At 49.5% G+C, this 241,199-nt stretch overlaps 4 protein-coding genes and 1 pseudogene across 5 annotated transcripts; 3 read left to right on the top strand and 2 right to left on the bottom strand.

The window, feature by feature from the left end:
• Positions 1-12,899: 12,899 nt before the first annotated feature.
• Positions 12,900-28,394, bottom strand: UBR7 (ubiquitin protein ligase E3 component n-recognin 7). The gene is made up of 11 exons (XM_006208220.4): positions 28,044-28,394; positions 26,013-26,146; positions 25,483-25,543; positions 24,510-24,605; positions 20,899-20,952; positions 20,582-20,687; positions 19,123-19,331; positions 18,790-18,939; positions 18,103-18,265; positions 17,010-17,071; positions 12,900-13,069 (listed from the first exon to the last, which is right to left on the bottom strand). The coding sequence occupies exons 1-11, from the start codon at positions 28,191-28,193 to the stop codon at positions 12,977-12,979; spliced, it is 1,278 nt and encodes a 425-aa protein (XP_006208282.1). The 5' UTR covers positions 28,194-28,394; the 3' UTR covers positions 12,900-12,976.
• Positions 28,395-28,434: 40 nt separating this feature from the next.
• Positions 28,435-31,416, top strand: GON7 (GON7 subunit of KEOPS complex). Its single transcript, XM_006208248.4, has 2 exons — positions 28,435-28,655; positions 31,075-31,416. Exons 1-2 carry the CDS (start codon positions 28,448-28,450, stop codon positions 31,167-31,169), a joined length of 303 nt encoding a protein of 100 aa, XP_006208310.2. The 5' UTR covers positions 28,435-28,447; the 3' UTR covers positions 31,170-31,416.
• Positions 31,417-37,379: 5,963 nt separating this feature from the next.
• On the top strand, positions 37,380-37,585 carry LOC116281024 (cytochrome c oxidase subunit 8A, mitochondrial-like; annotated as a pseudogene).
• A 3,646-nt stretch (positions 37,586-41,231) lies between these two features.
• LYSET (lysosomal enzyme trafficking factor) lies at positions 41,232-43,030 on the bottom strand. 2 transcript variants are annotated; one of them, XM_031679350.2, is made up of 2 exons: positions 42,955-43,030; positions 41,232-42,053 (listed from the first exon to the last, which is right to left on the bottom strand). In XM_031679350.2, exon 2 carries the CDS (start codon positions 42,035-42,037, stop codon positions 41,642-41,644), a length of 396 nt encoding a protein of 131 aa, XP_031535210.1. In that variant the 5' UTR covers positions 42,038-42,053; positions 42,955-43,030; the 3' UTR covers positions 41,232-41,641. The 2 variants fall into 2 exon arrangements, with proteins under 2 accessions (XP_031535210.1, XP_072819727.1); XM_072963626.1 differs by having other exon boundaries at positions 42,500-42,993.
• A 43,361-nt stretch (positions 43,031-86,391) lies between these two features.
• ITPK1 (inositol-tetrakisphosphate 1-kinase) lies at positions 86,392-237,630 on the top strand. Its single transcript, XM_072963625.1, has 11 exons — positions 86,392-86,529; positions 87,000-87,231; positions 119,143-119,167; positions 167,246-167,371; positions 188,788-188,905; positions 219,812-219,910; positions 220,191-220,231; positions 222,749-222,914; positions 228,145-228,212; positions 232,866-233,028; positions 237,176-237,630. The coding sequence occupies exons 2-11, from the start codon at positions 87,137-87,139 to the stop codon at positions 237,523-237,525; spliced, it is 1,251 nt and encodes a 416-aa protein (XP_072819726.1). The 5' UTR covers positions 86,392-86,529; positions 87,000-87,136; the 3' UTR covers positions 237,526-237,630.
• Positions 237,631-241,199: the final 3,569 nt, after the last annotated feature.

The following is a 241,199-nucleotide window of genomic DNA, read 5'->3' as shown; positions in this document are numbered from 1 at the left end:
CTCCCTCACATGAAGGGTGTTTGGGAGCCTCTTTTCTGTGTATGTATATATATATATAAACTACGAATCACTCACACTCACTCTAAAACTATGCAGGGCTCGGGAGCCTTTACAAGCTACCATATAAATGAATTACATGCACTTTTAAGTAAATAGGTTTCTATTTGAGTGTCAACAACTCTGATTTCTCCTGAAACTGTAGTTTCTCTTACAGTCTTTTCCTACTTTACCCTGTGGATGTACACTCAGGAATAATCTGACATTAAAAAAAAATACTAACAGTAGATAGTCTCAAAGATGGGAACACGTCAGTTTATCTGTACACACCGGCAGACGCTGCCGCTCGCTCTGCTGCCTGGCTAGCTCGCTGCTGCTCGTGCGTCCCTCGATGTCCGCCCAGCTGCACACCGCGCTCCGGATCTCCCAGAGTCAACCCCAGGCCCCTGCAAGGTCGACTACACATCGTCGCCCTGGAGGCTCCTTTTTCTTAAAGAAAAGCATAGGACTCTGGTCTCATTTTTAGGAGGTTTGACTCTTTATAATAGATGATGGTGTCTTTTGAAGCCAATCTCAGTCTGTCTCTCTTCAGAAACAAAAAGTGTTAATTCTATCATACCCCTTAATGTGGATTTATATACATGTGTTGACATGAATTCTTTTGATACAGTTTCAGATTTCTGTTATGAATTCAGACAATACTGCGCTGGTACTGCAAATAGGAGTGAGTAGGGCTAATTGGTGGTGAAAAAATCTTTTTCATCTCTTACCTGTTTTTTTTAAATGTTAGAGAAAGAGCTATTGATGCCACACATTGATTTTTCTGAAAATTTATTAAATATTCTTTCATATTTCTAAATATAATTATAACAAAAGTGGCCATTGTTTATAGTTTTATTTAACTTATAAAGTTTGCTTTTAATAATTGAGTAGCATACCTTGCTAAACTATATGTATAGAGAGAATTGTGGTGGGATTGTGGACTGCTGTGACTTGCAGAAAGTAAAACAGGTGTGGTCTTGTGTGTGTTAGGGAAAGTGTTAATGGATGTTTAATGTCTCTTGTGAAGTATGGTCAGTTGGGTAGGTTGGATATCTCTGTGCTTCTGACTTTTGAACCCCTCTATTCAATCTTTTTTATTGCTTACTAAGCATTAAAATCTTTTAATGCTGTACTAAGATAAATGTGAAGTCTGAGTAAGATTGCTGTCAGGAAAAAAGTATGTATAATATAAAATTTAGGCCCCAGGAGCTAGCATTTTACTCAGTGTAGAAATTCCATGAGAACCAAACCTCAGAAAACAGATCTCCTCCTGAGGCCACGGACAATCAGGCCGTCAGACAATCGCCACCTTTTGTGCCCGCGTTGTTGAGGTTAGAAGATACCTGTGAGACCCTGGAGCGGAAGGAGAAGATCCCCATTTCTTCAAGATGCTGTTGGTCTTTTTTCTTATGTTTTTGTTTTAGTTTTGTGATTGTGGTTAATAATTTCAGCTCAAAGTCACCTGTGACTCCTAAGGAAAAAAGATACCAGCGTGAAAGGCAAAAATGATTCCTGAAAAAGTCATCGTTTGAATTTTCCATGTACCAGCCATACCCTCTCTCGCCCCTTTAGCTTCTTGTAGGCACGTGCCTGGACCTAAGCGCTTCTGACGTTTTGATAACCAGATAGATTTTAAGGATTGTAAATGGGTTCTTTATATTTGAGGGTTTTTCTTTCTTTTTTCTTGAACTCTTGATGAAACTTCACCTAATTCTTGTTTTTGCTTCTTTAAAAACCTGTTCTTTACTGGGTTTTCTTTGGATTTGTCATTCAGGTTTTAGTGTCAGTGGACAGCACTGGTGCATTTGAGTTTAGGTGATGGAGGGGGAGCAGCACATGCAGCAGCAGCAGTGGGCACAGAGATGTCCCCGTGCATCAGTCTCTGGAGGTGACAGGTGAACACTTTTCAGTAGCTACTCAGCAAAATATGTATTTTCATAATGTTTAATCTGCCTCTGAGGGGAAAATATGTTTCATGAAACACTTGTAAAATACTTGTTTTACAATTCTAAGGCATTTATCTTAGGACTGAACTCAAAGGGAAATGTTTATCTCACTTTTTTTAATTGTTTGGCTGACTTTCAGCTTACTGTTGAAAGTTACTATTAAAGCAGCAGTGATGGGTGCTATTCCCCGTTCTGCAGTGGTTTACTTTGTCTACTAAGGAATTTACTTTCAAACCTCATTACAGATAACCTTACTAAAAGAATTACCATCACATGCTAAAAAATATTTTACTATTTTCCATTAACACTGTTGTATGAACAATGTTTTATGAATTGTTAAGTTGTCTTTTTGTCCTATAGATTGCAATAGTTGTTATGTAATTGTTCTACTGGCAAGTCTTTTGATTTTTTTTTTCCTCTAAAAAACTCTCAGACCGTGAGTCAATCTTCCATATTCGGAATATTATAACGCTGTGGCCGTTTCTATAGAAAGATGACTTCAAGTGTGTGTCTTGAAAATAACCTCTTGTGTTTGTGTGTTTACGTGGGTTCTGTCTTAGAGATGAGATGAGCTCTGGAAGCTTCATCGTGTACCTGCACGTGGCTGTTTCTGGGTTCCATGGGCAGGTAGGACAGAATCCTGCTCTGAGGTGGGGTGGCTGAAAGCTAAAGATTCCTGATCTCCACTTGCTGTTCAGGTACCACGTCTGTACTTCAGAGAGGCGGTATCTTCTACAACACTGCATTTCTTGTGGTTGTGCTGTTACTGGTATTAAGTCAAGTGCCTTCAATGCTAAAGGCTCAGAAATTTTTCTTAAACTGATTTCATGTCCTATGCAAGTGTTTTCTACAACCTGCATAACCAGTACTTTGTAAAACTTGTTTACGCTTCAATTGTACATAGTGTTTTTTAAAGAAATATATAGTATTTTTATTTAGGTACCTCCAAACTTGAATTCGTCTGTGTGAAGCATTGTAAAACGATACATTTCTCTTTTGAGTATCATCACAGTTGTACAAAGGTTTTCACTGGTTCTATTTTTCTACTGTTCCTGATAAGCATGTAACACTGACTTTATCCTACATATAGTTGGCGTTTCAAATAAATGGCTTGGATAGAACCTGCTGAGTTGGATATAGTCTGTTTTGGCAGGCAGCACACAGCCCCCAATTACAGAAGCGATCTTGTCCCCGCCACCAGGGTAGAAGAGGGAGGTTTTCTAGGGGAACTTCTCCTCTGTCTCTAGGATTTCAGTTATTCAGAGGCTTTTTTTAAAGTATTAAAATTTTCATTTGAATCAAGGTCAAATTTTTCTGTGATTTCATTGGGGGCATTTCTGAGAGATTTCATTTTACAGTTTGACCCAAACATTACTTGCTCAGGGATCTCCAGAGGAAGTTGCGCATTTTGTCCATGTGGCCCCCGCACCTGGAATGGGTCAGCACCTGAAAGGGCTGTGGCCGGACAGTGAGAGACCCAGATGTGCCCCAAGATTCAGAGGCCTCTGAGTGTCAGAGGCCTGGCTTAGAGTCAAACTCTGGCACGTTAGTATTTCTCAATTTGACAGGGAAATGCAGTCACGATCTGGAGTCCAGGTTTCTGAAAAAAACATGCAAAATAGTCGTCCAGTTTCCTTATTTCAAAAATCACTCTTTAAAATGTTTACTTTAATCTTTTCGCTAAGTTCCATCCTATCACTTCACCCTTGTGCCTCACTATGGCAATCCTCTTTATGTCTGTAACCATCTTAGGTTTAACTGTGGAGCGTCAAGATAAAAATCTAAGGTTTCTGTGGGTGAGCTTAAAAATCTAAAAAAGGAAACTGAATTATTCAACTTTCACTTCCAAACTTATGGATTCCCCTGGAAAAGTGAGTTCAGGCCACCTCCCCTGGCCACTTTCGGCCTTACCTCTCCTCAGCACATTAAAGAGTATTTCTTGAGTCCTCTCTTCCCAGAGTCTGGGAATATGGAATAGCAGCCCAGACAGGATACCTAATCTCAGAAGCTTTAAATTAGCTGGAAATGACTTTTGTCAGAGAGACAATCAGAACAGTCCATAGCAGTAGGAGGTTATTATGTCTGGCTTAACGTGGCCCAGGAAGGAGAGGAGAAACATGCTGGATTCAGTGCAGAGTACTTTATTTTACTTTTTTCCCCTAATCAATGAATTAGGTGTTGTTTTCTTTAACCCTCTATGAATCACATACTATTACTAGTGCATTTTACAAATGAGAAAACCAAAGCACAGAGATACTGAGTGACTTGTCCAAGGTCACACAGCTAGTAAGTTGTCACAGCCTGAATTCAGACTCAGGCATTGTGGCTCTACAGCCCAGGTTCTCAACCATGGTGGTGTACTGCATGCCAGAAATTGTGGTGGCCTGGACAGGGGGACCATAATGTGCAGGAAGTGGAGGCAGGTGTAAGCATGGCATTTATTTATTCACTCATTCCTCCAACAAGTAAGCAACTTCTACCCTCCAGACACTGCCAAGTCCTGAGGTGACAGTAATGAACAAGTTAGTCACTGTCCCACCCATAACAATTTTAGGGTCTCAAGGAAGAAAGGATATTGAATAATTGCAGAGGTTAGGCCAGGGTCTAACTGGTCCCAGGGTTGGGAAGACTTCCATGTGGAAGTGACAGAATTTCTAAGTGCAGGTGAAGGAAGAGTCAGGACCATGGGGCAGGGAGGGGCAGGTTCTGAGGAGGGTTTCCAGGACGAGGCAGGGCCTGAGGCCAAAAGGACTGAACACTGGGGAAACTGGTATGGGCTGAGAGGTGGGTTGGGCCCATGTTGCCAGCCCTATAGAACAGGCCAAGGATTGTTAGGCTGATCCTAACAGCAAGGGGAAGCTGCTGCAGGGTGTTAGGCAGGGGTATAGATGTAATCAGATTTGCAGGTTCAGTGTCTCTGGGTTGAAGAGCAGGAAGGGATCAGGGAGCCGGGCAGAAGGCTGGTGCAGCCATCCTGGAGAGATTTTCTCCAACAGAGAAAATCCCCAGTATGGTTAGGGTGTAGATCTACAGGACTTGGTGTTTGGGTGTGGGGAGAGAGTAGGAGGAGGCAGATCTAGGGGACAGACCATGAGTTTAATGTTAGCCGTGTTCACTTGGTAATTCAGTGTAGGCTGGGAACTCAGAGACGAGGGGCCAAGCTGGACGTGCCTGGTGGGAATTGTCCACATACATGGGTGGCATCTAATGCCCCAGGGGTAGATGGGGTGACTTACGGGGAAGGTTTAAAGATGAAAAGAGGGCCCGGGAGTAAACGTGAGGAACTCTGACCTGTACAGGTCAGCCTGAGGGGGTTGCTGGCCAACAGCAGCCTAGGTAGGAAGAAAACCAGTGTGGTCAGAGGCCAGACAGGGACGTTTAAAAAGGCGGGAATGGGATCTTCAGAATTTATAAAGAGAAAGAAGTAAAAGACAAAACAGTGCACATGCACACTTCCATGTGTGGAGAAGATGAGAAAATGGACTTGTAAAAACGTCTGCAAAGACCCATAAGGATGTTTGCAGGACTGCCTCTGGAGAGGGGCATTGTAATCAGGTCAGGGAAACTTAACTGCATACGTTTTGTACTGGTTGGATTTTTAAATTACGTGCATGTATTACTTTTTCAAATTAAAGGTAAGAGATTAAGGATCAATTCCATTCCTCGTCGAAAGTTAACTCAGTGGCTGCTGCTCAGAGATTTTTGGAAAATCAGGCCCAAAAGATGCTTTGGGTCAGCATCGTAGAGAGGTGAGTGAATCTGGCAAGAGCGATTTGGTGACGGGATAGGGAGAGAAGCAGGTGGGGTGGGTGGCACGGTCTACATGGGAGACGAGAAAGTGGAGGCGTGCAGATAGCCTTGGTGATAGCTCAGCGGTGGAGGTGTGCAGCACGCAGAGGGATGGAGGGGTGATGGTAAGGTAATGGCCAACCCCATTTCTTTATCTCCACAAAACTGTCATGTGCTCACTGCACTCCCTAGCTGGGGTTTAACCCCCATGGAGGAGGAGGCTGGCTCAGCATATTAAAAAGCTCTTAGTTCCTAATCACAGCTACCTTCTCCAAGTGTCAGAAATCATTTTCTACGGCAGCAGAATCCTCCAGGGAACACCTGCGAAGGTCCCAGTCTTTAGTTGCCAGAACATACCATCCATTCCCCACATAACAGGATGAATTGAGACATTTGGTCATATCTAGTATTGGTCATCTGTATAGTTGACAGAAACATGATGGTTCTCCAGAAAGGACCCTGAGGCTCCCCAGACCCTCCAGACCCTTGCCTCCGTGTTTGCTTACTTGCGCCGGTTTGAGGGATGCACCTGCTGACAGAAAGGATGGTAATGAGTTCATGTGTCTCCTTCTGTCACCTGCTAAGCTCACACTGACTGTCCCTGCTCCAAATGCAGCTTTACACATGACAGTAATGATGGCATTGGGACCACGGGCCTCACCTCTGTGACTCACCGACACCTCCCTTGTCAGCATACCTCTTGCCCATGGACTCCTTTTGATTTGGTCTCTAAAATTCCTGGAGCTCACCATTCTGAATAGCCTCCCGAGTTGTTTGCACAGCGCTCTGGATTCCTCCTGTGACCCAGCCCCTCCGGATTCCCACAGCCCTCTTGCCTTAGCTGAGAGGCCGCCCTGCCGGCCTCTCCTGAGAACTGAGCTCCTTCTTGCACTTTCCACACCTAAGGGTCAGGGTGGGCTGTGTATGACAGCCTCCCTGTCACCCCCTTAGCACCTCTGCAGCTCCCACATCTGGCTGTCCCGCTGTCAGCCTCGTGACTCTCCCCTGTCACTCCTTTCATACCCTGAAACGTTGGCTCAGCCTCACTGTTGTCCTCTTCTTTCCAGGCCCGGCCATCATCCTGGGTAGCAGCTGGGACCATCTCCATCTAGCAACCTGCTCTTCCATTCTGGCCACTCACTCCATGACCCATCCCCTTGTCCCCAGAAGGGCTCCACCTTTGAAACCTTAACTCCCTTCTTGCTCTCAGGCCACCACTTCCTGAAAGCCCTCCTGTGTTTCCTCTTACTCCTCTTTCCAGGAGAGCCCAGCCTCGCAGGTGTCAGCCTCCTCAACATGCTCACCTTTCTACCAGTTTTCTAGCCAAACTCAGCTCATAAACAATGGATATGTCCATCTATCTCCTGGGCCGGACCCAGCTGTGGGTGACAACTGAAGACAGTTACACAGCCACAGTTCCCACGGTCCCCTCTGTCCCCAGGCAGAGCCCAGGCCCTCTGAGTCAGCCCTCACCGAGCTCCCAGCCACTCTCCACTCTCAAGTCTTCTCACCGGAGCCACCCTCCTGCTCACTCCTCACCCCTCGACCTCACAGACAAAACAGGCTGCCACCATTTCCCTCACCCTCTCCCGCTGGCGTCACCATCCATTCCCAGCCTCTTGCCTGAGGACACTGCACTGGGTTGTATTTCTTGGAAGGCTTAGGAAAACCTCCCTGGAGTCATTTAGAAGACGGTGCAATTCTGTCACGTAAGGGTAAGTGAATTTACCAAAACAGACAAAACCAAGAAAAGAGTCCCTGTCCCTCCTACCTCGGGGCAAAATAGGACACCTTGTGATTTAGGCAAAGTTACCAGCATCTTCCATCATTTCTGCCCCAAGATTCTTAACTGCTCCCGGCGCGCACCTGAGTGAGGTCAGCCTGTAGAGTGAAATGAGCCGGGAGTCACCACTGACGAGCTGTGGAAACCCAGCTTCTCAGAGCCTCAGTTTCCATGTCCGTAAAATGGGGACTGACAGTAATTCAGGCCACTGTGGGTGGGGGATGTGAGATCACACACACAAACGCTTGCAGCCCACAGTCCTGCTCAGCAAGCTGTTGGCACGTGAGTGCCAGCTCCCCTTCACGTTGTCACCCAATAACGGAGAGGCAGGCAGCCGGCCAGGTTCCAGCACTTAAATAATCAGCTGAAGGGCAGTCCCTGACCTCGCAGAATTTACCCCTTAGTGAGGAGGACAGATACTAAGCGAATAAACTCACAAATACACCATTACTGACTAGGCTAAGTGCTGTGGCAAAGTGATACGACTAGCTGAGTATTAGCCACAGCACAAAGTCTCCCATCCATAATTAAGAGGTCGCTGGGGAAGAGGGGAGGCCAGACAGGAAAAAAGGAGCAGCAGGGCCTCGGTCCGCAGCATCTGACCCGCATGTGGGCTGAGGAGAGGACCTGGGGATTGAAATTGGTGGCTGAGTCTGTGCCTTTGTGAACAAACTGGTGGGGAAGGCGCATCCAGCATTCTCAGCAGCTCCTTTGTTCTCAGCTGCTGCCCCGTTGTATTCATAGCTCCAGGCCTGCCCACCTGGCTGAGCTTTCCTAAGGGAGCAAAGAGCCCCTTCCCTGCAGGTGGGCACTGTGACCCTGACATGGTCACTCCACCACTGTGAGCCTCAGTTGGCCTCTGACAGTGGGAACAGTCCCAGTGGCACCTGGGGCACGAGGGAGCATAACAATGGCCAGGGCACAGCCCGTGGCTCATCCCATGGCTCATTCCTCCACACCCCAGGGGGCCTCCCTGACTGCACAAGCACTGCTTGAGGTGGAACGAGAGAAGTGAGTGGGTTGGTGGATGCGATGGCTAATTTTATGTGTCAGCCTGCCTGGGCCATGGGTGCCCAGGTATTTGGCTAAATATTATCCAGTGTGTCTACGAGAGCATTTCTGAGTTAGGTTAGCATTGGCATCTGTAGACTGAGTAAAGCAGGTGGCCCTCCCAGTGTGCTGGGCATCATTCAGTCCCTTAAGGGCCTGAATAGAACAAAAAAGTGGAGGGAGAACTTACTCTCTGCCTGTTTGAGCTCAGACACCGGTCTTCTCTGGCACCGGGACTGACACATCAGCTCCCCTGGTTCCTGGACCTTCAGGCTTGGACTGGAACCACCCCACTGTCTTTCTGGATCTCCAGCTTGTAGATGGCAGGTTGTGGGACTTCTCAGCCTCCATAATCACATGGATCAATTCCTTATCTTATAGACATGGATTGATAGATAGATGATTAGATAGATAGATAGATAGATGATAGATAGATAGATAGATAGATAGATAGATAGATAGATAGATAGATGATAGATCGATCAATCTCTTAATTGGTTCTGTTTTTCTGGAGAATCTAATACCGCTGTAGAACTTTCCAGTTTGGCTCACAGATCAATTCAATTAACTCCAGGTCAGCTGCATCTAGGAGCATTGAGGCCTGAGGCAGAAGCAAAAGAGGGAAGCCAAGAGACGGGGACATGATGCAGGGAAACAGTAGCGTGAGCTACGGGGCCTCCAGGAGGAAAGATGGCTGAGGAGAAACCCAGGTGGGAGTCTCTTGGTGGAGGAGTTGAGGCAAAGCTAAGCAGGGGCTGGAGAACAGAGCAGGGATTTGGATGGGAGACAACTGGAAAAGTCCGAAAGTGTCTGGCCTTTTCCCATAGGAAACGACACCAAGACAGAGGAACAGGGGACGAGTGCAGTGTGTGGAGGCGAGCGCTCTGGCACTAGACGTGCTCAGAAGCAGAAGCTAGCGGACCGTGCGAGTGTTCTCTGCTACAGAAAAGCCTACGAGCTGCAGGAGCTTCAGGCAAGACTAAGCCGGTGGCTCAAAGTCCAAATCACCAAAGGCCTGCTTCCCTTCTCTCTTCTTTGGCTTCCAGGGTGTTGGCTTCCTCCTAAACCTGCCTCCCCAGAGCTCACAGGACTTATGCCGGCGGCTGGAAGAGGGGGAAGACCAAGACCCACAAGTCACCTGGCAGGGGAGGGGAGGCATTGCCACCAAGAGCATGAAGGTTTGGAAGCCAAGTGGCCAAGACCAACCTGGGGCCCCTGTGAGGATCATCTGTGAGGGAGGGACTCTGTCCGAAGAGGCGAGGCTGGGTGACTTCCCAGGTCCCTTCCGACCTAGGGATCCCATGACTGTAAGTAAGGAGCACACATCTGTCTAGTGCCCAGTGGTTCAGGGGCACAAGTGAGGCCTGGTGCCAAACGCCAGTTGCCCCCTCAGACCAAGGCTCACATCTGGCAGCCACTTCAAGGTGACCTGACTGTGCTTCCCACATTCCCCAGAACACACTCATCCTCCAAGGGGAGCTGAGCCAGTTCACTGCCAAGGCTGGTTGTCACTTGGATTGCTTTCAATTTTCTTCTGCTCCACTAGGGTCCTTTAGAGAAGCTGAGAGATACGCACTTTTCCTGGCATTGACGGCTATAGAATCCTGAGTTTTCAGATATAAGGGCAGCTCCAGGGCGACAGAGAGCACTTACTCACCTGAGCTTATTTAGCTCATCACAAGCAATGACCACAAGTTTGAATAATTTCCAAAGAAGCAAGAGCTGGGGGGAGGCCAAAGATGGGCCTCTACACTGGCTTCTTGGCTCATTCTCACATTTACTTTTGAAACAATGGCTACCATCTAGGTGGACCGCAACTGTTCCCTCTCCTGCACATGGCAGGACCTGAATACATTGTGACAGGTCACACCCCGCGCCCATTTCTTTGTTCTCCGTTCATCTAAGCCCAATGGGGTTCCTGGACCCTCCCTCCTCGGAGGTGCTGTAAAGTGGGGGGGGGGGTGAGGGGGGGATGAAGGAGCTCTGCTGGTGGGTCCCCAGATCAGGCCACATTGTCTAAAACAGCAGGACAGGAACCAATCCCTCTGCTGTAGCAGGGCCCCAGGGCAGGAACAGCTGTTGCAGTGCCTTCATGTTGTACTCAGTTTCACCTGCAAAGGAAGGCTGTATACATTTAAATGTGACTCAAAATGATCTGAAAAGCCACCATTTTGAATAGGTTTTATTTAAATTTTACAGAAACCTGATTAGAGTTAAGTATGTAATTATAAGTCCAGTAACAATTCTACAAAAATGCACATACAATGCCAGAATTCCTTAAAAGCAACTAATATCAGATTCTTGTTTTGCATAAAACATGCATTAATATCAACTGCCACATGTTGGCCAAAATCAGTCTCTACAAGAAGAGACGGTCCAATACAGTCAATAAGAAAACTAGTTGTGAACAACAGGTTAAAAAAAGAGGTTTTCTGGTTAATGTAAAAGGAACAGTACCTTTCCTAAAACAAGCCCTTCAGCACTGGGTGACGTGTGTTACTGTGCTGCACAGTAATGCATCGCCTCCAAGACTTGGTCCTGACCTGTCATGAGTGAGGAATTTTCTGGTCGTCAAATCCAATGTTTGAGAAGATATAACCTCTCAGGCCACAACAATGCACAACCAGTACCACCGTGCAGAGGCGGTTCAAAACTACTCAGACCTGAAACAGAGTTCCCAAACTGCGGGTGTAAACCATCTCGAAGATGCTGTGAGCTCTCGCCTGGCCTTTTCACCCTTTTCTAAAAGGCCAGCTCAGCGCACACAGGCACCTCCTATGGCCCCAGGACCTTCCGGCTCCACACATCACTCTTCATGAGGATCTGTAATTAGGAGGTTTGATGCAGAAAAACATGAGTTGTACCATTTTTCTGAGGCCTTGACTTTCTGTAGGCCTAGTTCACCTCATCCAGGGATCAGTGGGCACTAGTATACGTGACTGCTGGACACACAGAGAATATTAATATACACTTGCGGCCCCAAAGCCTCAAACGCTTACAGTTATACGCCTCAAAGTGTGTTGTCTATTGTCAGGAAAGATCACATTCCTCCAGAGGGAGAGAGCAACCGAGGGATCTCTGCTCATCAAAAGGTGTTTTCCACATAGACTAAGGGGCTTTAAAGGGATTTCAAACCAACTGAAAGGACTTCCCCTCAAATACAGGGTTTTATACAACATCCCAAGAGGTTCTTCAAAAGAAGACCTCATAGTCACAAGGGACTCAGCTGTGGACATTAACATTTATATACATAAAGCTCATCATTTGCGCAGCCTAGGGCCTTGTTTGGAATCCCTTCCACACAGTCTGCCTCTCCCAACACAGGGCACTCACTGCCCTGCTCGCTACAAGTAAGCTAAGCCAGTATCTCTTTTCTTCAGCACAGATTTAATGGGGAAAAAATAATAATTTATTGAGGTTCTAATAACATTTTCTTAACAGAACAATATCAAAATAGGTCTGTTTTTAATATATGCTTATGAATATCCCTGATAATATAAAGAAACCCAGAGGACTTTGTAAACCACCAAGATGTCACAGGGTAGTACCCGGTCTGTTTTCTAGGCAGCAGCAGAAGGGCGGATATCCTGGCAGGTTTTCTCCAGGAAGCCCTGTGAGCACTACAGCACTGGAATTCTAATATTCTAGTGCCAGTAGATTTGTGAAAGCAATTTTCACTTTAAATTTACTAGTAAAATGCGTAACAAAGGTTGGCTTCCTCAATCCTGTCATCAGCCAATCTCCCTGCCTGTGACAGACATCTGGGCCAGAAAACCATCAGTCCTGGCTACTCTGGGGGTTAGGCCCAGAGGAAGCAAGCTCTGAGGTCAGTTCTAAGCTGTAAGCAAACCTCAGAAAGCAGGGATGTGGGACAAGGGAAAGACCAGGCTTGAGGAAGCTTTGACCCAAGGCACCACGATCATAGGGGGAGGGGTCCTGGAGGGTCCAGCTGACTGGAAGAGAACCTCTGAGGTGCTCCAGAGCAGGGCCTGGAGACAGCAGCTCTGCAGCAGAGGGGACACACTTGGGAGTTAAAGAACCGATAATCAGGAAAGAAAATAGTTTACTTTGTCAAAACCAAATCAAACTTCTTGAAACTTATGAGCAAAGAACCCTGGGTAGACTGGGGTGGGGGCTGAAGTCTGTGTAACGAGATGCATTTAGCTGAGTCAGAAAGAACGCTGGTTGTGAAATCAGCATAAACACGGTGGCTACTGTATCAAGGAGAGTGAAGGAAGCTCAAGGCTGGAGGAGGAGGCCTCTCCGAAGAGAGGACGGAAGAGGACCAAATGTGAAACATGCCTCTTTTATTCCTGGAACAGTAGGCGGCATTGTCATTGGCCTGGAGGAGAAGGCATCACACCTCACTCTAGCTGCAATAATACTGCATCCCATCCACTCGTCTTCTCTTTTTTGACTGAAATTCTTCAAAGAACTGCTGGATGTCCTCTCTCTTAACCACCTGTTGATGGAAAGCAAAGATTAGGAAAGGAAACATTACAGAGCAGCCATAGCTGGTGGAAACATGCACAGTCAAGTGCAGTGATGTTGCTGATGAGGGTTTTTTCAAGAGTAATTCATTATCCTATGTCCACTTCCTAGCTGAGCTCAGCTGAGCTTCGCAGAGCGCGGACTGGTCGGAGTCAGGCAGCAGCAAGAACAGCTGCTGGCGCGGAGCGGAGGCCCCACCACCAGCCCCAGTTCCCGACTCCCAGCGAGGTTAAAGCAGCGCGTATCTAACTGGGCCATTTGAAGGGCAGGTGAGAGGCAGCGCTTGTGGAACGCTGCCCGGCACGGAGCAAGCTGTCAGTGGGCGTGAGCAGATGAGAAGAGTGGCAGAGCCACACGGACACTGAGGGGCCTACAGGTCTCCTGAGGCCACTGTTCCCCGCATCACTCAGCTGTCTTGTGAACGTCCTTCAGCTCTGCATAAGCACCCACAGCAAACAAAGTCTGCCTTTTTGTTTTTTGTTTTTTTTCCTCTCAGATTTGTGCTTTCTCCTTTACTGAAAAAAAGGAACCCCAAACTCTTCCCTCTTAAAGAGTCCAAAATTAAAGGTGTTTGCTACACAAACAGAAAAATTGGCAAAAATTATAGACACACTGCTCTCAGTAAATGAAATATCTATGTTATGCACTAAAAATGAGAAAGTTATCTTCTATTTTATTGGAAAAAGGATTGAGCATCACACAAAAGTGTTTATGATGTTAGCAAAATAAAACATCAAAAATAAGAAAATAAGATGAAGGGGAAATACTGATGAAAAAGTAAACCAGGATGACCCAAAAGGAGTCCTGCTCATCCCAACAGTGACTCTGCACTACAACTGACAGGGCTGTAACAGGTAACATTCTTATTATTATAAAAGAATAAAGGTGAGGCAGGGAGAGGGAGGGAAAGAGGAAAAAAAAGAAAGCACTGGAATGCAGTGAGCAAGAGGGAGAAAGAAAGTAAGAAAGAGAGCAAGTACTTGTGTGTAAAGTGAAACTCTCCCTCCCACCGCCCAGAAGTAAGTGCCGCCCACACCCCCAAGCGGCAAGGCTGCCGCGAGTAACTGACTGGGAGTGAGATACGATACTTACTGATCCTCTAAGTGACAGGACTTTGCATTTTGTCAGTAACTCTACCAGACTGGTAGCTGACACACCACTTTCACAGGCACCAGGAGAAAGCTGCTGCTCAACAAGTGAGGAATCAGAACCCCTCACAGGCTCAAGGTGGAGAAGGCCAACACACTGAGATGGCTGCAGCTCAGAGCTCTGAGGCTCTGGGCTTAGAAATGTATGCTTGTAACGCGAACAAACAGGATTCTTAAGAGTTCCAGCATGAAGGATCTGTCCCTAGCTCGGATCACAAACAAGCTCTGAAAGGCATTAAAAGGAAATCACTTCTCTAACAAGGACATAACAGTAGGAGACCTACAGTGTGTAATTTTTAGCTTTAAGACATCCTCAAACGGTCACAGCCATCATGCAGAGCAGAAATGTTAAAGATGAACTACTTGGGTCCAGCAATATATCATTTTATTGGTTTGTCTCAGAAAATGTGTAGTTTCTAAGTGTTATTTTTTTTCAGTCAGACACAGACATTAAATAAAAGGCAGTTCATTGTTTGACAACATCTAGGCCTTATTAGCATTATCTTCTATGGACAAATACAACCAAAGCAGACAGGCTTTATGACAAGGTAAGGTGTTTGTTTGTAAAGATCTAGTTAGTAATGTCAAAAATAAACAATAAAAAAATGTTTTTCTGTCCTTTTAAATCATCACATCAGATGAAAAAATTATCTCAGACTCATAAAGAATGGCTCCTGTGATAACAAAGATCCATACACGGAAGATACATGTGAAGACTCCGGATGAAACTGTTTCAAATGTGAATAGAAAAAGACAACATATCTACTTTTTTAAATGTGATTTTAAGAGCGTGCATAATAAAATCCACAAACAGCATGGCAACCAGCTACACAAGAACAGAGGCAAGAGCACGTGTTTTGACACAGCTGAAGGACCCTGAACAGCCACCAACAGTGCCGAGGTTAAAACAGTTACACCCGGGGACATTCTTCGTTCTAGTGAGAGAAGCCGGAGGGCGCATCAAGCAGAGGAGGATGGCCTTGGCAACAGTAATGAGAGTAACTGTGGGTTAAGAACTGCTGGGAAATGGGAAGACGTCCATGGTGACAGTGAGAAAGAGACTCTAAAAAAGGAGAAGAACATTTAGGAAGGCTCGTTTAATGCCTGACTTCACAATTCATCTTGCAGAGAGGCAGCACTGTGACCCGCTCAGATATCCAGGCAGCTACAAGTTCTTCCCTCATTTATGAGAAAGCAGTCGGCTGGCACAGAGCTCTTCGAAGAAAGCAAGTCTCAGGGCATGTCCTGAGTGTCTGTCAGACCCATGGCTGACTTCATTTGTACATCTGGCTATAGCAGAGCAAAACACTTACTGTCCATAAGGACAACTGTAGGACATGAAAAGAAACATTAAATTTTGTTTTATACCTGCCTCTGGAAGATAAAAAAGTATTTTAGAAGAAAATTCCATCACAAACGTATGAGTAGTAAAGGACTAGGAAGTACTGGCAAATTCACCTGGAAGATTATTTTAAAAGAGTACACACTAGAGTTAGTGTCGCCCTTCACAGTATACAGACTTTCCTTACCAGCAAGAGAAATGTTTTAGCCCTCAAGCATAAAGTTATTTTAATATGAAAATGAATATATGCATGTATATGTATGACTGAAACATTACGCTATCCACCAGAAATTGACACAACACTGTAAACTCATTATACTTCAGTAAGCTGAATGCATGATCAAAAAAAAATTCTTTTATTCTAAACTATAAAGCTCAAAATGACAGAAAAGGGGTCTGGCTTTAATTTTTTTCCTGCCTGGTCATTTTCTCCTTCCCTTCCTTTCCTTCCAAGGATCCCTGCTTGAAGGTCAGGACCAGGAGAATCGGCATGGTTGATCCAATGGCCCTCTCCTAAGCTACTACTACTCTCTCCACGTCCCGGGTGACTGCTCCGTCCCTCACTCAGAGGGTTGGGAAGGACTCCTGATGTGACTGGTCCACTGGTGTTCCACTGCCCCTTACTGATTTCTCTTCCCTCTGCCTGCATTAAGCTCTCAGTCATCTTTTTCATCAAAGAAAATGAACATGGAATACAGTATGGAGGGGCCTCAAAATACTAAAAATAGAACTACTATAGGATCCAGCAATTCCACTTCTGGGTGTATGTCCAAAGAAAATGGAAACACTAATTTGAAAAGATAAATGTACCCCAATGTTCATAGCAGCATTATTTATAATAGTCAAGATATGGAAGCAACCTAAGTGTCCAACAACAGATGAATTGACAAAGAAGATGGTACATACACACACACACACATCCTCTATGGAACATTAGCTATAAAAACGAATGAAATTCTGCCATTTGCAACATGGATGGACCTAGAGAGAATTATTATGTTTGGTGAAATAAGTCAGAGAAACAAACACTGTATGTTATCACTTACATGTGGAATCTAAAAAGTAAAACAAACAAATGAATATAACAATACAGCAACAGACTCAGATACAGAGATCAAACTAGTGGTTACCAGTGGCGAGAGAGAAGGGGGGAGGGAAAAGTTAGGGGCAGGGGATTAAAAGGCATAGACGACTATGTATAAAATAAATAAGTTACAAGGTTATATTGTGCAGCACAAGGAATATAGCCAATATTTTATAATAACTTTAAATGGAGTACAATCTATAAAAATATTAAATCACTATGTTGTATACCCAAAACTAATACAATACTGTAAGTCAACTATACATCAATAAAAAAAAGAAAAGAAATTTTACTCAAACATACAGGGCTATGATTAAAATTATTTAACTCAACTTACTGTGCCTTCATCAGCAAATCTTTTGAGATAGTCTTTAAGTTCGGTCTTCAAGTCATTGTATTCTAAATCAAAACAACCAAAAAAGGACATAAACTTTAGATAAGCCATTTGCATTTAGAAACAAAGTATTTCTTGACCACTGACATTTAAGTACGTTAATAGTTTAAACTCTATTTTTCTTTACGTGAAATCTGTGTAGAAACTTGTTCTCAATTTCTCCTAAATTCCTTCATTTTGACATCTGGGACCCTTCTTCATTTAAAAAAAAAAAAAAAAACCTCCAAAAGCAGAGTTACCTCCACTCCAAAAAAGATTAGCTAAGAATTTTTTAAAAGGTTTCCCATCTCTTTGGAATTCTAGTGCTTGAAATACCTTGGACTTGTCAAATACTAAGTTTTGAAACTCGTACACTCACTCAACAGTTTATGTTATGTACAAGGCACCTTGAGGACTACAAAAATCTTTTAGATGCAGCCTCTGTCCTTGAAAAGCTTTTAGCCTAATAAAGGCAAAAGGAAGTTAAATAGTTAACAAATACAAGACAGAAATAATCAATGTCCATAAAGGGGCACAAAGGTGGCATCTGAGTAGAAACTGGCTAGGATAGAAATCGGTAAAATAAGTTGGGCAGGGGGTAAAAAATGTAAAAGCCTGCTATTAAGGATTTGGGAGAATTTTCCCCTCTAGTGGTTTCCTGTGAACCACTGACGCATCCTCAAGAACTGTCAGAAATATGGTATGCTTTTCTCAAAAAGATGACATGCAATGTTCAAGGAAAACTATTTCAATGGATGGGGAAAGAAATTGATTTCCCATTACTCTTTACTCATACATCTACCCTTAATCAAAATAGCATGTTATCGTTTCTCAAGCAAGTAACTGCTCTAGCATGTAATCCTGATTCAACAGTAACAGTAGCTAAGTACCCAGCAATATGAGAATTAAGCACATGTAGCTGAAGCCTGCTATGCAATTCCAAATTGAAACATCTTTGTGTTAAAACAATGGAATTAGCTGTCCTCTTTATTCATTTTTTTAATAGTGAAGGAAATGTCATCAACTTCCTGAATTTTCACACTCAAATAGTATTTACCACAAATAAGTTCCACTTGTTGGACTCTGTTCATGCTGTTAAGGGTGTCCATTAACGGGTCTCTCCTGTCAGCTGCCTGGTCAACCTTGCCTTTGTTTTCGTAAGCCAGAACTGTGTCATGTTCATCTGTCAGGAACAGGACATCTAGATCGCCATACATTTTCTTTAAAAAAAAAAAAACCAGTTTCCCCATTAGAACTGTATGTCATCCTCAGAAAGTCAACATCATGAGAATCACTAAAAATTTATTTAATTTTTTAAAGTTAATATCCAGAAAAACCCGAGCCTTTTAGCACAGAGTTGCTCAAACAATTTATTCTTTTTGCCCACATCTCTTTTAGAAATGTCCCAACTTCCCAGTAGACTTATGATTAAAGAGATCTTTATTTAAAACCACTGACTTACTGTAACTTTCAAATAATCTGTGTTTCCAAGAAAGTCTAATATAAAAAAGATAAGCTATTTTCCACTGAAATGAAGATAAGTAAATAAAAAGTATTGCATAATTCTTAATGTCTTCTATAAGCAATCAGATTGCAAATACTATTTCATAAATTTGCCTAATATAAAAAAATTTCTAAGTTATGTATACTCTAATATCAATTTCATAAACATACTTTCCAGGTGTTCTTATTTTAGACATCAGCCCACAAAACATACTAATAGTGACCTTGATCAGGTACTTACCATACAGTCTTCACAGGTACATAACTTGCTACGCCAGTTCACCGGCCAATAGGTGGCAGTGTCTTTCTTTATAAATTGCTTAGCTTTAAGCTCCTGAAGTTTGCAGCCAGACTGTGATTCTGTGCTGAGATGTTGATTCTTAAATGCTATCTGAAATTAAAATAACTTTTGAAGTGTGTTTTTTAAACTATCATAGTTTTCATAGTTTAGATTTTGTCACAGGATTTCTTTAGGCAAAGGGTACAAATGAAATCCAAAGCTATACAGGTTATTAATACTTAGAATTAGTTTTGCTTTAGTTTTATTTCTTTTATAGCTCAGATTTCATGTTACCTGGAGATCAGATTCAGAACTCGAGCTGGTACATGGTTCGTTAGTCTGCTCGGCTTTAACTTCCTTCACAGCGTCCTTTCCATGTTCTGGAACATCCTCTTTGAGGGCACTATCTTGATGAGTTCCATTTTCAGATTTGATTACTTCCTGATCACCTATTCCATCAACATTCAGCACCAATCCATCATCCTCAGCAGTTACTTTGGTTACTGTGGGTTCAATGAAACACACACACACACACACACATCCACAGACTATTAGACAGTGAAATCACTTAGTCTGATTACAAAATACATCAGAATCTGGAAAGAAGAAATCAACCTTAATCCATGCAATAATGAGAAAGGAGAGAATACTTTTTTAGATTATATCTGCCTACTCCAGAGTCAAATATCTAAACAGGTTGTTTAAATATATCACTAGTTAAGCACTTTATATGTAAAAAGAAAGGAAAATACTATAGATATTAAAAACAGAGGGACACCTCAAGCAAGGAAAGCAAGAAAGAAGGCAAAAGCTAATCTCTCTAAATACAAAAAACACTTAAGAAGCAAAAAGCAGTAGAAAGAGATTTAACTGCAAACCCAGGTAGAAAGGTAGTTTTGCAAAAACAGTAGCTTTTCTTTATGAGAAGAGGAAATTGAAAAGGATTCGTGTGGAGAGAAATATTATGAAGGAGAGAAGAGAAATGATAAGGGAACTCATGCAGCATAGTGGCACTTCAGTTTCATAGGAAATGAGGCCATCTGCTGACTGGGAAGGAAATGAACGAGGGGCGGAGGGGAACAGCTAAGAACACCCAGTGAATGGGAACTAGATTCAGGTTCAGAGGAAAGTGAGATGTGATTGGAACAAGGGCACACCAAATTTAAGAACTTCAAGACAAGTCAAAAATGTAGGATGCTGCTTGTGGTTTGTATGGTGAAGTGTTCCCAAAAGGTGACAAAGGCAAGAAATTATGAGGCCAGAGCAGCAAGTACTAGGAGTAACAACCACTTAAAAAATAAATTAAGTAACACATATAGCATTACCAGTAAAATAAAATATTTAATGCCTCAAGACCATTCATTGCTGATTAGTTGTTTTAGTCAATTTCTTAGAGTAAAATAGAAACACTAGACGACAAACTGTGCCACCACCCTCCCCAACCAATAGCACGTCTTACATTTTAAGAACAACTCATTTTGGTTCTGTTTATCTTTCAAAATCCCATTCAAAACTGCGTCCTCCATTTGCTCTAATTCTGGTCTCATCCATACTCTGCATCATACCATTTAAGAACAAATTTTGCCTTGGTAGTCTCCCAGTCAATCTATAAGCACCTCATGAAGAAGGAATAGATCTTATACTTTTTTCTGTACCTCAAAGTCCAGTTAAAAATAGTTGCTAAAAATTCCGTACTGAACATACACATTTGACAAGCACAAGCTGGTGGCACACCAACTCCACAGACACCTACCTGCCAATTGTGCAGCGTAAGCCCACAAGAAAGAACAGCGTTTCATGCACGCTTGGCACACCATCTCTTGGAAATCCCCGCTCTCAGGGGGAATGGCACCGAGATGCTGTGAACACAGAAAACCAAGTATTTTCCTCTGGATTACCAAATGGCCCCAAAACCTCATTATTTTATAAAATATTGCAATCGGACACTGGTATCTTTATAGTATATTTTAGAAGAGTAATTATAATGTAAAATATAATACAATTCCAAAAGACAAGCTCTTTTCTCTTTTTGTGAAGACAATGGCTTTAAAAGGTAAAAGCTCTCCTTACCCTTCCATGAAACCAGTCTTCACAGACTACACACTGGATCATCTCATCTGGAATCTAACATGGAAAAACAGTTCATCTGTTAATGATGATAGCAAATTCTGGGACACAAAAGTCATTAGAACTAGATGTTAAATAATTCTCTACCGATTCTGTTAGACCACTACCACCTGCCAGAAGTCGAGGGTACAGGGAGAAACAGCAATTCAAGAGGCCAAGGAAGTTCATTCTCACCAACTGGTGTTACAGGATTGCACTCAGATGAGAGCTTTGTGAGCGGTCATCAAAGCTTTCATGTCAGTTACTTAAGAACTGATTCTCACAAAACTTTATAAATAAGTAATATATTCTTATTTCATACATAAATCTAGGCCAGGGAGGTAACGCAATTGACCACTGTAGAAAAGACAGCTGGGCTTTTTCCCACACTGTGCTGCCACGTAACTTTGAAAAGTAAACGTTACAACTTCTTGACAACAGGGACAGCAACAGTTCTCTGATTTAAACAAATTAAATAATTAAATAATTAAATTCTGGCCCTAGGAAAATTATATACCGAAGGGCATAGACTATTTTTGCAATGATTTTCCCTTTATTCCTAGGTTTTCATATCTACTGATTAACATTCTAATGTTGTTCTGTCCTTTCTCTGTCATGATTTCTTAAAGGGGAAAAAAAAATGTATGTATATATAATGCAGTTTTATTCTTTCTTCTGCTTTGATCAATTTATTCATCATCTTATTTTCTGTCTTATGATTCAACAATGTTATAACACTTTACCCCATAACTTAAAATATCATTTTAAAGTTTTATCTTTGTTAACTAAAGACATCTTCAATTTGTTTCTCTATATAATATAATTTAATTATATAGTTCAATAATTATAGTTACAACTAGAAAGCAAGGAAGAAGGCAGAAAGCTAATTTTTCTAAATAAAAAAAACACTCCTTCATCAACTAATCTTTGACAAAGGAGGCAAGAATATACAATGGAATAAAGACAGTCTCTTCAGCAAGTGGTGTTGGGAAAACTGGACAGCAGCATGTAAAACAATGAAGCTAGAACACTCCCTTACACCATATACAAAAATCAACTCAAAATGGATCAAAGACTTAAACATAAGACAAGATACAATAAACCTCCTAGAGGAAAACATAGGCAAAACATTATCTGACATACATTTCAAAAATTTTCTCTTAGAAGAAATAAAAGCAAGAATAAACAAATGGGACCTAATGAAACTTACAAGCTTCTGCACAGCAAAGGAAACCAGAAGTAAAACAAGAAGACACCCTACGGAATGGGAGAAAATTTTTGCAAATGAAACTGACAAAGGCTTGATCTCCAGAATATATAAGCAGCTCATACGACTCAATAAGAAAAAAATAAACAACCCAATCCAAAAATGGCCAGAAGACCTAAACAAGCAACTCTCCAAGGAAGACATACAAATGATCAAAAGGCACATGAAAATAATGCTCAATATCACTAGTTACCAGATAAATCCAAATCAAAGCTACAATGAGGTATCACCTCACACCAGTCAGAATGGCCGTCATTCAAAAATCCACAAATGACAAATGCTGGAGAGGCTGTGGAGAAAGGGGAACCCTCCTACACTGCTGGTGGGAGTGCAGTTTGGTGCAGCCACTATGGAAAATAGTGTGGAGATTCCTCAAAAGACTAGGAATAGACTTACCATATGACCCAGGAATCCCACTCTGGGGCTTGTATCCAGAAAGAACCCTACTTCGGGATGACACCTGCACCCCAATGTTCATAGCAGCACTATTTACAATAGCCAAAACATGGAAACAGCCTAAATGTCCATCAACAGGTGACTGGATAAAGAAGATGTGGTATATTTATACAATGGAATACTACTCAGCCATAAAAACCGACAACATAACGCCATTTGCAGCAACATGGATGCTCCTGGAGAATGTCATTCTAAGTGAAGTAAGCCAGAAAGAGAAAGAAAAATACCATATGAGATTGCTCATATGTGGAATCTAAAAAACAAAAACAAACAAAAAAACAAAAACAAAGCATAAATACAGGACAGAAATAGACTCATAGACAGAGAATACAGACTTGTGGTTGCCAGGGGGGTGGAGGGTGGGAAGGGATAGACTGGGATTTCAAAATTGTAGAACAGATAAACAAGATTACACTGTATAGCACAGGGAAATATACACAAAATGTTATGATAACTCACAGAGAAAAAAAATGTGACAATGAGTGTGTATATGTCCATGAATGACTGAAAAATTGTGCTGAACACTGGAATTTGACACAACATTGTAAAATGATTATAAATCAATAAAAAATGTTTAAAAAAAAAACACTCCTTCAAATAGATACATATACAAAAAAAAAAAAACAACCCAATATAAATATGGACCAAGGATATGAAAGGACAATTCAGAGAGAAGGTTATTACAAATGTTTGATAAACTCATGAAAAGATGCATAAATCACTCATGATCAGACAAAGGAAAAATTGTAAAGATACTGTACTTCATCAGAATGGCAACATTTTAAAAGATCAGTAAAATGCTGAGTTGACAGTACTAGGGGAAAAAACACTATCACATACTATTGGTGTTTGAATCTTTTGGCAGACATGATCACAATTTTAAAAACAAATATCCTTTGACCTATCAATTTTACCTCAAGGTATCCATCTACATAAACATTTGCAGGAGTTTCTTCAGTTATATTACTGTATAAGAATGTTTACTGCAGCTTTCTTTATAATGCTGAAAAATTAGACAATACCATTCTGCTATAGAACACCTAGGTAACTAACTTATGGCATGTCAAATTATGATGTGATCAGAACAAAATAGATTTGTATTGTTTGACCTGAAAGGATGTCTATGATATACTGATAAGTGAAAAAAGCAAGCTGCAGAAGTGAATGTATAGAATTTTCACTTTTCTCCAAAAAAAAAAAACTAGAAGTTAAAACCCATATTCACTCACATGTAGAAAAAGGTCTACATATATATGTAACAAAAAGTGTTGGAGGGGAGGCATAGCTCAGTGATAGAGCACATGCCTACCAAGGTTCTGGGTTGAATCCCCAGTACAGCCACTAAAATAAATAAATAAACCTAGTTACCTCCCCCCAAGACAAAAAAAAAGTGTTAACAGTGGTTGTGTCTGGGAGGTAAGAAGGTACAGGAGTGAGGAAGAAGAAAAACTCTTTCTAAATTTTGTGTATACTTCTAACTGAAATCTTTAAGAGGATCTAGTTAGTTTGTACATCCCATTTCTTTCCTTCTAGGGATGCAAGAAGTTGAAGGTCATTTTTTGGAAAGTGTTCAGGGGAATGAAGCAAACAGGCAGGCAAAGGGGGGAGGAAGAAAAGATGTTCTGGCCTTGAGAAAGTCCTAACCAATATCATTCTCACAATACAAGAATGAGAATAGTTGAGATCTGTACTAGTTGTAGCTCCAGCCCAGATTCATAAGAAGGGATAAACCTAGAATCCTTTTACAATCCCCAAATCCTTCCTGAACAGTTAGAGGCCCAGATATGACAAGAGGCTGAGGAGTGAAGGCTAAAGATGACACAGTCCTGGTGTTAACCTCCAGGTCTCTTACCTCATCTTCAGGATCAGGATAAGGTCTCTTGCAAATGCAATACAGTCCAAAAAAGTTGTCATTGTACTTATTGCCTGAATTTATCTTTGCTTTGTCCTGAAAGATATTAATTTCAATATATATGATCTAATTTTAACTAAATATCATGCATCATGAAATTTATGCAGTCAACAAATTTGTGCATTAAATGTCTTCCTCCCAGAAACTGATCTTTAACTTTCAAAGTACAAAAGAATAGTATTCATTCCTATTAAAGGAATACTTTTTCCAGGATACTGGGAAAAAATAGAATTTATTTTCTACACCTTCTTTGTAGCAACTGGGGGAAAACAAATCATAAATATTAATTATCAACTTATGTAAGCTGATATTCACCTAGAATTTCAAAATACTTCTTAGTGTCCAGCTGTGATAGCCAAAACCCCCAGGTAACTAGGAGGTAAAAAGCTGGCAAGGAAACTCTAAAAATAATCCTTGAAGGTGGGAAAAAGCATGACAGTTCTAGCAATGACAATTGAACAATGTAAAATCTCTCATTTTTCTCTTTCATTTCTGTTATTTCACTGAAAGTTATTGTAGAAAGATAGTTTTTATTAGCCAAAAGCAGTGAAAAACTCCTGAGTGCACATAACCCATGCTCACTGTTACCAAGTTTTATTTATTCAGTTCTGAAAATGATACCCTTTACTTTAAAAGCCTTAAAGGATGAGCACAATCAACATAGTTAAACCCAAATCACTTTAGAACATACCCCCAAAACCTTTCATATTAATTACAATCTATACTGTAGGCTCTAAACAGGTTACTTAGTTTTCCAGGAAGTAAAACCTGGAATAGAGTCTAATATTGATTTGCCCATTTGCAAAGAATAAGCAAAAGAACTTCATTTTTGGAAAATACTTGGTTTTGTCCACTCAGACAAATATCAATCGCAGCTACTTTTCACACTTTTATAGTTACAGTGCTTACTTACAGGAAATAATTTGCATTCCAAATTTTTAAACTTGTTGTTTCCACAATCACAACGAAAATTTCTGAAACAAAGGAGGAAGAGTCAAGTTTAATTTTTCTTTTAAATCTAATGACTTACTCTTTAAATTCACATCATAGCGTCTTCCCTTTCAACAGGTTCTAGGATCTAAAAAGTGGCCTTGGTTGTTGTTCATATGTCCAATCCAGAATTTCCCCAAGCACATAACAATAAAAGATTTAATAACTCTAGAAATTAACATTAGAAACAAATATCTGTATCACACCCCCCACATTTCCAAACACAAATAAAATAATGGCAGAGCAGCATGAGGAGAGTTTGTACAATAATTATATTTTAAAAGGTCCTCTGGAAAAATTATTCTCTTCAATTATATTATATAAATCAGTTACATTAAATTTTACCAGTGCATGACTGCTTTGAATGCAAAAACAAAATTAAGAAAAAAAGTGCAGCTAGGAAAGAATCTAAACATTTGAAAAGCATTCAGCACCAATCTCTGACTGTTTTACCTTTTTGTGTATAGTTCAAATAGTTTATGACTCCCATGACATTCATAACTGCAAGCTAGGCAAATTCCTGCTGGTTCTTCTCCCTCTGGGGTGCAGGTACTACAGGCATATAGTGCTTGTCTCTTTACCGAGCCCTAGAAGACAGCCCCAAAATGGAAAGAGAGAATAAACTGATGAAAAATGGCAGAGTTACCTAGTACCCACACTAAGATCTGATAAATAATTGAAATCAGATTATCTGCAGTTAAGAGCTTCCTGTAAAAACCAGAGACTAATAATAATAAAAAAAAAAAGCTTATATAAAAGAGTACCAAAACACTGTTGCAAGTTTCACATACTAGTGCTTATTTTCATATAATTTTTTCTTAAAGTGATAGAAGTTTAATATTTCCAGTCAGCTGTGAATAAGCTGGTCTGCTTAATCATTTTAACACATGAAAATGTAGGAGAAAGTGTGTAGGTTTATGTAAGTGATAATCATACTTCAGCTTTGGAAAATGCTTGTGATTCCACCAAAGAGAAAATCAATGCATCAAAGGAATCCCTTTGATTTTTCAGATGTGTGCCGAAGTATTTCGAGGTTAAGTGTCATGGTCTGCAACTTTTTTCCAAATGGTTCAGAAAAAAGAAAGAAAGTATGTTATAACGAAGGGGAAGAAGATAAAACGAATGTGGTAAAATGTTAAAAAGTGAATACATGTAAAGGTACACAGGTGTTCATAATATTATTCTTTCAACTTGTAGGCTTAAAATGTTTCAAAATAAAAAGTTGAAAGAAAAACAAGCAGAACTTTTCGAAATTTTTGATAATGTTTACCCTCTTCTGGGAAGGAAGAAGATACAGGGAAGCTTCTGGGATGCTGGTAATATTCTATTTCTTGGGCTGGGTAGTATGTACTTGCGTGTGTTTTTATTTTTGTTTTCCCAAGACTTATTTATGGTTTGTGCACTTTTCCATATATTTTACTACAACAAAAAATTTTAAGGAAGTCTGTTTTATAAACCTAACTACATTTCAAAAATAACCTACATACAGACTTTGTGAGGGAAAAAAAAAGGAAAGCCAAGAAAAGGCTGTTTCCGTGCTGACCAAATGTTTTAAAATACCAGCTAACATTTAATACATCTAATACCACGTGTATGAAAAAATCTAACCCCTTGCAGCGGTGGTAACTGGTATTTGATCACAGTCCATAACACATAATGACCACAAGTATCTCGTATTCCTCCAATGTTCCATTCCACCCCCTTGGAAGGTAACCTTCTTCCTCCTACCAATTCTCACCTCTTATTAGTTTTCTTCTACCCACCTTTCTCTATTTTTGTACCTAAAAACATAGGATGAGTCACAAAACACTACATCACACCCCCTCAAATCCCTGTTCACAACATCTTCCAAATGCCTTCTCTCCTCCCCTCCGCTCCCCTCCTTTGCCAGTGCTACCTGCTGTTCGAGTTCCGTTTATCCCCCGGGGGGGGGGGGCAGACTGCAGACAGACACGGTACTTGCTTCGTGTAGCCAAAAAACCAGCTAACACTTGTCAAACTAAATTGCAAAGGAACCAGATGTCCAGAAGCCCAGCCCACAAGGGGAAATTTTCAAATCCAGAGCTCTCTCTTAACTCCGCTTTGACTCTCCCATTCCTTTCCTGATAAATACTCTTAGAATGGGAAGAGTAGGGACAATGTCTGGATTTGAGAGGTCACGGGGATGATTTCGGGGCACCGAGAAGAGACGGAAGAGTAAGGAAGGAGCAGCTGCTCCAGGGGCAAAGTCTGGAGAATCCTGGGGGGCCGGACAGAGGAAGACCGAGGGAGGAGGAGGGCTCTCCTGCATGCAGGCTGAGGAAGGGGCCCGGGAGACTAAAGGTAAAAGCGCAGCTGGGCCTGGGATGGGAAAGTCTACGACGAACAGAGGCCCCGGGCCACCACGGGGGCTCTGGCTGCGCTAGGCGGGAATAGGGTAAGTCTGGCGGGGAAGAGGAGGTTCAGGGGAACCCAGAAGAGGCGAGGCCCCGGCCGCGCGCCCACCTGTGAGTAGGAGCACTTCTCAGAGTCGCTGCCGCCCAGTACAGCGCACGCTTCATTCTCCAGCTCCTCGTCCTCCTCAAGTACATCGACCAACGATACCACTGGCTCCAGCTCTGAGTGCCGCCCAGCTGGATCCTCGGCTCCGGCCATCCTCAACTGTCACCTGGACCGCCGCTCGGCCCCGGCGGAGGCGGGAAAAGCGGCCGCGGGGGGCGGGGCCGGAGGAGGCGGGGCCGGAGTGTCAGGAACCAATCCAAAAGACGGGGAGCGAAGGAAGGGGGAGGAGCGACTTCCGACAAACGGAAGTTACTCCTCTCTCTTCTCCCGCCTGCGCCCGCGGCGGGCTGGTTTCCGTTTCCGGGTGGCGTTTTTCTGTGGCGCGCTCTTGAAGGTTAGTGGTCGTCATGGAGCTGTTGGGCGAGTATGTCGGGCAGGATGGGCAGCTGCAGCGGCTACGGGTGCCCTGTGACGCTCCGGGCGACGCCGACCCTTTCCAGGGCTTGTTGTCGGCCGTGGCCCAGATGAGGGGGCTGGTAGCCGAACTCTTCGGCTCCCTGGTACAGCCGGAAGCGCAGGACCGGATGGCTGCGGCTCCAGACGAGGCCTTGGACGGTGAGCTTTGAGACGGTACTGGAGCGAGAGGAGGGCGGGCTGGGTTTCCCGGGAAAAATCTGCTCAGAGAGCCCATGTAGATTGGCAGACTTGAAGAAATTGAGCCTCAGGGGAAGAAGAATTCCAACTAAAAATTGTTAGCACCTTCCACCGTATATGGGCTGAACCTGGGCTCATTTATCAGGGAGGTTTTTTACAACTCTTTTTTCATTTATGTCAAAAAAAAAAAAGTGCTGAACGCCTGCTACTCTATGCCAGCCATTGGGCTGAGTTCTGGAGAAAAAATGAGGTGAATGCGACTCAGTTCCAGTTCTTGTGGAACTCCGGTGAGGGGTTAGACAGGCAAACACTCTTATTAAAGAGTAGAGGGATGACCCAAGGGTCTTCTGTAACTATTGAAAACCGATAGAACCCAGGAAGACCTCAGAGAGGGCATGCCTTTTACGTTGGGTTGAAGGATGAAAAGGAACTTTTCCCAGGTGTGAAATTACAAACATGTTTGGAAGACTGCCACCTATCGCCCAATAGGAACATGTTCCAAAGGTTGGAACAGATTTCAGATGAACAGGTCTTTTAACTCTCAGGGATTGCTTTCCTTTCCCAGATTTGTAGGTGTAGTTTGAAAGTAGAAATGAGAAATTTAACTGCATTCGTTTTTTTTTTAATCTTGAATAGCTAGGTACATTTTGAATACCCTGAGCTGAAGAACCTAAGAACTAAATATTGGAATCAGGACTTAACCCCTCTGTAGAGTAGCTTAAACTGTACCATACTCTACTGTACTTCTCTTGTTTACTTCTTGTTAGTGCCAGATAATGTGAAGAAGCCAATTCTGAACATTACACGAATGTCAGACAATAGATTGTTTCCATGAGAGTGAAGTCTTGTTTCTTAGCTCCAAAAGTTCTCTTCTAATCTGTTGAAAATATTATCATTTGAGTAAGGACAGGTATAGATAGAGCTGTTTTTTTAAAAAGTGTGTGTATGTATGTGTATATATATATATATATGTATTTATATGTATATATATATATATATACTTACTAGAAAAATAATTGATGCCTGTTCTATTGGTAGTGAGTCAGTAATATCTTCATACAGGAGGACATGTTTTTGTAAGTTCAAGGAAGTCCCCCAAAAGCTTCAGTTTGAATTTCCTTTGTTAAAAGTGATAGAGGTTAAAATGACAATTTTTATCATATATGAATTATATCTCAGTTAACAAATACAAATTTTCAAAAATGTAATAATTATGAAAGAAAAGTGACAGAACTGAACACTAAAAAGACAAATAGCAGTGATCATTTTGTAACATACAGAAATATCGAGCACTGTGTTGTGCACCTGGAACTAAGTGTTGTAGGTCAATTACACTTCAGGTGAAAAAAAAAATCCTGATGACAAAAAAAAAAAGATAATCCAGTTACCAGATGTCCAGAAGACTTGAATAGATAGTTCTCCAAATAAGATATGCAAATGACCAAGAAGCACAAGAAAAGATGTTCAACATCATTGTCTTTCAGAGAGGCAAATCAGAGCTACAGTGAGATACCAATGTCATGCCCACTAGGACGGCTATAATGAAAAAGAACAGTAACAAGTGTTGACTAGGATGTAAAGAAATTGGAGCCTTCATATGTGGCTGGTGGAAATGTAAAATGGTGTACCTTCTTTGGAAAACAGTTTGGCAGTTCCTCAAAAAGTTAAACATAAAGTTACCATATGACCCAGCAATTCCACTCCTAGAGATTCCTAGTTTCACTCCTAGTTCTCCCAAGAGAACTGGAAACATGTTCCCATAAAAACAAATGCATGAGTGTTTGTAGCAACATTATTTATAATAGCTAAAAAGTGGAAAAAACACAAATGCCCATCAGCTCATGAGTGGATAAACAATGTTTGTAAAATGGAGTATTATTCATCAACAAAAAGAAATGAAGTGCTGATCGATGCTACACAACATGAATGAACTTTGAAAACGTAAGTGAAAGAAAGCGGACACAAAAGGCCACAAGTTTATGATTCATTTGTATGAAATGTTCAGAATAGACAAATCTACAAGATAGGAAAAGAGGTTAGTGGTTGCCAAGAGCTGAGGGGAATGGTAAGTGACTGCTAATTGGTATAGGATTTCTTTCTGGAATTAGTGGTGATGGCTGCACAACCTAGTGCCATCTAAATCAGTAACCTGGACACTTTAAAAGTGAATTTTATGATGTATGAATTATATCTTTTAAAAAAGTGATAGAAAAGTTATAAACACCAAAAGCTCTTTTTAAGCATACATATTTCTAATTTGATGTATGCATTGTTTTATTAATCCCTAAAGTGAAATGGTCTACTTATCAACCTTTTTATCTGTCTATATTTCTTTCAACCACTGAACCTATTGTCATACAACAAATATTTATTTTAAAAGGTGATGACGAAGATGATGCAGAAGATGAAAATAACGTTGATAACAGAACTAACTCAGAGGGACCATCTGCAAAACGGCCAAAACCACAATCTTAGCAATAGCTTTTTCGAAATTTAAAAGATTGCTCCTATGTCTTATCACAGAGTGACATTTAAGGAAGACTTGTGCTCTGATTTGGAAAGCATTTGTTTTGTTTCCCTGGGGCAGTTTTGTCAAAGAAGAAACTTTTCTGTTTCCATCAAAGAAAGATGTAATAAGTGTTTAAAAATGAATCTCTTTTTCTTGAGAAGTTTCAGACTACATAAATAAAATAGACACTTAATAGTGTTTGAAATCTGCTAAGTTGGCAACTGAATTCTTACTGTTTTCTACTTCTTAAATAACCATTGAATTAAATTGTGTGATGTCTACATCTTTTAGCTTCTGCTTCTGTTGTAAAAAATATATGTCATGGTTCATGGACAGTAGCATTTCAAAGAACTGACATGAGCGAGTGGTGAAAATTGGATATTAAATTTAAGAATGGCAGTTCTGTATAAGGAGAAGGAAAACGGGAATATACTGAAGAGAAAGGAGAGCCCTTGAGAGAGACCCAGAGAAACCTTGAATCCACACTTACATCCAATATACAGTCATCTGGAGACAATACCACTCAACAAATATATATTTAACTTGTAGTTAGGAGTCAAATGGGGTGTGCTTTTATGCTGGGACTGCTATCTAGATGAACACAACTATAAGCCCTTAAGTAAGCAATTTATATTGACTTTATCTTAGATATTTCCTCTCATCCTGTAGCCAGTCTTTGATTTTGCATGACAAAGGACCGTTAAATCCTTTATATATACATATATATATATATATATATATATATATGTATATATATATATATATATATTCCTAAAATGTATGTGTGTGTATTTCTTTTCTGCTTGTCAGTGGGACTAAGGCATTTTTTATTTACTGTATATGTTTCTTGAATCATTTAGATAGATGAACTGCAAAGAAATCAAGTAGCATGTACCTATTGAAAGAAATAGTCATAGAATTTTAGAGGTGGAAGTAACCTTACAGATTATATGATTTATTTCAGAAATAAGTCGAGTCTTATTTTGTTTGCCCTGAGTTACAGAGCTTACTGGCAGAGTTGGGTTATACACATAGCCTTTAAAAGATTACTGTGGTACTTTCCCAGTTACACATTCTGAAATCTATAGCTTATAAAGTTCATGCTATTAAGGAAACAGAATTTACACACCTTTTCATATCTTTAAAGTGTTGTTTTACTTGGAACATCAGACTTGTGCTAAGTTCTCTTATGTAATTAATACAAACTAGAAAAAGTTTTATAAATGGTCAGAAATCACCTTGTTTGTTTAGTTTGTGATAATGTCTCCAGTATTAGGACTTCAGCTCAGTTATTGACTTATAATAATCTTTTATTTTCATACAGTCCTTAAAAAAACTTACCTGTATAATTAAAATAGTTTATATTTTTAAAGTAATAGCTGAACTTTGCTCCTGAACATTTTGTTTCCTTCTTTGTTTAGCAAATATGTTTATAAAGAAGAAATGTCAAGATATTTATGCTTGTGGTCCAGTGTTTGGAGGTCTGGGTTATAGGTCTGATTGATCTTTTTCTTAATTTTAATATTGATTCTTATTTTGGTACCGTCTTCATAAGTGAGCCAGCCACATGTGTGACAAAAAAGATTCTGAAGGTTTGAAGGTCCAGTCTGAAGAACCAGCAGAAAAATGCCTTGCCTGGTTTTCTAATCTGCCTTCTAAAGGTAACATTAGTCACAGGCATTCAGGGCTCAGTTAATCTCTGAAACAGCTACAACTTTACTTTTATACAGGAAAGTCAACTCCACAGTCCTACCTAACAATAAGCTTGACGCTGTACTTAGATCGATCTTTTAAAATGTGAAACATATGGATTTTTATATGTGAAATATATGGACATATGCAAATAAATGTCTTTTCTACAAGTAAGTGCTTTTGTATCACATTAAGAAATACTTATTTTAATAGAGTTCTCTGGCCAAGGACAGGAACTTTTACTCTTTTATAAGAGGTTACTGTTGCTTGGATGTAATATTAGTTACGAAGTTTGAACAGTTTTAAAAGAATCACTTGGGGAAAAAAATTTACTTTGAAACAAGGTATGGGGGGAAAGTATGGGAAGAAATCATTTTTTCCTTCCTGAATTAGAGAGTGTTCGTACTGAGAGGATTTATGCTTCTGTATCTACTTGCCTTTCAGATCCTGGGCCAGGTGACCTCCTTTGCTTGTCTACCTCTTCTCACCCTTTAGGTTTCAATTTTAAACATTTCCTCCAGCAGAACTTCCCTGGCCTCAAAGACAATGTTAGGTCCCCATGCTGTGTGTTTCTGTGGTACCTAGCCCCCTGTGCTTCCCCCCATGTTATGAAATGTACTTTATTATAATTATTTTTTCAGCTACTCAGTTTTTAAAAAAACTTCTATTGAGGAAGGCTTGTATTTTTAAGGAAATAAAGTTTGTTTTCTTCCAAATGGGAAAATTAGTCGGAGACATCTGTGGCCCTCAGTTTATTATGTAGAACTTTTATCTAGATCCTATTTAGCATATTAAAGATATACCTTTTTCTCAGTAGAATTGTTCAATCTGTACAAATATAAAGTATTATTTCTTACATAACATACTGTAATAAGATTCTTACATAAGACACTGAAAATGTAGGCTTTTAAACTCAACTGTCAATCACTGTGTTGTAATAAAATGATTACAAGAAATTCCTATTTGAACTTACCCTCGTCAGTAGCTGAGCACCAGAGAGTTAAAAACTGTATTACAGGTTTGGAATGTAAAATTATTATGGAAATTGAGGATATTTGTAAAATAACACTTTCAGTTTTAATAAATGATAAACAAGTTTGTTAGTTTTTGTGATGAAGTTGTGTTCTTTTCTCTCTACTTAGAACATAATAAATTGCAGGTAGTTGACAGTACTTCAGTTTTTTAAAAAAATGTTTAGTGTTTTTTTAAAAACAAAAGCCATGAAAGTACTAAAAGAAAATGGACTCAATTTTTATAGTCTCAGAGTGAGGAAGTTTTCCTAAACAAGATTTTTAGGAATCCAGAAACCAGGATAGAAAGGATTAGTAAATGCAGTTATGTAATAAAGTTTCTGAACATTCTGCAAATGAGGTTAAAATGACAGAGGGGGAAAGTATTTAGTATTTTCAACAGAAATGACTAAGAACTGTTAATCCTTTTATAGCTCTTATATGTACCAGTCAGAAAAACGATAGAAAATTTCACTTCAAAGAAAAAAATTAAAACCACAATATAGTACCCCGTTTTTTTGGTTTTTTTTACTTCTCAGACTAAAAGGTCAAAAGTTTTGATGCAATATTGAGCTGGAAAGGGTGTGAACTCTATAATACATTGATGATGAGAGTGTAAAATGTTAAATATACATGCTCTTTGACCCAGCAATTTCACTTACAGAAATTTAACCAACGGCTAATAGCACACATGTGCACAGATCTGTATACAAAATTATCCATTGGAGCATTATTCTTGGTAACAAAAGATTGTAAACAACCTAAATGTTCATCTGCAGAAGACCCTAGTTAATTAAATAAAAATAGAAGCACATTAGTACAGTAATTCTGTGCAGCCATTAAAAAGACCAAGGTATAGCCCTCCATGTTGTTAAGGATCAGTCTTGAGGATATGATGTTAAATGAAAACTAGCAAGCTGTAGAAGAGTGTGTAGAGTGCTGCTAGTGGAGAATATTAGCTAGATATGCATATAATATCTGAAAGGAAAGTCAAACTGCATCTGGAAAGAGGGAATTGGGTTGGGAATGAGAGGGAGGCTTTTCATTGTATACTCTTGTTCTCTTTGCATTTTAAGAAAGCATATGTTACATATTTTTCTACACAAGCAGAAAAATTTATTGTGAAACTTCCACTTTTTAATTTTAAAAAGTCATGCTTTTTTAGCAAAGGCAGACTAGCCATATTAACAGTTTAAAACATAGTTATGTAAGTAATTCAGGGCGAAATGTAATGAATCCAGACTTGAAAAACAAAAGATCGACTTTTCCCATCTGACTACTACTTTGTTAGAAGAGGGAGTGGCATGCAACTTCTAAAGAGGTTAGGAGAGCCAAGCTAAATATGAGGTGGGCTACCGTTCACAAAAGGGAGGAGATGTTTCTAAAACTGATGGTCCTAGCCTTAACCTTCTAGCCAGTGCATTATTCTCAAAGTATGAAAAGAATTTCACAGTGCTACTGTTAACTATTCAAATTCTCGGGTGACCTTTGTGATCAGAATTGCTCTCCTTAAAGACATGGCCCAGGGAAAGTAAATGCTAGGCAGTAAGCCTCTATTTAAATCTTTTAAAAAGCAGCAGCTCACGTTGAGGCAGCAACAAGGCCTTTTTGGTTAGTTTTAAGTTGAAATTTACTCTCATGCCAAAAGCTCTCTTGGGGATAGAAGTAACTTCTAGAAACACATGACTGGTTTAAATGAGTGCTTTATAGGGCCAGAGTACCGCCCCTTGATGGCAGAGTACTGAAGTTGCGTGCAACGGCTCTACGATGTCGGCATGATACTTGCTGCATCTGTTAGGTGGCTTAGGAAACCATTATCTTCATGATTGTAACTTGAGAATTTCTCAAGGCTCTAACTACCACTTAAAACCTTGTTTGTGAATGTGGTATATGTTTTTCTTGCATCAATAAGGAAAATCCCAAGAGAGCCAGGATCACAAGAAATTTTGGCAAAAATAAATCAAGAGACTCCTTTTAAATCTTGGCCTTGAAAAGAAAATAGCCCTACTTGCTAAAAACTGGGAGAGCTTAAGAACCAAACTTACCTAAAACGTGACAAATTATGTTCTGCACTTAATAACTTTAATCTTTATTTTCTCTGGCACGTAACTAGCTTGTTTTGCAGCCTAGTGAGAAAGTTGTTGAATGGCAATAAAAATCATTCATGCAGTAAATACTGAGCACCTACTGTGTGCCAGGCACTGTTCTAGGCATTGGACACGTGGCACAAAAAATCCCTACTCTCATGGAGTTTAGATTCTGACAAAATATATAATATGTCATATGATGATAAATTCTGTCAAGAAAAATGGAGGCAGATGATGCTTAATTTTAAAAGGGGTGGTCAGAGGCAGCCTCACTGCACTGACAATTGAGCAAAGGTCTGAAGAAGGTGATGGAGCTGGTCAGGGCTAAGCATCCAGGCAGAAGTTACACTGAGCCTGGAGTCCCTGAAACACATTTTTCTGGCATGTTGCTAGAATCAGCAAGAAGACCAGTGTGGCTGGAGTGGAGCAAGGGTTGGAGGGGTTACTAGAAAATGAAGTATAACTCAAGGGCCACTTACTTAGAACTTTATATGCCATGTTAAGGACCAGTATTTATACCAAGACAGGATGCTTTTGGAGCATTTTTGAGAGGAATAATAACATTTTAAAAGCGACCCCTCACCATTTGATGGTGGACTTGGGGACTTGAACAGATTTTGCTGGGTGGAGAGAGCAGCAGCTTGGCTTTAGACAGGTTAAATTTCAGGTGTCTGGTAAGATAGCTTAGTAAATATCAAGTAGGCTGTTCGATATTCAAGTCTGGTGCTCAGGAGAGAGGTAAGGGTAGTTCTAGAAATTTGGGTACTTAAAGCCGTGCGCCCAGTTGAGATGGCAAGGGAGTAAGCGTAGAAAAAGAGAAGTAGGGCATGCCAACATTTAGAAATTGGACAGATCTGCAAGGAGGAACCAGTGAAGAGGATAGGAGAAGCTGGTGAGGGCGAAGGCAAACCAGGAAAGTATCTAAAATTGGGTTAATACATGGTAGCTGCTAGCCACATGTGATTGTTTAAATTTAAATTAAAACTCAAAATTCAGTTCTTTGGTCATGCTAGCCACATCTCAAGGGCTCATTTCATGTGGCTCATGACTACTGATTTAAGACAGCACAGATATAGAACATTTCCGTCATCACTAAAGTTCTCTTGAGCAGTACTGATCCAGAAGCCAGCCAAAGAAACGATCTCAAAGACAAGGGAGTGTGTCAAAAAGGCATTTGAGGACTGAGACTTGATCACTGAGTTTAGTTGTGTGTAAATGACTGGTGACTTCTTGATAAGAGCAGTTTTGATACAGTGGGAGGCAAAAGTCTGATATAAGTGTATTCAGGATTATTTGGACAGTTGGGCTCAGAATCTGAAAATACAGACATCTCATTCCCGACCTTGGGCTCTGGCTGGCAGCTGTCTGCGGTCTGCTCGGGGTGGTCATGTCTGCAAGGACACCGCTGCTGCTGAGGGGCCTGACTGGCAGGGCCTGCCATTCCCGTGCTGCATGCCCAGATCCATTCCAGACCACCACAGGAGCCGCTCAGGGCTGCAGATGTTGCCATTGGGCTCACCTCCTGCTTCCTGTTTCCTCCTGCCCTGAGGCTGGGTCTTGGCACACCTGGAGAGCTACAAAAAGCAAGAGTAAAGAGAGCTGTCCTCTCCCTCACCTGTGACCTGGCCACCCCTAGTCTGTCCTGATCATGTCTGCTGCATTCCTGTCTGACCTTCCCTAGAGCATAGCCTTCAGTTACAGTGACCTGCAATCAGGACCTCTCAGTTTCTCCGTGTTGACATCTTGGGGCCACATACTTAAAGTCTATTTAAACCTTGGAAAAAAAAAAAAGAATATAGACACCTCTTTAAAGATGTGCAATCCAAACGGCTGGGGTGAGCCTACCACAAAATATTTGCTCGGTGCTGTTACAAAGACAAACACAGCCCCCATGACTAACAGTTGAACCTTTACAGTGCACAAAAACCCATGGCCCAGTGACTCTCATCCCTAATAGACTTGTTTGAAGAGCTCCAAAAACATGATGGCCTCAGCCTCTCCCCCCAGGGATTGATACAATTGGTTGGGAAGGGATGCTGGCATTTTTATGTGAGTTTTGCTTTGCGTTTTGTTTATTTCCTTGAGTGATTCTAATACTCATCCACAGTTCGACCCACTCATGGCCTTAAACCAAAACAAAAACATCAATGCAGGATTCCCAACCATGGTCCAGAATTATATGGAACTTTATGAATATGTCGGAGAATTTATAAAGTGATGGCACATATTTGATGCAAAAATGAGTCATGTGGTATTCTAAGATTTTCTGCCAGCGTTTTGGAGATTGAGGATGTTAAATCCATCAAGAAGGAAATCAACACCAGATAATCTTAATATAGGACTTTAACACCACCCACTGTGAACAGACATACAGGTTAGATTATTTTATGGGTGCTATTACTCAAGTAGGAGCACTTGATCTGATGATTCCACTTCCCCAAAGAAAAGCTTATTAGTTATAAAAGCTTTATTTGAAATATAGTCAAATTCTAAATTTAGGGAATCATGTTTTTTACTTTAAAATTGGTGCTATCTTTAAAACCAGAAAATGTACATGGTGATTAAAGCTCCAAGAATTAAACATTTGTTTCTGGAGTTCAGTGATCTGTTTCCTATCCTGGCACTTTTAAAAAATATCAGTTTTGAGCTGTTTGGGAAAAACACTCAAGGTATTCTTCATTTGAGGTGCAGTTGCAAATGAAATGTCTCATTAAACCAGTAGGGCATATAACTGTTTTTCTCATATCTGGAAGCAAATATCATTGACTAGCTGTATATCCTAGGATGCTTGTCCCTTCCTTAAAATTCCTGAAGCACTTTCTATATTTACCATTGTCACTGCCTAAGTATTTACAGCTTTTTGTATTGTGATGTGAATATGAAGTAAGTGATGGTCTGCTATAATACACAACTTTCCTGTCCATCTGTTTCAAGCTTCACCTCAATCTAATAAAGCTAGGAGATTAATTTCACCTTTCTCTCTTTACCAGAAGAGCACTTTGAACTATTAAACAGCCATATACAAAATAGGAAAAATCCACAACTTGGATAATTAATTCCAAAATAATTAAAGGGGGGAGGGTATAGCTCAAACAGTAAAGTGCATGCTTGGTATGCATGAGGTCCTGGATTCAATTCCCAGAACCTCCTCTATAAATAAAGCAAACCTAATTAAGTCCCCCCCCTCAAAAAATGTCTAAATTAAAAAAACAGATTAACCCTGCAGTCTAAACCTTTGCGATTACATCCGGAAATACTGTATTACTCCTACTCTAATTATTTTAATATTTCTACTACCAAGGCAATATAATCTTGAAAGAAAAAGGTGGACTGAGCGTTTACTTACCAAATCCCAAAATACTAGAATTTGAAGTATAAGAAAGTCTACTTCATTAACAAGGAGTTACTGCTTTACAAGACAAATAGCAAACTTACAAGCCTTGCATTATATCAAGCATTTATAAAATGAAATAATTGAAGTGGTTTTCTTAAATCATTTCCAAACTATCACTGCACCAAGACAAAGCAGATAAAACAAGAAATTGCTCAGATATGAGAAAAACAGAGCCTCTCCCCCAGGGGTTGTTACAGTTGGTTGAGAAGGGACCCTGGCATTTTTATGTGAGGAGTTTTGCTTTGCTTTTTGTTTATTTCCTTGAGTGATTCTAATACTCATCCACAGTTCGACCCACTCATGGCCTTAAACCAAAACAAAAACACCAATGCATGATTCCCAAAATTATCCTGTTTTTGAGAAGCAGTATAGTGGAATGATAGAGCTAGAGATCTGAAGCCAGACATCCTAGGTTCAAATTCTGGCCTTTCCACTTGCTGTTTGACCATTGGGCAAGTTATTAATTCCTACTAATGCTTCAGGTTTTCATTATTTCTCTCTTCTGTAAATTGGCACTAGTACCAGTACATACCTGCCTCTTAGGACTCTAGTGCAGAAGGAATGTGTATCACTCATAAAACAGTGTCTGCAGCATGCATACTTTTACTAAGTACTCAAAAGATAACAAGTCATTTGGTTATCTGACCCTTGCAGAAACACAGATTTCAAACTCCTGCTTAATTTGGAGATTCAGTATATTTTAGCAAAAACTGTATCATTTCAGTAACTAGACCTCTGGAAGTAGTAAAGGAGAGAAATGAGATTAATTGCAGAAGGATCTGATTGTGCCACTTTTGAGTTACAAGGGTACCTGCTTTACCTTTCCAGTAAAATCTTGCTGTGGAATGATCAGCCTTCCATTCTGGTCAAACTTAAAGTAAAGGTTGAGGTTGCTGGAAAACTTTTAGATTTTCAGTAGCTCATACAAACTGAGAAAAACCTTTCTTAATTCTTTTCCATTCTTTAGCATGGTTAGGCAGACAATACCCAGTGCTGAAACATTTGTCGTTTGTGAGCAGCACTCCAGCTCAGTGATTTAGGAACAAAGGCATCAGATGCCAGGTTATAACTCTGACTATAACTTCTTAGCTGTGTGACCTTTGGCAAGTAATTTAACTTCTTCACCATATGCTCCTTAACTGTAAAATCTAGATAACAATAACTTATCTCATAGAGTTGCTGGGAGGATTAAATGAGTTAATTCATGTAAAACTCTTAAGAACAGGGCCCAACAGAGTAAGCATCAAAAATGTTATGATTATTAAAATTGGTCAGTGTAAAACATTTCCCTAGTATTAAAGACATAACTGTATAAAAATATATCTTGCCCTCACCCAGAAAAAAAAGAAAAAAAATCCTAAAATCTAATATTTCCATTTTTTAGTTATTTGTTTTGTTACCAGACATGAGGTAGTAAGTACAAATGCAAAGGAGGCAGTACAAGGATCATGCAGCCTATCACCTGAAGACCAGACCTCAGGCAGAAAAGAAAACCAGAAGGATGATGACTGGACAGCATCTTTTAGGGGGGTATCACACATGTGCCAGGGGATGGACTAAATGTACCCATCTTCTTCCATGTGTTAGACTTCTCAGCTTTCAAACGTTTAGTCTCTTCCCAAGTAGTTTTTTTTAAAAAACAGTTGCATTAATAATGCAAGGTAATTAATAATGCCAGTAGCATTGCCAAAAGGAAGAACACATTTGCTTATCAAGACAGCCATCACCTCAATAATTTTATACCAATTTCTCACAAGCTGATAGCAAGCAAGCATACATAGATGGCTTAACTACAACAGGATGAATTGGTGTTTTAGTTGAAGAATTTTAAAGCAAGCCAAGTAATTGTATAAAATTTAAATTTTATGACCATGTTTGGACCTCTTTACATTAAACACAATGGAAATGTTCATATTCATTTTTTCCCCAAAGGAAAAATTTCTGAATCATCACTATGTTGCACAGTAGAATAAAAATATGAGTCCAGGTACTTACTCAAGTTTCTAAAGAATGCAAATAACAGGTAAAATTTTACTTCCAAAATCTGAAGTCATCAACATGATTTTGTAGTACTGTATCTCAGGCTTTACCTAAAAATTCCTTATTGTTCAGATAAAGACAGCCCCCAATCACATTTTTTAAAAAACATCTGTCCCACCACAACTTCCTGAGATCTGTGAAGAAACTGCAGTCTTGTGATCAGGCTCCATATAGTACTGGCAGTTTTGTACTTGTAAGGAAAAAAGTGAGCGATTTTACGTGTCAATCAGTTGTAGTCTGCTGATCTGATTAGAAGCCTTGACAAATGCCTGGTGGCGATTGCAGATAATTGCCAAGCATATGGGAATAATACAGTAGCCCACTGTTTTGGGGTCAGCTCTTGTACAAGAATAAAGGAACAAAAACATCTGTAGGTAAGGTATCAGAAAAATAACTGTCCAAAACCAAAAAGGCAGGGAGAGCAACCGAGATTTCAAGGAGTGTGTCCATGTGGTTCCTTCAAGGGGCTCCTCTGGGTGCTGTTGAATGTGTTCCAAGGCCAGCCTGTTGTAAGTCTCATTGATTTCAAAAACATAGTAAAATGCTGCTGCACTTGCTAAAAGATACAATCCCACTCCAATCCATCCCATCCGCTGACGGAAGTTCATCATTCTCCATGCTCTGTGCCTTCGAGTTAAAAAAGAAAAACTATGGTTAGTGTCTAGTAATCCTGTCAGTGGCAGCTACTCCAAATGTACTTACTTTTTTTCCAATGAACTCTAAAATGCCCTCCAACACATTTGAGGTTTAAAATAACTAAATTAAATTTACATTTATTAAACGTAAACAACTTACAGGTTGTTTCATGTAATAGTTATGAGGAAGTAAAGTTTTAGTATATATTGAATGTGCTTTTTATGTGACTCCCACAGACAAATAAATCACTGTATCTGCCTTAAATAGGTCCAGCACACCTTCCCTTAAGCTGTAACTGAAATAGTTTCGCATGGAACATTTCAGTTTTACAGTTCAGATACTTTCAGACCTAACAGTATTGCTTCAGACATGAACATTTGGCTCTACAAGTCAAACTAATGTTGGAGCCCCCAAGACAGTAACTCTTAAACACTTACAGTGGTCCCGAAAATCTTCCTGTTCCTACGGCAAGCGTTAAAGAGTCACTCAGTTCTGAATAATCGGGTGGCTTTGGCATTTCAGAGAAAGCCACCATAAGAGAAATCTCCGGGGTCACCGGCTGGGAGAATGGGGAACACGAGCAGCCAGGAGCAAAAGCTAATTGTGATTAAGCACAGCGTGACTGCAGCCGGTCACGCGGCGGCCCGGCCCTTGACGCGACTGCCGGAGACCCAGCCCTGTGTCACCCGGCCCAGCCCGGAGGCTCCCCAGCCAACCGGGACTCCCCTGCAGCCGGCCCCGCCCCCTGTCGCGCTGCAGCGCCTGCCGGCCGCGACCAGGGCCGCGCGGACGGCGCCAGACCCAGGCCTCTCCGCCTTGCAGCGCCAGGAGCCCAGCGCCGGGCAGCGGCCACCGGCCGAGCCTGTAGAGTTGAGCAGGTCCCGGATCTCACCTCCTCTCCGGGTTGGCCCGCCCAAGCGCCGTCCCGGATGAAGCCACAGTCGGGGCTTCCGGCTCAGGCCGGAAGCGTGCATGCCCCGCCCCCTCAGACCCCGCCCCCTCGCGACGTCAGCGCGCCTCAGCCCTGTGGTGCCACTTTTACCAGTGCGCCCCGAACATCTCTAGTTAGGGTGCGGCTGGAGACTGCGGAGGCACTGGTGTTGAGGCGACGCTTCAGGTGGGCCGGCGCCTGGGCCTGGTCGCTTCAGCCGTCCTCAAAGCCTCGCCCCCGGTGCTTCGCCCTCCGCTCTGAACGCCCAGTCGTTCCTCAAAGAGCGCCGCAGCGATCAGCCGACCGCCATCCCCCGCGCGCCTCTGCGCAGCCCCGGTATCCCTCTCGACTGTCCCCATCCGAGCGGAGGAGAGGCCACCCTCTCGCTCCTTGGCCTGGCCTCCCGGGAAGAATCGGGAGCGGACCCTGGCGCCTCGGCCGCCGGCGATGGACACAGACGCGGACAATTAGATGACGGCGGGGGGAAGCGGGACCCCGCCGTCCGCTGCGGGGCGCCCGAGGCGGAGAGAGGAGGGTAAGACTGCTGCTTGCCGCAGTGGGGCCGGCCGTCTGCCCGCGTGCGTGGGGCTTCTCTGGGCTTGGGTTATTCATTGACACCTTAAACTAACTTGACTGCTTGGTTCTCACAGCCCTTCTGAACTCCGGATGTTGACGAGACTTAACTAGGGTACCACGGAGGAGTACTGTGAACTGCGGTGGCATCAGTGGCCTGGAGAAATTGGCATTTAAATCTGTTGTTTTGGGCACCATGACGCTGAGGCTCTTGGAAGACTGGTGTAAAGGGATGGATATGAACCCTCGGAAAGCTCCGTTGATTGCCGACATCCCCCAGACCCGTAACGTGGCGGAAATCGAGGAGGCCCTACTAGCTGGTTTAGCTCCCTTGGGCGAGTACCGACTGCTCGGGAGGACGTTCCGGAGGGACAAGAACAGGAAGGTAGCCTTAATAGGGCTTACTGAGGAGACTAGTCATGCTCTGGTCCCCAAGGAAAAAGGGGGTGCCTGAAGAGTGATCTTTAAGCCCCCTGACCCAGATAATGAATTTTTAAGCAGATTAAATGAATTCTTAGAGGGAGAGGGCATGACACTGTGTGAGTTTACCAGAGCTCTGGGATATGGAAACGACACTTTTGGCCTAGACCAGGACATGATCCCAGAAATGCGGGCCCCTGTGTTGGCACAGGCATTAGGTGAGGCCCTTCAGCCTGCTCTGCAATACTTGGAATACAAAAAGCTGAGAGTATTCTCAGGCAGTGATCCTCCGGAACCAGAGGAAGAAGAATTTGAATCCTGGCTGTTTCATACCACTCAAATGATGAAGACATGGTAGGTATCAGATGCCGAGAAGAGAAGGAGACGGCTAGAGAGCCTTAGAGGCCCAGCATCTGATATTATTCGTGTCCTCAAGATAAACAATCCGTTAATTACAGTTCCTGAATGCTTGCAGGCTCTTGAGCAGGTGTTTGGGGTTATCGATAATCCTAGGGAGTTGCAGGTCAAATATCTGACTACTTACCAAAAGGATGAAGAAAAATTGTCTGCTTACGTGCCAAGGCTGGAGCCTTTATTACAGAAACTGGTAGAGAGAGGTGTAATTGAGCGAGAAGTTGTGAATCAGGCCCACCTAGACCAAATCATTGCTGGAGCAGTCCCCAGAACCCCGCGTGGGAAGTTTGCTCTGTCAGAGGATGGCTCAGCCCCTGGCTTATTGCAGTTACTGACACTGATAAAGGATGAAGAGGCAGCTGAGGAGGAGGACCTTCTCCAGGCAGGATTAGAGGGCCTTTTCACCTGAATCTTGGAATCAGGAAGGGCTCCCTGGCAATGAGCAGAGCATGAAGGTAGAACAGTCCATATACCCAGTGATAGACATTAACCAATCCCTGCCTTGTGCTGCCAAGTAACTCATTTTTGTGCAGTTCTCAGTATAATCCTTCGTCATTTCTGTGCCTATTTAATGTCTCCTAAATGTGTCATTGACTAGGAGGATATAGTTCTGCACTGGTATTTATATATTTAAATTCACCCTGTGAATTTTTTTTTATCACGCACAGCTGTACAGAAAGTGTAAGCACTACACGTGTGTAGTACTTTGAGAGAACAGGTAAGGCTCAGGTACACATGCTGGCCAGATCTCCTTGAGCTGTCAGCTTGGGGGATAATAGGTGCAAGTGTAGCTGTCAGATGTGATAATGTATCGTAGTTTCTCTTTTTTTGTTTATTTGTTTATGTTAACATAGTTTACAATGTGTTAGATTCTGGTGAATAGCAAAGTGATTCAGTTATGTATAGATTCTTTTCCATTATAAATTATTACAAGACATTGAATATAGTGCCCTGTGTTATATAGTAGGTCCTTGGTTATTTTATATATGACACTGTGTATCTGTTAATGCCAAACTTCTAATTTACTCCTCCCTCCCTGCTCTGTCCCCTTTGATAACCATAAGTTTGTTTTCTATGTCTGTGAGTCTATTTCTGTTTTGTAAATAAGTTCATTTGTATCATTTTTTAGATTACACATATTATTATATGATGTTTATCTTTGTCTGACTTAGTATGATCATTTCTGTGTCCATCCATGTTGCTGCAAATGGCATTATTACATTCTTTTTATGGCTGAGTGATACTCCATTGTGTATGTATATACCACAACTTCTTTATCCAGTCACCTGCCAATGGACATTTAGGTTACTTCCATGTCTTGGCTACAGTAAATAGTGCTGCTACACATATAGTTTTTAGGTATGTATTGCTCTACATTAATCTGGAAGATCATGAGCAGTGGATAAGATATTATTTTATGTGTAAATCGGAATTTTATTGCTTCTGTGCCGTCAAAACAGGCAGAATTAAGTGCTGAAGTTGCTAAGTTTGCAGCTGCCATCTCTAACCTCAGATTTCTGATATGTGTCATCAAAACATCTAGTTCTAGATATTTTAATAGGATATAAAATTATAGTTGTGCACTTATAAACGAATGTGAATAAAATGACCTTTTTTTATCTGTTTTGTTTATATCAAGGTTCCAAGAGAGGCTTCACTTGAACAAAGGGTTCCAAAAGCATAAATCTGAAAACCACTGAATTTGCACAGGCTTATTCCATTGGACGCTTTATTCCTGGTGCCCAGGGGTTAGGGAGTAGTTTTCTAAGTGAGAGTCCAGGTGGGACCTTCTACGAAGCACAGTGGACTGAAACGAGACAGCACACAAGTTAGTGCGGGTAAAGCAGTTTCTGAATCTGGAGGGTGAAAGGAAAGACAGGAACACTGCATACCTCTACCTGGTAGCCTGAACTATGTACTTTCTCACTTAGTTCTCTTAAAAATTCTGCAATATAGGAAAACTCAGTTTCACATTTGTGGGAATGGGCAGGGAAATGTTAAGGAAGACCTGCTCACAGTGAAACAGCTAGTTTCAGAATCCTGTTCTCCACCTTAACTGCCAGGTCTGTGTTCCTTCCACTGCCAAGAAAGAGAAGCAATCATAAGGGTATCAACCACAGATTGTTAACCACATTTCATAAATGAACTGTCAGTATGCGTTAGTGTGGACTAACGCATTCTTAATCACTACTGCAAATTAGACACTGTAAGAAGTGGGGTGTGTGAGAACCTGTAAGACCCAGGGGTTAGCCAGGAGGGTGGACATGGGTTAGTGATTTGGTCTTTAAAAAAAAAGAGTGAAAGTCATAGCATGAAGAAAATGGAAAATTGCTGAAAGATCAGTCTTTTATAACTAGTAACAATACCCCAAAGGATCAGTTTTGGGATGTACACTTTTGGTTTAGATTCAAGGGCATAGTATAATGTTTCTGCTTTGACTAAATGTCGTGGTTTCATCCTTTGTAAGTTCTCATAAGTTCTCCCACTATGGAAGGTAAAATATGTGTATCAAGCCATCATGTTGTACCCCTCATATGTAATTTTAACTTGTCAATTATACCTCAGTAAAGGTGAGGAAAAAGAAGCTAAATACCAGATGACATATGGACTCTGGATAAATTCAAAGGTGTAATTCTGATCTTGTTTATATGCCTACAGTCATTTATTTGCCATCTCAGTAGCAGGAAATGTCATTAGCTGCATTTTGCTGATACACAGATACAGTGTATATGTGCACACAAAGGTGTTAATAAATGTTGCACCTCTCCTGTGTGTGAGGCACTGAGTGGGGAGGGGGGTTAGATTGTATAATTAAATTTAGGGTATAATCCCTACCGTGGAGGTCTATCCAGAGTCAGTAATAGCTGACACTGAACACTTGCTATTGACTAAGCGCTGAGCACTGTTGAACACATTTGATCCTCCAACAATACTGAGAAGTAAGGCCTTTCATTTTCCTATTTTATAGGTGAAACTGAGGCACAGAGAAGTTAGTAACTTGCCCAGGGTTTCCTAACTAATAAGTGGCAGGGTCAGGATTTACACTCTGGCCATCTATTTCCAGAGTCCTTGCTCTTAATCTACTTACTCTGTGTTGCCTTGTTAACTCCTCACAGAAACCTGTGTAAAGCACCATCATTTCCTGTCTTATGGATGAGAGGCTTGAGGCTTAAAGATTCAGTATTGCGGGGGGGAGGGGAGCAAATAGCCTGACTCCAGAGAGCTTTTCTTAAGGTGTTCTGACATGCATCTGGTAAACACCACAGAACTGTAAAAAAAAAAAAAAATGTCAGTTGTGAGTATGAAATCATGTGAAGTCATGAAATATATGTTCTTTAAAAGCTATGTTCCAAAAACAAATGAACACTAAAAAACTACCTAGTTCTGTTGGGATGATGGAAATATAAGGGTAATTGAATTTTCTTTTGTTTCCTAAATGTGTTGTTTCTTTTAATGAAAAATAAATATGCAAAAGAAGTGCTCATAAAGCAAAATATCAGGTGGCATGTCAAAGGAACAGAAGCCAGCCTGAAAGAGAACCCACTGGCGAAAGCTGCAATTTGAGGGGAAAGAATGAATAGTATTGGGTTATAACCCAAAGTATAAAATAAATATCCATGAGTTCATGCTGATGTAAGTAAATGTGGGAGAAGAGTCCACTTTTCCTTAGAGAAGAACTTCAAGTCATTTGTATGGATGTTCCCCACTTTAGGAGGTGAGGGTTTATTCCCATCCCCCTTTAAGTGTGGACTGAATTTAGGAATAGAGTATGAGGTGGGAAAATAGTAACTTTATAGTGGAGAAACCTGGCAAGGACTAGCTTGCTGAGTCAAAGTTAACAACAGTGTTCAGTCACATTGATGGTATGTGTCCCTGATACGGTGCAATGACATGGGCACTTCACGCCCTCAGAATCCATAACCCAGCCTACTCAGGAGAAAACCACCAGACGAACCCACACTGACAGACATTCTGCAAAGTTCCTGACCAACACTCCTCAAAAATGTCAAGACGGTAAAAAACAAGAAAAGACTGAGAAACTGTCACAGACCAGAGAAAAGAGACCTGATAACTAAATGTAAATGTATTCTGGAAGGGATTTTGGAACAGAAAGGACCTTAGTGGAAAAGTGAAGTCTAAAGTTTAGTTAATAGTAACAGCCCAATATTGGTTTCTTGGGGGTGACAAATATACTATGGTAATGAAAGTTACCAGGTTAATAAGGGGAAACTACACGAGCATACACAAACTCTACTATTTTTGTAACTTTTCTGTAAATCTAAAACTATTCTAAACTAGGACAGTCATTGAAAAAGATACATAGATACTTACACACATACATGCGCAAGCAGATAGCAAACGACCTGGGAAGCCAGCCAGTGAAATGAGTCAATGGGGGTAACAGGAGTGCCTGCCATTCCTAAAAATTGTTATTCATCTAAACACCACCAGGTGGCAGTAAGCACTCAGGTTAGGCCTCAGCCAGGCCAAAGTCGGGAAACATTCTCTCTTACGTATGTGGCATCGTACCTGCCCCTCTCAAAGACTGGAAAATTTCTCAAGACTTTATGTGGAAAAAAATATTCAAATAATCTGGGACAGTGACTTCCTCGATCCATGTTCCTTCTAGAATCTTCTGACTACCTTGTCGGAGAGCCCTGACCTTAGCCATACAAGTGAGAACATCCTTAGTGATTCCGCTTCACTCCCAGCCAGAGCATTTCACAAAATTGGAAACTAGATGGTTTTAGAGATCAACTTCTGAAAGCCTCTTATTTTAAAGAGAACGACGTTTAGGTCAAGAGTAGTCATCCTTAACTATCGTAGCTTTCCCACACGATCAGTCTCCTGCCTCTGCTACCAGCAAGCCTAACTCTGCTTTCAGAGGTGTCAGTTTTCTTATGTACACGTGGATTACCACATGACCGGTATAGTAAGTAATTCAGTGTAAAGAAGGGTTGTAAAGCTCTTAGTCACCACCCTGGTTCGGGGAGAGGGTTAGGAGTCAGAAGGCTTTGGTCTGAAATAATAGAATATTGCCCATATGCCAAGTGCAGCTCAGAGATGGTGACTGGCTTGCTCAAGGACACACAGCTAGTTAGAGGCAGAACCCAAACCTGAACCCAAATCTGAGCCTGGCTTTGGCTTACTCTATGACCTGCTGTAAAAGCACTTAATTCCCCTTGGACTTCAGTTTACTTACCTACAAAATCTATGATCCCTTATAACTCTAAAACTGTGTAACTCAAAACGTCTTCTAATTATCTTTATATGAATATCCTTAATGTAAAAACTGACTCTAAATTCTTAACATGCCTAATATTTGTCACTTAACATGTGTTTCCAAATATCGGGATATCTTTTGACGAGTGTGCTTTCTAACACCCCAACTAGATTCTGTTTCCCCTGCTATCATGGTGTATTATATCCCCCTATAAGCCCAACATGGTGTTTCATACTTGGAAGGTAATAAATATTTCTTAACTAATCAGTAGTGCTCTGATGTAATAATATATATAATGACAATTATATGTATATATATAATAGACACTGATATACAATATGATGTATAATAATAATCATGGCTATCTTTTATTAAGCTCTTCCTATGTGCCAGGCATGGTGCTAAATGCTTTACATATGTTACCTCTTTGAACTCTGACAATTCTACTTATATCCCTAATTTCAAATAAGGAGACAGACCTTTGGATAAGTAAAGTGGCTTGCCCAGAGTCACACAGCCAGAAGCTACCAAGATCTGTCTGTTCTAGAGCCAGGACACTAACCCACTGTGCCAGAACTAAACTAGCGCCACTTCAAGAGTGGGTATGACTTCATGAGTAAAATCATTGGTGAACCAGGTTCTGACCATATAACCTGAAGCCCTATCCATCACCACTCCCCACTCTCTTCCTCCAAAATAAATAACAATACAATCTGGCTTAGTCTGCAGAGGAAAGAATTTTTAGCTACTACCCAGCAACCATTAGTCCCCTTCCTCTTTTGGATCTAAAGCCAGATCTGTTTGCCCACTTTACAGAACTATGAATTTCAGGGGAAACCCAGCCTTTCCCCAGCCCCTGTAGGAAGTGGAGGCAGTAAATCTTGATTAGTTTAATATGATTCCGTACCCTTTGCCAAACTGCATGTTTTAGGCATGGGCAAATTATGCATTTCTATCCAATGAAAGGTGAGCAGCTGTTTTAAAATCTTTATTTATGTGAGCGTGGCTCTGGGACCAGAATACCTCAGTTCAGATTCTAGCTTCACCATTTTCTAACTCTATGACCTTGGGCACGTTTATTAATCCTTCTTGGATTTCAGTTTCTTCAGCTGAAAAATGGAGATAGTAATGGCACTTCCTTATAGGGTCTTTGTGAAGACCAAACAAATGCATACTGTAAAGCGCTGGGAGCTACTACACTGTTCTCTATTGCTGCACAGCAAATTGCCCCCAAATGTAGGGGCTAAAAACAGTTGATCTGTGGATCGAGAACCTGGGAGCGACTTAAGTGGGAGGTTCTGGCTCTCTGACAGAGGTGTCGGCCAAGGCTGTGGCCAGCTCTTGGGAGCCCAAGCTGTCCCACGGGGGCCGCTCAACACAGCTGCCTCTGACACGGTGGCTCATTTCCACCATTTCCACCAGGAATAGGCAATCCAAGACAGAATGAGAGAACACCTACGACGGAAGCCGCAGTCTTTTTATAATGTTATCTCCAAAGTGGCATCCACTACTTCCGCCATATTCTGTTCATTAGAAGCAAGTCAATAGGTCCAGCCCACACTCAAGGAGAGGAGATTGCACACAAGTGTGAATTCCAGGAGGTGAGAATACTTAGGGCCAATGTAGAGGCTATGACAGCTGCTGAGGTGTTTTGTTTATTTTTTATAAAAAAAGTCTATACTTTTGTTACTTCTACTTTATATTTTGCCTTTAAATGATAAAATTCCTCGACTAAATCCTGGTTAAAAGGAAAAAATCCTCCATTTCACTCCTTGTCTCTAATTTAACTCTTTCACTTATCAGAGCAATAAACACAGATTCGTTCTTCGTCCCTTCTCAAGGCTGCCATGGGCCCTCTTAGGTTTTACAACCAGCATGTGTTCAGCTTTTTAGAGGCACGATTACCTCCTCAATCTCTCTCTGCTCCAAGCAGTGAATGCCCAGCTGTTTCTCAGCTTCCGATTCCCTTCTGATCTCACCTCCTTCCCTTTTGACTGCCCTTTAAGGAGAAGCAATAACCCCTGGGCCCCTGGCACTCCACCTTCCTGGGAGAAGGGAGAAGACTTACCTTGTCCAACCAACTCCGGCTTCTCAGAAACTATACCTTCAATAGGAAATAAAAGCTTTTAACATGTGTATTCCTTTAATCTAATGTACTCCGTTTATAAAAATGTACCCCGAGATACTAAGTAAGAATGGTCACAAAGAATGGGCTGAAAGAGTTTTCCATTGCAATATTTTTTAGCATTGTGAAAAAATTGGAAACTATATAAATGCCCAATAATAAGTGATAGGTTGAGTAAATTATGCCATGCCCAAAGGGCTTTAAAACTGCAGTAGCTGAAACAGAATTGTACTGTGTGGAACCATAAGCAGTTGCTGTTTTCGTACTTCAAAATTGGTTGAATCTTGTTATTTCGTATGGTTCAGCCTAACAGAAGGATTTGTTTTTGTATACAGATAGCTTTACAACCTACTATTAAGTGAAAATAGCCCAGAATAACAGTGTTTATGGAACAAACTCATTTTTATGTTGATAAACACACATAAATATATTTGTAAAGAAAAACCAGGCAAAGTACACATCAAAATGTTAACAGTAGTTATCTTTGGGTGTCAGAATTATGTGCAATTTTATCCTTTTTTAAAAAGTGAAGTTTCTGCTTTTTTTCCTATATATTCCTATCGGTGTAATGTTTACAGATTCTTAAGTAAGTAAAATAAAACAAAAAAAAAGCATAAAAGATAAATTCTAAGAGGCCAACTCTATTCTCTCATTTTTTAGAGTAATTTATAATGCATTAAGCAGAGCAAGGGCTCAGCTGCTTTTCCATAGGGGGCAGATGTGCCAGTCCCAGCCAGCTGGAGGCGGCTCCTCCTGTGTTCGGAGAATGGCCTTGCCTGGGGTGCTCAAAAGACAGGCTTTTTCTCTAAGTGGCTTATCCCAGTTTGGGTCCAGCTGAGAGCAGAGCGACTGAAGAAATATACACATTCCCCAGGACCTCTGTACTAAACACTGTGTTTACTCTCTCTTCTTCCAGAAATAGCCCCGGCTTTGTCTGGGGATTCCCTCTGCCATAGCTTAGCCGTAATTTTGATATGGGGACGTGACCCAGACTTAAACTGATCTTTGAGTCACATTCGTGCAAGGTGAGCATGTGACCGGAGCCAAGCCACTTCCTCAGCACCCTCTACTGGCCTTTCTGTTGAATTTAAATTCAGTTACTGCGTTCCGTTCTCCCTCATCCATCCTGGGCTTATTCCACTTTTATTCCTTTTCTATTCTTATTTTATGTCTGTATTACCAATACTACCAATGATATGCTATGGTTTTATTTTTGCCTAACTAACCTCAAAAGTTAACAGCCTAAACCAATAATGATCACTTATTATGTCTCAGTTCCTTTGTATCAGGAATTCAGACAGGGCTGAGAGGGGATGACCTGTCTCTGTTGCATGCTATCTGGGCCTCAGCGAGAAGACTCTGAGGCAGGGGACTTAGGGTCATCTGAAGTCTCTTCGCTCCCGTGTCTGGCCATTGATGCCCAGGTCAGCTCAGGGCCTAGCTGGGGTGGTGCTGTCTGCCACAACACAGGGTTTTGTCTACCAGGCCTTTCCACGTGGCCTGGGCTTCCTCACAGCACTGTGGTCGGGTCCCCAGGGCCAACATCCCAAGTGTCAGGCAGAAGCTGTACCCTCTCTATGACCCAGCCTCTGGAGACCTATAGCATCACTTCTGCTGCACTCGCTGGTTACTGGTTGGGCAGTCAAGGCTCCTCCCCCACCCAGATTTAAGGATTTAAGGAAAGAGCACAGACCCCACTGTTGTGAGAAGAACATGTGGAATGGGATATATACAAATTGGAAAATGCCATCTGTCTCAATAGCTCATTATCCTTTATTATCACTCAGGATATTGATCCCAGTTTGTTGGTTTTAGTCAGAGGGTTTTTTTAGTCTCCTACCTTGCTCCTGTTTCCCCCAAACAGACCCACCCCTTGGATAAGGATCCAGGAACGTCTGTCCTGAGCCCCTCACTGGGCTGGAAGCCATGGGGGCTGCATCTTATGATATTTATGTTCCATTTACGGGTACCCCTGAGTCCAAGTTTCTTTTCTCTGTTTGTTTTGTTCTCTTCCACATTGGGAGCTTTTCTCAAATGAGTCTGGAAAATGTGTGGTATGTTCTCAAATATGTGATACTCCTTAGCTGTCAATTCTCATCTGAAAGTGAAGCACTGAATACCTGATTGTAAGCGCTGTTTTCATGGATGGAGCTCGAGGATTCACCACAGGGTGATAGGACAGCAGGTCAGCTTTTTGGGTGACCCCAAATTTCGGCAGCTGAAGGTCTTTTCTGTCAGGCTTTTCAGTTTCTCCAGGGAACAGCCCTTTCATCTTCTGCCCAAGGGGAATAAGCCTGAATACTTACATTGCAGGAGCCGGATGGGAAGCCAAGGCCCTGGGTCTCCCTGTGGGGAATGTGGACCCTCATTACTCTTCTGATTTCCCATCAGGAGCCTCCCCTTAACCCACACTGTGTCTGACATCCCTGAGTCAGAAGCATCTCTGACTTAAGTTTACATTGTCCAGAGAATAACCTTCTATCTCCTGCCACGGTGCGGGGGGCTGGGGGGCAGCACAGCGTAAGGTCAGGCTCCCGGTGTCCTGTTCCTTTACATGACTTTCAGCCAAACTCTTTGTATGTTTCCTGTGGCTGCTATAACAAATTACTTCAACAAACTTGCTGGCGGAAAACAACAGAAATTTATTCTCTCACAAGTCTGGAGGCCAGAAGCCCAAACTCAGTTTCACTGATTCAGAACCAAAGTGTCAGCAGGCTACCCTCCCTCCGAAGGCTCTAGATTAGAATCCATTTCTTGCCTCCTAAGCTTTGGTGGCTGCTGGAATTCCTTGGCTTGTGGTCACATCACTCCAGTCTTTAAGGACACCATCTTTAAACCTCTCTCTGCCCCATCTTCACACGGCCTTCTCCTCTGTGTCTGTCAAATCCCTCTCTGCTTCCTCTCATAATTACACTTGTGATTACATTTCAGGCCGCCTGGATAATCCAGGATAATCTCTCTGACCCCAAGTTCTTAACTTGATCATATCTGCAAAGGCTCCTTTTTCCAAGGCATTATTCACAGGTTCCAGGGATGAGGACCTACTTTCTTTAGAGGCCATTATTCAACCTGTTACACCCTTTGGCAGCCAATGCACCTCCTTCTCCTCGTTCTGTAGGCTTATCCTTGGATGAGTTTCAGGTAGAAATAGAGATAAACACATGTGTTTAACATACAGTGTTTAACCAAATGTCTCTCCAATGGTTTTAAGTATTTTTTCAAATAGCTTTATTGCTTCTTCCCTTTGTTACAATATTATATGCTTGTTTTCAAAACAGTCTCAGACTCAGAGCAGGTAGACAGGCTGCTAGAAATCATTACCTAAAAGCAATGGTAAAATTTCAGTCTATTATATAATGTTTTTAAAGCATATTCCAAACATGATGGTATTTTGTCTCTACAAACTTCAATGTGTACTTCTGAAAAAAAACAAAGCTTTTCTTATAATGCCAGTATCACCTGACAAAAGTTTCCCTAATGACTTGGTACCATCTAATACCCAGTTCATATTCAAATTTCCCTGATTATGTCCAAAAGATCTTATAGTTGATTTATTGGAATCAGGATCCAAACAAAGACCACACATGACCCTCGGTTGTTATGCCTCTCAGGTCTCTTAATTAAAGCGGCCCCTCCCTTTTCTCCACACCATAGCCTTGTTGAAACTCCAGTGTTAAAAAAGACACGTAAGAAACACCTTTATATTCCCTACACTATTTCACAATGGCTTCGAGAGGGTCCAATAGGTAGTACCAGCCTTTGCTAGAAAGGCTGCGGATGTGACCTGGAGTCTAACAGAATCAGCTCAGGTCAACCAGACTCCAGCCCTAGGCGTTCTGTCCCTACAGCAGCCCTTGTTCTCTGAAATTCAGACTTTTTGAAGAGGCATCTTTTTTTGCACCCAAGGGTCTTGAGTAACCCTATCCAGGCAAAATTGTCTTTGAACCACATGGGATCCAGGAAAAGGCAGGGACCCAAAATACCAAATTCCTTGTGCAGGGGCCACAGGGCCCAGGGGACGCCCTTACTGCACTCCCTTAAGCTGATGTTCAAACTGCTTTTAAAGAAGAAACATTGGAGAATTCTCCCCTTGAATTATTGTTTCAGAATATTGCTGAAATGAGTATGAGAAAAGGGAATTTACTTTCCCTGTTGGAGGCGGGTAGTTTTCATCTCGCCTTCCTATAGCTGAGGATCTGCCCGCTGCCTCAGTCCCCTAGGGCTGCTGCAACCATGTACCACCGCTCGGTAGCTTAAAATATCAGTAATGTATCCTCTCACAGTCCTGGAGGCTCAAAGTACAAAAGCGTGGTGTCGGCAGTGCCGTGCTCTCTCTGAAGGCCCCAGGGAAGGGTGAGTTCCATGCCTCCTCCCCGCTTCCGGTGGTGGCCAGCCATTCTCCACCTTCCTTGGCTTGTAGACACATCACCCAACCTCTGCCTCTGCGGTCACATGGACTTGACCCTGTGTTATTGCTCTAAGTCTCAGTTTTCACTTCTTATAAGGACACCAGTCACTGGACTAAGGCTCACCCTAACCCAGTCCTCGTGACCTTATCCTAACCAATTACCTCTGCAAAGGCCCTGTGTCAAATAAGATCACGTTCTGGGGTTCCAGATGGACATGACTTCTCGGAGGATATTACTCAACCCAGAGCACCCACCCTGAGTCTGACTGGGGTACAAAGGATATGGAGTCCACCTACTTCTATAGAAAATGAAAACACCTGAAAGACACTTCCCCCGTATCCCTGTCAGGTACACACAGGTGTGTGAGCTGGGCTTCGCCAATGGACACCCCACATAGGATTTTGTATCTGGAGTTGCAGCCCTTTTGTAAAGAAGCAGGGGAGGAGAGATTCTTCTGGCTGGTCATATGTATTTGTCAGCTTCTACTGTAGTAACAAGTGCCCCCAAATCTCCATGACTTGCAACAGCAAACGTGCATTTCTCACTGACAATTCTGTGGCTGGGTTGTTGGTGGATTGCGCTCCGGCTGGTTTCCTCTGTGCTCCCACAGGATGGGCTCCAGGCTGCTGGCCGGGTTCAGGAGTGCTCCCGGTCTTCCCAGAGCTGGGGTGGAGGAACAGCTGCTCCCTAGAGGACGCTCTTCTCAGGCCAGATGGCAGGAGCACAAGAGCTGGGCAGAAACACTGCTCAGAAAGGGCACACGGGCTCTTTGCCCATATTCCGTGGGTCAGTGCAGGTCACATGGCCAAGTTCAAAGTCAGCAGGGCAGGGAGGCATGGGCCGGAAGAGCAGAGAGGGAATCCTTCCTGGAAAGTAACAGACTCTCTCACATCTCGGCAGCATAATCAGGTGATAGACAGCAGCACTGTCCTTTCTGGTCTGGTTCTGGACTGTGTTTCTGGCCCCATTTCTAATCTCAGTTCTCAAGCCAGTTCCGTGAGCCTTTGGTCAGTTCCTTTTCAGTTTCAATAAGCCAGAGTGACTTCGGTGGCTTGCAACTCAGACTCCGGAATGAAAAACAGGATGTTAATTAACTCTTCTCTGGCCTTAAACGTGGCTTGGTGGCCTCTGGCCCAGTGTCTCTCAGTCCCAAGCCCACACATCTACCTGCTCTGGGGCTGGGACTCTGAAAACCACTTTCCAGACCTTGACCAGCTGGCTTTCTGTCAGGTCCAGCCCCTCTAAAGAAAGACTGGCAGGGAGGAAGGGAGAAGGGACATCTTTTCTGCTCCTGGAAGCTCTTGTCTGTGTTGTCTTGGAACCACGGTTGGTCCCAGCCCCCAGATTCCTCAGCACCCCCAGGCGTTCTGCCGCGTGCCCTCTTGTGTACCAGCAGTGGTGGGGCAGCGCCCTTCCTCAGGAGTGTTTTCCTGCTGTGTTTATTGGTGACTGGATTGCTGTCAATCACTGTCCCAAGTTGGGGGCTTCCAGCTCAAGTATGTCATTTCCCAACTAAGTACGGCCCTGGGACCTCCTCCCATCCCTGCCTCTGGGTGGCCAGGTGTGCCCTTTGGGCCTCAGGGGTCCTGGAGCATTTCAAAGACGCGTCTGCAGTGCATAGTCATATGGAAACAGAGCACAGTCTTGTGACATCGCTGGGAGTTGTCCCTGCCCAGAACCTGATCCTTCCTGTGTGTAGACAACAGAGGCGTCTGTATCCAGAGCCTCCCGGTGGAAGCTGGTGAGGTTCCAGCACGGCCCGCGGGCCCTCAGCAGTGCTTCACACGCAGTCCTTCCTGCTCAGTCCCTTCTCACAAAAGCCCTACTCTCTTTTCCCTGGTGGACTCTTAGTGTCCAATGAAACTGAACACTAAATTGTTACCCATTGAAAAACTGGTTTCTCTCACCCTGAGGATTGGAAGGACTCATTCTTCATCTACTACTGGAAAGGGAAAGGAAATATTCAGAAATATTTGCCCTGGGGTTATGTGCTGGGGGAGGCGGGGACTCCCTTCCTAGGTTGTGTTGAATCTTTTCAAGGCAGGGAAAAAAAGGAAGAAAAACAAAATTGTTACATTTTCCCCATTAGAAAATTTATATGCTGCCCAGCTTTTAAACAAAAATAAATTAAGAATACAAACAAAAAGTCATGAACTTCAAATTAACATTAAATCAACGTGATGAATAGTGTTTTACTGAAACTGAATCACTGTGAATCACTGGTATGTTGTTTCATGGGAGAAAGATGTATTTTCAACTTGAATTTTTTTTTTTGCATAATGGGCCATTATTTGAGTCACTGACATTATCGCTGTCAATTTTTTTTTTTGGTTTTGAATTATAAACTCCTTCTAACCACTTATCCATTATTTTAATGGGCTAATCAATTTAATTGTGCACACCCCCAAGTATAACACAGAAAATATTTTTAAAGGATTTGATGAATTCTTTTATTGTTTATTTATACCACACTTAATGCTCATGTATATTGTCGGAAGTTGGAATGGAAAGGAGATGAGAGGACACATCCATCATCTCGCAGGACCACACAACTCTCCTGCCTTCTTCCTCTCTTTGAACTCTGGTGAAATATTTGCCTTCAGTGATACTGCACACTGATTCATCTGCCATGAACATGACCGTAATCCAAATGGAAAGGCAGGCTTAAAATCATGAAGCAGCACTTGATTCTGGGGTGGTCATCCAGATGATCTGAAAAGGAAAACACAATATTCAAAACTTTTGGTAGAACCCATAGACGCCCAGGAATATGCCGACAGTCCCCAAGTTGAAAAGCACCACCCAGAGTTTCGTGGGGAGATTAGGATGAAAAGAGAGATTGCTCAGTGACCACATGCATGTCCACTGCTGACCGGCAGTAACAGCTTGGGGAGCCTCCACTAGATGGAAGGAAGTGGGAGTGAGTTTCCAAAGGCAAGTGCAGACACCTCCTATACATTCAAGGAGGAGGTGGCCTCCTGCAGGAAGCCTGATGTAATCCTGGCCAGAGTGAGGCTCTTTCTGGAAGTAAACAACATAGGATTATGGTTATCTTTCCATTGTGCTTCCTTAAAACTTGAGCTGCAAATTTCCCCAAAAAGACTGAAATGAGTACTGTCTGAAAAAAATTTTTTGAAAATCAACAGTTAACAATGTTTATCTCTGGAAAGTAGGAAGGAGATGGTCAAGGAACATCCTTTCTGTCGTACTATACTTTATGCATTTTTCACATAAACATGTACAATTTATTTTAAAATTTATTTTATTAAATAAAGAGAGCCTCAACTCTCTAAGACCAATGCTGTGCAGAGTGACAGGCAACCAGATATCTTGGATTTTCTGGCCCAGCACCAGTCTGTTCTTTTTTCGGTAAAATGTCCTCTCTTTGATCATGAAAATCAAGGAAACTTGGAAAACCATGTAAAGTGAGTAGGAACCAGACAAATTCCTACAACTCAGAGACAATCACCACTAAGTTTTGAAAGTCTGTTCCTCCACTTCTTTGTGGTATAAATTTCCTTTCCTTGAATGTAGTCGTAATCACACTGGGAGTGAAATTCAATCATTTTTTTTTCAAGCAACATTATGACACAAGCATTTCCCCTGTGGTTAGGTAAAGACCAGGAGAACAACAACATTTGAAAAGATATTTTGGAAATGCTGTCTTTATCAATTCATTACCTAAATTCAAAAAACGTTTTCATTTAAAAGTAATCGTAGTCTCATAGATAAACAACAAGGTCCTACTATAGAGCACAGGGAACTAAGTATATTCAATATCTTGTAATAGCCTGTAATGAAAAAGAACATGGAAAGAATATATATGTATAACTGAATCACTATGCTGTATACCAGAAATTAACACAACATTGTAAATCAATTATAAATAAATAAATAAATAAATAACTTAGAAAAAAAAAATCCTAGTCTCACAGGAAGTTGAAAATGGTACAGAGAGTCCCATGTACTCTTAGCCAGCTTCCCATAATGGTGACATCTTACATAACTATGGTGCAATATCAAAACGAGGAAACTTGACATTGGCAGAATCTACAGACCTTACTCAGATTTCACCAGTTTTTTCATTCGCTCGTGTGTGTGTGTGTGTGTGTGCGTTTAACTCAATTTTATTTGTAAAGGCAGAGAAACCTAAGGCTCAGATTGGCTTAGCATCCTCCCAAGCTGCACTGCTGGTGAAGCCGGCGTGTAAGTTAGGACTGTCTGACTTGAAGCCTACACATTTCTCACTTATTTTGAGGGTTGGAAGGAGCAGAAGGAGACAACAATTTTAAAAAGACAGCTGACACATTGTAACTGCAAACGTAAATGTGCTCTGAGGATTGGTTTTAGTAACCAGGAGATCCAGGCTTGGTTCTACCACTAATAGTAAGATGCTGGGGAAACTTACACATTTCTGTCAGCTTCAGGGTCCTGGTCATAAAATGGGAGTGACAGCCACAGTGCGCTCCTCCTAGAGCTGTTGTGATATAGACACAGTGCCTGCAGAAAGACAAGTGCACTACACACACACACACACACAGAGTTATTTTAATTCCCCAGTTTAGTAGTCCTTCTAAAAATGTTCTGGGTGGGAAAACTTTAATAGAAACTCCTGAATCTGGAGTTAAAAAATTTAAGTGAATCAGTTATTGTGCAGTTACATTTGATGTGAATTTGAATTGTGGACACCTGAAATAATGTAAAGATACAAATAAAGCCTTATATTATGTCCCCTAATTGAAATACAGAATCCTACTCAAATAAACATTCAGCAAGAATCCCTTCATTTCAAAACTGGCGGGCCAGAAAGAGAAAGAAAAATACCATATGGTATCACTTATATGCAGAATCTTAAAAAAAGACAAACAAACTTATTTACAAAACAGAAACAGGCTCACAGACATAGAAAACAAACTTACAGTTACCAGGAGAAGGGGTGGGAAGGGATAAATTGGGAGTTCAAGATTTGCAGTATTTACTATATATAAAATAGATAAATAACAAGTTTATACTATATAGCACAGGGAACTATATTCAATATCTTATAGTAACTTATGGTTAAAAAGAATATGAAAATGAATATATGTATGTTCCTATATGACTGAAGTATTGTACTGTACACCAGAAATTGACACAACATTATAAACTTCAATTAAAAAATTTTAAAAAAAACTGGTGGGACTGGGGATTGTGCACTATTCATACCACAGGGTGGCGCCACTTCAACAGATAACCTGAAATACATTTTCCTGAGTCAGCAGTATGGGAACCACAGAGATTTGTGGGTGTCCTGGGGCTTCTGAGTTCAAGCAGTCTTGGAAGTGCTGAGGCTGAACAATGCATCAATGTTGTAATCACTTCTGCAGAAAGGTTAGCTGAGATAAAGTGCTATGAAGAAGGCCAGTCATAGCTCATGCCATTAATTTCCGTGTGAGCTTTTTGCAAAATAATAGAGCTGGTGCAGGGAGCAAAAGTTCAACGGAAGCACAAGAGCACAATGGTTGTAAAATCTGTGCTCTGAGGATCATGCCCCCAACTTTAGAGTTATTCGTATGGGGAAATTAGTCTTAGACTTTCGAGTTTTAAATTCTCACGAAATGTGATTGATCAGATTGTGATCCTTCAGAGTAGTTCAGCTCAGCTGCAAAGGAAGTTCTGCCCTCCCAGCCTGTTCCAGAAAACCCAATTCCCTCCAGGATACAAGAGAAGAAACAAACAGTGTTTAGCTCCATTTCCATTTTGTGCTTATCCCCCTTCTCTTCTTTAATACCTAGTTCTATTTTCCACCTGTCTAGCCCCACTGATCTTCTGTCAGTCTTTTCCTTCCTTCGGTAATGAGGAAACAGAGGCTCAGAGAGGTTAAGTAACTTTCCCAAGACCCCACAGCTGGCAATCAGTAGAGCTGGAATCTGAATCTAGGTCAGCTTGATACCAAAGCCCACTTTGTCCCTGTAAACAGAGTGCCTCTAAGCTATGTTTGTGCTCAGAAATTCAGCAGGAATAAACAGGAGTTTGTGATAAAGGCAGAGAGAAGGTATTTCTCAATAGCATTGCTCTTTCCTAACTGTTTCAATGTTTGAAGCATCCTTGGACAGGATGATTTTGAAGATTGCTTAGGTGGAGGCAGTCACGTCTCTTTTCCAGACTTAAGGCCACCATCTGTGGGTAACATAACGATGGTATGTCTACCAGCAAACTTCTCAATCAGTGATCCACGTGCGAGATTTTATTTTAGTTGAGTCAGCAGCCTTTTAATTTCATGGACTTATGGAGAGGTTGATATAGGCAGGCAGAAAGAGTAAAAAATTCTGACATAGCAGCAAGGGCAGAAACTATAAATGCTCCCCAGTTCTTTGGGAAATTGTAATGTTATTTATCCATCCACTCACCAAATCCAGATGAGGAAATAGCATGAGACCCTGGATAATTCACTCATTGCCAGATAACAGATCGTCACCTGCCTTGTAAAAACAGCATCATTTTGAAAGTGGGGTGGCTGTGTTCTTGAACTGCAAGTAGAAATGAAATTGAATCTCCTAAGTATGATTATAGGGCATGTACATAGCGCGTTTTTCTTTTCCAAATGCTTTCACATCTGTTATCTTAATTTACCTCTGCATAACCTCCCTGCCTTGAACAAACTTTTATTATAGCACTTATTGCCCTGTAGTTAATGTTTAGTGTATATGTCGGTTTCTCTCGCTGGTTTATGATCTTCTGTCAGGGCAGAGACCCTGCCGTGTTCAGGTGTCTACAAAGCCCGAGCATTTGGCACAGTGTTAGTTTGCTGGTTTCACTGCAAAAGACAGAAACCCACTGGATGCAATTTCAGCAAAAAGGGAGCTTTGTTTCAAGGCATGTCAGGGTAGGGGTGCAGCCCCTGCTTGGCAGAACGGGAACCAGGTTCTCTGGCGATAACTCATCGCTTGCATGCCTCATTAACATCTTCTCTCTGCAGAAGTATCTTTCACTCCTTTCTGGTCCCCTCGGCTGAGAACCTGGCTGTCGGCATTTCCTGAGTGGAGGTGCAGCTTGCCCAGCCCTGTACAGAGAGCTTCATCACTTTCTCTGTCCCAGTCTGCAGGGATCAAGATTCTGATTGGTCCAGCCTCAGTGAGGTGTTCACCTCTAGCCCAATCAACTGCGCCAGGGGGGTGTGGTCCGATCGTAGGACCGCGGGTGTTCCTATGGTAACCACGTGGCAGTGGGGTTGGGGGGCAAGAAGGAGCAAGGCACATTTCTGTGGAAAGGGGGTAAGGGGCAGGGCAGCCCAAACAATAGGGGCCCAAGTCTTCGTATATTCTTGGCGCTCTAAATGCTTACTGATCCGCCCAGCTCTAAATGCTGCAGAAGGCTGGCTTTCTTTTAGTTTCCCAAACCCACTGAGCTCTGGACTTAGGGCTTCGAGATGGCTCTTCCTCACCATCACCCCATGGCCTGGCTAACCCCAGCTCCTCCTTTGGACCTACATTTGGATTCACCACCTCTTCAGATGATCTTTCCTGACTCTGCCCCAGAATATCCTGCTTTATTTCTCCAAATCACTCACCATCTTGCAGTTTCTAGTTTAGTTACTGCCTCCCTCCAAAGAGTGTAAGTTCCAGTGTTCCCAGAGGCCCCAGTAGCTCTCCGCTCAAAGGACAGTCCTGCAACTTGGGGGTAGGGACAGCAGGTGCGTCAATGATGTTAGGCAAGACTTTGACCAGTGGGAGATGGGAGAAGTGGATAAATGCCTAACCTTTTCTCCTCAGTGGACTGTCCTGAGATGAAATGTATATAGCTTTTGAGAGGATGGTCCTGCAAGCTGAAGCATCCTCACATTGGCAGTGCCTTCTCCTTGAAGGAGAATTAATGAAGTGGCTGCGCTTAGGCTAACAGTGTGCTTATTCTTATGCTTGCCCTTAAAACAGTCAACTAACCTGACTGACCGGTTGCTACTCACAGCTCCAGGCCTGTTGTTAAAATAAAGCTATTAATTTTTACTGCTCCTACTTTATTCCAGTAATTGAAAGTAATAATCATGCTTGGTCTCTGAGTCATTCTCCAGGGAGAAGTTCACGGAACTGTAACCTTACAAAATAGCCTGAATTACCAAAAAGACCACGCCTTGGGCACTTATATGATAAAGAGATTGTAGGGGAGGGTACAGCTCAAGTGGTAGAGCACATGCTTAGCATGCATGAGGTCCTGGGTTCAATCCCCAGTACCCCCTCTAAGAATGAATAAATAAATCTGATTACCTCCCTCCACCAAATTTAAAAAAAAGAAAAGAAAAGCAAAGAAAGAGATTGAAGAAGTGACAACAACTAGCCTCTATAGGATTGGTTACCTGGAGACACAGTGATGCCACTCTGAGTCTTATGAGAAGAAAATGGTTCTGTTGATTGCTGTCGATGCTTTATTGCTTGAGCTATAGCTGTATAACCACCCTGCCCATCCCCAAGGTGGGTTCCCAGTTTTGAAGGCACCAGCCTGCTGTGAGTCCCCTTTGCCTGGCAAAGTAATAAAGCTTCTATGCTCTAAGACCCTGTCTCTGAGTTTCAGTTTGGCTCCTCAGGGCGGGAGGCTGATCTTTCGACAACATTCTCACCCCCGCCTCCCTTGTCCCTCATCCTTGCTCTTGGAATTGCTCTCCCTTATAAACTAGTAGCAAAAGCCTTTGCCCCAGGCTCTGCTTTCTGGGAAACCCAGGCCAAGGTACTAACTCTAGCTGGCACACATAAAATATTAAATGCACTGGCTTTTGCTTAGCACGGTGCTTCAACAGTGTGTCAGAAACCCCACTCTCTCCATCACTAGGCTCTGCTTTTCTCCACTTTGGTTTTCTTCTTATTCAGGCAAGGTTGCCACCTGCAGCTCCAGCTTTTCTCATGTGCAAAGAATGCTTCTTACCTGGTGGTTTCAGCCTGAGTCTGGAAGTGACCCTCATGGTCTCTGATTGGCCCAGGTAAGGTCGCGTGTTTTCCTCTGACTTCGTCGCTGTGGGCAGGTGAGAACCAAGCTCTGTCTCCAGGTATTCTCTCTTTCCAAGTTTCTGGAACGGTGGTAACCTGGGAGGAGGGGCCAGATGAGGCCCAGGAAACGCCAGATTGGGAGGGGAGCAACACAGATGGAGAAGCCATGGATTCTGTGACCCTCCTCTCCCCACATCCAGTACAGACCCAGGGGGCAGGAGGAGTGATCTTGGTGGCCAGATCTCCAAGCCGTCAAGGTGAGAAGCCAGAGCTGGGGCTGGCCAGGCTCACCTCCACAACCGGCTGTCCCCAGAGCGGGCTCTGTGGCCCAAGCCCTAGAGCAAAGCTCAGACCCCTGTGGTCCTGAGGTCCGAGCTGGCGCTGGCCATCTCTAGTCCACAGTGCCATCAGGGAATCCTGAAAATCTCAGATGCAGAGCCTGCCCAGACACATCTCTGCCAAGTGCTGGGTTCACGCAGAGCCAGGGACCCTGGTGTAAGCAGCCTGGAGGCTCCTCATTCACCCTCCCCCTGGGGAGACACCGTCCTGGGGAAGTCACCTTCTAGAGGTCAGCCAGGACTCACCCAGAGGCCCAGGCCAGAGGGTCCCCTCTGGGCCATCTGCTCAGTCATGGGGTCATCACCCCTCACCATGTGGGCCTTCTGGTCCTCAGTCCTGCTTCTCTTGACACCTTATCATTTCCGCTGTGATAATGGTGTGTCTGCAGCTCGTGCGTCCCGGGACCTGCGGAGTTAGCGCTCAGCCCCCAGTGCCAAGGAAGAGTTAACACTCGCAGAGCGCTGACCACACCAGGAATGGTCTGAGCACTTCACGATATAGATTCATTTCACCCTTATGGCAAAGACCCTGAGAGCAGTGTATTGACCTTAACTGGAATCCAATTTGGAAAAAAGAAACCAGTAACAGACATTTTGGTGACCTTTAGACAAATCTGAATATGGACTGAGGATTAGATGATATAAAGAATTATTATTATTACTTTTGTTAGGTATGATAATAATGACTGTAGGAAAAAAATGTCATTTTTTAAACAATGAATCTTTTAGAGGTAAAATTTGATAATGTCTGTGCTTTAAAGTATTCAATTAACATGACAACTAAATTAAGCTAATATGGCAAAATGTTAAAAACTGTTAAATCTGGGAAAGTGGTATATGTGTGTTCACTATAATTCTCTCTACGTTTCTGTACATTTAACATTTATATAATAAAAAGCAAAATAAAAAATTTTAATAGGAGGTAATTCATAATCCCATTTTACAGACGAGAAAGCTGAGGCAGGGAGAGGTCAGGTAGAGGGCAGCAGAGCTGGAATTGACCCCGCCTCATGCACTCCTGCCTCTCTCCACACAGTGCATGCTCGTGCTTGGTAAATATTTGTTGACTGATCAACAGCGGTCTTTAGGGTTTGGTCCATTCCACCTCAGATGTGTCCCTGGAATACATGCTCTACTCTGGGCCCCAGTTCACACATCCAGAACCTTCCAAGTGGCTCCTGCCTCACCCTTAGGCTCCCAACAGTTCTCCACAGGGCTGGAACTGCCCTGCTTAAAAACCTTCATGGGGAGGAGGGTACAGCTCAGTGGTAGAGTGCACACTTAGCATGCACGAGGTCTTCGGTTCAATCCCTGGTACCTCCTCTAAAATAGATAAATAAATAAACAAACACAATACTCCCCCCCAAAAAAACCCCAAAACAAACAAACAAAAAACCTTCCTGAGTTTTCCACCTGGGGTGATTTTGTTATTGTTGTTGCTTTATCTTTAACTTTATTTACCTCTTTTTTACTACTCTGAATATATAATAATATACACAATTAAAAATTCAAAAAAATGCAGAAGAAAATGTAATAAAAAGTGATTCTCCCTACCATTCAGCCACCAAGTCCCCCTCCTGGAGGCCACCACTCTGGTGGAGACCTCCTGGAGGCCACCACTCAGTGTCCTGTGTGTCCTTCTAGAGCTGGTCTCTGTGGATGGAAGCAAATGGGGAGGGGCGAAGGGCAAGACCCTCTTCCGTTCCATCCCCCAACCTACCTGCCTCTTGTATAAGATTTTATTTGAAGAAGGGATTCCTAGTGCCAAGAAAAGTTGGAAGCCACCAACTAAACTGATAACAGCATCCACAGCCCTTCCCCTGCCTGGCCCAACTTTACAGCCTAGGCTGTCCCCTCCCCACCAGCTCAAGTTCTGTTCACACCAAGCTAAGTTTCCCATTCACGTCCTGCACCTTCTTGTCTGCAGCTTTGCACGTGGCATTGCTAGAATGACTTGCTTTGTTTGCCTTTCTTTGTCCCTGCTTGGTTGAGTTTATCCTTTAAGATCCACCTCAAATATCACCTCCTGTATTAGTCATCCATTGCTGTATAACAAATCATCCCAAAACTTTGTAGCTTAAACAACAAATATTTATTACTTCCTATCATGTGTTAGGGTCAAGGATCTGAGAGTGGGTTCACTCGGTGGTTCTGACTCAGGGTCTTTCATGAGGTTGCAGTCAAGGCTGTGGTCTCCTCTGAATGTTTGACTAGGGCAGGAGGCTTCGCTTCCTGCCACATTCACATGGCTGCTGGTAGAAGGCTTCAGTTCTTGACCACGTGGGCCTTTTCCGTAAGACTGCTCATAATGTGGCAGCTGGCTTCCTCCAGAGTGACTCAAGAGACCAAGGCAGAGGGCACCCAAGATGGAAGCCATAGTCTTTCATAAGCTATTCTCAGATGTTTCCTACCATCACTTCTACTTTATTCTATTGGACACACAGACCTCCCTGGTGCAGTGTGGGAAGGAGCTACACAGGGGTGTGAGTGCCAGGAGGCCCCCGATGCCGTCCTCATGCAACACGCTCCTGGGAAGCTCTTTCCTTGTTGTGTTATGGCTACTTCATCTCACTCCCAGATGGCAAACTCTTGGATGGCAGTTACTAAATCTTATTCCTCTTCCCCCCAGTCTTAGCCCCACATATCCTCTCATATAAAGTATATATTCAAAAAATGTCAAATTAATGTTGACTACATGAATGAATGAAATAAACAAATGAATGAATTAGTGACCCTCTGAGTAGATAGTTCAAAAGACTATTAGAAGTCAGCATGAACTATTATATGATTAGTTTCCCCCGTTTCTGCCTCAAGATGCTGAAGGAGTTGACTGCTCTGAACTTGCTTCCCTTTCCTCTGGCTACTTCTCCTTCCCCAACCCTCCTGGTTGCAGCATCAGAGGGCTTGGTCGCCATCTTGGGGTAATGCATCCAGCCCCCTCATCACAGCTGACTGGACCAGGACCGAGCACCTGACCCGAGCTGGGCCCATGGACTCCAAGGAGTTTGAAATTCGGACTAAGAGAGGCCAAGCTTCTGTCTGGCTGTCTTCTTGTCAAGAGGGACAGGAACAACTGGAAACTGCCTGCAAGAACAATTCCTTGATGTATGGACTGGCGGGCAGGGAAAGCCAGGCTGCAGCCCAGCCAGGGAGAACAGGGCAAACAGAAGAATGGGAACGGAGAGGCAGGGGAAGGCGAGCCTAGGTTGCAAAAGGGCTCAGTCCGCTCTGGAACCCAGCTGCAGCTCCAGCTTGGTCCCCATGAGACACACTTATATTCTTCTGAGAGATGGGTTTAAGCAATGGTGAGCTGGAGCTGGCGCCCACTGGCTCCTGAGAGCTAACTGTACATATCTCCTCAGTGACATCACACTGGGAGCATAGCATAGGCCACAGCACAGTGTTTACACCACAGAAACTGGCAAATGTGACAAATTAGGATCCCCCCTCTAAGAGCTGGTTATTAAACATTTACAATCACATCCCTGGGTTTAAGACGATTCCAGGAGGTTTCTGTAACTTACAGCCGAACAGTCTTTCTGAAGAAAATGTCTGCTGGGCAAACTCCTACTCATGCTTCGTGACCCAGTGCATCTCCCTTAAGAAGCCTCCCCTGGTGTATGTGGGAAGCTGGTTCTCTGTGTACCCACAATGCCTGGGAGACAGTCCAGAACTCTGAGGGCTGTGTGACATAGGCCAGGCGTGAAGCAGCCACCCCACATAGGTAATAATCGCCTATTGCCCTTAAAGTGAAGTCCAGGCTCTTTAGCATGGCAGGCTGGCCCCCTGAGCATTGACCCTTGGCCTCCTCGCATCTCCAGGCTCTTTCCTGCCCACCCCATCCCCACTCCATCGCCACACCCTGGCCTCCTCTGCCTTTCCAACCTCTAGCCCAGAGTCTCTCGACCCCATGAGTTGTAGATCATTTGGAGACTATGATAAAGCTCGTGGACCTTTGCCCTGGAGGCAACACTCATAGAGACACACAAAGATTTGCGTGTAGTTTCAGGGGATTCTTGGGCCAAATAGCTTCTTTTCTCTGAAGTCCTTCCTGACTCCCCCATCCCATGTGTCCCCTTTACCCCGAATAAACCTCTATCTCAGCATATTCAGGGCTTTTAAACTTTTTTGTTTTGTTTTGTCTTTTGCTACACTGGGAGCTCCTCAGGGAAGCATGTCGTTGTCTTTTTTAGAGTACATGGGGGACTGAGGGATGCCTGAGGTGTGTCCTGACACCCAAGTTCTGATCAGGAGATCAGGGCGTGGCTGCAGACACAGCCCACAGTCTAAGTACAAGTGTGCGTCATTGAAAGTGGCGTCAACATTGCTGAAGCAAGACGATGCCACCCAAAGGCAGGCCGCGACACTCGCAGAAAGTGAGGAGGAGCCATAGCTACGGCCAGTACACTCCCAGCACCCCCAGGCCCTTGGGCAAATAAGGAGGAGCACCCCAAGTGTGGTGCCAGGGGAGGAGGCTGAACTATGGGTCCCAGGACTCTAGTTTCAAATTCTAGCTCTGTCACCCATGGCTTGTGACTGAGCAAATCACTTTGTTTCTCTTAGCCTCAGTTTTCTTATCTGTCAAACCCTTTTATTGTCATTGCTAAGATTAAAAGAGATGATCTGTATGATATGCCTGGGACACAGGAGATGGTCAATAAAAGTTAATGTCCCCTTTTCCTGTATTTCTGTCATGTTGGTCATATGCAGGAGAAACCAACTCTCTTTAACTAAATCAAAACAAGGGATTTATTTGTAAGAGTGGCAGAAACTGCTGTCCACCAATTTCTGTTGTCCCTTTCTTACATAGTAAAGTAATTTTTAGGTAGGTACATGGTTGCTCAGCTAAGTATTAAGTTTTTTTTTTACCAGCCTCCCTTGCAGATTGGTACAACCTGCTAACAAGGTTCCGGAGGGTATGATGTGACTAGAAGTGACATGTCCAGCTTCCTGATCATGTCCCTAAAGGGAGAACCCGTACTAACCTCTTCCCTCTTTTCTTCTGTCCTCCGGCTGGAACAGTGATGTGCTGGCAGGAGGTGGAGCAGCCATATTGATCCATGAGGTAGAAGCTGAGTGTTGAGGATGCAGAGAAACAAGACAGTAGGAGCCTGGGCATCATACCAGCTCAAACTTCAAAGTGCAAGAGAATTAAACTTCTATTTGTTCAGCCATTGTCAATCTTTGGGTTTTGTTACAGCAGACAAACCTATACTCAATCTACTTATTCAGTGTTACAGACTGTGCTGGAGGCTTTGTATATATTATTTCTTTTTAGTCCTCACAGCAGTATTATAAGGAGGCTCTATGATGGTCCTTATTTTACAGATGAGGCTCCTGGGTCTTAAAGAAGTGAGTGAAACTGCCCAGGGTCACGTGACAAACATCAAGGCCAGAACTGGAGCCCTCACAGTCCAGCTCCACCATCCTCCTCTATGCCCTTGACCTCTCACTTCAGTGTTCTCTTGACCTCTACCTGTCGACCTGACGCTGCCCGCACTCTGGTTAGTTCTGGCTTTGTCCAGGAAATAGAGTCCTGGGCTCACCAGGTGCCAAGCTTTTTAAAAATACTGTCATGTGATGTTTAACACATACAAAAGAAAATCTATAACACACATATGTAAGTTATAAAGCACAGTAACAAGACAACCCCATGCCCCTAAATCTGCTTCCAAACTGAAACACACACCAAGTGCTTTTTATTTTTTTAATTTTTTTATTGTATGATTCCATTTTTTATTTTTAATTGAATTATAGTTGATTTAAAGGGCTTTTAAAACAGGCTTAATCTTTTATATTTTTATAGCGATCCTCTGTGTTTTCAAAATGTGAAAACTTGCTCAATTTAATCTCCTAACTGGAAAGCTGAATATCCCCTGTGGATTAGCCAGCTCCCTCCATCTGTCATCCTTTCTCTGAGGGGCGAGTTCTTGACTACTGTGTGGGTGTTTTTTTCCATCACACTTCCATCAACAAATCTTGTAGGTTTTATCTTCAAAATACATCACCAGTCTGACCACCTGTTGCCTCTTCCCCTAAGCCAAGCCACTGGCAAGGCTGGACCCCTGCAGTGGCCTCCTAGCTACCCTCCCATCAGGCAACCACAGTGAGCTTTAAATAAACAAAAAAAGAATCAGATTATGTCCGTTCCCTGCTTGGGCCTGGCCCCTGGGACATGCTTGTCCTGACAGCTCAATCCTGACTCCTCAGTGCTGACCAAGGGGCAGGCCCGGAGACCACGGTCTTTGCCATGACTGACAAGGTTCCCTTCCATGGGTCTCCTCTCCACCATCCTCCCCCCTCCCCAGCCCCCTCCTCCTCCCCCCAGGTCTTCACACTCCCTGTTCCTTCTACCCGGAACACTCTTCCCCAGATAGGCTCATGGCTCCCTCCTTCCCCATGAAGGCCCCTGCTCATTAGCACATCTGCCCAAATGTCCCTTTTTATCACATTTCACAAGCATAAAATAAATTCACAGATAATAAAACTTACCTAAGTACAGACTTTAAAAAAATAGGATATACTAGAATCTAAGCGAGAAATAAAAGGAAATTAATGTTTAATAATTTAACACATACTTTAACAAATAGATGTTCTGGCTGTGCTTATGCCTTGAGTTCTTAGAAATGTGACAAAAAATGCAACATGTTGACTCAAATTCCACAGAGATGTGATTTCCTAAAACAGGGACAACTCTTGGTGGAGTCCCAAAGAAAACAAAGTGTAACCTTCCCTCTGTATACATAATTCTTGAATTCCTGAAGATACAGTGAGTGATAAATCTGTATACAAAATACTTTGTGCTTAATTATAAAACAAAGTTAGGTTCTAGGCTCATATAACTATAAGCAGACTTTTCACCTACAGGAATGTCCGATGGGACATTCCAGAGTTGCACGAAGGAAGCCAGTATGCAAGTTCTCATCCCTTCAGCTGTTTTGTACGTTGCAGGATCTGGTGTTCCTGTACCCAAGTAAATATCCAGGGTGCCCCCTAACCAATGTGACAACCAGAAAAAGCCCCGGAATTGTCAAAGTGTCCACTAGGCGGCGTTACAGCCCAGGGTAAGAACCATAGCTGGGCATCGTTTTCATTTTAACTCTCCGCGCTTACCACTCCCTACCTTTGTGCAGCAGTCTACATTTTTTTGTTTCTGCGTTGCTTGTTTCTGAGACTAGAATGTGAGCTGCGAGAGTGGTTTTTTTTTTTTTGACGCTGCATCCTCAGCGCCCAGAACAGTGCCTAGCACATTGAGGATGCCGCCTGAGGGAGTGGATACTGGGTGATGTCCAGGATCCCTCCAATTTCCATCCCTAGAACTTGACATTGAAGTGTGTGCAGAATCATCTCAGTGGAGCAGCTGGGAAAGGTTCTCAAGGTCATGCATCCACCAAATGCAAGGCCTGGGTTTTGAACACCAGACACTCACTGTCCACACGCAGATCCACCAGGCTGTATACCCCTTTGATACACACCAACCAGGACAGTGTGCGATTGCAGAAAGAAGTCTGGCTTAGGAGCCAGAGACGGGAGTTCAGAGTGTTCTTCTGCCACCCCCTTGCTGTGTGACACTGGGCAGGCCATTTGGTCTTAGTCTCCTTATCTTTGAAGTGGTAAAACCAGTCAAAAAAGCTCATTGACCCAAATCTGCATAAATACACGTGTTGTTGTCTACCTCAAGGGAAGAGATTTGGACCCAGGGGGGCTCAGGTGGGCCTGGAACAGGCTCAGAAGAGGAACATCTGGAGGCAGGGTAGAGCTCAGTGGTAGAGCTCATGCTTAGCATTCACGAGGGCCTGGGTTCAATCCCTACTAGCTCCATTAAAAGAAATAAAGCAAACAAACACACACAAAAAAGAATAACCAGCTGGAAGAAATGGGGCCCTTCTGGCCTGGAGAGAGAAGACCAGCAGGTGGGTGAGGGTGGGATGGCTGTCTGCTCCTCTTTGAAGGGAGATCAGAGGGCAGAAAGTTTTGCTGGGTGTCCCAGTGATGCCTGGTACTCCTGGCCGATGGTCAGGGTCCAGGAGGGAGGCTAGTGTTCACATTGCAGAGCTGGGGAGAGAAGGACTCCTCAGGGTGACCCTCGTCTTAGGTTAGAAGATGAAAAGTTCTAAGGGAGGGAGAGACAGAAGGACTTTCTGAAATTCGGGGTGTGGATGCAAAGCGGGCTGCCTGGTGGAGGAGAGCGCTCTGGGTGAGCAGAGGCCGGTCAGGAGAGTGGTCCAGAGAAGCTTCCAGCAGATGTTCAGATTTCTTTCACACCAACGTGTTGAGAAGGTGGTCCCTGATGCCTCTTTAAGCCTGAACACTCCCCCCAACATTATCCCGCGGCCCCCCGAGTAATGCCTAGGGTTTGCTTCTTGAGGCTAAGAAGCTCCTTTCTCTTCCTACTGGGCCTTGAAAATCTGTGAGGGGCTTTCCTCAGGGACGACAGGGGAGAAGCTGCTCTGACCTATTCCATCATCCCTTCCGGGACCAGGCTGCCTGGATATTTCTGGCTCTCCCAAAAGAAAACAAACCTTTACCCATTAATATAAGCAGGCAAAAATCTTTACCCAACAAAACAAACAAGCCCAGCTCCTCTGGGCCATGCCCTGTCTTCCTAATATGGCACCAGGGACTGGACCCTTGGCATCCAGTCAACATGGACAGCCCCACTCCCAGGAGAAAAGAAGGAGCTAATCCCAGGTGGCAGATAAAGGTCACATTCACATTGAGGTGGCTTCAGAGGTTGGATGGGCTCTTCAGGGTGGGGTTAAATGCACCTGGATAAAATACAGGAAAAATACAGGAGGCCTAGTTAAATCTGAATCTCAAGAACAAATACTTTTTTAAAGTGTATCTCACAACCCCTTTGAGACTTGTTTATACTAAAAAATTATTCATTGTTTATCAGATATTCAAATTTAACTGGCCCCAGGATTTTTATTTGCTCAATCTGACAACCTTTGCGGGGTGAGGGGGGTGATGCATGTAAATATGGTAAACAAGTGGGATCTGATGTTTGTCTTTAAAGGGAGTGAGCACCTGTCAGAGGAGGACTTTGTGCAGGTAGTTCAAAGCTACAGAACACGACTTCATTTACATATGAAAACTCAACCCATTTGCACTAAAAACAGCTGAAAACCTGAGAAGGCTGCTGCTGAGTAGGTATCACCATTTTAAAAGCTACCCAGGAAGTTGCAGACAGTTTCAGCCTTTGGGAAATACCTTTGACTTTGTTACTGAAGGAGTTGGAACCCGTCATTCTTCCCTGAGGAGTCATTTCCAAGGACAAAATCCTGAGTGAACTTGAGGGATGAAGACAGTCATCCAGCACTATCTATAATAATTGCTGTAGTACGTAAACGAATTGCTAAATCCTTACGATAAGACTGACAACCACTCTGTCCAGTATCGGGGACTAGTTATGTGAACTGATGGGCATAATCTCTAGGTAGACTATTAAGCAGGCATTAAAACCAATGATTGTTAAGGCTGTTACAACATAGAGGGTATTTAAGGTCTCATGGTGAGACGGGTAAAAGCAGGACACAAAATTAAAATAAAAACTTGCCACCTGTTAATAGAAAAGACACTGGAAGGAAATGCTCACTGTGATTATTAGGTAATTTTTTCTTCCATAGTCTCTTTTCCCCAAACATCCTTCAATGAGTGTATATTAATTTTATCATTAAAAAACAAAAACAAAATAAAACTGAAAATACTTCCAGAATCCTCCCTTTCTTCCCAGCAAGCCAGGCAGAATCTTCCCAAGGTTATCTCACAGAGGACTACACTGTGATTCTCTCCTCTTTCCTCCCTACCTTCCAATGAATTGAGAATATTTAAGAAATGCCTCAAGGTGCCTGAGCAGTTGGAATATGGAGCTGAGAACCACACAAAGCCTGCCCTCAAGGGTCTTACAGCTGCACCACTTTTATGTAGCACCTGCTAATAAACCATTCTAGACTCACCTCCTCCGGGATGCCCTCCAGGATTCCCCCTTCTCATGCTCTCATACAGCTCCATACGTACTTACCTGATTTTCCCACTAGTTCATGAGTTTCTTGAGCCCCAAAGACTGTGTCTCTTTCCTTTGACACCCCAGAGGATGTCATTGGCCTCAAGAGATGTTTGCTAAACGAATACTTCATAAATTCTACAAACGCTTGGAAATAACTTGGAGGGTACCTCACCCTCGTTAGTCTGTAATTTTTTTAAATTTTATTTCATTGAGTTATAGTCAGTTTACAATGTTGTGTCAATTTCCAGTGTAGAGCACAATTTTTCAGTCATACATGAACATACATATATTCATTGTCACATTCTTTTTCACTGTGAGCAACCACAAGAACTTGTATATATTTCCCTGTGCTATACAGTATAAGCTTGTTTATCTATTCTATATATACCCAACAGTATCTACAAATTTCAAAATCCCAGTCTGTCTCTTCCCACCCTCCTCCCCCTTGGCAACCACAAGTTTGTATTCTATGTCTATGAGTCTGTTTTGGTTTTATATTTAAGTTCATTTTTCTTCTTCTTCTTCTTCTTCTTTTTTTCAGATTCCACATATGAGCAATATTATATGGTATTTTTCTTTCTCTTTCTGGCTTACTTCACTTAGAATGACATTCTCTAGGGACATCCATGTTGCTGCAAATGGTGTTATGTTTTCATTTTTATGGCTGAATAGTATTCCATTGTATAAATATGCCACAGCTTCTTTATCCAGTCATCTGTCAATGGACATTTATGTTATTTCCATGTCTTGGCTATTGTAAATAGTGCTGCTACGAACATTGGGGTGCAAGTGTCTTTTTGAAGTAGGGTTCCTTCTGGATATATGCCCAGGAGTGGGATTCCTGGTTCATATGGTAAGTCTATTCCTAGTCTTTTGAGGAATCTCCATACTGTTTTCCACAGTGGTTGCACCAAACTGCATTCCCACCAGCAGTGTAGGAGGGTTCCCTTTTCTCCACAGCCTCTCCAGCATTTGTCATTTGTGGTTTAGTCTGTCATTTTGATTTTCTTCATCAGCTGCTTGCCTTGTCCAGGCCTGATCTAGCCTCCAGGAGGACTGACAGTTGCTACATCTATGAGAAATGTTAAGATTTCCTTCTGTTGCAAATGTTCTTAGAGCCTCACACATCTGAACACTCAGTATACTTGCATTCCTGGGCTTGAACTGATCCACTAGAAATCTTGGACGAGCAATGACTGGTTTATTGTTATATGACCCTATAAAAGCAACTTTAGACGTGCTCATGGGTAGCAGCGTTGGGGTAAAAACAGTGCTAATTTAAGTATAAAAAAAGAAAACTGGAGAATTTACAACGTGTAACCATTTAGAGCAGGGGTCAGCAAACCTTTTCTGGAAAAGGCCAGGTGTAACCATTTCAGGCTTCGCTGGCTGTAAAGTCCCGGTCACAGTCACTCAGCTTTGTGTGGCAGCAGGAGAGCAGCTGTGGACGAGACAGCGTGTGGCTTTGTATACTAAACCTTGATTTGTGGATGCTGAAATCTGAATTTTGTTTAATTTTCGGATGTCATGAGTTCTTCTTCTTCTTTGAATTCCCCCTCACCCAACCATTTAAAGATTGAAGAACCACTCTCAGCCGACAGGCTATGCAAAAACCAGTGGTGGGTTTACACCATGAGTTTGGGGTTGGCTGGCCCCGAGTTCAGCCCAGCCTCACCAGTCACTTACACTGACCTTGGGGGAATTCCTTAACCTCTCAGCTCCTCAGTTTCGTTGGGTGTAAAATGGTAGGAAATAAGTGTGGCCCCAGCATAGGTCGTTATGAGGACTGACTGTGACCCTGAGTGCACACTGTAGGAGCCTTATAAATGCATGCATGAAGAAGAAAAAAATAAAATACAAATAAATAAACATATGCATAGTAGCTACTATTCTTTTAAACTGTAAAGCATATTGGGTACCTGTTGATAAGTGATGATAATGATGATAATTAAAGCAAATCTTTTTTGGTATGCTGGGATTTGCCATTAAAAACTATAATAATGACAATTTTATGATTCATTTCTCTCCCTATCTTGGTATAATGCTTAAACCCCATGTGTATCCAAATATCTTGGGGAAGACTTTTATTTCTGGCATTTCTTTATGTTGGTCTCAGCAGCAGACAGTTTTATCAATTGATTTGTTGTTGTTGTTTTATGTTTGTGTGTATGGGGATAATTAGGTTTATTTATTTTTAATGGAGGTGCCGGGGATTGAACCCAAGACCTTGTGCACGCTAGGCATGCACTCTACCACTGAGCTACACCCTCCCCGACAGAGGGTTTTTAAATTGTGCTCTTCGTTTTACTGCACATCATCGTGGTCCGTGCAAGGTGCCACTTGTTTATTTTCTCAATCTGACTCCCTGTGTTCCTTTCCCCTCCATCAAGGATTCTGATCCACTGGTCTGAGGTGGGGCACAGACAGAAGTATTTATTTTAAAAAGCTCTTCATGAATTCTGGTGCACAGCCAGGGAACCACTGATTTGTGTTTTCTTACAGTTTCTAGTGCCTCGCTGCCCCAAGCGGCTCATGGACCAGCAGCAGCAGCAACACTGGCTAGAAATGCCGGGTCTCAGGCCCCGCCCCAGGCCAGCGAAATCAGAACATGCATGTGAACAAGAGTCCAAGTGACGGTGTGTTCTTTTAAGATGGAGAAGCACACAGCTCTCGTGTCGTGTGTGTGTGTGTGTGTGTGTGTGTGTGGTGCATGCGCACGCATCCCTTTCTGCAATCGGTGAGTGCTTAAAAGTGGCATTTGAGACACACCGCTGTAGCTAGAATCATGTCCTAGATCCAAGGCAGGTGGCTGGGAGAGCGCCGACTGCTGAGGCATATATGTTGTGAGCTTGTTTATTTTTTTCCTTTTTAAATCTCGGGTTCTCGTAAAGCGAGGTCTCTTTGCAGTTTTCTGTCTGGCTGAGCGCAGAGGGCGGGACTGTGCCAGGAAAAGCAATTTAGGACCTGAGAGGCCACCAGGGGCCTCTTTCCCCATGACCCCAGAGGGTGGACGTCACTGGGGCTCATGGGGCCACCAGGGGTGGGCTGCGGATGGCATTTCTTAATATAGTTAGTCAATAGCTATATTTTCTAAGTGCCACAGAGGACTAAAGGAATGTCGCTTAATCTTTGGCATGGAGGGAACTGATGGCTTTGAGAGGACATTTCCCAGGCCTTAGAAGGCAAGCAGATGTCATAGAAGGGGGCTATCATGGAGACAAACACCCATGCACAGGCCTGGTCACTGCTTCTTAACCACCTTGGCTTTGGGCATGAATATCATGGTGTGAGCAGAGAACTGGCATTGCCCAAGGAGACTCTTGCCTTGTAATCCTTGGAACTTGGCCTTGCTCAGGCCACAGGCAGAGCTGAATGCTGCTGGCTTCCTCCCTCTGCCTTGGTTTATTGGCCTGTACAAAGGACACTTTGCTGCATTGCAAAACTCGATTGCACCACCTTGCCTCTCTGAGAGTTTCCTTCCTTCTTTCCCCAGGAGGTCTTGAGAACAGGGCTCCTGTCCTAGGCCTCTCTGCCTCCTCCCCCGGTAACGGGGAGTGGTGGGGAAAGACCAGCAGGAGGCAGCAGGTCCCACTCTGCCATCACTGTGTGACCTTCAGCTGGTCACTTCGCCCATCAGGGTCCCCATTCAGTTTTACGGGGGAGAACACGCCCTACTTTGCAGGTGCCTGTAGAAGTCCCTAAAGCAATGTATTCAGAGTTCTTTGAAAACTAGGTTTATGGTCTCAGTAGCTGTGTGTACTCTAAATGAACATCTCTTGAATTGAATTATCTCCCATTAGATCTGTGATGTCAGTTTAAAATCTCTCCCATTCCACTTTTTTTCTGGGAGTAACTGCTCACTTTAGAGTCTGATCAGTTCTGTAGTCTTCAAGGAAATCATTAATTCAGGCAAGATTATTGGTGTTAAAACTGCTAGGAGGTCTATCAGCAAGGGAATAGACAGCAAACTTGTGGCATATTCATCCAATGAAATAAGACAACAACAACACAGTAAGTGTGCATCTCAAATAATGTTGAGCAAAAGAGCTCATATTACAAAATTCTACTTATATGAGGTATAGAAGTAGGCAAAACCCATCTGTGAAGAAAGTCAGACTAGAGGTTTCCTTTGTGTGGGGGCTATTATCTGGGAGGGGGCATGAGAGGGAGCCAGCTGGGGAGCTGGGAACATTCTCTGTCTTGACTTGGGCTGTGGTTATGTGGGTGGATGTGTATGTGAAAATCTTAGTGCAGCAGGACCTTATGCATTTTCCGGTATACATACCACCATCTATAATGTATCTCAGCCAAAAGCTTTTAACTTGAATCTAATCAAGACTTTAGTTCTAACATCTGGTTTCCAGGAACTGTAGGGATAGACGAACAAGCTAAAACGGCATTACAAGAAAGCAACTGGACAAATCCAGAAGGTCGGCCCTTCTGCAGGACAATCAAAGCAGTGTCTTTCATGAGGGAAACTGGTCGAGGTCGGAAGAGCTCAGGAGACGTCACAACCAAAGGCAACACAAGGCTTTGAACTGGATCCTGGTTTGGACAAACCAGTTCTAAAGGACACTTTGAGAGGCACTTCAGGATATTTAAATATAGGTGGAATTTTAGATGACAGTAAGGAATTGTTTTTCATGGTTTTGTTTTGTTTTGTTTTGCTGTTTTTCATGTTTTAAAGTACATGGGGGAGGGTATAGCTCAAGTGGTAGGGCACGTGCTTAGCATGCACAAGGTCCTGGGTTCAATCCCCAGTACATCCATCAAAAAACAACCTCACCCCCCAAAGAAAATGAGGGGAAAAAAAGGTAAGATGATGCTAATCCGGCTCTATTGGAAAATACTATTTTAAAAAAGATGCATACTGGAAAAAAATTCTGTTTCATTTTCAGCTTAGTGAGGACAAGCCAACCCACAGGGCTGCCTTGGAAATTTCCCTTTCTGCAAATGATCCTTTCAACAGGAAGTGGACACTTACTGGACTTCTTTTACTTGCCAGCACTTTATATATTTTTCTCATTCCGTAATAGCCATGTGTTTTTCCTTTTTAGAACTATTTTCAATTGAAAAAGTAAAACATATTTGATGAAAAACATTTTAATCACCTGACAAATATGCAATGAAATATGACTCCTGTCACTGCAGGGATCTCCTTTTCCCAGTCCCTCTCCTGAAAGGCAGTCACTATTAATGGTTTCTTGCGTATGTTTTCAAAACGAGACAGTCTCTGTCTACACAAGCATATATATGGATATGTGGTCCCCTACGTCTTTTACTCAGTGGCAGCCTATCATCCACACTGCGTTACACCTGGCCATTTTGACTTAACATATCCGAGAGACTCTTCCATATTTGCTCTTATGAAGGCTACTGATGGTCTCCCCGTTGTCAGATCCAAGGCCACCTGTCAGTCTTCCCCTCGCTCCACCAGCTGACCACTCCTTCCCCGAGGCACACATCCCGCGTGGCTTCCAGGGTAGTCCTCTCCTGGGTTTCTCCCATCTCTTCAGCTCTTCTGCTGGCTCATCCACTCCTCCCTGACCTCTGAACATTGTCACGCCCCTGGCCCCATCCTTGAACTTTTCTCTGCCTAAACTCACACCCTCGGTGATCTCATCCCTGCTTTATACCCCCTCTGTACTGACAACAACTGATTTTATATCTCTAGCCTGAGCCATGCCCTTGAACTCTAGATTCTTTTATCAAATTGCCTACATGACATCTCCAGCAGATGTTCAGCAAGTGTCTCAAGCCGAAACTGTCCAAAACAGAACTCCTGACTTAAGCACCTATTCCTTCACCTCCCGCTGTCTTCCCATTTTAATTGTTGACAACTCTATTTTCCCAGTTGCTCAGGCCCCAAACCTCAAGACACCATGACGTCTCTCTTGCTCTCAAACCCCATATCCCACTCACCAGCAAATCCCATTGACTCTTTCTTCAAACGATATCCAGAATCTGACTCTCACCACCTTCACTGCTACCTGGGTCTGGGTTACCATCATTTTTAACCTAGATTATTGCAACAGAATCCTAACTGGTCTCTCTCCTCCATCCTTGCTCCCCTACCCAGTCTCTCCTCCACAGAGTAGCAGAGTGGTCCTGGTTAAACAAGACATGGTCCTGTATTCCTCCAAGAAATCCTGTCTCGCTGGGAGTCAAAGGCAATGTCCTTGCAGTGGCCCATGAGCCTGGCGTGATCTCATCGCGGACTCACCTCCTATTCCTCCTCCTTTGCTCATTCTGTTCCAGTCCGTCTAACCTCCTGTCTCTTGTCAACACCGAGGCTATCTAGGAGCATCTGCTGTGCTTCCATCTGAGAGCTCTTACTGCAGATGTCTGCATGACTTGCCTTGCTCAGCGTTGTTACATTTTTGCTAAGTGTCATCTCCCAGTGGGATTTACCCTGACTCCTTGATTAAGGTGGCCACTCACCATTTCCCATCTCTCTTGTATGCTTTATTATTATTCTTGTAGCATGTATCATTACTAATATACTTGGCCAATTATTTACTTATTTTGTGTATCCTTTGTCCACCCCATGGGAATATAAGAGCCACAAGACAGGCGGGGGCGGGGCATCTACCTCCTGATTTTGCACTGTTTTCATTGCTGCAGTATCGCCAGTGCCTACAATAGTGCCTGACACATAGTCAATGCTTAGTAAATATTTACTGAATGAATGAACGAACAGATATTATCCTCTTTGCTTGTTTGACTGGCTGTCGGGGCCACTGTATGGATGGTGGAATAACAGCACAGTGGTGGCTAACACTCACAAGGCATGTCTGCTATGGTTCTATATGAATTTTGGCTCAGCTAAACTTCTCAACGACCTTATGAGCTAGGTTTGATAATTACTCCCATTTAATAGATTATAAAACTGAAGTTTAGACAGATTTATTTATTTGCCCACAGTCACACAGATAATAAATGGTCATGCCAGTCTGGCTGTCTGAAACTAGCACATTTAACTTCTGTGCCAGACTGTTGCCAAATGGGTTTATTTAACCAGTCTCCTACCAATGGACACCACCTTATGGTTGTCAGATGAGGCAAGCAAGGCTCAGAGAGGTTAAGAAGCTTGTACAAGGTCACACAGCTAGAATTCAAGTCCATCAGCTGAAGCCTAGGTCTGAATTCTCAGTCACTACATTGTCTCACCTCCCAAAGCCTCCTTTTCCTCCACGATGATTGGGATTAGGAGGGCTTCCCCGGTGGCCAACTTCTGCTTCTTGGCAGTGCCCTTCCTCCCCAAGGCCCTCTCTACAGCAGTTCCTCTCCCAGCTCTGGAACCTTCTCCCAGATGGCCCCAGGCCAGGGACACACACTAGCCCATTTAATCCCTCAGTGGTCCATCTGTCTCCCAGAGGAAATGTCTCCAGCTCCTGTTCTGGAGTTTCCCAACTTTGTCTCTCCCACCTCAGAGAGGTGAGGGACCACCTTGGGGGACTTACCTGACATTCATTTGTTCAGTCACTTAAAATTTTTTTTTTTATTTAGGGGAGGAGGTAGTTAGGTTTAATGGTTTTTTCAATGGAGGTACGAACTAGGGACTGAACCCAGGGCCTTGAGCATGCTAGGCATGCATCTGTCACTAAGCTATACCCTCCCCCTATTCAGTCACTTCCATTGAGCACTTCTGCCTGGAGGGTACTGTGAGAGGCAGTCTGACTTCCTCTAGGATCCAGACAGCACCCAGACTGTGACATCGGTCAGCATTATCTGCATGGGAGCAGAGAGAAGCGCAGTCCCTGCCCTCAAGGGGCTTACAGTCTAGTGGTGGGACAACCATTTGTCCAGTATTCCACCCAAAAGGGCAAGTGGGAGTGCCATTGTCATTGGAGGTGCAGAGACGCCAGGAGGGAACACCTAGGCTGAGAGCTGGTGGATGAGTTATGAGCAAAGAGAGGGAAGAATATTCCAGAAAAAAGGACTGCATGTCTAAGGGCTCTAGGGACAGCAGGGACCGTGAGAGGCCAGGACGGCAGGGACCGGGTGAGGGGAATGTGACAGGGGTGTGGGTGGGGGGCCTTGTCCTTGGCAGGGAGTTTGGACTTGTCCCGAGCGCAGGAGGAAGCCATTTCAGCCACGTGGGGTGAGGGGAGGGTAACGGTGCAGCCTGATTGGCCTGGTCACATCTGATTTGCGTTCTGAAGATTGTTCTGGCTGAAGGGTAGAGACAGACTAGCTGAACTAGAGGGAACAAACAAGTGGGGAAGGGTTGATGGAATTGTGGTGCTGAAAGGGGGAGGAATCTGAGACGCATTTGGCCCAAGGTCAGCCTTGGGCCCCTCTCTTGGGTCAGCCCATATTCAAAGCCTGATTGATTGAAGGGGGTGGGGGTGGCAGGCAGAAAGGCCTACTCCCTAGCTCAAGGTAGGGCAGCTCTGAAGAATGGTTCTAGCCCTGGGGATGACCAAGATCTTAAAATAGAAGTTAAAAACGTACAATTTCTCATTCTCAAGGGAGAGAGGGCGTGAAGCCAGGACTGCCCAGGGTTCCAGAGAAGTGTGGGTGGGTCCCTGGCACTACCAGTGTTTGAGAGGATCCTGACTGGCCCTGGGCAGGGGTCCCAGCCCTCAGGACCTGCTCCTCTCCTCTCACATCCCTCCCCCCTCCAGAAGGAGGGTGGGCCATGGGGAGGCCTCTTAACCCTGGGATGCTGGTCCTAGCTTCCCTACTTACTTGCTCTGTGACCTTGGGCAAATCCCTTTCCCTCTCTGGGTCCATTTCTCCATTGGTAAGACAGGAAGTTGGAGTAATCAGTGACTTTTTTTCCCCCCAATTTTTATTTATTTATTTATTTTGAGGGGGGAGGTAAATAGGTTCATTTATTTCTTTGTTTTTAGGGAAGGTACTGGGGATTGAACACAGGACATTGTGCACACTAAGCATGTGCTAACCACTGAGCTCTACCCTCACCCTAGTGACTCAGTTTGGGAGATCAGGAGACTCTGAGTTTGTTGAAAGCTGTGATCATTATGCATATAATTTCTGGCAGATGCAGGGGTTCCTGAAGCCCTGGTGGGGAGGGAACTTAACTGGGCTGCCTCAAATTAAGAATCCTTGTATGGAAGCAACCTAAGAATCTTTCTACAGATGAACAGATAAAAATGTGGTAACACACATACAGGACTATCATTCCAGCCGTAATGAATCTTACCATTTGTGACCACACGGATGGACCTAGAGGTTATTATGCTAAATGAAGTAAGTCAGACAAAGAAAGGCAAACACCATATGATTTTACTTATATGTTGAATCTAAAAAAGAAAACAAATGAACAAACATAATAAAATACAGATTCAGAGATACAGAGAACAAACTTCTGGTTACCAGAGGCGGTGGGGGGGAAGGGGGAATGGGCAAAATAGGTGAGGGAGATTAAGAGGGACAAACTTCTAGGTATAAAATAAATAAGTAACAGGGTTATAATGAACAGCATGGGAACTATAGTCAATAATACTGTAATAACTTTGTATGGTGACAGATGGTAACCAGACTTATCGCGGTGATCATTTCATAATGCACTGAATCATTATGTTATACACCTGAAGCTAATGTAATATTGTAAGTCAATTATACTTCAATTAAAAAGAAGAACCCTTGGATGAGACAGTAACAAGCCCCATTTCTGATGGCCTGCTGAGGACTCAGTCTAATATCCTGTCCTCGTCCTCTCCACAATCCTTTAAGGCAAGCATTACTTTCTCCACCTGGAGCTCAGAGGCAGAACTTAAGTGACTTGTCCAAGCTGGGAGGAACTGAACTAGGACCCCCGAGCCAGGTTTTTCCGGAAGCAAAGACTGTTCTTCCATAACAGTGAGAGACATCTCATCTCTTCTTCTGTCCCCACTGGGCACCACAACCCCCTATAACACCGAAAATTTTAGACCTCATAGCCACTGCTCTTTTGCAGTTTGAAGTGCTCTCATGAGGGAGGGCTTACCTCCCAAGGTAAGATGGAGGACCCAAGGCTCAGAAGAAGGATGGGGGAAATTGGAATTAGGGGAAGATGCAGGCCCCTAGGGCTGGGCCTTAAAGGATGAGCTAGAAGTTTGGTCCAGGAAAGTCTGTCATCCCTAACGACTTGGATCTTTGATTTTTCCCTGCTTCTATTCAAGCTATTCCCCCTTCTCAGGCCCGTCAAAATCCTCCTTATGTTGCAAGGTCAGCTTAAATGTCTTACCTGAAAATCTGAGACCCTCTCCCACTCCTCATTCATTTTTCCTGCCTGGGCCTGGGGAGAGATGCCCTCTTCTCCCAAACTCGGAGCTCTTTGAAGGCAGGATGCTTCCCTACTGCCCCACAGGGCTTGGCCAGGCAGGGCGGGGTTCGTGAATCAAGGGTGGTGGGACTGCGGCCGCCCTGCACCCTGGAAGGAAAAGTGTATTCTGGGAGTGTCCCATCCTGATCCTTGCTGCTTCTAGAATCTCCCCTTCCCTCTCCATTTTTGGGGACCCAGAGTGTGATTGGTGGTCAACTTCCTAAGCCTGAGGAGGCCCCTGAGAGTCACCCCGCCAACCAGGGGGCCACATCCCGGTCCTGGGTCTGTTTCCTCCAGAGAAGACAGTTGATCTCATTAAGTGTCTGTACCTGTCGCTACCCCCCACTCCCCCATCTGCTGCAGTTGGGGCTGAATACTGCTAGGGGTGCAGAAACGCTTTTGATGAATGAAACTCAGTGGCTCGATCACTCCCAACGGACAGGCAGAAAATGCCTACACAACTCCTCTAGCTCCTTTAAAAAGTAAAAGCAATTGGCAAGGGCCCCCCTAAATCCAGTCCTGCGCCCTCGGTCCCCAAGCTAAACAGTCTGAGCCTCAACACAAACAGGCACCGAAGAACGAGGCGGGGGAAGGCGCGGCGCCTTTAAGACGCGGAGGGCAGCACTGCCCCCTGGCGGCCGGCGCGGCCGCGCTTCCTCCGCCCCGGCGGGGTCCAGCGGGCCGGCCGGCCGGGGTCAGCGCGGTGGCGGTGGCGGGGCCGGGCTCGGCGAGGGCGGGGGCTGCGCGCGAGGGCGAAGACAGGGACTAGGAGGAAGTGGCGGCGGCGGCGGCGGGTGAGGACGGCGGGGCGGGGCGGGGGGCGCGGGCGGCCGCGTGCTCCCCGGTGGGGTCCGAGATCGCGGGGAAGGGCACGCGCCCGGCTCAGATCGGCCGAACGCGCTGCCCGGGGATCAGTGCGGGGACCGCGAGCGAGAGGGGAGGAGGGACTTGGGGGCGGCGCGCAGCCGGAGCGCGGGGGCTGATCCTCCGTGGTCGCCGCTGGAGGGCGTGTGGCTCGATCCAGAGCTCCGGGAGGGCGGCGGGCCGGGCGGCGCCGGCAGGGTAGGGCCTCCCTCTTCTCCTCGCGGGCCCGGCCCGGCGCTCGCGAACTTGCGCGCCTGGAGCCCCGCGGGCGGCGGGGGCGGGGGCGTGGGCGGCGGCGGCGCGGGCGGCCCCGGCGCGGCTGCAGCCAGTGGAATGCCGCGCTGAGCGCCGCTCCCTCCGCCCGGGCGGCCGCCCCGCCCCGGCCCGCCCCTCCCGCCAGGACTGCGCGCCCGGAGCCCCGTTCCGCGTCCCCGCCGCCGGGAGGAGGTGCCCGCACGCTCACGGCGCGCGCCGTGCCGCCAGACTCGGCCTGTGGGCGATTTCCTCCGGACCCGAGCTCCCAGCCCGAAGAGGAAGATGCAGACCTTTCTGAAAGGGAAGAGAGTTGGCTACTGGCTGAGCGAGAAGAAAATCAAGAAGCTGAATTTCCAGGCCTTCGCCGAGCTGTGCAGGTAAGGAGGGACGTGGTTCCGGCGCCCGGGGACCCCCCGGCTTGAGCCCGATTTTGCCTTAGCGGCCGTTTGGGGGAGGTTGGAGCAAAACGGGAAGGAGCGGTGTTCAGGGACACTGAGTCCGAGTAGCCAGGTGGCTGTGGTGGCCCCCGGCTGTGTTAGAGGGAAGCAGTTGCCAGTATGTGCGGTGTGGCACGGACCAGGGCTCTCAGGTGCACTGGAACCCCAGGTGGGGAGACCCCTGGCTGCCCAGGGCGCAGTGGGAACGCTGCTAAAGGTGACAGAGGGACCTGGGAAATCGAGGGATCCAAGCTGTCCGCCTGTGGCTGGTGGTTACTTTTGGAGTGTTTGTCTTCCTTGGTCCCCTTCCCTTCGTGGAGAAGAGCACCAATGTTTGTACATTTGCGGACCACCTACTGTGTGGCCCCGCCTGTGCAGCTCTCTTTGCAAGAAGCTATCATTGCATGCCACTGGGTTAAGCCTCTTTGAAGCGAGTAGCAATACTTGGCATATATGTGATTTGCTGTCTCATTAGAGCCTCGCACCAGCCTTGAGAATTGGCTGGGTTGGTGATTCCGGGCCACGTGTCTGAGAAGGGGATCCATCCGCAGAGAGGTGGGGTACCTTGTCCGGGGTCACACAGCTAGGGAGTGGCTGGTGCAGAGGAGGTGCTGGGTAACTGCTTGTGGTGTAGCACGGCCTTCCTCCCTCTGCTCCCCGCCCCCCCACCGTGCTGGTCCTCAGTGGTGGAGGCTCTCAGTGTTTTAATAAGATCACATTCTTAGTCCATTACAGATGCATCTGGTCTTGGGTCAGGTATGCCTCTCCTTGCTCCACCACAGTGGCTTTGCTTCTGAGAAGCTGTTAGTTAAATCCTGTTCTCAATGAAAGCCTGAGAGAATCAGGCTCCCCAAGCCTTTTGCAAACTCTAGATGGAAAACCTTTTGTTATACAGTGTCTCCACTTGGTAGATTTAATTTTCGAAAATGGGCCCCACTTGCGTGTTTGTCCCTTTTGGGTCACCAAACATAATGAAGAATTGAACAATTGGGTTTCCTTATCTCCATGCAGGGAGCAAGTGGCCAGTCTGAGCTGGCGTGCACCAGCCGGCCTGGCAGCACCTCTGTGGCCCTCATGCCTGTCCCCAGGGCTTGCTGCTCCTTTGGCTTATTTCAGCCCCACAGGCATTCTTCTCCCTACAGCCAGAGGGGCGGGCGCACCTTGTGTAAAACAGCTCCTGGTTCTGCATCCCTTCCTTGGTTTGGGGATGGAGTTGGCTGCCTTCTCTCAGGCTGGCTTCCCCGGAAGAAAGCAAGCTTTTCATGGTCAGTAGGGCATGCCAAGTGGCAAGGGAATTCACAAGGAAACCAGGAGGAACTTACAGCCAGAGCTTTGAAAGTGGGACTGAGGACATTTAGAACGTTAGAAAAGGGCATGTGAATGTTGTACCACAGATACACACACTTGGGGAGAATGTGCCCTAGATGCTGAAGAAATGTGGAGAAGCCCCTTTGACATGTTCTTGAAATCTGGTGCTGGTGTTAGGTGCCCAAGGTACCCCTGCAGCCATCTAGGACTTGGGAAATCCCCACTGATACCTTGCACCCTTTTTCCTGAGGTCCGTCTGTATTTGTGTCATCTTGTGTCTGCAGCTAAAGCATGAGGCTTGTCATCTGGTTGGTATGTTTTGCTTGATAATTAGGAGGCTCTTGCAAAGCAGTTCTAGCCGAGACTCGTGGCTGAGTCCTCAGGCTGGACTCGCAGATTGTCTTTCCCTCTCTGTGGACCCTCCTACCTTTAAATAGAGGGGTTCAGGGCAAGTTATGACGTCAGCCATTCTGGGGGAAATCCAGCACAGCGTCGTGTCAATGACTCTGAAGGGGTTGTTGATTCAAAGTCTAGTTGCCTTCTGGCCAAAATACTGGCTTCAAAGAAAAGAATAAAAACATCTGGGTCACTCTAGAACCTCAGGAAGCCCATTTTTTGTTTTCAGTAGGGGAGCTTTAGATATTTTGTCACTTAAGCTTAAGAAGGAAAACACCAAGAATTTTTTTCTTGTCTCCTTCATTGTTTCCAGGGCAGCGCCCCCTGGTGGCGGCATTTCTGTACTGGGTGCAAAATAACTCCCATCCTTGAGAGGGCGGCCAGACCCTTCTGCTCTTGTGTTTGGTGTGAGTGCTGATGCGATTCCAGTGGGTGAGAGGGGATGCAGATGGACATTGTCGTGTTTTTGATTTTCACAATCTGGGGGTGCCACTGCTCCCATTTGGATGGATGATGAATTGTCTGTGATTTCCATAATGAAAAAGTCCAGAGATGTTGAAAATGGCTCGAGGCTCTGCTCTGAATGTTTGGGGCAGTGTCAGCGGCAGAGAGGATGACCTGAATGGACCGGGATGAGCTGTTTAGTTGAATGTCAGTCAGGCCTTGTAAAAGTCTTAGAGCAGGAAGGGATGTGGGAGATCGAGATGATCTAGCCTCTTCATTTTACAGATGCAGAAACAGGCATGGGGGGGCAGCCTCCATACTTGTGTTGCTTGTGTTCAGCTTCTGAAATGAGTCCAACCTGGGCACCTTGAGACCCACCTGGAAAGCAAGCCCTTTCTCCCAGGACACTTTCGATAGTTAGGTGGACCCCCTTGTCATCCTCACTGGGGTCCAGCTGCTGCCATTTTGCCTGTGAGACAATTAACTTGCCCTCCGCAAGTGTGATGTCTGTTCTCCAAGGAGCATCGTGTGCCGTGGGCACCAGTGAGCCGTCGGAGCAGGTCCTGCTGGGGTACCTTAGCAGGCTTGAGGGCCAGGCCTTCAAACCCCAAAGCCCCTTGATGGGACAGGCCCTCTGGCTCAACAACACATAGGCCTTGACTCAGCTTGTGTTTTCCTGGTACTGTCTGTTCCTGTCACTCTCCTCTGTTAGTTGGAAATGTTGGGTGATTTTTTAATTTTTTATTTTTTAGTTCTGCACAGTGCCCCCTGTGGAAATGCTGGCTGACCCTGGTTCCCTTTGTCCATGTTTTCTGTGTCCATCCTCCACGTCCTTGCCTCCCAACTCTCTTTCCTGCGGCTGAACCTGTGTGGCAGGAGGTGGTGAGAAGGCGCACGACGTCCAGGAGCATTTGGGTGTAACACGTGGGTGAACCCTGTTTGCCTTTACTGTCATGTTAGCTGGTTTTTTAATGCTGGCTTACTGGGTACCTCATCTTACATCATCCTCCCAGCAGCCCAGGGATGGCAGGACGGGGAAACTGAGGCTCAGGGAGTTTGAGGGACTTGCTCTCAGAGTTGGGGGCTTCCCTGAGCCCAGCCTGAGGCCTCTACACCTGAGGATGCGGCTGTCTTGTTTATTAATAAGTCCTTTGCTTAGGTTAGACTGGGGCTCTTGGAGGCTGCAGGAATAGAAGTCAGCCAGTGGGCCCACCTAAGCCTGCAGAAGATGGGCTTACAGGGCAAACTCAGGCCATGTTATCATTGCAGACTTTCCCACCAGGGACCCTCTGTGCGGTTCCTCCAGAAGGAACTAGGCCTCCAGTCCACTAAGGCTCCTGTTGACCGAATGCCTTCTGGAGCCTGGGCCTGTTCAGGGGTGGGTTGGTGTCCAGCAGGGAGGAGCCAGGGCCCTCAGAGAGCTGAGAATTTGGTGTTAACAGTAACCTGGCCTGTAGGATGCCCCCAGGCCGCCTCTTCCCCTCCGGGCCCCTTAGGGCCTACATACCTTTCTTTAAAGGAGGAATCTGGAGAGTCCATTTTTGCTGGGATGGTTTAGCATAATTCTGTGCTGGGATTCTTTTGGGAGATTCTAGATGGGGAGGAAGGAGGATCTTTCCCAGGGTGAGGGGATGCTGGTCTGTGGGTGGGTATTTTTCAGTTTGTTTTGATGTCTGGGTCTGGCGCCATTGTGGGGGTGTGTGGGGGGGAAACACTGAGTTAGGGTTCCCTTGCAGCTGTGCATGGAGGCTCTCCACAGCCAGCCTTGCAAACAGACGCTTTCCACCAGCCTCCGAGGGAGTAAACTGGGCTTCCCTCCAGAGAAGACGTCCATCTGGGCACTACTGTGCGTTGATGAGCATGCCTGGGTCCCAGGCCTGGCTCCACAGCAGGCTACCCGTGTGGCCCTGGGCACATGCCTCCTTGTCCTCATCTGTAAAGCGAGGATAATGACAGTATTAGCTCAGGGTTTATGCACATTAAAGACGTCAGTGCACAGAACACATGCCTGGAACTCTCTAAATGGTGGTTACTGCTGTTACTTTTTGGTTGCTGTCCTTGGGGAGTGGTTGAGTGGGCTTCTGCTCACGGATGCCTGGGTGTGGGATGTGTGCAGCTGGTAGGCACGGCTGAGGAGGGGTCTCCCCTGCCTGGCACTCTCCCAGCATCTCCCTTAACACCCGGCCTATGGGGGATCTTACAGCCCCCAGGGAGGCAGGGCTGCTGTCTTCACCTGCTTTACGGATGGGGAGCCCGAGAAGATATGTTAATGCAAGGTGATACTTTCTTTTCTTTCTTTCTTTTTTTTTTTTGAGTTTGGAGATTCAAGAAGAGTTTATGCTGGGTTTCCAGAAAATGCCAAGAGTCTCCATGAGCAATCATGATACTATTATTAGCTAACATTTATTGTTTTCTCTGTCTTTTAGAATATTAAATACATGCATATGTTAAAGTAAAACCCAGAGGACTCAAAGTACACAATGAAAAGGACTCAAAGTACACAATGAAAAGTCAGTCCATTTCCTCCTTATTCTCAAGTTCTGGTTACTCGGGGACACGTGCTGTTGGCAGTCTCTCTCTTGAGATGTTTTGTGCAAAACACAGGGCACACGCGTGTGCTGGTGTCTTCCATAGATACCGTTCTGCCCTCGGCTCCTTTCATGAACACCGTATCGTAGGGAAATTGCGCATCCCTGCTTCATTTGGAGACAGTTCTGTATTAGTTGTTAGGTTTCTTCAACAGCTGTGGGGCCCAGGTCTTAAAAGCGATGGACTGTGTTTCTTGCCCTGTGATTGGCTTCTGCCGGTGTAGATGGTGGGGCAGTGAGTGCTCTGCCCCATCGCCTGAGAGCTCATTGCTAGGTGAGTTAGTCCCGGGTCAAAAGGCACAGGCATTTTACTTTTTCATGGCAGATCTGAAACGACTCACAAGGACAGGGCACTGCTTACCGATGACAGCGAATGGGAGGGCCACCCATACCCACCCCACTGCCGCATGTAGACGGGCATTTTTGATCTTGGCCAACACGGGGGGTGAGAATCGGCACGTTGGGCTTGCATTTCTCTTATGTCAGTGAGATTGAGTTCATGTTGTTGGGAGTTGACTGGGCATTGGGCAGGGATGGGGCAGAGCTAGGCCCACCTGCGTGTCGGGCTGAGGCCTTCCTTCATTCCTAAACCCTGGGCTGTCCTGCCTCCGCTGGTGATTTCGGCCACATGGTTTCGCAGGCTTGGGACATTCAGTCAGTGCTTAGCGAAGTGCTGCATGAGTGCGGCTCTCGAGCAGTTGATCATAAGTAGGGTTTCTGTTCCTATTCGTGCTTTGAGTTCAGCTGGTAAGCTAGCTTTCTGAGGGAATGTTCTGGTACCTCCTTTTTAAAAAGTAAGATTCATTTGGAAAGGAAACTGTTGTTCAGGAGCTGTGCACCTACTCCTTCCCTGCCAAAGTCACGGCCTTAGACACCTTCCGTCTTTGTGCATGAATCCGGCCGCCCCAGCCTTTCCCCCTCTGCCTGCCCTTGGCCTGGGTGTGTGGCCTTGCTTTGGGGAGATTGTCGGCTCCCAAGGGACGCCAGGGCAGGGTTGGGTGGCTTGTGGATACCTAGTAAGGATGTGAAGGGAATTCAGCACCCAGATGAGTTTAAAATGCTGCAAGGTGAAACTAGAGCCAGGAAGCCTGCAGACAGGGAGAGTCTTGGCAGGGGTGGCTGCAGCCACTTCAGCACCATGTGGTCAGAGAATGCCTCTCTGAAGAGGTGACATTTAATGAGAGGTGAGTTCCCCTTCCTCTAGAAGCTAAAGAGCTACAGGGCAAGTGGGGTCTGGTGCCTGGAGGCCACACACCCTGACCTGCCTCTGCCTCTGCCATGGCCCTGGGTTCCCCGAGGTTGGAGGGCAGTCATCTAGGGAAGAGCAGTCTGGTTTCCACCTCAGATAGGTGGTGGTCTGGTTGTCAGAGGAGGCAGCAGGGTGTCCTTTGGTAGCCTTGCTCTCTGACAGTGTGAAAAAGAACCAGGTGGGTGGCCCTGGGACCTTCTACCTGAGGCTGCAAATGTGCTCTGGGGCCCTGACAAGGGGACAGGTGCTCCCCTCTGGCCTGGTTCAGCCTACCCTTTGTGTTCAGGAGTGAGCAGTTCTGGGACTTGGGGGACTGGGGTAGGGGATGGGTGGGGGACCCTATGGTCCTGGTAGGCCCTAGGGCAGCTGACCATTCACAAAGCTCAAGTTAGGCCTCAAGTTCCCAGAGTTGGGGGGGGCAGGGGAGGATGCTTTGGTCATTTACCTTCCTCCAGGTCATTGTTGGCTGAATTTGTTCAACCAAAGAAGCACCTGGGGCACCAGTGAAAAATACATCCTTGATTGCTCTCCCTCCTCTGTAAAATTCTCCAGAAAAGGGGCCTGAACCCTCCTCTTAACAAGTGCCCTGATGATTTTTCTGAGAAACTGACACTGTCATTTCCCAAAGAGTGTTACTAAGCCTCTCCCCAAAACCATCAGGCACATTTGGCACTGAGGTAAAACAGGCTAGAGCAGTCTCTTTGCTGGGGGGCTTCTCTGGTGTCTGAGATGTAAAGGTTCCCAGGCTGGTTGGTCCTGGAGCCCCTGTGTGGAACTCACGTTCCCGGGGCACGCCTGGGAAACTCCAGTGTGGTTCCCGCCGTCACTGCCTCAGTTGGGCCTCATCACGGTGGGAGTGGGCAGGGGCACCAGGTTGCCTGCCTGCTAGTTGCTACCTTTTGGGCAGTCCTGTCTCCCCCTTTGAAAATGTCTTGCCTCTGGCTGCTGGTTTGCATTGGAGTTTCTTAGCGGTGGATCCTGAGCCTGGGCAGGAGCATGCTGATTACCAGGCCTGGACCGGGGGCAGCGGTGGCAGCAACAGCACATGGTGCCTGCCTGCCATTTACTCTGCAGACCCACTGGCTCCTCATCAGCCGTCTGCCTGCTCAGGTCTTGGAGCCTGAGCCGTGAAACCAGGACTAGGGGCTTGTCCGGACGACCCTCCGTTCTTCAGAAGGCCTGTGTTGCAGTTTACCTCAGCTCCCTCCTAGATCAATGGCTTGAGCCAGATTTCAGAGCATAGGGAGAACCTCCCATGGCCTGGACACTATTGCAGATTGGAAATCAACCCTCCGAAATGGGTGGCTTGTCTTCACTTGCTGGATGAGAACACCAGGGCTCAGGGAGAGGGGGGGTGACTTGCCTGTTCACACAGCTGTGAGTGGCAGAGCTGGGATTCACCCCTGGGGCTCACTGACTGCTGAACCCATGCTGTTTCCACCCTGCCAGGTGGTCTTCGTCTCCATCTTGAGTGTAGCGTCCAGGGACCATTGGCCTGATACCCAGTTATAGAAGAAAATCAAGGTGTTCTTTTCTGTTTTTGTTTTTTAGTTAATGAAGGCACTGGGGATTGAACCCAGGACCTTGTGCAGGTTAAGCATACGCTTTACCACTGAGCTATACCTGCCCCTCCAAGGCATTCTTTTCAGAGCATCCTCTGTGTGCAGTTGTTGGGCCCAGAGAGGTGGTGGGTGGTGAGATGGCAGTAAACTCGGAGCACAAGTCTTGTCCAATTGGCTGTAGATGACTGGGCAAGCCATTCCGCATCTCTGAGCCTCTGCTCCTCCACCTGTAAAGTGGGCACAGTACACCTGCCTCTAGGCCTGCTCAGCATGTGACAGGACTCTGCCTCCCCGCAGGCCACCTCCCAGCGCCCTCTTAACTGACCAGGCCAGGGTCTGGGGCCTTTGACATGTCTCTGGTGGGAGTCTCCTGCCCCCTCCCCTATCCTTTTCTGGTGTGGAGGGTCTCCAGCATCAGTGACCTGGACGTGCCCCCCGCCTCTCAGCTCACTGCTTCCTGGGAGGCTCTGAGGATGGTAAGTGGGTGCAGAGTAGATGCCCCTGTGTGAGTTTTGCTTTCATTTCTGCCTCACACCTATATCCATTCAACGGGGCCGGGGTGTGGAAACCTTGGGGCCCCTCCGTGGGGCGCTCGTTTTAGTGCGGGTTCCTAGGCCTCCCCTTCCCGGTGGAGTGAGTCTGGGGTGGGCCCAGCCATTTTCTTTTTTACCGAGCACCCTGTTCATTCCTTCGTGCAATCACATGGTCTGTATTTACTGAGTGCCTGCTGAATGCCAGGCACTCTTGGTTCTGGGGATCCATGCAGTGGTGAGCACCCCAGGGGCAGCCTGAGGCTGCTGAAGGTTCCTCCTTGCAGTGCACTGGGCTGGGTCCCCTGGAGGGGAGGGCAGCAGCAGGGGGTGCAGGTTGTGTGGGGTTCTCTTCTCGTCTTCCAGGGAGGTTGGGGGAACCCTTGGAGAGGAAAGAAGGGGAACATGTTGGCATGTGTAGGGGCATTTGTGAGTCTCCAGGCACCATCAGGCTGGCTCGATTGGCTGTAGATGACTGGGCAGGTTGCTCTGCCTCCCTGAGCCCCTGTAAAGCGGCGCAGTGCACCCACCTCCAGGTCCTCCCAGGATCCTGGGCTTGTGCACGTCTTTCTGGGGAATGCTCAGTGCTGTGGGACTGCTGGTTTCTCTCTGGATGGAGTTTCCACCTTGCACCCTCGTCCGTGTTACGAAAGCCCAGAAAGGAGACGCAGAGTGAGCCCCAAGTTGTAGAGCCGGGAGGTGGGGCCGCTTGATTGAACCTGGTCTTGCAGACACTTATTTTCTTTAAGACTTTATTCTTAAAGTCCTAACATTCATTATGGGATCCTTGAAGAGAAAAGGAATCCTGGCCGTTCCGTCAGAGATCTTTTCCAGCCTCCTCGTGGGCACGTTTGGGCAGGGGCTCCAGGGTCCTGTCGGAAAGGAGTTCTGTTTCCTGTGGGATCAGCCTGTAAGCTGATCTCCCCTCCCCCCAGCCCCCGGCCCCTTGACCTGGGCACAGCCACGCTAGAGGTTTGGGTGCTCAGACCCTCACTGCCTGAGCCTCTAGGCCTCACCGAGGCCTCTGTCTGTAAATCGGGCAGTGCCACTAGTAAGGAATGCGCTTTGTTCCTTGGGCAGCTGATGTGGCTGCTCCGGCATGGAGTGGGCAGCGAGGTCCTTTTCATGAGGCTGCAGACTTGGTGGCATAATTTCCAGTGTTACAGGAACAGCCAAGCCCCTGGAATAACATAGCTCCTGTTTCTGGGGCTCCCGCTACGGGCCTGACCCTGTGCTTTAAGGCTCCCAGTACACAGGCAGAAACAGGCTCAGGGAGGATAAGTGACCTTCCCGGGGCTTCACAGCTGGGCTCTCCTGGGGGTGAGATTTGAACAGCACTTTCTGTGAATCCAAAGCCCAGACCCTTGACCATCAGTTTTTTTCCTTTGTCAGAATGAAGGCCGAGAACCAGAGGATGGCTTTCCTCTCATGTGAGCCTTCAACAACCCATCTGCAGTGCCCCTTAGTGTTTAACTTTCCTCCTTTTCCTTTTCAATTTCGGTTGGATGCATTGCTTGCCTGGAGTCAGGAAATTTAGGTGCCAGCTCAGTTGATGCCCACTCAGGCTGGGTACCACCGAGTCATCTTTCAGAGCATTGCCGTCCGTCTTGTGGGTGCCGAGTTTGGATGCTGAATTTGGGCCGCCCAGTTTGTGAAGTGCTCTGTCCAGCAGCGACACTCAGATTCCCAGGGTCCTGCCATTCCCGCCTCACACACTCCTTCCCTGAAATGCTGTGAGCCTATTATGGATGAGGCCCCATGGCCCACTATTCTATTTAAATTGCCGCGTGTGTCCCTTTCTGGGGGTCACCTTGGTGCTTTTTCTGTGGAGGCTAAAGGGTTTAAGAAGCACCTTGGAAGGCCCCCAGGAGCCTGGGAGGCTCTTGGGAGTATTCTCATTGGAGCTGACTGTCGGCTTCAGAAGAGGGGATGCTTGTGAAAGAGCTTGAAGATCTGAAGCAGGAACTTGGAGGCAGGGGTGCTGAGTTCTGGCTGTGTGACTTTGGGCCAAGCCACTTAACCTCTCTGAGCTTTTAGTTTCTATCCCTGAAATGGACATTTTAATACCAGCCTGCAGCAGGACAGTTTCGCAGCTTGAGTCCGTAGCACAGAACCTGGCCCTTGGTAGGCAAATGATAACTTTATTGATGTTTGGAGTCAGCCATTAAAGGTTGATGGAGCTGTTTACCAGGAGCTCATGTTTGAGCATCTGTCATATCTGGGAAGAAGATGGGCGAACCGAGGAATGGAGTTGCAGAAGCCTCTTAGGTTGGGCCTGTGCTGGATTCCATGTGATGTCCTGGGGACAGTGTGTGTCTTGGCCAGTGGTGAAATGTGAACGCTGACTCAGCCTTTTACTGGATGGGTGACCCTGGCTGTGTTTTGGCCCCTCTCTGGGCCTTAATTTCCTCCTTGATAAGAGTCAGCCTCGTGCCTGTGCACAGGAGGGGCTCAGCACACAGACTTCCTCCTTTCTTGTTTGGGCCAAAGCCATCTCTGATGGAAGCAGAGGAGGGCTACCCTTCGTTCCCCTAACTTGTAGTCATGCTATCTGTGTTGGCAGGTGGTGGAGGGTAAGCCTCCCTCCGGGTGAGCTGCAGAGCTCCACTGTAGAGGAGTAATTTTCCAAAACCTTTGAGCCAGAAGGGGTCTTTGCAGGTGGGGATTTGCAGCTCAGAGTGCCTGGCCCTGCAGGTTCATGCACACAGTGAGCCAGCCCAATGTGCTGGGCCTCAGCCCCAGAGCCCACAAGTGCTCCTCCTTTGACCTCCAGGGAACTGCAGGTCAAGTGCAAAGCCAGGGTCTGTTCTGTTCTGGGCCGTTGTTGGCTAACCCAGCCTCATCCAGGTGAGTTATTTTTGTCCATGGGTGCAGGTGTTTGGTGTCCTCCTGCCCCTATCCTGGTGGTCTTTCCTTTCTTTCCTCCAACCTTGTTGGAAATGCCAAAGGAACAAGCTCTTTGGATTTGGGATGCTCCCCTGGGAAGGGTGGGGGAGTGGGTCGGTGCCCCCTTCCCCATGGTAGCCATCTGGGACATGGACAGGTTGGAGGTGGGGTGGGGGACAGGGACTCTCTTGGGAGTGAGACCTATGGGCAGTGTGCCTGCAAATCTGTCTTCATCGCTGGAGGATACCACGGGGCAGCCATGTCCTCCAGGCCTCTCTCCATCAACCAACAGACGAGGAGAGTTGTTGGGATGAAGTTAATGATCTGAGGAGAAATTTGATTGTATAACTGATTCCTACAAGTTGCAGTAGTGTCTTGGTTTCAATAGAAACCTCGGTGACAACTGGGTTCAGTCATAAAGGGGCTCTTGTAAGTTAATTTCATGGGGAGGTCTGGCTTCAGGTATAGGTGGATTCAGGGGTTCTTACGGTATCCTTGGAACCTGGTCTCTCATGTGGCTTCATTCTCAGGCCCATGTGATACAAGTGAGTCTCACAGCTGACCTTTATTCTGAGCGCTGAGTTCCTTGGGTGTTGTCTCATTTGATCTGCATTACAACCCTTGAGGGTCTGGGCTTTTAGTACCCCTGCTTCCTAACAAAAGGAATGGAGGCACAGAGAGGTTAAATAACTAGCCCAGGGTCACACAGCTAATGGGTGGCAGAGCTGGGGTTTTGACCTGGGCAGGTGGCTTCAGGGCCTCTGTCCTCCTCGAACGTAGGTCAGCCTGAATCACAGGCCTGTCCCTGAACTAGTTGCTGGGGCCAGGGCCGGGGAGTGCCCCATTCCCTATCACATGGTTTGGGTATGGGCAGGGTGGACCCCACGCAGGAAGTTGGGGACTTCCCTGAAGACAGTGGGCGTGGCTGTTGGGCAACCGGGGGGACGAGGGGGTACTCCCTGGTTCTGGGCTCCAGGGCCGGCTGGGGTGAGATTAGGGCTGCTTTCTGCCAGCCTGAGAGTTTGCACAGGGTCCCGGGGCCGGGGTGCTGTTCCCAAGCTGGGAGCGGAAAGTATCCCTCCAAGTGAGCCTGAGGCTGGACCCCTGGCTTCCTCTTTTTCCCCAAATAAACCAGAGCCTGTTTTTTTCCCATGCCTGTTGGACACAGGCAGATTCTGAGGGCCCTGGGCCCAGCGGTCACGCAGAGGGGCATCCTGGAGGAAGGGTTTATATACCCCTGCCTTGAGGGATGGGGTTTGGGGCCTTGGGCAAAGGCTGCCTGGAGTCCAGAGTGAAGGCTGCTGTCTTCCCTGCCCTGCAGTTTGGAACCCTGGGGTTTTGACACAGAGTGTTTGGAGTGAAACAGCCTTGTGTTATTTAAACGTGCCATCACCCTATTGGTGTTTGGCCCTGTCTCATGTGCTGGGGCTGGGGGGTGGGGGTTAGGTGTCTTTCCTCTGAGAGCCTACAGGATTTTGCAGCAGGGAATTATTGCGTTGAAGGGCTCAGTCCTGCAGAGGGGAGCGTTAGTTCAGGACGCTGGGCTCTCCTGTGCTGGCCCTCCCACACCTGAGCAGCCCTGGTGGGAGTAGTTCCACGTGGAAGGGGAAGAGGTGACTGGCGAACGGCTGGTGGCCACATACTCAGGCCCTGCACACCTCAGGGCCCCAGTCCTGAGGGCCCCTGGCGAAGGGGCTAGGCTGGAGGGTGGGAAAAGGCTCATGGTGGTTGGGCCTGATTAGGGGTTTAGGTCCTTCATGGTTCCCCTCTGGAACCAGTAGGGAAGCAAGGACCCCTGAGAAGCCAGTGGCCGCCCTGCTCAGAGCCTCTTGCCCTGCCTGCTGGGTGCCTCTACTTGGGTGCTCCAGAATTCTCATAGGCCAGTGGTTCTTACTCATGGCATGGCCTTTGGTGGCAGCTAGCTGGAGGTAGTGCTGGTGGGACAGTCACAGCAGGGAGCGCTGCCCAGGCCCTCCCCTTTGCTATGGCCATCATGGACTGCTGGCCTAGCCTGACTTGTCAGCCCCAGCGTGGCTTCTTGGGGCCTCTTGGGGCTGTTTGATGAGGTGGCGGGAGGGGATCAGGGAGCTCAGATCTCATTCTGCTGTTGAGTTTCGTGGCCTTTATCAGAGTCCCGGTTTGAGGGCCCCCAACTCAGAGGCCCTGGGAGCGAATTTGTGACCCGCAGCTTCCGGTTTAGCTAGTGGGGCTGCTGTCTGGACCTGAGCTGTCAGCTTATCAGGTCTGTTACGTGATGCTGCGAGGTCATTTCATTTTATCAGCTGATGAAAACAGCACTTGAAAACAGGAACTGAGCTCTAGAAGGTCGGTGACTTGTCTGCATGAAGTTCCATAGTCTCTCTTGGGCAGGTTCACATCTGACTTGTGAACGCCACTGGAAAACCTTTGTTAAAAAGGAATAATGTACGTGATCAGAAATCCAACTATACCAAAGAGCGTTCCGTGAAAAGTGAGTCTCCCTTACACTTCCCCCAGGCCCCGGAGGCAGCCACGTTGGCCTGTTCCTGCCTGTTCTCTCAGACACGGGTTGTGTCTGTACAAGCCCGCGTGGACACGCACACGCACATGTGTGCAGCCCCCCTTGTTTGTTTCTGCACCAGTGACGGCCCGTTATCCATGCTCCCCTACACTTTTTTTTTTCATTTAATAAAGCTTATGGGTGATTCTTTAGCTGTACTACAAACTGTCATTATCTAGGAAATAATTCATGAATGTGGCTTTACTCGTCTGTTCTGGTACAACCTCAGGCTCGAAAAAGACCCCTCGTCAGTCTCTTAGGGGTTCTAGGCTTTCTCCGGGGCTCATGGCTTACCCTTTCCCTTAGACTGCTTGGGCTCCCATTACAAATAAATACTCCAGACTGGGTGGCTTGAACAACAGGCATTTATTTCTCATGGTTCTCGAGGCTGGAAGTCCAAGATCAAAGTGCCAGCAATTCATTTCCTGGTGACGGCCCACTTACTGGTCCATAGACGGCCACCTTCTCCCTGTGTCCTCACATAGTGGGGAGAGAGCGCTGGTCTTTTTATCTTACAAGGGCACTAGTCCCACTGGGGGGGGAGGGGTGTCTCTGCTCTTATGATCTCGTCTAACCCTAATTACCTCCCAAAAACCTCACCTCCAAATACCACTAAACTGGGGGTTAGGACTTCAACATGAATTTTGGGGGGACAAAAACCTCCCATCAGTAACATCCCTCCTGGCAGGGGTTGTACAGCAGGAGCTCCCATCCCCCTAAGGCTGGGAGGGGCTTCAGGGTGCACAGGTCTCTACCTCCTGTCCCGAGTGCACGTGGCCCTTAGTGTAGGTGCTGCCTGGGGAGGAGGCCCGCGGGTGTGCTGGCCCAAGCCCGCCAGCTGGCTTCTGCACCCAGCCCCAGCGCCCAGGCCATGACTGACCTGGGGCAGGTGAGGGGCCTCCCTTTCCTCATCTGTAAAATGGGGGCGTTAACACCCATATGGGCAGTTAGGGGGCTCAGAGGAGATGATGGCTGAATTGGTGGAGGTGGTCTCTTGGTGTATGACAGGGGACCTCATTATAACTTTTCCTCATCCCCAAATGTTTTTTCTGCATGTAGATAAATATTTAGAGAGCTGAATATGATCTCTGATCTCAAAACTGGTCAAAAGAAGGGGTATCTGGTGTGGCCCCTTAAACTGGGAAAGGACCCGTCTTGGTTCATATCCCCCAACCCAGCACTCGTGCCTGCCTTCTGGCCGGCTAGGGTGGGAGCTGGGGTCCGTTGAGGGCAGGTGAGGGTCCTCTCCACAGCCCTGGCTGGGCCGAATCTGTCTGGATTTCCTCAGCTGCCTCCGGTGGCTTCCAGCAGAGTCCGCCCCTTCCTTGCCCCCCGTGCTTCTGGGAGGGGTGCCCCCACCAGCTAGCCCCTCACTCTTGCTGAGCCCCAGCTAAAGAAAATGAGAGGATGGCATCTTTTTTCTTGAAATTTCTGGTCCTCTGTAAAGACAGTTTTACTTCATGAAAGCAGAATTTGAAGAGACGAACCATTCCTCTACTCCCCTAAGCGCCTCTAGTTACTTTTTGTACCTAATAGTCACAGAGTTAAAATCATTGTATGGGTAGCATTTTGATTTTTGCCTTCTGCACACAGCATTGTAGTGTAAACAAGTTGCATATTTCCACAGTCTTCAGAGTGATCTTTTGTGAACTTTCAATATGAACATTTCTAACATGTACAAAAGAAAGAGTGATAAAATGAACATCCCTCCCCCCTCCTCGGTACCAAGTATTAACCATTATTAACTTACAGCTTGTTTTGGTTTATTTATTTCCCCATGTTATTTTGAAGAAAATCCCAGGTATATATAAAATATATAGTATATAATTATAATAATTATAATAATAATAGAATAAGCTCAATGCCTGAAAATGATACCTGAAAATGAAGTGCAATAGAGGGTGGTCCTTTTTAATTGCTACAGAAGAGTTCTGTTGGGTATCTGTGCTGAGATATATTGAGCTGTAATCTTATGATTCCATATTTAGATTGTTTCCAATTTTCTTGCTGGTGGAGATAATGCTGCATTGGATATCTCTGTGAACATAGTTGTCTTCCTTCCCTTTCTGATTCCATTACGTGTAAGTAAGAGTTTATCGATATGCTTGAGTAACAAACCCTCCCCAACGTAGTGTCTTTAAGCAGTAACCACTTGTCAGCTCACAGCTCTGTGGCCAGGCTCCCTCGGGTATCTGCAGTCAGCAGCTGGTCACTCAGGGTCTCTGCTTCTGGGGCTTGGCCAGGGCGATGGGGATGAGTGGGCCCCTATGTCTGGTCTCCCAGCAGGCTGCCTGGGAGTGCAGTATCCAGGAGGTAGGGGTCCTAGACAGTGGGCCTTTCCAAGGCCTCTGGAGGCCTCTTCTCTCCACCACAGCCCGTCAGCCAAAACAAGGCCCAAGGCCCACTCAGATTCAAAGGATAAGAAAACAAACTTCACCTCTTTTTTTTTTTTTTAGCACATAAATGAATTTCCTGAAGGAAATGTGAAGGCTTTCACATGAGTGACTTGTTTCTGCAGAACAGTGCTTCCTACCCTTTCTTGGAGGCTGTGGAAACCTTTGAGATTCTGAGGAAAGCTGTAGATACTATTCCGAAGAAATTACACATAATAATATACATACACCAAAATATCTAGGATGCCACAGATTCTCTGAAGCAAAGATTCTGTGGATAAGCATTCTTCAGAACATGATTTCTGCAAGATAATCTGCCCAAGAAGAATCCCATGGTCACTTCTAGTTTGGGGAGCAACGCATACTTGGAGATTGAAAACACGCAATAGCATACTAGAAACCCTAAGAAGATCTTGCCGGAAAGAAACCTTTTTATCTTTGTTTACCTTTGCGTTTTGCATTTGACATGCAAGCATCTCATACAAGACATTTCAGGGGATGTTGGCAGACACAACTTGGTCCAGTACCTACTCTGTAACTTGCTAGCTTGTGACCTTTGGCAAAAAATTTAAGTGTGTGAGCCTTGATTTTTCCCGTCTGTGAAATTGAGACTGTGATGCTAGTGCCACGTTATTGGCTTGGTTGGAGCAGCAAAGTCATTGCCAAGGGTGCAGATACCGGGAGGGGTCATGGCTGCACATGAATGTGTGATCTGGCCCTGGCGTCAGCCAGACAAGCCCTGGACCCTTCTTCTCTAGGACCCCACAGGTGCCAGCTGGGCTGGGCTGGGCATGGTGAGGGGTGGGGAGCTCAGGTGCTAGCTTGGAGGCCCTTGGGGTGCTCCTTCTGGAGTGGACTCCTGGAAGAGAGAAAATCCATCCATCCTTCAGAAAGCTTTTCTCAGTGCCCACTGTGTGCCCAGCTCAAGCTGGGTGTCCTAAGGCCAGAGCCTTCAGGGCGTCTCAGGCCACTGTGTGCATTTTGAGTTTGAGCTTACGTGAGAGGGGTGGGCAAAGGCTCCCATCGAATTATCCCACAAAATAGTCCTTGGACATCGATGACCCCTTTAAAAGCTTTGGGGAGTGCTCACTAACGATGGGGCAGTTTTCTGGAGCTCCAGGCTTGGGTGTCCAGGCTGTCTTGCATATGTTCCTTGAGGATGTTAAATGTCACCTGAAAAGCCTCGCTCCCAGCATCCCTGGGGCCATGCTCAGTCCTCAGGTGGGTGATGACTTGCTTGTGTGACTGTGCCTTGGAGCGGGCTGTCCTCCTGGCCGAGTGGTCACAGGGACACCTCTGTAGACTCGGGGCAGCCTGGGCTCCCCTCCCTCCAGTTGAATAACAAAATGCCCAGAGCTACTCAGAAGGAGGGACCTGGGTTTCAGCCTTGCTTCTGCCACTGTCCAGCTCTGTGGTTCGGGGCAAGTTGCTGAGCTTCTCTGAGCCTCAGTTTCTACACCTGTAGGATAAACAAAGCATCTGGTGTTGGGGAGAGGGGGATAATGGAGGTCAGCCGTGCAGCCAGAGCCTGTGGCCTTTTAAAACCTAGAGTCCCAAAGAGGAGGTTATGTGCCAAGGCCGGGGCAGGGGCAGGGTCAGGCTGCAGGCTGAGGTCAGAGTGCACACTGGCCTGCCAGCTCTGCCAGGAGGGGCCTGCTGAGAAGCTCAGAGCGGCCCCTTCTCCATCCCCCGAGCCCAGCTGCCACCCAGGGTGTTGAGTGTGTGGAGTTTGGACTCAGGCTGAGCTGGGTTTGCATCCCTGCTACTCACCCACTAGCCGTTTGGCTCATGTAGCCTTTCTGAGCCTCAGGTTTCACGTCTGCTGGAGCTCTGCCAGTGCTGTCCCAAGGCTCAGATGGGAGGGGGACGCTTGTGGCGACAATGACTGCCTGCCCGCCCAGGCATCATTCAGTCCTCCAACATGCTGTGAATTACACTCCACTGTCGTGCCCAATTTACAGATGGGAAAACTGAGGCACAGAGTATTGTAGTGCCTGGCCATAGAAGGCAGACAGAAAGGGAAGATGTCCTTATTAACTGGCTGCTCTTAGGATTTGAGTCTGACATCAAAGGCCCTAAAGATAGAGAAAGAAAGAAGAAAGATGTGCCTCTTGCCTCCTTGGGAAAGGCCCTGAGCCAGAAGTGGAGGGGAGCCGCGCTGGGTTTCTTGGACTGGTGCTTCCCCTGGGCAGCTGGAAGTGCTTCTTGGGGAGCTGTCTGGCTGTGATGTCTTTGTTGGTTTCCTTGTGTTTTTGCCTGCAAGGGCGTGACTGATCCGTGCTGGTGATAAAATGTTCATGGCGCTGACGCTGTAATCACACTTCAAGGGACACTTGAAATTATATTTGCATTTGGGAAGCTAATTTTGAAGAACATTTTCCCTTCATAATTATATGCAATCAGCCCGCCAGTAGTGTTATTGGAAGTTCTCTTTCCCTCAGCCGAGAGACCATCTGCTTTTCTCTTCCTGCCCCTCCTTCTAGCATGCAGTAGGCCGCCTCCCTGGGAGAGGGACCACCAGCCTAGAGGCCCAAATGAAACCTTTCTTTGTGGACTGATGGGGCAGGAGGTGACAGAAAGAAGTGGAGGTGGTGTGGACATCTGGAAGGATGTGATGTTTGCTTTCAAGATTGAGGCACAGGTTGGTGGAGAAGGTGATAGTGTATGATGCTTTGGCATGGATGTTGTAGGAGCCAGAATTCTTGTGGATGTAAGTGACAGAAAACCCAATTCAGGTGATCTTAAGCAGAAGAAAATTTCTTGGCCCAGGTAACCAAATAGCCAAAGAACAGCCCCTCATGGCCTCAGACATGATTCCTGCCCTTCTTGCTCCTCACTGTGGCTCAGACTCCATGATCTTTTCTGAGTTCTTCAGCTGCTCTAAACTCCCTCCTACCTCAGGACCTTTGCATATGCTGTTCCTGCTGTTTTGCAGGGTCTTCTACACCTCACACCACTCACTGGCTCCTTTTCAGCCTTTCGCTCTCAGCACAGTTCCCCCTTCTGTCAGTCCCTCTAGTGTTCCTTTCAGAACTTATCACATCTTGTACTTATTTCAGCTGTTCGCTTGTTCACCTCCCCTCCCTGCCTGCACAGTAAGCTCCATGAGGACAGGAGCCCTTTCTGGTGCCTTCACTGTTGTGTGCCCACCACGCTGGGCACAGAGTAGGTGCTCAGGAAATAGGCATGAAAAAATGAATGAGTAAAAGAATGCCTTGGATGGAAAGGCTGTTCTTGAGAAAGCAAGTCATCAGGGGGAATTTAGTTTTAAGAAAACCTTGGGGAAAAAAAACAACAAACTCCCCCTCTCCCCACCTCCTGCAGATTGGGCTCATTTCTCTCTGTCTTTAGTTCTTATCCTGGCAATTAAGGTCATTCCTACAGAGTCGTCCAGCAGATTAGCATCCTGAATCAGGGATGTGGCCACAGACATTTAGACACACACACACACACACACACAACACAACAAGGGTTGGGACAGAGTGGGCTGTGTGCATGGTCCTTGGGTCAGGAGGCACCCAGTTCAGGAGGAGGTACCTTGTGTTGGCCCTCCTGGTGGGCAGTCTGGATTTCTTCCGCTGCCTCTTGTGGCTTCCAGCAGAGTCCTCCTTTCCCAGCCCTTGCGCTTCCAGAAAGGGCCCCCTACCAGCCAGCCCCTCACTCATGCTGATCCCCAGCTGAAGGAAATGGAAGGATGTCATCTTTTTTCTTGAAATTTCTGGCCCTCTGTAAAGATGGCTTAACATCAGGCTCCTCGGGTGCCTTCCCCTTGGGCTGTGCCAGGAAGAGGCCTCCAGTGCTGTGGGGGGTGGGCATGGGGTGGGGGTGTCCCAGGTGGAGGGCTGACAGTGTGGGCAGGTGGGGGGCACGGAGCCAGGTGTGCTGGGAGCACATGGGGTGCCGATGGCTGGAGGGGAGGTGGGCACCTGCCGCCCAGGTCTTGAATGCCAGGGGGAGCATGGGAAGCCCTGGGAGGGCTGGGGGTGCTGTCGTTGAGAGGATGAAGCATGTCTTAGATGTAGGGGGTCACAGGCCAGACCCCTGGGGGTGGGCAGGGACAGCAGGATGGTGGCCTGTGATCCTGGTGGCCTTTGGGTTGGAGGCCTGTGTCTCTCTGGGGGTGGGGACACTGCCCTTTGACGGCACTGGAGCGTTCTTCCCCTCTGGCTGGAATCGAGGTTCCTCTTTTTGGTGTTTCTCACTTCTGCCCAGGGCCCCGGCTCTTGGCTTTGAGTTGGCGGCTGCTGTGACACCCTGCGTGGGGCTCTCTGAGGGATTTCTCTAGCTGTTTTGGGCCGGTTGCCATGGCTCCCAGCTGCAGAGCCTGGCAGGGTGGGAGGCCGGCAGGAAGGAGGTGGGGGCATGTGCCCGCTTGCTGGGAGCAGGCCCTGGGGCTTTAGCTTTCTGGAGGAGGGGCCCTCTGAGGCCCCAGGCTCCTTCTCTCCACCTTGGGAGGCCCAGATGGCCGATTGCTGCTTCTCACAGGGGAGTCGGGAATCTTTAGAGATGGGGAGGGCCTCCTAAAACGGTAGCGCTATCACCTCCTCCACGTACCAGTCTCCCCTCTATGACTCGGGCAGCCAGCCTCTGCTTGAATCCCTCCCACCACGGGACAGTCACCGCCTGCACGGAAGCCTTCCTTTGGGAGCTGGCAACCACTTCTACAGTTGAGCAGAAATCTGCTTCCTTGTCCCTTTGATTTGTAGGAAGGGTTCCTCCAGCTTGGAATGTGTGGATTTGAGGTGACATTGTGACAGAAGGAGCTGTCAGCCCTGTGGAGAGGGGAGAAATAGGCATGTCAGCTCCCCTTGCTTCTGGGCCTGGGGTGACCCAGGCGTGTCCTGTCCCCACTCCACAGTGGTCTCGGGACAGCTGAGGCCAGTCACGGCTTCCCAGGAAGCGCCTTCTGGTCTGTTCCCCGGCAGGTCTTCCAGGGGCAGCAGCACCCTCCTCCAGCCTCCTGGGGGCCAAGGATCTGAGGAGGGATTTCAGCCCCAACGTGGGGCAGCGCCTAGGTGGAGGGGGGAGAGGCAAGTCTGTCCAGAACAATTCTTCCTCCAGAAATCCCAGAAGCCTCACCCCCACCAGACCTGGCTGGACCCTCACCCTCACAGGTCATGGGACGAGGATGGGCTTTGCTGACAGATAGTCTGGACTTTCAATTGTGGTTCTGCTGTGGCTTGTTTGCTGTGAGTCTGGGTAAGTTTCATTTCATTTCTTCCTTTCTTCCTGTCTTCCTTTCTTAATACATATGTATTTTTTCCATCTTTATTGAGGTATAGCTGACAAATAAAATTGTAATTATTTACAATGTGATGATTTGATATATGTGCACATTGTGAAAGGAGTCTGACAATCAAGCTAATTAACACCTCTTACCCCAGATTTACTCTCCCCTCAGCCCCTGTTCTTTTCTTGGTGAGAACAGTTGAGTTCGACTGTCAGCAAATTTCAGTGATACAGCACAGTCCTGTCAGCCGTAGTCACCGTGTTACACCTTAGATCCTCAGACCATGTTCTTCCCCCTCCCCCTCCTCTTCCTCCTCCCCTCCCCCTCTTCCTCCTCCTCCTCCACCCCCTCCTTCTTCTTCTAACTGAAAGTTTGTCCTTTTACCAGTCTCTCCCCATTTCTTTCTGCCCCCCAGCCCCTGGCAACCACTATTCTCTCTGTTTCTTATGAATTTAACTTAACTTTTTTGAAGACTCCACTTAGAAGTGATACCAAGCAGAATTTGTCTTTCTCTCTCTGGCGTTCTTCACTTAGCATACTGTTTGGTTGAGTTTCTTAACCTCTCTAAATGTCCTCACTTGAAAATATAAGACAGTCGCATCCCCTAATGCAGCCTTTGAAATTCATGCTGAATGTCTGCTGCAGCACATCTCATAGGCCCTCCTGCCCCCACCTCCAACCCCCACCTCTTCCCCATCCCCTCTCTCCCTGAGTGAGGAGTGAGGGGCCCAGGAATTACTGGTGTTGCCAGCCGTTCGTCTGGGTTGTGTCCTGGCCTTTGGAATCTTCCCTGAAATGTGAGGGTCTCAGGGGCACCAGAAGAAGCCACTGCCTGTTTCTAGAGTTGGGTGCTCAGTGCATCTGAAGGGGGCACCCCTGGGCCTGTACATGACAGCTTGGTGTGCTTAGGTGCTGGCTCAGGCTCCAAATGCCTCTGGGGAATGTCTGTTGCTGCTCTGGGCAACTTGGCAGGGTCTGAGGGCTGTGGGCTTCAGTAGGGCCAAGGGGCCTTGGAGTGGACTGGGAAGGCCTGGGTAGTCTGGGCATCTCATAGGCGGTGAGATGGACCGAGGGGTCAGGAATATCATCCCTCCCCATAATTTACAGCCAAGACTTCTGGGCCTGGGGTCTTAGGTCTCTACCATGCAGGCCCTGTGTGTCTCTTCCCATCAGGGACCCCTGTGTTGGTTTTGGTTATACCTAGCACCCCTTGGGAATCCTGGGGGCACCTTGGGGGCTGAGCTCCAGCCTCCTCCTTCCTCGGTGATTGTTGAGGTCCCCGATGAACCTGTGGATAAATTTTGATCTGTCACCAGCCCACATGTGGACACTTCAGGGGAGTGTCTGAGAGCCCTGGAATGGCAGAGCTGCAAGAGCCTTGGTGTGGGAATGAACAGAATGATGTTCCCCCTCCCCCCGGGTGTCCTCAGAACCTGTGCATATTGTACCTTACACAGTGAAGGGACTTTGCAGGGTGACTAAGTTTAAGGATCTTGAGATGGGAGCCTATCCTGGATTTTCTGGGAGGGGCCAGTGTAATCACAAGGGTCCTTATAAGAGGGAGACAGGAGGGTCACAGGGGGATGTGGCAGCAGAAGCAGAGGTCAGAGTGATGTGGTCACCAGCCAAGGAATGCAGGCAGCCTCTCAAACTGGAAACAGCAAAGGCACGGCGTCTTCCCAGAGGAGGGATTGTAGCCCTGCCGACCCATTTTGGACGCCTGAGCTCTGGAGCTGGAAGGAAGATACATTTGTGTCGTTTCAGCCCACTTTGTGGTGATGTTACAACAGCAGTAGGAAAGGAATACAGTGTTCATCCACACGGCCTTTCTAGGACCTGACAGGCGAGGGACTGGGTCAAGGTCAGAGCCAGGCTCTGCCTCCCTTCCCTTAATCACAGAGCCGTGGATAAGGCTGTTACTTGGCTCCCTGGACCTATGTTCCCACTCTGCATCCAGCAAGTGATTGGGGGTTGGGGAAATACTCGAATAAGGTGCTTTGTGGCTTAAGTTTTCAGAGATTGGGGGTGAGTCTAACCTCACCTTTCCTTTGATGTGACAGCAGCCGTGGTGCTTGCGGCAGAGGGACCCAGGGAACCTCAGTGCCCAGAGGTCCTGGCGTTGCCCCAGCTGCAGCTGCTGCTTGGCAGGCCTTCTCCGCTGCACGCCCTGGCAGCCTTCTTCTTGGCCACCCCCAGGGCTCAGCTCAAGCAGCAGTCTTCAGTAACCTTCCTGTGCTCACTGCTATCCCCTGGTTGTTTGCTGTATTCAGGGGCCCCGTGGCTGCCAGCATCCCTAGGCAGGGCTTGGGGCTTGGGGGGTCCATTCCTCTGTTCCCCAGCCAGCCCAGAGCTGGATGGAGAAGCCCAGCCAACATTTGATGGCATTCAGATGGGGACTCTGCGCTCCTGTGGTCGGAAGCTCAGCACAGCAGTGGGGCAGAGACCCCGCCCTCAACCACTGCACTCAGAGAACCCTTCTCTTGGTCTTGGATTCCAGCCCTCGGGCCAGGAGGGAGCTTTCAGTTGTAAGGGAGTGCTAGCAGCAGGATCTGGGTGGATGGAGATGTTTAATCTTCCCTGGAATGCAACCTTTAAAAGAGTGTCAACATCCCAGCAGCAGGCCCGGGACACACACTTGTGCAGTTATTTTAAGTGCTTATGGTACCTTGAGAATAGGTGCTAAAAACAACGCAGACCTGCTTGGGCGGGCTTCTGTCTCCCGCAGTGGGGAAGTGTTGGCACAGGGATTCCTGTCTCCCTTCGTGCTATAATTTACCTTGCTCCTTGGGCTGATATTAAAATGACTTTGTATTCTTGGGAATAAGAAACTGCTGTGAAGAGAACTGACTGAGTCATTAGCCCTGAGGCAGGCTGGCTGACAGCTCTGCGGGGTTGTGTTTGTGTGTGTGGGGTGCTGGAACCAGCCCTTCCTGATGCCCCTGTGGGTCTTCTGCTTCTAGTAACACTCTCCCCCCTGCAATTTAGGGTGCATCCCTAATTATGAGAAGGAAAAATCATAGCACCTGCAAGGGGGTAGTAAAAGACCTAAAGAGAATTTCAAGTGGAGAATTTTTATATTGAAAAGTGGAGGCTTGTCAAGTGGCATTAAGGGAATTCCAACATTTGTTTTCAGATGAAAAGTCGAGGTGATTTCCAGTGTGAAATGGTGACACTTTGGATACAGCAGAACACATTTTTGGGTAGTCCCCCCTCCCCAACCTGAAAGCTGAGGGGTGGGGTTTTAAAGTGCCTTGGTAGAGGTAGCGAAGGCCTTTCAGCCCTGGTGGTTCTGCTTTCTTCCTGGAGGGGCCGGGAAGGTGAGTCACTAGCTCGGCTTCTCACCCACATCCTGGGTTCATGAGGAACAGCCACTTCCAGGGACCCTGTGGGCTTGTTCTAGGTCTGAAGGAACACGCTGACTCATGCCACTGCGTCTGCATGGCGGGGACCCTCTGGCTTGCCTGCCTCCTCCAGGCAGGCCACCTAGTATGGGGGAAGGTCTTTAGTTACCGGAGTTGGTGACTGTCCAATTAGGGGAAGGGTTTTATTAGCTGCCCCTACCACTCAAAAAAGGACATATGGCAGCTTCCAGTTTATTTAGTTCTTTCTTGGAGCTGTCTAAATGATTCAAATGTTTGTACTGGCTTTAAAATTTTCTTCGTATGTTGCCTTTGTATTGGGCCATTTCGGTTTCTGGCATTGTTAAGAGGAGGAATATCCAAATTACGAAACCATCAGCAAGGGGACCAGGCTGCTGAGGAAGCAGACAGGCAGGGATGCTCAGGGATGGAGCCCTGGCCCCAGGAGGCTGGTGCACTTATTCAGGAAGTGCTCGGGGAGCACCTACCCGGTGAGGGGGTCTGTGGTGGGCAGGGGGCACAGAAATAGAGAACATACTCTCAGCCCTCAGGGGCTCGTGGCCCAAAACTGAGCACAGAGCTGTCTTAGGTGTCCGATGGCTCTGTGGCTAATCATTTCCGCCCAGGAAAGGGGTAGAGAGCAGCCTCTTGGTGAGTATGATGTTTGAGCTGCTCTGGATGAATGAGCAGGAGTTTGCCAAGGGAGGAGGGGCATTCCAGCAGAGGGAACAGCTCTGCAAAGGCACAGAGGTAGGTCAGGCCTGGATGTTGTTCTAGCACAGGGTTTCTCTTGGGAGAGTTTGATGAAGTGAGGGACTGGTGCTACTTCGCCGGCCCCTGACGCCTTGTAGGCTGCATCTCCAAATGCCGTGTGCTAGGTGTTGTGCTAAGAATTTGGGGTGTAGGCAGAGGGCACAGCCTTGTTTTCTCAAGGACTGTTTATCAGTCAGGATAGGCCTGGCTAAGCTGTGATAACAAGCATCCCTGAGAGGTTCGCAACAAGAGGTTTATTTATAGCTCATTCAGGGTCCACTCTGGACCTGGGTTACTCTCCAGGGCTGGTGTCCTCCTGTGGTAGCTCAGCACTGGTCCTCTGCATCCTGGCATTTCTCATATTCTTGGCACTGTGGACAGATGATTCTTTGTTTTAGAAGCATTGTAGGATCTCTGTCTTCTGGATGCTAGAAGCACTCCCCCTAGTTGTGACAATCAAAAATGTCTTCAAGTACTTCGAAATGTCCCCTGGGGGCAAAAGTACCCCAACTGAGAACCACTGCTAAGCTGAAGGTCCTCTTAATGTTTTTTTTCTGGTTCCCAGCCTGGCTTTATTTATATCCCAGCCAGGTTTCTTTCCAGGAGTGGGTCTGGGCTGGCTTTGGGGGCTGTCTGTGCTTCCACAGCTGCTGAGGACCAGGAGGACTGGCTGGAGGCTGGGCCACTGGCAGCTGAATGCTTCTGCTTGGAATAGACATGGGTCATTTCTGTGCGCATTTCCTTGGCCAAAGCTAATGGCTGTGCCTAACTGGAGTGTGTGTGTGTCCAGGGGAGTGCCCAGTAGGAAAAGTGCCACATTGATGGCCACCATTAATGTCCACTTTACTAGCTCTTAGCCTCATAGGGGTCAGCAGTGTGGAGCCAGGCAACTTCCATATCTGTGCTCTGTTCTGGGGTGCAGGGTGCTGAGGAGGGTGGGAGCCAAGGAGGCCTCCTGAGGAGCTGACCTCGAGCTTGGGTTAGGTGGAGATGCTGGCCTGGCATTTGGGGTGGTAGGGACAGCGTGTCCCTCTGCACACCCGGGTGAGAGGGGAGGCCCAGCTGCCTGTTTAGGGAACCCTGAGTCCTCGGGAGACATGGCGGGGGCCCTTCCTTCTGCAGGCCAGGGAGAGGCAGCAGAGTAGGGTGGGGTTTGCCTGCAGGCCTCGTGGTGCTAAAGGGCCTGTTATTCTGGGCTCCTGATATCTGGTAATTACCACGCTGTGCTACAAATGACTGGGATGCGAGCGAACGGGCCTGGCTTCCCGCTTACATAATCACACACTTCCCGGCCCTGAGTGGTTTTTAGCTCTGGTGCAGGTGCAGCTTCTTTCTCTCTCTGCCCGTTGGTGGGGGGCGCCGGGTTTCCGGGTCATCCCCTCTACTTGAAATTGCTCCGAGGGAGCCTGGCCGGCCTCCCTGTGCCACTGGCTTGCCTGGCAGGCCCTTTCTGCAGCAGCTTGCCCCCTCCCCCCCCGCTGTGGCCATCCCTCCGCTGTGCCTGGGAGGGAGGCATGTGGCTGTGGCTTTGCATTTTGTGGGAAAGCAGTTCTTGATGAACCCCAGGGCCCCCGTTTTGGCAAACATCACTCTTCTTTGCTGCGCTGCTCTCTTGGATGCCTGGAATTCGCCCAGCTCTCACGGGACTTTCTCTCCTTGTTGGCCAGAGGTACCATCATCCTCTCTCTCCTGCTGATTCACCATGTCCTGTGCTTCACTTGCCTGCAGCCCTTGTGTCTCATACCTGCCCTGGGAGATCCCATTAGGCTGCAAAATTCAGACCCATTTAATGGATGTGGAAGCTGAGACCCGGGGAGCTCAGCAACACGTCCTGTGCCTGCTGCTGGTTTTTGCTGGCCCCGCTCTGCTGTGAGGCAGGCCTGCCGGTTGTCCCAAGGTGTCCCGCGTTAACGTTCCTGATGCCACATCCAGTGGCTGGGCCTCAGGCCTTATGTGGCCTCCCAGTGGTTTGGGCTGGTGCCTCCTGGTGGTCCTGCCTCCCAGTCTTCCGAGACCTCACTCTTTCCTGCTCCTCTTTCTTTTGGCCTCTTTGCTGGACTATTTTCTTGTCCCTTCTTAACACCGGGTCATTCAGGGTAACTTTTGTCATTTGCAGGAAGTGAGTGCCCCTGTCACTCAGCACCTGCTGTAGTTAGGCAGGACAACGGCCAGTGACAGAAACTCAGAAACTGAACGTCCAGAGAGGGCATGCTCTAGGCCGGCTGGACTGGGGCCTTGACCTCTGGCATGAGCATGCTGGCCATTTCTCCTGCTGTGGCCTCCTTCTGGAGAGTCTGGCTACACAGAGGCCATGATGTCCACTTTGTGCTGCTGACAGTCCCCCAGGACCTGTCCTGGAAAGGACCAGGGCTGGCCTGGCTTGGGTCTCACGCCCATCCCACAACTAAGTGAGGTGCCAGGCCACGTACCCACTCCTGGAGGGGCTGCAGCCCCCCAGTTGTTTGTTTGTCCATCAGAATCGCGTGGCGTGGAAGAGAGGCAGTCCCGGGAGGCAGGTGGGCAGGGCGAGCAGAATTAACAGGCCCGCAGCCCCCCGCGTGGGCGCAGCGGCCCTGCTGAGTGGGTTCCAGGATTCTCCTCACTTGACGGGTCCCTTTGAGTCTGGTTCCATGTTCTCCTCTTGGGGACGCCCCCCGCCTCCTCTACTTGTGCCTGCCTCCAGACGGTTCCTGAATGGTCTGCTCAGCTCAGTCCTGGGCTTCTAACCTCCTGGCACCACCGCCATAAAAAAAATAGTTACCATATTCCTGTGATGCACCCTCCTGTCCTCTCCTGGTGCTGGGGTGGGGCCTCGGCCTGCTGCGCCCAGACAGGGAGCATCACAGCCAGTTCTGCTTCTTTTGTGACCTTTACTCCTGTCCCCGAGACCTGGAGCGGCTGCTCCTGAACGAACAAGCCGTGCCTCTCCCTGGACACATATGGTCCTGCTGCTTCTCAGTCAACAGGGGTTGCTCCTTGTGGATGAGCAGCTGTTCCACACCTGAGGACACCTCCTCCTGGGAGCTCGATGAGTGTCGAATCCCTCCCAGGCCCTGCCCGTCACCTCCTGAACCAGAGTCTTCGGGGCCCAGCCTTGAATTAGTACTTTTGATGAGCTCCAGGGATGATTCTCTGTCATCCCTCCTGGCATTTGCGACCCATGATCCACAGGGTAAAGGCCAGGCTGGAACACTCTGAGCCCCCGGGGCATGCCCAGCTTCTGTCCATGTCTCATTGCCCCCACCTGCCCTTTTGGTGGGGCTTATGCTCCCACACCCCCAGACGTCTTTTGGAAAGCAGGACACTCATGTTATTCCTCTTGAACTTCTCCCCAGTGTCTGTCTGTAGTTTCCCTTCAGTTTTTGTTCAAATAGCAAATGCGGCCTCCTCCCTGAAGCCTTCTTTGATTGCTCTCTCTTTTCCCCTGAAAAATTTAAATTCCCGCAGTATGCTCCCCTTGGGTGTCTGGGGAAGGTGGCGGGTGGGGAGGGGTAGTTCCGTTGGCGAAGTGGATCCCCTCTTCATCAGATAGCCAGCTTTTGGAAAAGCAAGTTTATACTATGAGTTGTGAGGTCGACCTCTGTCCAAAACTCATTAATCCAAGATTTATTAAGAAAGCAACAATTTTGGAGCCTGTATTTTCTTGAGGTGCAGGTTTTAAGTAAAATTCTTTAATTATTTAACTTTTATTGTTAACTGTTTCTGTAAGTTTGGAAGTAATATCTGTGCTTATTGTAGAAAAGCTAGAAACCTCAAGAAAATAGAAGGAACCACACATCACTTTACTGCTGCAGCCACAGTTAACACCGCAGTGTGTTCCCTCCTGATCTGTTTCCCAGGTACCTGAGGATTTAAATGGGCCGAGAATCCTAACTGGACGCTCCGATGGGTGACAGTCCAGTGTTGCCGGAATGGGTGTCATTTCAGCTCCTCTTTGAGCGGAACTGGGAAACTTTTCTAGATAGACCCCGAGTTCCTCTGTTTCACTTCATCAGTTGGTCGACTGGCCTATGCCTTGATGAGGCGTCTACCTTAGGCCAGACTCTGTGAATGCCGGCAACTATTAATTTAAAAATGTATTTTCTTAGTTTTGGGGCATGTTAGAGGCACATGGCACAAAATTCAAGAGGTGCGTGAGGGCGAGAAAGAAGTCTCCTCACCCCACCTCCCGGCCGCACTCTCCTTTCCCTTGACCAGAGGCCAGGCCACAGCTATTTTCTGGTCGTACTTTCAGATTCGCTCTGCAAGCTCGCTCTTTTTCCTGGTTTTTTTTTTTTTTTGACCCAAATAACTGTGTACAGCCCACGGGGTTTGCACCTTGCACACACGGAGATTAACGAATGCCTCATGGGCGCCTGGAGCCCTTCCTCGTTCTTCCTAACTGCTGCATAGTATTCCTTTGACCACACGTGGTTCGTTAGTGGCCCCTCTTGGGGGGTTCAGGTGCTGCCGGGCTCCTGCTGTCACAGGCAGTGAGTGTGGCAGTGATCGTCCACAGCCTGAGATGCTTTGCCCAGTCGTGTGTCTGTGGGGTAGGATCCTGGAGTTCGGGTTTTCAGGAGGAGCAGTTTAATCACTCGCCGAGTTCTCTGGTTTCTCTTCCCTTCTCCCACTCCTGTCTCCCTCCCTCGTTCGTCCCCTTCTCTCGCTTCCCCTTTGGTATCATGACTCAATTTCTGAAGTTTCTGACTAGGGCCGGATTTCAGGAGCCTGCTGCTTGGGAAATGAAGGCTGTTGGTACCTTTGTTCTGCCAAAGTTCCAGATGCAGAAGGGAGCCCTGGCAGGCTGACACCTTATTTTCCTGATGGGTGGCAGTGCCGTGCGTGGGATCCCAACACGACAGGAAATGTGGTTTTCCACCTGCCTCCCCAGGCTCCCCGCTGCACCAAGGCCCTGGAGCACGGAGACCAGGCTTGCCCTTCTCGGTGCCTCCTGAGCCAGCTGTGCTGGGACCGTGTGGCCAGCCCGGCTCCAGAGCCAGCGCCCGTGCTCCTAAGGCTGCTGGACCTCAGCTTGCTGGTCAGAGCAGTGGGTGATCACTGCAGAAGGTGCTGTGAGCACTCACGGGGCCTTAGCTCCTCTTACCACACGAGTATCTGGTGTACATGTGGGCTGATGTGCATGGAAAGGGGCGCCGAGCCCTCTCTTTTCTGCCAGAGACGTAATCAATCCTGTACTTAGAGCTCCAGGCGGCAGAGAAACTGCGCTGGGTCCTGGGAGCTCAGCCCCACTTGAGGTTTTCAGTCTGTCCTCAAGATCACTTTCTTTTGTTTCTCTTATTTTACGGGTTCCATCTGTCTTCAGCGTTAGAGTCCTATTTTTGTTTTAGGACAGACAGGGGGAAGGAGAGTGGGAGCTTCCTGGGCTGGTGTCTGATGTGGACAGATTAGAAGTGACCGCAGCTGGCTTCCTAAGGACGTGAGAGCCACACACAGGGATAATCTGGATGCCGAGAGAATTAACTTGGAGGGAAAAACCAGGCGGGGCCTGGCGCCTGGCAGAAGCCCTCTCCACCTGGTGTGGGTCACGTATACACACGCCTCAGGCTATCTCCTTCTGTCTGTCTGTCTGTCATGTGAGATTTCCCCCTCAGCTGTTGAAGATCTCCATCCCAGAGCTGGGGCAGAGGTTGGGCAGGGTGAGGAGACACGTTGGACCTAACCTGGCTGGTTGCAGTCACGTCAAGTGACTGTGGCAGGTTATTGCCACCAGTGCTCCCCTGGGGCCAGGATGGTCTGGGAATGAGGCAGGGGCTCTGAGGTGTCCACGGGGCTCAGAGATGAATGATGTGGGTTATGAGCTGGTTCCTGGCAACGCACTCTGTCCCCCTGCTGTGGGCTCTGGTGGCTCAGGGCTCAGCTGTGGTGTTCAGCCCGTCCCCTCATGAGGTCAGGGAAGCTGATGGATATTGGCTGCCATTCCTTCCAGAACTGCAGAGAAGCTGATTGATGGCGAGGACGCTGAAAGCATCGACCACTGTGGCTTTCAGATTGGGCTCCTCGGGGCCTGGGGTCCTGTGAGGTGTTAGGGGTAGAGGGGAGGGTGGCGAGGCATGTCCCACAGTGTGACCTGGTCACCTCTTTGCTGTGTCTTGCTGTCTCACATAGTGGCCTCCTTAAGAGTTCTGCTTACTGCCTGGTGGTCAGGAGGTGCTGGGGGAATGCTAGTTGAAGGAGCTAAAGGACAGATGTGAGAACTGGTAGGTGTCACCTCCGCTGTGTTATGTGGGGTGACGTGCCTGCTCACCATCGCTGAGAGGTTTCCCCCAGGCTTTGTGTGTCCCCTCCCTGAGACCGTGAGCCCTGGCTGTTTTGTTGGCGTGGTCCAAGCTGGAGCTGCGCCCACGAGGGCCATGCCCCGGGATTGGAATGGGAGACCGCTGGCCATGAGGAAGATGAGCAGACTCCAGCCAGGTTCCTCTGGGCAGCCAGCCCGCTCTTTCAGCCCGAAGCGGGCATTGAGGACTGGCTGGGGGTTCCTAAACCTCTCCCTTGAAACTGAGGCCAGGTCCGGTCTCCTCACCATCCTGCCTTTAGCTGGCTGTAGTGAAGGTTCTGGAAGGATGCTTCCTGCCCTCTGGAGTAACCAGTGTTTTCTTTGTTTTTCTCCACAGGAAGCGAGGGATAGAAGTCGTGCAGGTGAGTACAGACCATGCCCTGGCCATTGTTCGGGTGGACGGCCTGCAGCGCTCACCTTCCCCCTCCCCGAGGAGTCTGGCGCTCTGCCCTCCCCACCTGCTCTTACTCCTCCCCCCATGGAGTGGACATGATTGCCACCCCGCAGGACACCAGTTGGGGCTGGTGATCCCTCGGGTTTGTGGAGTTGCTGTGCTTTGTCGGTGGAAGGAGCTGACTGGGGGAGCGGTGGGGCCCTTGGTGGGGGTGGAGGTGGGCAGGGTGAGCCAGGCACCCACGGCCCATGGTTCTGGCTGCCGCCATGGCCGTCTGGGCCTGTCCTTGGCTCTGCTGATGGAGCTCAAGCCTCCCCCGGGCTCAGCCCTGGCTGTTAGCCTCCTGCGGATGTACCTTCTCCCACTTGGACCGTCCTTGTGTTAGGCCGACATGGTGTCATCTCCTCCACCTCCCCGTCATGACCCCTTTTCTGCTCTCAGTGACCATATCTGATCTTCCCTATGGGCCCCTGGCTCCTGGAGGGTGGACTGAGTCAGTGGGGCTCCTGACCCCTGTGTTGCCTCACTCTGGGTTGGACTTGGGTCAGATGCTCATTGGTGGGAGGAAGGAGGGAAGGAAGAATGGAGAAAGAAGCTTTACCAGGGCATGGGGCTGGCTCTGTGGGCCCCAAATAGATGTCCAGGCTCGGACAGCAGCAGTAATGCCACACGGTTTGCTCTGAGAGTGGAGGGTGGGGGACGGGTCTCAAAGGGGAGCCCTCTGGTCAGCTCCACGAGTCCTGGCTGTTACGGCTCATGAGGGATGGGAAGCGGGGCATTTCCGTGTAGACATGAAGATACGCTCAGACCCTTTGTGAGGGGCAGGCTGTGACATCTGCACCAGAGGTTATGCCTGGTACCTAACGGGTACTTGTAAGACCCGAGAGTGGCCTGGTTGTGTTCACTGCCTTCCTTGCTCTCCCTGTCCAGGATGAATCTGTATGTCCATGCAGCTCAGCTGGTGGCCCTTCTCCTGGCCTGGCAGGCCTCTTCCAGCTGTAACCGCAGAGGCTCACTCAGGTGGGGGCTAGATCAGGGCTGGTGGGGAGCCTGGCCCCATGCTAGAATATCTGTGGGAGATATTCTGAGAAGCTCTCAGAGCCCTCCTTGTTAACTCCGGCCCAGTCTCCTCCCCCCCGGCCGGGAGGCCCCTCCTCAGCACCGCAGGAGAGGCTCCCCACACCTGGCAGGTTCAGCAGGCGGTGGTCTCAAGCCTCTGCTCCTGGGACCAGGGTGGGGGCGGTTCCTAGGGCGAGGCTGGGCATCTGTTTGGCTGCCATGGTGGAGGACTGCTGAAGTCTTCCTTCTGACCTCCCTCATCAGAGCCTGTGGTTGAACTTGTTCCTTGGAGGCTGAGGTTTGTTTTGGGAGAGGAGGTAGTTTTTGGAAGCCTCTCAGCGGCCGTGGATTTTTTCATCCTACCTCACGTAGGCTCTGCAGAGTGGCAAGATCTGCACTGAGCTTTTTTGTGGACCTCAGTTCCTCCAGCCATCAAGAGGGGGAAGTCAGAATTCAAGAAGGGCTAAGAAGTGTGCTTTCGGGGCCAATTCTGATTGATCTGTAGTGGGTGCCTGGAAGATTCTAAATCTGTGAGTGGCTGAGGACAGGGATTGACTGATAATGCATGCTGGGGTCCAGCAGTGGGCAGAGGAGGTACCGTTGTATGTGTGTCACTCTGGAGCTAGGTGTCTCACACCTTTCCTGCTCCAGGCTGCTTCAGCTTAGTTTTGTTCCTTAGTCCTTTTGATGGTTACCTTGGAAGCCCCCAGATCCTTTGTAGATGCCACTGTCCCCACCACCAAGGCCCAGACCCATAGTTGGAGCTAGAGTTGCAGGTCACATGTGAGGGCCGGGTGCTTCCCTGAGGTTAGCTAATCCTCTCATCAGGGTCCACGAGGAAATTTCTGTTGGGAGGCATTTTTAGAGGAGATGAATTCACATGCTCACCAACAAACACTGCTTTTAAAGGAGGAAGAAATAATGCCCTTCCACCAATACCTGATTTCTGTTCACACGAGATCCCAGACTGTAACACAGTGGGAAGCCACCCCTACCATGAGAGAGGAGGGGAGCTTCAGGATGTGAGGGACAACCCAGGGGTCAGTGTGTTCACTTTACGTGGGTTCCCGGGAGGACTCAAGCCTTTAATCTGCTTAGTCTGTGGTGGAACGGGAAACTGGAGCCATTGTTTTAGAACGTACCAGGCAGAAGAAGAGTTATGAAATCTTCTTGATGTGTCTGCTGTTCAGTTTGGCGATGGCTTGGGGGAGGAAGTGGTGGCTAGGGCCAGAGTGAAGGCAAGCTGGATGCTTTCCACATCAGCATCTAAAAATAAAACCCACTGCGACGCCTCTCTGTTCACCTCCTCCTGGCATCCCCGAATGTTTGGAGAACTTGAAATTTCAAGATGTAGAGAAAAGGCTCTTTGCAAAAATTGGAAACCAAGCCACTTGGCTGGTTTTTCAAAGTCAGCCGAGCCTCTGTGCACCACGATCCCAGGCTGGTGGGCCAATGGATGCTGGAGCTGGGGCGCTTGCCAGTCCCTAGGTGTCAGTGATTAAAGAGGATGAGAATAAGCCTGCTGCCAGCCACCACCCAGGGTTTCCTGTCTCAAATGCGCTGAAGGGCATTGCCCCATTTTGTGCAGCCACCTGGTGATGTGAGTGGTGTTTTCATGTCCATTTTAGGGATTAGGAAACTGAGGCTCAGAATGCTGTGATTTCCCTTGGGGAGCTCAGCTGGGTTTGAGTGCAGTTGGTTTGTCTCTAAAGCCCATGGCTCTTCTGATACCTGGGTCTCCTCTGCATGTTAATAGACTCTTCCATTTACTAAACTCTTCCATTTACTTTGGCTGCTGTTTTAAAAAAGGATGTTGGGGCCTAGGGTCAGGAACCAAGACTGTTAAATGGTAGTGAGACCTGCAGTGTTTGTCCTGGTCATGGGAGTTGTTCTTCCTGCTACTTAATGGCAGTAGTAACACTCCTGAGTGTTAGCATTTATCGGGTACTGCTGTATACCAGGCAGTGATGCCGTTTACTTGAAGGAAGTATTTGTGTGTCACCTCTCCAAGGCTGAGGGGAAGCACGTTTAAGAAAGTAAATCTTGCAGCTCCTCAGCTTCCTTATGTGCCGACCTGCTTGGGAAGGAGCTTGGAAACTCACGCTGGCCCTCCTCCCGTCTCTGCAGAGGCAGTAGTGCATGTATTGGGGGGGCAAGACCACATGGGTTCATGTTTCTGGCCGTGTGACCTTGGGCCAGCTACTTAACCGCTAGGTGCCTCAGGCTTCCTGTCTGTAAAATGGGGATAATAGTGGTGCCTGTCCCCTGGGATCTAGTGAGGACTGAGTTAATTTGGGTACTGTAGTTGGCACACAGGATGCTGGTCGTCTACAGGAGAACCCCATACTCATCACCCACAGGCAGATGTGAACCTGCTGGGCGCCCCTGGGGCATGCAGCCTTCCTGGGTGCCGTGTGGCTGCGTGATCCTGGGCAGGTGAGGTAGTTTCAGATCTTTGCTTGCAATAAAACTGAAAGAGGGCTTGAGTGAGTTGTCTGCTGCTCAAACATTAAAAATGAGTTTTAGTAATAAATTACTGTGATCTTGCCATATAATTCTAAAGGAATTCAGAGAATTTGCTATGGCAAATCTCTTTGCATTCTGTCTTTTTATTTATTTGAATAGGTGCTTTCAGCCCTATAAAAATTGAAAAATGGAGATAGAATTGATAATAAACTCTGCTTTATTATAGCAATAGGTAATAGTCATCAGTGGATACATGAAGTACTTCTAAAAATTACCATATATTTCTTCTGAGATGTGTTTCTAATAAGGTTTAATTTTTATGATTATTACTTATATACTTTCGTGATATATTTCTGTTGTATCGATCAATTATGTACTAGTAGTAATTATAATAGGAATGCAGTCCAGAAGAAAGATTTTGACACTAACAGCTTTATGGTCAAATGAAATTGAAAAATTAAAACATTTATATACATATTTTTTTTTGTCTCATGGTAGGATAGACTAATCAACGAAAGGCCTTCAAACATAAAATACCCTAGTGGTAGAAACATGTCTGAGGGACGTGGATTGGAAATTGGGAGTTTGAGGAGGCAGAAAGAGCGTTGCTAGCTTTCTAAATAAATGTTTAAGAAGAATCTGATTCCGTAATTTTAAGATGAATGACGTTGCATCTCAAATTGCTGTGGTATTTAGATTCCACTGGATCCATTTAAAAGAGAAATAGTAACAGTCTTATTTTGAAATGTTAATATTTACAACATGTTGGAAATTACGTCCTCTACAAGCATTTAAACTTACTTAAACTTACGTTGAGAAATTTTAGATGTCAACTTGGGAATGTGCAAATAGATACCTAGTTTTAAACATTCATTTTGGGGGGGTTGGTTTGAAGGCCACTGCTTCAGAGCATTACCCCATTTACTCCTCAGAATGAGGCTCTGGGTGGGTACCACCTTGGGGAAGGGGCAGCAGCTGGGCTCTCAGGCCATCCAGAGGCCCTGCTGGGGCTGGACCTGTGCCTCTGCTGAGACCCAGAAGGCCTTGGCAGTGGGCTTGTCTGTAGGCCAGCTGACCCCCTCTAACTGGGTCTGTTAGGCCAAGTGATGCTGGCTAATAAGGAACACCTGCCGTTACCTGCGTGGGTAACCATGAGAAGCCCCAGGTGAACCCAAATCCGGCAGGGCTGGAGGAGTGGAAGTCCCGCTCTGTGATCAGTGAAGGGGCTTAGGTGGGAGCACAAGGGGAGAGTGGGACAAGATGCCTTCCACTCTGTGTCCTGAGGGCCTACCTGGCATGACGGTAGTGGTCGCAGGTACCAGTGTGCCTCAGTTTTCTCCTCTGTGCTGTTGTAATGAGGGTGCTGGACACACAGGCCCCCTTGACTCCTCCATTTCAGGTGTTAACAGTTGGCCTTGCTGAGCCGATGAGGTGAGTACCCCTCGTAGCCAGCAGGTGCAGATTGGGAAGACTGGGCTGTCCTTGCAGCAGTGTTCAGCAGACGTTTCCTGGGTGCCTGCTAGGTACTGGGCTGCAGGTGCTGGGGACTCACAGAGGCCAAGGCCAGATCCCTTCGGCTATCAGAAGTCTGCAGTCAGCAGCCAGAGGCCAGCGTGGGTGGGGCTTATGGGCACAGGCAATTAGGAGGGTCCTTACCCAGTCTGGTAAGTCAGGAGGGCTTCCTGGAGGAGGGCAGGGTGAGCCTGGCTAGCAGTGATGAGCCTTGTCCACCTGAGAGAGCCTGGCTGAGAGGTAGATTCAAGCCCACATCCCCAGCCAGGGCTGGACCCACTCCCTGGGCCCTTCTGCTCCCAGAACAACTAGGTGCTAAACTGAGTGCTGAGCCCAGCCCAGCCATCACTGCCCCTCCACCCAGTGAACCTTTGTGGGAAGAAAACATCCCTTGGACGCTTGGGTCATCTGTGGCCTGGGGCTCTGCTGAGGGCCGGGCAGGACGCCTTCGCCTAGGAACATTTTCCACTCTGACCTGATCTGTGCGGAGGGCTTGGGAGAGAAGCCTTTGAGTTCTCTGTCCCTGGACCCCATCGCCCCTTTCTAGGGCAGCCCTGAATTTAGTGGAAGAAGAGAGAACAACGTGCCTGTTGCCCTGCCTGTCTGCAGCCTCGGCATCCTCAGGGAGATGTGTTTTGCAGCCCACCCCCTGCCCCGCCATGGTCCGTGGGTTCTCTTTCACCAGTTATTTTCAAAGCGTAGGGGGGAGGAGATGACTGTTAGCACAAGAGGGGTTGGAGGCTTATTTTAAAATGCAAATGAGCAAGCTGTAAGTGTGAGAAGTACAGTCGCTGATTCTAGATTCATTGTCCTCCTTCCAAATTCCTTGAGAATTCAGACATTACGAAAACCAGTCTCTGGAGCAGCCGCTGTTTCTCAAGTGGGCGAGTGAGTTAATACGTTTCCCCAGCTTGCAAGAGAGTGACGGGCGGGCTGCAGGCCTTGCCTGGGAGCTTCTCCAGAGCTGTTGCCTGCTTGAGACATTGGAGTTCTTTGTGGATACGTTTGCCCCCTTTCTGCACAAACCATTCAGGGCAGGAGGCTGGGTAGTGGATGATCAAGCAGAAAAGGAAAGGCTAAGAGAGAGAGACAGACGCCGAGAGCAGGCCACGTGCCCCTCGCTGAGCGCTGGAGTTGAAGGGGCATGGTGACAGCGGTCCCAAGCCCATGGGCAAGCCTGGAGGGTGGGAGGGCTTGTCCGTGCTGCAGTGGGGGCTTGTGAGGACCTGGGGGCAGTGGGCAAGTGAAGGGAGGGTGGGCAGTGGGTGGGGAAGGCCTTGTAGGGAAGTTGATGGCTCTTGATACAGAATAAACCAGACATAGGGATGGGTGGGGAGGTGAGGTATTTGATTGTCATTTCAGACAGGGAGCACAGTGTGTACAAGGGCCTGGAGGCTGGGAAAAGGGGTCTGCTGACTGCCAGTGGAGTGATTTGGAAGCACTGAGGCCTTGGCCGTGAGGGAGTCGGCAAGTAGCCAGTCTGGAGAGGGCAGCAGGGCCAGACCACAAGAGGGCCGGGTGAGCTGTTCACAGGGCGCTGGGCATGGGGCATCAAAGTGCTTCTCTGTGGGAGAGGTGTGTGCCCCAGTTAGATGGGGAAGAGCCCACCAGGAGGGTACGTGGTGGGTGACTCGACAAAGCTGGATGGAGGGTGAAGAGCTGAGTCTTCCAGTTGGAGGCTGGGGCCATGGCCTCACGGGGGCACTGGGGTCTGGCTGGAATGAAGGCAGCAGTGGATGGCAGGGGAGACAGTGATGCCTGAGTGGGGGGTGGTGTTGGGAGGGAGAGTGAGGGGTCAATTCTCAGACTGCAGGTGCAGCAGGAGGAGCCGCTGGGGAGGGAGTGCCGGCTCGGACAGGTGTGCTGAATGCAGGAGCGAACGTTCCGTAGCTGGACTGGCTTCCTCATTTAGAGCCGAAAGGAGAGTCACGTGGCTGAGTAAGTCGTGTCCTTCTCTCCAAGGATTATAGATGCTGAATTCTCCAGTTTTAAAAAATGTATGTTCTTTAGGTAATATTTTCACATGATTCAGAGATTGTTTTTAAAAAGTACACAGTTAAAGATGTCAAATGATTAATGCCCAGCTGGGTTCCCTCTGCCACCCACACCCTCTCCAGGGTGACCCAGCTGGCCCACCTTGGTGCCTCCTGGATTTTATTTCCAGGTAGTTGGGGCCCAGGTATGGTCAGACACCTGTGAGCATTCTTCCTTCCATCTGCTCCCTGTGCTGGGTGCTCTGGAGCCCAGTATAAGGGGCTTGGGGAATATTGGTTGCCTTGGTGTTTCCTGGGGCCCTGGCATCCTTGCAGCCAGAAGAACCCCTGGCAGGCATCTGGCCACTTCCTTGCGGGCAGAGGCTTTCTTAAGGACACCTGAGTGCGACGCTGACCCCGCCCTCCGGGGGGGTGGATGTGGGGTTGGGAAGTGGGCTCTGCACAGAGTGTTTCCATGTGGTCGTTTGGGCCCATTGTTGGGGTATAGACTGTTCTTGGCCGTGCTTGAGCTCCCCGTGGAACCCAGAGGGCTGGGTTTGAAGTTTCCATTAGTCTGTTTTCAGACTCTGTGTGATCTCACTTTCCTCATCTCTGAAATGGGATTGCTCTTACCACACGGGACCTGAGCCGCCTTATAGAAGCTCAGGGATTGTGGGTTTGTTTTCTCTCATCCTTTGTTATGAATGGTGTGCCTTTTGTGTGTGTGGCGGGGGATACAGTATAGGTGAAACTGCTGCTTAGAGAAGTATGTTGTCTTGTGTGAAGAATGTCATCTTTTTGTCCCCCCCACTGAAGTAACTCTTTTGGATGTCTAACTAGTGTGGATTTTAGCTTGGTTCCTTTTCAAAAGATAGATTTTATTTTTCAGAATTTGAAGTGCAGCTATTTTGTATTTTTTCAAACCATTAAAAATTATTTTTATTTTCATTTACTTAACATACATTTAATGAATGGAGTTAGACACATGTGTAAGCGTGATCCTCAAAGTTTTTTTTTTCAATAATAACGATACATGGGGCTGGGGAAGCGTTACATGTTGGGGTCTGACCGTTTCAAATGTTTTAAGTAACCTTTAAGAAACGATCACATTTTGGAGAACAGCGTGGGAAAATGCTCACAAGACGATGCAAGGGCTGGCGACATCTGCTGAGTGGTTTCAGTTCTGTCAGGTTTATTTTTGTTCTTGAGCTTTTCAGGCTTGCTGTTACAAATAGAAACCATCTCGGGCGTCAGTGCAGTCCCGCGTGGCGTCAGAGGGCTGCAAGCCTCTGGGTTTGTCCTGGGGTTCCTGGCCTTTGACTTGCTGAGTCAGTGTGAATAAGTCCTTAATACAGAAAGCAGTCGGCCAGGGAAGCTGGGCACCAGGGTGCCTGGGTGTGTTCTGCCGGAGCCAGGCCCCTCCGCTCCATTCCACTGATTCAGGGCTTCATCTCCTGGCCCCCTCCATCATTGGTTGGCCCTCCAATTTTTGGTGGCCTCAGTGGGGTACAGCAAGTAGGCACTTCACACAAAAGCAAAGAGAGGAAAGGAGGAATGTGGAGAAATAAAAAGGCATAAAAAGGGCAACTGAAAGAGCCAGAAGCAAAGATTCCAAAAGTAGCCACCTGTTTTGAGATTCTTCTGCCGTGAAGTTGTCTAGAACATTGCTACTCAAAGTGTGGTCAGCCAGCCATCGCCATCGCCTGGAAACTGGTTAGAGTCCAGCCCAGTGCTGCTGGGTCCACATCCCCAGGTGAGCAGGGTGCACTTTACAGTTGCAGAAGCTCCAGTGCGAACGGTTGGTGCCCACTTGAGTTGGGGAGGGGGCACCTCCTGGGGCTGAGACTCTGAATGAGGTGGCAAATTGATGAGAAGGCCCAGGGTGCACAGCTGGCACTGGGAAAGCAGGAGAGGGGTGGGCATCGTCTGCTGCCCAGTTTCGCGGACTATGAAGCTTCCTTGAATCTCTCGGTGACAAAGAAGCTGGCATCTCCCTCTCCAGCCCCTCCCTGCTCTCATGTTTTTATTTGTCTGTTAGACCTGTTCAGATGTCACCTTCTGGTGACAGCTTCCCTGCTTCCCCAGCAGACACCCTCCCCCTCCCTGGCACTGCCTATGGACATGTACTCCTGGGCCAGAACTCTCCCATCTCCAGGGAGTGCAGCACCCAGCCCTGTGCGCGCTCTGTGTTTGCTGGGTGAGTGAGTGAGGTACTGAGCTGAGAACTTTCTATTATGGGAAACTCACAGATTAGCGGAGTGGAAAGTGGTTCTTATCATTTTATTTTGGGGGGAAGGTAATTAGGTTTGCTCACTTATTTATTTATAATGGAGGTACTGGGGATTGAACCCAAGATCTTGTGCATGCTAAGCATGCACTCTACCACTGAACTATACCCTCCTCCTGGAAGCAGAGTATAATACATCCTGTGTACCCGTCACTCATCTTGGTGTGCGTGGACACGTGGCCAGTGTCACTTCCTGGAGACCTTGTTCCCCACTGGACAGTCTGAGGCCAGTCTCACCGTTCTGTCTGTTCATCCGTAAATGTGTTACTACATGTCTCTGCAAGGTAAGGACTGTTCCTCATTCCTGCCTGTGAATGACCCACCCAGAAGTTGGGTTAGGGTGCTGCCAGGTGATGGACCCCGTCTCCTGGGTCCACCGTCTGCATTGTGGCAGTTCCTGGCCTCTGGGAGGTGAGAGACAGGTGACACTGTCTTCCTGCCAACCTCTGGGCCTTGGGTGGCTGTTAGAGACCCGGGACATGTTTGAGTTGATTGGGCACCGAGGAATTGTTCATATTGGTGTCCTGCTAGGGGTGTTCATTATAACGGTGTGGGGGAGTTGATCCAAGTAGATGTGAACACAGCCTCACTGTGTTCTGGGAACTTCTCTAAACATTTACGTATGTTAACTAATTTAATCACCATAAGAATCCAGAGAAAAATTCCCTGTCATTGTGTTCTCCAGAAATAACCACTGCTAACATTTCCAGCTTTTTTCTATGCCTATACTAACATACTCTCCCACCCCTTTTGGTTTTCTAATACCTATTTAAAAATCTTTTGATACTTTTGAAATTGAGATGGGAATATTTAGTGTGCCTTTGAATGGAAGAGATAGAGTAATGACATGTTTGTACACTGAACGGTTCCTAACCTGTGCTTGACGGTGTGTGAAGGCAGGGGGCAGGTGAGAGGTCTTGGCATTTCTTTTTCAGCAACAGATTGCTGTGTCATGTAGCACCAGTGTGAAAAGTAAGAAAGTATATGTAAACTGGAGTATTTTCCTTATACTTATGAAATGCTACCTTATTAATTTGCCATTTTAACCATTCCTAGGAAGAAAAACCTGAGTTACGTTTCATTAATTTCATAGTCTAGGAATGTTCCTGCCTTTGAGCCTTCTTTACATTTACATTTCTGAAGGAAAGGCTAATAAGAGAGAAGGAAATCAGGGCTGAGAAACAGAGGATTAATGTTAACTGTCAGGCCTGCTGCTGTGAGGGCGCATCCGGATAGCTCTGAGCTTCCTGGTAGCCAAAGTGGGCAGGGAAATGAGATTAGCTACCACGGAAGAGAAGCACCCTAAGTCCCCAGGAGGGGGAGTAAAAACCATGGAGAGTTTTGAACCTTCCTTCCTAAAATGTTGAACCTTGTCAGTGTCACAAATGGGGAATTTCTGTCTTGACCTGGACAAAAGGGAGAATTATAGGAGAAGCAGACGTATGGTGGCCTGAGTACATCCTCCATGAGTCTCTGGCTCAGGGGCATTGTGCTTTTGGTGGGGGCAGAGGGGAGCTCTCCTGGACCCCACCCGCCAGCCCCCTCTGCCTGGCCAGCTCCTATTCTCCAGCACCCTGTCCGCCTGTGGCTTCACTCTGGAGCCGTCAGGATTTGCATGCAGCTGCCAGTGGCAATTTAGAAACAACAGTGGCTTAAATAAAATCTTAATGTTTATTTCTCTCTGTGACCCTACAAGTGATCTCCGGAGCAGGAAAACCAGTGGGCTGCTGAGAGACCACCCCACAGCCTGGCCTCAGACTACTCATAGCTCCCCTTCGGGAAGGCCTTCTCACCTGCCCTTGCGTCCTCTCCTTCATCAGTCTTGTCACTACCTGGTCCACGAGCCTCCGAGAGATTCTGCCACTTGCATAGGGTTGCACAGCTACAAAGGGGAGGAGCTGGAACCAGGGCCAGTCACTGGGTTCTCAGTCCAGGGGGAGGCAGGGAGGAGCAGAAAAGGCACTGGCTTTGCTTCTGCACAGCACTGGAATCATTCTGGGCGGCATAGGGCAAAGACACCCACCTGCCTGAACCTCAGTGCTCTCGTCTGGCAAATGGGAATGTGATCAAGGCACAGACTACCAGTGCTGCTGCCGGGGCTGGTTCACAGAATCCCAGCACTATGGAATCGTTACATGGGCATTTCAGGTCTCCGAAACAATCTTACGAGGTGATCACTGCTCAGGCTCCCAGGCTGGTCACCTTCTCTTGAGAACTTGAGGAGCCCTAAATGTTCCCCCAGCACACCTGATAAGAGACCCCCACCCCGCCATTCCCATCAGACCGCTGAGCATCTTCCAAGTGGCTTCTGTGGAAGTGATGAGTGAGCCCTGCTCCACGCCAAGTTCCTGGGACACAGCGTGAGCTGGGATCTCCTTATAGGGTATGCTCTGAGGCCATTACAGAAAATTCAGAAAGAGACTCAGATGAAGAGTTGTGCTGGAAAACTGGCCTGCGGGGAAGGGGGACAAGGCAACCAGACTGACAGGTTCCCCGAAAGGGCTGCCCCTGCCTGCCACTCATACAGGACATCAGAGAACTTGGGAGTAAGTTGAGGGGGGCGTGCTGGGGTTCCCGGGGGAGTTCTCAAGGTCAGGATGGCTGTAGGTGAACTAAGTTATAGCTCTGGGTCCACAAACATTTGGAAAAGCTGTGAAATCTCAGCTGTGCATGGACTTCCTGGGACCCCCTCCCCAGCCAATGGTGAGTTAGCACACCGGGTTGGGGAGAGGGGCTTAGGTGGCCAGGGTCGGAGGTCAGCACCTCTCAGAGGTGATGCCTTCAGCCCCTTATGGCTAGACCCAGGGAGATCCAGAAAGAGAGGAAGTAAATCAACCTGTGTCCCCAAAGGCACCCAGGCAGGGCAGACTCTGCTCCCATCCCAGAGGCCACTGCAAACCAGGCTGCCCACATCCCAGCGCCTGGGAGAGGCCTTGGGCTGCCATGTGCAGGAGGGGAGCCCCTGAGCTTGGACCTCATGGGACCACAGCAGGGAAACCATCCCTGTCAGCTCTGCTCTGAGCAAAGCGGAAAGACGTAACTTACACTGCAGACAATTCTGACTTTACTTTTTCTTTCCTCGTGATAACAAATCAAACAAGAAAAATCCTCATTTTGGCTCATCCATCCAGCCAGCCCTTCACCTGCATAGCACCTCATTCAGACGCATATTAATTTCCGTGGACCCCTAAGGGTGATGGCGATGGTACTGGTAAATAACAGCAAACAGCTGAGGATGGGCTACGTGCCAGCTGTTCCTTAGCTGCCTCGTCTCCATCTCACAGCAACCCTATGGGCTGCTTCCAGTATCACTGCCTTTTTGTCAGTGGCTCTCTGGGGGATCACTTGTCCAGTTCTAAGTCCAGAGCCCGAGTGTGCGGGCACAGCTAGCTGCAGCCCAACACCCATGCCCCGTTCTCTTCTCCAAGTTCATGTGAGGTGACAGCGTGCCCAGCAAGAAGACCACACTTCCCAGCCTGCTGGCCGCTGAGCGTTAGAACCCTCGATTCTGTCCAGGGCGATGCAGGCAGCTGTGGAATGCGGGACTTCTAGGGAGGCCACCTAATGAGAACAGACCCAGGTGTGAGGTGGGGGTGCCCTGCTCCCTGACCACTTTTCTATGACCTGGAACGGAAACCCAATGCCTGAAGTCTCGGCGTCCGCCTTGAGCAAGGAGGTGACCTTGAGTCTAGAAGTCAGAGCAGGGAATGTAGTGGTACAGAGAGACAAGTAGCACAGAGAGAAAAGCCCATCCTTTTGTCTAATGGGGCAGAAATTTGGCTTCGAGTCTCTCCTGTCCTAGTGGGTGGGGCCCCTGGGCAGGCAGGGTGTGGGTTTCCTGGCTTGGAAGCAGCTCTTGGCTTACTCCCTTCTCCCAGCCTGGGCAATATTTTTGCTACAGGCCCTGCCAAGTGGAAATACGTTATTTACAGGGTTTTGACAGGAGCATCAAAAGCCTGGATGAGAAAGGATGCCTTTGGGACTGAGCTAATGGCCTCGGAGTGTGGCCTGAGTGGGGAAGGGGGAGCCTGGCTGGCCGAGGAGGATTCACACTGTGGGGTAGGGGCACATATTTACTGAACTGGGTAGATGTGGAAACCAGCCCTCCCCTAAGCCCAGGGTTTGATCAGATTGTGTGCTGAGTGAGTGTTCCTGGCCGCCCATTCCCAGCTCCCACTTCATTAAGGACAAGGGTGTCCCCAGCCAGCTCTGTGCCTCAGCCTCCTTATTTTGCTGTCTGAGGCCTCTGTGCTGTCATTTGTCAGATGGGGACAAGGACCCCCCGATAGGGAGAAGACACAGCACCCTGTGGTGTGATGGGGCCAGTCTGTCCCTGACACATCCCAGGGACCTTCCAGCCAGGCCGTTCTGGACCCGTTTGCTGCCTCACATAGCACGGAGCTGCCGTGGGACCCGGGCCACTTGCCAGAGCCACATCTCTATCCTGTGTGATTCTCTGACCCTCCAGAAGTGGTTTGAAAATGTCCTTCCAAAAGGTCCAGAAGAGCCTCCTTTGTGGCTGGAAGGAGCAAAATGTATTTACCCATGGCCCAGAGAGAACCAGCATCACCCTTCCTGGATGTCCTTTGAGTTTTTTCTCTCTGTGTAGAAATGGAACGTGTCCATATATTTTAAACAAAATTGTCTTGTGTTTGTGTTTGCTCCCCACAAACACACTGAACATATTGTTGATGTTCTCCCTCTTGTTAAATGTTCTTCTCAGGCTTGTTTTCTTAATGGCTGTGTAATATTCTCTCTATAAGCGAAGGTACTGAATTCTCTTGGTGGCTGTTGGCTGTGATTCTGGTTTGTCACTCTTATAAATAGTGCTGTGATGAACATCTGTTTCTGATATTGTTGGGGCAAGTCAGTGATTATTTCTGTGGGCTGTATAAATAATAAATCACATTTATTGTTTTTACAGTTTATGAAAAGTAGTGTGTACTCCTTGGGAAAACATATTACAGGGATTTGTAGCAAAGGACCGCAGTTCTTGGAGTTTGTCCTCCTGGATGTTTGGATGCACTCAGATATTCTGCATCTGTTTCTCTCTCATGTGCCCTCTCTCTTCTCTTTCCATTCTCACCCATGCCCCAGAGGCTCCCTCTTCCCGTTGCGACTGGAGGCCGGGACTGGGCTGCAGCCCTGCCACAGGCATTTTGCCGTGCATGTATTCCTGACCTAGGGAAAGGAATGGAAAGTTTGGACTGACATGGAGGTGGTTGGTCCCTGGGTGGTTTCCGGCACCACCGGGCTTCCCTGGGCTGGTCCGTCTGCATTTTGGTCCTCTTGCCGCCTCTGCAGCCCCTCCTGCTCTCAGGTGCTTTGCACATACCTGCGGTTTGCCAGCCAAGGGGAAGTGCAGACCATTTCAGAGAGTGGAGAGCTCCCATGTCCCCAACCCCACCCCAGTTGGGGGCAGTGAGCATCACATAGTGGTCAAGGGACCAGTCCTAATTCACACAAGTGCTGGTGGCCCCTTTCCCAGCCGGGCCGTGGGCAGGCCGTTTGCCCTCTGGCCCCAGCCTCCTTGCGTAGAAGGGGTTTTTCATGGCTCCTCCCTCTGAGGTCAAGACGACTAACTGAGATGGAGCATCAGAGCATCTCCTACAAAGCCTGACACTCAAGCCATGTTCAGAGGTCTGCGGCTCGTGGTGGTGTGTCAGGATTCATCCCTGTCCTTCCCGTAGCAGTTTGTTTTCAGGGAACTGAGGACTGGTTTTTGAAAAAGGGTATCAAATACCAGCTTGCTTGTCAGGTTCCCTTCGGGGTGGGAGACTTGGGTGCAGCCCTGAGTCGAACCCTGCAGTGCTTTCCTGGTGCAATGGGCCCAGCCCAGGCTTTGGAGGAGGATTTCCAGTGTGGATGTGGGTCACTGTCCTAGGGAATTCTGACCACATGACTTTGAACCAGTTCCTTGTCATTGCTGAGTCTGGGTCCTCTTCTTTCTTGGACAGTTTTTACCTTAGTCTTGGTAGTTCTGTGAGGTGGGATCTAGTTATCATTCTCCCCATTTTGCAGATGAGGAAACTGACATGTCACTTGCTTAAGGACATATCTAAGGTCACAGAGCTAGCAAGTATCAACCACTGCAGTCTCTGAACCCAGGTGGGCCTGACCCCTGTAGCCTGGGCTCCTGCTACTCTAACCACAACCCCCACCCCTGCCCCAGTGCTAACTGGACCTCCCTGGTTTCCCATAAAAACTACCCTTCCTGAATTTTCCTAGGTGAATGTCTTGTACAGCCCCCAATGTCTTGCGTGGGCCTTTGTAGTAGAGCAGAGTCACCCTGATTCCCAAGCTTGGTCCCCTGTCCACCATGCTGATGCTTGCCTGTCCCGGGCTGTGACACCTTCCGCCTGCCCTCCCTCCTTCCCAGTGAGGAGGCCCACACCTGCCTTCCCTGCTCGCTGGCTCTGTGCTCATCTCTCCCACTCAGGTCCTTTCCTGCTGTTCTAATCCTGTAATGTTTGGTGACCCGGGGAGCCTCACAAGGCGAGCACCTGCGGGCGTCCCTGAGTTGTGTGATGCATTAAATCCAGGCGGCTGGTGCTGGAGGCCCCAGGCTCCATGCCCTCGTGCAGCTGGGCCGGCTTCGGCTCCTTCTCTGTGAAATGGGCTGCTCGTCCTTGGGTTCTCTGGGGTCCCATCTCACTTTCCCTTCCTTTGAACTTCTGACTCTTCAGAAAGAGTGGTGGAGAACCTCCCCGGCCTCTCTGTCCCCGTCTCCTTATTTCTTAGCCTTTCATCTGGAAGACAGGCTGCAGAGTCGGGGATGTGAGCCCCCGGCCCTCTCGGGTGGTGAGTGAGGATAGGATGTGTTGATCTGTTTGAAGCAGGCCCCTCTGATGCTCTTTAAATAGGGCAGATTTCTAGAGAATCAGCCAGCTGCCCACATCAGACCTCACTCGGGTGCAGTTACTGTGCATGTAGCGGATGCGCCTGTGGCTGCCTCTGTGTGCACAGTGGTGTGGAGTCAGCTGACCCGGGTTTGCATCGTCTCTGACTTTGCCCAGCTGTGTGACCTGGGGCTCGTCACTGTGCTTCAGGCTCTGTGTTGACTGCAAGGCTCACGATCATCGTGGTGTTAATCAGACTCGCCGCACCATCTCTAGGGCGGCATTCGGAAGGACTAGGTGGGCGACCACAGGCCAGGTGCTGTACAAACTGTAAAGGGCTCTGTGAGGTGAGCGGACGTGCGCGTGGCTCTCCCCAGCAGCACCCAGCTTCGGAGCGCGGAAGCATTCCTAGCAAAGCCCCGTTTTCAGCTTTGCAGCATCATGCTTGAAAAATGCTCCCATATGGTTTATTCATCTTTAAGTGGGGGCAAATTCTGAAATGGGTTGTTTATTGTCCAAGTTGAATTTTTAATTTCTCATAAATTCCCCACAAATTGCTGTAGTTCATCTATATTTATTGAATCTGTCAGGGTTGTTTATGGCGCTGAGGCCTGGGCTCCCGTGTTTGTGGCCTGTTGTCATGGCGACGCCAGGGTCTGAGGCTCTGGAGGGGAGGCCCTGTCCTGAGGCGGGAGGAAGGTTCTGGAAGGGCTGCCATGTGAAGTAGAGCTATGGCTGCTGCACCAAAGTCTGGCCTTGGGTCCGGCAAGTTGTTCAAGACTGCAGATTCCATGCCAACCTTACCTCACCCCTGCTGGTCCCTCTTCCCAGGGGTGGTGCACCACCCCAGCCTCCTATTTCTGCCCCTCCGAGCCCTCGCTGCTCCGAGTGTGGTCTGGGAACGAGGAGCCCTGCACCGCGCGGCACCTGTGGGAAGTGCGCACACTCCCCAGACTGGCTGGGTCGCAGCCTGCAGTTCAGCAACATGGCATGTTCCCTCTCACCTGCACCTGCCACACTGCCATCAGGTGACCTCTTTGGGACACTCCTGGGGCTCCCAGTCATCCTCAGGACAGAGCCCAGAGGCCTTGGCCTGGCAGCTCTTTGTCTCCACCACTGTGCTACCCTGTGATGTTTTTAACTCCATCTCCCCCATTCCCCTCTACCCTTCCAGGAGTGAGCATTGCCCCTCAGCCCTGCTGCGTCTACCCTCATCGTCCCAGCTTTGCACATGCCAGTCTCTGCTTGCTGTGCCTGCCCCAGCCTTCTCTCTCTGGGAAATTATAGGCATCTCGGAAGAGGCAGCTCCTGAGACACCTCCTCCTTGAAGCCCCCTTGGCTTTCTCTGGAATGAGTCAGATCCAGCTTCCCTGGAGCTGTGATCCAAAGGCCTCACCTGCCGCAGTGCTGTGGGGCTGCTTGACCGGCTTTCCTGGCTCTCTCCCCTCACTGCTGGGTGCTCCAACTGTCCCTCCTGCCTCCTGGGGGCTTGGCCTGCAGCGGGCACTCAGGAGTGCTCTGCAGTCAGCCGGCCTTCACAGGGCCAAGACTTGAGGCTGGACTTTTCATGGGAGCCTGGACACTCCGTCCTGGAGAAGGGATATGACATGGCAGGAATTGCCAGGGGCTCTCAGATTGACATCTGGGGCTGGGGACTGGATGAGAATAGAAAGGCACCTGTGGGAGGAAGGACAGAAGGGACAGCTAAGCAGCGTCCTGACTCCTGCATGCAGGTGAGAAAGCAGAAGCTCAAAGGTTGGCCTGCAGATGCTCCTTGAGTATCTGCTCTGGGTCCGGCAGTTTCAAGGCTCTGCGGACTCAGCAAGGAACAAAAATTCCTACCCTCGTGGGGCGTCCACGTCTAGAAGGACAAGAGACTAAAAGCAGGTAAATGTGTGAAGTGAGGGAGATGGTGGAGAGTGAAATAAAGCAGGATTTTAATGAGGGGCTGGAGGTTGGTGTGGGGTTTTGGAACATGGCTTGATTACAGCTGAGTGTATGCAATTCCACCCGGGGGTATACCCACGTGAAAGGAGTGCCGTGTCCACTGAAAGACAGGTATGGAGCATTCAGAGCAGCAGAGGGCATGACAGCCCCAAAGTGGCAACAACCTGGATGTGCATCAGCTGGAGAAGGGACACATAAGGTGTGTCATAGTCACATAACGGAATCTATGCAGCGGTGATGGTGAAGCAGCGGCCACCACACGCAGAACACGGATCAGTCCCCCAGATGGGATGTTCAGACCCGGGAGAGCACTTAGCGTGCAGTTCCCTTTCCAGTGAAGTTCTTGGACAGGTGAAACCACGCTGTGGGGTTAGAAGGCAGGCACGTGGTTGCCTCTGGGGACAGGAACTGGGTGGGGACCTGACAGAGCCTGCTGGGGTCCCGCAGATGTTCTCTTCTCAGTCTCAATCTTGGGCGTCATTTTGTGGCTGTTCATCAGGCTGCCCACTTACGATACACGCACATTTTTCTCTTATCATATGCCATACTTCAGTAAGAGGCTTAGAAGACATAAAAGGCAATGCCGACGGGAGGCAGAGGGTGTGCTGTTTTCTGTAATGTGTACCCTTGAGTTCTCTTTAGAACATTAGTTCTTAAACGGCAGTGCTTGCCGGGACCTGGGCGTCCCTCCTGAGGCTCTCCCTGGGGAAGAAACTCCCCTTGCCATGGGTGACAGGCTCCAAGGAGAGGCCACCTGGTGGGAAGCCAGCAGCCTAGGGATGTCCTTTCAGCCTTCATGCCACTCGAGCCTCCCTGTGGTCAAAGGTGCGCAAATTCTGTACCCGCAGCCTCCAGCCCAGAGCAGGCGCCAGTGAGCACTTGTGGACTGAAGGGTGTTTCTGTCCCAGTGGTTTCAGTCCGTCTTTGGGGACGTGGGCATCGAGGCACCAGATTCCCTCATGCTCTGTTCTCTAATGCTGGCCTCCAGGCCAGAGAGGTGGTGCTGGCAGGAGACGAGAACATCCATCGTGTGGAGGCTGTTTTCTGCGTAACAGACGTGGGGTCCAGGCTGCGTCGGCTGCTCTGACAACTCGCATTCATGGTGCTATGTGTCTACTCTGTGCCCCGTGCTGCGTCCCACCGCAGCCTCCCATACCCTCCGTTTCAGAGGAGGAAACGGAGGTCAGAGCAGCTACATGCAGTGACTCGCTCAAGGTCACCCCTAGAAAGTGGGAACTGTGGCTGACTCTAGGTGGGGTGACTCTTGGGCCAGCATTTGATGTGCTGACTACACCAGAGGGAGGGGTTAGGGCGGACACGGGGAAGGAAGATGGTGACAGCATGGTTGGAATGAATGAGCCATTGGAGGAGCTACAAGAAAGTGCTTTCAGGAAATCCTTTCCCTCCCACCCACCTTTCCATCTTTCAGTCACGACCATAATGGCCCTCCTCCCGGCTCTTCCCTGAGCTGCAGAGCTGTGTGGTCTTACCTGCTGACTCTGAAACCCACTGTCTTGCCCGCCTCTTGAGCATCACCCCAGGCTCTGTAGGTCACCTGAAGATTTTATTATTTAGAGTGGTTTTAAGTTCACAGCAAAAGTAAGTGGAGGGCACAGAGTTGCTGTCTACTCCCTGTCCTCACACACACACACACACACACACACACACACACACCCTACTCCGTTATCATCCCCCACCAGAGGGGTGCATTTGTTACAACTGATGAACCTACCCAGACACGACATCGTCACCCAAAGCCCACAGTTGACATTGGGGTTCACTCTTGATGTTGCGGTTCTGTGGGTTTTGACAAAAGTATAATGACACGTATCCACCATTATAGTATTACTTCACAGTGTCACACGTGTATGGTGTCATGTAGTTTCACTGCCCTAAGAACTCTCTGTGCTCCTCGTATTCTTTTTAAACCATAAGGAAAACACATACATGCACACAAGCACGCATGCACGCACACGGGGCAGTATTAATTAAATCAAGATCTCTGGGATTGGGTCCTGAGCATTGGTTTCTGTTCAAGTTCCCCGGGCAGTTCTTACATACTGCCAGGGTGAAGCTTGTTGGATTAAAGCCATGGTTCTCAAACTTGAGTGTCACCAGAATCCCCAGGAGAACGTCTTCTACCAGGTGGCTGGCTTCACTCCAGAGTCTTTGAACCAGCAGGTGTGAGGGAGGCTGAGAATTTGCATCTCTGACAAGTTTCCTGGTGGTGGTGATGCTGTTGGTCTGAGGACCCCCGTCTGAGAACCACTGGTTTTAAACAATGGTGGCAAAGGATGTGGTCGGGCATAGAGGCACTCTCCGAGTCGCTTTGGGGCACCTGGGGTCTTGTGCCCAGGCCCCTTTCCTAGACTGCACTGCCTGCTCTCAGTGGGGACTGAATCTGGGAGGGGAGATCCAGTATATTTCCTCTGTGCCTGAGCTCACATGCTCCAGGCATCACCCCCTGGGGATCCTGGGTTTGGAAGGAGAGTGGTGGTACAGGCAGGTGTTACACTGAATGCAGGGTGGACCAGGGAAAGGGGTGGGTTGGTCACGAGCTGGGAGGCTAGTGACTCCCTCCTGGATCACTCTCAGGCAGTCTCTGGGGGTTTATTTTTGCACTCCCACCAGGACAAAGGGGATCTCCAGGGTGAGGACAACCCAGACCAAGCCCCCCGGGTGGGGGTGTCAGCCAGAGCCTGACATCAAGTCACAGACTTTGTACAGAGTCCAGGATCCTAGGATCCTGGTGGGAGAAGCAGGCTGCCATTAATCTGCCTGGCATCTGTAATAAAAGGCCTTCAGGAGAAACGCAGTCTGCTCTGCTTGGCCTCCTAGAAGCCCAGCAATAAAATCAGTGTAAATATAGCTAACATTTGGGAGTGGCTTATAAAGTCCTTGAAAAAAATCCCTAACATAAACTCCAGGACAGACCTCCGAGCTGTGGAAATGATTAATTATCCTGTCTTTCAGATGCGGAAACTTAAGGGTCACAGAGCTACTAACTGGCAGAGCTGGGATTTGAACCCACGGTGCTTTCTGCTCTCTCCACCCTCCCCTGCCCCTGTGTGAACCCCCAGGCAGAGATTAAGGCTTCTCCCAAGTAAGCTCTGGTGACCGACAGGGTGAACTGAAGGCGCTGGTGCTCTCAGGAGTGGCATGTGCTACAATTTTTCAGAACAGAGTTGTTCTTGAACTGGTTGATTGTTCTTGACACTCTTCAGTCAAAAGGTGTAGAAATGACCACCCTGTATCTGTTCCAGTGTCAGGAATTAGTGAGTTAACTCAACGTTCAGACTGAAAGACTTCTCATCTGCTCTTTTCCATTTCCCACCCTAAGGAATTGTGAGGCACAGGGTTTCCCAAACTCATTGGATTAGGGCTGGCAAGGCAGGATAGCACAACAGTTTCCAAACTGGGTTCCATGTGGAACCTAGGGGTTCCTTGAGGGGGGAGCACCTGCTTTTTGAGGGTGGTGTGGCTGACCCCCACAAACAACTGACTCCCTTCAACTGTTGCTACATGTTTTTGATTTGGGGAGGGGGATGTTCTCTGCATTAGATTTCCTTTCAAGTAAGACATCACAGATCAGAGGTTTGGAGATCACTGGTGTTGGGGAGCAGAGCCAGGAGATGGCAGCCCACTTCCCTAGGCCTCGGATATTCAAGTGCTGTGTGCACTGCTGTTGATGGCCAGGTAAGAGGGATGGCCAGGGTGATGAGACCCTGGGATTGGAGTCTGGCCATCTTTGGCTTGATTGATTCATTACACATTCATTCATCTGTGTTCTGATCAGCTGGATGTTGGAACATTGTTGAGAGTGAATAGTCCCAGTCCCTGAGGAGCTTCCTGTCCATAGGAAGACAGAGCCTGGCTTTGGTGGACTATGAATATCTTAACAGCACCCTCTGAGCACTCCAGTCTCCTGAGCAGGTACTTGGCAGGTCTTGTCTGCTGACTGGTCAGCATCACTCACTTCCTCCCGAGACCTCGTGGTAGTGCCGCCTACCGGACGCTGCTGGTCACGGCGGGCTTTGCAGCGGGTCGGTTGTGGGTCTCTAACCTGTCCCTCCTTGACCCCATTTTTCAAGAATTACGCTTGCCAAACCTCTCCAGAACTTTGATTTGCTGCCTTTTTGAGTGGGTGAAAGAATAAAAGGAAGAAGTGTTACTCATGCACAGAGGGGCACGGGACTCTAGTAGGACCTCGCAGCTTGGATGGGTGGGATGCTTCCAGAGACCAGCCGTAGGGGATGCCCACTTGCGACCCCTGACCTGTGGTGCCAGCCTTTGTTCCTTCCTTTTGCGGTGGACCTGGCCGAAGTTGCTACTCTGGAATGTTGGAGAATGATCTGCAATGCATGGTGCTCTAGAGCACAGGGCTTTTGTGTGCAGGACAGGGACCTGGTGGATTACAGGGCAAGCCCAAGTGGAAGACCTGCCCCCCCGCCCCAGATGTGGTCAAGATAAGAGGGGCCGTATCCTGCCTGCTCTAGGCTCTTGGGAGACAAAACTTTTCAAGTGCAAGTTCAGTTTTGGTTTTACAGGCTGGCAGCACAGATGGGAGAACCAGCATAACCACTGGGCTTTCTTTAAAATGTGCTTTGTGGGGGCCCTCAGTGCAACCCTCCCCTCCTTGTATAAACTTGCAGACCAGCCAGAGCAGTTTGCTTCTATTTAAGGCAGTGAGAAGCTCTCCTCCAGCTGCTCCCCTGGCTTTTGCTTTTCCCCAGGAAGGCCGATCACCACATAGCCTTTTGCACCCGGATGAAGCTGATTGGGGGTACATGTGTCTGCTCCCACCCCCAACAGGCCTAGAATGTTTGGGAAACACCTCCACCTGGAGGCACCGTCTTCTGTGTCTTGACTTGCCACCATCCCCTCCAAACCTGCTTCCTCTCCTGTTTTCTTGGATCTTAAAGAAGGTAGCTTCCCATCTCCCACCCAGGCAGCCAGCCCAGGTCCCTCTGCCCTCCACACCCATGGCTCATCAGTTTCAGGCCTGTTGATTCTCCCTTTGGATGTTTCCTGGCCCATTCCCAGTTCCATCCTTTGGTCATAAGTCCCCATCACCCCTTACCCAGTATTGCCATACCGCTGACTGGCACCCCTGCCTCCTGGCCCAGCCCACACCTTGTGGAGTTGTCTCTCATCAAAACTGTTTGAGTCACTCCTGCTATTCCCTTTGTCTTCAAGTGAAAGTCTGGCTCTTGAGAACCACTTACCACACTCTTCCCAGTTCTGCCTTGCCAGCCTGGCCACCTTGCCTGTGCCACTCCCCAAGTCAAACACAGCCAACCCTTAACTGTCCCATCTCTGTGCCTGCACATGCCCATCATGACCCACCTTGGCACACCTGTTTTCATCCTTCAGAAGCAGGTCAGATGTCGCTTCCTACTGGCAGCCTTCCCTGACTTCCCACATGCCCCTCCCCCCAAAGAAGCCAAGCACTCCTAGGGGCTGGCCTGGCCCAGGCTCCCCACTCTCCCTCTGGATTCCCAGCCATCTAAGGTTTTCCAGGCCCCATGCCCACCTCCCGTTACACATGAGGTCCTTTAGGGCACTCACTTCAGTACTGAGTAAAGAACCTGGCACATGGGCAGGCCCTTTGATAAATGATTCTTGCCTGTTTGTTAACTTTACCCTAGCGGTCACTTAGAAGCCACAGAAGTGTTTTAGGACTTGTAAGGGCCATGTGGATTTCATTGCTCTTTATCATCTGGGAAGTTGCCTTCCCAGCACATCTTCACGCTCCATCTTCCACACACTTTCTGTTTTGCTCCAGGTGGCGTTGGTGGTTGGCCTAGGCCTATCATGATAACACAGGTCCCTTGGCCTAAGACTTGCATCCAAGCCTCCCTTGCAGCTAGAGGCACTCACGTCTTCAGTTCTGACCAGTGAGATGTAAGGGGGAAGAGTATTTCCTGTCTTACAAAAGAGTAGCCGTTTGATCTTTGTCCCCCTTTTTCCTGCCTTCCAGGTACCATTGGGGGACAGGGTAACCTGGAGCTCTGGCAGCTGTTTTGTGACCATGAGGCGATAGCCACGGGGACTAAAATCTATCATAGGAAGCATGGCAGAATAAAAACTTAAAGGGAGCCTGGATTCTTGTTAATATCAAGTTGTTGAAACCCCCTAGAGATTTACCTCCCTCCAAAAACTTTCTGTCCTTAGAATTCAAGCCATTTCCAATCAGCATTTCTTAAAATCAAGCACATCTTCACAGATTATTCTTAACTTGGCTGAACTGTTTTTTGTTATCAAAGATCAAGTGCACCTTTGGGATAACTGCTGGCCATCACAGAAACAAAACTTTGAAGACTAAAGGCTTGAGCCAAGGAGAAGGACACCAGTGCCGTTAACTGTTGAAAGTTTACATGCCCAGGGGGTTGACTTGGGGATCATGTTCATCTGGACATATATTATGTTAAAAAGCCAAATTGTACCTTGTATGTGATAAAACTTAAAATTTCTTTAGGTTGTTAAGCAAGAGATTTTCAACATGAAAGGAAATGTGAACGAATAGAATTTATTAGCATTTATGTCTCAAAAAGCCCAGAGGCAGGTGTGACAGGTTTTAGGCCATCAAGGGCTCAGTTTTATGTCACCAGAAGTATTTCTTCACTTTTCAGGCTCCTCGTGTAGGTTCTGTTGCCAAGTCGTGTGAAAAAGGTTGCCAGCAGCTCCGTTTCATCAGCTTCACAGGCTCATAGGCAGCAAGTATGACTTTCCTTTTCTCCGAGTTCCAGTGAAAGTCCCAGGGCTGGCTGATGTTTGCTGGTTCTGACTGGTCTGACTTGGGTTACATACCTAGTATGTCAGTTACCGGGGCTGCAGTAGCAAATAAAAGCAGCAGAATTTTATTCTCTGTTCTGGGGGCTGGGAGCTGGAATTAACCTGTGGACAGAGCCACGCTCCCTGTGACTCCTCCTTGCCTTTCCCAGGTTCTGGTGACTCCGGGAGATCCCCCCAGTCTCTACCTCCATCTTCACATGGCCGCCTTCTCCCTATGTGTTTGCGTCCTCATGTGGCATTTTTCCCTTTCTCATAAAAATATTATCCTGTTGAATCGAGGCCCACCCCAGTGACCTCGTCTCAACTTGATTCCATCTACAAAGACCCTATTTCCAAATAAGGCCACATTCACAGATAACCTGTCTTGTTGGGAGACACAGTTCAAGCCGTAACACCTGTTCTTGAATCAGACATGTAGGTCTGGATGATGTGATGTTCTAATTGGCCAGGCCTGAGTCACGTGTGCATCCTGAGTAGCGGTCAGCCGCTTGCAATTATGTGGCTTAAATATGGGAAGGAGAGGTTCTCCACTGGGACTATATGAGGGGGGCCACGGATGCAAGTCTGGCAAAAGCAGTGGTGGTGATGGTGATTCATCAACGACCTTCCTGCCCCGAGGCCCAGTCTTTTGGGTTTGTAAGTGTCTTTTTGCCCACTTCAGTACTGCCCTCCACCCCTTGTTCCATTTTCTGACTTTGAGGAGGGGGCAGTTAGTTTGCTTGGGAGGTGGATGGGGAGAGAAGGCAGAGCGACAGCACAGAGGCCTTAGTGATTTCGCTGCTCGCTCTTCACCCTGGACCGAGGCTGACAGTGACATACAAAGGCATTGGGTGACTCCATGCTGGGCTGTGTGTACCACTTGCCCGGCCACCCTTTGGGTCGGGTGGCTCTGCTGACAGGAGTTCCTGACGAGAGGACCTGCGTAGGTTACTAAGCAGTCAAGCCTTGATGGTAACAAATGATCCATTCGCTGTTTTGTTTGTTGGAGAGTTCCCAGCTGCTTGGTAGGGCAGTGTCACAGGGCAGGAGAAGGTGGTTGGAGTGTTCCGTCCATGGAGAAATGGAAAAGTACTGATTCCCTGATTCTGCCCCTCGCTTTCCAGGTGACCACTCACTTGGAGATATTTGTTTTTTGTACTGTTCCCGTCCCCCCCCCCACCCCACCCCCGAGTCTGTTGGGCCGTCCCTCCCTGGCCCTTCCCCGAAGGTCCTGAAGCTGCAGGGCACCTGGGAGCCTCCGGGCACTAAATCGTGACCTGCCGTCTCACCACTTCCTGTATGCTGGCCTTATCTCTTTTATGACAGGGACATGGTTCATGGTTTTCTTTTTATCTAGAGCACCCGGTGGGGGACACGTTGGGGAGGAGCCAGGCCAACCCAGCACAGATCCTGGTGCCCCCAACTCAGGGCCCTAGGGTAGCACTATTCCTCCAGGCCTCAGTTTCCTCCTCTACAGACTAGGAGAGGGACCAGCCCTTGGCCTGTTCAGTGGTCGTGGCTTTCCTGGAAGCGACTTCCTGGAAGCGAGTTTGTGCGTGTCTGGGACGCTGAGAACAGCCCACAACAAAGTCTTAAGTTGATCTTATGACTGGCCTAGGAGGTGAGATCTAGATGCTCTGAGAGTTAAGATAGAGTTGTGTTTAGACCACACAGAGGCAGAAAAGAACCTGGTGGGCGGTGGGGTCAGAGGCTGTGTGTGCAGGCCAGGGCTTGGGGCCAGGTTCAAGGACCAGGAGTGGGCCAGTCCAGCCAGAGTAGTGACTGCTTTGGGCTGTGAGCTGGGAGTGTGGAAGGGAAGTTGGAGGCAGTGTGGGTCTTTGTTTAGGGGCGCTGGGGAGCCATGGGAGGTTTTTGAATGGGCGAGGAGAGCAGTTTCCGGAAGGGTACTCGGACAGTTCTGGCTGAGGGTGGATTGGGTTTCTCCCAGGCTTGAGCTTCAGAACTCAGAAATTAGTTCTGAAGCAGTAAAAGTCTTAAGTCAGAGAGTTTAACATAGTGAAAATATAATTTAATTTTAATTTAATTTTAATTACTGATCCTTGTTAATCAGTGCCCTGATTTGCCTGTAACCAGCGTGTCTAATTGACTCTTTAATGCTGTAATACCTTTGAAGTAAACACAGCATCTCTTCTTTGCTAACCTCCCCTCTGTTCTGGTGACTGTGGGAGAGCTTTTGTTACGAGGGAGGCACAGCATACTTTAGGCCTCATGGTCTGCAGCAGTGGTCTTTGGGATCATTAGAAGCATTGTTGACTTAAAAGACTGCACTCCTCCCTGCCTCCCCTCCCTAAAACACACACACAGACACTGTTTCTTTTGCTTGGTTGGCCAAGTTGGTCCAGCCCCGTACAGAACTGCGAAGGCAGATACCGGCCGGCAAGGACAGAGGAGCCTGAGGGTTTGCCCAGAGAGCTAACTGGCCCCTCTGCTTATTTCTGAGAGGCAAGCCTTGAAGATTTGATCTGATCTTGAGCCATGTGTGCGGGCGAGGACCGGGCGCCTGGTGAGTCATCACCATCAGACCTGGAACTTCAGACGCAGACTTTCATCTCAGGCTGAAAGGCCACATGGCATGAGCTGTGAAGTCAGAGTTCTTTAGGTACAACTTAACAGGGATGGGGGACTCAAATGCCCCTTCCTCCCACCTCCCTGGCTCCGTAGCTGGACGACTTCTGGCCCTCGGGCCCTGGAGCCTGCCGCGGCTGGGGTCCCTGGGGCTGGACCCAGTTGTCACAGTGTGGATTTTCTTCCTTCTTCCTCCTTAACCAACTGGGTGCCTGAGGTAGCCCTTCCAACTGGTGTGAGACCATACCCCTCTTCCCACCCTGCAGTGCTGTGCCTCCCCCCGCCCCTACCAACTGCCTTTCCCTCCTCCAAACCTGAGATTATTGCATTTGAGGAACACTGGGCCCTGTGTGGGCAGCTTTCAGTCCTTTACCTGGAGCCCCTGTGGACCATTCACGTCCCAGTGTTTCCATGTGCAGTCGGCCTCAGGTAACATCACTCACCGGGGCCACAGCTCAGCCGGTGGGGGAAGGTAGTTAATAGCACGACCTTCATCCTGTTCCCTTTCCTTGTGGCTGGGCCTTAGCCTCCCCATCTGTGCAGGGCGGGGTGGTGGACATGGTGACTTGGACAGTATCTGGCCTGCAGGTGACTGGCTGGCCGGCCCAGCACTTTTACATTCTTTTTTTGAGTTTGTTGCCATTATTTATACCAATTACCCGCAGTCGCCACCACTTCCCATTGTCCCACACCAGCCACCTTGTTCTTCTATTGGGCATTTCGTCCGTGCTCCTCTGTTTGCTCCGAGACCTGTCCCTGCTGGAATTCCCCTGCAGCTGCTGGCTCTGGTCTCCCCGTGTGACGGGGCCAAAGAGGAGTGAGCCGAGAGGCTTGTTGTTCACAAGCCAGATTCCAGAATGATGGAGGTAGACTAACCCTGGGGAAGGGGAGAAGATTCTCCGTGGTCTTAGAGCTACGGGTGGGGATGGTATCTGAATACGAGACTTCCAGGCAGTGAATGTCTCAGGAACAAAGTTGAAGGCAGAGCTGTGAGAAGGCGTGGATGGGGCTGCAGGGCGTGGGCAGCTTCCTGTAGGATCCTGGGCAGATGCCAGGCCTGCCCCTGACAGGTCGAGAAGAGACTGTGGTTTGAGCGTGACCCCAGAACCCTGATATGCTCCAGGAAGAGGTGCCTGATTACAGTACCCCTTAGGGCTCAAAGGTCTTGGTAATTCAGTCTGGCTTTAATCAGCCTACAGATAAGAACTGGCCTTCTCCCATCCCGGCTGGGGCTGGCCCAGGCCTGGGCGCACATTCCAGATGGCAGTACGCTTGTACTTTGTCCTTGCAGGCGGGTGGGGCCAGGCGGGTGGGGCCACCCTGCTGGGGTGCACCCAGGAAGGCATTTCTCCTTCTTGACAGGGTCTCGGGGAATTTCCTGCTGGTTATAGCCCCAAAGGGAAGAATGGCCCGTAGGTTGGCCACACGTGTGCTGCGTTTCCTGCAGTGACCCCTGAGAGCATGTGGGCTTTTGTAACCTCCATCCTCTGCTTTCCTGCTGGTATTCCTGCCTTGAGGAAGCCACTGGCCTGCTTTTTACCTGCCCCCTTCTCCCCGGGAACCCTTTCTTACCTCTCCCTCGCCTCTCTGCACACACTGGCGGGGATTTCAGTCCCATCCTCTCTTAGCTGTGTGATCTCAGGCAAGTCATTTTATCTCTCGGAGCCCCAGCTTCACACCTGTGTGTGCTATGAACTCACCCGTGTTCCAGGTGGCCAGCCTGGGTCAGGATTTTGTGCCAATACTGAGACGTTTTCAAGACTTTACTCAAAAGTGTGGACCTCAGTGGGCAGCCTGATTTTCTTATCCTGGCAGTAGCTGGGTGGGGAAGGTTTTAGGGAAAGGGTTGAAACTTTAATTTTCTCCTTGTCTGAGGACCTTTGCTTTTCTCTGCCCATCAACACCTTCCTCTGTTCCTGAAATCCCCAACATCCTTAGGCCAGGACCTGGGTCACCCCATTAGCCCCAGTTCCCCACTGGAAACACAGACAGGGTGCAGGCCGAGTTTCAGAACTTTTTTCCAAAGCCCAGTTAGGGCCCAGCTCTACCTGGCCTAGTTCCAGCCCTGTCTGTGGTCAGGGTGTTTGATCAACACCTTCAAAACAGTGAGATCGTGGCCTCAAACAAATCCTTTTGCCAAGTGTCTACAGGTCAGGGGTGTTGGTGACCTGAAAAAGTATCAGGTGTTTTCCAAAACCTCCAGCATCAAGGCCCACCTAGGAGCTAGGACCAAAGCTGCTTGGCCAAGAGGCCAAGCTGTTCTTGTTCTTAGCCACACTTTCTGTTCATGTATGGCTGTCATTCATTCAGTGGATATTTATTAGAATATCGGGGCAGCAGTATGGGAAAAACATGTTTTGAGTCTGTTAGATCTGTGTTTGAGTCTTGGATCTGTTACTGTGGGTCTGGGACGTTGATGTTATTTGTACTGTAGGTTAGCGTCCTTAAAAAAATGACATTAGCTGCCCCACTGCAGTGGGTGTCCTGAGGATTGAGATGAGGTGATGGCAGGTGCACGCAGGCAGCCACTCTGTTGTCCTTTTGTAGGTGGCATGCAGTATTAGACACCGTGGGGGACACAGGCTGGGTGACATGGGGTTCTTGCTACCAGAGCTCATGGTCAGAAAGGGCCACAGTAGAGGATTGTTGTGTTTTGGGGGAGGCTCTATCATCTGAACCTCCCATTTTATATCTGAAGATTCTCTTCCTGTGGGTCGTGGAGGCCAGGCCATCCTGCACATGGACGTGGACACTTGCTAAGTGTGGGTACCTGCCTGGGGACCCACCAGCCAGACCCCCTCCTGGCCCTGGTGGGCTTCTGGGTGCAGACTCCCTTGCTGGGGTCTGGTTTCAGGCATGGCTCTCCTGGCTTCCCATGGACACTGAGCTGCATGCTGGCCTTTTCAGTGCTGCCCTGTTCGTGGCAGCCCTGGGTCAGTTCCACACTCACACCTGGGAACCCTCTAGTCTCTGGGACTCAGTAACACATGCTGAGAGCAGGGAGGGAGAGGATTGCCATCTCTCCTACAAGGAAAAGTCAAGGAAGACTTCCTGGAGGAAGGGGCATTCAGAAGGAACTTTGTGGCCTGAAGGGTAGGAAAGGTTTGGGCAAAGTGTGACTGTGATGAGAGAACATGGAATCCAGTTATGCAGGGGCCCCTTCCTTCCTTCCTTCCCTCTTTCCCACCCTCCTTCCCTCTCTTCTTTTCATGGAGATTATGGAGTGGATCAGCCTGCCTCATTCAAATCCCAGTGCTGCCGCTGGCCTATACAGCCTGGCCCTGTCCTCATAGCCTCTTTGACTCTCTTTCCTCATGGATAAAATGTAAGTAACAGTAGCGCTTGCCTGGTAGGGCTTTGGGGAGTGAAGACTAGAAGACAGTGCCTGGCCGGAAGTAAGTAGTGTGAGTCATGCTCACCACGTGCTGGAAGCGGAACTGTTGGTAAGCAGATAACCCTGCCTCAGGCCTGCAGTCGAGGTGGTAAGAAACAGTGCCCCTCAGGTTCCTGCCCAGGGCTCGTTCTTGGCAGCGGTGTGAGATCCGCCGTCTCCTCCTGCCCAAACTCCATGTTGACGGGGGAGGAGAGGTGCATTGTGGAGCGTCTGCCCCGAGCTCAGTGCAGCACATTTCCTGTCTTGTTTCACCCACATGACGCCTGGGGAAGTACGTACGATCCTTCTTCTGGAGCAGGTGAGGAGCCGGCTGTGGTGAGGTTAAGTGACTCACCCTGGTCCCAAGGCCGTCCAGTCCGTGGGCCAGGCCTTGGCATCTCATCCCTCTGCCTCGCAAGCTTGGCTGTTTCCGTGACCCCAGACGGCCCCACCAGGGGAGGCAGGCGTGGCAGAGGGGAGGGGCATCAGGCCAGGGTGGGCATAGAGCCACGGCCTGCTAGGGCCACAGGGTGGCCTCCTGAGGATGGAGCGTTGGAACAGTTGGAAGGCTTGGGACTCACCAGGTAGACGACAGGGAGGGATGAGTCCCTGAGGCCTGACTCAGCTCTGACTTTTGGGCTGTGCATTTTTTTTTGTTTTTTGTGGTTTGTTTTGTTTTGTTTTGTTTTGACAGGGGGCCACGAACAGTGTGACAGGGACCCTGTATTCTCTGACCAGGAGCTTGGGCCTTATAAGCTCTGTCCTTGGCGGGAGCAGGTGCAGGTGGGGAGTGGCATGGTGGGCCGGGACCTGCCTCCTCCCTTTCCCCTGCTCTGTCCTTGTACCTCGGGGCCATGGCAGGGACCCTGGGTACAGGCCCTGCTCGTAGCAGGAGGCAGACCTCGTTTTGTGAAGCCCGGAGAATAACCCCAGGCTCACCCTTCTGCCCTCACACAGACCCGCAGAGTCTTCAGTTCTCCGATCTGTAAAATGGAATCGCCTGACCGTAAGACAGTTTTACCCCAAAGGAGCGAAACGTTTCCTGAGTCAATGAAAGGTGCATCCGGCGTTCTTTGGTTAGCCTGCATCAGAGGTGGGGTGCCTCCTAGCGTGGTTGGGGCAGGGGGACACCAGTGTGTACTCTGGCCCCATCCAGAGGGTGTTCAGCGTGGGGTCTGTGGAGCTGGGTGGAGAGGTGGTGGGTCTGAGGGCAGGGGAGGTCCTGGAGGAGAAGTGAAAGCCCCTTTCCCTCCCGGCCCCGGCTTTGTGGGTGGTGACGGTGCCGGCCAAGGGCTGGGGTTACCTCATCCAGCGGTACTGAGGTCACACACCAGCCCGGGCACTGCCAGCAGCTGGAGGTGCCAGGTTGGGGAGGGCAGGGTTGGTCCCCAAGAAGTTGCCAAATGTCAGGAGCAGCTTCAGCCTTTCAAGGGTCAGTGCCTCTTCTCTCCCTGTTCAGTGGTAGCTGAAGCACAGTGGGGTTAAGTGGCCGCCCTGGAGGGGTCTGTGGGTCTTAGGTGAGTAAGGAAGTAGGCACAAGGAGAAGGAGGAGGATTCTTATGGAAGTTGGTGGATCGATTGAGAAAAGCTTATATGAAGTGAGGAGGTGGCGGGGTGCGTGGTTTTTCTGGGAGCAGCGAGCAGGAGTCTTGCTTGGCCAACAGGTATATGGAGTCGGGGTGTGGTGAAGGCGAGTTGGGCTCTGGATCCCAGCTGGGAGGTGGCTTCATTAGGTAGGACAGAGGGGGTCGTTGGTGGCCTTTTGTCATGGAGCTTTCCCCATGGGACCTGGGTGTGGGAAGATGCTGTAGCTGCTGAGGTGGGTGGGCATGGACCCGTGGCACAGGGAACTTATTGCAGAACTTGGGGAGCCTCTTTTGAGGTTCAGTTCAGAGAAGAGTTGAGCAAGAAATAGATCGAAAGTGTCAGGAATAATTGCCACACATCTTACTTTCTGGAAGGACCAGGAAATGAGATTTTTTCCACTGAATGCATTTTTTAGGTCATTGCTTGGAGTTTACCTCTTTGTCTTCTGAAAAGTGGTTTTGCAGATTTAAACATCTATCCCACTCCTCTTTCTCTTTTGAAAAAAGAGTATGTGGGATGCAATTTAATCCTTTTCTTATGTTATTACTGTATAGTTTGAAACAACCAAATGTCAAATTGTAGGGAGTTGGTGAAATAAATTATGTTTTATTGGTCTTTAAATGACAATGATTTAGAAGAATATGTAATGCCACAGAAAATGCTCATTATAGCATGCTTAATTAAAAAGTGGGATCCAAATCTTTTTATGTAGTATGATTCCAGTTTGGGGAGAGTATATCTAAAAATTAGAGGCATGCATTACAAAATATTACTGGTTACCTCTGAGATCAAGGAAGAATTGTCTGGTGTGAACAAGTAACTTGGAATTTAAACATCTCCTACAATGAGCAGATATTAATTTGATCAGGAAGTTGCATTACTTTATAACCACATCTGGTGTCTTCCCAGTCGGCCTGACTTGTTCACCGCCTCCAGTGTGGGACACTAGCATCTGAGCTCCTGGCAGGCAGAGGCAACCTGTGTCCCATTTGGGCTTTAGGGGGCGCCAAGTGGCACTGCTGTCTTGGGCTTTCCGACCGCACCCTTTGGGAATCTGTGTTTGTGTTCCAGCCCTACCATCTCTAGTTGTGTGTCCTTGAGTCCCAGCCCGGCTCCCCGTTGTGCAGGGACTTGAGCCTGCAGGGGGCCGCGAAAGTTCAGGCTGCTCCCTCCTGGGGTTGGGTCGCAGCCTGGCTGGGCTTTCGTCTGTGGTTGCCATTTCGTTAGAACAGCGAGACCCAAGCTTCACACTTCTTGAAGTATCTTAAAGAACCCTTGCTAAATTTTGAATTTTCGTTAGGAGTCAGTGTGAGTTTGATACTTGGCCATGTTTGAAATAAAGGCGGACGTCCCCTCCCTGCCCTTGCAAGCACTGGGGTCTGATCTCCTGGGTGAAAAAGTCCTCTTCATCTCTTTTCTTGCCATTCTTGCCCTGATGACCATGCCAGGGAGGTGGCTTTGCCCTGGGGCCAGGGGTTTGGCAGGGAGGTGTACTCTGGTCAGGGGGTTCCATTGTGGCCCCCAGGGGTTGGGACTGACTCAGCCTGGCTCTGCCCCAGAGCAGGGAGCCACCCGGGGAGCAGGGAACAGCCCTCAGGGCCGGCCTTGTCCGAGAAGAGCCCTGACAAGTGGGGTCACTGAGAAAAAAGGAGCATTGTTGAGTGGGCGGGGGTGGGGAGAATGGCGGGGTTATCACTGGCCCGGAGGCTCTGTTCTGGGGTTTTCCCAGCTCCCCAACAATCCCCACTGTGGTCTGGGTTGCACCCCTGGCATGTGGGGCCTTTTTCTTCCTTCGTGGTAGCCTTGCTGGTCTCTCCCAGCCCCTCCTGGCTCTGCTCTAGGGAGATTTTTCTTAGTGTTTCCCACTAAGTGCTGAGAGCTGTCCTCCTCCTGCCCCCAGTATTGAGATGAGTGGGAGAGAAGACAGCTCAAGTTTTTGGTCCTGATCCCAGAGCAGGGAGAATAGTGTCAGTGTTCCCAGGCGATGGATCTGAGTCTGGGGGGTGGGGTGGGGGTGGGGGGAATATGGAGCCAGACAGGGGAACTCTCCGCCCTGGGCCAGGGCTGAACCTCATGAGTCACACCTCTCTTTCTCCAGGCGGTGGGGACTCAGAGGCCTGTTGGGGAGCCGTGGGGAGGGTGTTACCAGCAAACAGACCGAGTCTTGAGGGTCAGATGGGCCGTGTGCCCCCGCCAGCATCTCGGAGGAAGTCACTCTTATTACTTGTTGGTGACCAGGACGTGCCCTGCCCTCTGAGCAGCGAAGCAGAGCAGATCGGTCATCCCAATCCAGGGCAGTCAGAGCTGTGGCAGAGCCCACCTCCCAGTTCCATTCCTGGAGGAAGGTTCTGGAAGCCCACACAAATAAATGAGTAAAGGCATAACTGGGCACAGGGACTGGAGTCACCTTCTGAGGATGCCTGTGGGCTCCCTAGAGGGAAGGAGAGTTTTCTGGGTCAGAATCAAGGAGACTCAGGAGTCTCCTTGATTCTGGTAAATCCCTGCTGCTTTACCTTTGGGTTTTCCAGCCTCCTCTCCTGCAGAGCCAGGGAGGGGTGGTTGCCATGGGAATCGCTGGTTGCTGCAGCCTCTGAGGGACTGTGCTGTGGGGCAGGATGCTGGGGGAGGGGGGCACCAGGAGCAGGGTGTTGGGTCAGAGGTTAGGAGGCCCCTGGGGATCTGTGTGAAGCTCTTTCAAGCTCCTCTGTCCCCTGGCTCCCACCTCTTGTCTGACCTGTGTCCCTTCACACGAGCTGGCCCCACCGCCCTGTGCTCAGGACTGGTTCTGATGTAGCCTCTTACCTAACGAAGCTTGCTGTCTTTTGGGTACCTCACACCCCAGTCCGCCTACCGCCACCGGCTGCCCTAACCCCTTGCCCGGTCCTGCCTGTCCTGGCCACTCCTGTGTTCGTTGTTCACTGATTGCTGGTCGGTTTTCTCTCTGCCCTTGGCCCTGGTCCTTATGCCTGCGCCCAGCAAGGGGCCCAGTCCAGAGCAGGCGCTGGGGTGCTTGGTGGGCAGAGGGGTCGGCCGTGCGTGGGGCATTGATGAAGCGTTCTGCTAGGATGAGAATAAATTAACTATGTGCTGAGCTTGGCAACTCTGGGAGTTGATACAGTGGCTGTATCAGCTTTTGAGTCTCTCTGCGGTGCGGCTGTGCTAATGCAGCTAGTTGAAACTTGAACTCATACGCTCCAGGGCCTTCCTAGACCCGGTCCTCCCACCCACCAAGCTTAGTTCAGATGACTCTCGGATCCCCTCTCACCTATAGGACTGCAGGAACATCAAATTACACTTAGTCACAGGCCTCTGAGCAGAGTCTGTGACATAACACATTTGAATTTGCTGATTTAATTTGTAGACCCTGGGAAAACCCCAGGGCTGACTTCATTTCTCTGCCCTGTGTCAGAAAGCGACACCTTTCACGTGCTTGTGGGCATTCTCCCATTTCTGCTTTTGCCCTGAGCCTCTCCTGGGCGTCTCCGTGTCCAGGCCTCCTAAGTGCCCCTGAGCAGCTGCTGCCACAGTGAGATGGAACCGGCCAGGCCCTCTGCGGAAGGCCCAGGCCCACCTCCAGGCGGAAGGGCTGCCTCTGCAGGGTGTGTAAGCTGTTCCAGCCACTGTCACCCTGAGCTTAAAAGTAGCTGTCCAGAGCTCTCAAGTGCATGACAGCCTGCAGGATAAGGTCCTCTGGTTGTGAGTCTTAGCAACTCAGCAGTCACCATGTGCTTCTCCAGGATATCGCCGATCAGAAGATAGTCAAGTGAGGCAAGCTGCCCTTACCCAGGTAGTGTGGGGTGAGTCATGGGGACTTCCTCCCTTTGCAGAACTGCGATAGGACGGATGCGTTTTCTAGGATTTCCCGTGGTTTGGTCAAGTTTCTAAATTTCTGTGACTGGGCATCTTTCTCTAGAATTCTCCCAAGTGAGTTTGGGAAGTGTTCCGTTGTCATCTTCTCCCTTTGTCAATCTCCAGCACGCATGATCATGTTAAAGTACCTGAGAAATCCTGCGCTGAGGATGCCAGTTTGACTTGATATAACCCAGAGCCTTTTTAAGCCATTTAGAGAACTGACTTGCTCTGTTTCATGGGGTGTGTTCAGTTTTTAAAAAACTGCTTCATTAACATTATATCAAATACCAATTTGGGAACTGTCTCAAGGAATGCTCTCTTTAGACTGGAAATAAGTGAATACAGAAAGGGTACTGCTTTGGGGCTTGAAAAATAATCTTTGCAGGCTTTGTAGAAGTTTGACTCAACGTTTTCCTTCCTTATTGTTGAAGAGGATGCACAAAGAGTGTGTATTTTTGGCTTGGAGAATTCTTAGCCGCTCGTGGCCCGGGCTGCCAGTTGCCTTTCTGGGAGGAACGTGGGGATAAAGGCGACATTGAGATGTGTTTTCCGTTGTCAGCAGGAGAGAAAAAAACAACCATCCTGGGCTGGGAGCCAGGGCTGGGCAGGGAGGAAGGGAGCGTGGTTTGGGGATTCCAGCTAGGGGTGTGCAGCTGTTCTGATCCCACAAGCTCTGGGTGCCAGACCTGGGGGCCCCCACTTTATAGACAAGGAAAGTGATGGCCCCGCGTCACTCAGCGAGTCGGTGCCAGACCCCTGACCTGCTCTCTTCAGAGCATCATGGTTTTTGAAGTTCTTTCTTAAGCCCCCTGTTCTGTGAGGCCGTAACAATGACCACTGCTGTGTATTATGTGCTTACGGTGTGTGCTAGGCGGGGTGCCGACGCGTCACATGTGTTAACTTCCAGAGTGGTCTCGTCACAGAGAACCGAGACATATAACTCCCCGTCCGACACCCTCCAGGGGCTTTCCCTCCCACTGGGGACACCCCCCAAGTCCCGATCTTGCCCTTGGAGGCTCTGCACAACATGTCCTTGTCCCCCTCCCCCTGAGCCCATGGAATGCAGCCTCTGCTTCGGGCCCCACCTGACTTTCCCTTTCCTTCTTGGAACTCCTCCCTCCTCCCCAGTCATTCCTGGGTCCTTCTCCTTGTTTGGATCCAGATGGTGCTCCTTAGGGAGGCCTCGCCTTACTTCTGGGCTGCTGTAACGAATTCCCGTAGGCTGAGCGGCTTAAACAACAAATGTATTGTCTCATAGCTCTGGAGACTGGACGTCGAGCTCAGGGTATCAAGTGGGTTGGTCCTTCTGAAGCTGTGAGGGAGAATCAGGCCTCCCTCCCAGCTTCTGGTGTGGCTGGCGGTCTTTGGGGTCCTCAGCTTGTAGATGCGAGGACGCCTTCATCTGCCTTCATCTTCACATGACGTTCTCCCTGACATGTGTCAGCGCCCAAGTTTCTCCTTTGCATAAGGATGCCAGTCATTGGATTAGGGGCCCACCCCATTCCAGTATGACCTCATCTTAACTAATTACATCTGTAGTGCCCCATTCCCAGAGAAGGTCACATTCTGTGGTACTGAGGGTGAGGACTTTGAGGGGGACAGAATTCAGATCATAACAGGCCTTCTCTGTTGAGTGCCCCCCCTTCTCCATCATGCACTCTACACTGATTTTATTGAGGTTGTAATGCATGATGGCTACCTGAAATTATTTGTTTAGTGTCCATCTCCCCCAACCTGAGTCTGAGGTCCTGAGACAGGGACCTTGGCCTTCGGTGCTGGAGCAGTGCCAGGCACAAAGTATTCACTCACAGTAACTACTGAGTGAATGCATGGCTGGATGAGTGGATAGATGGGTGAAAGAATGAATGAACAGCTGAAAATGCAGCCCTTTGAAGCAGGTACTCTTGTCACCCCCGCTTACCGCCCACACAAACTGAGCTTTAGAGAAAATGAGACCAAAATAAAGAACAGCCTTTTGTGTATGATTCGTGAAGCAGTGGTTTCTCTTTTATTTAAATCTTAAAGAGCAGAAGCAAGGGTTGCTATTATTGCCTTCTTGGTGTTTTGAGTTTGTCAAATGGGACGTATCTCACCTCCTTTTCTTTTGGCGCATTCTGCAGTCAGGTTCTGCAGAATGCAGACGTCCTGCCCTGTGGCCCACGGGATGCTGTGCTTACATACCTCAGTCATCACGTTGGCCAAGCACGTTGTTCGGATGGAGGATGCAGCTTGCCTTGGGTACCAACTTCCAGTTTACCATCTAGGAGGGAAGTTGGCATCCAGGTCGGTCAGAGCTCAATCTGAAATCCTGTCTAGGGAGCACAGGGAGGAAGGCGGGAGCCAGCGCGGGGAGGGGGGCATCTGGAAGAGGGGGTCGTGGCATTTGAATTCGGCTGGTGGAGAGCTCAGATGAAGATCGAGGCCTCGTCTCAGCTCGGGCCTTTAGCTTTGGGACAGTCAGATGAGGTGAACAGAAGCCTCAGTATGGGGACTGTTGTCTCTGTGCATCTTTTCCTTGCCCACCCTCTTAGGCCCCTGAGAGGCAGTGTCTGGTGACTCTCTGATCCTGCATGATGCCCTGCTGCAGACAGACACCCAAAGGGAGGGGTTCTCGGGACGCTAATGGTCTGCTGGGGAGAACAAGACTCAGGCCAGGAAGCCGTGCGGGTGACCAAGGGGCGGCTCCTCCTTTGCTCCTTCTAGTTGTGGTTGGAACCCAGCCTCTACAGCCCGCGTAAGCTCATAGCTTGGCTGAGAACACAGCTGCTGTAAGACCTCCAGGGCCTCTTGGACTCCCTGTGGAGGCCAAGCCTCCTCTCTGCAGGGTGCATGTCCGAGCCCTGGATCTGGGGCATCCACATCGCCCTGCCGTCCCCTGGGCTTGTATCCTTGCTTGCTCTTTGGCCCCGAGGCTCCCTTGACTGTCTTACCCTGCCAGGCTCGGGGTGTCTGCAGCTTGTTCTTGGGGCCACCTGGGATGTCTGCAGAAGATTCTGATTGTGGGTTCCAAAGGATCCTGTGTAGCACCCCTCCCTGAGCCCAACACAGGCATATTAAGCTTGGGGGGCTTGGGGGTGCAGGCCCCGAGAGGGGGGACAGTGTGCTAAAAAATAGAACGAGGGCGGAGGCTGTGGAGAAAGCAGAAGATAAGAGTTTGGGGTCCAGAATCCCTTGGGCCTGCCCTCTTCTGGCAGTGACCTTGGGCAAGTTACCTGGTCTCTCTGTTTTCATGTTCTCAGTGCAGGATGGGGATAACGTTTACTTGGAGAGTGGTTGTATAAGTGTTCAATAAATATTGTGTGAATGGATGGGTAGGTGGATGGGTGGATGGTATGGGTCTCCAGCCTCGGGGAAGCATTTCAGCACATGTTAGCCAGTCTTGGCACAGCCGGGCACTGTGCCAGGCTATGCAGGGGTCACAGGGAGGAACAGGGCAGAGTCCCAGACCTCAGTGAGGGTGCACAGGCCAAGGAGAACTCTTTTTCTGCAACTCACCAGTGATGTAAGTATCACGCCTGGGACCCAGAGTGTTCAGATAAGTCCAGTCTGCACTTGAAGGGCAGTTACTGGTTGGCATTAAAGGTGTAGGTGGATCCAGCGAGAACTGTCACTAATGAGAGTCTGGAGAGGGAGAGAGCAGGGGAGGCTCCGGGGAGGGAGAGCTGACTCCTTGCTCCCAGGAACCATGTCTGTGGAGGGCCTGCTGTGGGCCTGGCATGGTGCTAAGGCTTTACCAACACTGACCTTGTCAAATGCTGGAGGCAGATGTCACTGGCTTTCCATTCTACAGATAAGGAAACAGGTATTAGAATTCACTGACTGAAGGTCCAGACTCTGTCCAAAACTGCCTGACTCCTGCATTTGTTTCTAGCGCTGGAGGCCTGGCATGGGGCACACAATGACAGATGCCCTGGGCAGAGAGTTTCCTGGCTGTTCACACATTCTCCCTTGTGCTGGTAAGCATAGGCTAAGCTAAGCCACAGTAACAAACAACCCCTACATCTCAGAGGCTTAACACAGTGAAGGTTTTATTTCTTGCTTGCATCACTTTCTGATACCTGGTAATTTAAAAACTTTAAATAACTAATGCATTTCCCTGGTTGGAAATTCAAATAGTGCACAATGCTCCCTCTCACCCTGGCCCCCAGGGCCCTGGTTCCTCTCCCTGGAGGCTGCCATTTTGCCCTGTTTCTTGTGGCCATCCTGAGACAGGCTGTCATGTACAAGCAAATACGCACATAAATCCTTTTAAAAATTCCCTTCACATCATAGCCTTCATACTTGGTCATCAGCACCTGCCTGGAGACCCCTCTGTGTCAGTGCAGAACACACTGCCCCATTCTTTTTATGGCTGCGTGGCGTTCTGTTTTAGGGATTACCATAGGTGATTCAGTTGGTCCCTTCTGATGGACTTTTCTTTCCTCCTTTCTTTTCTGCCTCTCCATCTCCTCTGCCGTGCAGCAGTGCGCAGCGGTGCCTAACCCTGTATTGTGCATGAGTTCACCTGGAATTGCTGGACTAGAGTGTGATTTAAAAATCAAGACCAGTGTCGCCGACTTGCTTCCCCTCGAGGTGATTGAGATTTGCATCCCCCAGCTGTGTATTTGAGTGCTTGTTTCGCCATATCATGGCCAACATGGTGGTGTTTAAGTCTCTCAAACTTCAGCCAATCTGGTGTACAAAAAATAGTATGTTAATGTAGTTTTAATTTGCTTTTGTCTTATATGTGACATCGAGCATTTTCTAGTATTTGTATGTTTGGAGCCCTTTTTACCTGTCTGTACCAAAGTCTGTACGAATCTTTCATTCATTTCTGTTTCTGTTATGTTGATTGCCTTTTTATTACCAATTTGTAGGAGCTTACTAAATATGAAAAAAAATTAGCCATTTGTGATGCAAGCTGCAAATATTGCACACCCTGTTCTTCTTGCTTAGGGAGATTCAACATCAAACCATGAGTTTTCCCTAAATTGTTTATCAGTGTAACTCATTCCCAGTCCTGTCCGAAAAGGCATGTCAAAAAAATTAAAAAAAAAGATCATGATTGTTAGAAAAGTTCTGGAAAAGAAGAATAAGGAGGAGGAACAGGCTCTTCTGGGTGTCAAACCATATCTGGCCCAAAGTCAGAACTCTGTGTTGGTTAGCATCCTTAACAATGACAGTCCGTTTTATTGCAGCAGCAGACACACTGAGGAGTCTAATACGAGCCAGTACAAGTGCCCTGGCTTTGCAGAATTCAAATTCTGGTCTGTGCTTGAGCTCTTATTGACAGAATGCCAGGGAAATTTGCACTGGTCAGTAATAATGTGAATAGTGAGAATCGGGAAATAGAGTAACTGAGCTTTTTGAGTGCGTTAAGTGGAAAAAACACACCTCCTGTGATTCTCCTTTACCCTCACACTCTGACACACTCACCACTTCGGACAGCAGGTGTATGGGACTTTCTTCCATCCCAAGCAGTTCTGTGACACCAGCTGGGTGTCCTGTGATTTAATTGAACTCAATTTGGACACTAAGCACCTGGAGGTGAGTGTCAGATCCCACAGGTTAAGGTCTCAGTCCCACAAGGCTGCCCCTCTTCTCAGATGCCAGTTGCAAGTTTAGGTTGTTACCTGTGCTTCTGCCTAATCAGAGGTTCCCATGACCCCCTACTCTAATTTGATTAATTTGCTGGAGTGGCTTCCAAAACTTAGGAGAACAATTTACTTACTATTTACCAGCTTATTATAAAGGGCTATATGGTCCAGGATATAGTTGAGCATCCAGATGGAAGAGATGTGGAGGGTAAGGGATGTGGGGAGGGGCCCAGAGCACCCATGCCCTCCGAGCGATCAGTTCTCTCACCACCTCCGTGTGTTCACCAGCTGGGAAGCTCCCTGAGCCCTGTACCTTTGGGATTTTTATGAAGACTTGATCACGGAGGCATGACCTCTCAACTCCTTTTCCAGCCTGGCCCTCCTTCCTGAAGGACAGGGAGTAGGGCTCAAAGTTCCAAGCTTCTAATCATGCCTGAATTTTTCTGGTGACCCAGCCCACCAACTGTTGCCTCATTAAAATAAAAGACACTCTTGTCATGCAGGAAAGTCCCATTTGAGGACAGGCCTGTGTGGTCACAACCCTCTCGGAACCTCAGTTTTCGAGCCCGAAGCCTCATTACCCTGGCACTAGTGCACAGGTCTTGCACACGCATTCTGTGTTGGGCTCTGTTCCAAGTAATTTACACACATTAGCTCGTTCAGTTCTCACAGCAGCCCTAGATGGGGACCCACGAGAGAAGCACAAAGGTCCAGTAACCTACCAGTCTCCCAGCTGCTCATCCACGCTTAACAGGACGCAGCCAGTGCCCACAGCTGTGTGGCAGTAACCACACCTGCCTGCCATCCTCACGGACTTCACTTGCAGCCTTTGGAGATGAGAGGTCAGATGCAGCCTGTCGGGTGTTTAAGAGAGATGTGGAGTATCTTCAGCAGCTCAGGCCTCTGCTAGAACACTTGTATTTTGCATCCAGAGAGGATGCATGGCCCCTAGCATGGGTGGGAGGGGAGCCAGTTTTCCCGAGTCCCCAGCCTCTCTGGTTAGTCGGCTTCTTTCATACCCAGCTGGTTATTGATCACATCAGGGAAGCACGTGTGGGAGTTTGGGAGTGAAGGTAGAGCTGGAAGTACAGCCTAGAGAACCCTCCAGAGAGCTGGAGGCCTCTGCCTTTGATCTCATCTTGGCAACCCCCCACCCTCGCCCTTCCCCGATACACATTCTTCCTTGTGGGGACAGTATTAGACACTGTAGGCTAATGCTATAGCAGATAGCCCCAAATTCTTAGTGATCTAAAGCACTAAAGATTTATTAGTTGTTCACACCACTGGTTATGGGAGATGCCTGGTCCCCCAGCATTGGAGGCTTCTCCTGGATCCTCTGATTCCAGCCTGCAGATGAGACATGTGTGTGTGGGCAGGGTTCCTTGGCCAAACCCCTCCCCCCAAAAAAGTGCCAGTCAGGGATCAGTGCTGTAGGAAGGGCTCTTTCTGCAGAGGTGGTAGCTTCAGGCGCCTGAGGCGTTTGTAATTGACAAATATAGGAGAGGATTTCATGCAGATAAGTCCTGCATCTTTGCAGCTGCCACCTGTCCCTGGATTACACCTTCCTTCCCCCGCCCATCTCTGGAGGTCCCGTTCTTTAAAGCTGCAGGCACATTTAGCAAACATTTACCAAGCTTTTGCCTTGAGCCTTAGTTCTAGGTCCTGTGGTTGCCACCCTCTGGTTATTGTGGATCTCAGGAGGAGACAGAGGATTAAAGAAATGACTTTATATTTGAAAGTTATGGTGCATTCCTGGAAGGATGTGTAAAGGGTCCTGGGGACATGGATGAGATGAGGGAGCTATTAATTTTTCCTGTTTGGGGAGGGGTGAGTTCAGAAGTCTGGAAAAGGATTGATCTTCTGAGCTGGGACTTGTCCACCATGTGGACAAGAGGCTGGGGTTGTGGGATGGCGGGGGATATTTCTAGGCAGAAGGCTTGCTCTGGCCCAGGAGCACAGCCCCGTGCAGGGTCTGGGGCAGCTGTGGCCACATCTGGAGTGAACAGAGATTCTCCTATGGTTACCTGAGGCTCTGCTGGGAGAGGGCAAGGGCCGTCTGTGCCTGGCACACAGGAGGGGCCCAGAAAATACTTGTCGAATTAACAAGCAGAAGCAGGAAGTTGTCTGGAGGGCTTGTGTGCCACATCTAGAAACAGGGTGTTCTGGATCCACAGAACAACCCTGGGAGGTGAAGTTACAACATCTTCATTTTATGAATGGGGATGCTGAGCAGTGAAATGACCTGCTGTAGCCCAGAAGCAGCTGAGCTGGGAGGGGTTTCCAGCTGTGCCAAGGCCACCATCCTCCTCTCCGACCAGGTGCTGGGTGAGGGGCTAGGCAGAGCCCCACTCACTTTGGATACGGGCTGGGTGTGATGGGGTTGCTTTTCGAAAGTCAGAGGTGACTTTTAGGCCACTGGGGTTTGCAGGCCTTTGTCCCATCTCCTCCCAGCCCTCCCTTCACCCTTGTCCGCCTCACTGCTTTCGTCTCTGAGGAAACAGTGGGCCTTTGTTTTCTCTGAATTCTAGACTTGGGCGCTGCACAGAACAGCATCCAGCGTTGACCTCACAGGATGGTGTGACTTGGAAATGTGGCACCCACAGACCTCTGGCTGCAGCGGGCGGCCCTTTCATCAGGACACCTTGTGACTGGCTGAAAGGGACCAGTCAGACCCTTTCTGAGGAAGAGAACTTTCCCTGGGAAAGTTCCCTTTTCTGGGGGGCAGAGTATGGTCAGGAAAACAAAATGACACAATTGAAGTGAGTTCATGCCCACCCGAGTCCACGTCCCCACCCCATCCGGAAAGTGGAGCCTCTGAGGTACCTGCCCTGGTCCCAGTGTTTCCTCCACTGCAGTATCACCCACCTGAGCACCTGAAGGTCCCTTCTCTGCAGTCTCCGCCTCCTGAGGGTCCCCTCCTCTGCCATGTCTCTCACAAGGGGTCCCCCTCTGTGGTGTCCCCTTCTGCCCTGAGGGCTCTTCCTCTGTGACACTCTCCCTGCTCTGAGAGTCCCCTCCTCTGAAGTAGCCCCCTCCTAAGGTCCTCTGCAGTGTCCCCTCCTCTGTGCCCACCAGGGTCCCTCCTGCAGTGTCCCCTCCTCTGTGCCCACCAGGGTCCCTCCTGCAGTGTCCCCTCCTCTGTGCCCACCAGGGTCCCTCCTGCAGCGTCCCCTCCTCTGTGCCCACCAGGGTCCCTCCTGCAGTGTCCCCTCCTCTGTGCCCACCAGGGTCCCTCCTGCAGTGTCCCCTCCTCTGTGCCCACCCAGGGTCCCTCCTGCAGTGTCCCCTCCTGAGAATCCCCTCCTCTGTGGCATCCCCTCCCCCTCCCCTGTGGTATCTCCTACTGAGGCACTGTCCCTCCTGTGTCATCCCCTGCTCTGCAGTGAGCTGAGTTCTCTCCCACCTGCACCCAGAGCCTGCCTGAGCACCACTCCTGAGGGCACAGAGCCAGAGGGCCTTCTCTCCCTTCCCAGCCAGTGGGCAGAGACTGCTGTCTCCTTGGGGCAGACCCCCTCAGGGCCACCGTGGCTCGTCTGGTCCCTTGAGGAAAGGCCCTGCCAGGCCACAGCAAGGACGCTGCAGCGATGCCGAGCCAGGACCAGGCCTGATGTGTGTCCCGCACTGTTACTCTCGTGAAAGGGTTTCACTGGCATAAAAATGCTTGGAAAATACACAAAGGAAGGTGGCTGGCTTCCAGAACTCAACTGTTTACCTTCAGTGGAGCGGCTGGGAACGCGGAGAGCTTATTTTCCAAACAGCCCATGGTTGTCAGGTCTACAGGCCAAGGGCTGATGCCAGGCAGGTGTGAGCCAGGGCATCTCCTCTGCCCGCCTCCTTCCCCAAACCCAGGGGACCCTAGGTTCCTCCCAGGGACTGATTTCTGTCCCTCCTGCCGGACAGGAAGCGTTTTCTTTGGGATGGGGTTTCTGACAGGCCCAGGGCACTGTGCCCAGCGTCACCGTGTGACCCAGTTCTCTTCCATCTGAAGCTGTCTTGGTCTGAAAATATTGGCCTCTTGTTTTGGTGCCTGTCACAGCGGAGCCGTGGGGGACAGCGAAAGTGGATTTGTGTCCGTGGCACCTCTGAGAACAAGCTGTCCTTTGCCTGCGTCGCCATTTGCCCACTGGCTGCTCTGCTTTCCTTTCAATTCTGTTTTTTTCTGGAAGTGGAATTGGATGGGAATGTAATACTGAATCTGAGGACAGACCAGATAAGGCCCTTGGAGTTTCCTGTTTTTATCGAGGGGGAAACTGAGGCCCGGGGTTGATGCTGGGCTTTTGCTCGGGCCCGGGGCACCTGGCAGCTTGGCTGTGGGCTGAGCGCATGGGAGCTGCTGATTGGCCTCCATCCAGGTCCTGACCAGGCCACTTCCCAACCGCGAGGCCTTACCTGGTCACTTCTCCTCCTGGGCTCTTGGTGTCCTGGTCTGTGAGGGTGGGACCATCATCCCCAGCTCCTAGATAAGCTGTGAGGACACTTCCTTCCCCTGTCCAGGAGCCCCAGAAGGGATGGGTGGACTCTCAGTGGATCTCGTTTGTGTTTTGTTCTGTTTTGTACACAGACTAGTCGCCACGGGGAGGGAAGAGTGTTCTTCAGGATTTTCTTTTTATGAGATCCATGGGATATTATTTTTTTAATATGGAAAAATCCCTTAACGTCTTTCCTGGCAGACAATTAAAAAGAGGAGTTAAGGATATCAGAACAGAGCTGGCACATTGCAAAGCTTTAATGGACAGGGTTTAAATAAGGGAAGTTGACAAGGTGTGGGCAGAGTCAAAGGAACCAGCAGGATGTGGTGAGGCTCCCTGAGAGTGGAGCGCGGTCACTACCCCACGCCCGAGGGACAAGGGGAGGGAAGAGCCTAGAGACAGGGGTGGTCTTGGGAGAGGGGCTGCCTTGATCGAGGGGGACGGTGGCTGCTGCCAGAGAGATGGTGGGGGTGTGAGGACAGTGGGAACAAACACCCACACTCCTCAACTCTCCCCTCTTCTGCTGGTGTTTCCAAATGGCCAGACTCGGCCAGCAGCCAGAGGACAAGGCTGTGGACAGCCCCCTAGGCACAGCAGAGGCACGGGGGCAGGGGGCAGGGGCTGGATGACAAGCACAGCTTCAGCTCTGGGTTTGCTCTCTCACCGTGGGATCCTGGGCAGGTTTTAGAAGTCTGTGTTCTCCACTCTCGTTTGTGAAATTGCTTCTCACTGTGTGGCTGGAAAATAAAATGAAACAGATGCACGTGAGATTTTAGCACAGTGCCTCCCTAGAGCTGTCATCCTGATTTCTTTACTGATGACTTTGAAACAAACACCCTTGAAGCCAGGAGGGGGCCCCACCTGGAGGGGTGGGGCTGAGGGCAGAGGTAGGGCTGGTTGCCATCTCTGGCCTCTGCTGAGGCCATCCAGAGGGTCAGCCAGGTTCCAGGCTGGCGCCACGGCCTCCAAGGGAGTGGGCCATGCAGGTGGCGGCGGCTGCGTGCCGGGCGGCAGACATCTGGTGGCTCAGGAAGAGCGGTGTCAGGCGGCCCCGGCTGCTGGCAGGGCTCCTGTCTTGCGGGTCAGGTGATGCCTACTGTCTGTCAGCCTTTCAGCTCTGGCTCCCTTGGGTCCCGATCTTCCTAACCCCATGCTCTTGAAAAAATAAACACATCCCTCAGGGCGAGCAGTGCCTCAGGGAGTCCAGGCAGCCCTGCACCCCCTCACTTTGTCATGAGAGGCCGGGATCTCAGTGTGAAGTGTATTCAGCTGGTATCCCAAAGCAGCAGCTCTCAGATTTGTGCAGATCACAGCTTCGCTGAGGCTGCGTGTAGCTTCATGAGAGAGTGTCTGCTTGGATCTCAGTTCAGTCTGGCCGTGTGACTTCAGTCGTATGACTTCACCCTGCTGAACCCTGGTGCCCTCCTGAAAAACCTGGGCACACATGACATGTCCAGTGAATGCTTTCACAGTGACTCTTGCTTGACCTGTAGATACTTTGTCACCCTGATTCCCCATGTGTGTCTTCTGTATCCTGGGTAGCAGGGGGCTTGGGGACAGAGGTACAGACGCGGGGCCTGCCCTGGAGGAGTCCTGGGACCTCACCGAGTTCATCCATGTGTCCTGTCCTGTCCCACAAGCGCCAGCCCTCCTCTTGCCCCCTCTCTGTGCCGCCAGGATGTACAGATGGGGCAGTAGGCTCAGGTGTTGAAGTTGTTCCTTTTCTCTGTTGTTTCCCCCTTGCAGTTGAACCTTAACCGGCCGATTGAGGAGCAAGGCCCCCTGGACGTCATCATCCACAAGCTGACCGATGTCATCCTCGAAGCCGACCAGAATGACAGCCAGTCCCTGGAGCTGGTGCATAGGTTCCAGGTGAGCGGGGGTGTGCGGGGTTCGGGGGAGGCGGCCAGGGAACTGCTCTGTGCATCTGTGAAGCCGCGGAGCTGTCTTGCTGTGTACTCCTAGGCTTGGCTTTGCCGCCGCCAAGACATGGGCTTGTGGTCAGACACTTCCCTGCCAGGACCTCTGTCTCAGAAGTGAAATGGGATTGAACCAGGGCGCGGTTGGCACCCTCTTTCCCTCTACCTATACAGATGTGATTTACTGATCAGAGCACTGCCGAGTCCAGACGAGGCTTCCACATCCCCTGCGCACACACAGCCACAGCCAGTGGTTCTGAGTTGGCACAGGAGTGAAACACACTGGCCCCTTTGGAGAAGGGATTCCCCAGGGCCTGTGGACTGGAACAGCCTCACTTGGCCCCGGGTCCACCTTGGTGGAGAACCCCCTCCCTGTGCTCATGGCTTTGACCCTGTGTGCCCGTCTCTGAGCTCTTCCCTCCTCCCTTCCCCATTTCTCCACTGGCCGGGTCCTGACCCCACAGTGACCTGCCCATTATCTCGGGGTTGGGGGGCTGCCGTTGCCCCCACTGACCTGCCCTGTGTCTTCTCTGTTGTGGACAAGAATGTGATTCATTCCTCAGGAAGCAGCTCAGGGGTCATGAAAAACAAGGTCATATTATCAGTGAAAACGTGGCTGAGAGAGAGGGCCTCCCTTGGGAGGAGAGGAGGGGGTGCTTGGGCCAGCACTTCTCAGTGTGTGATTCTCAGAGGGCTGACGTCCTGTCTTTCTTTATCTGGACAAAGGGGACTCTCATCGCAACAGCAGCCCTCCTGCTGACAGCATTTTCTTTCTCTCATGTGTCCAGGGTCAGTGACCTCAGCCTCCCTCGCTTCCCGGTGGGTCTCACCCCCTCCTTGACCGACTCTGCCAGATTCTTCCCGCTTCCCACGTGTAGCGGTGGCCTGTTTGTGTCCCTGCTGGTGTCCCCGACTCCCTGATGCACCAGGGGAAGTGGTGTCCCCATGTGGTGCCCCCCAGGGCCTTTTGCCTTGCCAGCAGCCTGAAGCCCCTCCACTCTCATAGGGCTGGGCCCCTGGGGAAAGGCATGTTTGGGCTCCTTTGTGACCTTGCCAAGCCTCAGTTTTCTCACTGGTAATGGCGGTTGTATCAGGGAAACCTCATACCGTGTTGGGAGGAGTAAACAATGCCCTGCGTATGAAGTGCTGGGGCCCCAGCGAGTGCTGAATTGGAGGTCCGTGCCGGTGTGATCACATGACCTCTTTGAGGCTTAGTTTCCTTTGTGTAAAACGGAGTTACTGCTAGTTCCTACTTCTTAGGACTGGCAGGTTGCTGTGAGAAGTAAGTGTCCTTGTGTGTACCTGGAGGTGCCTCCAGCTGCTCCGCTGCTAGTGCTTGTGCTGTTACTTTCCTAGAGAAAGGACTGCAACCCCTAGCCAGCCCTGGTACCCTGGGAGTTACAGAACAAGCAACCCTGGGGGACCGCTCATCCCTGCTCCCCCCAGGCACACAGCCCGCAGGGCAGGGCGGGTAATGGCTGAACAGTAAAGAGGAACTGGGTCCCCTGTGTTCCTGTTCTTGGGCAAAGGTTAGAGAGAGAGCATATCGAGTCGGGGGTGGGGATGTGGAAACGTGCAGCTTTGCGGGTTTCAGCCACTGAATGCGTTTCCCGGGGAGGCCTCAGCTGGGTCCCTGGAGTCTGTCCCACCCAGGGCACACACAACCCACTGGCCCTCAGATGACTTAGGTGACCTCAGGATAACCTTCCAGCCTCAGTATCTCTGGGATAGATTTTCACTGCAGTCTGTGCTCGAGCATGAAGCGGATATCTGATAAGGCCAGGACGTTTCCTCCTTTGTGAAGAGAACAATCCTTTGGGGAGGAGGGTGACAGGCTGCACTTTCCCCAGGCCCCAAGAAGAGAAGAGACGGGTGGGGCTGGCGTGGAGAGGGACTGAGAGGTGCCAGGTGAGGCTCGCTCAGCAGCACGCAGCCCCTCCTCCTGCCACGATCATCCCACCCTGCACAAGACGTGAGATTCAAGTTCAGAGCCAGGCCAGATGGACTGACACCTGACCTTGACCATGCCGTCGCTTTCAGTTTCTTGGTTTAATATTTATTCTCAGGACATTAACTGGGAGGCATGGGCTTAGGTGGAGAGAGGGGCGCAGAGTGAGTAGAAGCAGAAAGATACTGATTTCAGAGGCTGGGAAGCAGGGTGTAGGGCTTGGGTGTGCAAAGCTGGCCTTTCTGCATTTTGTAAGAAAACAGAGAAAGGTGGTTTGCTCCAGGACGGGTTCAGCTCAAAGGACCTTCTCCAAAGACAACGTTCAGGTCCCTGGGGAAGTGGTTTTGGGGCTGCGTGGGTTGAGATGGATGAGTTTCTGAGATGTTTCTGACAGCCCTTGAATGCCCTGCCCATGAGATGCTTCCATTAATCCTCCAGGGCCTGGGGGTGGAAAGGAATTCTCAGAGCTGAGAGGTTCTCTTTTTCCTGGCTGTTGTTGTGGACAGGTTAGGGGCTGTGGGCCTGGGGCTTATGCAGATCACTAAAGCTAGTTGCCATACAAACCATCCCCCAAACTGTCCCCTTGCCCCACTTTAAATATTGGCCTCAAGAGAGCTGGGCTTGGAGAGTCATCAGGATGGTTCGGTTGCTGTTCTGTGCCAAGGTTCTCGTGGAGCCAGCAGCCTAGTGCCGCCAAAGCTGTGCCCAAGATTCAGTTATCAGTGAACAGACCTGGGCAAAGGTCCCTTGGGGCCAAACCCATGTGGACGAGTGAGGTTGGGGTGGTGGGAGGGTCCCTGTCCCAGTGCTCAGGGATCTCCTGGCCTCTCGAATTGCTTCTTCAGGGGAGCAATGAGAACCTTCTCACTGTGGCATCCAGGGCCACCTGTCAGGTGTGGCCTGGGAGGTGGTCCTCCCGCTGCTGCCCCAGAATTGCTAAGCGTGTTATGGTGATCGAGTTCCACGGGGTAGGTGTACTGTCTAGCTGGTCTTCGTGGGGTTTTCCCCGAATGAGCCTGCAAGGAGGAGGTTTGTGTCTAAACTGTCACCTCTTTTCGCTGTCTTCCTTAGCGGGAAGGATGTTAGGTGTCCCCCAAGTGGTTGCTGGATCCCTGGTCTGAACACAAGGACAACTTCCTCTGCAGTGGCACACTGCCTGCTGGACATGTGAGCTCCCAGCCCAGAGGGGCAGCCTTGAGAAACCAGGAACTGCCCGCAGCCCCCGGAGTGAAGAGCTAGGAGAAACACAGACCTGGTCCCTACTTGTCCTCACTAAAAACTGTTCCACACCTTGTCACTGCAGTGGCAATAAAGACTGTAGCCCCTGACATGGCCTGTGGGGCCTGCACAGTCTGGCCATGGCCTTCCTCCCCAGCCTCATCTGGTCCCGCCTTCCCTTCCTTCCCACACTGGCTCTCCCGCAGCAGCTGCTCAAGCTCTGAGCTCTTTTCTACCTCAGTGCCTTTGCCCATGCCATTCCCTTATTTGAAATTCATCCCCACCCCCAGCTCTCAGCTCTGGTGCCCCTTCCTCAGGGATCTCTCCCTGATTATCTGACTAAGGGCACATTCCTCATCCTAGGCCCTCATAACCTTGTGCTTTTCCTTCCTTCCATTTGGAAGTTTGTAATTCTTTATTGGCTGCTACCACCGGTCTCTCCCTCTGGGGGTTAGCTCCACAGGGGCAGGGACTGCATCTGCTTCAAGCCCAGCTGCTGCCCCCTTGCTGCACACCGTACCTGGTGTGTAGGCATCATGCCTGCGTGTCTGTGGCGTGGAAGAGCCTTATGGGGGCTGGGCTGGGACAGGGCACCCCGGCGGGTCAGTGGAGGGAGACGTGGCTCCAGGGGGCAGCTGGGAGCAGGCTGAGGAGGAGGAGGCGGCTGGGAGGGCTCATGAGGCAGATGGTGCTGCCCGTTGGGTGCAGGTGAACGTGCCTCTCAGGGTTGGGAACTTCAGGATGGTAAGGGTGGAGGGAGGGCTTTTCACACCAGGCTGTGGGGCTTGGGCTTGATCCTGCAGGCTGGGGGTGGGGGTGATAAGATCAGATTTAACTGGAACGAGACCGGCCCTGCTTAGGCGGGGAGACTGCCAGGGCACGGTGACTCTGAGCAGGGAGGACACTGTAGTTACTGGAACCTGGCACTTCCTGAGATGAAGAGGGACTCCTGCTGTTGGAGACTGCAGTGCCCCCTCTTCATCCCAGTGCCCCTGCGGTCCTGAGAGCCCCTTCCTCAGTGTGACAGGCAGGCCTCTAAGCAGCCCGGCCCGGCCTGCCTAGCTGCCCGCTGGGAGATGCCCCCTACTTCTCAGGGCCTGTCAACTGATTGGCCGTATGAAGGGGAGGGGAGCGCTTTCCTCGCCGCCGCGGGTGTCGGCAGTGGGTGCACAGTTTGCACATGTTGGTTGTCCTTTTACCTGAAAGGAAGCAGCATTGAATCAACCTTCAGTCACCAGCTCCTCACCTCCTATCCCGTATCGTTCAAAATAAACAGGTTTATTGACCTATAACTCACATATCATACAGTTTACTCTTTTGTAAAAAAAAGTTTACTTAAAAATTCTTTTTTCTTTTCTTTTCTTTTTTTTTGCAGGTGGGGAGATAATTAGATTTACTTGTTTGTTTTTTTCCAGTGGACGTACTGGGAATTGAACCCAGGACCTCTTGCATGCTAAGCATGTGCTCAACCACTTGAGCTATACCCTACCCCCCACAATTCACTCTTTTAAAGTGTACAATCCAGTATTTTTTAATGTATCCACAGGTGCATGCAACCATTATTATGGTCAGTTTTAGAACATTTTCATCACCTCAGAAAGTCACCCCTCTTCCAACCATAAGCAACCACCACGTTCTGTCTCTATAATTTCCCTGTTCTGGACTTTAATATGCATGGAATCATATATTGCATGGTCTTTTGTGACTGGTTTCTTTCACTTAGCATGTTTTTAAGGTTCAGCCACATTGAAGCGTGAATCAGCGCTTCCTTCCTTTCTATGGCTGAATAGTATTCCAGCAAATGGCTAAACCACATTGTGTTCGTCCAGTCATCAGCTCATGGATGTTTGGTGGTTTCCATCTTTTGACTATTATGAATAACACCGATGGAAACATTTGCGTACACGTTTTCATTTCTTTGGGGCACACACCCCCGAGTGGAATTGCTGGGGCATGTGGTCAGTTGAGGAACAGCCAGACTGTTTTCCCTGGGAGCTGTACCATTTTAGATTCCCCCAGCGTTCCCCTTTCCCCACATCCTTGCCAGTACTTATTATGTGACTTTGCTTTTAGCCACCCTAGTGAGTGTGAAGTGGTATCTTGTGGTTTTGGATTGGTTTAAAATTTCCCTGGCAGCTAATGATATCAAGCATCTTTTTGTGTGTTTATTGACGACTCGTATCATGTGTCTTCCTTGGAGCCCTCCTTGTACGTTGTGTGTAGATGTCTAGAGCCCGCAGATTTGCCTCTTTCCTCCTGCAGACTATTGGGCGCCCACAGCAGGGTGGTTAGGAGCTGTGATATTGGAGCCCCTTGCCTGGGTTCAGAGCTCTCTCCACCACTTCTTGCCAGCTGGCCTTGGCCTCATCTATAATACGTGGACAGCCGTCATCTCCACCTCCCAGGGCTGTGGGAAGACTGAGGATGCATATGTCTGGCACTCAGAGCACTGGGCACCCAGGCTTGCTGATCCCCGAGGAGTGAGGTGGGCATCTGCTGGAGCCTGGCCACGGGCTGGAAGCAGTATAGCTGCCGGCTCCACTTACCTCCAGAGATGTTCGAGGATGTTGGAGGGGGTGACTTTCAAGGCCCCTTCTGCTCCAGTCTGTCAGGATGGGCTCAGCCATGCTGCAGTAGCAAGCAGCTCCCGGGACCCAGCACAGGCCTCTCTACCTGTGTAAATACATCCCAAGGGGCCCTCTCTGCTTTGGACACACCACATCCCAGACCTCATTTGGTGCTTGTATCAATCCATGGAAAAATAGAATTATTTCCTCATTTTTTAGGTGAGGAAGCTGAGGTCCAAGGAGGTTAAATCACTTGCCTGTGGTCAGTCAGTGAGTAGGTGGCTTGTGCTCTTTTCACATACGCCCCAGAGGGGCTTTGGCCGGGAGCTGCCATACCCCTGGGGGGTTGAGAGCCCACTCAAGGAAGAGGGCACTGTCCAGCATTGCCTCCGACATAGCTGATGCCACACGGTGAAATGTTGGCCAGCAGAGGCCAGGGGAGGCAGAGCTGGGCATATCTGGTGGCCCTGGCCCAAGGACAGATCCTGTCCTGGGGTAGCCATGAGGTCAGCCTCCCCATGACTGCTGCCCTGGGTCATGAGGCCACTCCTCCCCTGGCGGAGGGAGCCACACAATCTGCCCATTGTGCGCCCAGGCTGGACCAGGCAGGCAGTGGCTGTGAATCGTTCTTTTTGCCTCAGGGAGGTTGGTGCTATTTAGGGCCATTAACCGTCTGCAGGGTCTTTCCCTGTGGAAGGGGAGGCCCGCCCTCCAGGAAGATCCGTAACTTTATGACCCTGTTACCTGCCTGGAGCAGAGCTGGACTTTGTACAGCGCCAGGTGGTGTGCTGGGAGGGACCAGAAGCCTGAGCTCACCCAGCACGCTGGCCAGGGTCCCCCGTATGTGTGTGGACAGTCAGTGTTTCACAGCACAAGGCTGAGGGATGCTGGCTTTTAGAAGTACTAACATTTGCTCATAATACATTTTCCAAAAGTTGTAGAAAGAGCTTTTGTGCACAGGTTACTTCGGGTCCTTAGCCTCAGCATGGAGGACATGTGGGCTGGGCACTTCCCACTCTGGGGACCGTCCTGTGCACTGAGGACGTTTAGCAGCATCCCTGGCCTTGACCCACCAGATGCCAGCCGCACAACCCTCAGTTGTGACAACCGAGAACGTCCCAGACATCGCTGAGCATCCTCTGGGGGTGAGACCCGCTGCATTTCTCAGAGCACAGCGGCTCTGAGAGCTTCCGTGGGTCAGTAAAGCCATTCCCATTTTCATAGTGTGGTCACTGAGCCTCATTGGGTACCAGGACCTGGGTTTTGGAGATCAGGACCCCAGCCAAGAGGTTCATAGGTTCCTGGGCTCTTCATTTCAGGAGCACCTGCAGGAGGAAGGTCACCCTCTTCCATTCTCCTCCTGGCCCACTGGGGGCCGCGACTTCTGTGCCCCCCGTGTGATCTGTGTGCCCACGATATAGGCCTGTGTGGCTTCTTCCAACTTTGTGTATTAAGTCACAAAGCCTCTCACCAGCCAGAGGAAGGCTGCTCAGAGGAGCCACTGCTGGGCCTCTGCTGACCTTGTCCTCCGGGGACGGACGGAGTGAGGCACGAGGACCTTCTCTGAGTCCCTCCCATGCTGGCAGGGGTCCGTGCCCCCTGCCTCAGGCCTCACACACCCCCAGGCTTCTAGCCCCTGACTTGGCCCATGTCTCTCAGTTTCTCCATTGATCCGTGAGATCTCATCAAGTAACTATTATTCATTTATCAAATCTTAATTGAGCACTTACTGTGTTCACGGAATCCTAAGAAACACTGCAAGTACAAAAAATAAGACTGATCAAGTGGATGCAGCCCCTGTCCCCACGGAGTTGTATTCGTGTGTGTGTGTGTGTGTGTGTGTGTGTGAGAGAGAGAGAGAGAGAGAGAGAGTGAGTGAGTGTGTCAGTACAGGAGAGGCAGGGTTGAAAAGTAACATAGTCTCTGATTAGGGTAAGTTCTGGGAAGAAGAAAAATCAAGGCCGTGATAATGGGAGGTTCTTATCACCTCATCCTGTAGCCTCTCTGAGGAGGTAACATTTGCTCTGAGCCTAAAAGGCCTGGTAAGCTGGGGGAGACAGTGGAACAGACTGAGGGTGCTTCGTCCTCCCAGGCCCCTCGGGGGGATGGGCGCAGAGGCCCGAGGACCTGGAATGAGCTGGTGCAGCCCAGCACAGCGGCTGGGAGGGTGCAAACCGAGCATGTGATGGCCCCCGCTTAGAAGAGAGCTGGCTGAGGTGTGTGGCAGGAGGTCAGACTGTCTTCTGCAGCACCAGGGGTCATTGCCAGGGTCACAGCTGGCAGCAGTAGCTGTCTCTGTTCTGCAGCCAGAAGCTGGGAAGGCTGGGTGGCCAAGTGCAGAGGTGAGGGGCCCAGGCTTCCCTGGGCCTGAGTGGCTCCTGGCCCCAGAGGTCAGTGGCACACTGCACACTCGGCTCTGGTTCCAGACAACGCCTTGCTCACTGCCGATAGCAGGACGGGCACCCCGAGTTCTGGCTTTCGGCTTGCACACCCAGCAAGGCAGGTGGAGGAGCCCTGGGGGCCTTGGGAGACTGAGGGTCAGACTCCGGCTGGAGGGCTGTGGGCCCAGGTAGGGTGAGGCAGAGCAGGCCTGTGGCCTGGATCCTGAGATGTGGCCCAAGGGCAGGGGCTGCTCTGCAGGCTCACCTGAACAGGTGTGTGGAGAAGGCATGCAGGGTTAAGACAGGTGCTTAAGGAGTGAAGGGGTAGCTGCTGAGCTTGGGAGGGAACCGAGCTCCTGGGACCAGTGACCCCTTTTCTGGTCCTCTCTGCTCAGCTGTCAGCTGTGATGCGTGGGCCCGAGACCCACTCCGGCCACGCCAGTGACCCCTGAGTGGAAATGCCAGCCTGTCCTGCTCCAGTGTCAGCCTGTGAGGCGATGCCGTCTCCTGGCCGGCACCCAGCCCTGCGGGTCCCTCCCCATTCCTGGCGGGGTGTGTGGCTGCAGGCTGCGGTCTCTCTCCGTTTGCTCCAGGACCTGATTAGTGCCCTGGCACCGGGACAGGGCATGTGACATTTGTCAGGTGAACTGCCTGGCCGGGCACTGTGCCAACCTCCTGCTGACAGGAGATGGAGAACGCTTATAAGTTTGGTGCTAAAATCTGGGGACAGAAAGGGAGCTATTGTTCCAGTGAGGGGCCTGGGAAGAAGGAAAAGGTGTTTGTTGTCTCTCTTGGTTAAGTGCTCCGTTTCCTTCCAGCCCTGTCCTCCTCAGCATTCCGGGTTGTACTTCAGTGGGATGACACTTCTTCACGGACTTTCTGTCAGCTCTGAACAACTGTCTTCCCCGCAAGGACTGTGGTTTTCTCTCCCAGATGGCTGAGCGAGGGGCGTGACACTGGGAAGATGGTGGTCCGGTCGGGGGTGGCATCTGGCCTCGGGATGGCGGTGCCTGTGACCTGGAGGATGCTCAGCCTTGCCCCCACAGGCACTCTCTCTGCTCCCCTCTCCCCTTCCCCGACCTGGTGCGAGTCACATACAGTTCATCCTGGAGTCCGGGGCCTGGGTGCTCCAACTTCCTGTTGTCCTTTCTGAACCCCTTGTTCTGTGACTTTTGTCACCATCAGGGACAGGGGGAAGGGGGTGTTGTTGCTGGCATTCTGCTCCAAGGCAGCTTCCCCTGCTCTTCTCAAAAGCTCCAGTGTCTCTCCCACCTGCTGCCCCCAGGACAGTGAATCTTACCCGTCTGTTCATGGACTGATCCCGGTGGATTTTGTAGGTGTGGCTTTTCCTCTGCCGTCTCTGCCTGGCTCTTCGCAGTCCTGCTTATTTCGACAGTAGGTAATATGTGCACATGAGGCGAATTCAAGGAGTCTTTTCCCGCCTCTGCTGCCCAGTGGGCCAGTTCCTGTCTTGGGTCCCAGTGGTTCCAGCAGCCTGGAACCTTTCTAGGGGAGCTCTGTGTCCGCGAATAAAGGTGCTCTTCCTGTCGCCACGCAAAGCCATTGTTCTGTATGATAGACCTTGGAATTGACTTTGGATCAGTCCTTCCATTAGGCTGCCATTTTCTTTTTAATGGCTGCATTGTTTTCCATTAAATGGCCTTAAATCTGTTTCTTAACCAGTTCTGTACTGATAGACACTTAGGACATTTCTGATATGTTTTAGAAACATGCATCAGTGATTAAATATCCTTGTTCATGTATCTCTGTGTACACATGTGGGGAATTGTGTGGGATGAGTACCTAGCAGTAGGAATTGCTGAGTTTATGTGTCCTTAATTTTGGCTGTTGCCTAATTTCTCTCCATAGAAGTTGTGCCAATAACACGCCCACCCAGCAAGTGCTGGCCTACAGCCCACCACTTTGAGAGGTGTTTGTAATCAGTTTAAAATGGCACGGAGTCTCAGAGTGTCGGAGAATGCCAGGGTCCTAGCAGTCACCCTTCATCTAGTTTTTTCTGCTGGGCACTCAGGGCACTCCGGGTCTGTGTCAGGCTCACACAGCCTGTCTGCTTGGACCTTGAACCTGGCCACCTCGCTCCTGTCTGGTGCAAGTGTGCCCACCCTACCGTTCTCCCCCATACTTCCTGTACTGTGAGGGCCTGACCACCCCAGCCTGAGCTCGTGGGTTTAAATAAAGGGTCTGAAGAGCAAAGTAGGCAGAGGAGCAAATTGCATTGTAATTTTCCTTTCACCAGCTCTGCCAAATCATAGACACAATATTGTGCCAAAGGTCAGGCAGCATCTCCATCCTGTACGGTGAAGTCCGGCGCACGTGCCCCTGAGGCCACGCTGCCCAGGCCTCATCTGTTCCAGGCTCAGCCCCTTGGCCTTGCACCCTGCTGGGCTGGTCACCACATAACTCAAAGCTGGCTTCTCACTCCCCAGCTCAGGACACTGTTGCTTTAGGATCAAGTCCAAACTCCTTGGCCGATCTATCTCCAGCTGTCTCTCCCCCGTCTTCACATAACCTCCCCTTTGAGACCTACATCCACCCAGCCACGCCGGGCTCCCTCACCCCATGTCTCTTCTTTTACTGTCCCCTCTGCTTGGAATATCTTTTCTCCTTGTGGCCCAGGCCTGTGGCCCTTTGTAGCTCAGCATCACTGGCTTCTGGAAACCCCCCTACCCACTGTCCCCGGCTAGGTTAGTTCCCCCATGTGGCAACACTCCCCTACTCTGTTACCACCGCTCACCCCCACATCTCTGCCCACTTAGGAGCCCCCAGTGAGGGTGGATGGGATGTGGCTGAAGCAGTGACTCCCTCTCCCCGTACACACACAGACACACACATACACAGACACACGCACACTCTCACTCACTCCCTCCCTCCCTCCTAGGAGCTCTCACTCTCCCTGGTCTCAGGCTGTCTGTGAGGCCTCAGGCTGAGTGCTCAGACTCTGGAGGTCTCTTTGGAATACAGACGAGGTTGATGAAGACCAGGGCGTGTGCTGGTGGGGAGCACAGCTCTCCCAAGGAGCTGACTCAGGAAGCTAGGAGTAGTGGTAGGTGAGGAGATGCTGTCGGCAGGCCAGGCTGAGTCTGTGCAGGAGTCATCTTGGTGACTGCACAGAGGGACAGTCACGGGGTACGAACAGGCGTGGTTGAACTAGTGAGCGGGCGTCTGTCCCCAGCATGGAGCCATCATCTGGGTGTCACTTGTGTGCCTGTCCTGCTCGCCTTCTTCCCTCTGCTGAGTCTCACCCCTCCTCCAGGGTTGGGGCCTGTGCGGTCACTGTGCTGTGCGTATGCTTGAGGGCCGCAGGCCCTGGGCTCCTGTGTCGTAGTCTGGCTCCATTCAGGGCTTGAAGGTCGTTTCTGTTCATCACATCACAGAATCAAGGAATCCTAGAACTTGAGTCAGAAAAGATGTGATAAACATTTTATTCTCTCATTTTATAAAAGAGAAAACTGAGATACAAATAATTTAAATGGCTTCCTAAAGAAGCACACATAAAGTTAACGGTGATTCTAGGACTTGAACCCAAATTTCTAGGCCCTACCTTTGCCTTGACTTTCACAGTGCCTCAAGATCCTTGCGCTAGGATTGGGACTGCCCAGGTGCAGCTGGGCTGAAAGAGGTGGTCTGCCAGTGATTGGAAGCCAAAAGATTTGGCTGACTCCTAGGGACTGTTGCACAGGTTGCACACTATACAACTTAGTAGATTGCAGGTGGTACCCTATGTGACTGGACTTGCCGCAGGTATGTGCTGAGTGCTGCTACAACCTTCTCTCTTGACTCTTGGGAGCCTACTCCTAAAGTTTAGCTGCATGGATCTCGAGACCAGCCCTATACCAGACCTGGCTGCCTCTTCAGACCCTTGGCCTGTGGTTCTTAAACAGCCATGGGTGCTGTGGTTTAGTTAGGGCCACGACTGGCCGCCTAGCAAGTTGCGTTACATCAAGGCACCCTGGTCTGGTGTTGATTTCTCAGGACTGTGTATGGTATGTGCTTTTCTGTAAGCTCTGAAAAACAAACAGGTATTCTGGGTGGTGCCAGGAAGGCTTTGCCTGGGGGACATTTGGTCCTGGCCTCAGCTGATTTCACAGCTTCAGTGGTCTGCCCAGAGGATTCATTAGTTGTCCTCCCAGAAAGCGTTGCTCAGCCTGCCTCTTGACCTCATCCTCACCTGGAACTGCCCTTCCAGTGACAGATCTCACTTTCTACAGAAGCATCCTGTGTGATTGCTGGTGACACTGCTGTAGTATTAGTCCTCCCTTCGTGGGGCACGTTCCTTCACTCAGCAGTGTCCACTGCAGCCCTGCCCCTGACCATCCCTCAGTGCTGGCGAATCCTCCTCGCAGAGGCCACTGTGCACTGCAGCATCCAGCTGTGCCATTGTATGCTCTCCTGAGAAGCATCTGTCTTTAGTTGTATGAGTTTGTGTTAATCTGGGGTTGACGATGATGCAGACTCTGGCCCAGTGTGGTGGCCCCTCGGGGGTCTTTGGGGAGAAGAGCAAACAAGGGTGGACCCTGGGTGGTAGGAGGAGCAGAGGGGGCCACAGTGGCAGCTCCACCACTCCACTGTGTGACCCTGGGCTCAGTTCTGCTTCCTTTCTCCTTTCTGAAGAGATGGACTGGGACCCTTAGGTCTTGCCAGGCCTGACCGTCGATGACTCTGCCTCTGGAAAGGCTGTGGCAAGCTCTGTGTGCCCTCTTTTTGGCTTTTCCTTGTGCTGACCCCAGATGCAGTGTGCCTGGTCTCCCAGGCTGAACCACCAGGCTAAAGGCCTAGGCTTGGGTTGGCAGAACATGAGAAAGACTTATTTTTTCCTTTCAACATAAATTTTAAAAGAATATTTTTCGATTTTTAGATCTGAGAAATTGTGGTAAATTTTTTTTAAGTCACGTAATTATTTAGTGACACCAGGAGTCTAAGATCCTGGGCCTCTTGATTCCTGGTATAGTTTTCATTCCAGTAAACCATCGTGACTTGATGTTGAAGGAGAGGTTCCACATCTTCACGCAGTAACTGTGTGGTCATATAAAAGTGCCCATTCTTTTTTGTTTTATGTAAATAAATAAATAATGGAAAACTAAAAAAAAATTCTTTTTTTAAGAATGAACCTGAGCGATACATGTTGTAGCTAGAATTGAGGTGCTTTTCATTTACCCAGGTTTGCCACGCCTCATTTCACTGATCAGCAGGCTCTGGAACCAGATGGCATGGGTTCAGGTCCCATCCTGGCTACTTCCTAGCTGAGAGAGCCTGGTCAAGGTATTGAGGTTCTCTGAACCTCAGTTTCTCTGTCTGTCAAAGGGGGTCGCACATACAACCTACTCCAGGGTTGTGAGGAATAAACATGTCAGTTCCTGCAAGACATTGTCCTGCACTTGGTGGATGTTTAGGAGAAGTTAGCTGCTGTCATTCACCATTTATTACTGTAATTATCAATAATAATAACACATCCTAGAATCTTGCCAGGACCTCTATCGTGGCATCAAGACTTCAGGGGCTAGCAGCTTCCTGCTTCCTTTCACCCTTTCACCACTTGGTGTGGAAGGACCTAGTTAAAAAGCCAGGCTTTGTGGCCATCAGCTAGATGGTCTGGGCTTGGGCCATGCTCTCAGGAAGAGCCGGAAGGAATGAGATTATGCTGAGTAAATCCAAGGTCACTTCCTTAACCGTAAAAGCCCCCATGAGTAATTTTTAACAGCCACAAGAAAGTCATTTCAGTTCTTCCCCAGAGTGCGTTTTGGTGGCGGAGTGTTAACTGGAACACATAGACCCTGACTTGTGGGATCCTAGGATCTGCCTGGAGAGTTTCTTCTGTGCGTGGGCTGTGGGATTCACCTTGAGTGCCAACTCTTATCTACTTCTCGAACCACGTGATAATCAGGAGCCTGAAGTCCCACTGGGATTAGCACAAAGGTTGTTGTAACTCCCAAGTGATCGCCGCTGTGGTCAGTGGTGATGGCTGCTGTAGGAGGCGTGGTGGAATCGGGCCCCCTTTTCCATTTTTGATCCATTCTCTGTGGAAGGCTGGAGTCCCAGACAGGATAAGTGCAGGGCAGGCCACACTGCAGAGCAGGGCCTGCAGTCCAGGGCCTTGCTGTTGAGTCCATGCTTGCTTGTCTTACTGTTTTTTTTTTTAAATTGAAGTATAATACACACAGAGTAGCTTGATGAATTTTGCAAACCAGAGACACCATGTACCTAGCACCAGATCAAGCAGTAGAGCAGGGCTGCTCCCCTGAGCCCAGCCCGGCCCAGCCTTGCCCAGCTCTGGCCAGCCTGGCCCCACCTGACCCAGCCTCACCTGACTCCACCCTGCCCTTCCCCTCTTCTTCCCTGTCCTTGGGCAGGGAGCTCCCTCTCCTGTCCTCCCACATCACATCTCTTCCCGAGGTAGGGGCCAGGGCCACTAGAGGGAAGAAGATTGGTTACCAAACCAGGAGATGGACTTTCTCCAACGAACTGGGTGCTCGCAAATCCCTGTTCCATGAGTGGCATCATCCAGCCTGCCCCCATCTCCATCCCCTGACTAATCCTGGCCAGCAGGATTTTTCTGAAATTTTCTTTTAAAGTTTCTCTGCCCCTCCCTCCAGCCTGCAGGTTAACAAATGCTTGCAGGGGGAACTGGCCCTTAGCTGGCCCAGCCCTACCTGCATTCCTTTTTCCACTTTCACCGTGCTGTTCCCTGCCCTGCTTCCAGTAGAGACTGAGAGCTCCCTGAGGACAGCAGGGTCAGGCTCACTCCCGCTGTGGTGTTTGCATAAGTGTCTGCTGGGATATGACTACCCAGGAAGCCATCTGTCAAATAACTGGCCACTCAGAGACCCAGGAGGACACTCTGCTCATTCGTGGGAGGTCTGGGCAGCTCTCAGCCTCTTCATTCTCCTCCAACTGCTGGTCCCAGGCTTCAGTCCTCTGTTTCCTATTCTAGACCTGCCCAACTGAGTTGTGGACAGATGAGGACTGAGGCTTACAGAGACCCAATGCTGTAAGTGGGGAAGGCGAGGTTTTACCCTAGGTCTGGCAGCCTTGGCGCCTCTACATGTAATGTCTTCCCCGTCTTGACCTTCACTTGACAGAGGAGGAAGCTGAGGCCCAGAGAGGAGACGGGGCTTCCCACACCCCGTGGTATTACATCTAAGAAGCCATAGTCTAATCCAAGTTCACGAAGATTTACACTAGTGTGTTCTTCTGAAAGATTTATAGTTTCAGCTCTTACTTCATAGGATTTTTATATTGAAAGAAATGGGGCTTGCAGACTGCTTTATCCAGTGGTGTGCATGTAGCCAGTCCTGGGTATATGGTAGCTGTTACTGTTTTAAATTATTATCAGTTATGATTGCTTGTTAGCTGTTATTTATTATCATCCTTACCATGATTAATCTCTCGTCGTGTTTCCTATCTGGGTGGCTGCCTCTGGCTCCTTCCTGAAAGACAGTGTTGATGTTTGAACTAGTTTCTGGAAAGCTGGGGATGCAGGGAGTTGAAAAAAGAGAGAACCTCGTTATTTCCCCCACTCCCCCCATTTTCCTGCAGACTTTTTGTTTTGGAAAATTTTTAAATGCTTGGGAAGATGCTGCAGTGCACCCCGTGCCATCACCCAGCTTCACCAGTTAGCAGCTGGTGGCCTCTCTCCTTTCAGCTGTGCCTCACCTGGTTCCCTCCCCACCCACTGCACCTGGTCATTTGGAAGCAAATTTCAGACATCGTGTTTAATCTATAAATCGTTTTAGTACACATCTCTAAAAAATGAATCACCACTTTCTGAAAAAAGAGACCTGCACTGTTTTGGGGGAGTGGGCCAGAGCCCCATTACCTCCTGAGCATCCCGGGGGCAGGTGCCTCTCCTGCTTCCCTGTAAGGAACAGGCTGGCTGGCTGCAGCTGGCACCGTGGGCTCTGTCTGGACCTGAGCCATCCACAGAGGGTCCCTCCCTACAGCCTGGGCTGCCGTGGCGGGGGATCGTGTCATGCTCCAGGCGTCAGCAGGGCCAGCCGGGGGCAGAGCTGCTGGGTTGCTCGTCCCGAGTGCAGAGCTAGCCTACCCTGCTACCTGCTGGATGGGGCAGGGTGTGATGAGTTCAGAGACCCCGGGTCAGGTTGGGCCCTGCAAGTCCATGTGTTGCAGAATCATGAGAATCCTTTTTGTTTGGATATCTTCCGGCTCTTATCTGTCATCACCTTCTTGTCCACAGCAGCTCCCTGAGATAGGTTTTATTCAAAATGCACATTTATACACAAGAAAATGGAATCCCAGAGATTAATCCTAGTTTCTTCTACACAGGCGTAAAAGTGGCAGAGGCAGGATTTGAACTTGGAAATTCCACCTGCATTTTCTATTAGATGAGAGCAGATCCTTGCGATTCGCTCCCTGCTTCCCGTTTCCCTGTTTCCTGGCCATAAATGGACTACAGAGAAAATAGTATCTCTGATGGTCATCTCAGTCCTCTCATTCGGCTCAGATTCTCAGCGGGGAAACCTTGACTTCCCCCCAGCCCAGCAGAGGGCCCAGGACCCCTCTTGGCATCATCATCCCGTGAGCCTCAGAGGGCATCTGGCTGGTCTGTGCCCCTTTGTCGGTGGTCTCTGCACCTCCTTGAGGCCCTGCTGACCCCGGCTATCTCTTTGTGCATTTCCCCTTCTTTAGCCGCTTAAAGCCAGGCTTTCCCTTGTACACCCAGGATCCCTTTCTAGGTGTTTCGAGGCAGACCCTCTAATGGAACATGTGTTTACCATTTGCCATGGAGACGGTTTGGGTCTTTCTTCTTCTGAGTGGTGATGAAACAGTACAGGGCGCTCACCCTTCCAGCAAGTTGTTTGGTTAATTCTAAAAGACTTGTGAAAAATGCATGAGGCCTGTGATACAATAGATAAGCTGAAAAGCTTGGAAGAAAATCTGCTTGTGGATAGTGGAGCCACTGGAGAAACTCCTTCTTTGTCCTCTCTGTCCTTGTCCCAAAAGAGATTGTGTTTGGGAATAATTCTTCTGTTAATTCTGATGCTTTCGTCCTGGGTCAAAAGCTCGTTGGCGCCTGCTTGTCAGATCTTTTCCTCTTTGGTTTCTTCTAGCCCCTTTGGCTTAAATTCATGTCTTAATGAGTCTGAGTTCTCTCTTTAAAGGTCACTGTCCTAATGCATGAAAGTGGAACCAGAACGAGCTTTGTGGTTTTTTTAAAATTTTAATTAAATTTTTATTGAAGTATACTTGATTTACAGTGTTTCTGGTGTACAGCAAATTGATTCGGTTATATATACAGACATAGATGTATATTCTTTTTCAGATTCTTTTCCATCTTAGGTTATACAAGATATTGAATATAGTTCCCTGTGCTATATAGTTGGTCCCTGTTGCTTATCTATTTTATATATAGTAATGTGTATCTGTTAATCCCAAATTCCCAGTTTATTCCTCCTCTACCCTTTCCCCTTTAGTAACCCTAAGTTTGTTTTCTGTGTCTGAGTCTGTTTCTGTTTTGTAAATAAGTTCATTTGTATATATATTTTTAGATTCCACATGTAAGTGATGTCATATATTTGCCTTTGACTTACTTCACTTAGTAAGACAATCTCTAAGTCCTTCCATGTTACTGCAAATGGCATTATTTTATTCTTTTTTATGGCTGAGTAGTATTTCATTGTGTGTGTGTATACATACACACCACATCTTCTTTACCTAGTCATGTCGATGGACATTTAGGTTGCTTCCATGGCTTGGCTATTGTAAATAGCGCTGCTATAAACATTGCGGGTACATACATCTTTCTGATTTAGAGTTTTTATCTTTTCCGGATATATGCCTAGGAGTGGGATTGCTGGATCAATGGTAACTCTATTTTTAATTTTTTAAGGAACTTCCATACTATTTTCCGTAGTGGCTGCACCAATTTACCTTCCCACCAACAGTGTAAGAGGGTTCCCTTTTTTCCAGAACCTCTCTAGCATTCATTATTTGTAGACTTTTTGATGCTGGCTATTCTGACTAGTGTGAAGTGGTACCTCATTGTGATTTTGATTTGTATTTCTCTAATAGTGATGTCGAGCATCTTTTCATGTGCCTGTTGCCATCTGTATGTCTTCTTTAGAGAAATGTCTGTTTAGGTATTCTGCCCGTTTTTTGATTGGGTTTTTTTATTTTTGATACTGAGCTATATGAGCTGTTTGTATATTTGGAAATTAATCCCTTGTCAGGTGCATTGTTTGCAAATATTTTCTCCCATTCAGTAGGCTGTCTTTTTGTTTTGTTTATGGGTTCCTTTGCCGTGAACTAACTTTGTGTTTTTCAGCAACTGTGCACTCTTCTCAGTACTGCAGTGGGGGTGGGGGGTGTGTCCATGTTTTACAGGACCTTGGTTGTTGGGGGAGCACTGGGCCAGCCTGTTGAAGCAGCATCTCTGATGATGCCTCCCTTTTGAAGGAGAGCAGTGAGCATGTGTGTATCCCTGCCGTTACCTGTAATGCGTCTAGCAAGCAGTTGCCTATGTTGTTCTTGGAACAGCCCCCATGTGTGGCCTTGAATGTGCCTCAAACCCTATTCCTAGGTTTCTTCAATTTAGACTCACAAGTCACAGATGAGGAAACTAAGAGCAGCAAGTGGCTTGCCCAAGGCGACAGCAGGCGGTGATTGCAGCGGGAGCCTGGGTTTCTTGACTCCCAGTCCCAATCTCCTCTGTGCCCGGCTGCTTCCCGGCACGACGGGCCGGGTGGGTGGTGAGAGCACTGAACTGCTTTCAGTTCATAACCCAGAAGGCAAATTCATCTGCCAGGATTCTCACTGGCCAGATCCAGTAAAGGAAGACGTGGAAGGCTGTTGTTCATCCAGCATCGGCTGCACCCTGCATGATGCCCTGAGAGCTGTGGATGACGCGAAGGTTGTTGAGCGGATGACCTTTTAACATGAGGACATTGATGTACTTTCAGTCGTATATGTTAATCTCGGTTTCTCACGAATGATGTGCTCTTGTGACAGCATAGACCTGGTTCAGGGGAACAAGCCCTGGGAGAGGAGCAGTGCCCACAGGAAGAGCTGCCGCTGGGGAGCCCGCGGCAGAGAGGTTCAGGCACCTGGGTAAGGCTGAGGCCGCAGGAGAGAGAACTGGACACGGCCCCTTGGCCTGAGGGCAGCCCGGGATAACCCTTCCTTAAGGACACCTGTGTGTGCCAGATGCGGGCCCCCCCACATCAGCTGCTGGGCTCATTCCATACGAGCAGGGCCAGGGGCCAGCCTCTCAGGGAGAGGAGAAGGCCGTGAAGGCAGCTTCTGTTCTGCATTTGGGTCTGCAGGTGCGGCTGCTGGGGGAGGACCTTGGTGGGGCGAGAGCATGGAGGCCCCACGGAGTTCACGGGTGTGAGGACAGGAGGAAGTCCTCCCCAGATGCATGCCCTGACCACCCCTTAGGGACGCAGACTTTTTTTAAATTTTAACATTCAGAGAAAAAGACGCCCATGAGCCCATGACCAGATACTCTGGTATGAAACACAAGGCAGGAGCAGATTTCAGAGAAATAGATGTGAATCTGGCTTTTGTGTTGAGAGCTCTTTAAAATGATTGCTGGGAACCAAAACTGGTTCACTGGAAAAAAAAAATCATCCCAAATGGAGCTTTCTTTTTGCTGATAAGGTTTACTAGAAAAGAAGCATTGTGGCTTTTCCTCGGCCTCTGCTGACCTCCCAGACTGATCTCGTCTCGTGGATGGGAGCTGTGAATTAAGCTGGCGTATTCATTCCCTGAGGCTGCCGGGGCAGAGTACCACAGGCTGAGTGGCCTAAAACAATAGAAACCCGTTCTCTCTCAGTTAAGGAGGCTAGAAGTCTAGAATCAAGCTGTCTGCGGGGGGTGGTTCCTTCCGGAGGCTCTGCGGGAGAATCTGTTCCACGCCTCTCCTGGCTTCTGGTGGCCGGTGGCGATCCTTGCCTTGTAGCTGACTTCAGTCACTGTCTCCGTCATCACACAGCCTTCTCCCTGTGTGTCCCTGTGTCCAAACAGTCCTGGTCTTGAAGATGCCAGTCAATGAATGAGGGTTCATCCTAATGCGATATGACCTCATCTTAACTCGATTACATCTGTAAAGACATTATTTCCAAATAAGGGCACATTCTCAGGGACTGGGGCTTAGGACTTGAACAGATCTGTGGGCGGGACACAGTTCAACTCACAGTAACAACAGCTGGTAAATGGCCTTCCTTACGCCCAGCCTTCTCTCCGAGCCCCTCTCCTGTTACTCCAGCAGTCCCCATTTTTGTCCTTAGAGTCTTAGAACCAGAGGGGTGGTCTCATTTCCTTGACAAGCTGCTCTAGCCCACTGATGTGACCAGGAGCTCCTGGAGTCACAGAGATGACACATGGCAGGGCCAAGATCCCTGCGTTCTTTTCCTCTAAACATTTTGCTGTCTTTTGTTAAATTCCGTTACAGATAATGGTTTCTTGTTTCCCACGTGCCTCGGTGTTATTTCCCCAAGAACATTGTAACTTCCTTAAAGGCTCATCTTATCACAGTTCCGCTTGCATTTCCACAATCTGCCGTGAAGCTAGTAGGTATTAATAAGCACTTGTTGGAGTGAGCACTTAAAGGCTGGGGTGGCCACTCCCCAGCAAGTGTCATCACCATGCCTTCCCACAGACCTTCTAAGTCCCGGCAGCCCACTGTCCCCAGCCCTGCCTCAGAGCCATATCAGTGCAAGGTGCTGGCCACTCCCACTGAACATAATCAACACATGGAGCAGATCTGGTTTCAGGTGAGGCTTTATCCAGGAGTCAAGCCAACTAGAACCCAGTTATTCTCCTTTTCTCGGCTGTTTTCTCAGTTTGGGCTCCATTTTGAGCTTTGGCTCCGTCAGGTGTCTCCTTCAGATCCTGGGGTGACTGTGCCAAACTGCCCGGTCTCCCTGCTTCCTCTTGTCTTCAGGGAGGGAGAGTGCTCTTCTCCCAGCATTCCCAGCAAGAGCACTGGGCCTGCCTCTGATTGGACAGACTCAGGTCATGTCCTCTCCTGAGCCTGCAGCCCCAGGAGGGGGAACGTGCTGATTGGTCTGACCAAAGTCATGTGATCCCAGTGGGGCTGAGTGGGTGGAGACCATTTCCTGAGACCAGGTGAAACCTCAACCAGAAGTTAGGGCTGGTGGAGGGAATGGAGGAGAGGGATGGATGCGGGGAGGGCACACAGGGATGAAATCTTGCTAGTCACCCTCGTTTCAGCATCAGTCTTTCCTCTCTAACCGGAAGGAGTGTGGTTTCCTTTCAGGAGTACATCGATGCCCACCCCGAGACCATTGTCCTGGACCCCCTTCCTGCCATCAGGACACTGCTTGACCGTTCCAAGTCCTACGAGCTCATCCGGAAGATCGAGGCCTACATGAAAGGTATGGCACATGTGGCTCGGCCTCCGTGGCAGTTGGCTCACCCCATGGACACAAGGTGGCCTTTGTGTGGGGCGGGACGAGGGGAGTCTGGTCTTTTTAAGCACTTTCATGTGGGAGGCAATTGAACATTCTGGGGAGGACCTTTCCTTCTCCAACTATGACCAGCAGAGTTAGGAAATAAAAGCCCTCGGGTGCTCTTTGGGAGAGTGGCTCCAACCACTTCAAGACGGTTTTGTTTTGTTGTCTTAAACCCATGAGTGGTGATGAAGTGTCCAGATAACACAGTGGTTAGAGAGCAGAAATGTGTGCAGAATAGCTCAGCGGCAGCCGGGCGGGCGGAAAAGGAACGGGGCAAAAGAGGAAAACAGAGAAATTACAGGGCCTTTCATCAAACACATGGAGATATGTAATGTGGCGGCTGGACCTCGCGGGGCACGCTCTGTTCTCGCAGGCAGCAGCCTCCCTCTTAGCTGCCCGAGCGCCTCCTGCCAGCTCCAGGCTCTTGCCCCTGAGGACTCATCCTCCCCACCTCCCAGGGCAGGGCAGCTCCGGAGCAGTCAGACTGTCTTTCCGAGGTGTTGTTTATGTGAGAAGGGCTTTTTGGAAAGATCCACATTAACGGTAACCTCCTAGTCCTCCGCCTGGTCCACGCGTCCCCTGCTGAGTTCTTGTTTAACTTAAAGAAAAAGTGTTTTGCCTGGGCCCTGGGGCTGGGGGAGGGTTCATCTTAGAGGTGAGAGTGGCAGTCCCTGTACCTGCCATTCAGATGCTGTGTGTGTGGCCAGAAGGGGCTGCCTGGATCTCTGACCTGGCCCCAGGTGTCGTTCGTTTGGTGGTTGGCCCAGTGGTACTTTGGTTCACAGGACCAGCCTGGGAGTAACACGAGCAGGATTTATTGGGTACATGCTGAGTGCCCAGCCCCGGGCTGAGCCTTCTTCTTACATTTTCTCCTCTGGTGCTTATGCAAATGGACAGGATCATCCTCCCTGTTTTGCAGAAGAGGCTCTGAGAGGTTAGCAGTTGGGCCAGCATCACACAGCCTGTAAAATGCAGAGCCAGAATCTAGCCAGGTCCCTCCAACTCAAGCTCCCCAGCTCCTAACTCCTAAGCTTGACTTTCATGTCCATAGTCAGAGGGCCCTGGATCTAGCAAGCCCCTGGCATGGATGCAGTCATGGACCCTTGGTTCTCTAAAGTGTGCTCTGTGGAAGACATGGGTGCTGGCCTCTTTCCTTGGGTCTGAAGTCAGTGACCATGTCAATTTATATTCCCTTTGCATTCCTTTCCTGGGTCCAACCAGAACCCCCAGACGAAAAGGAAGATCTAAAGTGATGCTTTGGCTGAACGTTGGTGCTGGAAAGGAAATCCATCTCTTCCCAGGAAGTGTGTGTGTTCCCAGCTACGTGTGAAGGAACAGGAGGGGATGGTAAAAGACGGGAGGGCCTGGTTAGTGGGCAGAGTTGCAGGTCAGCAGTAGAGGCAAGTCTTTTAGAAGAGAGATGCCTTCTGATTGGGGATTTGGGGATTTGGGGAGGGCTCTGCTGAGAGGGCTTTTTGGAGTGAAATGTACAAGCTTTTGTAGATGTGGACTGAGATTGTGTCTGAATCTTGCTGCTGTGTGATCTTGGCCAAGTCTGTTGACCTGGCCCTGCCTGTTTTCTGTAAGATGAGTAAAAAATAAGTGGTTTATCCATGGGGCCTGGGGTTGGGATAACGGGATGATGTCTGAAGAGCACTTAGCATGGCCTCGGCCCATGGGGTCACCCAGAAATGGGAGGCACTGTCACCGCTCCTGTTATAGGGGAAAGGGCTGAGGCATCTGGATTGGATCTTGGGATCTGTCTCCATTTTTGTGGGCAGATAATCAGGGCTGGGGTCAAGGGTGAGCCCAGGCCTGGAGTGTGATCATGCGTGTTCAGGGACCAGGGCAGCGGTGATGGGCTAGACCGCAGGGTACATGGGAAGGAGGCCTGTCCCTGGTGGGTGAGTACTGAGAGGGTGACAGCCTGGGCCTCCCACACAGGGCAGGGTGTGAGCAAAGCGGGCCAAGAGCCAGAGTGTGGGGTACTTGCACGGACCTGCAGACCATTGGTCAGAGGGGGACTGAGAACACCTCGTGCAACTGGGGACTCCATTCGTGAGCAGCCTTTGAAGGTGTATGAGCTGGTGAGTGAGGAGATGAGAATACGTTTTTTAGGTAGGCAGCGCAGGGGGGCCTGAGACCTTACCCCCACCCACGCTACGGGCTGGTGACCAGCCCCTCAAACTCAAGTGCTGTCAGCTGAGGAGCTGCCTGCGAGAACTTGTTGACCAAACTCAAGAGACAGGCTTGGTCCTGGGCCAGCAGGCATTGTTGCGTGGGTGGGCCGTGACCGCTGCTCCCTGGGTTTTCCTTATCGTGCACGCCGAGCCAGGCCGGTATTCTTCCAGGAGGGCAGGCAAAGGCTGGGACTTCCTGGAGCCTTTTCCTGCCCACCCGGGGGCTGTTGAAGCACTGCTGGCTCCCACCTCCCATCCTCCCAGAGGCTGAGGCTGCTCCCCACGCAGATGCAGAGAACCTCCTCTGGGAAGTGCATCCCTGGCACTCCCCGCCCCACGCCTGCTCTTCCTGGAGGCACACAGCCCCATTAGGCCTACCGTAAAGGGCCCTAATTACCCTTGAAGTTCCTCGATTTCAGCAGTCCAAGTGATGCTGCTTTTATGTTGGGAGAAGGGGCTTGGCAGAGACTCCTGGAGTTGTCACCATCCCCCAGGCCGAGGCAGCTCTCCCTGTCCTCAGAGAGCTTGGGTGGCTGCAAAGAAGAAAGGGGGGAGGCTCTTGCAGGGAGGTGACCGAGGCTCCCTGCTCTGTAGTGGGGGTGGGCTTGTGGGCTGTGACACATGGGGAGGGCGCTCGGATCGAGGGTCCACGCCCAGGCGGGCCTTCCGTCTCCATGCAGAGCATCAGCAGGGGCGGCCTCCTGCCTCCCAGCCTCACTCTCTGAGTACGTAATGCCACTTGGAGTGGTTGGTGCCATCTCAGTTCTAGTTCCCAGAGCTCATCTTTTTCTATTTCAGAGCCTGGAGGGGAGACAGGGTCCTTCCTGCCTCAGACCTATTGGTCTTAAGCCTGCTGCTAAGGTTGCTGCCACAGCAGAGACCCTAGAGGAGGCTGGATTAACGGAGATGGACTTCATTGCTCTCTCATGTGAAAGCCCAGGGCAAGGCCACCCAGTGCTGGCGAGCGACAGCGGGAGCCCAGGCTTCCTCGGGCTTGTTGTTCTGTGGTGTGGCCTTTCTGGTCCAAGGCAGTGCTGAAGCTCCAACCATCATGTCCAAAATCTAGACATTAGGATGGAGAGGGGACTAAGGAAAAGAGAGCAAAGAGAAATATCCCAAGTTATCATTTAAGGAAAAGTTCTGGAAGCTACAGTGATGCTCTCTGTCCATACCTCATTGGCCAACTGAGTCACATACTGAGCTCCAAGGGAGCTGGGAAATGTGGTCTTCATTTTGAGCAACCATGTGCCAAATTTGGGAGCTCTGTCATCATGGAAGAAGGGGAAGAATGAGTTTTTTTTGGGACAACTAGTTGTCTGCCTCCCCACCTTCTGCAAGTGGGTTCCTGTCTGCAGAATCCATGAGTGAATGTGAGTGACTCTTGGAATGACCTTTCCCTGTCCAGCTGGCCAGGGTGGGTGGCCTCAGTAGCAAGTCCCTTCTATACAGCAGCTCAGACAGAGTGAAGTCAGTAGGCTTACAGAGTGACCCACCCCAGAGTGCCTGGGCCGCAGGTTTCTCTAATAGATGATCGCTTCTGGGTGGGGCTGCACCCACACCCTTTGGCCAGAGGCACAGATGGTACTGAACCTGGATCCAATTCAAACCAAGTATAGGAGCTTCCTGGAAATTGATGGGGGTGGAGGAGGCTGTGTCACAAGCCAAGATTGCTGGACACAGGTCTCGAGGCCTCTTCTCTCATGGGCACCTGCTCTGCTGCATAGGGCCAGGATTTTCAGGTTGAAGTCTGACCAAGGCCTGATTCTGCCACTCCAGGCTGAGCGGTTCTGAGCAAGACTCTAGCCAGCCCCTGAACTGGCTAAAGCTTTGGGTGAGAAAGCTGTGATTGAATGACAGGGTTGTCTCCTTGGAGTGGCAGCTGGTGGAGGGTCTCAGGCCACAGGGCAAAGGACTCAGAGGCCTTCCTGAGCTGATGATGGCTGCTGATGAGGTGTGGCTCCCCCGGCATCTCCCACACATGCGCTCGGGGGATGACAGATGGCAATCCGGACGCTGGGCCTCCCTGGGGAGGGAGGCACACACCACAGATCGAGCGTCTCTGCCTGTGGTTTTATGGGAATTTAATCAGGGCTCATCTTGGAGGCTGTTTGGAGGCCAGATTGAAATGGAGTAATCTAGACAGCAAGCAAAGGGAAAATACTACTCCGTAGGGCCTGGGAGAAGTGATTCCCACAGAGCAGCCGTCTCGAGCTGGGGGCTCTCACTCAGAGGTGGGGGCCGACTGTCCGCCCCTGGTGAGCTGCTAAAGGGCTGTGGGCGGGAGAGGAGAGAGCTGGAGGGGTTCTGGGGTCGAGGTCCGGGCCTCAGGTCCACCTGTGTCCCTTGCATTGTGTGGCCTGCAGGGCACCGTTCCTCTGGAGCTGCTTTGTCAGTGCTCAGGTGGCGCTCCGGCAGCACTAGCTGCACGCCAGCCACTGTATTAGCTAATTTCATCCTAAGGATGACCGTTCGAGAAAGGCACAGATCCCAGCCCATAGCGGGGAGGACGCTGACATGCACCGAGACTAGTTGGTTAAGACCGCAGAGCTACTAGGGGCAGCGCTGGGATTTGAACTCACCCCATTTGGGTATCCTCTTAGCCAGTGGCTCCTGAATCCGGCTCCCCACCCTACTGTGTCCTGCCTTCTCCACCCACGCTGTCCCTGAGCCTGACGACAAGGGGCCGAGGCCACGATGGAGGCAGTGGGGGGCTCTGGCACTGCTCCCGGGCGCCCTCTGGTGTCCAGGCGATGACAGTGTCCAGGGAAGGTCCCTGATGCCCACTTGGGAGAGAGACTGGCAGCTCTCCTTCAGTCATGGAGTCTCTGCCCCATATGGTTATTGAGGAGACAAAAGCCCTGTCCTCTTTGAGCACAGCAACACATTGTAGTGGAACAGAACAGGGCTTTGGCACTGACAAGCCTGTGCTTAAGTCTCAGCCCTGCCCGTGTGGCCTGGGCAGGCACTGACCCCTCTCTTGAGTCGTTTGCTCACCTGCGGGGCGGGGTTGCCATCGCCTGCAGGGAGCAGGCGTGCGGGAGGTCTGGCCCTATTCACTGCAGCAGTCGAGGCCCAGAGTGGGGCACCGGGTGCTCTCAGCTCCTCTCCTTGGTCCCACAGGGCGCCCGCAGCTTGGATGGGAGGGATGTGGCAGAAGCTGGTACTTAGTAATGGGGCCTGAAGTCATGAAGGACAAAGAGGACTGGGGTGTGGCCCCCCGAGGACTCTTGCTTCTGAGTCAGGGCCAGCCTCCAGCCCCGATTTTGTACAAGAGGCTGAAGTTCTAGATCAACCCGCCAGAAAATGCTTCATACACCTACCGGCTAGACTTGTGAGGAGCTGGGTGTCCTCCCCAACTCCAGGCCTGCCCCACCCACAGGGCCGAGGGTCTGGTGTCAGGGAGGACACTGCACCAGATCAGGCCTGGAGCAGGTGGCCATAGAAGAGGCTTGGACTCCGTGAGCTGACGGGGAGGCGGGCCTGTCGGATGGGCCCTTTCAGGATTTTGGGGCATCTCCGGAGAAACATTGGCCTCTTTTTCATGTCAGCCTTCTAGCCACCCAGGCAGAGAGACCCCATGTTCAGCTGGAGGTGGGGGTCTGCAGAGCAGGAGGGTGGGTTGGGCACGCTCTGTAGGGCCAAGGTGGGCCCCGCCTTGGCACTGGGAGGCAGCTGGTCCTAAACCTGGCCCAGCCCTGGGGACTTAAGTGAATCCCGAGTCCTGGTGATTCTCCCATTTCTCCTCTTGCCCAGAAGGTATGAGGAGAGCACGCTGGACCCGGCCTGGCCCGGAGTGGGCAGCTTCTCCTCTCTCCTTGTTGCTAATCCTCCCAGGGCGACTGTAATGCTCCCCTTTTTCAGTTGAGAAAATGGAGGCTGTGGACGAGATGCCTGACTTTCTGCTCATCTGCTGGCACACGGAGGTGCTCGGGCCTGCCCCATGCCTCCTTACCCTGCTGGGAACCCCTGTCTCCTTCTGACCCACAGATCTCCCACCCCACCCAGCCCTGATTGCTCCTCCAGGCCTGTCCCCGCAGCCCTGTGTGTGCAGGGCTGACCTGGGCCAGTAGGTGAACCAGACACCATCTTTGAGACCTGCCGCTCCCTTTCCCCTTGTTGAGATGACTGACCTCTGTAGACTTGAGACTCCCAGGAGCGTTTTTCCCCCTTCATGCTCAGTCCCCCAGTGCTCAGGTAAGAAATCTCAGCATCTCTTCCCTGGGACACAGTTGGACAGACAGATGCTCAAAACACTCTTGTTGGTCAGGTTGATCAGAAAGTATCAGACAGTGGTCATTTATGCTTCAGTGTGAACCTGAGACCACCTAGTGTCTTCCCAGCTCAGAGAGATCTTGAGCTCTTGACGCCCACAAAACTGTTCTCTGTATTTTTAAAGATGAGAAGAGAAGCTTGGAGAGGTTGAAGGACTAACTGTGGGCCACTCCATGCCTCTGACTCAGTCCAGTGCTCTTTCAGTGGGACGCATGCCTCTGCAGTGGTCCTTTCAGAAGCAGTGCTGTGGTGAATCTGGAGTCAGACGGCCTGGCCGTGTGCATGTAGACAAGTTATATAACTGCACAGAGCCTCAGCTTTCCTGTCTGTAAAATGGGGATAATGATAGTGGTCCCATCCTCACAGGGTTATCGTAAGGATTAAACTTTGTTATGCATTTAAGGCATAAATAGTCAATTGATGGTAATTCTCCTAGGTGACACTGTGTTGTGGGTTTCAGACCACACCCCGTACTTCTTTTTAGCAGTAAATGCATGCTGGCATCCTTGATTGTGGCCTCTGTGACTCCGTAAACAGGTCCCCGCCTCTGTTCCAGGGCAGTGCTCCCCCTCCCTCCATCCTTCCCGAGCACCCACACCCACATTTGTAAAAGCATCATGTGCGATTATTTTTAATTTTATCAGTTTTGTGGATTTATTGTGAAGTTTGCATTACAGTTGTCCTTCGGATTGGTTCCAGGACCCTCCATGGATACCAAAATCTGAGGCTGCTTAAGTCCCCTTATGTGAAATGACATAGTATTTGCACATCTTCCTGTATACCTTAAATCATTTCTAGATTGCTTATAATACCCAATACCATGTAAATGCTATGTAAATGGTTTTAAATACGATATAAATGCTATATACTTGCTGGCACATGGCAAATTAAAGTTTTGCTTTCTGGAACTTAATGGAGTTTGGGGATTTTTTTTCCTGAATATTTTCTCTTCATGGTTGGTTGAACTCCGTGATACAGAGGGCTGACAGAATACAATTTTTTAAGTATAATTTTTATTTTTAAGAAATTTCAGACTTCCCAAGAAAAGTTGCCCAAAATGCTACAAAGTGCCTGTATACCCTTTGCACAGCTGCGTCTGGTGTTAACATCTCCTGTAACCATGAAACAAGTCTCTAAGCCAGGACATTCCCGTCAGGAGCAATACTGCAATTAAACAATTTCTGTACTTGTCCTGTGCTACCCCATCCTCTGTCCCAGATCCCGTCTGGCCATCCTCCTGTGGTCTCCCCCTACCTGGAAAGGGGGCCACAGCTTGTTTGCCTTTCATGACCATGACACTTTGGAAGAGCCTTGACTGTTTATTTTGCCACGTGTCTCTCAGTTTGGGTTGATGTTTTCCCCTGATTAAGTGGAGGTTCGTGGAGGTTCGTGGAGGTTCTGCATTTGGGGCAGGGGCGCCGCACCAGCAATGCTGTTCCCGCCTCTAGTCAGGAGGGCGTGGCGTCGGTATGTCTTCCCTCTGGTTAACTGATTATTTTGTCAGACTGGTTGTCCTCTGCAAATTTCTGTTTTTCCTCTCTGTAGTTGGCAGTTATCTCATAAGGAGATACTTTGCAGCCATCCTGTTTCTTGTCATGCTTTTGCTGGCCTTTTTTTTTTTTTTAAAGCATCCATTGATGGTTCTTGATGACAGCACTTGCTATTGTGGTATTTGCAAATCATCTTTATACAGAATTTTAAAAAGCAGGCGTGCTTCCCTTCGCCCAGTTACACTGGAAAGTGACAGGGACTTCTCAGACATCTGTGAGTGGGGGCACCTCATGGAGCCCCAGCATGATCTCGTGTGTAAACAAAGGGAGAAGCAAAGATGAGAAGTAAGAAGAAAAAGGAAAAATTAGGGGTTGTGTCAGATATGTTGGAGAAATTGGGACTGGACACCTTTCTTTGCTGCAGGACTTCTCAGAGCCTTTAATGTGCTAATGTGAATCTTTAGTCTCCCAGAGGGAGGTATACTGAATTTTAGAAACTGATAGTTTAAATTCACTAATAAAGAAAAAATGCTAATTAAATTATGACACACTCTTGATGAGACACATCTCAACTTTAGAGATGGAAAATGAAAAAAAAACAAACAAACCACATCTTAGAGTCAGTGAAAGAGGTCTGCTGACCCCTAAGCCTGCACAGATCTCTCTGGGCTTGAATTCCCTCTATCAACAGTCAGGGTCCAGATTGCCAGTGACTCAAACCTGTTTAACCCCCACCTCACTTCTCAGAAGCAGCTGCTCTTAAGTGTGGAATTCACCCTTCTAAGGCCCTTCTCATGCATGTGTAAATACACATGTGCTTTAAAAAAAAACTGAAACAGCATCATATTATTTGTGTTCTCACATAACTTGCTTTTTCTCCCTCAAATGTATGTCTTGGCTTCTTTCCATGTCCATGAACATGAGGAAGGTTAGGTCTGATCTGCCCTTATTGATGGCAACATAATATTTCAGCATGTGAATGAAAAAAATCATAATTTGCTCAGTTACATTGGCCTCATAAAGCCATTCCAGTTTGGTCTGGATTTTTTCTTTGAACAAGCTGAGCTGCAATAAACACAGGTCTTCTCATAGTTTTGTAGAACTAATCCCCAGAAGTGGAATTTCCCAAAGACTATTATAAACATTTCTCACTTTGCTGATATTGTTGGATTGTTCTTCCAAAAGTTTGAGCAAATTTTACTCCTAATTGTGCACAGCTGCCAGGGAAATAACTGTCTTATCATAATTTGCATTTCTTCCATTATTGGCAAGATTGAGCATTTATTTCTTCATGTGTGTGTTGTCCCTTTGCGTTTCTTCTATGTCTGACTCCTTTCATGTCACTTGCCCATTTTTCTATTGGGTTGTTGGTCTTTGTCTTACTGATTGGCTAGGACCCTTTTTGGGTTAAGTTGTCTCACTCTTTAAAAATATGGACTGTTTCATTGCCGGAAACTTCATGTTTGCACTGGGGCCAAGCTGACATTTTCTGTCCTGCTTTTAGAATATGTCCTGCCAGAGAGAGCACTTAAATATTACTTTTAAGAAGCCTTGAAAACAAAAAAAAAAAGCTGCTGCGTTTTGGGAGTTGGAGCCGAGCAGGGCAGCGAGCCTTTGGGTCCGAAAGGGGCCATAAATCAGTGGAAGCAGCTGCCGTGGAGTTAATCCGCGTTTCCAGCAGCCGTTTCCATAAGCTGGCATGGGACTCAGGAATGTCCCTGTCTCTGCCTAGGCCCGTGTCTGGCTCCCCTGCTCCTGGCCTCAAGCTCGCCGGGTGCAAACAGCACGTTGTCCCCTTGTCGAGATGAAACAGGTCATTAGCTGAGTCAGCCGGGAGGGAAACTCCTTGTCCAGCTGGCAGGGCCACGTCAGGCCTGTGGCCTTTGTTTCCCTCTGTCCCTGCCCAGAAGCAGCCACTTCCCCCAATTTCAGACTGGCTCCCTGCCCTCCAGCATCTCCCCCGACAGCCTGCCTGTAGCCGGGGAGCTGGGGATCAGGCTGCTAGCGAGGAGATGGCAGCTGCAGCGGGGCCCTCGGGCCCCTCAAAAGCCTCCAGGGAGCAGAGAGGAGGTGGCCGCCACTGTTGAAATACCATGCCAGTGTCTCCAAATGACATAGTCAAGGCCCCCCTTTAAAAACTCTTAGTAGCCGAGCATATTGCTGCGTAACAGAGAACTCCAAACTGCGTGGCTTTCAGTAGCCCCCGTCTATTATCTCACAGTTCAGTAGGTCAGAAGTCTACCTGACGTGGCTGGTTTCTGGTCTCTGGAATCAAGGTGCCAGCTGGGCCGAGTTCTCGTTGGGAGGCCCCGAGGAAGAACCCGTTCCCAAGCTCACGCTTGTGGGCAGAAATGAATTCCTTGTGGCTGTAGGACTGAGGTCCCAGTTTCCTGGCTGGCTGTCAGCAGGGGGCCGCCCTCTGCGCCTGCAGCCCCCGCGTTCCTTCCCACGGGCTTCTCTACCTGCAGGCCAGCAGCAGCTGGCCAGCCCTCCCTGAGCCTCAGATTTCTTGACTTCTTCTTCCAACAGAACTGCTTTTCAAGGGCTCACGTGATTTAGTCAGGCCACCCAGATAATCTCCCCATTTTACGATCAATAGTGTAACATAACCTAATCACCATATTTAAAATCGTCGTATTTACAGTCCCTGGGATTATGCAAGGTATGCTGGGGACAGAATCTTTGGGGCCGTTTTTGGATTCTGCCTGTCACACTGAGCAAACAGTACACTTAAATGGAATTTGATTGATATTAAATATCTCTGTGCCCTGTGGTCTGTGCTGGGCATCTTAGGGCACATGGACCCTGCCCATCCCTCACCTGGTGACGTCTCGGCCCTCCCACTCCACACTGCAGCTCTGCCAAACCTCACTGGCTACCTTCCTTTCTTCTGACCTTGAAGACAGAACTTAACCTCTCAGCCTGTTTCCTCCCGCACACAGTGCAGGTGACAACCATAATCTCCCCCTTGGCATCACTAGAGGAATCAGCCATGGGAGCTGAGGCCGGCTGGCGAGTGGGGTGGGGCTGGCACAGATCTGCGTATCTGGCTGTCATTTGACGTCGGCCTGCCTGTGTGCCTCTCACGGGTCAGCTGTCAGCCTCCAGCCACCCGTTACTGTGTAAGCCGCAACAGTGGCTCAGAACAATCACAGGTTTGTTCTGCCCACGAATCTGGGGCTGGACTGGGCTCAGCCAGTGGGTTCTCCCATTGGATCCCATGTGGTTGTTCAGCGTGACACCCGCAGAGTAGCCCGACTTCTTGGCACCTCTGGGCCCCCGAGGTAGGTGTGTGCCCCAAGAAGGAGAGCCTTGTGGCCTGGGCTTGAGAGCCCGCACGCTGCAGGACCCCACGCTCGAGAGCATGCAGTTGGGGACATGCAATGGGAAGAGGCATGTTTTAGGCCTCACAGCTTTGCACAAAGCACAGCCCCTGTGTTCTCACTGCGTACACCTGAGGCCTCTGTGTTCTCAGCTCTGGGGGCCCCACACATACGGAGGTGAGCAAGACAGTCCTGGTCCTGCCAGGGAGACGGACACCCAGCAAAGCTTCATGGCAGGGTGACCGCATTCCAGTGGTGGGGTGCACACCCTGGGGCCCTGAGCCAGCACCCAGAGGCAGGGTCTTGCTTGAGAAATTGAGTGAAGCCTGTTTTGTCCAGGGCTTGACGGAAGAGGTGAGGGGGGCTGGAGGTATAGGCAGGGCCTTGGTCTTGGAGGACCTCGAGGACTGGTTAAGGAGCCTGGACTTGATCCTGAGGGCAGCAGGGCTGGGAGGGGTGTGGAGTGGGTGGTGCCGCCAGGCTGGGCCTTCACACGGCACGCCTGCCCCTCTCCCCCATGTGAGTGGCAGGGACAGGGTGAGCCCATCCACACTCAGGAAGGGTCACTTCTCCCCTTGCCTCCCCTCAGAGGGTCCTGGGGGGAGCACATCCAGGGCTGGCTCCTGGGCCCTGAGGCCTCCAGGTCACTGCCTGCTCTGTGCGGCCACGGGCCTGATGGACGGGGCCCTGGGCTTCCTGCATGTCCACTGTCCTCACGTGACCTTCCAAGGTGTCAGGCCCTTCTTCCCCTCAGACACTGGGTGAACTGGATGGTGAGCAGTGCCCAGAGTGCCCAGGAAAGGCTCGCCCTGGACTGCCCAGGAGCCCAGGTGGCACTGTCCACTGTTAGCCTCGCTCACCCTCCGGCTCCGTTTGAGCTCCTCAGTGCCTGAACAGTGGACAGGGCCTTCTCTCCTCCCTTTTCCCAGAGAGGGGACCTCACAGAGCACCTGTGTCCTATACCTGATACTCCTAGACAGTCCTAGCTCCGGGGGAGCCCTCAACCCCACTGTAGGTTCCAAATGGACGCCCAGGTCTTGGCTGGGCCTCAGAGCAGGAAGGAGCAGACCCTACTCTGACCAGCAGCAGCCAGGCCTCACCTGGTGCTTCCCACTGCACGGTCACCCCCGTGACTTATTTAGTCCTCACTGGTGTCCTCAGTGGTAGGTGCTGGTGTCACCCTCATCTTGTGGATGTGGAAACTGAGGCTCAGAGAGGCGGCCAGCCCAGGGCCAGATGGTGGACCTAGGCTTGGAGCCGAAGCACCTAGGCCACCACTGCGTACACCCGAGGCCTGCGAGGGGCTACGAGGATGAGGATCTGCCTCTCCTGGGATCAGCCCAAAGCCCTGCAGAGTTCCGAGCGGTTCCCATGAGTCAGGCTCCCCAGTCCCTACATCCCTAGGGCATGCAGCTTCAAGGGCTGGAACATCAAAGCCTTAAAACAAAACGTATGATTCCAATTTCATCTCATCTGGGGCTATGAATGGGTCTAAAGAGACACACGATGATGTCACTGTCGTCTGATTGTTTCCACCCTTTTGAAGCCTGACAGATTTCCCTGACAAATCCAGCCCCTGAGCCTCGAGAGGCCCTCAGGCTACAGGGAGAGAGGAGTCACCTTCTGTAGAGGGAATGCACAGTGAACTGGAAGTGGGTGTTGGGGCTCACTGGCTCAGGTCCGGTTCCTCACTGTAACTGGAGGGACCCAGCAGAGGTTCCGACTGACCTGAAGGAGGGGGAGGGGAGTGGAGACCTGGGCAGTGAGGGCTCCCCAGGAGAGGACGCCTCCTGAGGACAGCGGACCACCACCCTGGGGAGGGCGTGCGGTGTGCTGTGACTGGATGCTGGAGCCCTTCCTGGCCAGGCAGGGTGGACGGGACAGTGGGAGCAGCAGAGCTGTAGTGAGGATGGGGAATGCCCTCCGCAGGCCCAGGCCTGGCTCCCCATCGGAGACCAGTTCCAACTTCCGTCTCATCTCGTCCGTGAGCCTGTCATCCGCACACTTCCTGGACGCCTCCTCCTGGCCCAGGCCTGCAGTGCTCTCCCACCCCCGCTAGACTCTCCCGAGTCGCTGGGTGGCTGCCATTGTCAGGAGCCAGAAAGCCATTCAGATTCTTTTCAGAGCTGCTGTCAGGCTGAAATTTCGCCCAGAACACACAGAACGCCTTTCCTTGTCTGGAATTTGAGAGCACGTGCCTCCTGCCCCCTGACCTGCCCCCTGACAGCATAACAACAAGAGGAAGGTGACTTTGAACAACCAGGCACCAGCTGAGTCATGAGCACTGGAGTCTGCAGGTTGGCAGGCGAGGCCCTCAGGGCTTTACCCATGCAAGCCACGTGCCCACAGTCATCAGGGCTGTGCCGGACCAACAGTGCCACACGGTGGCCAGTCAGGGAGTGCAGGCTGCCTCTGTTCTCTCCCTGAGCTGGTCAGTTGTGCTCCCCCGAGCTCTCCCTTCTCCTTCTGTTTCCAGTGCTCACAGCTCACTTTTATTCTATCTCCGATTCGTCTCACACGTGTGCAGCTGTCAGAGAGTTCTTACAGACGGCTGCCACCTCAGAGCAGCGCTGGGCTAGGGGTAGGGCCAGGTCCTGACCCCAAGGAACATACCACCTGGTTGCTAAGTCAGAACCCAAACGTGGACATTTAGTAGGGTGCCAGAGATGAGCACCCAAACAAGGTAGTGATGCAGGAGAGAGGTGCTGGCGGAGCACGTGAGGCTGCCAGCAGAAGATGCTGGGGAGGCGCCACGGGGAGGTGTCACCCTTACGAGACGGCTCGTTCTCCCAGGAGCTTCAGTGATGCTGGCTCAGCAAGTTGTTGCCACTGGTGGGAGGAGGGGAGTCCCCGAGGTGTGGTGGGTGGGTGTGAGGAGACAGCTCTGCTTGGAGCCAGAGTTTGGCTGGGGAGGATCTTGGTTCTCTGCTCTGACAGGAGCCGGAGACTGTTAGTCTGCTGGGGCTGCCACGACAGACTGCGCGGCGTGGATCACAGAAGTGCATTTTCTCACAGTTCTGGAGGCTAGAAGCCCAAGATCAAGGAGCTGGCAGGGCTGGTTTTTTCTGAAGCCTCTCTCCTTGGCTTGTAGGCGGCCATCTCCTCCTGTGTCTTCTTATGGTCTTCCCTTTGTGTGTATCTGTGTCTGTCTCTTCTTCCTGAGAACATCAGTCAGATTGGACTATGGCCCACCCACAGGACCTCATTTTAACTTAATTACCTCTTTAAAGGCCCTGTCTCCAACACAGTACCACATTCTGGGGTCCTGAGGTGGGGACTTCAGCACATGATTTGGGGGGGCGGTACACAGCAGCCCACTGCAGGAAGGCAGACAGGGTCAGGTTAAAGGGGCCTAGACGGGCTTTGGACTTTCAGTCTTGTCGGTCTTGGACAATTATTGGGTTGAGAACGGCCCCAGTAGACAGGTGGGAGCTTTAGAAAGCTGGCCCAGGGTCCAGCAGCTGTGTTGGGTTAGAGGGTGGACAAGGTGGGCAGGATGCCAGGAATCCGGTGGCTTGTGGGTAGAGCAGCCTCAGTGGGGAGAAGATGCTTATGGGATAAGGCTATCAAGAAGGGGGCTCCTTGGTTAATAAACTCCAAGAGCATTTAGTCAGGCAGCTGGGAAGAAGCCCCGGCACCTGTTCTGTCACCTCGCAGGAAGGTCATCTGGGGACCACTCCTCGGGTGGGTGGTGCTGGGCAGTCTGGGGCGCTGCAGCTCCCCACACCCCAGGGCGGAGCCACCCCTCCCAGAGGGAACTGTATTTAGGAACTATTTCATAATTTTACAGTAGATTTTCTCATTATGGAGGAGTGGGGGATCCTGCGAAGCTGGTACTGTTGTCCTCATTCTCCAGCAAGGAAGCTGAGGCAGAAGTCAGGTCACTTGTCTGGGGTCACGCAGCCCATAGGAGGTGGGGCTGGGGTTCATGCCCAGGCAGCCTGAGTCCCCGCAGACCCTCTGGGTCTGTGCAAAGCCGTGGTGAGCTCTGAGAAGGCGCCTCCTAGGTGTGCGGAAGGGGAGGCTGCGAGGAGGGAGGAGGCCTGACCCAGGGCTTGGAGCACAAGCAGGAGCTTCCCAGGCCAAGAAGGGGCTGGAAGAAAGGGCTTACAGGGCTGAGGGGCCGGCGTGTGCAAGGGCCCAGGGCCTGTGAAGTCAGGGCGCTAGTTTCTCCTCAACTCTCAGCAGATGGAGTGAGGGCCCGGACCCTGTCCTGCTGACCCTGGCTGTGCGTGCTCCCAGTGATGCAGGGGTCTCCCCACTGCACCGCCCGAGTGAGGCTCTTTTCTTGCCATACGGCCTGGGCCCCTGGGAATGGGCAGTGGCTGAGGAAAGCAGGACTGAACCCAGCTTTGAGAGCAGCATCTGGGGCCCTGGGCCGAGTATGGGTGAACTTGCCTTTTGATAAGGCTACCTCCCCCGGGCCGGAAGAGCTGGGAGCCCAGGCCGGTGCTTAGTTCATTCACTTGTCTGCTGGGGATGCACCCATGAACACGGTCGACAAGGCCCCACCTTCATAGAGCCCCCACTCTGCCTGAAAGGTAGAGCCCTAAGTCAGGGCAGCAGCTTGCCAACTAAGGACAGAGGGCCCTCCCTGGTCTTTCCAGGATGCAGTTAGAATCCCCCTTATGAACCATGTGCTTCCGACTGCTGCCCTTCGGGGCTCCCCAGTCTGCCAGCCAGTAATCTGAGTCACACACTCCCTCACCCCTGCCTCCCGCACACGGGGTTGGGGAGCTCCTGTAGGCTCTACTTCTCTACCTGTTGGGAGCTGGGTGGTGAAGGGTCCCTGCCATTGCCTAACTCACGGTGGCACCTGGGAGCCCAGAGGCTCCCCCATCATGTGTGTGAGGAGGGTGTGAACAGTTGGCAGCTCCAGGCCCTTGCTCACCAGCACCCCCTTGCTCCTACCAAAAGCCAGCTTCTTTATCGGCATCTCGCAGATTGCACAGTGCTTTTCCCTCGTCCTTGATTCTCACTGCAACTCCAGCAGGTAGACAGACATGGTAAATTGTGACCCCCCCACTCTACTGATCAGGAGCCCAAGACCTGAAAGCCACGGGCATGCCAGGGCCCAGGAGGGCTGCTGGAACCCGCTTGCTGGTCTCCCGGCCCTGGTCCAGGGCTTTTGCTCACTGTGTCATGCCTGCAGCTCCCCTCACCAGCATCAGTGTCTCCGTGCCTGCCTCCCTCTGCTGGGGGGCCTGCTGGCCCCAGAGTGGCCCTGTCTGCAGGGGTGGGACCATTCACCTTGTCACCCACCATCCTTCCTCATAAAGGTACTGCCCAGATTTCTAAAAATGGGATTCCCTGGGCTGGGAAGGTGTGTGTGGTCAAGACCCTTCATTCCTGGTGCCCAAGCATGGTTCCTTTGGGAAACAACATGACTCTGTGTGGCAAGAACCATAGAAATGATGATTCCAGGGCACCCTGGAGCCCCACTTCTGGGAGCTTGGCCCGTGGAGATGATTTAGCACAAACATGAAGTCATATGTACGAGAGGTGGTCAGCCCTTGCTGTGCAGAGGAAAATTGGCACAAATACAAATGTCTGGCTTTAGGGGAACGTCGCCAGTCGGGTGACCAGTAAGTGCCAAATCATGGGAAAATACTGGTGCCAACAGCATCCAGTGAAAACAGTTAAAAAGGAAAGTCCAGCCACAACCAGAGCAAAGTAGATAAACAAGATGCTTCTGCAGGGGAAATCCTTCAGTGAAGTGAATGGCCTGGCTGAGAGGGGACGGATGTGACTGCTATCGTGTTTTCAGATGGAACAAACCGGGGAAGGGCAGGCCTCAGGGGAGTGGGGAGTGAGAACGTGACTGTGGCACGAGGGCCAGCCTGGAATGTGGGTCAGGTGGCACCAGCCAAACTGCCCACAGGCCTTACATCTGTCCAGATGTGGCCGCAGTGCCCAAGGAGCTGGCCTTGTGCGTACGGCACTGCTGAAGGTCAGTCCCTTCACTCACAAGCACTTGCTGAGCACCTGCTGTGTGCCTGCAGTGTTCCAGGTCCTGGGCCTGCAGCGGTGAACAAAGCCCACCCGCCCTGCCCTCGGGGAACCAAAGTTCTACAGAGGGAGACGGAGCCCCCACACACAGTAAGGTCCCCACCTGGCATGTTCCAGGTGAGTCCCCCTCTCTGCCCAGGACCACACAGTGGCTCCGGGCCCCGGGGCCCCTTCCCTGGTCTGTCTTCAGCTCCTCTTACTTCAGCACAGCCCTGGCTCATGGCTGTCATTCTCCGGGGCCCTGCCCTGCCCGGAAGCTGCAAAGGATTCCAGCCCTGTGTGTCCTCAGGGACTGTCCCTGCCCTTGGGTCTTGTTTTCATCAGATATCATCTGGGTGAAGAAGTTAAATCTGTCCTGGAGAAGGGAGCTGAGGCAGAGTCTCACAGCTGTCCCCAGGTCCAGCTCCGCTGGCACAGCAAGAAAGCCAAGGAGGGTGATGCCCAGCACCCGACATCCCCCGAAGCTGGGTGTGGACCAGTGGCCACGATTCAGATCCCCCCGCTCTCCTGTGGGTGGCCCAGCGGCCTCATCCAGTGTAGTAATAGAATTTGCAGCTGCTACTATGTGCCTGTTACGTGCCTGGCCTCCCAACAACCCTCTAGGGAGGCAGTGCTCGCTCCCATTTTACAGATGAGAAGAGCAAGGCCCAGCATTGTTCAGCCATTAGCCAAAGGTTACAGCTGATGAATAGATTACCCCAGGTTCAAAGTTAGGCTTCAAGCTGTACCTTCAAAGTGCCTTCCCTGCCTCTTCCTACCCTTGGTCATCCTCTTGTGTCACCTGTTTGTCTCTGGTCTTCTGTCCTCTCGTTAGTTCTGTAGCAGCTGCCACCAGTTGTGTGAGAGTGTGGCTACCTGGCAGAGTGGACGGGGCAGTGGTGTGACTCGGATGCCCGGGTTCTCGCTCTGACCCTGCTTGTGACTTGTGTGTGGACTTGGACTGTTCTCATCCCCTCACTAGACCTAGTGGGACTTGCCATCTCTGAGGACCTCTGGCTTCACGTTCTCCCATGAGGGTGGCACAGAGAGAAGAGGGGGTGTTCCAGGTTCCCAGGGGCTGATGTTTCAGGGCTCTTGACAGAGAACAACCCACCTTCTAACTGAAAAAAAGCCTCTTTCCAGCTCCCATCCAGAAATAAAGATGATACATAAATAAGCAATAGTAGCCTTTTTTCGGGGAACCAGAAATAGCCTCCCGGGCTCCAGTGCTGACTGATGGAGTCTTTATTCTATTTGGGGGAGAAGAGCTGCTGGCGCAGCTGTGATTTTCCCATGGTGGAGCTGGAGGAGCCTCTCCTGTGGCCGTCCCTCATAGAGGGCGGGGCTGGCGTGTCTCCTGTCACCAAGGCACTGGCTCCACTGCCTCGGGGCCTGGTTCCTCCCTCGATCCTCCCACTAAGGCGGATGACCTCTGTGTCCATGAGCTGATGTCACTGTCCTCATCTCAGAGGCTGGGTCCCTTTGTGTGTCCAGATGGCAGCATATCCTCAAGCAGGGCCTTTGCACTGACTGTTCCGCCTGCCAGGAGCACATCTCCCTCAGGTGCCTGACCTGATCGCTCGCCTTCCTGTGTCCTTGCTCAGTGGGGCACATCCCAGTCACACCCTCCATCTCCACTGGCACCACCTCGCGCTTCCCGTGTCTCCTGTCTAGCTGTACCGTTTACTTACCCATCTGATTTACTGTATGGTCCCTTTAGCTGGAATGTCAGCTCCACGAGACAGTGTTGTCTGTGTTCCTTTGTTGCTAGATCTCCAGCGCCTGGGATCTGCCTGAGCCTCAACACAGTTTTCCTTTGGTGACTGGTTGTTGAAGCCGAAATAGGAGCAGTACTTGTAATTTCTAACTTACTGTGACTTCACAGGCATGGCAGGATGATTTTGGCTATAAGCAGCCAGAAATTGGGTAAAACAGTAGAGTCATCGTGGTCTGCTCTCCCCAAGCTCAGAGTTGGGACAGGCCCTGGCCGTGGAGCAGCCCACAGCCCAGTGAGAGACATGGTCCCTCCCAGTCTCTGTCCTGCAGGCACAGGACTGCCTCCCCTCAAGGCCGACCCCTCGGATGGTGACTGAGCTTGACTATGGACTTTTCCAGCAGTGTGATCCGGCTGGTCTCAGTCCCAGGCCCACCGTGGGGAGGGAGCAGGGACGGCAGCCAGCGGTACCCGATGCTCAGGCTGTGGGTGGCAAGCTCCAAGTTAGCATAAAGGAGGAAGAGTGTGACACTGTGTATGTGGGTCCCTCTTTCTTGGTGCACTTGGTCCTTTGCCACCTAGGCTGGGTCCTGCCACCTCACAGGCCACCACCTCAGACACCAGAGCCTGAGATTTCAGAAAGGTGGGGTGTCTGTCCTAATGCTGGATGTGGCTCGTTCACTGGAAATGTCTTGTCTCTGCATTTCATCAAGACCCCAAACATGTCTCGGGGAGCGCTGTCCTTGTCCTTGTCCTTCTCAGATTCAGCCTGGACCCAGTGGGGGCAGGGGGTGGTGGACAGGGCTCTGCAAGTTTGCTGGAGAATTGAAGGAGACACTGTATGTGAAGCATTGATTTAGCCCAATGTCCCGCAGGGAACAGGTGCTCGGTGATGTCAGCTGCTGCCGCCAGGGTTTTGTCTTATTTTGTTTTATTATTTGTATAATTCACGTGTCATAAAACCAACCTTTTTAAACTATAGATACAGTTCAGTGATTCTGAATACATTCACCAAGTTGTGCAACCATCATGACTGCCTAATTGCAGAACATTTTCATCATCCTGGAAAGAAATGTTACCTGGATGCAGTCACTCCCCATTCCAGCCACCTCCACCCTAATTCCTGGCAACCACCGATCTCCTTTATCTCCATGGATTTGCCTGTTCTGGACATTTCAGATAAATGAAGTCATATGTTATGGCTTTTGTGAGCAGCTTCCTTCGTTTAGCATAATGTTTTCGAGGTTCATCTATGTTGTATCAGGAATCAGTGCTTCATTCCTTTTCATGACTGAGTATCACTCCGTTGCATGGATGTGCCACATTTTGTTTATCCACTCGTCAGTTGATGGACAGTTGGGTTGTTGCCACTTTCTGGCTGTTACGAATAACGCTGCTGCTGTGAGCATTCCTGGACGGGTTTCTGAGTGGACATAAGTTTCCGTTCTCTTGGTTATATATCTGGAAGGGGACTGCCGAGTCATACTGGAACCATGTTTTAACCATTTGAAGAACGGCCAGACTGTTTCTCAAAGCAGCTGTGCCATTTTACATTTCCACCAGTGGTGTCACTACACTTGGTACTGTCTTTGTCTTTTTGGTTGTAGGCAGCCTAAGAGGTGTGGTTTTAATCTTCACTTCCCTGATGGCCAGTGATATTGAGCATCCTTTCCGGTGCTTGTTGGCCATTTGTATGTCTTATTTTGGGAACTGTCCATTCAGACCGTTTGCCCATTTTTTAATTGGGTCATTTTTGGGGTCTTATTATGGTGTAGTTGTTAATAGTTCTTCATATATATTTGGATACTAGACCCTTAACAGATATATGATTTACAATATTTCCGCCCATTCTGTGGGATGTCTTTTCACTTTCTGGTAGTGTCCTTTGAAGCACAAAAGTTTTAAATTTTGATGATGCCCAACGTGTCTATTTTTACTTTGGTTGCTTGTGCTTTTAGTGTCTGAAACCACGTCTAATCCAAGGTCATGAAGTTTTACACCTGTGTTTTCTTTTAAGAGTTTTATAGTTTTAGCTTTTATGTTTAGATCATGATTACTTGGAATCTGTTTTTGTATGTGGTGCGAGGTGGGGCTCCAGCCTCATTCTTTTGCCTGTGGATATCTAGCCGTCCGAGTACTGTTTGTTGAAAAGAATATTTTTCCCTTGGTCTCAGTACCCTTGTGAAAAAATTCAGTTGACTATAGAGGTATGGTTTATCTCTGGACTCTCAGTTCTATTCCATTTATCCATATATCTGTTCTTTTGCAAGTTTCACACTGTCTTGGTTATGTTAGCTTTCTTTTGAAATTGGGAAGTGTAAGTCCTCTAACTTTGTTCTTCTTTTTCAAAATTGTTTTGGCTCTCTGGACCCATTGTGTTTTCATATGAATTTTGTGATCAGCTTGTCAGTTCCTGCAAAAAGAAAGCTGGCATTTTGAAGGGGATTGTATTGAATCTGTAGACCTGTGTGGGGGCGTTTCCAGCTTAATAACATTAAGTGTCCTATCCATGAACATAGCATAGCATGTCTTTGCATTTATTGAGGTCTTCTTTTTTTTTACATTTTTTTATTGATTCATAATCATTTTACAGTGTTGTGTCAAATTCCAGTGTTCAGCACAATTTTTCAGTCATTCATGGACATATACACACTCATTGTCACATTTTTTTTCCTCTGTGATTTATCATAACATTTTGTGTATATTTCCCTGTGCTATACAGTGTAATCTTGTTTATCTATTCTACAATTTTGAAATCCCAGTCTATCCCTTCCCACCCTCTACCCCCCACCGGTAACCACAAGTCTGTATTCTCTGTCCATGAGTCTATTTCTGTCCTGTATTTATGCTTTGTTTTTGTTTGTTTGTTTGTTTTTGTTTTTTAGATTCCACATATGAGTGATCTCATATGGTATTTTTCTTTCTCTTTCTGGCTTACTTCACTTAGAATGACATTCTCTAGGAGCATCCATGTTGCTGCAAATGGCATTATGTTGTCGGTTTTTATGGCTGAGTAGTATTCCATTGTATAAATATACCACATCTTCTTTATCCAATCACCTGTTGATGGACATTTAGGCTGTTTCCATGTTTTGGCTATTGTAAATAGTGCTGCTATGAACATTGGGGTGCAGGTGTCATCCTGAAGTAGATTTCCTTCTGGGTACAAGCCCAGGAGTGGGATTCCTGGGTCATATGGTAAGTCTATTCCTAGTCTTTTGAGGAATCTCCACACTGTTTTCCATAGTGGCTGCACCAAACTGCATTCCCACCAGCAGTGTAGGAGGGTTCCCCTTTCTCCACAGCCTCTCCAGCATTTGTCATTTGTGGATTTTTGAATGACGGCCATTCTAACTGGCGTGAGGGATACCTCATTGTAGTTTTGATTTGCATTTCTCTGATAATTAGTGATATTGAGCATTTTTTCATGTGCTTTTTGATCATTTGTATGTCTTCCTTGGAGAGTTGCTTGTTTAGGTCTTCTGCCCATTTTTGGATTGGGTTGTTTTTTTTTTCTTATTGAGTCGTATGAGCTGCTTATATATTTTGGAGATCAAGCCTTTGTCGGTTTCACTTGCAAAAATTTTCTCCCATTCCGTAGGTTTTCTTCTTGTTTTATTTCTGGTTTCCTTTGCTCTGCAGAAGCTTGTAAGTTTCATTAGGTCCCATTTGTTTATTCTTGCTTTTATTTCTTCTAGGAGAAAATTTTTGAAATGTATGTCAGATAATGTTTTGCCTATGTTTTCCTCTAGGAGGTTTATTGTATCTTGTCTTATGTTTAAGTCTTTAATCCATTTTGAGTTGATTTTTGTATATGGTGTAAGGGTGTGTTCTAGCTTCATTGTTTTACATGCTGCTGTCCAGTTTTCCCAACACCATTTGCTGAAGAGACTGTCTTTATTCCATTGTATATTCTTGCCTCCTTTGTCGAAGATGAGTTGACCAAAAGTTTGTGGGTTCATTTCTGGGCTCTCTATTCTGTTCCATTGGTCTATATGTCTGTTTTGGTACCAATACCATGCTGTCTTGATGACTGTAGCTCTATAGTATTGTCTGAAGTCTGGGAGAGTTATTCCTCCAGCCTCTTTTTTTCTCTTCAGTAATGCTTTAGCAATTCTAGGTCTTTGATGGTTCCATATAAATTTTATTATGATTTGTTCTAGTTCTGTGAAATATGTCCTGGGTAGTTGGATAGGGATTGCATTAAATCTGTAGATTGCCTTGGGCAGTGTGACCATTTTAACAATATTGATTCTTCTAATCCAAGAGCATGGAATATCTTTCCATTTTTTAAAGTCTTCTTTAATTTCCTTCATCAATGGTTTATAGTTTTCTGTGTATAATTCTTTCACCTCCTTGGTTAGATTTATTCCCAGATATTTTATTACTTTGGGTGCTATTTTAAAGGGGATTGTTTCTTTACTTTCTTTTTCTGTTGATTTATCGTTAGTGTAAAGAAAGGCAACTGATTTTTGAACATTAATTTTGTAACCTGCTACCTTGCTGAATTCTTCGATCAGCTCTAGTAGCTTTTTTGTGGACCTTTTAGGGTTTTCTATATATAGTAACATGTCGTCAGCATATAATGACAGTTTTACCTCTTCTTTTCCAATTTGGATCCCTTTTATTTCTTTCTCTTGCCTGATTGCTGTGGCTAGGACTTCCAGGACTGTATTGAATAGGAGTGGTGATAGTGGGCATCCTTGTCTTGTCCCAGATTTTAGTGGGAAGCTTTTGAGTTTTTCACCGTTGAGAACTATGCTGGCTATAGGTTTGTCATATATAGCTTTTATTATGTTGAGATATGTTCCCTCTATACCCACTTTGGCGAGAGTTTTTATCATAAATGGGTGTTGAATTTTATCAAATGCTTTTTCTGCATCGATTGAGATGATCATGTGGTTTTTGTCCTTTCTCTTGTTGATGTGATGTATTACATTGATTGATTTGCGTATGTTGAACCAGCCTTGTGTCCCTGGGATGAACCCCACTTGGTCATGATGAATAATCTTTTTTATGTGTTGTTGGATTCTATTTGCTAAAATTTTGGTGAGGATTTTGGCGTTTATGTTCATCAGTGATATTGGCCTATAATTCTCTTTTTTTGTAGTGTCTTTGCCTGGTTTTGGTATCAGGGTGATGGTGGCTTCATAGAATGAGTTTGGGAGTATTCCCTCCTTTTCAATCGTCTGGAAGAGTTTGAGAAGGACTGGTATGAGTTCTTCTTTGTATGTTTGGTAGAATTCCCCGGTGAAGCCGTCCGGTCCTGGACTTTTATTTGTAGGGAGGTTTTTAATTGCTATTTCTATTTCCTTTCTAGTGATCGGATTGTTCAAGTGTTCAGTTTCTTCTTGATTCAATTTTGGTGGACAGTATGTTTCCAGAAACTTGTCCATCTCCTCTAGGTTACCCAGTTTGGTTCCATATAGTTTTTCATAATATTCTCGTATGATATTCTGTATTTCTATTTTGTTTGTTGTAATTTCTCCATTTTCCTTTCTTATTTTGCTAATTTGTGCTCTCTCTTTTTTCTTCTTTGTGAGTTTGGCCAGAGGTTTGTCGATTTTATTTACTTTTTCAAAAAACCAGCTTTTGGTTTGGTTGATTTTTTTCTATGGTCTTGTTAATCTCTATTGTATTTAATTCCTCTCTGATCTTTATTATTTCCTTCCTTCTGCTGCTTTTTGGGGCTTTTTGTTCTTCTTTTTCTAATTGATTCAGGTGGTGGGTTAACTTGTTTATTTGAGATTGTTCTTCTTTTTTGAGGAAGGCCTGTATCGCTATAAACTTCCCTCTTAGCACTGCCTTTGCTGTGTCCCATAGGTTTTGAGTGGTTGTGCTTTCATTATCATTTGTCTCAAGGTATTTTTTAATTTCAGCTTTGATTTCCTCATTGATCCATTGTTTTTTCAATAACATATTGTTTAATCTCCATGCTTTTCTTTTTTTCTCCTTTGTTTCTCTGTTGTTGATTTCCAGTTTCATGGCATTGTGGTCAGTAAAGATGCTTGAGATAATTTCTATCTTCTTAAATTTGTTGAGGTTTCTTTTGTGTCCAAGTACATGATCGATCCTGGAAAATGTTCCATGTGCACTTGAAAAGAATGTATATTCTATTTTTGGGGGGTGTAATGCTCTGAAAATATCCACCAAATCTAGTTTTTCTATTGTAGTATTTAATTTCTCTGTTGCCTTGTTTATTTTCTGTCTGGAAGATCTGTCTAGTGATGTTAATGCAGTGTTAAAATCTCCAACTATGATTGTATTCCCATCAATATCGCCCTTTATCTCTGTTAGTAATTCTTGTATGTACTTAGGTGCTCCTATATTGGGTGCATATATATTAACGAGTGTAATATCTTCATCTTGTATCACTCCTTTAATCATTATAAAATGTCCTTCTTTATCTTTCTTTATGGCCTTTGTTTTAAAGTCTATTTTGTCTGAAATCAGTACTGCAACACCTGCTTTTTTGGCTTTTCCATTTGCATGGAATATCCTTTTCCATCCTTTCACTCTCAATCTATATGTGTCCTTCTCCCTAAAGTGGGTCTCTTGTATGCAGCATATTGAAGGTTCTTGCTTTATTATCCAGTCTGCCGCTCTATGTCTTTTGACTGGAGCATTTAGTCCATTAACATTTACAGTAATTAATGATAGATGTGTGTTTATTGCCATTTTGAACTTATCTTTGCAGTTGAATTGGTATATCCTCTTTGTTCCTTTCTTCTTCCTTTTGAGGTTTGGTAATTTTCCTTTGTATTATCATGGATTTTATTTAATTTTTGTGACTCCCTTGTAAATTTTTGACTTGTGGTTACCCTTTTTTGTAAATCTATTAACCTATACCCGTTTTTATTAAACTGATAATAACGTGATCTCAAACCCATCCTACTGTTAAAAAAATTTAAAAAAGAAAGAAAAAAAATTCTATATTTCCCTGCCTCCCTCTCCCACTCTCAGTGATTTGTATGTCTTCTTTTATAATTTCGTGTTTTCTTTATTTGTAATTCATGAGTTATCACCTTTCCAGTTGTACGTTTCTCATTTCTGTAGCATCCTGCTGCTTTTCTATTTAGAATAGCCCTTTCAATATTTCTTTTAGCATGGGTTTAGTGTTGCTAAACTCCTGCAGCTTTTTTTTGTCTGTGAAACTCTTTATTTCTCCTTCTATCCTAAAGGATAGCCTTGCTGGATAAAGTATCCTAGGCTGCATCTTTTTTTCATTCAGGGCTTTGAATATATCTTGCCACTCCCTTCTGGCCTGTAGTGTTTGTGTAGAGAAATCAGCTGAGAGCCTTATGGGGGTTCCCTTGTAATTCACTCTTTGCTTTTCTCTTGCTGCCTTTAGAATCATTTCTTTATCCTTGACTCTGGCCATCTTGATTATGATATGTCTTGGTGTGGGTCTATTTGGGTTCTTCCTGTTTGGGACCCTCTGAGCTTCCTGTACTTGTATATCTGATTCCTTCTTTAAGTTTGGGAAGTTTTCAGTCATGATTTCTTCAAAAACCTTTTCAATCCCCTTTGAACCTTCTTCCCCTTCTGGGACCCCTATTATGCGAAGATTGGGACGCTTTATATTATCCCATAGGTCCCTTATGCTATTATCATTATTTTTTATTTGCTTATCTTGTAGTTCTTCTGAATGGGTGCTTTCTGTTGCCCTGTCTTCTAGATCACTAATTCGTTCCTCTGCATTAACTAGTCGGCTTTGCACAGCTGTTAGATCATTCCTCATCTCTGTCAATGAGTTTTCCCGTTTTGCTTGGCTCTTCTTTATAGCTTCAGTTTCATTTTTGACATATTTTATTTCTCTAAGCACTATCTCTTTTAATTCCTTCAGCAATTTGATCACTCCTTTTTTGAAATCTTGATCTAGTAGGCTATCGATGTCTATTTCATTGAGCTTTCTTTCAGGGGATTCCTCTTGTTCTTTAAATTGGGAAAGGTTTCTCTGCTTCTTCATCTTGCTCATACCTCTCTGGCACTGTGGTTTATGGAGTATCAGTTGTCTATTTTGGATCTTAAGGATTTTATCTATCTAATGCCTATTTAGGAATAGAACTTAGGGAAAAAAAAGAAAGAAAAAAAAGAAAAAAATAAGAGAGAGAGAGAAAGATTTTTAAAAGAAGGGAGAAAGAGGGTTTGAAAACAGTGTATAATGAATAATAGAAGAGCGGGTTGAAGCAGAGTATTAATCGGGTGGAGACGTCCTTTTAAAACCTTTAAAAAAAAGGGGGATGGGGAGATGAATGTATGTGTTTGAAGCCTGTGTCTAATCAATAACAGGACATCAAAACCCAAGAGAAATAGAAATGAATTAAGAAGTAAAAATTAAGAGACTAATTGAAAATAGAACAGGTAAAAACAGATTAAAAACAAAACAAAACAAAAACAAAAACAAAAACAAAAAAAGGGGGGGGGGTTTGTCGGTGTTCTCCTGGAGTCTGTGTGCTTTTAATGTGAAGTCCTTCTGTCTTCGTCCTGTTTTGGAAGCTCAGCTTGTTTTCAGAGGCCCTCCGTTGGCGCCCTCTTCTGTGCTGCTCCCAGCACCTGTCGGCAAGCAGATCGCGCCTCCTCCTAACACGGGGTCAGATGCAGCTCTCCTCTGCTGCGGGCGGGCGGGTCACTGCCCCTCCGGATGCCGCAGTCAGATGTTGCAGACTGGCCAGGCAGGAGGGCGGGTTGTGCCCCCTCCCAGCACCTCGGTCAGGGGTTGTGTTCCTGCCCGACAGGCGGGGGGCCGCTCTTTCCCTGCCTGCGCCGCCGGTAGCTCCGCTGCTCTGTGCGGCTGCGCGCTCTGCGCCGGCGCTCCGCCCTGGCCGCGCTTATTGAGGTCTTCTTTAATGTTTTTTAACACAATGTTGTAGTTTTCAGCTTTTAAATCTTTGCTAAATTTTCTTTTTCTTCCTTCCTTCCTTCCTTCCTTCCTTTCTTTCTTTCTTTCTTTCTTTCTTTCTTTCTTTCTTTCTTTCTTTCTTTCTTTCTTTCTTTTTGATGATATTATAAATGGAACTATTTTCTTAGTTTCTTGTTTGGGTTGTTCATTCCAAGGGTATGGAAATACAATTGCTTTTTGTATATTGAACTTGTAACTTACAATCTTGCTGAACTGGTTTATTAGCTCTAGTAGATTGGGGGGGTTGTGTTTGTGTGTGTGTGTATTCCTTGGAATTTTCTATATGAGATCATGTTATCTTGCAAATAGAAGTTGTTTTACTTCTTTCCAATCTGCATGCTTTTTATTTCACTTCCTCCCCTAACGGCCCTGGCTGGGACCTCCAGGGCAGTGTTGCACAGAAGCGGCAAGAACAGATGGTCTTGTCTTTTTCCCGACCTTAGGGGGAACGATCCAGTCTTTCACCGTTAAGTATGATATTAGCTGTGGGTTTTCGTAGGTGCCCTCTATCAGGTTGAGGAAATTCCCTCCTATGCCTAGTTTGTTAAGTGTTTTTATCATAAAAGGGCACTGGATTTTGTCAGGTGCCTTTTCTGCACCTATTGATGAGATCATGTGGTCTTGTCCTTTTTTCTGTAGATATGAAATGGACACTTTTTCTACTAGGGAGGCTGTGGTCAGCGGTGTGGACTTGGGAGCCAGTTGCCCAGGGATGACCCCCAGCTGCGCCCCTTACTCACTGTGTGCCTCTGGGCAGGGAGCCTTCTCTGTGCCCCGTTTTCCTTGTCTGTAAAATGGAGGTGACAGCCCCGCCTTGTGGGGTTCTTTGAGAGTAAATGATTGCTTAGCAGACTGTGTGGAGCAGTGTCTGGCACCTAACAAGTAGGGTTTATTGACTGTCGGCTGCTGGCAGTGACGTCACGTGAAAGCTTTGATGGGCTGGGCTGGGAGGGCATGTGCGGCGGGGCATTGAAGGGGGATCTAAAAGCCCAGCAGATTCACCTGCTCTGAAAAATCTGGAAGCTCTGACAGGAGGTGGTCTGTCAGACTCTAGGGATCTCTGAGTCTTCCCCTGGGAGGGCTGGGTCCAGGGCAGGGCCTGTGTCAGGCCAGGTGGGCGCCTGCCACCACATCCTCCAGTTTGTTAGGCCTGGAGCACCCGCCCCGTTAAAGCTGGGCTGTAGGGGCTGCATGTTAACAGCTTGGAGCCTTTGCACAGAGCCCCTCCCCCCTCCACAGAGCCCCTCCCCCCTCCACAGTCGTGCGAGGGCCTGCCAGCCCCTCCCCAGTGTTTCCACCCCAGCTCTGACTCTGGGCAGAGGATGCAGAAACCGGCCCCTGTTTAGGTAACGGCTTAACAGCTAAGAGCCAGGACATCTCACCCCACCGTACCTCCCTGTTCTAATTTTCCTGGCTTCTCTTTTCCTGGCCTGCCACGTGAGCCTGGCTCCTTGTCCTGGCTCTGTATTTGACTGTCAGGTGACCTTGGGCAAAGACTGCATCTTGGGTCCTCTGTTTCGGCATCTGTCCACTGGGACACTGTCAAAGCCCTCGGAGGATGAAATCCGAATGCTCTGTGCAGAGGGCCAGCAGCTCTGTCCACCAGGGCTCGACAAACACTGACTCCCTCCTAGGGTCCCCAGGAAACTCTGCAACCCTCAGAATCCACCAACATTAGAGTTTGACTTTGCTGGTGGGAAGCAGGGAGGGAGATGAAAACACTTTTTAATATACCCTATGTCATTCTTGGCACTCGCTTTTATGAGATATGTGAAGCTGGATCTTACCTTGGTTTAATATACTGACCTCGCCAGCCAAGTAGCTAGAAGCTGCTGGAGACAAGCTGCTTTGTTGTTTACTTTTGGTTCAGTTTCCAAGTTTGGGGGGGTTGCCCCCACCCCATTAAATGCTCAACCTTTCCTGGCCCCTGTGCCCAGAAATACAGGGTGGTCCTACCTCCTGAGGAGCTGGTGCCTGTTGGGGAAGAGGGTAGACCAGAAGGAGTAATAACAAACCAGTAATGCAGTTTAACAATCAGCGGAGAAATTCAGAATGCATTTTGTTTTCCCACAAATAACCTGCTTTGCTCACACTCGGTGCCTGGCACCAGGAGCGTCCTGAAGGACAGAGCTGACAGACCCAGCTCTCAGCTTTTCAGAAAACTAAACACTCCTAGAACCCCTTGGGTGGGTGCACAGTGGAGCACCCCTGTGAGACCAGGGATTCGGGAGAGCGGACTTGCTGGCTCAGTGGGGAGGTGGGGGGTGCTGGGCCAGGACTGGAGGGTGATGGGTGTGCTTGAGTGTGGCCGATAGATGTGATAATTGTGTCCAGAGCTGCGTTTTGTTTTCCGCCTCTGTTAGGAAGTGAGAGGGCGGGGCCCTGCGTCTCCCCACGAGGAGTCCCTTTGTGACTACGCACTCGCCCTCAGCGCCCTCCCCATGGGGTTATTTGCAGACTTCAGAGGTGATGTACGCAAAGCCCTCAGCGCAGTGATAGACCCCGGGTGAGAGCTGAATGTCTGCTGTCATTCCTGGGATTATCGTTAAGCCGACACAGTGTATGGAGGGGAAAGTCTTCATTGACCCAGAAAAGTGTTCAGAGTTGATTGAGTGAAAATTCGGGTTACAGAGCAGCATCCTGTTGGGAAACTCTGGGTGTGTAAATGTCACATGCGCAAGCACAGGCTAAGGAGGTGGAGGTAATCCGGGTCGTGTCTGTGACTGTGTCTGGTTTTTACTTTTCTTTGATCTTCAGGGTTTGTTGTTATAATATATATTGGTTTTGTCACTCCAGAAATGCTATCAGAAAATGTAATTAAAGAATATGCTCTCGTCCTCGGGGCGCATGTGTGTTCCCAGGGGACTGCAGAGTGTGGGGTGCAGGGTGGCGGGACAGGAACACTGAGGGTGGCCCCAGGGAGTAGGCGGTGCTGATGTGGCTTCTCCTCTGTCCCCAGATGACAGGATCTGCTCACCGCCCTTCATGGAGCTCACGAGCCTGTGCGGGGACGACACCATGCAGCTCCTGGAGAAGAATGGCCTGGCTTTCCCGTTCAGTGAGTCCCGTACCCCGAGCTCGCTGGGCAGGTGTGGGCCAGGTGGAAGAGGGCCTTGGCTGCCAGGGAGGGCCTGGTCCTGGGTCCCTAGGTGGTGAAGGCAGATGCTCTCCTGCCTGGCCCGGCAGCATTCATCCATCTCACCTGAGCACGGGTGCTGGCCCCTTCCCCCACAGGAGGGGCTGCAGGAGTTTTGAGAGCATCCCCCTGTGTCTGTCAGGTCGGGCTTGGTGGGTGAAAAGCTTTGCTAACTCCTCTGTTTTTCTCTCCCCACCCCTAGTTTGTAAAACCAGAGTGGCTCATGGCACCAACTCTCACGAGGTGAGTAGAAGATTTGGCAACTTGACTGCCCGGTCTCCACCCCTGCCATCTACCTGCCCCCCATGCTTGCAGCACACGGTGTCTCTCTGGGAACCTGCCTGGTCTGGTGCTCTGGGAGGGAGCAGGAAGGCTTCAGGGCAGCCAAAACCATGTCCCTGGAACCCACACTCCCCTCGCTGGCAGCAGCACCTGCCTGCCAGCCTTCCACCTAGCCCTTTTCACCACCAAACACTTCCCCTGTTGGTCAGTGCCTTGGGGTCTTCAGGACAGAAAGATGATTGCAATCATTCACGTGATTAGACTGGCCTGATGCAGAACAGGTCAGCCTGCTGGGAAGGAGCCACTTCTGTTGTTCACATGAGAACTCTGGAATCACACCAGCCTGGGACCAGGTCTGGCTCTGGGCAGTGCCAGCTGTGTGACTTTGGGCAGATGACCCAGCCTCTCTGAGATTCTGTCCCACACTAGTAACTGGGGATATGCTGGTGGTGGCTGTGAAGGATAAGGCCACACGTGCTGCCGTGGGGCCCAGGAGGTGTTTGATCCGCTGCAGTGGAACCTGTTGCCCTGGAACCTGCCGGGTCATTGCAGAAGGGGTGGGGGTCTTGGATCGAGGTGAGCTCCCTCCTCAGGAGTCTTGATTCCATGGGGTCAGCGCCTTCAGGGGAAGCTGTTTCTCCCCTCAGTCCAGATGTCCAAGTCTGGCTCCAAGATACACACGTGTGCCATGTCTCCTTTTTCCTCCCCACCTGACCCCCGGGCCCTCCCAACCCACTGCGTGCTGTTTCAGGGAGGGGTTCCTCTTCTGCATGGGGGTCAGGAACAGAGCTCTGAGACTGGGATCTGGAGAGTTGCAGATTCCTGAGGGGGACGGCGGGGGCTTGTGTGTGCTACGGGCCGCCTGCCTCCCGGGAGGCTGTTAGCATCAGAGGGACACCCCCTCTGTCGGGGGGGGTACTCACCTACCTCAGAGGTGCCCAGGGGTGTTGAGTGCAGCAAGGACACAGGACTCCCCTGTGCGTGTGATTAGCTTTACACAGGAAAGCAGGGCTTTCTGGTTGGGTACCCAGCCCGCCCGAGTCCTACCTCTGATTCACCCGGTCCCTAGCTCAACCAGAATCAGGACTAGTTTGTTTTTATTTTATGTTCGCAGGATGGTTTGGCTTCTTACTTCGGCTTTAAGCCTGTGTAAGCATGCTAGTTTGCTCCACAGTGGAATACCCCCCTCTTAAAAATAACAAACAAAAAAACCCCACTGAGCCATAAGCTATAAGGACCCCCAACACTATCCCATGTTGGTTATTGATGCTGTTTTACAGGTGAGGGAATTGGAGCTTAAACATGACTTACGCAGTGAGTGCCGGGGCTGGGACTTGAACTCACGTCTGGTTCTCTTACTTTCGTCAGAGGGCTAAGGAGACAGTCCCTGTGGTGCACACGCATGCGCGCACGTGCTTTTTATTTCCTTATGCGGCCTGGGTGTCTGCTTCTGCCCTACCCAGCTGAGTGCCAGGCACGCTGGGGTGACAGTTGATGTAAGGGGCATCAGCCAGTGTAGGCGGCCAGCTGTGCAGCCCTGTTATCCCCTCCCAGCAGCCCTGGGCATCCGGTGGCTTCTTCTTGGGGCCCTGTGGACTGAGGGATTAGCCATGGCCCCGACACTGGCAGCTAGCTCTACTGGGCAGACTGAGCCTCAGCCAAAGTGGAGAGGTTTTCTCCAGCGGCCCTCTTCCCATCTCTACCTCAGTCCCCTGCCAGACCCTCCTATAGGATGGAGGCTTGGTCCTCAGAGGAGTCGGGACTGGGAGCAGCACGTTCCCATTTCTCAGGTGCTCATGTAGCTCACTCAGTGTGTAAGACAGCCAGGCTGGGTGCTGCTGGGCTCCATCCCATTCTGCGCCCTGTCACTCTCCAGCAGTCATGAAGCATCTCAGGGCCTCAGTTTCCTCATCTGAGAAAGAGATGTGGTGATAGGACCCACCCGCTGGTCACTTTGTGAGGATGACAGCAGGTGCCTCACGTCGTGTTAGAACAAGGCCAGGCACGTCATGGGCGCTCGGGAGGCAGCTGTGGGCATTAAGCAGGCTTTGACCCAAGTCCTCCCAGCGCCTGACCCATTGTCTTCTGCTTCCTGCTGCTGCCCTCTCCTCACCCCTCCAGTCTTCTTGGAGGAAACTCTCGGAGGTCCGAAGGGTTGATTAGTACACAACCCAGGGGTGTTCCTTTCCTGAATGCAGTGTGAATAGTGGAGTTGTGCAGTGCACAGCCTGCTTGACCCTACATGGCAGACCTGATGGTATAGGATTTCCAAACCACCATGACAGAGTGCCTTGATCCCTAGGTGTTCTTCTCAGCTTCCACTCCACTCACCCTGGCTGGAGACTTCTTGGGGAGCCCTCATGCCACTGGGCCAGGGATGGGCCTTGGTGGCAGTGTTCTGGGCAGGTGATGTGGCCCTGTGTCGAGGCTGAGGCGGTAGTGGACCCTGACAAAGCCCTTGGCCCCCTGTCTCCCCAGATGGCCATTGTGTTCAACCAGGAGGGCCTGAACGCCATCCAGCCACCCTGCGTGATCCAGAATTTCATCAACCACAACGCCGTCCTGTACAAGGTGTTTGTGGTCGGCGAGTCCTACACTGTGGTCCAGAGGCCCTCGCTGAAGAACTTCTCTGCGGGCACATCAGGTAATTGAGCCTCACGCTGTCTCTGGATGCCTGGAGCTCAGGAGCGCGCCTGGGACATGGCACCAGCCGCCTGTCCTTCAGCTCTGACCTTGGTCACCCTGTGTTATTCAGAGTGGGGAGAGGGGATCTGCAGGCTGGAAGAGCTCAGTAGGTAAGAGGTCTTAGAGAACAAGTGAGAACCCCTGTCCCACCAGGTCATTGTAGGGGCTCCATCCATCTCAACCACTGTAAATTCCAGGAAGCACCCAGAAGCTTTCTGCACCCAGGCCTCTTCCTGGGGCTCCACACGACATGAAGCTCACAGGGAACATGCTGGAATTGATGACTGACCCTTCGGGGAAGCCAGGGAGGCAGGGGCCCCTCATATGTTGAGGGCCAGAGCCCTGGCTACTTTATCACGCCTTCTTTTTCCAATTGGGAAACACTGAGTTACCTGCTGCTTCTGCAGCAGCCGAGGTGGGTGCATGCTCTATCAGGCGTTAGCACATGGGGCACAGGACTTCCTGGCTGTGGGACCTCAGGCAGGTCAGGAGTGGCACGGTCACACCGCTGGGCCCCCACAGGAGTAGGACCACATTGGTGAGTGTATTTTGGATCGGTGGGTGATGGTCCTGAGCGTCCCTCAGATGTCACACAGTGGTGGTGTTTGCAGGGTGCTGCCATCATTCGGGGCATCCGAGGGGGTCCCCTAAGGATGCTGAGGGGCTCCACACTCTCAGCTTTTCTTCATCTGCTCACCAGCACTAGGTGATCCTTGGCTGTTTCAAAAACTGAGTCTAAAACAAGGATTAGGTGGTATGGGGGCTGCTCTAAAGAATATTCTAGTGGTTCTGAAGGCATCCCTAAGGCAGGTTCCAGAAACCTTTGGAACAGCGGCAGCATCCCTGAAATAAGCACGGTTTTCCGAGAGCAGACTTCTGAGGATGCCTGGTTACCATGGCGTGGTTTGTTCTCACTGTGCGTTCATCTTTGCAAGAAAAACCCGCCGTCACTAGACGAAATACCCGGGCTACATTATCTCCCCCTGAGCAAACAGATGTGTCTTCCTGAAATCCCTCCGCTGGGACTTCCTGTCACCATCCGCTCCTCGTGGCTTTGAGCCCCTCCTCTTGAATGAAGTCCAGCTCTTGGCGTCCTCTCTCAGCCGTTCGGTTAACACAACCCAGAAAGCAGACACTTCGGGACTGCACGTCTCCACTTCCCTCTGCGTGCAGGCGGCTTTCCCAGCCAGGCGGGGGGCTTTCCGGGCTCAGGACATCCTTGTCTTCACTCCATCTCCGAAAGAAATTACCACCTGATTTCCTTCCTTTACACATAAAAAGTCTTCCCCAACCCTTTTCTCCTGCTTGGAAAGTGCGGGGCCAGTTTCCATCTGGGAGCCTCCGGTGGCACGGTGTGGACTCTGTCCTGTGTCTGAGGACAAGGGTGCCGCCTCTGTGTCTTCTTGTGGCTGTTTCCAGGTCACCAGCTTAACGTAAAATGCAGTCAGTGGCTGAGTAAATGAGTGGGTGAGCCCAGAACTCACAGAGAAGTGTGTGTGATGCTCAGGCAAGCTGAGTAACTTTCAGTGTGTCCGTCCCTCTGCGCCCACGGCTGATTCCGTGTCCAGTGTCTTCAGGGCATCATGCCAACGAGCTGCCGTAGGCTCTGTTCTTTTTACACATGTATTCTCTTTCCGGATGAGAAGCACAGCATGACAGCAGCCTTTTAAGCTGCACAATTGAGCGGGAGGCTTTGGGGCTCTGGCCTCTTTGAAGCCCCCTCCTGGCTTTCTGGTTCCCGTTGCCCAGTGTGGCAGGTCCGCGGCTTCCCCTGTCCATGCAGGGAGGTGGGGACTCCTTGAGTGGGATTCTTTGGAGCTGGGGTGGTGATGAGGACGCCGGCTTTCCCTCCACAGCTGCTGTGTCCTTTTGATTTTCTGGTGCTCTTTGGGTTTCACCTGTTATCAGCTCTGAAGTCAGGTATGTCTTACAACCATGGGCATCTTGCTGTTGCTCTGGCTGGAACTGAAGTCACGTTCTCATGGAGAAGGTTGAAGCTGGCCTGTGCCAGAGCCAGGAACACGTGTTCTCTGCCCATGGTTCACAGCCCTGGGGAGATTGCTCCCCTCTCTCCACTAGTTCCAGAGTCGTGATGGGCACGTCTCTCTGCTCCCCTTTCCGTGCAGTGGGTTTATTTCTGTTTCTTTTCCTCTGCGGACGCAGTGCCTTTATTACACTCTACCTCGTGGGCCTTTTTTCCTTTAGGGGTATAGAAAGGAATGGCACTGTCTACCACATAGAGCAGGGGTCGGTCAGTGGGCTTTTTCTACAAAAGGCCAGAGAGTAAATATTTCCAGCTCCGTCATGCCGCAGTTGGAGTGTAAGAGCAGCTGTACACAACGTGTAAACGAATGAGCGTGGCTGCATTCCAATAAACCTTTATTTACAAATGCAGGTGGCGGGCCACACTTGTTGATCTCACATCTAGAGCCCCTCAGGTGTTTCCTTGAACCTGCCATGCGCTGAGCCCCGTACCAGGGGCTGGGATCCAGCAGGGACCTAGCTAGTCAGCTAAGTGCCCTGCCCTCCTGTGCTTATATTCTAGTGGGAGGAACTGCACCTCAGGGAAGAAGTAATAAAAGGGTAAATTGTGGCACAGATAAAGGGCCCCAGAGGAAACGGTGGGCACTCGAACACTGCTGGGCAAGGCAGCCAGGGCTGGCCCCTCTGCGGAGCTGATGTTCTTATGGGATCTGGGAGGGGATCTGGGAACAGACCTGGACCACCATCTGCGCCTGTGACATGCTCCCTACTCCCCAGCGAGAGATGTAAAGATTGAGCAAATGAAGCTGAAGAAAGTGTGGCCACTGCGCACAGCTGCCTCAGAGAGTCACTGGGAAATTTGGGGGCTAAACTTGTCCCTTACTCTTCTTCTTTTGAACCTGTTTGTTTCGTCTGTAAACTGGGGACAAAAGCACCCATACTGCTCCTGTTGCCCTCCCTCTCCTGGAAGGCATCATCTGTGGTTCTTCACCTGGGCACTCTGTGTCTCGGGACTAGCCCGGGAGCGGAGTGGATGGGCTATCCAGGGTGCTGCTCTGATCAAGGTGCAGGGGCCTGGCCAGGTTTATCTTGAGGGAACTGGGTATCGTGAAGCTGCCCAGGGAGCTGACACCAAGCGACGATCCGACCCTTTCTGACCTGTCTTGGCTTCCCTTCGCATCATCTCCTAGGTCACCAAGTGGCTGGAAGCTGCTGCCACTCCCTCCGACTCCCACTCAGGCCACACAGGGGGAGGGCTTGAGAAAAGGGTAGCCTCCCTACCCTGCTGAACAGTCCTCTGGCCAGAGCCCCCGGGTCAGAGGTAGCCCGGAGGAGAAACGAGTCCCCTTTGAGAAGGTCCACATTTTCGATCTGGCCACAAGAAGCTGTTGGGTGACATGGTCTGTCCAGTTTGAGCGCCCAGTTCCTTCCCTTCCTGGCAGAGCTACACACCCATGGTGTTCCCTGTGGCTCTTGCAGGCTTCCCAGCCCCCCTGAACTTGGCTGTGTCCATCCACTCTGAGTGGCCTTTCTCACTACCCAGGCCTGCTCTGCCACCCTGGCCATTGCCCTTGGGGACCCACAGGGTGGGTGGGAGGCACCCTGAGCTCAGTGAGACTGGGCCAGACTGGGCTATGGGGTGGGAAGGTGGGTAGTGTCTGTAGAAGGCCCAAATGCCCATCTCGGCTGCTCGAGCCCTACTCCAGCCTCCAGCCCACAGGGCTTGCCACCCCCGAAGGCTCACTCTTCTTGGCTGTCAGTGCCCAGGAGTAGAAGTCGGTGGGGCCGCTTGATGCAAGTCCTGCAGGGTGTTTATTTTCCCCAGGCTCCTCCCCAGGACCGTCTCTCGTGCCCCCCGTCTGGACTGGCTCTGGTCGGAGTGGCAGGAGGACTGTCGGGCACGCCTGGGCGGCAAGGGGCCTGCGTGCCCCGCTAGCAGGAAGGACGCCAGGTACATCTCAGCTCCTGCCTGCTTGGCCTCCGCCCCAAACACTTCCTCATGCATGACTGTTGTGGCCATAATCCTGGAGCTGGGGGTGGGGCGTCGCCATCCAGAGCAGGTGCCCCCTCGTCGTGGCCCCTGGCATGCAGCAGTGCTCAGCCAGGGCCCTTCCTGCCCTGTGCTTAGGGGCCTGGGTCCCCGTATGTCTTGAGGGACGGGAGCCACCACGCCCTACCCGGAAGGACTAAAGCAGAGGCTGCCAGAGCCACACTGGGGTTCATGGCCCATACCATCCCCGTGACCTGTGGTCGTCACGTGATGATACCAGATCTTTACCAGATCTCAGCCCAGAGGCTCATGATTTTGTGATTCTTGCATTTGTGTACCCACACTTCCAAATGCTTGGGAACATGTTTCTGACCAACTGACCTTCCTTTACTCTCCAGGGGATGAATAAACAAACCAGCAGCTCCTTGTTCTCATCAATCTTGAGATTGATCTGTCTCTCCAGGGACCCCCATGGGAGTGAGGGGGCCCAGGGTGCAGTGGGATCAGGGAGGGATGGGGTGGGAAAAGGTGGAAGGTATTTTAAGGGTCTGTGCCGGCTTCCACAGCCAAACAGAAGCTGTTCTGTGTGCTTTCCTGGGTGGGTCCTACAGATGCCCATGTTCTGATTTCCTATTTTGTCCCCTCGGTAGATGGCGAAAGAGGAGAACCCGTTGTATTTTAAATGCTCACATGCCAAGGTGGCAGCCAGGCCATTTCTGAAGTGCTTCTCTGGGAAGGTGTTCCCTGGGCAGAGCCAGGAGGGATCGAGAATGCTGGAATAAATGGCATCAGTCAACCTCTTCACTTTGGGTCCTTGATACTCGCATACACGGCGTTTCCCACTCACTCAGCCCCCTTTCTGGTCCATGTTTGTAGGACACTCTAGACACACTTGGGAAGGAGGCATTAGGTATTGGGGAGAACCAGGTATGATACTGTAAGATGTTGGCAGAAGCGGGCTCATTGAGCCATTCATTTTTATATGGGAGGAAAAATTGAAACAGGGGCTCTGACTGGGCGTGTGTCCATCCATGGTGTCGTGTTTCCTCGGGGTGCGGGTCCCCGGCTTGCTGGGGCCCCAGGCGGCAGCTGCTGGATGCTGAGCCCGAAGGCCGCCGTGGCCTGGGATGGTGCTGTCCCCTGGTGTCGGGTGGTGGAATCACTGTCCCTGCCTTAAGCTTTTAACTCTGGCTCCTTCCTGTCTTTGCTTTTTCAGACCGTGAATCCATCTTCTTCAACAGCCACAACGTGTCGAAGCCAGAGTCGTCATCAGTCCTGACCGCGGTACGTCCCTCCTGCCGAGCCTGGGTGCCGTTAGCTATCCAGCGGGGCAGGGTGGGAGGACCTGTGCCCCCATGCCAGAGGCCCAGGGAGGTTCCAGACCCCTCTTCCTTACTCAGGGTTTTGTGCTGATGGCCATCTCACCGCTAGATCGCTCCAGATAGATTATCTAACTTTCCTCCCAGCCTGAAGAAACCTCCCCAGTCACGAGGAATTTGAAGATCTACTTTCTAATCTGCCTTTTCCCTGATTTTTAAAAAAGGGGCAGGAGACAGCACTATGTCAATTTCCCTTTTTCTTTCCTTGTTCTCATGAGTCCAGTAAGCGTTTGTTAAGAGCCTGCTGTGTCCTTCTGTGGGGGCTGGGGTGGTTCACGATGGGCAGTGGGCTCAGGGTTGCTGTCAGTGAGTGTCGCTGGGTGGGAAGCTCTGTCCTAGATGCCCCACGGCCTGAAATAGCCTTGCAGGCATGGGTGGATCCCCCCACTTCGCCAAGGGGAGGGCTATGCTCAGGGAGGTTAAATAATTTCTCCAAATTTACAGAGTTCTTCACTTGGGGACAGAGATGGGATTTGACTCCAGATTAGTCTGATTCCAAAGCTGAGGCTTCCAGGAATTTAGAGTTTCTTATCTCCCTGGCAATTTCGGAGCAGTTAGAGCCTGGCACTGGGCCACCTCCTGCTGTTCCTCCATGTCCAGAGAGCCAGTGGTCTCTGCCACCACTGCCCCCTGAAATGAGCCATCTGCCGGGTCTCCTGCTCCCCTAAGTCACAGCCATCCTGGCCATTCTTAGAGGGTTTGCCAGTGGCCCCTCCACAGCACACCCCCATCCCTGGACCTCACTCCCTTCCATCCCAGGTTAGGGCCTATGCTTGCCCATGGCCTCCTGTTCCCCAGCTCAGGCTGCCTGTCCATTTCTTGTTTGTTTCCTTTGAGGAGCCAGCTGTGTGCAGAGGGTTCTACAGAGCCCAGGCATGGACAGGGACCTGGGGGAACACCAGCGTCACTCAAGATGCTGATAGACGTTCCCCAGGAACAAGTTCTGTGGTCAAGAGCTCGACTCTAAACAGAGCCCCTCGGCGCCTGACTGTGCACATTATAAGGTGTAAATAGATGTTCTGTGCAAGAAAAGGTTCTGGTCTCATAAAAGCTGCGGAAACTTCAGGCTGGCCCAGTTCCACAGGGCGTCTTCCCTGCGAGGCTCTTGGACCTTATTCAGCCAGGGACTGTTGGAGGGAGTCAGCATTCCGCGGACCTGCCGAGAGGCTGTCCCTGCCACTCCCGTGGCACAGCGCAGCTCTAGTCTGGTCTGTAATTGATGCCAGAGGGTCAGCATGAGGGCCAGAAGCAAAGAGACCTCGCTGGCTAATCACCCACCTACCATTCAGCCTGTGTCTCCATCTGCTAAGTGGGAAAGGTTGGCCAAGAGACACTGTGGAGCCTTCTCTCCACCTCCAGGCCCCACTGCCACCTCCGCCTTCCCCTTAGCTCATGACTGCTACGCAGGAGTCCCCCAGGGCTGACAACGTGTAGAAGAGAAAAGGGAAAAGAAGTCAGCCAGCCCCTTTCCATTTGGGATGTGAGGCCCTCCGGGCCCACTGCAGGCCGGCCAGGCACAGACAGCTCCATTCCCAGGTACAAGTGTCCAGACAAGGCTCTTAGCATCCCCCCCTCCCACCACTGGGATCCCTCTGATCCCCGCCTTGGCTTCATGCAGGTGCAGGGAGCCCTGCCCCAGCCTCGAAGCCCCACCTCCCTCCCTGGCCGGATGCCCCGAGGGTGCACCCAGCTCCCACATCCAACTTGCCAGCCCCCAGACACCAGTGTAGGGTATTGGGTAAGAATGTGACTCTGGCTGATGAGACTGCCTGGGGTCAAACCCAAGCTCCACAGTGTTCCAGCTGTGTGGCCTCAGGCGAATTGCGATACCTCTCTGAGCCTCGGTTTCCCCATCCTGCTGTATGAGATGGTCGTGGGATTCGGGGCGTTACTGGGTGAGAAGCGCCTGGGGCAGCTCCGGGTGCGCAGTAGGTGCTCAGTCTGTGTCAGCTGTGATAGGAGAAGGGGACCGGGGTGAGGGGGCTCTCACCGTCTCCATCGCCTCTTTATTTCAGATAATCAGAGGGCTTCGGAAGGATTTCTGAGATTCCTTAGCTGAGCTGAGAAAGAGCTTTTGTAAATAGTGAGTCACGAGACGTAATAAAGCAGCAGCCGTCCCGGCCAGGCCTGCACCACGGGCCTTCCCCCTTAGCTTCTTGGGTCCCACCACAGCCCCACGGTGTGGGCATTTTTATTACCCCATTTGCGGGGTGAGAAAGACCCAGAAGGATCCGTTGCAGCCCAGGGCACACAGCGGGGAGTGAGCGGCACCAGGTGTCCACCCGGGTCTCTGGTGCGGTGAGAGCCCCGGACTGCAGGACCAGTGGTCAAGCTGCTGCCTTGGGCCAAGCCTCTGACTACCCCCAGGTGAGAGTGACCAGGAGGCGGGCACCTTCCCAGGCTCAGACAGGTGCTAAGTGACAAGTGCCTGTCACGCAGCCAGGCTGCCACCACCCCTCAGAAAGTGTCTCCCCTGGATGAGACACCGAGGCTGCGGGGTTGTGGGCAGGAGGCGCCCTGGCTGCTGTATGAAGCCGCTGGGGGTGACTTTCACAGTGAGCAGGACAGTGCCCCGCTGTGTGGTCCCTGCTCTGCACATGCCTGGAAGTTCCCCATCAGCCACTTTAACTTCCTGTGCTAGGGGTGAGGGCCACTTGTCCTGGGTGCCTGGGGCTCTGTCCCCAGCCTGCCTGGCCCAGTCTCACTTTTTTTTTTTTTTAAATCAAGGTGAAATTCACATAACACACAAGTAGTCACTTTAATGTGAACAATTCAGTGGTGTTAAGTACAGTCACGATGTTGTACAACCACCACCTCTATCTAGTTCCAAAGCATTTTCATCACCCCAAAGAAAACCCCTACCCATTAAGCATCACTCCCCATTCCCCCTCCTCCCAGCCCCTGGCAACCACTAATCTGCTTTTTACTTCCTTAATTGTCCTACTCTAGACCTTTCCTGTTAAGTCATACAATATGTGACCTGTTGCGTCTGGCTTTTCTCACCTAGCCTAGTATTTTCAAGGTTCATCCGTGTAGTAGCCTTGTATGGTGGAATAATATTCCATTGTGTGGGTAACACATTTTGCTTATCCGCTCATCTGTTTATGGACCTTTGGGTTGTTTCTGCCTTTAGCCTATTGTGAATAATGCAGCTGTGAACGTTGGCATATCAGTCACACACCTAGGAGTGGAATTGCTGGGTCACATGGTAATTCCACATTTAACTTTGTGGCCCAGTTTTTATTTTATTTCTGATGGATCAACCCCCATGCTTCCCCTTTGACCCTGAGCCCACCACACCCCTTAGGAATCGGTATCTACTGAGCATTACATGTGAGCCCCATTCCAGCTGTCTTAGGGGTGACATGGTGCCATCTATGCCCTAAACGCAAGTAGAGCCCCTCCTCCTGGGCAGGTGTGTGCTGTCCCCACCCCATCAACGACCTTGTGATTCCTCCCAGCAGCTGGGATGGAGGCCTCACTGGTGCTGTTTTGCAGATGAGCAGACTGAGGGACAGAGAGACCAAGTACTTTCCCCTAAGACCACAGAGCTAGGTAGTCACTGTCAAGATTCAAATCCAAATCCTTGTGACTTCAGTCCTTCTCAGGGCAATGTTCTACTAACGTGGAGGCCCTGGCCAGGGCCTGTGCAGCCCATGAAGACTTGTGTGCCTGTCCCAGGCCAGCTGCGATAGAGCAGAATATGAGCAGTATCAGGACGGTGTCCAGGGGACAGCCCCCAAGCCCTGTGGAAGCTTTGCTAAAAGCTGAACTTGGACCCAGGAGCTGGGCAGGAGCAGCAGAGTAGACTCTGGGGAAACCCACTGAGTTAGTGTGGAAATACCATAATGACTTGTCCGGAGGGGAGATTGGTGAGCCCCACTCAGGATCCCTGCGACCCGCCCTCCCCACCAGGACTGGCCAATGAGTGAAGGCTGAGGCTCGGGCAATGGTGGGCCAGTGCGGTGATGCGGACCAAACTTACCTCTGCTGCCCACCTCTGTCCCAGCTGTTCCAGCTGCTCCCAGCTCTCTCCTGAAGGCCTTGCCTCTGCATCTTTGCTTCCACTGTGCTCTCACCTGGGCTCCCCCACCAGTCCCCTCTATACCTCCCCATCTTCAAGGTCCAGCTCATATGCTCCCTGCACCACAAAGTCTTCCTGGGTTCATGACAGACTTTCCACTTCCTTCCTCCCTGCTAAGAGGCTAAAATACCTGGGTCCAAATCCAGCCCTGAGCTGTGTGACCCTGGACCGGCCCCTGACCCTCTCTGAGCTTCAGCTTCCTTGTGTGTAAAATGCTGAAAAATGATGCCCACCTCCCTGGTCGTTATGAGGACTAGAGAGGTGACATCTGCTGCGCACCTATCACCTGCCCGGCTCTCGGCAGGACTTGGAAATGGCCATCCTCGTTCTGACGCTGGCTTTTCTGTCCTGCCTCGTGCCTGGGTGTAAGGCCCGGCCTCGTGGCACCTCACTTGGGGGCGGGGGTTCTGTGTGTGTGACGTGGCACTACGCCTCCCCACCCGTGATCTGATCCCCGCGTGTGTGTGTTGGCAGCTGGACAAGATCGAGGGTGTGTTTGAGCGGCCGAGTGACGAGGTCATCCGGGAGCTGTCCCGGGCCCTGCGGCAGGCCCTGGGTGTGTCGCTGTTTGGGATCGACATCATCATCAACAACCAGACGGGGCAGCACGCCGTCATCGACATCAACGCCTTCCCAGGTGAGTGCCGGGGCTGCACACCACCCTCACCGGCCTGTAGACGGGTGGCTTCAAGCGGGCGCGCAGGGCTGACCAGCTCCGCCCCTCACTGTGGGCTCTGTGGGGCCGGGGTAAGAGCCCGCTGAGGCTCAGCCCCACTGCAGATGGGTTACAGGGTGCATAGTAGGCCTGCATCTACACACACGTTCTTTCCCCTCCCTCTCCTGATCCTGTGCCATCAGCAGTTGCCTTTCTTGCTGAATCTCAGCTGGTCTTTTGGGCCCTTGTAGATTTAAAGAGCTGAAAGGACACTGGAGGGACTACAATCCCCCAGTTTACGTGGAGTTGGGGAGAGATTGTCCCAAGTCATACCGCAGGGTGGTGGCAGGGCCTTGCTCCTTCTCCTGCCCTGAGCCATGGTGCTGGGGACACCCTCAGATCTGGCCAGCCCCCGTGGCTGTGGTGCCTGCTGTCTCCTGCAGCCCTCAGATCCCAACTCAGCGAGGGGCGCAGCAGGAGACATCACCCAGAAAATCCTCAAGGGGATGGTTAGCCGCAGTGATGATGGTGGTCATGGCGGCCCTGTGCTGAGCTTCACATGTGGCCAAGCAACTCCCCATCACAGCAGGTGAGGGGCAGAGAGATGCTTCACTCCCCCTGGTCCCGAGCAGCCCGGGCACTTGCCCTCTCCCGGTGTCTCTGTCTCCAGGCCTTGGCTCTCGCCTTTATTAAGTAATTGCCCTGGAGGTAGAGCCAGTGTCACTGCTCGGTGAATGTGCAGACTTTCAGGAGATGATTCCTCCTCAGGGAGGCTAGCATCTCACAGGAGCATGGGGACCACTCCGCTGCCGTTTGCAGGGAGCTGGGACACCGCTGTGCCTGGGGAACTTGACGCTCGGCCCCTCCACTCCTCAGCGCACACAGGCCAAGCCCAGTCAGCATCACAGTTCACAGCCACGGGAACCCAGGCTCGGAGGCAGCCCTAGCTCCCTCAGTCACGTGGTTTACGGAGGGCCCACTGTGCGTCCCAACTGCTACAGACGCCGGGGGTGGTGTGAGCACGGCCACCAGGGCCCTGCCCTCAGAGGACCGGGTGCCCAGGGCTCCTCTGTGAGCCAAGTGTGGGAGCAGGGCCTGCAGCAGGGCCTCGTAAGAAGAGGAGCCCCCCTCCCCCCGTCAGGATCCCAAGCCTGTGCCCGATGGCCTCGTGTGAGCACAGGAGGGGCTGGGGGAGTCAGAGGGGCGCCCGCCATGTGGCCCTTCACTCTGAGCGAGATGAGCTGGCCCTCTGAGGTCTGTGTTCATGACTAGAAATTGAGGGCTTTGGGACAGTGGCCCCTTTTTCTGTAGTCACCCTGGGTGCAGCCTGGATGGAGAGGTGGGCATTTGATGAGCAAGTATGACAGAATGAGAGAGAGCAAGGGAGTTGAGGCTGCGTCAGGGGAACAATGATAAGTCGGAGGATCTAAATCAGGGAGGACATGGAGGTGACAACGGCGAAAAGGTGGCCGCGTCAGGGGATTTGAGGGGACAGGTCGGCGTGATGCTGGGCTGCTGGGGTAGAAGCTCTAGAAGGAGGCGGGGAGGGGGAGAGCAGGAACTTGGCGTCTGGGCTGTGGGCTTGTGTGGGGACATGAGTCGCCCCTCTCAGCCAGCACCTGTGTGATTTGGGCCGGGCATCCTGAGGGCGTTCCGGCTGTTCAGAGGAGGGACGTCACTGGGAGCCAGTGTGGATGGGAGGCTTCTTCCAGGGAAGCCAAGAAAAGGCTCCCCAGGCAGGCGAGGCCTGGAGTGACGAGGCCACACCCAGCGGAGACCGTGTGAAGGAGCCAGGTGCTGAGGAAGGCCCCGGGTGGCTCGTGCAGTGAGGGCCCCAGGGGGTGCTGTGTCCAGGAGATGGCAGCTGCTCCCTGGTCTCTCCTCACCTGATTTCCGAGCCTGGATCTGGGGCACTCCTGGGGCCCAACCTGAGGCGTGGGTCCTGGACCCCCTCACCCTGTACTTTGGGCCGTGGATGTCTGGTAGCACCCTGCAGAGAGGGTGCAGGCTGGGCAGTAATGACAGCGGTGGCCGCTGGTGATGGGGACACCCTGCACACCTAGCCTGCCCTGAGACCTTCACCCCCAGTGCCTCATTTCATCCTCACATCCACCCAGTGTGCCAGGGACCACCCGGCTCTCCATTTACTGATGGCCATGTGGAGCCAGGGGGCGTGGGTGGTATGTCCGAGGTCACGCAGCTACCAAGCAGTGCGGCTGGGAGTGGGGCCCTGCACCCCTGACCTGACGCTGCCTGAACCAAGGAGATGGTGTGTGCGCAGTGCCTGGCCCTGGGCTGGCCCCATGGGGCTCGTTCACGCCCCAGTCCACCCCCCCAGGCTGCCTGGAGCTGTGAGCTGGGCCTCTTCTGTGGATAGCAAAGCAGTTGCTGAGGGAACGGCTTAGGTTCCCTGGTGGCCTGTCAGCGGATCTCAGCTCTCCTCCTCTGCTTGTATCTCTGCCCTGGAAACCTAGCAGCATGTCTGCTGATGGTCCCAAGGGGCCCAGGTCTGCCATGTCCTTCAGCCCCAGGTCCTGGCAGGGGACGCCCAGCACCACATGTATTCAAGGCACAGGCAGCACCGAAGGGCCTGGTTCATATTCCTGGTGCTGCCATTTAGAGCTTCGTGTCCTTATCTGTAAAATGGGGATAACCCTTGGTTCCCAGTCCCCAGGGCCGCCAGGACGCCCAAAGCGAGGAAGGTAAAGCACACGGCCAGGGGCCAGCACTCGGCGAGCCTGGACGGACCCCTGCCGTGGACATCATCAGCACCTTTACCTCACAGCGAACATGTGTCCACCTGTTGAAGGTTCTTTTCGTGTTTGGGGCCGGTTACTTAACTCTGTGCCTCTGCTTCCTCGTCTGTAAAATGGGGACAGTGTTGTGATGACCGAGTGAGGAAATACTGCACATGCCAACTCTCACCCATTTTTGTTTTCACTCCGGGCACCACTACTTGCCGCTCTTGGCCTCAGGCTTCCTCAAAACCACAGTGTTGTTTGCCGAACAGAGAAGAGTGTGGACGGTGTGGCAGCGCCCCCTGCCTGGCCCGGGACAGCCTTTTCCATAAGACATAATGCTCCTGCCCTGCCCGTGGCCGAACCTTCACTTCCTCCCAGCTTTTACCAACAGCTGTGAGGAACGTCCTGGAGGCTGTGCGAGGGTCTCAGTATCTCTCAGCACCAGGCCCAGTGTCCTCGGTGGAGTCACAGCTGCCACTGCAGGGTGGGGGAGTGCCTGGAACGCCTCCTGATGTGGGCGCACTGTCCCTTTTTGGGGACAGGCTTCCTGTCTTGGCCGTTGTTCTTGTGGTTGTGTGCCCAGTTCTCATCCCTGCAACTTGGCTTGGGCGGGTGGGGGGCGCTCACTCCATGTCAACTTTCTCTCAAAGCAGTTTTTGGAAGTCGGCGAAATCCTCACCCTAGATCTGAAATGTGCTCAGTGGGTGGCTCTCGAAGACTGTTTACAGATACCGCAATTGCATCTGTGTTGGGAAACAGGCCCCAGGCAGGCACCGACGGTTTCTGTTCAGGATATGCAGGCCCACTTGTTAGGGGAGCAGGCGTCAGTGTGGTGGCCTTGCTGGGGTGCCTGGTCTCTGTCCCTTGGCTTTGATGCTCAAAGAGCATGCAGCATGCAGGGAACTCCCTGCAGGTACCGGGGGAAGGAGGAAACGGACTCAGGCATCACCCACATCCCAGCCCCTCCCAGTCACGCCCACAGGAGCTCCCCCCGGGAGTCCTCAGTTTACACACAGGGAGGCTGGGGCCAGGCCATGTGGGGGCAAGGGGTATTTGGTTTAGAATGGGAGGAGGGGGCCTTTGGCCACACCACATCCCCCAAGTGATGGCGTCAAACCGCCTTGGGAAGGTGATTAAATGAGATGCTGAAGCTGTGCGCAGGAGTGGTAGGGTGGCAGGGTGTTTTCTCCTCTGCGCAAGTCCTGTAGCTCCTCCCACTCTGGGTGGCTGAATTCAAGGCCCAGCCCTTTGGGACCACACACCCGGCTTTGAGTCTGCATGTTCGACCAGCCTCCTTGGGTCCTGTGAGCCCCTAAGTCTCCCTCGCGTCCTTCTCTCCCCTGTGCCCACCTGGCTCAGCCTGCTGTCTATCTCTCCCCTACCCCCAGGCTACGAGGGCGTGAGCGAGTTCTTCACAGACCTCCTGAACCACATCGCCACCGTGCTGCAGGGCCAGAGCGCCGCCACGGCAGCCTCGGGGGACGTGGCCCCGCTGAGGCACAGCAGGCTCCTGGCGGAGCAGGCGGACGGCCTGGCGGGCGAGCGGACGTGCAGCGCCAGCCCCGGCTGCTGCAGCAGCATGATGGGCCAGGAGCCGCCCTGGACGGCCGAGGCCGACGTGGGCGCGGGCAGCACCGCCAAGCTGCCGCACCAGAGACTCGGCTGCACGGCCACCGTGTCTCCCAGCTTCCAGCAGCATTGTGTGGCCTCACTGGCCACCAAGGCCTCCTCCCAGTAGCCACGGAGCCCGGGACCCAGAGGGGCGGCACGGGCTGCACAGCACACCTGCTGGGCGAGCAGCTCCCAACGGTGACGCTACTACTAAGAATTCCCAACAATCTGATTCTTCTTCTTTTTTTTTTTTTTTAATTTTTAACCTGATTTTCTGAAGTCATGATCTAAATGAGGGGTGGGGGGAAGATGGAAAAAAAAAAACCCAAGTGGTCCAGCCTCACGGAAAAGGGACAATCCCGCCTGATTCCTGCTGTGCAGACCTCTTCACTGAGTTTACACACGCTTGTGTTTTCAACACTAGGTCGAATGTGAGGTGGGGTGTGTGTGCCTCTGTGTGTGTGTGTGTGTGTGTGTGAGTGCGTGTGTGCGTCCACGTCTGTTCTTCTCAATGGCTGCTGTGGACCAGGCCTTGGGGACCCTGGAGGAGGCCATCCCTGGTCAGGCTGTTGGTGGCTGAACAGAGCGAGTGAACGGCTCCCCGCCTCTCTCTCCTCTCCAAGCCCCCATGCCCAGGCACGGCCCCTTTGCCATTTCCTCTCCTGTTGGGAAGCTCTGTGAGGAGCAGGGCCTGCAGCCCCACCGGATGTGCAGCTGCCTCTACCCGAAAGGGTGAGCCAGCGGAGGCAAGAGGCCGCAGCTGCCGTTTCCTTGGGGGGTTCCATGCAGGGGGTCTGGGCTGTGGTCCACCTGCCGCTTGCTCACAAAGGTGAAGGAGGAGGAAGCTTCCTTGGGAAGGCCACGACCCTGGGTTGGCTGCCTCGCTCCACGTCCAGCTCGCTGTGTCCACGAGGCCCGTCAGCGCCTGTCCCATGCAGCCCTGCAGAGCAGCCTCCCTCCCTGACCAAGCACTGCTGCTCCCGGGCCTGGGAGGAGGCTGCCTGGTTGGGCGCCTCTGGGCTGATCCTACCTGTGCCAAGGATTTGTGCTGTGACTTTGGGCGAATCATTCCAGGAGTCGCTGGGCAGTCAAGACCAGAGAACTCAAGGGCAGGCTTCACTTCCTATGCCCTGCATTGCAGCCTGTTTCTCTGTGAAGTCAACCCAGACGAGCCTCCCTTGGCATCGAGGTGACTCGGGGCCCTCTTCCCAGGCAGGAGGAGGCTGCCCATCGCTCCACTCCAGCTCACCTGCCCAGTCCCCTGCTGCAGCGGCCCAGTCCTCCCCTCTCGTGTTCACTGCCAGCCCCAAGCACGAAGCCAGCCAGGTGCTAGGGGGCTGCAACCCCAGAAGTGAGGAGCCACGTTACCCCTCCCCCATTAGGGTCACCCCAGCCCCTGATGGCAGCAGATGGGACTCTGCTGACCAGTCAGATCCCATGGTCCAGGTGGGCCAACAGCCCCCTTTGCAGAGGAGGGGGCAGATGAGGGGTTTTGTCAATCCTGGACAGTGAACACCAGGCAAGATGCATAGAACTTCCTGAGTGTGATCTTGTATCTTGAGCTATCCGTAACTTTGAGAAAGAGGAATAGGCCTCTGGGCTGTCCTATGTGGCCCAGGGAGGATGGACCGAGGGGCTGCTGACTGGGTGCTCAGAGGCACCTTCAGACCTGGTCAGCAGGGACATGGGGTCACCCACCTTTGGGAAAGGAAGGGCTGGGGTGGGGGCAGACGCCGTCAGAGCTGCCTGGCTGTCCTAGAAACCAAGGGCCTGCCGACCACCATGTTTACACGACTTGAGTGTTGAACCCTGATTATAACGTCTGTATGTCGCCTTTCCTAGTCTAACCCCGAGCCCCGGGGAAGCAGGAAAGCGTGGCCGGCCTCTTGCACTGCTTTGTCTCCAAAATAAACTACTGAAATCAAACTGCATTTCACAGGTGTTTACAAAATGTTGCTCAAAGTTTATGTCCTCCTTCAGTCTCTGAATAAAACAGCTTACAGTAAGATTTCAGTCCCCATCTGCCTCAGGACAAGTCAAGAGTGCATTATAACCCCAGTGCCAGGCAGGGCCCTGGCCGTGTCATGTCCTATTTAATTGATGCCTCCCCTTGGGGTCTCGCATGTCAGCGTCCAGGGCCCAGATAATCAAGTAACTGTGTTCCTGTGACGCGCTTTCCACCGGCGTTGATGCAGGTGGCCAGCAGGGTGACTGCTTTTCCCAGAAGTGGAAACCAAGGGGTGGGGTTTGGCTTCATAAAGGCCCAGAAGCTGCTCGGCGCTGGGAAAGAGAGTGGCTGCGTTCAAGAGCACGTGCAGGCCTCCCCGCTGGTGAACACCGTCCAGCAGACAGCGGCCATATCTGCAGGGGTGGAGCGAGCCGTGTCGGGGGGCACAGATGAGGAGAGGGGTTGTGGGCAGTGATGAGACAATCCCCGTGCCCTCGGTGTCAACTGGTGCGCTCTGGTTGGGTGTCAGGACACCAGCCATGGTTTTGGTCTCCCCTCAGGCCTCACTGCCCCCAGCCTTGGGGCTTCTGCGTCAGGGAAAGACAGACCCCATAAATGCACTCAGCCTTTGCAGCCTCCTCTTCCCCAGAGCTTGGTGCTGCTGCCCTGATCAGTCTCAGAACCTTCGAGGGCCCGTGGAAAGGACCTACTATGGTGTGCAGGTGTGGCACTTGGAGTTGGCCCTGCTAGCGTCCCAGAGGGAGCTGGGTCTCTCCCTCCCAAGCTTGTTTGCCACTTGGGCATGTTGGGGTCTGTGGCCTTGCAGCATCTGCCTGGGTGGTGGTCAGTGGCTGGGGCTGCTGAATGGTGCTCTGACTTGAAGGGCTTCAGGAGCAAATGGCAGGGCCAGAGGGTCATTTGCAAGGTCTCTGCCCTGGGCCACCTGGAGCAGAGGTCTCGGGCCAAGTTCAGCTGGCAAGTTACCTCATGATGTGGTTCCACAAACACCGAGCCCCACCTGAGTGCAGGCGCTGGATGTCTGTCCTCCCCAAGAGAGCCCAGGGGAGTCCTTACCGTTGGCAGCATGGAGGTGTCTGGGTTTGCAGTGCAGGGTGGGTTGGCCTGGACCTGAGGTCACCCAGCATCACCTGCAGGAGGCAGAAGCATCTGGAGTCCCCGAGGAGTTACATGGGGCATTAAGTGGGCTTGCCCGTATCTTTAATGCCATCAATGAGGGAGAAAACAACCTTGAGAAATAATTCCTCTACCAGAGGACTGCCAAGGGGACTTTATGGAAGCTTGAAGGACCCTGGCAGGAAGCTGTAGTTTTCAAGCCAACTGGGAAAAGCAGCTCTGGTCTGCCAGGCGGCCCCTCTGAGACCAAGGGAGACTGCGTGTCCTTGTCCTTGCGGGAAGACTGGTCCTAGGCTTGGGAACTGGCACTGACCACTGGCCACAGAGAGCCGCTGTCTGGCTTCATTGATGTCCCTGGGGGTTGCATCTGCCCTCTCTTTTCCCTGCTAGAAACTGACCCTTCACCCAGCAGGATCCCTGATGGCCCCTCTCCCTCCCTGGGCCACAGCTCAAGGGTCCCTGAGCTCCAGAGGCCTTGAGCGGGGTGCTGGCTGACCTGCAGGAGCCCAGCTTCCCCCTCTACACACACACACATGGCTTACTGTGAGGCAGAGGAGTACGTTGATCCTTGATGAAGGTTCTGGGCAGGTACCGCCTCGGTGAGCCTGGCCACGCACCGATGCTACACATGACCACCTGCCCATGCCTGGGTCTGAGATGATGAGGCCTCTGGACAGGCGGTCCTCCCATTAGTCCCACCCTCCGTGACAAAGGGTCTG

The sequence above is a fragment of the Vicugna pacos genome, chromosome 6 (assembly GCF_048564905.1).
Source record: "Vicugna pacos chromosome 6, VicPac4, whole genome shotgun sequence".
Classification (NCBI taxonomy): Eukaryota; Metazoa; Chordata; class Mammalia; order Artiodactyla; family Camelidae; genus Vicugna; species Vicugna pacos.
Note: the sequence above shows the minus strand (reverse complement) of the source record. Positions and strands in the feature narration are given on the sequence as shown.

Bases quoted from the DNA above. Each gene is read 5' to 3' on its own strand.
- UBR7 (XM_006208220.4), bottom strand. From the start codon at position 28,193: ATGGCCGGAGCCGAGGATCCAGCTGGGCGGCACTCAGAGCTGGAGCCA. The intron at 20,688-20,898 runs GTAAGGAGAGCT...CTGTGTTCACAG, and splicing joins AAGACTGGTTTCATGGAAGG to CATCTCGGTGCCATTCCCCC. The intron at 18,940-19,122 runs GTAACATGAAAT...TTTTAATTTCAG, and splicing joins GTTCTGAATCTGATCTCCAG to ATAGCATTTAAGAATCAACA.
- GON7 (XM_006208248.4), top strand. From the start codon at position 28,448: ATGGAGCTGTTGGGCGAGTATGTCGGGCAGGATGGGCAGCTGCAGCGG. The intron at 28,656-31,074 runs GTGAGCTTTGAG...TTATTTTAAAAG, and splicing joins TCCAGACGAGGCCTTGGACG to GTGATGACGAAGATGATGCA.
- LYSET (XM_072963626.1), bottom strand. From the start codon at position 42,597: ATGGTGGCTTTCTCTGAAATGCCAAAGCCACCCGATTATTCAGAACTG. The intron at 42,054-42,499 runs GTAAGTGTTTAA...TTTAACTCGAAG, and splicing joins GGAAGATTTTCGGGACCACT to GCACAGAGCATGGAGAATGA.
- ITPK1 (XM_072963625.1), top strand. From the start codon at position 87,137: ATGCAGACCTTTCTGAAAGGGAAGAGAGTTGGCTACTGGCTGAGCGAG. The intron at 188,906-219,811 runs GTATGGCACATG...CTCTGTCCCCAG, and splicing joins GATCGAGGCCTACATGAAAG to ATGACAGGATCTGCTCACCG. The intron at 220,232-222,748 runs GTGAGTAGAAGA...CTGTCTCCCCAG, and splicing joins ATGGCACCAACTCTCACGAG to ATGGCCATTGTGTTCAACCA.